This window comes from Rhinolophus hipposideros (assembly GCF_964194185.1).
Source record: "Rhinolophus hipposideros genome assembly, chromosome: 13".
In the NCBI taxonomy this organism is placed as follows: domain Eukaryota; kingdom Metazoa; phylum Chordata; class Mammalia; order Chiroptera; family Rhinolophidae; genus Rhinolophus; species Rhinolophus hipposideros.
Window position 1 is genome coordinate 15010295 of NC_138059.1, and position 288358 is coordinate 15298652.

Consider the following 288358-nt stretch of genomic DNA (forward strand, 5'->3'; position numbering starts at 1 on the left):
TAGGTGTAAAATCATCGAGGAATAGAAACATGGCCTGAGGTGGCACAGCAGAGTTAGAACTCTTGGGCTTATGTCGGTTTTCACGCTCTGGAGCTTCCCAGCTGAAATCTCAAACTGGCCCCTGTACACAGAGGGCAAAGGGAGAAGAAAGAAAAAGGCAGACTGCGCCAGATCGGTAGGCAGCAGTTCCAGTAATTAAGGGAACTTATTTACAAGGCTTGTCTCAGGCAGCCAGAATCTTAAAAGTTCATATAGAGGCCTTGACTGGGTTCATTCACATATACCACCCAGATGGTCTCAATGGCACCTTACTCTCTCAAGGTTGTGCCCTTGAAAATGGCTCCCATTGTGGGAACAGTGGGCAGAGCATACATTCCAAGGACAGGGGAGGGGGTGAGGACCCTCTGACTACCTGGATCCAGCTTGCAAGTCAACTGGTGGTATGTCCTCTCGACGTTATAAGAACTACGTAAGATTATGTATATAATTTGGGTACCGCATAGTAAGTGTTCAGAGGAAGATCAGCTGTCTCTATCTCTTTCACTTATTCTAATTTATATTGTGTGATATCATATCATATCATAACACATATCATACCATCATATCATCATTATTATATTCATGGCAGCCTTGAGGTAAAAAGGGAAAAGCACATATAATGAGGAATCAATATACCCATCTTCAATCCCCAGTTCTAACACTCATTAACCGTCTGACCTTAAAGAAATTCTTAATCTCTCTCAGGTTACTCCTTACTAAAATGGAGAATAAAGTAGATACCTAGGTGGAGATGCTGTGAGGCTTACTGAGAGAGGGCCTGGAAAGAGCCTGAACATACAGTAGGTGTTGCAAGTAGGTTTTTCTGTCCAAGCTGCCCCCTTTCCTCTTTTATTCTCCCTGCTCTACAGGCAGCATTCTCTCTCTCTTACGTGTATGTCATTCCCACCACCTTATTTAACCATGCACAACTGGATGGTTCTGACTCTAATAATAAGGTCTAAGCTCATCACACCTGCTGTATGTCCAAGAAATTGATAAAGGTAAGCAGTGGTGTGGCTAGTAGTACATCAGTCCACCATAAAGTGAGCCATGAGATGACAGGAAAGACGTCTCTCCGATTCTAAGCTCACAAGACAGTGTCATTTACTAGAATTCCAGGTGAGTGGAGTCAGCCTGAGCTGACACAACTACTTCTTGAGACAACAACTGTGACCAGAGGACAAGGCCACTTTTCCTTGGTAACAGTGGGTTTTGATAGTGGGAGCTTGGAGAGAAGACCTAATGAAATAATGGAAATCTAAGAAAAGCTGTTAAACATGAAATTCCAGGGGTGATTAGATTTGTCTGTCTAAAAAAAAGGGGGTGAAAAATTCTGCATCTAGTCAGACTGAAAAAGATGAAGGAGAATTAACAACTAAATGTAATGTGGAGTCTTGGATACGATCCTGGAACAGAGAAAGGACAATAGTTGAAAAACTGATGAAATTGGAATCAAGTCTGCATTTTAGTTAATAACATAGTACCAATTTTAATGTCTTGGTTTTGATAATTATACTTTGGTTATGTAAGGTGTTGACATAAAAAGAAAGTTATTTTGGGCCAGCTCTACCATTAATAACCACTAGAAGAGCTGTAATAAATTACTGAGGTGTAATTTGCATGCAACAAAGTGCATAAATCTTAAGTGTCAAACTTATTTTTATATAGGTAATATATTCCTATGACGTCCCCTACACAACCCAGATCAAGGTATAGAATGCTTCTTTCCCCTTCAACTCACGTATCTACGGTATTAGAAATCAAGAGAATGGTTACATTTGGGGACAAAGAATGGAGTTGTAATTAGGAAGGGGACCCAGGGAGACTTCTGGGGTGCTGGTAATGTTCCTTTCCCTGATTCGGGTGTTGGTTATAGACTTGGGTTCATTTTATGATAAGTTATTGAATTGTACACTTACAATTTGTGCATTTTTCTGTATGTTATACTTCTATTAACACATTTATTTAAAAATTCATGCTGAGTCTCACTGAGGGAACTGAACACAGGAAATCATTTTTGAAGTCTGCACGTGCTCCTAGGCCCTGGAACTTGTATTGGGACTAGATCATGTTTTCCAGAACTCCCCGAAGACAAGATGGGTGACGTAATTGGATAATTCATCTGAGTGGCTTTGCCACTCAGGATGACCACTTTAATAGAAGGGGGTTGGCATTTAGAAGGGGACTTTATTTATTTATATTACAAGTATCAGGAATATTTGGTGTAACGGGAGCTGAGCATAACAGATCAAGTTTTAAATTAAGAGTTTTAATCAATTTTAAATTAAAAATGTAGTAGTTAAAATTTGGTATAAACCAAGATGAATCCTGAGACACCACAAGGGGGCAGCATTTCATAACATTATAAGTGAAGTTTGCTGACTGCCAGTTTTAAGAAAGATAACTAGATTTAGCATGGATCTTAAAGAGAGCATTTTATTGAATAGGGAAACTACAGTCTAAAGAGGTTATTAAGTGAGTCACTTTAGTTATCTCAAATCACAGAAGTCAGGAGCGGCAAAACAAGGACAACAGCTTATGTGTCCCAGCTGTGGATTTAGTGTTTCCCTACTCCACATGGTCTCAAGTGGTCTTCCTGGATTAAAGAACACGTGTTTCATGTTGAAAATGATGCACTTCTCACCAAGAAACCCATGGATCAAGTCTCTATTTACTGTGGACACAAATTAAGGCATAGGTGCCTGAAATCTGTTGCTAAAGATGAGTCATTCCATTTGAGTAAATCATGAATCAACTTCCAGAGCAGAAATATAGTACCGATTTAATTATGTGCTAATCAACACAAAGAAGGCCTTGGGGGCAAGGTTGGATTGTGAGTTTTAAAACTATGGTTTGCTAATGTTAAAGCTGCACATATTAATTTCATCCTTGAATCATGTTTTATTGCATGCTCTCACCTCTGAGGATCTATTAAGCCTCAGGGTGAAAGATATAATGTACTTGCCCTCTTTAAAGGACAATAAAATCAGGCTTTATGGGGAGAGGTAATGAGGGTTTGCCAGCTTTTACCGTGTTTCCCTGAAAATAAGACACATCAGCTCTAATGCGTCTTTTGGAGGAAAAATTAATATAAGACCTAGTCTTATTTTAATATAAGACCAGGTATAATAAATATAATAATATAATATAATATAATATAATATAATATAATATAATATAATATAATATAATATAATATAATATAATATAATGATATAATATAATATAATACCAGGTCTTATATTAATTTTTGCTCCAAAAGATGCATTAGAGCTGATGGTCCGGCTAGGTCTTATTTTTGGGGAAACACAGTAGCTATGGAGCCCTTGCTATGTCAAGGTTAGGCCTAGTGGACGAACTCAAAGAGTTCTTCGTAGTACAAAAACTCCACCCTTTCTGCCATGACAGCCAGGACATGAGTGCTGCCCCATGTGTCAAGGTGGCTACCACGTCAGGAAAATAAGACAGAAGCTCACCTCTTATAGCTGAAGGAATTGTGAAGAGAAAGTGAATAGAAAGAAGAGGATGAAGTGCTCATTGTGTGTCCTGATTTCCACTCTCCGGGATAAAACCTAAAACCTGGAGAAGAAAGCCAAGAAGAAGAGCGAGTTCTACCTTCGTTCCCAGTCAAGACTCTGGAAAGTGATAGCCACTTCTTGGCAACTCGGTGGTCCATTGTGGTTAGCAGAGGAAGGCCTTGACTTTGTGTTTCTCCAAGCAGTTCTGTGTAAAGCTCCAGGAGACCTTGGAAGGCAGCAGAGTGGATGGAGAGCCTGCAGACCGATCCCGAGCTCACTGTGGCAAAGGATGAGGTCTCCCCAAGGCAGAGCCTGAGGTGGATGGGCAGGGCCAGAGGGCTGGGCAGAAGATGTGTCAGAAACTCTGGTGATTGATTGGTAGGGCCAGAAAGAGCCAATGTGAGACAAGACAGGCAAGGAGGAACGCAGACCCCTAGTCAGACAGAGAGAATACAGATTACAAAGTATAACATCTACAGCCTGTTCAAGGCTGAAGATACTGAAATATCCTCCCATTTGGACAAAACTCCTTATTAAGTCATAAGCAAGACAATTTTGCTCCCTTCTTTTCCTAAGGGGGCATATGAGCCTAGCTCTCCTTTGCTACTGGATTTATGAATAATCCCTTATGTCCTTATATCTCTAGGGACCTGATAAAAAATCCCAGAGGTACTAAAGCAGAACACAACTTGAATGGCATTGAGCTTAAAAATCGTTTTTTGGGTGTTTTTTTTTTCACATTTCAGCAGGTGCCCCAAGATTCTGCACACCCAAAACATTTTCACTCTTCAGAAGGCATGCCTTCCATATCTGGCAATCTGCCTGGGAGGACAAAAGGAAACCATTGATTTCCCCAGTTTGGGGAGTCGTAGCCCTGGCAATCTGACATCAGTCCTCACTCATACACGTACAATGCATCAAGCTTTCACGCTAATAGGACTCTCTCACATGCTCCACTTGGTGATAACTATGCAGCCGGACCTTTACTCTGAGACCCTCATCATTTTCGGAGGAACTTCAACACAGATAATAATGTTCCAATCAGAAACAGTTCAAGGGGCTGCAATTACCGTGTTTCCCTGAAAATAAGACCTACACTGAAAATAAGCCCCCGTTAAGATCTCAGCCAGACGGACACATTTAGTATGTTATGATGATGTTTCAGAAGAAGATGACCTGATTGTATTTAAATAAATGTAGATTGTTGTACATGAAAAAAATAAGACATCCCCTGAAAATAAGCCCTAAGGGAGCAAAAATTAATATAAGACCTGGTCTTATTTTCGGGGAAACATGATAACACCCCTCACGAGCCTATCTTTTTGCCATGTAGCAGGAGTGGGAGTGTTTGCAGATCTAAGGCTCTGGGGGGTTTCCAGGGCAAGAACTCAAGAGAATTGGTGAAGTCCTGTGGGGGGACAAGCAAATGTAACATTAGTGAGTTAGTTAGTTGTTAGTTCATTAGATGGTAACTTGGCCACACCCCTGGGTTCAAATCCCATCTCTGCCACTTTGTGACTTTGGGAATGTTACTTAACCTCTTTGCACCTCAGCATTCTCACCTGTAAAGTGAGGCTAATAACAAAACCCACCTGCGAGGGTTATTGCGCACATTAAGTGAGACAGAAGGAGATAATCCATGTAAAGTATATGGATTATGACTCATAAAAAAGGACAATAAATGTTACCTGCAATCATTGGCTTAATGGCTGGAGCTTGCTAAAAGAGACAGTGTTTAAATAACTCTAGAAATCAACACATTTTCATACCAGACGGCATTGATCCACACAAAATCATCCTTCATTTATATTTACTGGTATAGATTCTAAACCATAACCTACTAAAGAGCCATGCCTGGATTTAATTAATAGGATCCTTTCTACCCTCGCATCCAGGAAGTACTATCACCATGTTCTTGGGTAAATTGCCTGAGCAAGACTGGGCTTAGCAGGACGGCTGAAGTGGCAAGTGAAAGGAACATTGAGTGGTAAAACTGCGACGTGCAGAAGACGTGGAGGTGCAGCTCTTGCCAGCCTCTGACCTTTTCCAGCAGGGACAAATAAACATGTGGGGTTGAGGGCAGCATTGGGCCGGCGAGGTGTTTTGTTAAGGCAGTGATTTCGTTTTATTACTATTTTGTTCTAAAACAAACAATGGGTGAATTGAATTCATTAGGTAGAGCATGCATTCTACACTAACCACAGTCCCACCAATCACTCTTGTTGCAGCCCATGCCACTCCACACATGTCCATTGTCCACCTGTCACTTAGGCATTTCAGGGTAGCATCTCTTCAAAAGACAGAAAGTCTCCCGGGACCAGGACCCACCTGAATTTCTGTCACCAGTCTTCTCATAGCGGAAAGACTGTCATGCATCATCTCTCACAGACACAGAATCCACACGCAACGGCAACCCACTAACCCCCAGACCTCCCCTTCCCTCTCTCCCCTCTTCAGAGTTGACTTTGACCTCTGCACTCCATTTGCACGGTTGCACTCACCAGAAGGTAAGCAGCTCCATTCATCTTTGCAAAGTTGCTCACCTTTTCAATAGGTTAGACAAACTCCTTGCTTCTTTTCATGGTTTTTAAAGGATGTGGCTCTTAGCTCAGACTTGTCCTAAGTAAACAACAAGGCCACAGGGAGGTCCAAGCCTTCAGATGTCTTATGACTCATTGGGAAGCTGTAAGCACAAAGATAGCCCCACGCTTTGGGATGTTAGTACTCATTTTCTTGCTCCCATGTTTTTTTCATATAGAGCAGGAGCTTTCGGCAACACCGTTTTTATTACCGTACTCAGGTGTATCAAATGACGTCAAGTTCCCTGAAACTCAACTGCTAGAGCCACTGAGTATTTAGATTTTTTTTCTGCCTTTACACACCGACGTTCAACTATACAGTCCCAGTTTAAGAATTCCAATTACTGCTTTGTCTCAAAGATGACCATTTATTTATTTTATTTTTTTTCGTTTGTTTGTGTGTTTTTGCTCTTCAACCAGTAGGAGTGAAATAAAGAGTAGACAGGAGCAGACAGCAGAGCACTGGTCTAAATGACTGCAATGGCTTTGCCTCTCGTCAACTGTGACACTTCAATGATGTCCCTCACCCAGTTCCACAAAGCGTCACTTCCTTCATAGGAAAGTAGAATCAAGTAATATTTTTGAGTCCATCACCTTGTGCTAAGAGCTTTGCTTACCTGGTAGAGGCAAGGGGAACAGGCCCTATAAGGCACATTCTATATGGAAGATTGCTTATCAGGCCAACGCCACCATGTTGCGTAACTCCAGGGGGCGCCATTCCTCAAAGTTTGTGTGAGCACGTATCCTGCAGTTGTGCGTGTGCAACTAGCATGGCACAACCAACCAATGTATGCATTGGCTGTGTAAAGAGGGTGTTACCTACTCTGTACCTGAATATCGTATCTATTTTAAACAGGTAAAGTCTGTCCATTCCATATATCTATTTGTAATAATTCCTAGAGGGTTTAACTCAGAACTTTATGGAACAACAATAGAACTTTTAAGGGGACAGACACAAACTAATGATTTTCAACAGTTCCTCGGTGAGGAGTAATTCGTATTCTCTGGCAGAATACGATTGTATAGTAAATGGAGTTTCACTTTTTTACAGAACGTTACAGAATGTAACGGAATTGCAGAATGTTAATTGCCTAGTAAAATGTAATTACAGTAAATTTACTTAGTAAATGGAAAATTACATTTTATGCAGTAAAATGTAAATAATTCTCATTCTAGAGTGTGGGTTCAGTCTGTCCCCACAAATTCTATTATTGTTTCATAAAGTCTGAGGTACTGGGTTTTTCCTAACGATTCAACCCATTACCTCCATTATCCTAATGATGGCTTTTCTTGGTTGCTAAACATTGCAACCAGACTCTGGACATCTCTCTGCTCACTTTAGTTGCTTGGGGTTTGCACCTGTTCTGCCAGATCAATAATCTGCTCCTGCTGTATCAATGAATGCGATTAGTGTCTGCTTCCTTTGATGAGAAGAAAGCCTGGCTAAAGGCTTTCTTGTTAAAATAAAGCAGGGTTCATTTTGTTTTGTTTTCTTGTTGAGCAGAAACATGGACACTATAACATTTTCTGTGTAAAACCAGTAAAATAAGCTCTGCTTGGCTAAAATTAGGGCTTACTATTAACTATTTCATTTCCACTTGGACATAAGCTAGCATTTTTTTGAAGTTTATGATTGTGATCAACAGTTGAGTTTGAAATTGGTTTATTGGATTGTGACTCAAATTTTAAAGAAAATGATACAGAATCGAATAGGGTAGGGTAGAGGAGAACTCAACTGAAATAGGGGAAAGAAAATCACAACGTATCCTACATAGTATGGTATTAGTCAGGGTCCCCCAGAGTAAAAGAACCAATAGAATGTGTGTGTGTGTGTGTGTGTGTGTGTGTGTGTAAAGAGATAATTATTTTAAGGAAGTGACTCATATTATTTTGGAAGCTAGCAGATCCAAAATCTGCAGGGTGAGTTAGCAGGCTGGAGATCCAGAAAGGGCCAATGTTGTATTTCAAGTCCAAAGGTCGTCTCTGACTCAAACGATGGTCAGCCATTTGTTCTATTCAGGCCTTTAACTAATTAGATGAGGCCCACCCACATTACGGAAGGTGATCTGATTTACTCAGTGTCCACTGATTTTGTAAATGTAAATCTCATCGAAAACACTCTTGCAGAAACATCCAAAATAATATTTGACCAAATATCTGGGCTCCGTGGCTCAGGCACGTTGACATCTAAAATTAACCACCACAGCATATATTTTTGATAATCATTCATGTTGTTCACCAGATATTTTTGGTTCTTTCCCCAGGCATATGGTGGAATTGCATTTCCCCATCCTCTTAAAGTTAGGTGACTAATTTTGACCAAAGTGATGTGGACAAAGAAATGTGAGCAGAAGGGACATGTGACACTCAGAAGTGAGTTGTGCAAATGGTGACCTTGGCCAGGTAAGCAGTCGTCCATATCGAATGTGGCTTGTAGCGTCTTTTCCCTTTGGCTCTACCAGGTAACCGAAGCTCTTAGCACAAGGTGATATACTCAAAAATATTACTTGATTCTACTTTCATCAGAAGGAAATGAGACTTTGTAAAACTGTAGTGGAGGACCCACCGAAGTGTCACAGCTGATGAGAGACAAAGCCATTACTGTGGCAGGAAGTCTGAAGTGTCATTGTTAAGATTTGCCATGCTCTCTTTCCCTGTCACTGAGCCTGATTATCTTTGAGATGATGGCTGATCCATCAGCCATAGTTCTAGGATGAGGACAAGTGAAGCAGGGTCCCCAGCCACCACACCATGCACCTGACATGAGCCAGAACACAGTCTTTGTCACTTTAAGATTTGGGGATTGTTTATTACTGCAATATATCCTACTGGATCTGACCATTTCAGTATGTTCTGTAAAACTTATATTTAAATTATATACATGTGTGTATTCTGAGTCATGGTGCTAAATGAATCTCTTCCTGTATGTTATAAGTAAGAAGTTTTATAGCCAATGATAGAGATGGCAGTTTTACCTTATATCATTTATCAGTAAAATGATTAGAACTGGGAGGGCCTTGAGAAATTATCTAGTTCAATACTCTTGTTTGAGAGATGAGAATACTGAGGCCGAAAGAAGTCAAGTCATTTATCTGAGATCACAGTTTGAGGACTAGAACTCAAACACACATTCAACTTCAAGCCAGTGCTTTACCATAAACCCATGCTTTGGGGATGATCCTGTGAAAGTAACATTGAAAACTACAAAACCTCATAAAAATGCAAAGTAATGACCTTATTACAATAAGTGCTCCATGTAGGTTCTGTGTCTGTCTTGTTTCCTGCTGTGTCTCCAGGGTACACATCACCAGGCATGTAGCAGATGCACAATAAAAATACCACTGAATGAATACACGAAAGTAATTTTCTCTGCAGTCCCTCTCTACTAATAGTAGACACCAGGTTACTGCAGGGTCGATAGGTTAGACTAGGTTTGTGGAAAGCATCCCCTTTCTCCACCTTCACCCCATCTCTAAAATAAAACACAACCTATTCCTGAAAAACATTAAGGAGCTCTTCTCCAGAACACATGTCCTCAGGTGGGGGTCTGAAAAAAGCAAAACGAGCTCCCAATGTTTAGGCTCAGCCATGGAGACTCAGAAGCCAATACAAAGAACACTTTTCTGGTCCAACTAACAGGAAAGCAGGATCTAGAGCAACTTCAAAATTCCCTGGGGCAGGTAAGGACAAGTCTGGTGCTGACGTTGGGGTGTGGGGAGGGCTGGTTCTGAACTAGCACAAAGCGGTCACAAAGTCACAGTACATCTGACTTGGGCCCCTCCTGCTATTCCAGCTGGTGAGCTGCTTCCCAGGAACACAGCTGCCTGGATACTGACATTTTTGTGTTCTAGGTCACTCTGCTCTTGTTATTTCTCACATGTGGTGGTTGAGAGAGCCTGAAAAAAGTGTGCACTCTCTGTTCTGCTCTAAACCACACTATCCACTTAATGATCTCGCCTGGATACACATGGCTAACAATAACCATTCTCTTTCATTCTAACCTCTTTTTGGATGCTACCCAGAAAACACAGCCTTTTCTATCTTTTCTGGCAATCATAAATAACATTTCTCTTCTACGCAGTCTCATCAGTTGAATGGTTTCTTGTTCTTGCTGGCACCCACTCAAAGCCACCGCTTTAGCTTTCCTGCACCCAACAGCTGGACTCCATCTGTGGGGTCCTGGACCCCACCTTAATTTACTTTTCCTAAAAAAAAAAAAAAAAAAAAAAAATTTACTTTTCCTCACACGAGTCTATGGCTTTGCTGCTGGGGATGAACCTCATTTCTGTTTCCCTTTTCCAGAAACTTTGAAGTCCGTGTTTATCATCTCCTACCTACTTACCTGCATTCTTTCTTCATCTATCCCTTACCTTTGTCCTTGGACAAATTGCCATTCCTCTTTCCCTGTCTTCCAAAGGTGATCTGTAGGGTCACCCAACACCCATCAGTGAAAAAAAGGATTGTCTGGATAACCCAACAGAAAACAGGCAGAGACTTGAACAGACATTCTCAAAGACAATGTCCAAATGGCCAATAAACATATGAAGATGGACTCAGCTTCCTTGGCCTCCAGGGAAATGGAAATTAAAAACCACAATTTACAACCAACACATGCTCATCACCGTGTCTGAAAGGATAAAAACCATCAAGGGTAGGTCTTAATGCTTGTGCACTGCAACTGGCAATATAATTTGGCACCACCCCTTTGGAATACTACTGGACAGTGTCTGCTAAAACTAAATATATGCAGTTCCCCTCAGTAATAAGTGCTTATGCTCATCAAAAGACACATTCTAGAATGTTCATGGCAGTGTCATTCATCATTTCCTCAAACTGGAACTACCCAGACGCCCATCAGCCAACGCGTAGAAAAATAAACTGCATTCTATTTTCACAATGGGACACTATAAAGCAATGGGAATGATTATGTACAAACTCATGTCACAACATGAATGAATCTGACAAAATGTTGGGCAATAAAATCAGACACACAAAAAGTATATATACGAGAGGACACCACTTAGATAAAGCACTAAAACAGACAAAGGGAATCTATGCTGATAGAAGTGATATTAGTGAAACCAAAGGTCCTTGTGACTTTGAGTAAATTTAGTTTTATATCCTAGAAATCATGTCGCGCTCTCTCTCTTTCTATATACCCTTCAGAGACCTGCCAGCACCCTCCGAGGCAGCAGAAGACTGTAGCCGGGACCTGACTAATGGTCACATAAGCTAAAGATTACTTTTTTTTTTTAAAGATTACGTTTTGACCTAAGTTATGTTTCAATTCCTGAGCCCTAAGGTTGAACAACCCCTTAGCTACGTTCCCATGAGACCAGATGGAGAGACCGGGAAAAGACCTCAGAACTGTCCTTAAGACCAGAAAAAATGATTCATTACCCTTACCTCACCTCTGACCAATCAGCTCCCAGCATGACCTCGAACCCCTAACACACGATGCCTTGTGATTTTGCTCTGTATAATCTGGAACCTACAGACCATCGGGGAGTTCAGGCTTTTGAGTATTATTAATAGCTTTCCATTTCCTGGATGGTGCCCTTCATCAACAAAATAGCCAGTATTCCTTCACTGCAATTCTTGGTGTTTATTGTTTGGCCCTGCAAGTGCTGGGTAGGCGAACTCTTTCTGTGCTTTAAGACTACTGGTTACCCTCAGTGAGGGGAAAGAGAGCCCATGGGATGTCTCTTGATTTGGGTGCTGATTATGCAGGTATGCTCATTTTGAAAAAAAAAAAGCATCAAGCTGTAGAATTATGGTCAATGAACTATTTTGTCTTTATATTGTAAGTTATCAGGGATCAGTTTATCTGGAAGTCTCCAAGATGGAAACTTTCATGCCAGAAGTTTCTTGGGGTGGGTGTGCTCAGGAACAGTGTCTGTGAGAGTCAAGGCATGACTGAGCAGAGAGAGTAGGTGACCAGGAAGCAGGCTAATCAAAGGCCTCGCCAATCGCACAGGGAGCTCTGGGGTGAGGAGGGTCCTTTAAATCATCCCAAATTGGAGTGAAGGGGTCACACTTTTATACATTCAAACTGACTACCTAGTCTCTTTTGAGAAGTGTCTATCTCTTCAGGTCTTCGTGTACTTCCTGTTCAGCAAACTGGTCCTTTCTTTAAAGATATGGACTGCCCCCAGGAAAGGGGACATGACCTTGGATGAGGTAGCTCTCTTTCTCCATCTCGCTCTCTTTTTACCCTTTAAAAAAATATTGGTGAGAACATTTAAGCTTTCCTCTCTTAGCAAATTTCAATGCTACAATACAGTGTTATTAACGATAGTCACCAGGTTATATTTGATTATAGAGTCTCAGATTATAGTCATCTTATAACTAAAAGTTTGTACCCTTTCACCAACTTATCCCTATCTCTCCCATCCCCTGCTAACCTCTGTTTCTCTGAGTTCAACTTTGTTTTTCTCCCCACGTATGAATGATACCATGCAGTATTTGTCTCTGTCTGGCTTATTTCACTGAGCATAATGCCCTCCAGGTTCATCCATCTTGTGGCAGAAGGCAGGATTTCCCTCCTTTATTGTTTTTTTAAGGCTGGATGATTTCCCATTGAATGTATAGGCCACATTTTCTTGATCCATTCGTTTGGTGACTTACATTGGGTTTGTTTGCGTACCTTGGATATTGTGAATAATGCCAGGCGGCACTCGAGCAGAGAGCTTGTACCTGGGAGCTCTCAGCTGAGAGCGATCGGCCACCAGCACTCCCAGAAGCCATGCCAACAAGTGCCTCCATCCGGAAGGGGACCACAGCAAACACTACATATTTGAATCAAAAGTTAAAAAAGAAACATTGTTTTGAACAACGAAAGAGGAGAGAAAAATCATTTAAAAGAACAAATGAACAAAATGAGATAGGCAATAAGTACCCTGACCATAGACGAGTAATCATCAACAACCAGTAATTCGTTTCATTACCCTGAACTCTGGGCCAAGGTGGCCTGTGACATATTTTATTAGCTACTTATCCTGAACCAGATGTTACTGTTTGTTTATTCCCACACTGCTTAGTCCCAGGAAGAATTTCCTGAGACTGGCCCAGATACCTACAGCCCAGCAAGGGAGAATTCACATATTTAGAGCCAGTTGTGGGATCTTCGTTTTGTAATGTGGAGCCCTGAAGAAAGGTGACAGCTTCCGGCATTTTCCGCCTTGCTGGCAGTTTCTGAAGGGTGGGGCTTAGGGGTGACATTTCTGCTGTGCAGTGCTGTGACTAGGATAGCCCGATCTGCTCCAGCCAGGCTTGGGCTGAGCTCATCAGTTATTTATTAACGTGAAGGCTGCCGTTTTCTGGAAGGCACAGATGACTCTGAGGGTGGAGAACTCTCTCCAGTAAACACTGGGTTCCCTGCAGTGGCAAGGAGCCCATTGCGAAATCGCATTCCACAGAGCCCTACTCTGCACAGCGCTGCTGGGATAAGTGGCTTTTTTGGGTGGAAGCCCACAGCCACCTAGTCAGCCCTCTGTGCATTTATCCACTCCTTTGTCACCCAGGGAAGGGCTGGGCTGGGAACAAGCAGACTGCTGGGGAGTTTTAACCACCAAGAAATCCTCTGCAAGGTGGTGAGGACCACCCCAGGGTGACAGAAGGCAACATCTCTCTCGGTTCCAGTTGCATCATAAATGATTGTGCTTTCCAACAATGGGATGAAACAGAAGCCAGAAGCCACAGAACTGGGAGCTTGGCCAAGCTGGGATGGAAGGAAAGTCCGCTTTTAGCATCCTCTTTTGAAACCCTTTTCTATGGAGTCCTCACTTTTCTTTCTGTTCCCTAAATACTCATTTAAAACTCATGATGCCCAGTGCCCTCATGGCTCTGCCAATGGCTTTTTGGGTAAATTCACTTCATTTGAGAGGTGCTGGAGGCTCATAGGAATGCTGAGCCCTGGGGCCTCACCTGTCTGCAATGGCCTATTATACACTACATTGTAAAGGGATAGAGCAATCCTCTTTAAGTGGATTGCCAAGGGTTTTCCAGGGTTGCAGAGTTCATGGTTTAACCCACTTGCCGAGTAGCTCCAGCAACTGACAGCTATGCTTTATATAACATGTGCTTTATATAACAGCTGTGTTTTATATTCCCATACTGTCAGTGGACTTGGCAGCAGGCCCTCTGTAAAAGGCTGTCACAGTGAATATATATGGTTTTGTCTCCTAGAACAGCTCTTCTCTTTGGGGAAATGCTGCTTTAGACTATTGGGGCCATTGGTTCACAGTGCTCCTATGTCTTCGACACAGCAAAGGCATGATTCAAGGTGAACCAATGACAGGACTCCATTGCTTTGTTCAAAAAGATTGGTTCAGGGAGGGTCAGGTGACACAGGCCAAACTACTTGGAATTCTGGGGCAGGATATTTCATACTGTAGCAAATGGAAGAGCATCCTTCCCTGTCTAATTACTAAGCTGTAAGAATTTGAACCTGAACCTTATGGCATCAAGTGTCCCCTGCTACATAAGCTTGTGTGAATAAAGCCCATACAAGAAAAATAGAATGTAGAGAAAAGTTACAGCCGCACAAAGAAAGAGATCCATGATAGCCTAGATTTCATTCATTCTGATTTCCTAACATTAAGATGAACAGACACTCTAGTTTGCCCACGATATTCCCAGTTTACACCTGCTGTTCCAGCTTAATCATCACCAGCTCCCTCTGTCAGTCTCAGAAGTATTCCAGGTAGATGATAAATTATATAATCACTGTTCCTGTTTCAATGTGGTTAAATAAAACAATAAAGTCTTCTCTTCCTCTCTTTGGTTAATTCAATTTTCTGCCATTTGCAACCAAAAAAACACGGAGTGCTCTACGACTGTCTTATAAATTAATCAGGAGAACATTCCACAGTACAACTCCTAAATCTGATTGCTTCCACTTGCCTGAACCCTTTGGCAGATAGCTGTTTCTATTTCTGGTTCTTGGTTTCCACTTGCTCTGTGGAATTGACACCTTGGGCTCTTCCAAGATTACCCAACCACTGATTTTCAGTGCCCTTATTCCACACTTCACCAAAGGTCAGCATAGCCAAAAGATTTCATCAGGAGGCTCTGGGACCAGGCTTAGAGAAGAAAAGAGCTAGGGTAGGCCTGAGGAACCATTTAGGGTAATGAACTTCAACTATTTTCCCCATTCTTGTGTTGTTCTGCTCAAAATTCAAAGATCTAGGAAAGAATGTTGCTTCAGTTTGGGTTTGGGAGGCATTCTTTCACTAGGAGAAATTAGGGTACCATGATAGGCGTCTTATAACTGTACAAAATGAGGGTGAGGCAGTTCACACACACACACACACACACACACACACACACACACACACACACACAGGTATTGTTAGCAAAAAATACGGAAAAAAATGAGAATGGGTGGCAGGAGACCAAAAACATATCCAATGATGTATATGAAATAAGGCTATTCAGTAGTTTTGCCAGCGATTTGTATGTCTGTATCAGTGAGAGCTGAATGAGCTCTTCAACTATATGTGCCTGGTGCTCAGAAAAATCAGAGATGAGGTGCTTGATCTTTCTGGAGAAACCATGAACCCCAAATCTGACTTAAGGGATCATGAAGCTAGTCTATATATACTATGCATTTCTATATTTCAAGATTATGATTCAGAAGTTTTGCGTGGTATTTGCAGGGACTTTTGTTTGGAGGGGGTATTCCTGCTGTACACATTCCCTTGTCTCAAGTCCACATTGCTGGGTCCTCTCATCAGTGATGTCCCCTTGGGCAACATCACATGAAAGCCAGCTTCCAACACCCTCCTGTGATTCAGTCTCCAGCTTGAGCCCCTCTTCCTGATGTCATCACTCTCCCCTTCTGCTTTTTCCCCCTCTTTTGACTTTTGGCTTTGTAATTTGTTTTCCTATTTATGGCACATCTCACCATTGTGAACTCAGCACTGCCTCTTCAGCTTTCCGTTTTGGTTTTCTCTTTTCCCACCATCCTTCACCTATAAAACCCCATGGCTAACACATCATTCACTCTAGTTTGACTCCTGAGATCTTGTATCTTATCACTGACTCTTGCAGGAGGCCCGTCCACTGTTCATCCCCAAATGGTGAAGGTGTTGTAAGGATTAAGCAAAATAAATGTTGTGGAAATGACTGGTGCTGATCAATATTCATTCCATTTTTTTGTGTGCATTTTTCATATTCTATAGGGTAACTGCCCAAGTTAGGATATGAAAATAGGACCCTGGTACTGTTTTTAATTCATAAGTTTGAAGCTCAATCATTGAGTTACATGCCAGGGATTGTGGAGTACACCAAGGTGAGTCGACCAGAGTCTCCAATGTTAAGACAAGCAACTCTAGAAATAGGGTTTACATGAAGCAGACAATTAATTATAAAGGCACAAAGGTAAGTCTGCTTGAGTTCTGCGATCTGATTTAACTGGGGATGATTCACAAAGATGTCACCTCACTGACATGGAATAGAAGGAAGCTTTGAAACCTGTGGCCCGTAACAAGGGATCTTGTGCTCTCTTTCTCGCTTTAGTTTTGCCTCCTTCTGCATTTTTGTCTCGTCTAGATTGTGACTGTTGGCTCCACCCCCTATTTCAGATCCTACAACGGCAATATATCTTTCTGTTGCCTGGGTGCTTATCTTTGGCTCTATTTCCTGTTTGTCATCCTATATAGACTCACCGAGAGATAGAGCCGCTCCACACAGCTTCTCCGGTGCTTTTTCCATTACATCGTTTTGCTCCCACACTCATGTTCATGCTTGCCCCATCCCAGCCAGCATCCCAGAGATAGGGTTCAACATTCAGTGAGTGCTGGAAGAGGCTGCGAGAAGTTGATAAGGAGAAATAACAGGTTTTCAGTCAAAATGGGGAAGGAACGAGTAAGAGAGAGGGCAAGTCAGTTGGTGGTTAAGGGAACAAAAGTCCAGGAGGATCAAAAGGAAATAGCCGTGCCCTATAACGCGGTCAGCATAAATTTTTAAAAAGGAAGCTCTACTTGAACTTAGCCTAAAGTATAGACACGAACAGTAAAGAAACTTTTCACCAAGAAAGGAGAGTGTTGAATGAGAAGCTGTGTGAGCACTGTTTTCAGTTTGGGCAGTGGAATTTCCTTTGGGGTGGCAGGAGTGAGGAGTGGGGGGAGACTCCAGCAGGCAAATGAGAGAGGCAGTCTCTGTTCATCATGCAAGGGCTGGTCTCAGCCTTCAGAGAACCCTCGGATTGTCTGACCCCATCGGACTTGCCAGACGCACCAATGCATGCTTTGTTTCTGGACTTGTTCTTTTTCACATTAAGAGGTTGACATCATCCAAAGGCATCCACGATGTAGTTGATGTGACCAGAAGCCACTTCCAAAGAGTAAGAAGAGGGTAATTCATCCTGTGGCTGATCATGGCCGAAGGGGGATGTGAGCTTTCTGCTCCTGCTTCCCACAGCTGGGAGCTGAGATCAGGATGGCCCATAACAATTATCTGCATTGTTTTAAGCAACCATAAATATATACAGCCATTGAGCTTTTCTTGTTCTGGGCACTAATGATCTTGGATTCGTAACAGCCATTTTCTCTACTAAAAAAAAAAAAAAATACTCTGCCATAGTCAGTAACTTAGCTACTACATGGAGGTAGCCTTTTAGAGCCAGATAACATGTTCCCATTTCTAAGTGGAAACTCCGACGCACTCTTCTTGACTTCTGATTCATGAAAGAAAAACAGAATACATGCAAGAATGAAGAATTTGTCAGGAATTAAAAGATACCAGCAGCTCTCACGTCCTGCATTCAGATGAAAGCTTCTTTTCCTTCAAGTGTGTGTGTGTGTGTGTGTGTGTGTGTGTGTGTGCATGTGTGAATGCCAAGTCCAGCTATATCACAGAGACCTGGTTTTATAATGTAATTGTTCTGTAGGATGGAGACTGTAGGAAAGATAGATCAGAAATTAAGTGGAGTCGATGAAACATTGTGAGATGTATTAGAAAGTTGTTACTTGCATCTGGAAGTGGTTACTTGGGATAATGTGCATAAAGTAAACAATAGTGTAAATAAAACACTTAGTATTGTGTGGCACAGAATGGGTGGGTATTTAGTAATTATAACTATTATCATTGAGAAAATCTCTTCCAGAAGCCTGGAGTTCTGGGTGATTTGCCTTGATTGCTTTTATGGTGGGTCTGTGTCCTTATAATAGAAGGAGGTCCCTTTGTCTTTCCTCTGTCTTGGCTGTAACTCCACTTTCTCTCTTCTAAACCGCAGAGAGATGCTACATTAAAGATCTCCTTTAATCCAGCGGATATTAGTCTGGCCTTACTGGAAAACCTAGGGAAACCTAAGACACACACAGCAGGCTTCCAGGAATTCCAGGAGGGTGGAGTGTCTTTCTCAGGCACGATATGAAAGGAGGCAGGAAAGAGGAGTCATCAGTAAGGCTCACTTCCATTTCAGGAAAGTACATTATAAATCTGAATATGTTTTTACAAACACATACTTGTATATATAACGAACATTAATTGAGAAGTTACTGTGTGCTGAGTACCTAATTAGGTCCTGGAGATAGAGGATTCACTGATGTAGTTACTATCCGCTAGAGCTCCCAGACTTGCAAGTTATATTTTGGTTATGCAGCTATAGTGATTAGCACTTAACCCGGCAATAAGAGGCATCTATGTTATGTGTTAAGTGAATGAAATGAAACGCATACGTGAAAACAAAAGTGTCTGGGTGGTTGCTTCCAGAAGAGCATCTAAGAAGGAAGCTGGAGAAATAGGCACCACATCCCCAGTTTTGGAGGAAGAGAAACCCTAAGAATGAACCAAAAGATAGGTAGTGATGTTGAGAAGAAAGAGGAAAGCAGGGGACTCCATGACGTCTGCGAGAGGAAAGCAAGGATGTAATGGCAGCCACCAGGGAAGAGGAACAAGCCCTGGATTATCACTGCTCAGGATAGGGCCAGCTGTGGTCCCCTATGGAAACCCCCAGAAAGTAGAGTGACATCAGGAAGCAAGTTCTATCTCTAGATGGCTCTCAGCCACCCCCTGCATGTGTGATCTCGTGCTTCTGGGCAACATGGGTGGCCGTAGGAGGCAAATACCATCAGTAGTCAGAGTGGCTGGATTCCAGTTCCGGCCCCATCATTTGGCCCGTATGTGGTCTTGTGCTACCTACCCTGTTTCCCCAAAAATAAGACCTAGCCGGACAAGGAGCTCTACTGCATCTTTTGGAGCAAAAATTAATGTAAGACCTGGTATTCTATTCTATTCTACCAGATATTTATTATATGATATGATATGATATATGATTATATTATATTATATTATAAAGACCCAGTCTTATATTGTAGCAAAATAAAACCAGGGTTTTATATTAATTTTTGCTCCAAAAGACACATTAGAGCTCATTGTCCAGCTAGGTCTTATTTTTGGGGAAACACGGTACTTAACTTCGCTAGAGAGCTGAGTTCCTTGTCTATAAAATGAGGATTTTACTAGAACCTACCTCATGGAATCATGTGAGGATTAAATAAGATCATCCATAGAAAACATTTATTAGAGTATATAGAGTTGGCATATAAGTAGACTGCAATAAATATTAGCTATTATTATTATCAGTTTTTCTAAGACTGTTTCTCCATCCATGAAATTACAGAGTGAACCAGCAAATTTACAAGGTCTCTTATAGATAAAAGAAATGGCTCTGGTTTCAATATTTTGTTTCCATTTATGTAATAAGATGGGAATGTGTGGCATATAGGCAAGTCAGTTCTCTTAGGAAGAAGGAAAGCAAAAAAGGTGGACTTGAATGACTATAGAAGTAAATGAGTGGATTATCAAGTGCTTGTGATAAGAAAAATGTGTATTTTAAAAGTAAGATGGTATACTACCTCCTCCCATGGCAAAGAAAGCACTAAAAACGGTTTTTCACATCCAACGTAGCTCAGACTGACTGAAACAAAATCTAAAAAAAAAAAAAAAAAAAAAAAAAAAAAATGGATTCTTTGTCTAACAAACATGGGCTGATCTGATGTTCATAGACTCCAATCTTCCTTAGAGCTCACAGCCCTTGTTTACCTTCCTCTTAGCTGTTAAAAACCACACCGGGCAGTCTCCCTGCTTAATAATTAACTAACCTTCACCTTCACGTCCCCATATCACATGGTTGGTGTCACACTTCAGTTTTCAGGATGGCAGAAACATCCAGATCTTTAAAATCTGGGCTCGTCTCACAATTTTGGCTACACTCACATTCATTTTCAAAGCTGAGGTAACAGAACAAAGGTCCTTCCTCTCTCGTCCTCACTGTCCTATCCACCCCACACCCCATCCACTCTGACTGGACCTCGAGAGGTGTCACTAGCCACCCATTCTGAATCAGCCTTTGTGGACCCAGGCATTTCAGACTTCAGGTAGAAATGAGTTTAATATTTAAACCCAAGGCAGCAAAGGGCATTTAGAATGAGATACGGAGTCCCAAGATGCAAAGAGAAAGTCAGATAAGCAGAAACACCGGCAAAGGAAGAGAGTCGTCATATCCCAGATGTAAGCCAAGTTTTTTACAGAGCACTCCTTTATTTTGCTCAGTACATTCGTCAGATGTACCAGGTAAGCAGCAGCCTGTGCCTCCACTCTCTGCCTACAGAAAGCTTGTGCCAAGAGATGCACAGGATGGCAGTTTGCTTACATAATTCCAGCATGAATCCCCTAAACCTCTAGACTTAGGAAGCTGCCCACAAAAAACAAGTGGAATGATGTCTCAATTAAGGAATACTCAGGAAAGAGATCCTTATTTAATCCTCACAAGATGAAGTCTCTAATATACTCTGAGAACTAGGTTTGCCATCAGATGGTAAGCATAATAATTGATAACTTTTATCACTTTCTTAACAGGCTACAAAACTGCTGGAAGCCTGATCAGGTAGGAAATAGACAATACTTTGCAGTTTTGTGAAATTATTTTACATGAAATTTCGAGTTTTAAAGATCATGTTTGGTAAGTTATTTATATATAATTTGCAGTTTCAAAAGCTCAGTAGTTGAGTAAGGATTGAATGCAAAATTATTTTTGCTCTCTCCTAACTTAAAGTCATACATCCAGAGCTGTATTTTATACCAAACTGTGAAGCTGCTTGCTCTTCGGTACCTGAGGAATATAGCAAAAGTGACAGCATGGGTAAATTCATTTAATGTACTGAATTGAATATAGTGGATCACATATATTTTCTAACCCTTCTACTGTCTAGTCCATGACAGTTCAAAGAACTAAAATATATACTGTTGGTAATGAAGATATATATGTATATATATATACATATATATACAATATATATGTAATCCATGTAATATATGTAATCTTATGGATTAGTGCGGGTCTTTCAAGATGACAGAATTAGTGTGGTATAGTGACAATAATAAGAGCTATCAATAGTAATTTTGGGGGCTCTTACTATGTGCCAGGCACTGTATTTAGACCTTTACATGTATTAACTCAATCTTCATAATAGCTGTATGAGATTATAATACCACTGAAAATGAAAAAAATCAAGGCACAGAAAGACGTGCCGAAATTTTTGAGGCCTGGGTTCCAGTCCCAGGTGTACATTAGTTGGTGTGCGTTTGGGGGCAAGTCATAACTTCCCCAGAGTGCCTTTTATTCTTTTCTGTTTAGTGGCCATTAAAACAAGAAAAACATCCAATTATTGATCATTTATTATGGGTCAGGCACAAGGATAAGCATTATACATGCATTATCTCATTTAATCCTCACAGGAGTCAAAATGAGGGAGGTACTATTGGCCTCATTTTACCTGGACTCATGCCCTCCCAAGTGCTAGCTCTGGAATCTGATTCCAGGGCTGTATGTCTCCAGAGACCATGCTCTTAATCTCTGTGACCTTTCCAGCCTCAGTACCTTTAGACTTGCTGTTTCCTATGCCTGCAATACTCTTCCTCCAGATTTCTCTAAAACTGGCTCAATCCCATCCTTTACATAATTAAGGCATAACATCACGTTTGCAGAGGATTTTTGCTCAGGGCTGTTCGCACTGCAAAATTCCAGGGGGCGCTGTTCACATTGAATGTAACGTGAATGGCTCCTCAGGAATTGAGTAACATGGCAACTCCATTTTCACTGACCACCTGGATGAAATCCTGGTCATTCTCTATCACCACATCTGCTTTCATTTACTTCTTAGCACTTATCCCTATCTAAAATGAACTGTTTTATGTATATAACTTATTTATTGTCAGTGTCCCCCAAGGATTGTAAACTTCCTAAGGACAGGGACCTATCTTATTTACTGCTGTTTGCCAAAGATTTAGTGACAGGCTCAAGGTAGGTGCTTAATAAATTACTTTTTGGATGCTCTTGAATAGGTTATACTGACTTGCCTCATCGAAATCACAGAGTTGTTGTAGGATGAAGTTCCATGACATCCTGGGCATCATGAAAACACTGATGCAGTAAATTAGGATTACAAACTACTACTTACATTTTTTTCTACTTTAAGTTTTATGAGCTTTTCAGCCAATTAGGGCTCTCAGTGTCACTGACCAAATAGACATTTGACAAAAATTAAGAAGTCTCAGAATATCAAGTGCTGGAGAAGATATTGATCAACATGCATCACTTTAATATTTCGGATGGAAGTATACCTTGGTTCAACCAATTTTGAAACTTTTTAGATGTGATCTTGTAAAATTAGCATTCATATTTCCCATGTAAGGTTGGCCATTTTCCTTAGTAGATACTAATGAGAAACTCCTTCACTTGTTCCCAGGAAATAATATAATAATGTTCACTGTCACCCCATTTAAGGCAATGACAACAATAGAAACAACCCAAATGCCAAGAACAAGAAAACAGACAGATAATGTGTGCTCTGGAAATTGATGAAGCCTTGCGAAATGAATTAATTAAAATTACACATAAAAATCTAGAAGAATTTTAGTTATATAATCCTGAATGAAAACAAGCAAGTCCCAGAAGATTATATAAAACTTGATGCTCTTTTAATAATGTTCATTAAAAAAACCCTAAATAATTATTAACAACAATTATTAAAAGAACAAGAGAATGGTTCCAATTCAACATTCACCAGAATTGTTACCTTGGGTAAGGCAAAGTGGGGGAAGGATTGGGAAGGAGAATACAGTTAAATGTAAGTGTTGTCAAGTGTTCTGGTTCTTGAGTTGGATGGTGGTTTCAGCATTCAATCACATGCTTCGACACCATTATTTTACATTCCTCCCTCTGCATGGAGAGATTTGTAGGAGATAGACTCAAAGGTGGACTCTTAAAAGATGAGCTGGATTCAGGGTCATGTCTATTCAGTTGTGTATTCCCAGAGCGTACGTACAGTGTCCAGCCATAAACAAATCCTCAGTGAGGTTTCTTGAATGAATAAATGAGTGAATAAATGAATAAATGAGAAAAAAACGTAAAGTTCTTTTGATTACTATTTGGTTAATACAAATAACCAGTCATCCCCATACATTACCCTGCTCCCTACACATGCTGGATTATGTAACTGATTTACTAATTAGTTGAAAATAAAAATACTACCATTCTCCCAGAGTAGTAAACAACCATATGGCATTTTCCATATAGACTATTCCATAACACTCATCAATACTGGGCTATGTAGGGAGAAAATGATTCCAACTCAAATACTGTACAGAAAAAGCTTTTTAATGCACTTTTTTTTTTCCAGGCAAAAGAGCTTCAGAAAATATCCATCATCAAGTAGTTTTACAAATGGCACTTTTGGCTACATTAGAGAATTAGAGATGGATCCCATGTGTTTTCTCTGATATGTTAATAGTAGATCAACTTTATAATGTAACCCTTTCTTTGGATAAAAAATTGCTAATTTATTCTAAAAGACAGGAAAAGCTGAAATAAAGTCATTTTTTAAAACAAAATTAACATTTATTTCATGGTATTCTATTTTCATCTTCTAATTTTAGCATTATGCTATATAATTTTGAAGAAAGGGAAAACATAAATTTCAACCTAATTTTAAAATAAACATATATATTAAGTACACATATTAGTGCATTTGGTAATACCACGTGTTAACATTGATGATGACCTTCATTTGATACACTGTAGATTTTCCCTTTTGGTATTAAACTGAGGAAAAACATACCTGAAATTCTGCCTTAAATGAGAAAACCATGGTCACTGGTATCAGTAGACTCTAACCAATTAGCAAAACTGAAAAGAGTTATTTTGATCATCTATAATCAAAATGATACAGGATTAACACTCACTATGAGAAGATAGTTAATATCACTGATTTAAAATAGGTCTTGAAAGTGGATTATTTTCACAGCATATTTGAAAGGAATGAGTATATGAAAACGTGAAACTCCATTTTGAACTGAAAGCAATGATTTTTAAATTACTAACTGCTACCACTCCAATGCATTCATCTTTTTATAAGACAGTGTGAAGTTGATCACATCTAATCTATTCAGACATGGATATTGTCTTCATGTTATCCATCATTTCTCAACTAGTCCCCTTATCAATTTATACAGTTATTTAACAGAGTTTAACAAGAAAACATCAGACAATAGGACCAACCCAAATGTCAATTGCATTTTTCTCTCTACAGCAGAATTAACAAACATGGGATTTCAAATTTGCACTGACACCATATACTGTGCTAATGAAGAAAAGAAAAAAAAAACAACTATTCCGTCTTCTTCACAAAAACCTGAACACATTACACAACACCTAAAAAATCAAAAGTGTTTTCTCTGGGTACAAAGAAAGTCATTTCATAAATTCTCAATGAATGAAAACTCTCACACAATACACTGCTACACACAGACACACATATGAAATAAAAGCTCTTAGAAATACTGTTTACTGCTAATTTCGAGTAATTCTTGGAGTTAACATTTAGGGACAGGTTCTTTCAATGTTAAAGCAGTTCAGCTGTCAAAATATCACACAAAATACTTATTTAATGATATAACAACCCAAGTTCTGAGTTATTTAAAATGTATATCCTTCACCTTCATGTATACATGGCACCATTTGCATTTTAAAAGTACCACCAGGCCAAGGGCCTGTTTTTACCAAATTACCCTGTACTGCAGAAGTCTATACTGTGAAGGATCTAGGACTGGGGTTGGTGGGAGGCAGGAGACTGGCATTTGGCTCAGGCCCTGGACCCAACAAGCTTCATGAGTTTGGACATGCCACCTGATGATTCCACACCTGTTTCCTCATCAGCAGGCTGCAAAGAATAAACTACATTCTCCATGACTCCATGTAGTACCTACTATCTAGCATTTTAGCATTTTCTGATTTTTGAAGTTATCATTAGGCACTGAACTTTATTCACAGTATTACACTTCTACTTAATGGTTGATCAGTAATTTGCATCTGGATAGCTGAAGCCTTTCAATAACTAGGTGACTTCTTTGTCCTTTATTTAAAAAAATAGCGAATACCTACTCTTGGTAGATTAAAAACAGACACAAATTCTTTGCAGCTCCTCCAATCAATAGGTAAAGCCTGTTTCCCTACCTCTTAATTCAGGCCTAGTTTTGTGACTTGCTTTTGCCAACAAAATGCTATACAAGTGACATTGTGTGCCTTCCAACCAAGTCCACAAAAGGTCATGTAGTTTCCATTCTCACCCTCTTTGATCTCATGAGGCCTAATGAGGAAGCCTGGGCTAGCTCAGGGGAAAGGACACATGGAGTGGAACTGAGGCCCCCTAGCCAACAGCCCCAGCCAACTGTGTCATATGAAGCCACATGGAAAGATCCAAGATCTGCCAGCCCCCAATCAAGCTGATCACTGACCACACATATATGTGTGAACCCCACTGCAACACATGGAGCTGTGGCTGGCCATCCCAGCAGAGCCAACCCATGGTCTAATGAGTAAACAAACTTTGTTAAAAGCCATGTTTGTGGGTGGTTCTCTGGATTGCAATGGATAGCTGACATACTACTCTGTGTCAGGAACTGTGCTAGGTAAAGGGAATACCTGGGCAACAAGACAGAGTCCCTCTTCTGCAGGTGATTAGAGTACAGTTAGGCAGACAGACATGTAATGGGACAAGTAAATGTCATCAGTGCTGTAATTATAGGAGGTACATAAGGGTCCATGGGAATTTAGAGAAGAGGCATCAATCCCAGAACTAGTGAGCTGACAAAGATTTCTTAGAAGAAATAATATCTAAGGGCAGTTAATGAGATAGATTTTTCCAGGCAAAGAAGAGGAAAGAAGGATATTCCAGGGAAGAGAAACTGCATGTGCAAAGGCTGGAGGGAGCTAGATGGGACCCCTAGGGGAGTGGGAACATTCACTTTAATTACAGTGTGAGGATGTCAGGGGTGGGATGGAGGTGTAGCTAAGGTGAAGCTCTCTTGGCGTTTAGTAGAATTCTCTAGCATTTGGCTTTTAAACGGAGGGTGATGGGAGTCAAAAGAGAAAACAGTCCTTTCCTTCTTTCTTCTCTTCCTCATGCCCTCCCTTCCTTCACCTTGGTATTCATTTGACCAAAGCCTCTGAATCAAAGAAAATTCACAGGCAAGAGGATGTGTGGAGTAAATAAAGCCAGACACTTCTCTGGTGCTTAAATTGGCTAAAGGGAAGTGATGGTATGCCAGGGTTTACTCGTATAAGCAGTAGGCAAGAAGGACATGCCATTTCCTGAAAGGTGGTCCTTCTTTTGTTCATTCATGGATACCTGGGGACAGAAGGCATTTAAGACTCATCTTTTAAAGATGTTATAAAAATGTTTTAAAGTCGAATGGTAAAGACTCCCACCTACTAGTTGTGTGGCCTTGGCGTAAGACTAACCTCTTTATGAGTCAGTTTCCTCAGTTGTAAAATGGGGATAATGACATTGACCTCACAGGTCAATAAGTAGCGTATAGTTTTAGCACAGCACCTGATACAGAGTAGGCCCTCAACAGAAGGTGGCTCAAACTGGACAGGCTTCGGGCAGGTGGGTAACATGGGCTTTAGTATGAAGTAAATTCATGTTTGAATCCAGGCTATATCACTTACTAGTTCTTGCAGCTGTGTGAACTTAGACACCATTATTAAACTTGCTCAGACTTAGTTTCCACAACCAAAAGGTGAGGATGATACTACCTACCTTGCAGGGTTGTGATGAGGATTAAAAGAGATCATATATGTTAAGTGCTGTGGCACAGAGACTGGTATACAGTACAAATGCACATACAATAATATGCATAGAGAAATAATATTCCTCAAATGTAGATCGACGGTATTACTATTAGACATTCTATATTACTTCAAAATCCTATTCTCTGACTAAAGCTACAGATCAGAAAAGTTGGATTACCAGAAAAAAAACAACAACAAAACACACACACACACACACACATATATATGTGTACATATATATGTATATATGTACACATATACACACATATATAATCAAAAAAATGGCTGATATATATATATATATATATAATCACAAAAAAATAACATTCCTCTTATTTTGTTAATACATAAGAAAGTAACCTTGTCGTTCAGAATACATCACATGAAATTAGGAGAATTTAGCATTCCCTGACTCCCTAATTTGGCACTTTGAGGAATTTCCTCTATACATCAAGCCTCCAAATGCATTCTCTTCTAGATCAGGAAAAAAAAAAAAAAAGAAAGAAAGAAACATGCATATATACAACTGAGCTGAAAAGTTACACCACCACAAGACGGTGCTACTAGTGAAAAAACAATCCCACCAAATAAGCAGCATGTCATGTCCTTAGAATACGCTACACTAGAAAGTTAGCAAAAATTCAGGCCAATAAGGCAATTTACTTTCAAGTTTTATCAAATGTGGGCCAAGTTCTAGAATGCTTCACTTAAAAAGGGAGGACTTCAAAGTGAAATCTTGCCAGAGGATTGATTGAATTATATATGTATAAACCTACTTCTATGTTTTGACATTCAACATATTCAGTAGTGATTCTAGAAAGCCACCGTAGCCAACTGATAGAGCAAAATGGATTTAGGCGCTGACAGAGAACACAGAGCAGACAATTTTAAGTAGTATCTCCCTATTTACCTATCCATAACATCCCAAAGTTTTTGTTTTTTAACTAATGCCATAGTTGAAACATCAGTGAGAAGTTGATACTAAGGATAGGAATTAAGGAAAAGACGCTCTTTACTTGCTTTTAAGTACTTGAATGTTTTCGAACCTTCTTCAAAATGCTAATTAACAGGTACTATTTCTTTGAATGTTGCTTTAATTTGAAGCGCAGTGAAACTACAGCCTCTAATAAACGGTTCAATGCTCATTTTGGTGAGAATACAATCTCAAGTCTAAAAACTGCTTTATTGACTCTAACGAAGGGGATTTTAGCATGTTGCTGTTTTGGCTAGAGAAGCAGTTCAAAAACTTTAACAACTTTCTGCAAAGTAAGATGAAAAAACAGTGGATGAGAACTACAAATAGAAATCAAGTAAGGCAATTCTACCAAGTAAGAAAATTCTGTTTCTCTAATTTTTTTCTACACTGACATAAGTTGTTGTTTTTAAGGTGTTTTATCAGGTTCTTTTACATTCAAACAGCGTATGAAACTCGAATGAAGATGTGTATGTACGAAGGAAAGATTTGTACAGAAGTCGTCTCGTTGCATTGCTTTGTGTTGTTTTGGCTTTGCTCATCCTAAGCCCACTCAAAGGGTGGTCCACCTGTTCAGCACTCTAACTCCTCCATGACTTCCATGACAATCGTCCGTGGGCCCGTCAGAATCAGGTTGCTCACGGTCCGATAGTCTACATGCAACACGTTGAGCCCATTTACAGAGACAACAAACTGACAGACCTAGAGGAAAGACAAAGAAAAAGCATCTATTATAGCTCCTCGTTTTTCACAGACCTCTAATAAAGACACTGGGTAGTTCTAACAGGTAACATCATTCTTAAAATAGCGGACAACTGCAATTTAGTAGTTTCCAAGAAACTACACTTTTTCTGGAAGGCCACATAATGGGAAAAGCATTTGTCATCATGTTTTACAAAACTGGGTTTAAATCCTAACTCAGCAACTTACTAGTTTAAGCTAGGTATTTACATTTCTGAGCTTTATTTTCCTTAATTTTAAAATAAGGATGATTAATAATAACAACAACAACAACAATAATAATATCACCTATAAGATTGTTGGAAAACCTAAATGAGGTAAAGTGTATAAAGCTTCTATACTATAGTGCTCTAAACCTATGAGGTACTCTATATACATTTTCATGGTGACAATATTTATGGTTGTTATTATTCATTTGGACCCAATATTCAGGGAATACCCTATGACCTGGTATTCCCAGGACAGTCCTCTTTTAGACATGCATAATTATTAATAATGTCTCCTGTCACTTGTCAAAGTGTCCCAGCTGATAAACTCCACACATTTCTGTATTTCTCATCCTTAGGAAAAGGATCCAGCCAACCAAGCTCAGTGTTTATGCTAAGTCAGTGTTAGTTAACCTGTGACAGGAGAATTACAACAAGATAGTAAAAAGGCATCATTCAATAATGAGATGTCACTCTGCATATGTCATAGGAACTTGAAACTGACCCATACCTACTGTCCCAAATGGAAGTATTTCTCTTGAGGTTGGTGGTGGCATCAGATGTTGGGTACTTTCCATTTAACTGACACAAATGAACAGATGATATATTGGTTGTGTGTCTGAAGAGGTGGACATTTGATATGAGTGATTTGTTTATGTCACTCCAATAGAAAAACGCAGAGACACACGGGTCTCCTGCTGTCAGTGATAAGAGCAAAATACAATCCAACAGAATATAAATCTGTACAGTGCCTGGCACATAGCAGGTACTAGTGGTAGGCTCAATAATATCCCCAACTCCCAAAGATGTCCATGTCCTAACCCCCAGAACCTGTGAATATATTAGTGCATGTGGCAATGGAGAATTAAACTTGCAGATGGAATTGGGTTGCTAATGAGCAATTTTAACATAGGGAAATTATCCTGGGTTATCCATGTGGGCCCAATGTCATCACAGGGGTTCTCATAAAATAGGAAGCAGCTGGTAACCACAAGATGGCATCAGGGTTTTTTGAAAATTAATTTGGGGAAGGTATTCAATAATGTTGTAAAGATTTTGTTGGGTATCCGATGGACATGCGTCCTATTTGGGAGACCACCTCAGGGATACTGTGGATACCTGATCATGGCATTGTACACCAGAAGCTAAACATTAATGAATGCCAACTATAATTTTATACATATAATGTGATGGCTCAGTGTGAGGTCGGAGGGATAGTGGATGGGGGGAGGGGGGTTCACAGTGTGAGGGATATAAATGATGAACGTCTAAGTATTACCTTGTCTTGTACACCTGAAACTAATAAATAAATAAATAAATAAATAAATAAATAAATAAATAAATAATTAAAAAGGGAGGCAAGAAAGTCAAAGGAGATGTGACAACAGAAGCAAAAGGTTGGAGAGATACAAGGAAGAGGCCAGGTACCAAGGAATGCAACTGACGTCTAGAAGCTGAAAAAGGCAAGGAAATAGATTCTGCCCTCAGAACCTCCAGAAGCAATGCAGACCTGCAGACACCTTGATTTTAGACTTGACTGACTCCAGAACTGTAAGATAATAAATTTGCACTGTTGTAAACCAACACGTTTGTGTTGATTTGTTACAGCAGCCATAGGAAACCGATGAAGTACTCAACAAATATTCATTGTTGAATGAATTGAATGAGTAAATGTAAGAAGCCAAAAAGCACCATTAGGATTGGTGCTGAAGGGTTTCTTCAGGATGAGGTACTCTATATACATTTTCATAGTTACAATATATATGGTTGTTATTATTCATTTGGACCCAATGTACAGAGAGACCCTAGAACCTAGTATTCCCAGGACAGTCCTCTTTTAGACATGCATAATTAGGATTGAGCCTGAAGGGTTTCTTGCTTGTTATAAAGTATCTCTTCACTTACTGGGAAAATAAGAAAATAAAAAGGAGGAAAGAAAAGAAGACAAAAGGGAAGAAGGGAGACAAAGTAGGGAGAAGTGAGGGAAAGGAGATAATATGATTGAGATTTTAATGTTACATTTTCCTAACTTTTAAATGTTGGTCAATTAAACAAACAAACACTATACGGTAGAAATAAAATACAATTCTGGTTGAGATTAAATGCTAACAGTGATCCTTGAGTGACGTAGAAACACATCTCATCAATGGGAGCCTGGGAAGGGTTAGCTGGAGGGTCTCCCATATCTTAATGCCTCCCATATCTATTGTTCTGCTGTTCCCATCATCATATTTCTTTAAGCATAATGCCTGAGTAATTCATGTGCACACTTGCTCCCAATTATTAATTGTTTAGCTAATTAATGTTAGTTAATCAACAACTCAAAGAATGTGAAAATACGAAAACCCCTGAAAACCACTATGATTTCCCTTTATTGTTTTCTGAGTAGTATCAACACAAACTCAAACACTGCATTATTATAATATATAATGGAAATATGAAATATAATATGCAAAATAAAACAAAATACTGCATTTTAAGTCTAAAACTACTATACCTATTACCAAAATTGGAAAGTATTAAAAAGACAGCTGTGTATATATGGGAAAGATGTGGGATGTGGAATCTAATCATAGGGGTTTACTTCCTCATCACCTTTGCTGGAAGATCTTAATCAAGTCATTTTTCCTCCTCTCTGTCTCAACAGCATCGTTTATAAAACAAAGTTATCCTCAAAGGTTTGAATTAGACAATGAATTTAAAACCTCTGCAAATATCAAGCCCTACCCCAATGCGCGGTTCTGTAAACTTCTGTGCCTTTAAAAATACTAACTTCCTTCATGGTCCCATGCAAAACAAAGTACAAAGTGGACAGTGACAAGCAGAGTGGTTATTTACTCCATAGACACTTGCTGTTGTCATAAAGCTCAGTATTTTCCATTACTATGACATCTTTGGACATAAGGAGAGTATATGATCTCTGTGTCTCCTTTCCCATTTCCACAAATCTGTCCTCGTGGATTCAGGGAACATTTTGTACAGAATCAGCAGTTCTCAACCATGATGGAAGTCATAGTCATAATTAAAGTCACACTAACAAGTCATAATCCACCCTGAAGTCAGACACAAGTAATTTACAGGACAATTTAGCACCAATTTAAAGAAGACATTAGCTGATATTTTCATTTTTTTTTTTTGCTCCAGCATACTCATGACACAAAGAAGGAGAGGCATTACACCCTCCTCCTGATCCAAAGCATTAGCTTTAGACCTGGGTCCTCCTTTCTTCCAAAAGAGGAACAGCTTTTTTTTGTGTTGCCAAATGAGAGGGTAAAAGTTGCTGGGTGATCTCATACTCCAGCTCACTCTTCACAGACTCCCGAAAACGAGATGTGTTTCCGAATCACTCAAGGGTCACCTTTAGCATTTCGTCTCAACCAGAACTGTATTCTATCTCTCCCGTAGAGTGTTTGTTTAATTGACCAACATTGAAAAGTTAGGGAATTTTAACATTAAAAATCCAGATTCTGGTGTCCCTGGAACAGTCTGAAGATCTAATAACACCATGCCTGGATGGGCATGTGGCAGTGGCTGAAAAGGGGCTACCCTTTCTAGATGAGCACATGTTCTCTCATTTCTTTTCACTTCCTGTATTTCTTGTACCTAGTTGACAGAAAATTGTGTCTGTGGTCCTGATCTGGGGCCCCTGGAGGGATGCTTGTGCTTCAGGAACTGAAGGACCCCAAATGTCCATCAACCGACGACAGGACAAATAAAATTTGGTATAGCCACACAATGGAGTATTAGTCAGCAAAAAAGTAGAAAAAACTACATGTTACAACCTGGATGTACCTTGAAAATGTTATGCTCAGTGAAAGAAGCCAGTCACAACAGACCACATGTTGTATGATCCATTTGTATGAAATGTCCCGAATAGACAAATTCACAGAGACAGACAGTGGATTAGTGGTTTCCTAGGGCTGGGGAGTGGGGGCGGTATGGGAGTCAACTGCTAATGAGTACAGGGTATATTTTAGGGGGAATGAATACGTTTCAAAATGGATTGTGGTGGTAGTTGCATAACCCTGGGAATACACCAAAAACCAGTGAATCGTATACTGTACATGAGTGAATTGTATGGTATGTAAATTATATCTCAACAAAGCTGTTATTAAAAAAAAATTAAAGGGAAGAGGCTTGATGTCAGCAGTGCATAGATATCTGCCTGCATATGTGCATGCGCACACAAACACACACAGACACACACACACATTTTTCAAATACCAAGTTTGTGACTGATTTATGCTCTTTTTAAAAATAAGGCTGAGTCAAGGTGACCGTATGCATAAAAACAGTCTCAACCCCTGCATTCCCACAGGCTTTCCAGAGCAGCAGAGAAAAAGAATGGAGTTAGAGCAAACGCATCATGAATCACTCATATCCTATAATCCTTTACACAGGCTGCCCCCTGATCACTTATCTGAGAGTATTAAGATCATGTGAAGACCATCGGGTGATGGGGAAAAAAGCTAAAACATCTTGTACCAACAAGTGTGTGGAGAACTTAAAGATTTAAATAGCTGAATCCTTGCCTTCAGGAAGCTTACAATTTAATTTAGGAGGAAAAGCATCATAGGCAAGACCCTTTTCAAAGCAGCAGGCAACTTCTCAGTAAATTCTGTTATTTACTGAAAACCTATTGTTTTCCAAGCACCAATCCAGGTACTACTTTATTTAAAATCCTCCTAACAGCCATGGGGTCATATCTGTTCGGTTTTGGCCAAACAGCTGTCATCCTGCTGAAAGCAACTTGATACCATTTTTGCGTATCACCTTTCTTCTGCTGTGGGCAACAGGGATGGGAATGCCAATCAAGGTGCCCACCTCTATCCATGGGGTCACGTGACCCACGTCTGGCCAATCAGACTCTCTCCTGGACCACTGAGTGTGGAGCTGAGTAAAACAGCAGAGAAAGTTTATTTGCTCTGGCATTCAGCTCCCCAGATCTGCTCTGGTTCTTGTCCTTTATCAGTAATAGCTGTTTTCTGTCATTAGCAATCCATGATCCCCAGTACAATCTTTATGAACAAACTGAATCTCAGAGAGGGTATTGGCCCAAGGTCAGATAACCAAATGCCACATCTGGCATTTGAACTCTATATGACTCCACAGCCCAACATAAATACAAATTTATAAAGTATGATATGCATAGGTAATTTTGAGAAATGCAGTGAATAGAGAAAATGTTTTTTTCTTTTTGCTTTACCTGTTAATTAAACAGTCTAGGTCCACTCAAATATATTTAGGCTCTTCCAACTTCAAAAGAAGCTTTTTACTTGGTTAAGTTTCGGTTGCTTTTTGTGTCACTTAAAATTCTCAACAATTTTTAAACTTAGACATTTATTTCAAATTGTTTCCTTGAATGAGGGGAAAAAAAGCCATTTTATCATGCTTATTTTCAAGGTAGTATTTTTAGAGTCAGGCTGCTAGGAAAGACGTCATCTCTCCCTAAGTGGTCCCAACAACTGCTATGGTTCCAGCAGTTCCAATGTCCTGTTACTAAAAATGTGCAAAATGATCTAGAAATGCAGGTAGAACTATGTAACATATTCAGGTAAAATGGACTTTGAATTACCATCTTCGGTACACTGTGTTCTGCAATAAACACACATTACAAGTAACCGCAGGAAGCACATTGCCTGGATACAATTTTTCCTCTATATGAAAAAGCAAGTTCATGCAAACAAACAGAATATATGACGACCTCTGAACAGATGTACCTTAGGTACATGTTACGTGCTACCTGGGGCCAGGAGACTTAGATGCCACCCATAGGTGGTAATGATAAAGCAGAAGAAAATTAAGGTGCTTTTCTTCTGCTTTGTCAGATCTGTTTTCAAAGATTTGATTGAAATTCTCTCATTTCCCTGGTTCACAGAAAAGATATCAATCCTGTGCTCATCAGCTGCTCTGAACTCATCTCCTACAAGAAGGGTAGGACCTTAACTTCATAAAGAAGGGCTACAGTGGACATTATTCTTAATGAAAAGGAAGAATAAAACCGTCCTAAGTCATAGGTAAATGCTATCTCTGAGCAAGAGGAAAATGGAGGAAAGTCCTAAAAACCACAGTAGGTCTGGTAAGAGTTAATAGGAAGAGGAAGGCAGGACTCAGCACATTTCAGGGTGTGATCAGGTTGGGATAAATACCTAGGCTGAACTCCAGCCTTCCTCCTGATAAGGAGTGTGGGGGACAGAGCCCCAGAGAGCAGTTTCCAGGCTCTTGGCCTCACACAGAAAGGTGCTGGCTCAGGTAGTAAATGGCCATCAACTGTGATTGCATGGCCATCAGCTGTGGCTAGTTGGCCGTCAGATGTAACCAGTGAGCCACTGGGCACTAATATAACTGCGATGGCTACGCTAGCAAAAAATGGGGGCTAGCAAGAAGATGGTGGCTGAGTTAGCAAGCGGTTAAATGAGGGTTGTGAACAGTGTGGCTCCTGCTTCGTGTGTCTCCAACCCAGCCGCCAGCGAGACTATAGTGGTATGACTCCCCTACCTGTGGCTCTGTGGGTGTTCCTATTTGGCCTCACCATGTCCTGCATTCTTATGTGGGGAGCCGGACCAGAGACCCCACCTGACACCCCGCATGAGTCCCCGCACGACAGGAGCCAAACCAATGAAATAATCTTGCCTCTATTTTCTCTCCCTGCACCCATCCTGGCAGATGTCTGACAGCCCTCTGGACAGCTTGAGTGCCCATGGGATTGTGCATTTGCACATTGGTTTTTGTGTGGCTGCAGTGCCATCACAATTATTCAATTGTTTCATCCAAAGTGGGAGTGGGGTTGGGGAGGAACAGTATACCTATGATTACGTAAGTGTCTTCTCACTGCCACGGAAATCTGTATTTATCAAGACACTTGTATCCCTGAAATAGCTGCAATCATGTGAATGATTCTCTCTCTCTCTCTCTCTCTCTCTCTCTCTCTCTCTCTCTCTCTCTCTTTCTCTCTTTCTCTCTCAAGAAAGCTTTAAGGTTAAGGTTGCTTCCCTGAAAATAACAAAACAATTAGCAAGACAGAGACCAAGAGAAATAAAGTTACAGAGATAGGAAGAGTGAAAAACAAACAAACAGAAAAACCCAAGAAAGATAGGAACATAGATACAGAAAATAACCAGGAAGAGCTGAGTCCTGGTCGGCAGGGTATGGAAGCCTATGTCATCAAAAGATAGAGAAAGCAGAACCAAGATATTAAGTGCAAGCTAACACTTAAATTCTTTTCTTTTTTTTCCTAATTTTTGCTTCTTTTTCATGCTTTCAGCTTTTTTTTTTTTAAACTTTTATTTATTTTAAGTGTGTTTTTCCAGGGCCCATCAGCTCCAAGTCAAGCAGTTGTTTCAATCTAGCTGTGGAGGGCGCAGCTCACTGGTCCATATGGGGATCAAACTGGTGACCTTGGTGTTAGGAGCACAGTGCTCTAACCAACGGAGGCAACCGGCCGCCCCCAATACTTAAATTCTTAATCAAATAGAACACTCAGATGTATTCTGACATCATTCTGATCAAGCTTCCACTAAAAGTAGAATGCTTTTCTACAAATCCCCACCAGGCATCCCACCTATCTTACTTGGATGCTACTTATGACAGTAAATGTACCAATCAATGGGGAAGCATTTTGGGAGCCAGTTGCATGTTAGAAGTTCCAGCTATGAATTCAGTCAACATCATTTAAGCCATTTCCATGGTTCAATTGCTTAAGTGAGAAGTGTACCTAAATATAAAACAATGGCCCTCAAACTGTAGTGTCAATATGAGTCACCTTTGGGGGCTTATTAAATATGTGAATTCTCAGATCTCAATCAAGACATAACAAGTCATACTCTTTGGGGGGAAGGGGGGGCCCCAGAATTTGCATTTCCATTGAACTATCATCAGGTGATTCTGATGGAAACAGTGCTTTAAAGTATCCAACAGATTTTTTTCTACATAAAGTTAGCTTAGCCCACACCTGTTAGTATTATAATAAACATTTAAATAAAGCACTGTCTTTTTATGAATGATTGGTTACTTCTCCTGTTAGCCATGACTGTAACTGCTTATTTTGTTTTGTTTTGTTTTTTTTGTGTGTGTGATTATATGACTTCTTTCCCCCCCCAGCTTTACCGAGATATAATTGACATATAATATTGTGTAAGTTTAAGGTGTACAGCCAGATCGTTTCTTAGGCCACAACTTGTCAGTTAGCACAGGTGGAACTCTAACAGGTAATAGGAAGACCTAACATTTTCCCGAAGTTCTTTACATGCGTGAAATCATTTAAATTTCCCAAAGTACCCTATAAGGCAGGTACTATTATTATTATTTATTCCTATTTCATAGTCAAAGATCCAGATCAGAGAAGTAAAGTAACCAGAGCTAGTAAGGGGTGGAACTAAGATTTTTACTCCAAATTCCAACACTTAAGCCATAGGCTACCCTACCTCCCAGTAACAGGTCATCGGCTCCCCTAAAATAGACACTGATACCACATGAATCAACACCTCACCCTGGTATCTAAGCACCCCACACATAGTGAATATTTTAAAGAATATTGTAGTTGTTATTTTCCTTCTACCATCCTGCAAAATGGAATAACGCTCACTTGATCACCACCATCATCATCATCATCATCATCATCAGGAAAGAAAATGATGGGGAGCGGTAGGGAAGAGGGAATTTTCACTCTTTAAGAGTAACTCGGGCTAATCTTCATATGTGGGCCAGCCCCGACAGAAATATACGTCGATACTCTTCTTATCCTCAACCCGAGTTTAAATAACCATGTTCCTTTATAATCTGGCGGAGAAGCAGGAAGGTCCCTCTCACTGTAGGTAGCTCCTGTCTTCTGGTAGAGTGGGGTAATGATTAATGACTCCTGGATGAAGATTGGAAAGATTCCAGGAGGAAAGACATAACACGAATGTAAGATGTACAATCACCCTTGGTAACAACACCGCATATAATTCCACCTGCAAACCCCAAACCACACCGTTTGCCACGGTGACCGCATTACCTAAGCTGTGCCTCTGACTAGCATCACCCATTCCACTCACATTCCTTTTTCACTGTGCAGTCTTTGCTTCCCAATGGAAACAGGAAGGCAGAAGAGTCAATATGCGCATAAGTCTTCTGTGGGTGCGTGAGAATGTTGGCCCCAGTTGACTGGCACAGCATGGGTGTTACCAGGCTCAATACAAGGCACCTTTCGTTTGCCTATAAAGCTTAGCTTATCCACAGCAAACATGGATTTCCTAAGAAGTTTTTCTCCAGGGATTCTCTCCTTCCTTCCTCCCTCCCCAGTGAGAATGTCCCCAAGGGTAAAGTTAAGCAGAATAATGGAGAAAGGACCAGGAAGGAAGTTCTAGTCTCAGCTCTGCAGCCAGGGAGCTGAGTCACTTTAAACACGCTACTTTGCTTCTCCCAGCATTCGTTCCTCATCTGATAAATTTAGCTGAAAAAAAAATATATTTATTAAGGACTTTAAAGTACCTATCAGTTCTAAAATTCTATGCCAAAAAAACAAACTAACCAAACCCTTCTATTTATTAGTGATTGAACTGTCTATGAACAATAATATTAGTTTACTGGTTACTTACATGCCAAAACCAGGCCAGGAGTTTGCTTACGTTGAATATGCAAAGGAGACATTATTTTTAGATATGTAAACTGAAATACAGAACCATACAAATGAAAGAATGTAAGACGAGAGACTCTCATGCACTGTGTTTTAGGCACATAAACAACAACAACAAAAGTCTAAAGGACTTACTATAAAGCTGTATTCTATTAAGACACTTATGTAGTGTTGGGCACTTCACTTATGACAAGGGCAACACTGCAGGAAACAGGGATATTTTATAATGATAAAAGGTTCGATCCATCAAGAAGATACAAAAATTGTAAACACATGAAGCCGACATACATGCCTAAAAACAAGAAAAAAAAACACCAAAATACATGAAGCAAAATTCACAGAATTCAAGGGCAAAATAGATAATTCAATAATAATAGTTGGAGAGTATTCTGCTCCATTTTCAGTAAAGAATAGAACAATTAGGGGCTGGCCCGTTGGCTCAGGCAGTTAGAACTCCATGCTCCTAACTCCGAAGGCTGCCAGTTCGATTCCCACAGGGGCCAGTGGGATGTCAACCACAAGGTTGCCGGTTCAGCTCCTCCGAATCCCGCAAGCGATGGTGGGCTCTGCCCCCTGCAACTAAGATTGAACATGGCACCTTGAGCTGAGCTGCCTCCCAGATGGCTCAGTTGTTGGTTGGAGCGCGGGCTCTCAACCACAAAGTTGCCAGTTCAATTCCTCGAGTCTTGCAAGGGATGGTGGGCTGTGCCCCCTGCAACTAGCAACAGCAACTGGACCTGGAGCTGAACTGCGTCCTCCACAACTAAGATGAAAGGACAACTTGACTTGGAAAAAAGTCCTGGAAGTACACACTGTTCCCCAATAAAGTCCTGTCCCCCTTCGCCAATAAAAAAAAAAAAAAGAATAGAACAATTAGGCATAACCCATGTAATACGCATAATCTATGACCCAGCAATTCCACTCCTAGATAGAAATTTCAGAAGTAGACAACTAATCTACTGTCCTGGAATTCCTGGGTAGTAGTTTTCCTAGTAGTTCACTTTGTAATAGCTTGAGATGTACATAAATAACTTGTACATTTTTTATTGAGTGCAATACAAATAGTTGTAACTGATCTTTATAATTTCCTAGTTATGTGACTTTGGGCAAGTTACACATTCTCTGAGTTACACTTCATGCATCTGTAAAATGGGGATCAAGTTTATTATGAGGATCAAATCTGATTAAGTACTAAGCCCAGTGTTTAATACCAGTGAATGTTAAATACGTATTGGCTTTTCTCTTCTGTCCTTCTTCCGCACAATCTCTCCGCTTCAAACAACCCAGTGAATGCAGACTGTCGAAAGAGAGACGACCATTGTATGAGTCTATACCCAGGAAAGCCAGTCTGGGTTCTGGTGGTGTGGGAAATGGAAATACATCTCAAGTTGGAGTTATCCATTTAGATCAAAAAATAAATAAATAAATAAAAAACAATACAGGGTGATAAGGGACAGTTTTTCCCAATCCAAGAGAATCCCGCAAAGACAGAGTCCAAAGCCACTATAAAATATCAACATAATTCTAAAATAAACAGAGCAGTGGAGTTTGGGTAAGGAATCTCTGGATCTGTCCATAAGATGCTCACATTAACAGCTGCATTAGAACTGAAGGAGTTGTACAATGTAACCAGACTCATGGATGGTCCTTCACCAAAATATTAGACAGAGACAGAAGCTGAGAGAAGATGTGCTAATTCTATCTATAGAATGAATTCCTTACATCTACAGAATGCATTATGTTTACAAAAATGTCCACATCCAGCAAGGTACTACTGTGGCGTTTTGGACGCTGCTCTAGTAAATAAATTGTATGTCAATGTTTAGTGCATTAACAGCCCTCCTAGCAGAAAACTGTTCTTGGAAAAAAAGAAAATTTGCAGCTGACGGCTCAGTCCCATAAATCTCTCCACCAAATATGCAACTGGCGGGGGCGTGACTGCTGTGGGAGGAGGCAGAGATCCAGTTCTTGGACAAACACAGGATTCTCTCTCCAGAGAATCAGTCTTCCTCGAAGCTTTATGCATTTGAAGCATGCTCTATGGAGATGCGGTTCCCCAAAGAACAGACTGTGCAATGAGCCTTGAAGGAAAGCCAACCATATGGAAGAGGGACTTTCTTTCACAATCAAACAACAACAACAGAAAGCAACTCTAAAGAATTTTGGTTTCAAATGGAGAAATTCAAAATGCCTGCTGGTTTCAAACAGAACCCGCCTGCCCAGCCAAAATGGGCTAAAGGTTTCAGACCTAGGCTCACCCTTGGTTCACTTGGTTCAGGTGGATGGGGGGAAGCCAAGGGGAGACAGTGCTGCATTTAAAGGAGGGGGAGGTATGGGGAACCCTGGTTCAATCCATAATACTTGGATTCCCAAGTTAGGAAGAACACTTGCCTTCCTGGGGATTCTCTCTAGAGACGTGGATTAGGCTGAATGGAGGATTTGTGTCTTTCCCTGGCGGTTCACATCACTTTCCCACAGGCAGCTCATGGTTACACTAGGACCACTGCCAGAACTCTACTTGTGCTAAGGACAGACAGCATGCTCTCGAGTTGGTAGCTTCCCAAATAAGAAATGTTCGGGCACTGAAGAGAAGCAACATCTACACGTGATAATGACAAGATTCCATGGACTTTCTTTACTGCTGGAGGAAAGAAGTCTGTCACCTGGGAGCCTTTATACCACAGGAGACGTGCAAATTCTCACTCCTACCCATTCCCTCTGCTCCCCAAACAAACGTGGTTTGCACTGTGGATACAGGAATTTCCTTAGAATTACCGTAATTACACACTGGGTCTTCCAACAGCAAGAGATACACTCTCAACACACACATATCAACTCCCACAGGAGCTTACAATTGAAAGAGGCCCCACAAGGTCAGGCTTCCATCCTGACCCCAAATTCTTTCCTTCACAAGAATCTTTAACCCAGGGCCGTCCCGGAGGCTCAGGCGGTTGGAGCTCCGTGCTCTTAACTCCGAAGGCTGCCGGTTTGATTCCCACATGGGCCAGTGGGCTCTCAACCACAAGGCTGCCAGTTCAGCTCCTCTGAATCCCGCAAGGGATGGTGGGCTCGGCCCCCTGCAACTAAGATTGAACATGGCACCTTGAGCTGAGCTGCCTCCCAGATGGCTCAGTTGTTGGTTGGAGCGGGGGCTCTCAACCACAAGGTTGCCGGTTTGACTCCAGCAAGGGATGGTGGGCTGTACCCCCTGCAACTAGCAACGGCAACTGGACCTGGAGCTGAGCTGCGCCCTCCACAACTAAGACTGAAAGGACAACAACTTGACTTGGAAAAAAAAAGTGTCCTGGAAGTACACACTGTTCCCCAATAAAGTCCTGTTCCATAAAGTTGCTGGCTACAAAATCAACGTACAAAAGTCCATTGCTTTCCTATATACTAACAATGAAATCTCAGAAAAAGAAATACAAAAAACAATTCCCTTTGCAATTTTAGCAAAAAGAATAAAATACCTAGGAATAAACTTAACCAAGGATGTGAAGGATTTATATGCTGAAAACTATAAGACATTTTTGAAAGAAACTGAAGAAGACACACAAAAATGGAAAGACATTCCATGCTCATGGATTGGAAGAATCAACATAGTTAAAATGGCCATATTACCCAAAGCAATATACAGATTTAATGCAATCCCCATTAAAATCCTAATGGCATTTTTTTTTTTAAGAAATAGAACAAAAAATCATCAGATTTGTTTGGAACCACAAAAGACCCCGAATAGCCAAAGCAATCTTAAGAAAAAAGAACAATGCTGGAGGTATCACACTGCCTGACTTAGGTTGTACTACAGGGCTACAATAATCAAAACAGCATGGTATTGGTAGAAAAACAGACACATAGACCAACGGAATAGAATTGAGAACCCAGAAATAAAACCACATAAATATGGACAGATAATTTTTGACAAAGAAGCTAAAAACATACAATGGAGGAAAGACAGCCTCTTCAATAAATGGTGCTGGCAGAATTGGATAGCCACGTGCCAAAGAATGAAACTGGACTGTTATCTGTCACCATGTACCAAAATTAATTCAAAATGGATCAAAGACTTAAGCATAAGACCTGAACACAATAAACTGCATAGAAGAAAACATAGGTACTAAACTTATGGACCTTGGGTTCAAAGAGCATTTTATGAATTTGACTCCAAAGGCAATGGAAGTAAAAGCTAAAATAAACAAATGGGACTAAATGAAACTTAAAAGTTTCTGCACAGCAAAAGAAACCACCGACAAAATAAAGAGGCAACCGACTGAATGGGAGAAGATTTTTGCAAACAGTTCCTCTGATAAGGGTCTAATATCCAAAATATACAAGGAACTCATGAAACTCAACAACAAAAAAACAAACAATCCAATTGAAAAATGGGCAGAGGACCTGAAGAGACATTTCTCCAAAGAGGACTTACAAATGGCAAATAGACATATGAAAAAACGCTCAATATCACTAATCATCAGAGAAATGCAAATAAAAACCACAATGAGCTATCACCTCACCCCAGTCAGAATGGCTTTCATCAACAAGACAAATAACAAGTGTTGGAGAGGCTGTGGAGAAAAAGGAACCCTCATACACTGTTGGTGGGAATGCAGACTGGTGCAGCCGCTATGGAAGGCAGTGTGGAGGTTCCTCAAAATATTACAAATAGAATTACCATGTGACCCAGCAATCCCTCTCCTGGGTATCTACCCAAAAAAATCTGAAAACATTTATCCGTAAAGACATGTGTGCTCCAATGTTCATTGCAGCTTTGTTTACGGTGGCCAAGACATGGAAACAACCAAAATGTCCTTCGATAGATGAATGGATAAAGAAGTTGTGGTATATATACACAATGGAATACTATTTGGCGTTAAGGAAAGATGATATAGGAACATTTGTGAGGCAAACGTGATAACCACTACACTATGGAAACAAGGCTTAATATAGGAACATTTGTGACAACATGGATGGATCTTGAGAGTATAATGCTAAGCGAAATAAGTCAGACAGAAAAAGCAGAGAACCCTATCATTTCACTGATATGTGGTATATAAACCAAAAACAACAAAAGAACAAGACAAACAAATGAGAAACAAAAACTCATAGACACAGACAATAGTTTAGTGGTTACCAGAGGGTAAGGGGGGTGGGGGGAGGGAGATAAGGGTAAGAGGGGATCAAATATATGGTGATGGAAGGAGAACTGACTCTGGGTGGTGAATACACAATGGGATTTATAGATGATATAATACAGAATTGTACACCTGAAATTATGTAATTTCATTAACAATTGTCACCCCAATAAACTAAAAAAAAAGAAAGAAAAGAAAAAGTAAATGCTTTGTAAAATTTCAAAAAAAAAATGTCCTGTTCCCCTTCCCCAATAAAATATTTAAAAAAAAAAAAGACTAAAAGGCAGGGTTTAAAAAAAAAAGAATCTTTAACCCAATTAGCTGCTTGCCCTTAGATTGTTAGCTGTGAGCATTTAACACTCATAAATTGTTGTGTTTTTTTCTAGATTATGCTAAAATGTGAAATTAATATGTCAAAGGTTTTAAAAGATAGGTTATTCCATGGGATGCAGTACACATTCACACAGTTCATCAGTCACATAATTGCATTATTCGTTTTCGCAAATCCAATGCATTCTTCATATATTACCTGTAAGGGCACGCCGAAGTCTCATTCCCCTTATTCTCCCTCCAAAGTGGTGCTGCTACTCTGAGCTGGGCTAAGAACAAAGTGTGCGCGCGTGCATGCTCACACTTTGCAGAGACACACAGGCCACCGATCTCATCGACAGCTTTGGTGGGAAAGGTGAAAGGATTATAAATAGTACTGACTAAGCATGGGTGTGATGAAATCTGGACTAAGCAACCTCAGACATTATTTGCTAAGGCTAATGGAACCTGCGTGTCCCCAGGGGAGGGAGCCAAGCCTCTGGTTTCTGCTCTAGAACCCCTTCCTTATTCTACCAGTACCTCAGGCTACATTCAGGATCTAGGAGCAAGCAATCTGGAGGCCAGGGAGTGGGGCTCCAACTCAGGATTGTTTCAGTTCAAGAACTTGTGCTGAAGGATTGAGAGTTTCACATTGAGTTGGCTAAAGACTGGGAATAGAGGGCGGCCGGTTAGCTCAGTTGGTTAGAGCGCAGTGCTCTTAACACCAAGGTTTCCGGTTCGATCCCCACATGAGCCACTGTGAGCTGAGCCCTCCACAACTAAATTGAAACAACTACTTGACTTGGAGCTGACGGGTCCTGGAAAAACACACGTAAAATAAATAGAAGTTAAAAAAAAAAAAAAAAAAAAAAGCTTGGAAGCAAAGCCTTCCACTTCCCATGGTCTAGCAATAAACAGTGGTCCAGTGTGTCGTATTCTGGAGAATGTCATCTATAGGCACCTCGCATACCAGTCCCAGAGAACTGTATGGACTTGAAGATTGGGGTTCCCTCCAATATCTCTATTCCTAAAGAAATATCTAACTTTTGGCAGAGTTGGTAACATATCTTGCCAAGATTAGTCAGGCAAAGAAATTGAGGACCAGAAAAACAAAATAATTTCAACACATTTGAAGGGCACCGTGATATAATGGTAAGACCAAGGGCTCTGGAGCCAGACAGAGCTGGACTAGTTTGGCTCCTGACTCTGACATTTAGTTTGCACAGCCGGAGGCTGTGACTCAAAGCCTTTCAACCTGAACTGTAAAATATAACTAATATCCAGCTCATAGGGATCCAGACAAAGATTAGAAGAGATGACACCTATTAAGCAACTAGACCTCTGCCCAACAAGATGCTCAACAATAATTGGTCCCTTCTCCCCATTATCCCTGTAGAATATTCCAGACATGACGTTACATTAAGTGGCCTACCCTCTAGGCCAGTTCCCAACCTTGTGAATGTTTACTTCTAATGCCAAACCACTGGATTGTTAGCCAGGACCAAGCTCCTTTGCTGAGTCTTTGTGCAAAAAAGTGATTAATTTATAGGCTAAGCCTGGAAAATTGACTTCCATCTTGGGCATTGAAAAATGCTTCCAGGAAAGTTTTCCAGATGGTCATATTTAGCCTGGTCATATTTCTTCTGTCTTTTATAAAGTAGCTGAAATAAGCCATCTTGCGTACACAACTAGAGTTTGCTAGAACTAATTCTTTTTAGACGTTTGGAGAGAAAAAGCCAGAGGATTCCTATCCTAAACACTTCATCTATTTTTTTGGGTCCCTGCCCCAGGGAGTCAGAGGGAACAAGAAAGAGATAGTTTCTGCTTACAAAGACAATGGTGGAAGATTCTAGAGAATGTAATATAATTCCATATGCATGTACAAGGTACAGCACTCAAGGAAGCTCTCTATCCCTTACTCTCCTCTCCCTTACTGGATGGATCTCATATTCATTCTCCCCATCCCTTCCTCATACTTGTACTGAGGACATTTTGTGGGCCAGATATCAGGAAGAACATGAATATAAAGAGGAAGTTAGAACTCGGTGGTGACTAAGCTAGAACTACATGTCCTAGATTCTCTTTCCCATGCGTTTCCAGGTCCAAGGTGACCACAGGAAGAAATTATCTTACTATCTGGAAGGTGGAAGTAAAGCAGCAAACATTACTCATGGCTACCATGTTTAAACACAGTGAGAGACCCACACTGAGCTGCCGTGGGCGAGTTCCAGCCTGTCCTGGCTCAGGGCTGCTCAACCTCGGGTTCTTCTCCCTGATGGACAGCCCTGATGACCAATAGTGACTTTAAGCCTGTCCCACCAGCCAATGAGATCACAGCTTTCTAGAGATTGTTTCCTGAGCTTCCATTACAGCTCCATTCTAGATCCTTTAGGAAAGAAAACTAGGGTCACCCAACCAGGACTAAAGGTTTGGGAACCATAAACAACTAAGGCACTTGCTGAGAGTACAGAGCATATGAAATTAGTAGAACAAAGGAGCTATACACACATGCAGAGATGTTGATGGATTATAATTTGTTCTCACTTTCTTTTAAGGTGAGAGAAATGGAGAAGGATTGGTAACTTCCAGTTTGTCTTTGCTCTCCCTGGCTGTGTCTGGCTCTTCCTCCCAACTGCCAGCTCCGCTAACAAGAAGAAATCTCACGCCCACCACCAAACTCTCTAAAATAAGTGTGAAAAAGGAACTAGTCACTCAGGCTTGACACAGAGGATGAAAGAGCCAGAACTCAAGGTGTAGTGGTAGGAATCGAAGGGAAGCATAAAAATGGAAGCTCATTGCATATGCAGATAATGCTGACAGATTTGAGGATGGAGGCTGAGGATTAATAAGAGAAGCGACTTTAAGACAAAGATAAGGAAGGACTTGAAGACCTCATGCTCCCCATTGAAATATGGTGTCCAGGAAAAGATGGAATATGGGCTGGAGCTCTGAGAGAGCACTGAGAAGAGTCCACTTTGGGAGTCACTGACACAGAGGTGATGAGTGACGTGGTGGGCACTGGGCATGGAGTTGTTGCTACACAATGAAACACCTAACAGTAGACAAACACGTATTTTTCCCCAGCTATTTCTCTCCATATATATCCTATGTCCACATGATCAGAAGGTTTTGGAAAGAATGACTTCGGAGACACATAAGTCATGTTCCACACATGGACCTGCAGCCCAGGATTCCGGCTGACACAGATCTAAGTACCCCATGGTACTCTGCCTCCCCTGACCCAGCAAAGGCAGGAGACAGTCATGCCACCTGTGGGCCTACAAAGTTATGGTGCATGCCTGGTCCTGAGGACTCTGGCTCTGTGAAGTGGAACCTGATCTCATCAATCCCAGCTGTGCGTACGTGCAGAAGCCATCCCCCCAACCCCGACACAGTTTAGTTAGGGTATTGTGGTACCACTGGGCTAACCACAGCTGGTCACATGTGGCCATGACAGAGGAGGCTTTGTCCTCTGCGTTGCAGAGGGACTCTGTGGGCCCTCCTTATGCAAGTCGCTGCCCCACCCCACCACCAGCACCAGTGCCCCATTTAAAACCTTGCTCTGCGAACTTTTCGTCAGTCAGCACAATTTCTGCCACATCTGGGTGGCTACAGGACTAGAGGAAGAGGGAAGCAAAAAGTAAACATTTTCTCCTCACACAGAAACATCCATCTTTGAAAACTGAAGCCCCAAAGTATATTTAAATTAATACAAAATTGACCTCCACCAGCCTTAAACTTTCCTTGGGACAGTATGCAGTAAATTATCCTTTTCTTTTAAAAAGCCTCTGCTGCTCAAAGGGAACAGGACACCATGGAACCTTCCCAGGGAACAAGCCACAGCTGTGCACTGGCAGCCTCCCCATCAAATGGGGTTGAAACCCCATCCTGACATCTCATCCTGCGGCATGGGACATAGAACAAGAGCTGTGTTTTATGCTGGCCGTTAGGGGAAGCGGGTTTCTCAAATGCCACACAGCACAGCTGTAAAGATTCAAAGCAGCTAGGATGAAAGCATGAGCAATATGGGCTCGAAGATGGTGTTACTAAGGTTTGGGGGCTGCTTCTTTGCTTGTTTTGCTCCATGTGAATTTTGACATTAACTGGTGCTAATATATTTCCAAATGTGCTTGTAACTGATACTCTGCAAGGAAATACCTCAATACCCAACGTATACTATCCAAATACCTTCACAATGTACTCGTACTTCAAAATCAAAATCTGGAACACTGCCTTCCATTTGAATCTGAGGCATGAAAATCCGCACAGCCTCTCATCCAACAACATGAAGGGATCATGCAGTATTGTATCCATCTTTTAAGAGGTCTGGGAAGGGGTTGGCACTCTTGGAGGCAGCACATTAAAATCACCTGGAAGTTTCTGAAAAGTGCCCATATCTGGGCCTCACCCCAGACCAACTGAGTCTGTATATTTAGGTAATTTTTAGGTGTTTTCCAGGTGATTTTGAGGTACAGTAAAGGTTGAGAAACACTGGTCTGGACCCATTCAAGGATCTTTGTGTTCTTTCATATGCTTGTTTTAAACATGAGGATTTTATATAAGCCCAGTAAACCTAAAGTGGAATTCAAGAAGGGCTGGAATTCACTCTTCACTTAGCCCCGAACAACTTAGTTGAGTCTTGATTTTCTGACATGTAAAATGGAGTTACTAGTATTTACTCACCTCTATTTCAGGATGCTGTGAGAATACAATGATAAAGGCAACATTCTCTGACACGCATCTTACAAAAGCAAGGTATTGTTATTATTATTAATCATTGTTAAAAAACAGTTGAACATAATATATGAACTCAAACAGCTGAGGTCATATTAGTTACTGAAATGACTATGATGGTAGAAGTGGGATAGAGAAGGGATGGGAATAATAAAAATTGGGTGCCCAAAGAGCCAAGCATTGAAGTTAGTCTATTACACACATCGCATTTATCAGCGTGCTCAGGAGTGATCAGATCCTAGTACTGGTTATCTCACTTATCCCAGACTTCCATTTCACTTCTGTGGGCCTTATTTTCTTTACTATAAAATGAGGAGATTAGACTGAGAGATTCTTTTTTTTTTTTTTTAATTTTCTTTTCTGCTCTTTCGATTTTATTGCAAGACTCTTATTCTGGGGTCCATGCATAAGTTTCAGATAATAGATAATCCACAAATAGTATTAAACTGTAGCAATGCCACACACACACACACACACACACACACATACACACACACACACACCTGTTCTCTAGGAAGACGGTCCATAGCTGTCACCAGATTCTTAAAGAAGCATATGACACTCCAATAATGTAAAGAATCAGTAAAATCTTTCCAACTTTTTGATGATTGGTAGTGTAAATAATACTACCATTGGTGTTGGAATTTCAACAGATATTTACATATGGGGGAATTTCAAACATATTTCCTTTACAAATCTACCTAATGCAAGATCCTGGATAAGAGCCAAGAATAAAGGCTAACCAATGACCATTCAACATTGTCAAAGGCTTCCGTCACCTCCCAGAGAGGTCCTGTGGGAATCAGAGCCTCTTTGGTCCCCTGCCAAACTGGAGGTCGTCTGCAGATCTTGCACTCTAGTTCCACAGTAGCATTGATGAAAGGAGTCCGTTGGCACATGGGGCCTGAAGGACAGATGAGGCAGAAAATAAAGCAGTAGGGCAAAGAGAGACAAGTCTAAAGACTGTACTCAACCAGAAGAAGAATCTGAACCAGTGTCAGAAAAAATAGAGACTAAGGAAAAACCAGATTCGAAAGCCGTGAGTGGAACCGGTGTCTGGTGATGCCCAGTACAGACTTTGCTGAAGGCTATCCCTAATCACGTCATCAGAATTTCCACTTGATATTATGACAAACTAGGGTTCTTGCTGTTGGGCTTCCTGCCAACAGAAAATACTCATTCAGGAGCCCAGCTCAACTGCTGAGTCTCATATTACATCCTAGAGATCAACAGCTTTGGGCTGCTTAAATCCTTGGGATACAGAAAGTTCAGAGACAAGGATGTATTCTTTCCAGTTTCCAAAGCTCAGTCCTTTCACTTTTAAACATTTTATGGATTTGAATTTCTTAACGCACAAGAATGCCATCTTTCAGGTCTATGCTATTTGAGGGCAAAACAATACAAGAGAACCAATGCAGAGTGGTCCTAAATGCATTACTTGGCTTCTGTCCACGGGACCGTCTAATCCCTTGTGACATTAAGAGCATTTTTTTTGCCTATATCTTTCTTAATATAATCTCACACATATACAATAATGGTTCCAAAGCACAGGATCTAGATCCAGGCATATCTGAATTCATATACTAAGTCTTAATGTTACGCAAAATTCTCAACCCCTCTGAACCTCATTTTTTCCATATGTATAAATGGACAAAATGCCTATTCCCCAGGATTGTTATTATAAGTGACAAAACAGAGATAATGCACCTAGCGTGTACTATCACTCAACAAATATTGCTTTAATTTGTCTTAGAACTATTTTCACAAGTTCTCTAATAAATCTTCTGAAAGGGGATATGCACCCAAAAAACATTAAAGGGAAAAACTACCTTTTTAGGCAAATATGTTTAGTGTTATCTGCCTCTATATCTGACTGAGATAAAATATGGTCTGGACATCCTCTGACATGCTCAAATTCTTTTAAGAAATAAAAACTAGTACTAACTTCGTACCAGGCATGATGCTAGGGATTTTCCTGTGAATTATCTTGTTGCTGCTGATCTGCAGTACATTGTATATTGTCCATCTGTCTTAGAATACAATGATGGGGTTTTGCGAAACAACTTCCAAGAGTTTATTTAATATCTTAGAAACAGTAAGACTTGAATAAAAATAAATGGAATCAATTCACTGAGATTTAAAAAAATATTGAGCACCTATTAAGCTCATAAAGAAATTATTGAGCACTTGACCATGGTATGGTAGGTGCTAGAATAAAATTCCACTGGATACCTGCTACCCTAACGACCTTTTTTACTCTAGTAAAGCAGAGACAATGCGGAGACTAGAATACCACAATCCTCAGCCACAGAAACTAATTTACTGACTCAAACATTTATTGAGCATGCAATAAAAATATATATATATATTTTTAAAGAATTAGATACAATTTCTGCACTCATAGAGCCCATGTCCTAAAGGGATTAAAAGAAAATAAATACATATGTGTAAAAAAATAATAAACAGGGTGGTATGAGAGAAATGAGGGGCTCTGGCAGATACTATACGTTTGATTCACTGTGCCTCATCCGAGTCTCTCTGTCTCTTGCCCTATAAAAGTTGGAAAGTGAAATATTCAAACTCCCAGCCCCCTTTGAAGTGACCACGTAACAAAATTCCAGCCAATGAGATGGGAACAGAAATGCTATGAAGGATTTCCACCCAACATAAAAAGGAGGAGGCAGGCAGGGTGAAGTGTAGCCATGCTGTGAAAAGAAGAGAATTCTAGGAGGAAGGAACAGCAAGTACAAAAGCCCAATGGAGAGAAAGCAGTCAGTGGTCTGAGGAACTAACAGGCGACCATGGAAGTGAGCAAAGGAAGAGAGTAGCAAGGAGAGCAGATTTGAAAGACAGGTAGAGGTCAAATCACGTGGGGCTGTGTAGGCCATGCAAAGGATTTTAGAGTTTATCCTAAATGGATAGGTGAAACCAGTGAAGGATCTCGAGCAGGAGAGTGGCAGAACGTGCCCTTGGCTGCTCGGTGGGGAATAGATTATGAGGTTGCAAGAATAGCTGTGAGGTTAATTAGAGTCACCAGTAGTCCTGGTGAGAGATGGGATTTGGATTTGCGGAAATGAAGAAAAATGGATGCATTTAAGATATATTTTGGAAGCATCTTGAATTGAAGGGAGAGGAGAAAAGCAAGCATGGCTTCTACGTAGGTTTCTGGCCCAAACAACTGGAAGGATGGTAATAATATTTACTAAGATGGAAAAGAGTGGAAGAGGAACAGGAATGTGCAAAACAAAGCATTCAATCAACTCAACATCCATAATTCCTGCCAAATGAATGTTTTCCCATTGTCCTTTCCATCATTTCACTTTTTCTCACTGGCTGTCTTCTGAGAACCATAGCTGTAACTGCAATACCAACAATATTTGATTTCATCTGGCAGAGCAAAAATAGTGGGTGGAATTAAGAGACTGTAGCTAAAGGCAAAATGACAGACTCAGCACATGACTTTATAGCCTTCATCATGGAATTCTGAAAATGGGTGAAATGTGCAAACCTACCAAAATTTGTATCTCAGACCCCCAGTCTTGCACCCAGTCATGTTCCTGCCCAATACACACACAGTTTATAATTAAATATTTGTGTGAGTAATTAGTACCTGCTCCATCATGAAACCTGAAGCTCCAAGAGGGCAGGAATCTCATTGGCTTGACTCACCACTGGTTGCCCATAGGATTCCATATGCAGTAGGCACTCGATAGGTATTTGTTGAAGGATATCTGTATAGCTTTTTCTGGTCAATGACAGAAATTATTAGTTGTCCCTTTCTTCTTTATTAATAAAACCTGGACACATGGCCATTGTATTAATTTCCTAGGGCTGCCATAACAAATACCAAAAACTGGGTGGCTTAAAACAACAGAAATTCATTGTCTCATAATTCTGGAGACTAGAAGTATGAAATGAAGGCATCAGCAGGGCTCTAGGGGAGAATCCTCCTTGCATCTTGTAGCTTCTTGTGTTTGCTGACAATCCTTGGCATACCTTGGCTAGTAGAAGGATCACTCCAAGCACATGGCCACCTTCTCCATGTATGTCTTCATATTGTTTTTCTTCCATATATATATATGTCCCTGTTTCCAAATTCCCTCTTCCTCCTTTTTTTAAAGTACACCAGTCACATTGGATTAGAGTCTAACCTAATGACCTCATCTTAACTTGATTACCTCTCTCAAGACCCTATTTCCAAATAAGGTCACATTCTCAGGTACGGGGGATTAGGACATCAATATATCTTTTTTAGGAAGACACAACTCAACCCACAACACTCACCTAGAATAAACTCAACGTTTTCTGGATCCCCTGCATCTAAGTGTGGCCAGGTATGGTTATGTTCTGGTCAATGAGATATAAACAGAAGTATTGTGTACAACTTCCAGAAAGTATCTTTAAGGGAGGAATTGCATCCTTCTGCTTCCCTTCTTCCTTTATGAGTGGCTGGAATGTAAACCTAATGGCTAGAGTTCCAGCAGCCATCCTAGACCAAGACGTGACCTTGGCAATGGAAGCTGAACGAAGTGAAACTACAGAACAGGAGATCAGAGACCACAGAGACACAACTGAGCCTTGGACTGACTTCCATCCAGCTTTTACATGACAAAAAATACTAATTTTAACCACTTTTTTGAAGAATTTTATGGCACTCACAAAGAAACATAATTATAGCTGATATACAGCCCCCAAATTGTGGAATCTTCTGTAAGTCACATACCAGTGGTGACAGTAAAGACACTACTACTGTGTTTCCCCAAAAATATAATATAATATAATATAATATAATATAATATAATATAATATAATATAATATAATATATAATATAATATACTACAATACAATACAATACAATACAATACAATACAATACAATACAATACAATACAATATAATACCAGGCCTTACATTAATTATTGCTCCAAAAAATGCATTAGAACTGATTGTCCAGCTAGGTCCAGCTAGGTCTTATTTTCGGGGAAACAGGGTTCGGTCATGGATAGATGCAGGAGGACAGCTGGAAAGAGATGTCCAGCCTTGGCTGAAACAGCTCAGAGTTTATCCCAGGTACAGGTCAGTCTGGTGGTGGTGTGTGGGGAGTGTCTCTAACTGTACACCTGGTGGCATCTCCAGAGATCCAGCACAAAGAAAGCCAGGGTTTGAGCCCACAGTAGATCAATTCAGGAGCAGCTCAGAACTATTTCAAGACATTTCTAAAACTTGCTATGTCTTTGCTTTGCAAAAAGATGACTTCAGTCCATAGTTGTGAATAAAAGTGTTCAGTTTCAACTCAATGTTACACAAGCTCAGCAATAAACACAAACAAACCCACTGATGTTTGCGTAACAGTCAGCAGGAGCTGGGACCTGATGTAATGCCAATGGTCGCTGATTCTAACTTGCACTTTGAACAGCTCTGAAATTGGGTCATATCGTATAATTGGTGCACCTTGTATTGGATGAAATAGGTTGGATGATACTCACTGAATGTCTGCCACCTAACAGGCATGGGTGTGATACTTTATATGCATTTTTAAAACTTATCCTCAGTTATGCCATGAAGCAATTATCATTGTCATTTTAAGATGAGAAACAGAGTTTTAGCATTTCTAAGAAAGTGACAGAACTGCAACAGCGTACTGCAATATGGCAGAAGCATATGATATAGGCCCTGCCCCTCAGGATAGCACATGTCAGCTACAGTTTTCTTACTTTGTGTCACATATTTATAAATATAAGCTTACTTGAGCAAGAATCAGCCAGGAGACTCAGAATAACGCAATGCTTGTAACAATCAGTATAATAAATGATACCCACAAACCCTTACGGAGTGTTTATGATGAGCCAGCTACTGTGTTAGGTCCTTCTCATTCAATCGTGACCACTATGAGTGCCATTTTAAATGTGAAGAATTGGAAACTTAAGAGTTTAAGTCGTTATCCTGGTTCCTACAGAAGGGGTGAAATTGGGACTCAAACATCCAGTATCTGAAAGCGTAGGCCATTTATAATATGACCCAGCACCAGGCACAAACTGGAAACTAGAGTCCTCGGTGTACACAGGTTTGGCCATAAGAGAGAGGGAATGTGATGGGTCAGATGAAAGGAAGGAGAGTGACTGGCCAGGAGACGTGTGAGGAAGACTCCACATATGCCCTCACTTACCCGATGAGAAAAAGGTCCAGAGAAATGAAACAATTTGCCAAACATCACACAGGCCTGAGGAGTGGAGCCAGGATTCTGTCCAAGTCTAAGATCCTAAACTAATTTCTGGTAACAGCAATCCCAACAGTGGTTGCCTCTGGTGGGAGGGGATTGACTGGAAGGAAGCACAAGGGAACTTTCTGGAGTGCAGGAAATATTCTAGGCTCTGACTGGTAGTTACACAGGTGTATACATTTGATAAAACTTAACCAACTCTGTACTTAAAAGCTATGTTTTTTGTTGTATGAAAATTGTGACTCAATTTAAAACATAATTTTATAAAGTTCTTGAGCTTTCCTCCCTTAACTCTTGCATTTTTACTCAGGGTGGCTTAGCCCCCAAAGGGGACAAGAAAAATGCCTCTTGGAGTGTGAAAAAAATCTTCCTCTTGTACATATAAAGCACATATATATATACACATACACAGGACCTAAACAGGTATACAGTGTATCTGTAGTACCCAAATCTCATGGGGAGGGATGATTGGGGGAAAAATGTCTTAAAAAGGCTCCTTAAGAGGAAGATAATAAAAAAAAGAATAGGTTAAGAAACTGCTCTAATTCATTGCTACACCTCCTTCCAAAATTCTCTTCACAGTGCAGTCTAGTCATGGTTTTCATTCTTTTCTTCTATGGAACATGTTCCCTTCTAGATTTCTTCTATATGGAATAAACCCTCTGTTCTGCGTGTGTGTGTGTGTGTGTGTGTACATGTATATACATGAACACACTGCAACCACGTGCACACATGTACACCCATATGCACAGAACACACACAAAGTGCTCAGATACGTTTGGGCTTAGCTGATTTCTATTCATTCTTCAGATATCAGCTCAAGCATTCTTTCCTTAGGGGAGCACTCCCTGTCATCCCTCCCACTGTCCTCCAGGAATTAGAAGCACTAGTCCTTCTCTTCATAGCTCTGACCTCAGTTTATAATTCTATATTTAAGAGTGGAATTATTTGATTGATGTATTTTTCCCTCTCTAGACTGTACATCCTGTGAAGGCCTAACATAATGTCTTGTACCTCGTAGACATCAGTAAATACTGACTGAACGAAGAAATGTGCAGAGTTGCCCTGTCTTCTCGAGGGCTGTCTGACCTGCTCAGGAAGGGCACACAGCAGAAAAGGGATCTGAGCTGAGGCCCTGAGAAGTAGCCTCTCACGCTGGCAGGGTCTCCTCTCTCCCCAGGCAGAGTGGTCATCTGTCCCTTCCCAGTCATGACCAATTTGAGCCAAGAAACACCAACTCTATCAGTTTCTGTTGACCAAGAAACGACAAGTCCGCTGCAGTGAGACATAGCACAGCACAAAAGACACATTTTACCCCCACATATGACTTTCCTGAATTCAACTAGGAAAGAATTATTACTTTTAAAAATTACAGAATGCACTTGTTTTTTTTTTAAAAAATCTGTATTGACCATCATCCCACAATTTGCTACTTCCATACTCAGACTGTTTGGGCTAAAATAATTAGGAACTTCAGATGGTTTGCCCAACCTGGTCTCTCTTGGTTTGGAAAGAAAATTCCATGAAATATACAGGTTTGTTGCCATGGGGAAGGAAAAGCAGGATTTTGACATTTTTCCTCTGAGAAATAGAAATGTAGTAGGTGGGGGAAGAACCCAATGACCACTAATTCCTTACTCTGACTCAGATAGTTCTATTTCTATATAAATATGCACAGAAAAAACACGCAGAGAACAGAGGTCCTATGAATGCACATCCATCAATTCATCACAGCAGGAAACAAGAAAAGAAGCCAGGAGTTTTGAAATCCCTCTGAGAGTCAGCACGGAGTTGCATGAAAACTTGAATACTGTTTCTGACAAGATTTAATTATTCCCACCAGAAAAAAAAACCAACTTTCCACAAAAGAGCAAGGATACCTTTTGTTCCTTACTTGTAAATATGGCTCAAATTCCTTCACAGCATGAAGGCTGAATGGCTTGCCTGACAAGTGTTTGATTCAACTAACAAAAGTGAATGTTTTGCATGTTTCACTTGGACGGCCCTGCAAGATCTAGTCCCGACCTCAGTGAGGGGCTGGTGCCCAGAATAAAAATTATTTGTTTGATCTTCTTCAAACCAGCGCAGGTGACCGTGTGACCGCCCTCACAATTCGTTTTGAATTGAATACAAACTCTCCTCAAAAGAGACATGAAAGGTCGTGCATCCATGAGCAATTTACAAGGGGTGTAAGGTTTCGCTGGAATATGTCATCTATTGCACTCTGCCTCACGGGCTTGTATTTTTTGAAATAATGCAATAGGAAGCATGATTAAGGCTTTGGGACAGAGACCAGGTTTGAAACTAGCTCTGACATTGATCAGCCAGGTGACCTTGGGAAAGAGATTAACTGGATCTCAGTTTCCTCCGTTGTAAAGTAGGGACAACACTACTCACCCACGTTCAAGAGCTTTAAGAACAATAAGAGATGATACGATACGTGTGAAATGTGTGGGGACATAATGCAGGTGCTCAATGAGTGAATTCCTTAGACTTTCTATAGAAGTCTGCACAGAAATTGATTCATTGGATCATTCAACAGATGATTCATTGGATCATCTGATTCATTGGCTCATTCAACAGATTTGCTTCTAACACTTACTAAATGCCAGGAATTGTGCTAAATCCTGGGAATACAGCAGTCAATACCAACAAAGTCCATACATTTATGGAGCTACTGGAGACAGATACTAAACATCTCAGTACTAGTAGCAGATTCTGATAAATCTTATGTTTTGAAAACATAAGATAGGCTAATATGATAAAGAGTAACTAGAGGAAGACAGCGGGAATTTCAAAGGGTATTTAAGGAAGGCTTCTCTGAAAAATGGGCATTTAATCTGAGACTGGAATGACAACACTGGAACCAGTCATCCAGTCTCCGGCAGGAACCAAGTTGGTATTTGGGAGGAACAGAGGCAAGGCCAATGGAGCTGTAAGCAGAACAGGGTGCCAGGTCATGTTATGACCAGAGCATGGAGTGTGTAGGCCATAGAAAGAGTCTGGAACTTATCCTTATTGTAATGGAAAACCATTACAAGATTTTAAATGCTAGAGTCACTTAATTAGATTTACTTGAGGGGCAGACTTGGCACAATTAGGATGTTATTGTGAAATGAGAAAAATTCTACCCTGACTAGACTGGAGCATAGCTACTAGAGGGTCATGTAAAATTAAGTTATGAGAGCTAATGTGGTACAGAAGTGAGTTTAGATTTGATGTCATTTTAAAAGAAAAGACGATGTCATTCAAGATTGCGACATAAAGCCATGTTTTAGTGATATTCACTAGGTCGTAGCCTGTGGAATACCTTGGGAAAGGAACTTTATTCCTTTTCAAAGAAGAAGAAAACAGGTAAGAAATAGAATTACTCCTCCTGGAACAGGTTTCTTCCTCCAGGATTTTCGTGTTTAGATGCTGATATTAAATGAACTCATGGACAGAAAAGTCGGGCATGCAGAAAACACTCAATAATTACAATAGCTTCTCTTCTTTCCTCCTTTCCTCTTTGCATTGAAATGAATCAGGAGCAACTGGTACGGAATTCCTAAAGGATGGGTGAGAAGTTGCCAGAGGAGAAATGTGTCAAATACCTCTATGAACCTCTTGAACCTAGAGGAAAATGCACTGCATTGACTGACTAAACTTCCGACAATTCCCTATTTCATGCTTCATTCCAGAGATGTAATGTCAGTGAAGGGTCCTCTAAGCCAGAGGTTTACAGATTTCTTGTTTTAAATGAAAGAACCCTCAAAATAAGAATAACTCCAAATTCAAAGGTGCTACATCAAGTGAGAATTTCAACGACACTACAGCTGTTGTTTTTCTAGGCATGGGAGGGGAAGAGAGTAGTATTAAATAATATAGCAACTTATTAGAAGAGCCGTAATCAATCATTCTCTCTTTTATGTGGGTCTTGATTCAGACAAAATTAAAAATAAGGTTATGGTTTGGGGCCTCTTGGAACATCTGTTTCCTTTTTGGTCTTTGGGAACAACTATGCTACTACTGCATGAAGAGAAGAAGGTAATCAGAAAGGAAGAGCAAACACAGACTAGAATAAAGGCAAATTTTTCAAATTTGATCTTGAGACAGTGTAAAAGCCTAAGATTTGACCAAAACACCTAAAATTCAATTCCATTTACAACGGAAGTCAGGTTGGAACCCTCCTGATCTACATATTTAATCCGTTCGTTCCATGGCCAGCATGTTAGCAACCCCATCCTGCAGCTTAGTTACCCGTCCAGCTCCTGTTAGCCTGCGTCAGCTGTATAGAGATTGTAGGCATAAAGAGCTCAGGGATATTGGAGCAAGATGCCCTAGGAATAAACGTCACTGGTTTCTCTACTTCGATCCAGAGAAGACCTTGTCACTCTCCCTAAGGACACATTTTTCTCTGGAGTTCTTCCCGACTTTCTAGAGAAGTAAATTTTAATATACATATGAGGGTTTTCCCCCATCATGGACTTAGGGTTCCATTTAAACCAGTCAAAGAGGTCTCCTTTAGGTATGGAAAGCTCTAGAGGTGTTAACAGAAAGAAAATGGGGCCACCACCACCGCCATACCCGCCTCCTGCAGCTATCCCACAGATGACCCATCCTTTAGATCCTCTCGCAGAAGAGCTCCCACCCCGAGAATCAGTACTACAAAGAAAACCTGCTGGGACCTCTCTAGATGACTTTCCCAGCTGTATTGTGGACTGAAGTCTCCAGCTGCCACAAGGACCAAGATTTGCCTAATAGTGGTTCATCCAAGTTCAAATATGGCCAATTGTTGGAAGTTTTTTGCAAAAGCACATAGTTGTCATTTCAGGGGCTGGCATTAGTGCTGAAACTGGGCTTCCAACTTTCAGAGGGACCACAGGTTATTGGAGAAAGTGGCAATCTCAGAACGTGGCCACTGCTGAGGCGTTTGCCTACAACCCATCCCAGGTGAGGGAATTCCATCACTACCGGTGGGAAATCACGCAGAGCGCAGAGCCGAACCCACAGCACATTGCCATGGCCAAGTGTGAGGCCCGGCTGCACTAGTAGGGCCATAGGATCATCTCCCAAAACATCGATGAGCTGTACCACAAGGCTGGCACCAAGACCCTCCTGGATATCCAGGGTGAGGACCCTAAGCCTCGCATGGGGAAGGCAACCAGACTGTAAAACATGTCCTACCATTTCCCACCCGATGCATTGAATCAGAATCTGCATTTTGATAAGATGCCCGGTGTCTGGTGTGCATATGACACTAGAGAATCACGGGTCTGCACAGCTGCATGCACCCCTGTCTTTGGGGAGTTCTGTCAAATGGGGCTGGGCTCCGAGAAGTGCCCAGTTGGGCTGAAGGAAATGGGAAGTGTGGGCCATTGAACAGCAGTGGCTTTAGCAGGATCTGGCACGGGAGGACCTCTGCACTCCTGGGGCTATCTATTTTCTTTAACTCTGTCCAGCCATTGGCACTCTCCAGTGAGACTGTGCTTCTGCTAAACCCCCAAGGGAGCTGCCAGCTCAGCGACCTTGACTGTATCAAGCTCGCCACGTTTATGACACACATACATTTTGTCTTGGGTCCCTCTGGCTTCCCTTCTTTGCTCTGATGACATCCTCTTTTCCCTCTTGTCTTCCTGATCCTTCCCCCTCTTTGCTCTCACCAAAAATCTAATAAATTCATTCATACAAGAAGAGAGGGAGAAGGAGAGAGAGGGAGAGGGAGGAAAGGGAGAGAGAAGGGGGAAGGGGGAGGGGAAGATGGAAGGGGAGGGGGAGGGGGAGAGAGAGAAAGAGATAAAGAAGGAAGGAAGGAAGGAAGGAAGGAAGGAAGGAAGGAAGGAAGGAAGGAAGGAAGGAAGGAAGGAAGGAAAGAAAGAAGGAAAAAAAGAAGGAAGGAAGGAAGAAAAAGAAAGAAAATGGCACTCAGTCTCTGCAGGCTGGGGCCTGCCCTATCCACATACTCATGGCCCTCGCCTTCAAATGTCCCAATCCCCATAAAAAGATGAAATGAAAGAGAATGTACTTTGTATAGAACAGAAGCAGTAGAGCTATTACGTAAGATGTAAGCAAAAAGAAAGTACGTTTCTTTGCTGTTGTTTTTTTCAAACTCAGTATTGGGTAAGGGAAGAAATGTGAAAAACCAAGGGTGATTGGAGACCAAGAAGGCATGGTCAGAGGGATTGGAAAACTTTTCCTCTCACCTGCTACACCCTACGCTCGTGGCTTCATTTTAAACCCATTCAGAAAGGGACAAGGAAACGACAAAAATGGGACCAAACACTTAGGGAGAGAAAGTACAGGTGGCACCAACAATATAGTTTGAGGTATTTAGACACTTCTCTATTGGAGGTACCTTCATTCCTGCAGCCGCGGCAGGGCCACTGGGGTCCACGGCCTGGATATGGCATGGCTTACTTCCTCGTACCACAAAGCCCCAGCCAACAGCGTCACCAACAATCTAGAGAGGAAAACCACGATTAGTGAGCGGCAGACAGTCCCTGGCAATTCTCCTGTCCTTTTGAGAGAGAGAAAGCCAGCCCAGGATTAAGTGTGGCCATGACATAGTTCTTCTCCGTTTCATCTCTACCCTGTCAGGGGAACGGAACACTTTGCTTCTATCATAAATGCAGGCCTATTCTGTGGAAACTGTGGTCATGAGACACCTGTTCGACAGAAAGAAGCTTCTGTGAGGGCATTGCTCAATAAATCACTGGCAGACTGCCTCTTTCTTAGGTTGCTATGCAATTAATATTAGACTCACACGAAAAGTTTAGAAGACCTTAAACATATGGTTGAATCTTCTCTCCAGATCCAATTTCTATTTGCTCTTTCCCCCCAAATCTAAATGATATTTTCTTGATGATCCTGTTAATCACTGTCATCCAAAGTACATAACAACTTAAATTGCTACTGGTGAGAAATATGAAGTTTTAGCTTTCTTGAAACACAATTTTCTCTATCAAGAAAGGAAAGTGGAAAAGTTCATGAAGGTCACAATTTCCGAGTAGATGCTGGTCCAAACGTTGTTTGAAACCGGTGGGTGCCTTTTCCCATAGAATCATTATTAGAAATGGCAGTTACGGTCTCTGGACAGCTCTGTCAGACACGTCTTTAACACACCCCAACTGAAACACGGATGAAACACATTCACGTCCATTCCTAGCAATGCTGGCATTTGAATTTAAAACCAAAAAGAAATACTTTAGAGCTATAATCAACTGTCTCTTGCATGCTGAAGATGGAGGAAAAGCAGGGAAACCAATGAAATTTTGGTGGACATTCTCAAAATGTCTTAGGCATTGCATTTAGCTTTAGGGTTCATTACACTTCATTTCACCTCCACATGCAGGTTACCTTTTCCCCCGATGCAGACATATTAGAAGTGTGTTTTCATATTGACTGGTTATGACTGGGACCATCCTATTTTAACTCCTCAGTGCTTGCAGTGTGAAGTAGTCCTTGACTACTAAATGTTTGCAGCATGAAGGAGTGTGGGAAGTTTTCTTCCTCCCTCCCCCTAGGCCCTGCCTGAGGTAATAAAACCAAAGTGAGAACACTGAAGGAAAGAGAAGTGTTTTAAAAAGGACCACTGCACTGTACACCTGAAACTGAAGCTGAACAATAATGAGTGTCAACTACAAGTTTATATATATATATATATATGTATATATATATATATATATATATATATATATATATATATATATAGTTACAAAAAGTGGAGTACAGCGTTAGGAATAGAGACAGTAGAAATGTAATGGCTGTATGCGATGTCAGAGGGGTAGTGGATGGGGGAGGAGGGTTATCACTGTGTGAGGGATATAAATGATAAATGTTTAACTATTACATTGTTTTGTACACCTGAAACTAATAAAAGAAAAATGTTAAAAAAAAATAAAGAGGAGGTATATGTAAAGAGACTGAAGGAAGAGGCCAGGGGAAGGAGAGTGGGTGAGACACGGTCAAGCAAAGCCCTTAGGTTCTGTGTGAAGAAGACCAATGGGACCGGTAGGAGCGGGAGGAAGGCTGAAGCACCTCTAAGAAGAGGCAGGTGACCAGGAGATGCTCACAGGAACGCAGTGCTCTCATACCGGGGGCTTATACAACTCAAGGCATGCTGACACGGTCAAAAGCACCACTTCTTGAGGTAGAACAATTTGTCCCACAGTTTGTAACACAGGAGGAATTATTTGCAGTATTTACACTACCATTTGCCCTAAAAGCCGTCATTGTATTTAATAAGGACATAATGGGAATCTTTTGCACAGACAAAAGGAGTTTAAAATGCTGTATTATAATACATCATGTAAAGTCTTCATGCATTTTAGTGCCCAAGGGTCAAGAGAGTCCACTATGGTAATTATGACAAATCCAGAACGAAAATTAAGAGAAGGTTTTCCACTTCCATCCCTAACCTAAAAATTGTCACATTGATATGTTGACATGGGCCAGAAAAACAAGCAGCACAGGAGAAATGCCAAACGATGAGCCTACCGTGAATGTCTTCCTTGCATAAGGAGCCCCGGGAGTCAGGAGTTCCTCAGAAGTGACAGGTCTCTTTAACACTGCAAGACAGACACAACGTCAGGTGCAAACCTTTCTGAGCCCTTCATCCATTCCTTCAGCCGGCATTTATTGACTGCCTCATATGTGACCATCAGTGAACAAAAGTGGAAAAGACCCACTGCCTCACAGGTCATACCCTAGCCGAATACAGACAATATCATCCAACATAAATCAGCCTAAACCTAACTTACAGAGCTATGGAAAGAAGAAGAAATGGAGCAGGATGTAGGAAAGCAACAGGGCCAGGGGTGGGGGGCAAGGAGTGGGTTCAAATGTTTTCTATAAAGAAAAAGGCCACACTTTTCTAGTCTTTGTATTTCTTTCTTTTAAATTCTGATAATGCATTCAACATGTCAAAGTTAAGAGAAAACCTGACTCCAGTGGTCTGCTAGCCATGTTTCAAAAGTTGACGCCATTCAACCCTTTTCCCCAACATACTGTACACATCCCACACACCAAAGCTTCATTCATTTCCTTAAGACCCTGGATTGTATGTACACACTGCCTTTTGCCCTGAGTCTTAATGCTAGTGAATTTTTCTGCAAACTCAACACATGCTAGACACTATCCTACGTGCTGTATACATATTATTTCATTTAGACATCACAAGAACTAACAAATGAGTTAGGCTCATCACTGACCGTATTTTGCTAGTGAGAAAACAGAAGCTCAGAAAAATTCAACAGCTTGTGTTCAAGGTCTCAGAGCTAATGGGTAACAAAATGAAGATTCAAATGCAGGCACTTGGTGCCAGCGCCCACACTCCCAGCCACTATGCTACATGATTCTTCTCACGTGATGCTGTCTCTGTAGCAAAAGAAAGGGCTCAGAAGCTCCGAAGGTAGTGGTGTGTGCAATGGGAAAAGGAAAGGGAGCATGGGGTAAGGCCTGGCTGATCCACCAGGCAGCCAAGCCCTGTCTGGCGGTTACAGGAGCGGCCTTCTTACCTAACAAGTGCCTTTTCATTAAAGGCAACGATGTGCTTCTTGTTGAGAAGACAAGGATTATTATTTTTTTCTTTCAGAAAGCTCATCAATGAGAAAATGAATTTATATTCCCAAGCAAGAGGGAGTAGCTCAAATATCAAGAATAGCTCTCAGCAGACGGACAGGAGGGAAGAGAAGGGGTCCACTGTTGACAACTGAGACTTTTAATTCCCTTTCAGGCAACTCCATTCTCACCCCCCATAATCCCTCCTGGGGTTTCTGAATGTGGACATAGGAATCACACTGTACTGTAATATTTGGCAATCATACTAACCATTTACTTTAATACTCTTTCGCTCTTTTTCAAATCGAGATAGAATGGACACATAACAATTCGATGTATTTATATATTGCAAAATGATCCCCACAATAAGTCTAGTTAACATCCATCACCACACATAGTTACAAGTTTTATTTTCTCACAGTGAGAACTTTCAAGATTTACTCTCTCAGCAACTTTCCAATATATAATAGCGTTATTAACTATAGTCACCATGCTGTGCATTACATCCCCACAACTTACTTATTTTAAACTGGAAGTTTGTGCCTTTTGGACACCTTCCTCCATTTTTCCCACCCTCCACCCCCAGCTTGTGGCAATCACCAATCTGTTTTCTGTGTATATGAGTTTGTTTGTTTGTTTGTTTGTTTGTTTGTTTAGATTTCACATATAAGTAATAGCATATAGTTTTGGTCTGTCTCAGTCTGACTTATTTCACTTAGCATAATGCCCTCAAAGGTCCGTCGATGTGTTCGCAAATGGCAGGATTCCCTTCTCTTTATGGCTGAGTAATGTTCCATTATATATACCACATTTTCCCCATCCTTTCATCCACTGATCGACACATAGGTTGCTTTCATGTCTTGGCTACTGTAAATAATGCTTCAGCGAACATGGGGGTGCAGATAACTTTTCCAGTTTAGTGTTTTTGATTCCTTCAGATAAATACCCAGAAGTGGAATTGCTGGATCATATGGTAGTTCTACTTTAAATTTTCGGAGGCACCTCCATATTTTTTCCCCCACAGTGGCTGTGCCAATTTAAAATCCCACCAACAGTGCAAACGGTTCCCTTTTCTTCACATCCTCACTAACAATTGTTATTTCTTATCTTTTTTATAATAACCATTCTAGTAGGTGTGAGGTAATGATAGCTCATTGTGGTTTTGAATCACACTGTACATATCTGGTAGCAATACAGACCATTTATTTTAATACGCTTTCTCTCTTTCTTATGTTGAAATATGTAGAAACCTTGAAGCCTAGGAGTTATCTTTTAGATTCCTCTTTTTGTATCCTTGGAAATTTATTTACTCATCACAATGATACCAATTATGGTAACATCTATAGCACTTTTTTCGTTTGGCCTCGGGCATTTATGTGCAGTATAAAAAATATATATTCTGGTGTATGTAGTAAAATGATTAATTTTAAATGCCTTACTCTGAAGGCTTGCTTAAAAATCACAGACGAGCTTACTGCATCTTGGAATCCCTTTTTTAAGAGTGAGGGAGGAGCTTGTCAGAATATGGGTAAAAGGTAAGACTTAAATGAACCACAATGAAGTCCTGATAGCTCTGGTCCTTAAGTCCTTAGAGACCAAAAAAAGACAACCCGACCTTTTTTTTTTCCCCTGACTGCCTAACAGTAAACTTTTCCCTTTGAGCCAAGGGGTAAGGAGAAAGAGGAAGCAATACAAACCTATTTGGGAAAGATAGATGTACAGTTAATTTAAGTAATTACCACTTTGTTCGCATTCTACTATTGTATAAAGAACATGTAAAGTGTCTTTGGCACAACTGACCCTTTCTTGAAAGGGACTCTTTTGCTTTAACTTTGAGGAATACCTGTCAGATTTCTACCTGGGCTTCAAACACCGTATTTCTAATATAGTTCTTCTTTCTCATTTTGAGTTATCAGAAGTGCTTCATTGATTGGAAAACCCGGTAGTATATGGTACTCAATGATTTTCCAGCCCGTCAGTGTGGAAGCAAGTTTCTTCATTCACTTGTAAGTTACAACTTTATTCTTAGACCTAATCCTCCCAGAAAGCAGCAAGAAAATTAGATTAAAAAAATGCCCACTTGCCTAGATAACAGCATTAGATGACAGAGTTTCCTCTTAAAGTCCTTTGAACAATACCTATTTGTCCTCATTCTCTCTTAACGCCTAATTTTTTTTCTCTCTGAAGAGATGATGTGTTCACTGAGGGAAGGGGTCATGACCTCTCATCTTCGTATCCTGAACTTCTGGTGATGAGGTAAAAAACAGCATGAACAAAAGGAACAGTCTCTTCCCTGAAGGTGACACACTAAACTGAGGGTAGATAGTGCATTAAAGAAAAATGGAGCTGAGGGTATTTTCAAGGCAATAATTATCATGATGGGCCATACCCTCTAATCCTGGGAAGGAGGTGGGCATGAGACAATGACAAAGGGGTAGGATCAGTGGGTTCCAGGGTCTAGTGGGGTTGAAGAACTGACTGGGTCAATGAAGGATTGTTTCTAAGTACAAGGTCGTCAACAATCTTTATGGCTAGATTTTTTTTTTATTCCTGGAATGTAAAGGCCATAGAGGTTGATGAGTCGAGTTTGAAAACACAAGCTTCTGAGTCCATTACAGGCACAGCTGGGTGTGCACAGACCATGCTTCTTCCTTCGGGGTGCTGGACCCGACAGATCTTTGTGTCAGGTGCAGTCTGAGGAAGTGCTATTTCCCCTGCTATAGGGAATACGGATGCCCTGCTCAAACCGTCCTTCAGGAGAGACTGAAGGGCTCCTCCCAGCGGCTGGGACTGCCCAAGGCAGACAGCCCTCAGACTGCTAATGCTTTCAACTGTCCTTGGAACTATCTCTCGGAAGAGGGCTGCCTTGCCTAAGGTCATGCCCTACCCCCTGGGGCAGCCAACATTTAATGACCAGTCAACATGAGGGTATAAAGGCCACCTCATCCCAAGTTGGGACAAGTCTGAAGAGCCATCCCAACTCAAGAGATCCCCTTGGGGTCAGCTGCAGCCTTTATGGAGGCTGCACTGCAGCCCCATTCTCCCTTTGCCCAAACCTACGTCCTGCCCTTCCATTCAACAGGTGTTGACCCCAAGAGCTTGCGGTAATAAGATTCCCACACACCGGGGGTGGCCAGATGGCTCAAATGGTTAGAGCACCAGCTCTTAACAACAGGGTTGCCAGTGTGATTCCCACTGGGCTAGTGAACTGCGCCCTCCACAACAAGATTGAAAACAACGGCTTGAGCTTGGAGCTGAGCTGCTGGTGGGTGGCCTGTTTGCTCAGTGGTCAGAGCGAGGTGCTCATAACACCAAGGTCACCAGTTCGAGTCCCACATGGGCCAGTGAGCTGCGCACCCTCTCTCCCCCACAACTAGATTGAAAAACAAAGACTTGACTTCATGGAAAAATTCACTATTCCCCAATATCACCCAATTAAAAAAAAATCCCCAAACACCAGTCTCCCTTCATCTGGGAATGACCACTCACCGGACTTGGGGTTGCAGAGCACAGGGGGGCTGCTGCTGAGGGTGGGGCTGCTGCTGAAGTAGCCACTGCTGCCGCAGCTGCTCATACTGCTCCTTCTCACCGCAGACACGATCTTGATCTCCTTGCTGGGGCTGACTGTGCGGGCGAAAACACACAGGCACTGAGCGAGGTGGTCTCCGTTCCCTAGAGCACACGGCCTTTCAGTCGGGAGGTACCGTGAGGCGAATCACCTGTGCCAGAAAAAGCACTCTGGCCTTGGAGTCAGAAAAGCCAAGATCTGAGTAGCAGTTCTACCACTTGCCAATAGCACACACAACCTGAGGCCATTCCCTTTAGGTCTCTGAGCCTCAATTTCCCCAAATGTAAACTGGAACTAATGCTGTCTCATTGGACTGGTGCAAGGAGTGGATTACATAATATGCAAAAGTACTCAGCTACCTAAAATAGTATTTCAAGGCTACTGAGCCCATGCTGAACAGTCCGTGGAAGGAAGTAAATTGCATGCTGGCTGTACGCTTAATGAATTAACAGTACTAAGAAGTGCCTCCTGATTTAATAGGAAATCATGAATCACCCAGAGTCATGGAAAAGGAGATTAAAATACAGAGCACATATTTAGGTTTTGAAAGTATGTGAGGCAGTGGCTTAAATGACCTGATCTGCTTCTCTCGGCCACAGAGCTGGCAAGGAGTGGAGAGCCAGGTATACGATGGAATGAAAGAGGCCAAGAAAAGAACTCCGATCAGTGCCTGGCACATGGGAAGCACAAAATAAATGCTGGCTTTCGAGGTGACCACTGTTGTTACTCTAGCTCCCTCTCACCATCGTCAATTATTCAGGTCTGTTGGGACCATTTAAGAAACAGGCAAACCTTGGGACTCACGAGAACGTGAATAGTTGCTCCGCATTTGCAGAAGACAAACTCAAGAGGACACAACTGGCTTGTATCTAAGCACAGGGTCAGGCTGCTGCCCTTGGCTAGTGCTTCCTTTCCCAGAGCAGCTCTTGGTTTATTCTCTCTTCCATCCCATCTATATCTAAGGAATCTGGGATGTGGGAAGTTGGAGAGGGGATAGTATAGTAACAGTACAGTACAGAAAGACAGAAGTGGTGCGAGATCCAGCTCTGTCTACCACTTTCTGGCTGTGTCACCTCTGGTAAGCCATTCAATTTCTCCATGCCTCAGTTTCTTCACCTGTAAAATGGGAATAAGAGCAACATCTTTCCTCTTCAAGTTATTATGAGAATTCAATGAGAATGTTCATGCAGCAAAGCTTGGCTCAGTGCCAGGGGCACAGAAAGTTCTCAATATAGTTGCAGGTGCTCTCATGGTCACTTGCTATATGTAACCAAGACACCCATTGTCATTTTGCCCTGAGTTTCAGGTGAAGCCCAGAGCTCCCCAACGTCAGGCCAACCAGTTCTTTGAGTCAATGCCAAGTTTTCAGAGGAGCTCAAGATACCTCTGGAAGCACCTAGCCTCTTACACAGAATGACACATCAAGGTAATCTTTTCTGGATGAGTGGGGTGATCTCGGCGAACTCAGTCACAAACATTATCACGTGAACACCGTCATTGCTGTCAGGGTTGATGGTAAATACAAAACTGTTTGACCTCACATGTAATGTCCCAGGCTGCTGTGCTTTATCATCCCCTCTGCTTTTCACAGTTCTTGTTCTGTGTCACTGACTGATCATGGATTGACAATCAGTTGCCTTTCATGGATTGACAGCCAGTTGCCTTTTAGTTGTAACATGCTCTCAGAAGTCCTTATTCATCCTTAAAATATGTAGCTTTTCAATGTTGTGATTTTAGAAACTGAGTCATTAGTGATATGTAGGAATTGTTTATAAATGAAAAGTAAGTGATATCTGAGGGAGAGCTTTGGGAGGTCTTCTATAATTCAAGTACATTAATTTTATAAAACAGATTTCACGACATCTAAGTTGAGCACCTGGGAACAATTTGGTGATGTTTTCTTTTTTTAAATTCTTGGCATGCTTATTGGTAATGAATAAGTAGATATTTGCTGGAAAACAGAATTTCACACAAGGGAGATATTACTATATTGTTTCTCAAAAGACAAAAACATGTGATCCAGAGAACAATGGAACAGCCATACCTGACATAAAACTGGTAGATTTCCGATTGTCGTGGCTCTGCTTTCTTAGGCAGAAGGGACTGTCGTGCGTTTCCTGGGAGGGGGATTTTTCATTGAGCAGCTCCATTAGCCTTCGCCTCCGCCGGAAGTTCATTTTGAACTGGTAGAGAAGGTTGCTGTCCACAAAAGGATGCTTGTTGGACACTGAGGAGAAGAAACAACAGGTAAAGATGTCTGGCATCCCGGCCACTGAGCACAGCAGCCGAAGGTCTCAGCGAACTGGGGCAAAAGTCTTAAGAAAGAGTTCAGTTCTACAGATGCCACCTTGTCACCCACACGTGGTCCAAATCCTTTCCATGTGTCAGGTACCTTAAAAACCTGCTAATCGATGTCTCTGGAGGAACTCTGCCTGACCTCACCCGCAATCAAAGTTATATGCTTCCTGGTGTTGTCATTGCCCCGATTTCACCTCCATCAGAGCCCTTGTCACACTGCACTCTCATTGTTCCGCTTACATCTTGGCCTTTCCCACTAAACTCTAGGCTCTTCGGTGCACTGATCATGGCTTCATTGAGTCGTGTGTCCCCAGAGACCACGCACAGTGCTTGTCCCATAGCAACACGTCTATTTATTTGTCTAAACTTTTCATTTTGAAATAATTATACACTCACAGAATATAAAAAAAATAAAAATAAATAACAAAAAAAAAACCCCAAACAACAACAAAAAGTTATGGAGTCACAGACAGTTGCAAAAATAAGAGAGAGACCACATATTGTATATGAGTCCTGTCATATGAAATATCCAAGACAAAGAAATCCATAGAGACAAAGTGGATTGGTAGTTGCCAGGGATTGGAGGGGGTCTAAGAGGCAAGGTTGTGTTGGCTTACGTGTTGGATTTCTTTTTGAGGTGATGAAACTGTTCTAACATTAACTATAGTGATGACGGCACACATCTGTGAATATGCTGAAAAACAAGTGAACGGCACACTTTAAATGGGAAGATTGTACGAGGCATGACAATTAAGCTTGCGAACGCATCCTAGAAAAAGGGCTACATACCTCATTGCTGAATATCACTATGGCCACCTTTGAGGTACTCCCCTTGGGAAGCTATGCACCCACGCCAGTGCCTAGTCCACCCTTCAAAGCAATTTTGAGACTCTTTTTCTGGAATGGCCATCAGACCTGTTGTCGTATTACCCTTGATGTCCTGAATGTCATCAAAATGTCTACTTTTCAATATTTCCTTTATCTTTGGTTAAAGAAAGAAGTCATTTTGGGCCAGATCAGGTGAGTAGGGAGGGTGTTCCAATACCATTATTTGTTTCCTGGCTAAAAACTCCTTCACAGACAGTGCCCTGTGAGCTGGTGCATTGTCGTGATGCAAGAGCCATGAATTGTTGGTGAAAATTTCAGGTCATCTAACTTTTTCATGCAGCCTTTTCAGCACTTCCAAATAGTAAACTTGGTTAACTGTTTGTCCAGTTGGTACACATTCATCATGAATAATCCCTCTGATATCAAAAAAGGTTAGCAACATAGCTGCAACAAGTTCTCAAACTTACTTGTCTGACCTGGTATGGTATGTGAACGCTATGGCAATAAAGCTGTTAAAATCGACAACTGCAGGTAGCACAGAGGATTCCTATGTACCCTTCACCCAGATTCCCCCAATAGCAATTTCTTACATAAATAACTATAGTATAATATCAAAGCAGGACATTGGCATCAGTATAATCTACAGACCTTATTCAGATTTCCCCAGTTTTCACATGCACTCATTTGTATTTGTGTGTGTATATAGTTCTATGCAATTTTGCCACATGTAGATTTGTGTAACCACCACCACACTGGAGATACAGAACTAGTCCACCATGACAAAGGAAGTCCCTCATGCTACCCCTTGTAGCCTCCCCTTCCACGTCCCTAATGCCTGGTAACCACTAATATGTTCTCCATCTCTATAATGTTAACTTTTTGAAATATCATATAAATGCATCACTCAGGACGTAGCCATTTAAGATTGATGTTTAATGAAATGGCTATCCAATGATAATGACTGGTTAACTCCTAAAGAAAATCTATCCTTTAGAGAGCCTAATCATGCCAGGCTGTCACCTCCAAATCAGTCACAATCGCTTCATACAGCATTTTCTACGAATCCAACACTAGTTTAAATGCTTTCTATGTATCAATTCCTTTCATTGTAACAACAGCCGACCGTAAAGATAAACTCAGAGAAGACATAGTAAAAGGCAGAGGTACAAATAGAACTACAGTATCTGACTCCAGAATTCAAGTTCCAAACCACTACTCTCAACTCCCCGAGTGAGAAAAAATCCCTGTGCTTGTGGAGGTTCCCATAAAGAATGGAAAGAATGACAGAATCTTTACACTGTAAATGAAATAGAGAAGAGTAATGAAGCACATCTCCAACAGAAGATCAACAGGAATATTCATGTCAAAACAGTTATTTGAATATTAAACACTTTTGGGTCTATGGTCAGTCTCAAAAGAAGTCCTATTCTACTTGCCTGGAGTTATGAAATGTGGGGTTTTAATCCAGTTATTCTGTTCTTTTTCAAATTGATTGTTATCTGTGCTGTAACAGAAATTTCTTTCCTACTGATTGACAGTGAAAGGCAGTCAGAACTCCTACAGCTTTGAAATAAACGGAGAGGGTTTTGTTTGTTTATTTGGTTGTTTTGTTTTTGTTTTCAGCACGACATCAAGACATGGTTTTAATTTAGAGATTCTATATTCATTTTGTGAGAGCTTCACTGAGATATAATTCATATAACCACATAATTCCCCCATTGAATGTGTATAGTTCTATGGCTTTTAGTAGTTTACCAGAGTTGTGTATCCCATCATCACAATCAAGTTTAAAATATTTGTATCACCCCCCAAAAAAACCCCACACTTTTTAGCCATCACCTCCAATCTGCCCTTAACCCCTAGTCCCGGGCAACCATCCATCTATTTTCTGTCTCTACAGATTTGTCTATTCTGGGCATTTCATATAAATAGAATCATATACTATGTGGTCACTTTCACTTAGCATGTTTATAAGGTTCACCCATGTCATAGTATGTATCAGTATTTCAATCCTTTTTATTGCCAAATAATATTCCATTGTATAGATATACCACATTTGTTTACCCATGTATCAGTTGATGCACATTTGAATCATTTCCCTTTGTGGTTATGAACAATGCTCAACACTCACGTAAAAAATTTTGTGTGTGGACATATGTTTTCATTCCTCTTGGGTTGATAGCTAGGAGTAGAATGGGAGGAGAATGTGGTAACTCTAGATTTGAGGATTTGAGGAACTTCCAGACTCTTCTGCAAAGAGGATGCCCCATTATACATTCCCATCTACAGAAGCTCAGGAGGTTCCAATTTCTCCACATCCATAGCAACACCCGCCATTGTCTGTCTTTTTTTATTATTCTTTTCCTAGTAGGTGGGAAGTGGTATCTTATTGCAGTTCTGATTTGCGTTTTCCTGATGGTTAGTGATGTCGAGCATGCTTTTATGTGCTTATTTTCCATTTGTACATCTCCTTTGGAGAACTGTCTATCCAGATCCTTTGTCCATTTTTTTAAATTGAGTTGTCTTTTTTTTTTAATAGATTTTATTTTTTTAAAGAAGTTTTAGGTTCACAGAGCAGAGAGTACAGAGATTTCTCATATACTCTTTGTCCCCCTGACATACAACCTCCCCTACTATTATTGATTATCAAGAATGGTATAGTTACAGTTGATGAGCATACGTGGACACGTCATTCTCCCCCAAAGTCCATAGTGTACATTCACCTTTGGTGTTGTATATTCCACGAATTTTGATAAGTGTAGAATGATATGTATCTATCATTATATCATACAAAAATAGTTCCACGATCCAAAAAAATTCTCTGTGCTCTACCTATTCATCCCTCTGCCCTCACTAACCTTGGCAGCCCCTGATCTGTTTACTGTCTCCATAGTTTTGCATTTTCCAGATGTCATATAGTATGTAGCCTTTTCATACTGGCTCTTTCACTTAGGAATATGCATTTACAGTTCCTCCATGTCTTTTCATGGCCTGATAGCTCATTTCTTTTTAGTCCTGAATCACATTCAATTGTGTGGGTATAACCCAGTTTACTTATCCATTCACCTGCTAAAGGGCGCCTTGGTTGCTTCCAAGTTTGGGCAATCATGAATAAAACTGCTATAAACATCCGTGTGTGAGCTTTTTATGAACATGTTTTCAGCTCCTTTGGCTAAATACGAAGGAGCATGATTGCTGGATCAAATGGTAATAGTTTGTTTAGTTTTATAAGAAACTACCAAATTGTCTTCCAAAGTGCCTGTACCATTTTGCATTCCCATCATCAATGAATGAGATTTCCTGTTCGTCCACATCCTTGCCAGCATTTGGCATTGTCAGTGTTTTGGATTCGGGCCGTTCTAATAGGTGTACAGTGATACATCATTGTTTTGATCTGCAATTCCCTAATGACATGATATTGAGCATCTTTTCTTGTTTATTTGTTATCTGTTTATTTTCTTTGGTGAGATGTCTGTTCAGGTCTTTGGCCCGTTTTTTAAATCAGGTGGTTCATTTTCTACTTGTTGAGTTTTGAGTTCTTTGTATATTTTCAATAACAGTTCTTTTTTCAGATATGTCTTTTGCAAATGTTTTCTCCCATTCTGTGGCTTGTCCCTTTGTTCTCTTCATGGGTTGTCTTTTTATTATTAAATTGTAATAGTTATTTATGCATTCTAGATACAAGCCCTTTATCAGGTATATTATTTGCAAATATTTTCTCCCATTCTGTGAGTTGGTTTTTCACTTTCTTGATGGTATCCTCTGCAGCACAAAGGTTTTACATTCTGATTATGTCTATTTTTCTATTTTTATGTTTTTTAAATCTATTTTTCTTTTGCCACTTGAGCTTTTGGTGTCATGTCTAAGAAATCATTCTATGCGCATTTTTAAAATAGTTCTTCAATGAAGAACTGCTCTATATGAACTGACAAAATGGCAACACTTCACAAATACACGTTCATGCCTGAATGTCTTATCCATATTATCTACTTAGAGCTTAAATGGGGAAGATGAAATGGAAATTGGAATGAAAAAATTTATTAGCACCTTTAAATCCAGTTCCAGTTTGCAAAACCCCTTACTTTTCTAATCAAAAAAGTTTTGCATGTTCATTTTTAAAAATTGAAAAATACAGAAAAGCTCCCAGGCCTTAAACAAAATAGAATTATTTATCTTTCCATCTACCTAACTATACTGAGCAAATACGAAATTTGATAGAGAAGAATATTCTCCTTTTTTTCAGTATTTAAATATTGACTCATTTATATAGATTCATTTATAGTATGAATACCTACAGGCCAATCGTGTGGGGAAAAGAATCATCACTGCTTTAAGACCTAGGAATACAAAGAGAAATTACGTAACAAACACTTGTTCTCAATAAACTTAAAGTCTAGCAGAGGAAATAAAATGGGCTCACATGTAACTATAGTAAACGAAAGAAATTTCAAATGTCTTAAGGAAATTATATATAAAGTGCTATGGAAAGTCAGAGGAGAGATTATTTTCAGCCAATGGGTGAAACAAGATTCACTAAAAATTGTCATTAACTGAAAAATAAATGTACGCAAATAAGAAGCTTATTTGGAAGCATCATGGAAAAACCCAAAACAACGATCAAATCTAAAACATTAGAAGACAAAAGTTCGATATAACTTAACAACAATGAACCTTAAACGATTTTTTTCAGGGAGAAAAGATGGCTCAGACTCCTCTCTTGTACCAACAAGAAAGAGAGACAACATGCCCAGTTGGCAGAGGCACTATTAGCTATTAGCACCCTGTTCTCTGACACCAACTCCAGTGTTCTTTCCATTACCCTGCGACGCATCTCAGGTGGTCAAATGTTGACCTTTATCTTGATTTCTGTGATGGGTACACCGTCATTTCAGCCCACCGGTATTTAATAAAAGCCTGCGTGTCCACTAATTGCCCACTCTGCTGAAGTTTAGGCATAATAATAAAAGCAGTAGCTCATTTATTATTTGGCATCATACTAAGCACTTTATAAATATTATGTTATCCTTACAATAACACTGCAGAGTAGATACTGCTCTTATCTTTATTTTACAGTAAGAACTGAGACTTAGTCCAGGAACTTGCCCAACTCCATACAAGCTAAGGCTTCTGAACCTAAAGTAATATGTTTACCTAAAAACACAGGCTAGAAGATATTGGAGAAGACTCTAAAGTTATACTAGTAAAATGTGATCTAACACTCATTCCCAGGTTCATCACAGAATTTATTTTTTCTGTCACCCACATACCTAGTGATAGGCAGTCTGTTTGTGACACTTAGCATATTACAGGTATAACGGTTTTTTTGTTTGTTTGTTTGTTTTCTTTCTTGATGGTAGGGGAGTATGTCTCTTTCCCCAACTAAGTTTTGGGCTCCCCACCCGGTTTGGGAGCCCAGACTGTATCTTAATCATTATGACATCCTCAAATCCTAGATACTATGTGTTTGGCTGAGTAGGTGCTCAGTAAACGGCTGCATGTGAATGGTCCATGGTGGGGAGTCAGAGGATTAGGCAGCATGTCCAGGACACAGCTAATTTTGAACTATTTAGTTACTAGTCTGTGCAACGGTTCCCCCCAAACCAATCTGTGGGCTCATGGTAGGCTAAAAAGAGTTTATTGGAGCATGGGGGATAATGCATTTAGCTTTTCCTGTAACTAAGTATATTCCACTTAAAGACTTTCCTTTATTCTGAAATTATATCATCACAACTTTGTTATTCATTTATCCATCCATTTATTCAACTTTTATTGAGTTAGTTGGGTTACATGCCAGGTACATTTCTTGTCCAGTGTTAAACAAAATGATGATAAAAATAGATAGAAGGGTTTTTTTAAATATTCATTCTTGGCTTTTTTTTTTTTTTGGACTGTGAAATTCAAAATTCTGTAAACCACTAGGAAAATAATATAACCCAATCCACTAGGTATCATATTAACTCCTTTATCAATAATGCTGATTCAGCAGCCACCTTGAGTGTTTTACAAACAATTTTTCTTCCGGGTCAATCCCAGCAAATGCAATGTATGGTTGTAACTGTATTTATCACCCACATTTGCTAATGAATCATTCTTCTGGTTACATGAACAGCAGAGTCTCAGAAAGGAGGCGCCTTCTGAAGGGCTCACCTCTGCCAACATGTAACCTAATGATTCATCTGGGTGTTTCACAGTCTTTAAGTGGTGATAAATTGTTCACCAAGCCTAAATGAATAATGATGGCCACAAAGACAAAAACCTTCAATTGGTAGTTCTGCATGTTCTTAGTAAATAATACATCCTTGGATTTGGGAGATGCTGAATGCATCCTGGATGGAGAGATAAGTAAGCCAAGTACATTTGACATAATATCTATAAATAGTGGCTCTTTTGTGGACAGTCAGATTTTCACATAAATTTACTACATCACTACATTCAGTAACACAATAATAAAATTTTCTGGGTAAATTATTTATTTCTGGAAACCTTTTCTGAGTTTATTGTGATTTTAAAAATCCTCCAGTTAACTTTGCAACAGTATCTTAAATTATAACCTGAAGATACATAGCTCTGTACACATTTATCGAGACCTACTATTTGCACAGTGAATTACACAAAACACTGGCTCTGGCATAAAGAAATCCAGGAAAGCATTCTGAATCCAAACAAACTCCCTAACAGATAAAAGTACTTTAAAATTATTTTTAATTGAAATGGGAATCTCACTACTAATTTAATTTCCTCAGGCTTCAACTACCCAGCCAGAGTTTAATTTACACTCTTTCTCCATTCTCCACCTCCCCAGCTCTATACCACTGATAGCTAAAAGGGTAAACATGTCATCTAAGAGAAGATACAAGAATCACATTTAAATAGTCCTTATTCATCACATTCTCTCTCCAGTAATGTAGATGACCTTGAACATGCCCAAATCAGGGAAAACAAGGATGGTGAGACAGCAGATTATACATGTTAAGCATAATGCCAAGCAGATTGTAAGCACTCAATCAGATGGCTACTAGACTTATCCTGGTGATCACTTCATCAGGGAAATAAATTTTGAGTAACTACATTATATATCTGAAACTAATATAATATTGTATATTAACTATATTTTACTAAAAAGTAAAACTACATTTAAAAAGTAAAATAAATTGTACCGTTATTATTTTACAACCACTGGTTGTTTTTACTGTCATCATCATTTACTGATGATAGGCTGCCACTTGGTTTATGGGGATTTAATTTTATGAGGCACTGTATTTAATGCCCTACTTCAATTCTCAAGGACTTATTTAGATTTTAGTGCCTCAGGAGCGGTCAGCCTCTGTGAAACAAAGGTCTCTATGTATTCATCTTCCAACTGTGTGCCTGGCATAGATGGAGTCAAATTCTCTTCTCAGATTAAAGAAGTGACAAGTGCCCATGTTGCTTGCATTGTTTTCAATAATTATTTTGCTTTTAAAAGTGTATTTTTCCCCCTCACATTCAAGTTTTAATGACATGAACATTGAGGCACAGACATTTGCTTTGTGAGTGTAGCCCTAGGTGTAACATAATCGTAGTTACAAAAGCTGAGAGAGTGCAGGTCAACAGCCATAGTATAGCATCAATCAATCACACACGACATCCACTCACTTATTCAACAAACTGAGCACCTACTAAGTGTCCCACACTATCCCAGCTATCTGTCTTAGCATGGTGATTGGAATATGACACCATCTGCTCATTCTTTCAAACTCATCAATACCAAAGTCTGCTAAAAGAGACCTTGTTTCATACAAAAACAAAACAATTGAGACTTTTTAAAAAACTCCCATATGCCCAATAACTTTTAGAAAATAGTATCATGCAATGGAAAGCAAAGGTTCTAGAGTCAGACGACCTGGGTTCTGAACCCAATCCTGCAGCCTTCACTAGCTGTTATTTGGGCAACTTACTGAAATGTTTTAAGCCTCCAATTTTTTTGCAGTTAGGCTATGAAGAACACATAGGATAATTTATGGAAGAGATTTGGAATGGCTTTTGACATGTGGTGTTTTTAGTGTTCTTAGACTCCTAAAGATTGACTTCATTTGGTCATTTAAGTTTCAGTACAGAATTCATTTCATCCCTCCTTTCAAAGATCACTTTGCTCATCTCCTACGAGAACTTCTGTCACCTCTTCACTCATGAAAAATATGAAATCTTAACCAGATATCCAGACCAAGTTTGGCAAGCATCCTACTAGAAGACATTTAAATCTCAGAAGTCAAAGGAAAGCAAGAAATGAAGGAGTGAGTTAAGACACAGGCTGTTTTAGAAAGTAACTAGATTACGAAAGCCAAAGATTTCTTTTTTATAGCTGTAAATTACCTACGTGGTCTCAAGAAATAAACAACGGCTACATGACACATAGTTTATATTCCAGAGAGAGAAGAGATGATTCTTTCTATACTGCAACTTGATATTCTCCATATTCAAAATAAAAATCCTTTGCTGCATAAACAACTTGGTATTTGTAAAACAGAGACAAAATAACCTAAGATCTGGGGGTAAAAAAACAAAGAGAAGGAAAGGAAAATCAAGGAGGGGAACAGTGATTGGTGTCTCCAAATCTTGAGGTTTTTCCAAATCTTCCTTTCTCACATCTCAATGTTATACAGGACCTTTATATTATAGTAAATGTTGTGATATATGCAATGTAACAAATTTTGTTCTTTTTTCCTTGAGAATATTAGTCTCTAAACAGGAAGACATAAGAGACAATGTTCAAAGTCGACATTCAATAGCTAATATTCTAGTTATGGTCTTATCAACAGCTGTAATTGAAAACAGACAATTTTGTACTCAACCAATTTACAATTTCTGGGACTTTCCAAGCCTTCTTTTTGCACTAGGGGAATTCTCTAGAGGCTTGCCTTAGTATTCAGGGAGACATAAAATAGGAGGAAGAACAGACACAGCCAGAAAGTTGAAGCGATGTAAATACAACAGGATCCTATTGCTTAGGAAAGTAGGGGTTCTAGAAGCACTAAACTTACAATGTTGCTGATATTTGGTAAAAGAAAACAGATCCTTATTCACTGTATGCCATTACTTTTCAGGAAGCATGAAGGGAATGTCATGTAATCTACTAAAATAATAAAGTGTCATTGGTCAGATATAGTCTTCTTTGTGTGAATAATGTAGCTCTGTTTTTTCCCTTATCAATTATTAGAATGATTTTTTTTTTTTTGCAAACACAGCATGATTTTTAAAAGCTGAATATCTAAAAGGGGGGAAATTGGCTTCTGCTCCACTCACACATACAGAGTAAGGATGAATATAAAATGTTACCATCAATCTAAAACCTTATTACATAAGCTCAGTTGAATATAAGATATTTTAGGCTACTTATCTAGTTGGAGGGAGGGAGGTCACATACTTTCCCCCATCCTTGAAATGTTTGCTGGCAAATGACCACAACACAACAGATATCATGAAACCAGTGACCTGAATCCAGCAGTGTGATAAGATGTACAGATTATCAACTGTTCCTTGGGTGGCACTTTTTTCTTTTTCTTTTCTTTTCTTTTCTTTTCTTTCTTCCTCTTTCTTTTTCTCCTTTTTATTTTTTATTTTTTTGGTTTTTTTTGGATGGCACTCTTTAAAAAGGTAATCTTGGCTTTGGGATCACATAAGCAATTTAGCAGAGTAGAAAGGGGGCTTAAACAGACAGAGGAATACGGATAATGACGATTACAATGAGGAAGAAGAAAGCTCAGCAGCCAGGATGAGGCCGAGGGGACCATGGCTGCAAACCTGCAAACCTGTGTCAAAACTAAAAGTCTCCCATGTCTCCCTAGAGCCAGAAGACCCTCACTAGCTGCTGTGACTAGAAATCTTATCATGACTACATTCCACAATACAGAGGAGGGCATAGCTCGCTACTTCACCTGGGGCCAAAAATGATGTCACTCTATCTTAGGGACTTGCTCTATTGCCCTTTGCTTTCTTTCTTATCCCCTTCTGATCCCTGTATCTCCTCCTAAAAGGACCACTTAGGACCTACAGGCATTGCTTAAGAGTACCGACAGACTTCAAGGATAAGCTGGTACGTAATAGAAGATCTAATCCTCAGACTTAGTGTTTCTAAAATGCAAATAAATTCTGCGTATGAAAATGCTGCCACATCCCTGCCAACAAGACAAAAGTTTGCAGTCGTTCCACATATCCAGGGATGAATTTGTACGCTTTTGGCTCCCTGCTCTGGCCAAATCAGCCCTACAGAGTGCAAACATCAGATTGCATTTAGTATGTTGCATATTTTTTAAAAAATCAAGACTAAAAAATATTGATATTATGCTTCTTAATCATGTTTGGTGGAACACAGGCATTAAATATTAACTACAACAGAATATTAAAGCTCCTTTTAAAAGAAAATCTGAGCTGTATATAAGACCATCTCAAACCATCCTCAAGGCTTGATAGAGCCCTGTTGCCTAAAGCAGCAAAAGTTCTTGATTCAAGAACATTAAGTAACTGTTTTTAAGTGGCTACGCCACATAAGGATAGTGCTTGAGACACAAACCTCTCCAGAAGGCAATAACAAGTGAGTCAGCACTAAAATAATTACTTCCTGAGCACTGACAAAATTAAGAAGACTATATGAAAGCAGGAAATTAATTTTAAGGGATAAAGTCCTATTAACTGATATTACTCAAACAAAACACTTTCATTCACAAAATTAGAACCCAATTACACTTATTTAATTGATCGAAGGGAGGAGAGGGGATGAGAAAGAAAAGAGTATTAAAGTAACTTTAGTAAACATAGCAGGCAGGGATATGAAGTACAGCACAGTGAATATAGTCAAAAATATTGTAGTAAATATGTATGGTGTCAGGGAGGTATTAGACTCTTTTGGGAGATCACTTTGTCAATTATATAAATGTCTAACCACTATGCTGCACACCTGAAACTCATATAATATTGCATGTCAACTGTAATTGAAAACTTTTTAAAAGTAACTTAACAAAGGGTAGCAGGAAGGAAGGATGTCAAAACATGACATTGGGATTACACAACTTTGGAAATGTAAAGGTACAGATGGAAGGCCAAATTGTTTTATTCCTTTCTACGCATCGTGAAATAATAGCTGGATTCATTCCAAAGACTAGAACCTTTATTGTTAGCGATAAAATTCAGAACAAAGAGTATGTTTCTTTAGAGATGAGATTGTTTTTCAGAGCCTAGATCCTAGATGTGCAGAGAGGTCTAAAAACAAACGTATGTTGTCTGGCAAATGGAATGCCCTAGATACGTAATTCAAATAAAGAAATCTACAACTCTGTTCTAGGTCTTTTGGAATTGCTGGCATAAATCCAAAGGCCTAATTAAAGCACTTCAGTGATGGCTTATGTAACAAGTTGATATTCAGCATAGAGTATGTATATTCTGTTGTTTAAGACCAGCAATGGATGAGGTCATCCAACTTTTATTAAGCTCAACCCACCAAGGCGTCTGATGAGGAGAATGTTGATGACAAAAATAATGATAATGATAATGAGCTAGCATTTATTGAGAGATACTCTGGGCCAGGCCCTGTACTAAGCACCCTGCCTGGTTATATCACTTAGTTCTCATAGCAGTACTATGACAGAGCTATTGTAGTTACTCCCATTTTACAGATGAACACACACATACACACAAAACCACACACACACAAAACAGTAAATCTCATCACTGATCTCTTTTCTGAATGTCTGTTTTTCCTCCTCGAGGGTCCTAGTCTATTATAGTTATTCTCATTTTATAGATGACAAACTAGGGGATACCCAAGTAAACTTGCCCAAGGCCATCATCATTAAGCGGAAGATCCAAGACAGAAACGCTGACAGATTAACTCTGGAACCCTGGCCCTGACTCTCTTCACTAGACTGTCACCCCTCCGTAGATGTAATAACGCCAAACGTGGAGGAGGCAGGTGAGCTTACCAACACAAGAAAATGAAGTCTGCTTTTCCCTCATTTAGTCCCACCTCCAGGTTACAGAAGGCAATTTGGCTGAGGATGTTTTCTACAAGATTCTTCACCAGAGCAAAATGTTTATTGCTTTGGGATTGCTTAGTACAAGGACATAGCGATAACATCGAAAACATGGCTCTGGCCTCAGACGGCCCTGGGTGGACCAGCTTCACTCTTTACTAAGTTACCTAACTGCCCTGAACTTTAATTTTATTCACTGTAAAATGAGGGAAGGAATGAGGACACAACATGGATGAAAGGCCCATGAGAGTTTCTGATCCATAGAGGCCCTCAATTAAGGTTAGCCATATGTGGTGTCAAATCGAGAGCCCAGGACGCCAGTCCAAGGTACAAGACTTTACAGACTTCACTTACACAAGGGAAGGGTCAGGAAGCAACTGTAGGAGGTCTGGGAGAGAAGGAGGCATCCTATCCAAACCACATCACTTCAGAAGGTCCAACAATACAGAAGGGGACATCCAAGGTGATGTTGGGGGCCCTGAAGTAAAATCTTACCCAGAAACCTCTGGGTGTGAACGCCCCTAAAGGCTCATTCCTAGATGGCATTTTCTTACTGTTCCCAGAAAGGTTACCACGTGAATCTGTTGGTGCTCTCCTGCACAGTAATTCATCAGGGGTTCCTCAGGGGGCTGAGGGACTAGGACCCACAAAGAAAGAAGAAGCAGACATTCAGGAAAGGAAGACTTCAGTGGCGAGATTTGGTAGTTTTCTTTTATGTGGGGTTTTGTTTTTATAGTAGGTAAAATGTTTCGGTTACTTACATTCTTCTAAAATATAAAAAAAACAGAAATGGTTTTCTGAATTGCAGTTTTTGGCAGTGAGCAAAGGTCACGCTGAAAAACGATAAACCCCAACTTTCTGTAGCAGCTTTTATTTTTCCTGAAAAAGAGTCCATTTTCCTACATTCATTTAGATGAGATACACATCTGGTTTCTTTTAAAGTGCCAAAATACAGCCAGTTCCCATAACTGCAGATGAGAATTATGAGAAGAATGCATCAGCTTAAATACTCAAGGTCATTTCAAATCCTGAAGAGTCCCTGGTTTCTGTGACAGAGGAAGAATTGTGCTAGCAAATACTTGAACTAAAATCCAGGCAAATGGCTCTAAGGCCTCAGCTTCTGGTTCTCATTCTTTAACGTATCCTAAGACGGCATATTCAAATCTAATTATGTGGTAGCAAGACTGAGAGTGTTTGTAAAAGTTTACAAAGATGAAGGGATGGGGTTCCAGAGTTCACCTGTCAGTGCTCCTGTCTTGGAGTTTCCACTTAATGACGTTTCCCTAGATTGTCATCTATAAAAGGGAATCACTATAACAGACTAGGACCCTTGAAGGAGGAAGACACAGACACTCAGCAAAAAGATCAGTGGTGAGATTTAGTGTTTTTTGTGTGTGTGGTTTTGTGTGTATGTGTGTGTGTGTTCATCTGTAAAATGGGAGTAACTACAATAGCTCTGTCATAGTTCTGCTATGAGAACTAAGTGATATAACCATGCAGGGCGCTTAGTACAGAGCCTGGCCCAAAGTATCTCTCAATAAATGCTAGCTCATTATCATTATCATTATTTTTGTCATCCTCCTCATCAGACGCCTTGGTGGGTTGAGGTTAATAAAAGTTGGATGACCTCATCCATCGCTGGTCTTAAACAACAGCATATACATACTCTAGGCTGAATATAAACTTGTTACATAAGCCATTACTGAAGTGCTTTAATTAGGCCTTTGGATTTATGCCAGCAATTCCGAAAGACCTAGAATAGAGTTACAGATTTCTTTATTTGAATTATGTATCAGAGTTCAAAAATTCCTAGATAAACTTCATTTGCTAACTTTCTGTTCTATTATTTATATTTTTCTGTGTTTTATCTGTCTTCTTATCTTTCCACAAGTTCCCAAGGACAACCCCTAAAATAACTGAGTCCTAGTGTTTGGTTGGAGGCAAATTTATCCCAATAATCCTCAGGTCTATAGAGACCTAGAGTGTAAATCTGGTGGCCAGATGGGCTTGACAGCAGTCAGAGCAGTGCAGTAGGGTGTGGTCTGAGCTCTGCTCACCAGGCTCAGCGCCCCCAGCACCACCCTACACTGCAGCCACCAAGCCACTGCTTGGTGACTTCACAAAGCCGAACAGCCTTACCAATCAGAGCACCATCGCTCTTTTCCTGATGGGCATGGATAACACCATACGAGCTCTGACAATTAAGTTTGCGAACTCATCCTAGAAACGGTGCTACATATCTCATTGCTGTATATCATGATGGTCACCTTCGAAGTACTCCCCTTGGGAAGCTATGCACCGATGCTAGCACCTAGTCCACTCTGCAAAGCAATTTTGGAACTCTTTTTCTGGAATGGCCATCAGAGTCATCATCATATTACCTTTGATGTCCTGAATGTCATCAAAATGTCTTCCTTTCAATATTTCCTTTATCTTTGGGTAAAGAAAGAAATCATTGGGGGGCCAGATCAGGTGAGTAGGGAGGATGTTCCAATACAGTTATTTGTTTACTGGCTAAAAACTCCCTCACAGACAGTGCCGTGGGAGCTGGTGCATTGTCGTGATGCAAGAGCCATGAATTGTTGGCGAAAAGTTCAGGTCGTTTTCATCTAACTTTTTCATGCAGCCTTTTCAGCACTTCCAAATAGTAAACTTGGTTAACTGTTTGTCCAGTTGGTACAAATTCATAACAAATAATCCCTTTGCTACTGAAAAAGGTTAGCAATGTCATTGCAACCAGTCCGTGAACTTAACTGTTCGACCTCGTATATCACAGTCCACATAACTGCACAAAAATAAAGAGGCAGGCGAACACATGGATCACAGGAGCCCCTGAGAGCAGACCATCCAAGTGACGCTCCCCAGTGAAAGGTCCACCCCAAGGCTAACTGAGGCCAGTACATAATGCTTTCCATCAGCAAGTAGGTGATGATAAGAAGTAGAGATGCTGCTCCCAGTGCTACACTGTAGTAATTCAGACACTGAGGGACACCCAGTGCCAAGCAAAGCTGTCCCTGGAGAAAAACATAGGACTGGAAAGTCGAAATGTCTCCAGCAGCTATTGGGCGATTTGCTATTGTAGTTTTTTTTAAGGAGGGCGCAGCTCACAGTGGCCCATGCGGGGATCGAACTGTCAACCTTGGTGTTATTAGCACCGCGCTCTAACCAACTGAGCTAACCGGCCACATGATTTGCTGTTCTTATAACCTTTTTATCTTAGCCCTGCCCCACATATCATTAATAGTACAGCTTGTTACACATCAGAAGAGCTCCAGTGCGAAAGAGTGATAATATGTACCAATCTGGAAAACAACTTGGTTCCGCTGCCAAACCAGTGCTCCAGGTACGTGGCAGATACAGCAGACAGGTTCCAATGGTCTTGTCCAACTGCATGAAGCACAAGTACAACTGCAGAGAGCAGGCGGGGAGCGGGGCACCCCCACGGCCCCCAGGCTGAGCAGATGCCAGCAGGGCCACTAGTTCCCTGCACCAGGGCCAGGAGTGCCCCTCAAGCCCTGCATCTTTAGTGTGTTTTTTAAAAAATGTCTTCATATATTTTCTATATTAGTTATATTTGCACTCACCTCTTAAACAAAAGAGGAAGATGGATGACACAGGAAAAAACTCATCTACTTTTTTTTCCAGTAAGTTTTCTATTTGGGAATAATTTTAGATTTCCAGAAATGTTGCAAAGAGAGTACACCACCCCCAGGTGTTAATACAATCATGGCTCATGGTCAAAACTAAGACACCAACATTGGTCCGCCTGTCTATTTTAAATCTAGCTTAGTGCCACAAAGCCCTCAGTGTGTGGACATGGGAAGAAAACTGTTCCTTGGAATCTCCTGTTTCATATGAAGGTCACTAAGGTAACTTAATAAAAAAGACATTTGTCCTTGTGGCCAACTAGGCAACTGCACGTCCAAAACCCATTCTCCCTTCTTCCTCCTTTATGATTTGTTCAAGGAAGTAGTGTACCTGCCTAAACATATCTGATTCATTGATCGCCTGCCCGTAAGGGGTGACCCTGGGACATCTTTCTGGCCCATGTGATGTAGGTAGAAATCCCTGGGAGGGGCAACGCTTCCTAACTAAAAAGCCAAGTCTTGCTAGGTGACGACACCTTTCTGCCCCTTACTCCTTTGTAATTTCATCTTCTTCCTGCCAGAGTGTAGATATAAGGTGTGGTGTACACTAAGAACAGCAGAGCGGACAGACAGACGGAGTCTGGGTCCATTTCATTATAAGCCTAGGATTCTCCACTTGGAGCAGCTGGCTGCATGAGCCAGGGAGCTTTTCTGTCATTACTACGTTGTCTGTTATTTGTAGCAAAACTCAGATCTGATACTGCTCCTGACTTAGGCCTGGAGATAGGAAATCAAAGGCTTCAAACACAAATGATTTCTATTTATTTACAGCCCACACCTTGTAACCAACCATGCTTGATTCGGAAGCCAAGAATGATTCGATGGAAAGTCATGCAGATGGAAGATATGAGGTGTCATCAAAAAATACAGTGAATGGTTAAATTAAAAAAACAAATTACAGTAAAAGACACATTGCCATTAATCCCCCTCAAAATACTCCCCCTCACTCAAACATGCTTATCCCATCATTCTTGCCACTTTCGGAAGCAGTTCTGGAAGTTCTCTTTCGTGAGTGTCTTCCATCATGACAATGCTCCGTGTCACACATCGCTTCTGGTATATGGCATATTCTGTCAAATAAAAGCATTATGGTGTGTCCTCATCCACCTTATTCATCATATCTGGCACTGTGTGACTTCTGGCTCTTCCCCAAAGTCAAAATGACCATGAAAGGAAGATGTTTTGAATCGATTCAGGACATCAAGACAACCATGACAGCACAACTAAAGACACTCACGAAAAAGGACGTCCAGAACTGCTTCAGAAAAGTGGCCAGAACAATGGGATAAGTGTGTTCGAAGCGAGGGGGAGTATTTTGAGGAGGGTTAATGGTAATGTGTCTTTTACTGTAATAATTTTTTTTTTATTTAAACATTCACTGTATTTTTTTTTTAATTGGGGAATACTGGGGAACATCAGCTCCAAGTCGTTGTCCTTCAATCTAGTTGTGGAAGGCACAGCTCAGCTCCAAGTCCAGTCACCGTTTTCAATCTTTATTTGCAGGGGGCACAGCCCACCATCCCATGTGGAACTAAACCAGCAACCTTGTTGTCAAGAGCTCGAGCTCTAACCAACTGAGCCATCTGGCCACCCCTCCAGCAGCTCAGCGGCAGCTCGTTGTCTTCAATTTAGTTGTGGAGGGTGCAGCTCACTGGCCCATGTAGATTCAAACCAGCAACCCTGTTGTTCAGAGCTCGCGCTCTAACCAACTGAGCCGTCTGGCTGCCCCAAAACATTCAATGTATTTTTCGATCACAGCTCATACGCCTTCCAGCAACATGGCCCTGATTTCCCTTTAACAGAACTGGTTACCAACAGTCACTGGGCCTCAATTTTTCTATCTGTGGAAAAGAAATTACAATAACTTCTTTTATCCAAAAAAGTGAAATTAATAAACATATTAGAACCCACAGCTCCCTGGAAGACAAGGTTTCAACAATGCCAATGCACCATTAATAATATCGACCAGCTGCCAGCAAAAACCCAAAGGATCCCACAGTGAAGACTGGAAATTTAAGAAAATGCTCCTGAATTTTGGGCCAAATATTGAGTAAGTCCTTTATGGGCAAAAAGAGAACTGCCAAGATCAGGTCCAGTCGAACAATGGCAGTCAACTGTTTCTGACTTGTGAAAATACATTAAAAATCAAAGGAAGTATTAAAAAATCAGAGGAGAAAGAAAACATGACTGAAATCACAGGGGGAGTGGTGAAGCACTGTCACCATTCCAGACACTTGTGTGGTTAACACCTAGCTTCATCTGAGGGTCCAAATCAGCACTGCAAAATGTATACACAACAAGGTGCTCCCTCTGTACAAACGTTCAGGAGTCTCGGCCACAGGGGAACAAAGATTTCTGAGACAAGGGACTGAAAAATGGAATATAGCAAGTTCTCGAATAACGTTTTAGTCAACGTCATTTCATTAACATTAATGAGATGCTGTAGGAAATTAACGCTCATTTATATCACTTAGCCTATGGTAAAACTGGTTTCGTTGTATATCATTTTGCTTAAAGTCACAGACCCCATTGACAATGTTAAGTGAGGATGTACTGTATACATTCACCAGGACCCCACCTGCCCTGCACTGGTTTCCAAAGGGTCTAGAGCTGTGCTCTCACCCAGGATGGCAGCCACTAGCCACATGGAGCTGGCTGCTAAGCACTTGAAGGGTGGCAAGTCCAAACTGAGATGAGCTGTTGAGTGTAAAATACACACTGGATTTTGAAGATTGAGTACGAAGAATGCAAAACAACTGATTGGTATTTTTCATATTGATTACATTTGGAAATGATAATATTTTGGATATAGTGAGTTGAAATATATTAAGATTAGTTTCACCTGTTTCTACTCTTTTTGCTATGGCTATTAGAAAATTTAAAATCACGTATATGGATTGCCTTTGTACCTTACATCATATTTCTATTGGAAATAGGATTCGTATAGAGACTGGTATCCCATAAAAACAGATGTGCTCACCAACATACAAGTTCATCCCAATAACTTTGAGAGCTATTCATCACAGAAGATAACACTTAACCTGAGCTTCTTACAGCCAGGAGTTGTTATCGCTGTCTTGTTTTGTTTTTCTCACCCTACTTCCTCCATCCTATTTCCTTCATTTTAATGAAGAAACACACTATGTTCCCCACTTGATAGGAATTCCTATTTGAGGTCATGCTTTCAGCAACTGTCAAAGAGGACATCAGAGAGAGGTGTGAGCCAGTGGGCAAAACCAATACCTACTCCTCTCCCTTGGCATGGTAATTTCCAATCAGATTGAAATGTGGGCAGCGGCCTAGGGAATTACTAAAATAAAACGGAAAGGACATAGATTTTGAAATGTAGGTCTTCCTTGGATAAGGAAAGAAGAGAGGGGGTGGGCCTATTGTTGGGTCAAATGTCATCATCATTGGGACAGAGAACAATTGAAAGAGAGCTTTTTAGAAAGAAAGATAAAATGTTAGCACCTTTAAATTTTTGTGTCAATTTGAAAATAACATATATATCATTTTACAAAAAGATTACTCTCCACGTGAGATTAAAATTTGTTATGATTAATAAACACATTTTTCCAATTGTTATTAGGATATGTATGTCTGTGTATATAATTCCTTCTTAAATTTTAACTTAATCCTGTTCCATAGTTGTTACACTAATCACAGTTTACATATAGTCAGTTTTATACCTAGTAATCATTCCGTGGTATTAATACCCTTTAGTTTGTTTATTCATTCCTGGCTGAAGAGGGGAGGAAGGAGCAGAAAGAAGGAAGATTTCTAAAGAACTATGGGCCCGAACACAAAAGACAATCCAGATGCTCCATCTGTGATACCAGGTGTATCAGCTAAGAGAAACTGAATTAAAGTGAGCAGCTAAGAATCTCAAGCCACAAGGGGTTAGTGGGAGAATTTCTAGAGGAAGAACCACGAGAGACAGCAGGGACGCAAGGATGAAATAGCTGTGAGAAGAACCATTATAAGTACCCAGGCAGAACCTGGGGCCCAGACAAAATTCCTAGCCCATACTTCCCAGGTGGGAAGGGGCTGACACAAGGTGCTCACCCAAGACCCACACAGGGTCCGAGCTAGAAACAAGGTCTGAGATGGGAAAGACAATGGACATGGTTCGTTCCTTAAAGAAAAGCCTCTTAACTTTTTTCCCACCTTCCCAACCCCGCCTTGAAGGCTATGCTCAAGTTCATGTCCACCAAAAACCGGGACCTAACACCACAATGCTTCTTGGCCAGGAGGAGGGGGTAGGGGCATATCAGAATCAGCAGTCTGAACTGTTCAGTCCACCTGGAGAATTCTGACGTATTCTTCTCAATAAACCCAACCTATGTGTCCCACTAAAAGTGACCACTGAAACCCAGCTGAGTCCTTACATTACTACATAGGGCCAAGCTGAGTATATACAAGAGCGCACACCTCTGATATACTTCAACTGCCCTAGATTGTGTGCTTGGATTTTAAGACTCCCTCATACTGGTATAAAAACGTTGCTTTTGGGCAAACTGAGGACTGTGTCCTGCAGGGGACACTGAGTGACCGACCAGCTGTCAAGAGCTAGGCAGGAGTCTGTAGAAGCATAGGCTTCAGAGCCAAACGCGATCTGTATCTAGAGGATCAGCTTCTGTACATGTGAAAATAGTTATATTGATGTCAAGTAAGAAGAGAAACATTTACAGCGATGACATTGTTCACAAAAGACCTCTGTTCCCTGTGCATAACATTTCTTTTGAAAGGTTACATAAGATAAGGCATCTCACATTCCCTTCTCACTTTCTAAAAGCTAAGGCCTGGTACAACTGCAGACCTGTTTTTCTTGAACCCAAATCAACACTGTATTGTGTGCGAACATGTGAGCCCTTGACTTCGCCAAACCACCTTCTTCCCTTATGTTTACATTGCAACAGCATTCTGGCTGTGTCTGTGTTTCTTTCTGCTTTGGACTCAGCTATAACACAAAGTAAAACAGAGCCAAAGCATATCAGGGGCACAATGTGAAAATTCCCAGAAATTCCAGATTGAGAAAGTTAAAAAAAAAAAAATCATTACATTACGGCTGCTGGTAGAGATTATGCTTGAAATATTAATTATTAAAAGCAGATTGAGAACATAGTCTACCTAATCTTTATTATTTTTCTATTCAGAGTTTAACATTTAGAAGCTAACACACTAGTTGCAAACGCCTCAACCTTGTCATCTAAAACACGGTGCCACCTAATAGCAAGGACATTAATTTTGGGGAGTAAGGATTAAATAAATTAATAGCATTAAAAACAGTCTGTTGTTTTCACCTGCCCAGCACTCATTTTCTTGTGGTAACAGAACTTTCAATTTTTTCTTTTTTATTTATTTATCTATTTATTTATTTATTTATTTATTTATTTATTTATTTATTTATTTATTTATTTATTGTGGAATAATGTCCTACCCATGCCCCAGGCTCAGCCAATCAGAGTCACTCTCTAGAGTTTAACATCTGGAAAGAGCGACTGTATGGGCAGAAAATAGCTAAAGCTGGTTTATCTGGTTGTTAGTAACTGTAAATGATTGCCCCTTAGACACTAGTTCCTGGCACCTGAATTCCCAAGAGCTGCTCCAGTTCTTCTTCTCCAGGCAGCCTGGTTTTTCAATGTTTCCTTTAACTGTCAGCTAGCTCTGCCATTTATTTGAAGCCAATGATGATTGGGGCTGTTTATATTCAAAGAATTTTAGCTGGTATAAATACCCAAACTGTGCCTGGCAAATGGTAAGTCTTCAATAAGTGGTCACTATTGCCATTCATTGCTGCCATTCATTCATTCATTCAATACAGTTTCTACTGAGTCTCAAGTAGATAAATGCCAAGCCACTGGGCAAGACAGAGAAAATAAATTCTCCATCCTCAAAGTATTTGCATTCTAGTGACGGGTAAAGGAAGACTAAAATATTGGGTACCATTTGTAATGGAAAAAATCTTTATTTTGTTGGTGGCAAGGAATTACCAAAAGCAAGTAGTAAGACAATGTGAGTTGGAGGGTCCTGATGGAGAGGGAAGGAGGGTGGGTAAGCAAGCAAGGGGAGGTCGTCATTGACAAAGACTCTGTCCTTCTCCTGACTTTAGTCATGTCCCTCTGAGCCCTCTTTCCAACTAAGTTTTGATGTTGGCTCTCATCCTTTCTTTGGCCTGCCCAGCCCAGTTTTAGCAACAATCCTGCAAAGTCAGGTTAGTGAGGTCCCCTGCCCCTGGACTTCTGATCACCCTTGATATTGGATGAAGTTCCTCATCCTCCATCTTTGATATATAAGTCCTTGGCCTGGCCTTTAGCAAGGATTTTGTGAAGTTGGTTTAGCAAGAAGCTCCCTGCTTTAGATGTCCTCTATTAATAAATTTTCATCCACTGACCCCCTCACCTTGTTCTATGGCTATAAATCCCCACTTGTCCTTGTTGTATTTCAAGTTGAGCCCTATCTCCTTCCCCTACCATAATACTCCTATTGCAATAAATAGTTTAGTTATTGAATAAAGTCTTGAATAGTTTCGAATAAAGTCTTCCTTACAGTTTCAACAAGTGTCAAAATAATTTTCTGTAATATCATACAGTCTTGGGCAAGCTACAATCTTGCCTTTAGCCTCAATCATCAGTGCCTTTTTTCTTCCTTGTTTCCTTTCTTCCTCTCTTCTCCTCTTCCTCCCCTCCTCATCTTCTGTTCTTCTCTCTCTCATTTTCTTTCTTTCTTGGGCTAGGCTATTCCAGACTTAGGCTGAACTCTTTCAGTGATCGTAATTACTGAAAAGATGTATAATTCCTGTCCAGATCTGGCACCTAGCTCCCTTTGCAGCAGACCCCAAATTCTCTCTTCATGGCCACCAGAGCGACTATCTCAGCTACTGTTTTCCACAGGAGAATGGGGTAATCACAACCACCCTCAAGCAGCTGGGGGAACTAAAACAATAATATGTGTAAAAACTGCTTTGCATATTGCAAAATGTTATATAAATATATATTTAAAACAAAAGTAAAAGACAAAAAGGCTTGATGGAGTGTTGAAATTGTCGAACTGCTCTAAATCTTTAAAAGAGGAAATTATACGCCTGGACATAGCAGCACTACCCTGATTATTCAGGGTCAGCTGCTGCAGCTGTGAACAATTTACCCACGTGATTATCTGATTTCTATCTCTCTCCATTTAAGGACAACAGAGCTGGAGAGCAGCTAAAGCAGATGAGGGAGATAGTTTATGTGAGTAAGAAAAAAAAATGTGTTCACATTTGCAAAGGTTACACAAAAATCTCAAGGTACCTAGTCATGGTTTGCAGAAAGAATCTTACATATTTTATGGGCTAACAATTTTTATAGCTGCAATATCTGCCAGGCTGTGTGGCTGACGCAATAAAAGTTGAGGTTCTTTTTTATTTTTTTTATAGTCTAGTGGAGCTTATAATTAGCTTCCGATCTTCTTTAGTGATTAAGAGACAGATTGCCTTGATTTGAATCTTGAATCTACCATTTACCAGCTCTTGTCTTTAGCAAGTTACTGAACCTCATCTTAAAAATAATTGTGATCTAACTCATAGAGTTACTGAGTGAAATAAATGTATAAATGAGCAGAGTGCTTAGAACAGTGACTGGTGTATGTAGAACCTCTATAAAGTTTCAGTTATTTGAGTTGATCAGATCACATACAATAGTTGGCATTTAAGAGCCGTAAGAGTTAGACACTGTGTTAAAAGCTTTGCCAATCACTATCATTAATTCTCACAGCAACTCTATGCAGGAAAGAGTTACCATAGCAGCCCTGATACAGGAAGGGTCTGCTTGTGGGGCTGGCCCATGGCTAGCATCTAAGAACTTGGCTTTTGGAAGGGTCCCTAAGTTACTAATTGATAAGGCAACTTTGCCCACCTAGGATATTGAATTCTGCTAAACCAGCCTGCCTAGACTGTTCGCGCAAACACTGATTTATGGAGAATGCATGCTTTCCTTCTGAGAGTCTGGAATGCTGGTAGGAAGTCATGGCCCTCCTGAAGGAAGGAGCTAGTTCTGTGTGGCCCTGGGAGGGAGAAGAGGGGAAGCCTGCACCTGGATTCTCCAGACAACACCTGGTATTTCTTTTTCCCTTGTGGATTTTTCTCTATGTCCTTTAACTGCAATAAATCTTAGCCACAGGTTCAACTATATGCTGAGTACAGGTGGGTGCTCACAGGTCTCCAAAAACAAAATGAAGCAAAACAAAAAGCTCTCAAAGGGGGCCGGCCCGGTGGCTCAAGCGATTGGAGCTCCATGCTCCTAACTCCGAAGGCTGCTGGTTCGATTCCCACATGGGCCAGTGGGCTCTCAACCACAAGGTTGCTGGTTCAACTCCTCGAGTCCCGCAAGGGATGATGGGCTCTGCCCCCTGCACCTAAGATTGAACACAGCACCTTGAGCTGAGCTGCCTCCCGGGTGGATCAGTTGGTTGGAGCAGGGGCTCTCAACCACAAGGTTGCCAGTTCGATTCCTCAAGTCCTGCAAGGGATGGTGAGCTGCGCCCCTGCAACTAGCAATGGCAACTGGACCTGGAGCTGAGCTGCGCCCTCCACAACTAAGACTGAAAGGAGAACAACTTGACTTGGAAAAAAGTCCCAGAAGTACACACTGTTCCCCAGTAAAGTCCTGTTCTGCTTCCCCAATAAAATTAAATAAATAAATAAATAAATAAATAAATAAATAAATGCTCTCGAAGGTGTATAATGTGATTCTAATTTCATACATTTAAAACCCGGAGGAATGGAAACTTATTTATTGAGATGTCGACATGGCCACTTAGTAGGTGAAAGAGCTGGGACGTACATCCAGTCTGTCTCCCTTCAAAGACTGTTTGTTCCACTGTGCCAGGCAGCGACACCTGATTACATACATCCTGGGCCGAGGAAAACTTTCTAAGGCACAATGCCTACTCAGCTACTGGTGTTAGGTGACCTTGGGAAGATATCCTAAAGGCTTTTGAACTTCAGATGTAGTCAATGACACAGAACTGCTGTGAGGATTTAATAACATATGTACATGTCGTATATGTGAAGCATGTCCATGTTAAATAAATAATATAGTAAAATCTATAAAGTATTTAGCCCAGCTCCTGGTACACAATAAACCTCAGTAAATGAAACAGTGAGATAAATATGTACACACATGGTCAACATACATACATGTGCATAAACGTGTACATACGTATTTACATGCATGGGCATATTGATAAATAGATACACACATACAGATATGCACACAAGTTAATTACTCCTCTAACAAGTTGTGTCTTAATTATAGAGCATCGGTCACCATTCATAAAGGAAGCCAGATAGGATTTCATAATTGGGACTGATTTTGACGCCTACCAGTTTCAATCCAGGGAACTACTTTTATCCAGAAACCTTTCACTCAAACCCTAAAGACTGACTTTCTTTAATGTTTAAGCTGTGAAATAAATTATTAACTGGAAAAGCTAGAGCTTTGCTTGAGACAGTAAATGGTATTTCTCATTATCTCTCACCTACACGTAAGTGGTGGCCGTACTTTCCTACCTCAGAACCTGTGATCCAGCAATGCCTTGCTGGGCTGGGACACTGGAACCCACCTCAGAAACTCTGACGTCTACAGGTAGAGCACATTCGCTCCTCCTAAAACTACGGAAAGCAAACGACTGTGGTTAAGATTTGCTATCAGTAATGCCCGATTTCATCCTTTACCTCATGACTTCATGGCACTTGTGTTTATAGCATGACAAAATGACGCTGCAAGTGAAGTATAATTACTCACTCTTTGGAAATCATTTGGAAACAATTTGTGGCATCCTCTGTCTTCCCTCTGAAGTCGAGATGTGTCAGTCAGTAAATTGTAGCTTAAGAGTCTGGTTTTCTCCTAGAACTTTGTGTCACCACGTTTTCTGTCTGGAGCCAAGAGGACAGAACTTACCCAAATACACCATTTTTCACTGTGGAACCCCAGTTACCCCCACCGACTATGAATTCACAGTTATTAGCAGTAATATCCATTTGGACATTCCTCCTTGAGTGACCTCAGACAAATCATTTAACTTACTGGTGGCTTAGTCTCCTCCTCAGTAAAATGGAGATAAGAAGAATATCTGCCTCTAGTTAATATTGTCCATTTAAAATTTCGTGAAGAGGGTTGATCTCGTGTTAGGTGTTCTTACCACAATAAGATAAATTTAAGAACAACAAAAAGAATATCTGCCTCGAAGAGTTGAAGAGGTTTAAATAAGTTAATAGGTGTAAAAATCATTAGGACAGTGTAGCACATGGCGTAAAATAAATAAATGAACAAATAAAATAGAGACAGTATATCTTCGACTGTTCTGTCCTGGCGTCTAGCTCCATCTTTTAGTCCCAATAAGACGATAAGCTGTTTAAGGCCTGGAGCCACACTGGCACTACATTTTTCTACCCACCTTCCCACCCTCAGTGAATCTGGCCCACCAGTAGGCAGATTAGGCTATCAATAAACAGTTGTGAGTTTGACTGTAGCGATCTTGTGTACGAAAAAACACCCTGGGATACAATGAATGGCTTGAGTGCCGTTCTAACCAATGTTTCTAGATCGGTAGCTTTCACAATACTGGACTCCAACACACAGTAACAGTTTTTATGTTGCAAGTCAATACACACATGAAAAAGTCCAGATGCTTATATAGTGTATAATCTAACTGAAATCAAAGTTTTGCAGGACAATATTTAACCTTAGTACATAAAATGAGCTATGATATTTTCTATTCTAAGTAAATCCAATCCAGGGCATCTCCAACCTTCATGGGCATTCAAATCATTCAGGGTCACACTAAAATGCAGGTCCAATTCCACAGGACTTGGGTAGGATGGAGTGTGTTTGCATTGCTACCATGCTTCCAGTGACATTCTGGGTCCCTGAACCACACTCTGAGTAGTAAGAATCCAGGGTAGTCTACTTTAAAAAAATTTTAATGCTGGGAAGGGATCTCTATACTTATTTCACAACCCACTAAAGAAAGGGTTGCACTCTGCAGTTTGTAAAACACTGCTCCAAATAATTTCAAAAGTTTCTTTCATCTCTGTAATTCGAGTTTATCTCCCTAGCCCTGGGATAGAAATCTTAGCAGTTCACAGCAGGAATGACTCAAGTACCAGTATTACCTTTCATCTCGACATCTTTCTCCTGCCATGCCTATCTAGTTGCCAGGCCTTTCCTTACTGTTCTAAGCCTACACCTTGTAGCTATACCATATTAATAAATTGAGCACTTATCAATAAATTGATTGAGCAGAACACTGAATCAAGTGCTTTATATCTACCCCATATACTCCTATAACCACCCCATGCAGGTATCCCCATTTCACAGATGAGAGAAGGTAAGGAGCTAATAACTGGTGGGGCTGGGAATCCAGAGCCTGTGTTCCTGTGATAGCCATCCTCCGAGATGGCTCGGAGTTTTCCTTGCCTGCTGGTATGCACATGTTTGTATAGTCGTCTCTCACACTGAATAAGGCTGACTTAGTAACCAAGAGAGTACTGAGGAAATGACAGTGAATGACATCTAAGGCTCAGTTAGAAGACATTGTGTCAAATACATGGTGATGGAAGGAGAACTGACTCTGGGTGGTGAATACACAGTGGGATTTATAGATGACGTAATACAGAATTGTACACCTGAAATCTATGTAATTTCACTAACAATTGTCACCCCAATAAATTTAAAAAAAAAAAGAAGAAGAAGACATTGTAGCTTCTGTCTTACACTCTCTTAGACAACTCCCTCTGGATGAAGCCTGATTGCCATGTCATGAGAATTTTCGAACAGTCTTATTTGAAAGTCCATAGAGCAACGGACTGACACTTCCGGCCTACCAACAGCCAGCACCAACTTGTCAGGCACACAAGTGAGTCACTGTGGAAGTAAATCCTCCAGCCTGCCAAGCCTTCAGAGGACTAGAGCCTCAGCTGACATCTTGACTACAACCTCATTACGACCTTAAGCCAGAACCACCCAGGTAAGTCTCTCCCAAATTCCTAGCCCACAGAAACTGTGTGAGATGAGAATACACATTTATTATTGTTTTACACCATTAAGTTTTGGGGGTAATTTTTTATACAGCAACAGAAAACAAATATAGTTCTTAACCAATAGGTTATATTGCATCATTATGAGTCAGCCCTAAAAGGAAAGTGAAAGTTTTATGAAGGCCTTTTGGATTACTGCTGTTTTACTTTGGCAGCTTATACCATGCCCGTCCAGCAAGTTTTCATTCTCCCCTTGCAACCAATTTTGTAATAGTCATTACTTCCCATCCACATTTGACCAGATGACTTCTTGTAGCCAGTCGTACAGAGGAGCAGTAATGTTAAATCACATCCAAACAGAAGTGTTTGAAGATACTGCAAGAATCAACTTGCCCTCTTAGCTTCTGCTCTCACCTGTAAAAACAGTGTATCCCAGAGAGTTCATGTTCCTTTGGCCTGGGTCCCAGAATGAGAAGGCATGGAACATGTACCTGAACTTAACGCACAGCTTGGAGACAAGCCGAGCTGAACCCAAGCAGCGGCACAGTTGACTTACAGGCCCATGGGTGAGAAATAAATACTTGCTATAAGCCTACTTAGGGTTGTTTGTTACCACAGCCAAAGCTGACCCATACACTTACCATGCTGTATGATGCCATACTCCATAAGCCGGTGGCAAAGTTGCTCTGCCTCTTTCCTTGTGGTGGCCTCGCCTTCCTGAACCAGCCAATCCAGGAACTCGGAGGCCATGAAAGTGCGCTCATACTTGACTCCTTCCTCTTCCCGGGGCTGCAAGAGTGTGTTTTCAGGGCTCATCAGCCTGGGAGGAAGAAAGGGACAACAAAATAAACCTATGCAAAAGGAAAAGAGCTCATGTGAAATCCTACATCATAGGCTTCTGTGAGCATCACAGCAAACTTGTCAGACACACAGCAGTGTCTGTCACATGCTGCCACAAATGTAATTATTTTTTCAGTTTCGATGTGGCTTCTTCTTTATACCTTTAGTTATAAAACTAGTTATAAAACTTGGTTATTACACTGTGTTCCTATGAGAGCCAGCCTCCAAGATGGCTCCGGTGATCCTTGCCTGCTGGTATGCACATGCTTGTATAGTCGTCTTACACTGAATAGGGCTGACCTGGTAACCAAGAGAACACTGAGGAAATGACAGTGTGTGACTTCTAAGGCTCAGTTAGAAGACATCCTAGCTTCTGTCTGACACTCACTTAGACAACTCCCTTGGTTATTAAACTATGCTTAAGCCACCCAGTCTAAGGTATGTTTTGTTAAAGCAGCCCAAACTGACTAAGACTACTTAAGTCACTCCTTTACTAGCCCCATATCCCCATATAGCTTGTTTCTCACACCTACCTTCCCAAGCATTCTTCAGCTCCTCTAGCTCCTATCCTCACCAAACCTCCAAAGTAGCTCCCATGGGGATCATAAGAAGGCTCCCTTGCATCCATATGTGATGAGCATTGTGTAGGTCCCCATTCTGGCTGGCTTGAAGAGCATTAGATGCTGTTGATCACTCCCCTCAGCTGGAGGGACATCACTGTACTGGTTTCCCTCCCAGCCCTCTGGTCTTACCTTTCTCAGTTAATTTTGTGTTGACTCCTCCTCATCTCGCTGGACCTTAAAGGCTGGAATTCCTTGAGATTCAGTTCCCCAAATACCTCTTCCTTATTCCATAGTTTCTCAATCACGTTCTGTCATCATCATGGCTTTAATTACCCCAAGGATTTCCCCAAGGATTTCCAACTTTTTATCCCTAGACCAGACCTATATTCCGAACTCCACACCTTTCTATCCACACGGGCATCTCTAGGACACCTCGAAATCAACAAGCCCAAAACTGAACTCATGTGCTTCCCCCAAACCTGGTCCCATGCCACCATTTGGAAGCCACCGAAGGGGCACAGAATGGGCAAGTAGGAGACTTAAGACCCAAACAGCTTTGCTACAAATTAATCAACATAATTTCTCACTGCTTCAGTGTCCCCAACCTCACAGTAAATAATGCCTCTTCTACTTCCTTCCCTGGGTTGCTGTTATCATCAAAAAATATTAGGGGGAAAAAGTTCTAAGTATATAAAAGTATGCTTTTATGTTAAGAATGTTTATAAAAGCTATTAGCATATAACAGAGCTCATGAAAAACATTCTTATTTGGCATTTAACAGAATGCATTTAAAAATCTTATTTAGACCTTTCCAAAGTCAATCCTCTTCTGTACTTTTAATCCATCCTTGAAAGAGCTACTAGGCTGCTTCCCAAGGTTAGTAACAGCTGAGTTGGTATGAGCAATAAGAATTATATTTCCTATAATAATGACCAGGTCCTTCTTAGAAGATAGAAAGGGCAACTGTTACATAGACATGTATGACAACATGTCATACATGTATGACCACGTGCATACACAGATGACGATGTGCACAGATAGCTCCAACAGCTCCTCTTGGGCTCCTTTCCAATGTGACTTTACTTTTTTTCCCCATCAAGAGACTGTGTCTACTTCCGCTTCCCTTAAACCTGGGCTGGCTTTGTGAATTGCACTGACCAACTAAATTTAGCAGAAGCGACGTTATGTGACTCCAAGGCAAGGCTGTAAGAGGTCTTGCAACTTCTGCCTTCGCCCCCTTGGAATGCCAGGCTGAGACCATCATGAAAGGAAGCAAGTCTCACCTAGTAGAGGTAGGGAGGCCCCAAGAAGGAGACCTGAACCCTCAAGGGAGCCCATAGTCTTATGAACTGTCCTATAACCCAATCGTAGAGATTCCCCCACCTTGCTTTCTCCCACCTTTATATAATTTTCCTGACATTCCCTCTTAATTCCGAATGTATGAAAGGAACTGCAAAACTGTCCTTCATCAGAGCATTTAAGTAAGATCTTATTTCCCAGCATGCTGTCAGTTGGGCTCAAATAAACTAAAATAAACTCTTATAAAAATTCAAAAAAAGAAAAAAAGGAGAACTGAGTTGTTCAGGTAACAGACAGCACCAATTCTGGGACAAGTGAGTGACGTTATCCTGGACCTTCCAGCCCAGGTGATCCTTCAGCAAAAATCGGAAGAGATGATACATCATTTAAATAACTAAGTTTGAGGGTGATACGTTTTGCAGGATGAGATAACATTCATATCAATGGGCAATGGCAAAAAGATGTGAAAACACACAAAAAGAGACATGCCACACCACTCAGAAAGTACTGTAGGAACAAAGAATGAATACTGGAAGCTCCTGGAAATAAACTGCATGCAAGAAAGCCACATGGAGTTGGTCCTGGGAGCATACAGTGGTGATAGGAATTGTTGTGCAGGGTGTCAGGCGGGGTATAAGGTGGGGTCTCTGCTCCCGCTCCCCACATAAGAACGCAGGACACGGTAAGGCCAAAAAGGAACACCCATGGAGCCATAGATAGGGGAGTCAAACCAATATATTCTCGCTAGGTGCTGGGCTGGAGACACAGGAAGCAGGATCTACCTAATCTGCTTAACAGCAGTCCACGCTTGCCAGCCACCATCTTCTTGCTAGCCCCCATTCTTCTTGCTAGCGTAGCCACAGCAGTTATATTAGTGGCCAATGGCCTACGGGTTACAGCTGACGGCCAACTAGCCACAGCTGATGGCCATCTGATCACAGTTGATGGCCATTTACTACCCGAGCCAGCACCTTTCTATGTGAGGCCGAGAGCCTGGAAACTGCTTTTTGGGGCTTTGTCCCCACAGAATCTACAAAAGACAACTAAAGGGCCCACGTGCATGCCCAAATAGGAATACCACCATTTCTTGATTTCTTTTGACCCTCAAATAAGGTATTTTGGAGTGAAAATAGAGTAAAATTAGCACCTCAGGAGCTTTCCAGTTATAAACATTTCCTCTAAGAAGTCACTTCTGGTCCCACAAACCTGGGCCATGTGCCACTTCTCAGGGCTCCCCTGCGTCCTTCTCTGCAAGGCCCTTCTTAGAGCCCTTTTGAGACAAATGTCCTTGTCTCTGTATTTCACAATTGTTTCCTATCACAATAGTTCTCAAATGTATTTGCAGAATGAATAAATGAAACTCATTTCTCTGTACTCCTTTGCTACACATTATTATCCAAGAGTATATTAAAAATGACCCCTGAGGATGACCCTGTGTGGAGATAAGGTGAATTGAGAGTTTCTGTTTTATTGACACTCTCCATTTATGATACAGACACAGAGGCCTGGCCTCTATCTCTGTTTCAAACCACTCTGTCCCTTCCAGCTCAGCGATTTTCCTTTCAGGGTGTGGGGAGGACAAAAGGATGGAGGTTTACTTGTTGTCACTTCTTCTAACCAGAAAAATGATGTACCAGCCCTCTACAGCTCCTGCTACGTAGCTGGTGGCCTCTGGACAAGTCATTGTTTAGCTGCTGCTGCAAATATATGCTTTGAAAAAAGACCAGTTGGCAGGCCTGCCTGGGTTGGTTCGGCTTGCCACTGAAAACATGCCCCACCACACTTAGCTCTTCCTTATTTCATTTCCTCTTAAAGTGAAATAATGTCCCTTTCCAGGTTCCTCTGCTTAAGACAAAGCCTTTCACAGGATTTAATTTTAGGAGTAATATGTAGTCACAGTGTTAAAGCAAGAATTTGACTTACTACTTGTTCCAATTATGTTTTGCTATGTAACAAGCTACCTCCAAAATGTGCAGGCTTTAAAACGCCACTATTGAATGACATATTCCATGGGTCGCCTGAGGCTCAGCTGGGCAGTTCCTCCCTCACTTTCGCTTGGAGTCACCCATGCAATTGCAGGCAGATGGTGGCTGGGCTGGATGTCCAACCCTGCGGCTCTGAGTCAGCAGAGCCTCTTCCTCCAGTGAGGCAGGCCAGACACTGAAATGCAGAGCTCCAGAGGAAGAAAGCAGATGCTGCCAGGATTTTTTTACAGTTTTATTGAGACATAATTCACTTACCATACAATTAACCCATTTTACAGGTACAATTGAATGGTATTTAGTATACAGAGTGGTATGACCAACACTACAATCCATGTTAGAACAGATTCATAACTCCAAAAGGAAACCCCATAACCATTAGCAATCACTCTCCATTTCCCCATTGCCCCATCCCTGGGCAAACACTAATCTATGTTCTGTATCTATAAATTAGAGACTATCCCCATTCCAGAGAGTTCATATAAACAGAATCACACAACACGTGGTCCTTTATGACTAGTTTCTTTCATTTACTACAATGTTTTCAAGGTTCATCCATATGGTAGTATATATTAGTATTGCATTCCTTTTTATTGCCAAATAATATTCCATTGTATGGAAATATCACATTTTGTTTATCCATCCGTCAGATGATGAATATTTGGGTTGTTCCTATTTTTGGTTATTATGAATAATTCTTCTTTGAACATTCCTATACATGTTGTTGTGCAGACATTCATTTTCATTTCTCTTGGATATACATCTAAAAGTAGAATTGCTAGGTCATAGGGTAACTCTGTTTAGCCTTTTGAGAAACTACCGGACTGTTTTCCAAAGTGGCTGTACCATTTCACATTCCCACCAGTAAGGTATTAGAGTTCCAACTTCTCCATATCCTCACCAACATTTGTTATCATCTGTTCTTCTTTATTAAGGCCACCGTGATGGGTGTGTGATTTTGATTTGCATTTCCCTGATAATTAATGACACTGAGCACGTTTTCAGGTGCCTAATTTGTCCATTTGTATATCTTTGGAGAAATGCCTGTTCCGATCTTTTGCCCATTTTACAATTAGATTACTTGTCTTTTTATTATTGAATTTTAAGTGTTCTTTAGATATTCTGCATGTTAAGTCCTTTATCAGACATATGATTTGCAAATATTTTTTCCCATTCTCTGGGTCATTTTTTTCACTTTCTTGATGGTATTTCTTGTAGCCCAAAGTCTTTAATTTTTATGTATCCATTTTTCTGTTTCAATTTATCCATTTTTTTCTGTTTTGTCACGTGCTTTTGGTGTCACATCTCAGAAACCATTGCCTAACTCAAGCCCATGAAGATTTACTCCTATGTTTTCTTCTCAGAGTCTAATAGCTTTAGTTCTTATATTTAGTTGTCTGATCCATTTGGGGTTAATTTTTCTACAAGGCCTGAGGCATGGGTGCAGCCTCATTCTTTTGTATGTGTGGATCCAGTTGTCCCAGCACCATTACTTCAAAAGTCTATTCATTCCCAGTGAAATCTCTTGGTACCCTTGTCAAAACTCAATCAACTATGCAATGCCGAGGCTCAGAAGATACAGAATGTCAACGTCCCTGAATTACATTTGTCAAAGCCATCATCATATACATGCCAGACTCAAAGGGAGGGGACATACATGCCACGTCTTCATGGAAAGAACAATATGCTCATATAGGAAAAGGTAGAAATGTTTAAGGTCATCTTTGCCGACTAATTTCAATATTTATGGCTCATTCACAGTTTTGTTCTCTTCCTCATTAATTTAATTTTTTAAAAATTTCCTTAAAGTGTGGGATAGTTTTAAAAGCATGAGCTCTAAACAAACATAGCTTCAGATTCTAACTCTGCACCCGTGTTAGCTCTATGACTGCTTCCCCAAGTGTAAGGTGGGGATATATCCTCCTTGTGGGATTGTTGTGCCGCCTAAGTGTGACAATGCATGAAATGCTTCAATCATGGTGCCGGGTACACCATACGCACTGACTACACTTGATCGATGATGATGATGATAACAAAAGTTTTCTGGAGCCATTATTCGATAAAATCAAACACTTCTCTCTGTGGCAAAATGAATCAAGGTTCTGGGTGTATTTCTATACACAAGCACAATAGGTCCATTTCATTAGACATGAGAAATATGTATGATGTGCTGAAATGCTTCCATTTTATGGAACAAAAAAATTTTTAGTCAGAATTGTCCTGTGCTGGCCTATAATCATGCCATAAAGCCACACACCTTATAAGGTGTTAGGCATTAACAATACATACTCACCTCCTGCAAGGACTTACCAGATTGTTATCATGTTTCTGAGCTGACTTCAACCTTTCCTGGATATGTATCTGAGCCAGATTTCCCAGACTTACTTTAACCCAGGGGGAAGGCAGCATTACAATAGAAGGAACTGCTACATTTCGGGGCCAGTACAGGAATAGAAATAAGCTGATAGCAATCTCGTTGTAGGTTGAGAGAATATTCAAAAAAGCTGGAAAGGCTCTATAGAACGTGGGAACATATGTGAATGGTATACGCTACTTCACCCAGGGAGTAGCTTATGAAAAATGTTTCTTAACTCTTAATAGAATTCTTCATTATTCAAATTACTCCCCAGAGAGAATAGTTTGTAACTGAGGGAAAATGTTATCAATAAAAAAGTTATATTAAGGTTAAGTTTATGTTTAACCAGATGACTTGTTCCTCACAAAATGCTTATATTAATATCAATGTAATAAAGTAGTTCCCAATGTATAAATTATGTATTTAGATGTATGCTTCCAAAACACACTTTGAATGTATCACATTGACTTGTATGATTAGCAAGAAAGTATTAATTAGGGAGAAATGCTTCTATGAGCATTGGTATTTTTGAGTATGATGCTATTATCTACAGAACAGATGTCATACAGATAAATTGACATAATTTTCACAATAATTAGGTTTGGAACTAGTAAACCAAAAGCTGTTTGGTTAATATTTATGAGTAAAAATATCACATCCTGGAAAAGGTGAGGGAAAGGGAGAAAAAATAGCATTTTTCACTCTTGGCCAACAAATATCTTTTACCTTCCTTCACTTGTCGCCAAGTTGTACACTGAATTGAACATACTCCTTTTCATGTTAGCTCCTTACTCAGTCTATTCCCTCACATCTCCCCTCCTTCCTTTCCCTGAAGAAATCCAAACTACTCTTCATAAAAAGGGGCTCACTCTACAGTGATACAGGCTGTTCACTGCACCAGGGAACCTAGCTTCCGGGGAAAACAACAGCAAAAACCCAGCCCCAATTTTCCAAGAACAGTCCCGTGGAGGTGAGAGACAACCTTAAGGAAAAGTCAAAAGGGTGACTGGTTCTCATTTACATAAAGGTGATAAATGAGATCCTGGGGCTCTGTTTTAAAAGGCTAGATTAGGTACTACTGTAAAGTCAATAGTAGGATTTACATATCCTCTTAGTTTATAATGCACTCTACTTACCCCTGTAGCTAAACTAGAAACTTCTGAAAGATAGACACTGTGTCTTAACTGCTTTTATTTCTTAGAAAACCCAGCCCAGGGAGGGGTTTATATATATTAGGTGCTCAATAAATATTTGTTCATCAACTGACTGAAAACTAAGACCACCACAAGCAACAGTAATGGAGTGTGTTATTTGTCTTTGAAAGATAAAATCCTTCCTCTTTGCTTGCTATTTCAAATTTGTTGGAAGAAAAGCAGGAACTTTCTTAATGCTGGTTTTATGCTCTGAAGAGACTGATATCCTGGAACCCAAGATGTAATTTTCACATCCCCCATGGTTTTTAGTGTTGCGGTATTAAACATTTTCAGAACTTGAATCAGCTTTAGATAGAAGCCAAGTGTGGAGTCCAAGTCCATGGCTATCCTAAAAGGCTACATTCAACTATGGTTTCATAACCGTAAAATTGCACAAGGAGAGAAACTAAGCACTTTTACGCTGAATTTAAAACAATTCAAATCACTGTGAGCCGTTTCAAATAACTGTCAAGGGAAGCTGGTTTTAAAACATATTATAAAAGCTTTTTAAAAGGGAATGGTTATTATTTATTGTGGATGTTTCTATAATTAGCAGAAAATAGAAGGATTTGCTGCGAAAAACAAAGAGTGGGTAAAGAAAAAAATTAGAGGGGGTAAGATGAAGTAATGAAGAAAAATTGAAGACAATACCAATGAGGGAAAATTAAATGAATATATTTAAAAGAGGCAAGAAAGAACAACTGAACACAATGAAAAGTAAGGACCATTTTTCTGCAGGATAATGGGCTAGGTGACAGTAGGACCACTTTGTCCTACATGTTTGTAGAAGTAGTATGAAAGAAGAAGGGAAACAGCTTCTGCAATTTTTTTTAACCAAGGTTTGACATTGTATAGTCATAAGACTCCCTGTCTTAAAACAGATTTAAAATCACTGTTCTAATACGTTTATGGTCAATTTATTTTTGACATGGATGTCAAGGCCATCCAACGGGGAAAGAATAGTCTTTTCAACAAACGGTACTGGGACAATTTGAGTCACATGCAAAAGAATGCAGCTGGACCCTCATCTCATACCCAATACAAACAATAACTCAAAATATATTAAAGACCTAAATGTAAGAGATAAAATCAGAAACTTTTTTATAAGAAAATATAAGGTTAAGTCTTCATGATTTTGGATTTGGCAAAGGATTCTTAGACACCAAAAGTACAAGTGACAAAGGAAAAAAATGAATAAACTGAACGACAACAAAATTTATAACTTTATCCTTCAAAAATACCAGCAAGATAGTGAAAAGACAGCTCACAGAAGGGGGAAAAATATTAGCAAATCATACGTCTGATAATGGATATCCATCCAGAATATATAAAGAACACTTTAAGATCAATAATCAAAAGATAAGCCAATCTAAAAGTGGGCAAATGATCTTTACAAAGTCCAAACAATATATACAAATGGTCAATAAACACATCAGAAAATGCTAAGCATCATTAGTCACCAGGGAACTGCAAACAGGAACCACAACGAGATGCCACTTCACACCCAGTAGTTGGTTAGAACCAAAGTCAGATACCGTATTTGCCGGCGTATAAAACGACTGGGCGTATAAGACGACCCCCTAACATTTCCACTCAAAATACAGAGTTTGTTATATACTCACCGTATAAGACTACCCCCTCTTCCGCACACCTTCCACACACCAAATAACTTTCAGTTTAAAATTTGCATCATACTTCTTTCTTTTGGCTGGTGCCATGATAGGGATGATAGGGGTTTGACTGGTCGACATTTTCTATGCTGTACTGTACAATGGTGCAGTATTGTGGTTGGCTGTATACAAAGCCTGATTTGATTGGTCCCTGCTCCCTGTTTGCCCGCCCTGTCACTATAGCAGTCTGGTCCACCCTTGCATCAGCATCTCCCTGGGACCTCACTAGTGCGCAAGTGCGAGTTCTTCAACATTCTAACAGGCACCATGATAGCGCAAAATCGCGAATCTTCAATGCATATGTAAAGAAATATACGGTAACCCGAATTTACCACACTCGCAAAATCGCACACAGCCGACCATACACCCAGTATGGTATTGCGATTCGCGATTTTGCGCTATCATACTGGGTGTATGCTCGGCTGTGTGCGATTTTGCGAGTGTGGTAAAATCGCATAACAGCAAAATCGCATAACAGCCGAGCATACACCCAGCAGCGCTGCTGATGCCTGAACGGTATGTGGAATGAAGTGGGCGGGCATCAGGAGGCCACTATGGCACGGGGCAAGCACTATGGGAAGTCTATCTGAAGTGTACCTGGCGTATAAGACGACCCCCCCACTTGGAGGCATATTTTTCGGGGCCAAAAAATCGTCTTATACGCCGGCAAATACGGTAATAACAAATGTTGGCAAGGATGTGGAGAAATTAGAAGTCTCATACACTGTTGGTGGGACTGTAAAATGGTGCAGCCAATTCAGAGAAGTCTCGCGGTTCCTCAAACCATTAAATATGAAGTTATGCTATGATTGAGCCATTCTACTCCTAGGAGAAATGAAAACATGTCCACAGAAAAATCTGTACACAAATGTTCATAGTAGTGTGGATAAAAAAGGAACCGCATACTAAACCCAACAAGCTTGCGGGGAAGCCTACATGATGGGCCTTACAAACCCACACACCAAAAGTAACCACATAGGATGGTCTGAACATAAAAATTCCTAAAAGTGGGTCATGATGGGTAGACACATCCTAGGCCAGTAGCTTCCCTGACAAAGGTCAATCTTTACCGTAGTGAGCCTGTCTATTGTCTTTTTGTATCTAAGATAACATACTCCTGGAATGTCAGAAGTCTTCTTTTCCAGACCCCTCGAGGCACAACCCACCACACCAGAGCACAAGACCTCAAAACCCCTCATTGTTATCTGGTTCCCCGAATACCATCTTTATGTGCTGCAAACGTGAATTATTAAGTATCGTGTACTTACCAATGTAAATGAACTATGTCTCTCCGTTTTTACTTTTTATCCAATCCCAGAGATATTCCCGCTTTCCTTTCTCCTAGCCCCTTAATCTAACCCATGGATTTCCTGTAACTCTCCTTACATCTCCTCCTTTGATTATAATGTATAAAATAAGCTGCAAAACTGCCATTCTCTGGAGTATTTTCTCAATCCAATGAGATTTTGCTTCCTGGCAATTGTCACTTGTTTGGCTCAAATAAACTCATAAACATTCTCTACAGGACATTTCTTACATCGACATCAATACTGTTCATTACTGTCAAAATGTAGAAACAACCCAAATGTCCATCAACTGCTGAAAGTGAAAATGTCATATATCCATACAATGGAATATCATTTGGCTATAAAAAGGCGTGAAATACTGAAACATGCTACAATATGGATAAACCTTGAAAAATTATGGTATCCATGTAAGAAATGTCCAAACCTGTAAAGAATTTTTATGAGTTTATTTGAGCTAAAACTGAATGATAATTGCTGGGAAGCAAGATCTCAAATGCTTCAGAGAATGACTATTGTTTCTTTCATACATTTGAGATTAAGGAGGAAATAATAAGGAAGATGACATGAAGGTTGGAGAAAGCAACGTGGGAATGGGATTACAAGATAGTTAAAAAGATTATGTGTTTCCTTAGGGGTGCTTATTACAAAGCTGTGTTAACCTAGGTGCACAGAAACAATGGACAAGGCTTCACTAAGGCAAAGGTAAACCTTCTACTAAAAAGTTCTATGCTTGAGGCCTGACTCCCCACCATGACCTGCCCAGTTAGGAATTTATGATCAGATCACACTATGAGGTTACTTTCCTAGAACACCTTTTTCGTCCACAACACTATATTAAAGAGACCAGTCACAAAAGACCAATATATTATATCATTCCATTCACATAAAATGTTTAGAACAGAAATCCATAGAGGTAAAACGTAAATTAGTGGTTGCTTTGGGATGAATGGGAAAATAGGGAAATGATTGCTAAAGGGTACGAATTGAAGGGATGAAAAGGTTCTAAAATCATGGTGATGGTTGCACATATCTGTGAATATACTAAAAGCCATTAACTTGTACACTTTAAATGGGCCAGTGGAGTAGTAGGTGAATTATATCTCAATAAAACTGTTAAAACATCACTACTTTGGTCATTTCATTTACTCATTCGCTAATTCAATAAATATTGATTGAGCATCTTCTATGTCTCAGGAGATGCAGAAATGAAAAGGCCCTTGTCCTTAAATTGCTTACTGCCCAGTGGGGAAGCAAACGTTACAAACCTACCGTGTTTCCCAAAAATAAGACCTAGCTGGACAATCAGCTCTAATGTGTCTTTTGGAACAAAAATTAATATAAGACCCAGTCTTATTTTACTATAAGACCGGGTATAATGTAATATAATAGTGGGTCTTATATTAATTTTTGCTCCAAAAGACGCATTAGAGCTGATTGTCCGGCTAGGTCTTATTTTCAGGGAAACATGGTATGTACAAGGCAGATAAATGCTAAAACAGAGTAAGACATACATACAAAATGAAAAAGAAGCAAGGAACGAAATCCCTAAGTCTACCAGAGGGAGCTTCCAAGCTCCAAGTTAAGAAGAAACGGGAGTTGGCTCTGGCAGTGAGAGGATACAGGATCCAGGAGCAGCAAGTACTAGAAGCATTATACAAGGAGAGGTCAGGAGAAGCGGGTCAGTGTTAAGTAGAGTCAGGATGGGGAAGGGGTGGGGGTGAGAGGGACCACAAAGTAGAAGGAGAGAAGCCTGGGTCTAAGCAGCCGTCAGGTCAGAAAGGCTTCAGATCCTAAAGGTGAATCGAGTGCATAAATTCTGAGCTCAGGTGAGTCATGAAGATAACAAAGATGGCAGCAGACTGGTCCTTTTGTATAATGATGATCAGTCCTTCTTTTGCTTTTTATTATGGCCATTGTGCTTTCAGCTCAACAATGAATTATCAGCACTTAACGAGGACAGCGCCCTGGGATGGTCACTGGAAATACAAAGAGTCAGTCAGGGTTATTACTCTGGAAGACCAGGAGAAAGCAAGGTAACTAAAGTTCTTTAAAATGCTCTTATACACTTGGATTTCATCCATCTGCTGGAAACCAATAGGGAGCCCTTAGCACCAAAGGACCAGCTGCTAACCTCAGTCTGGGGGAAATGGGATAAAGAAACACATGGCAAATGCTAACAACCTGCTCCGGTCTCTCTGTCTCTGTCTCTGTCTCTGTCTCTCTCTCCTTCAGGCTGATTGGAAAGCTCCTCTATAGATATGTTAATTGACTAGAGGAATTCTGCTTAAGGCAAAACAGCCCTTAATACAAGGAATTTTTGCTGAAGAGGTGGAAAAATGTGTGTGAAACAATAACTTTATCAAAGACATACAGGAAGCTCAGGACAGACTCAACCAGGAACAGAGATTTGGAGACGTTGTGCTCTTCCTAGGATCCCACCTCTCCCCCCATCCCGCCTCCTTTCCCTTCACAGAAAAGACACTTAAACTTGCGGCACTCTCATGATGGGTTTGAACTATTGACAGCTCCTGCCTTCTCCATCAATAAACCTTTCCTTATCCCAAACTCTGATCTCTTCAATATTGGCCTTTTTGAAGTGCTGAGCACACAAAACTTGAGATGCTTATAAAATTTGATAGACAGGAGAGCCTTCAGTATTTCCGAATCTCTGTGTCCTAGTGCAGGAAGGAAATAGAAGGATAAAACAACACCCCAGAGCCAAGCAAGAGGAATCTGGGAGGGAGCTGGTTGACTGACTACCTTCTGCTCTGCTCGTGCCTATTAGCACAAACTGTTCCGGGGAGACTGTGGCAATGTGAAGCCGTCCTGGGTTTGAATCTCTGAAGTGCAATTTCCAAGCTGTGGTTGGGCTTTAATCCTGTTTCTTCTTGTATATAATGAGGATAATAATGCTTACCTCAGTGGGGTTGTAAAAATTAGAGCTAATCTGTATAAAGCAGCTAGCATATCAACCTGGCACAAAGTAGCAGTGAACAAATGATACACACAGCTACACACGCACAAACTCTCTCTCTCTCTCTCTCTCTCTCTCTCTCTCTCTCTCTCTCTCTCTCTCTCTCTCTCTCTCTCTCTCTCGTTGACCCGTATCATCTCTTGTCAATCCTTGTCAGGTTGTGATACTCGATAGTTAGTGTGTCCCTAGGTAGACAGGGAGGTCCCTGGTGGAATAAACAAAGACAGCCATATCCTAAAACACTTTTGAAATCACTCCTTCGCTCCAGGACAAAAGGTAACAAGGTCTTGAGGTTAATCACAAAATTTCTTTTGGCCTGACAAATGGAGCTGATCTGATAGATAAGAGTGGGTTACTTTGCTAATTCCTTCAGGATGGGCAAACAGAATAAACCTGGTAGACGAATTTTGTTAGAAGGCATCAGTTCCCTTCTTCAATCAGCTCCCTTCCCCAAACAGGCAAGGGAAGGTATAAAAGTAAGAGCTTTTGTATCAGTCAGGGGGTCACCCCAATTCCGGACTCCCTCCTGCTTGGGAGCTTTGACTCTTTGCTTTCAAGAAACTATCCTTTTAAAAAAGACTCTTTGCCTCTCCTGGGTCCGTGTTTCCATTCTTCTGTCTCACAAGACAGGATCCCGGCCCACAGCCAGAAACTGCCGACAGATCCAACATCATCTACATCATTTGGGAACGCACAGGAAAAATATTTCTCTATCAGTTGGACAACAGTACAAACCAGCCAGAAGAACCAATTCCAAGCCATTCAAGAGATAGGTGAAACATTTTTCTAAAAAAGCCAAAGAGTTCAATTACTTAAAAGGACATTTTACATTCTAGAGAATACTAACAATGACACAAAAGTTAATTTTACTTAGGATATTAAATTACAGTACAATATAGAGGACAATTTAAAAAAAATACTATTTGGGTGGTAGTTCCATAATTTTTCAGGGTGTGACAATTTGAGCTGCAGGCTTCTGGTATGGGTATTTTATATATATTACACTTCAACAAATTTAACTAATAAAGTCAAAAATGTTATCTGGATTGTCTTTCTCTGGAGTCTTTTGTTAGGGGTCCTGAAATTAATTAATGCCTTTTGTCAATGTGGTGCTTCTTTTCATTTGGAGGAACAATGCCTTTGCTTAGACGCCCCAGCTCTTGTGAAGAAACCTTAAGTAGAGTTGTTTTCGTTTAGCAAACAAAACAAGAAAAACAACAAAGCAACTATACCTCCTGGGGAATCATCTCTGCATTTAAAGACAAAGCCAGCCACCTCAGGAACCCCGACACAAAGCCTGGGAAGAAGAAATACCCTCCTCCCTTGCAAACTCCCAGCCATGCCTTTCACTGCTGTCACTCCTACACAATCCACTTTTACTTTGCTTCCATTCCTGCCTCTTAGAAGGGCCTGCCCCCTCTTCTACTGTGTATTTCTTTTTCTCACCTTTGTCTCTCTTGGCATAACCTCAGGCTGCACCAACTTCCTTGATCCATTCACTCTAGAATCTCAACATTTAAAAACAAACAAGAGCTATTTCCTCTAGAAAAGACTCTGGGTTCTTAATCTCTTCCAGATGGAATAAAAATGACACTTGCCCTAAACCAGTCATTGGATTCAAAGAATGCTCTGTGTGATATTCAATTTCTACAGGTTCACTCAAGGAAGTTTTTTAAGTTTTAATGCCAACTGTGGGAAAGTGGAGAGCCTGCACTCTGGGTAACTTTTGGCCAGGCGCACTCCTGCGCAACAGGAGTTTTAAAGCATGTTACGTAGCCTATCTCAAGTTCACTTTCCTTACCTGTAAATTGATGGTAAAAATCTCTCCCTCTTAGAAGTGTAGGAAGAATTCACTTAAATAATGCATGAAAATATGTAGGATGGTGCCCAGAGCACGGAAGTGCTCAGTAAATGATGGCTATGATTATTATTCTTATCTTTTCAATGGTTTTGATCAGAACCTACAATGAGTAAATGGGATCAGAGTGACCTTAGAATGGCAAATATCTACTACTGGTTTTTCTCACATTTGAATCTTCCACAGGTTAGAAAAGAAAGGAGCTGCCCATTGACTTCTTTCCTAAATAATGACCATGTGTTAATTTATCTATTTGTCTCTTCAACCAGCATTTCTTGGGTCCATGTTAGATGCTGGACATTGAGGCTCCAAAGCTGGGTGTGGCCTCAAGGTCCATGACCCCAAAGAGTGTCTGGAGAGACTGAAATATCAAACACAAGCACCTTGGAGATATGGCTGCTATGTTTGCTGGGCTAGGACCCAAGGTGATGCAGGAGCAGAAAAGGAGCCAAAATAATTCATTCATCATCCAACCATACTCCATATTGGTCCAACAATTCCTTTCAGTTCCCAGGGAGGCCTCACAGGTTCTTTCCATCAGGGTCTCAGCAGGAAACTGTAAGAATGTGCACATGGGCTAATAAAAGGTAGTTTGTAATAACAATAACAATAACAATAATAATAATAATAATAATAATAATAATAAAGCTATGGAAAGGGTTAAAGGAAACTCAAAGGGATGGTGAACCTCCTCGGCTAGCAGGCTGCTGGCTGAGATCAGTAACTTTAGGCTTAGGGAGAAAGGGCAGTTTCCAGAACCTAAACCAGATACAGGTAAGGAAAAGGCTTCCTGACAGGAGCTGTGGCCTTCAATAGCTGGGAGGGAGCAGAGAAATAAATGCTCTGACCTCACTCTACTCCCTCCTACCTCCTTTCTACTAGTGCTTCCCCCTGACCAGCCAATGGCAATGGAGCCTGTGGATGCGGTCCATATTGTCAGCCTCCTGAGCCCACAGCAGGTTGGAAAAGGGTGGAGAATGGACATGGAGGACAAACAGAGACGCCCTGAATAACAACGGAGCATTTTATCACGCTGAATATACCTCTAGCATATAGAGGCATATGTTTTGTACGCAACTCGGGTACCACAAAGATACTTTGACTGTAGGTACTTTCCCTCACATATTAGAAATAGAACACGTCCTGCATGAGATGAGACTCCACTGAACTTGGTCTCTGGTCCTCACAACAAGTCTGTGAGGAAATTTATGCATTTTCTTCCCGTTTCACAGATGGAAATCAGGCTCGAGAAGCCTGAAATGTCTCTACACGTGGCAGGGAAAGAACTCTGACACATGCCTCTCCAACTCCAGAAATCTTAAATGGTTCTACCGAATTAAAAAGTAACTACAGAGATCGATTGGCAAAGTCAGTGTTACAGAGACTTGGTTGGTCGTCCTGCGATTACACAGGATTAGGAGAATTGGGCAGAAGTAACTAGTACAGCCAATCTCCATCAATGAATCCAGTCTACTGTTGGAGCAGAAACCTGTTTACCTCTACCTCATCATTTCTAAATAATCAGCCAGAGCTAGAAATCTGCAGACGACAATCTAGGGCAGAAGACTTCTGACAAGCACAGCTGTCCCATGACCTGCTCTGTGTGTGAACAAAGCTCTAATAGTATTGCCATTTATTATATAGGATGGGGAAGAAGAATGTGGTTTCCAGAACCAGACTCAAGGACTTGGTATGAGCCAGGAGACGAATACTTTTTTCAGACCCATTTAAAACTCTAGTACGCTGTGTATTGTTTACCATTATTTGGTGGCATTCATTACTGCTGTCGCCTTGCATTGAAGTTATAGAATCTGTGCAAAGTAGAAGCCACAAACTGAAAAACAGTTAAGATCTTGGGCTCTGGAGCTGGAAACAAGGGTTTGAAAGGCTCCACGTGTTTTCTGGCCGTGTGAAGGTAAGCCAGTTAACTCACCTCTCTAGCCTCAATTTCCTTATTTGCCAAAGGGAAAAATAACAGTATTTATCCCATTGGTTTATAATGAGGCTTTAGTCAGACAACATATGTAAAATGCTTGATATACAGCAAGTACCAATAATGCAATATGTTTGCTGCTTTCCCTATTATCATCAGCATCTTCAGGCTTAATTAATCTCTTAGTCTCTTCAGCTCCTGTTAAAGAAAACAAAACAAAAAAAAAAACAAAAAAAAAAAACACCACAGGCCCAAAACCTAGATTAAATACCTCACCTAATTGCAGTTTCAACCTTTCCCAGAAACATAATCTTAATCAACCTGTATGGAATTTTCTGGTCAAGCACCAGTAAGATAATCTGTCACATGGGCCCTCTCCATCCTCCATAGAAAGAAGAGATAATCTACATGATAAAAACCCTGCCTCTCTTCTTCCCACAAAGAAGAGATGTCCTGCCTCCCCCCAAATCCTTTCTTTTCTTTCACTATTAGCTCGCTTGTCCCCACTTCTTCCTATAAAAACCTTCCATTTTGTACAATCTTTGGAGGTCCCGTCTAGTTACTAGACTGGATGCTGCCGGATTCATGAATCACTTAATAAAGCCGAATGATTAGATCTTCAAATTTACTCAGTTGAATTTTGTTTTTTTAACAAAACAAAAGCCTTTTTAACAAAAGGCTTGTTTCATGTAGTCTCTCCAGTTTAGGACTCCTGATGGGCAAATTATTAAGTCTTTTAATCACCCATCAAGCAAAATTCTGCAATTTTGCATGGCCTGCTACAAAGAAACTTAAAAAAAAAAAAAGAAAGAAAGAAAAGGAAAGAAATAAAGAAGGAAGGAGATGGTTAGGGGTATCCAAGAAGGATGTAGTTCTAGCTCAAAAAGTTCCCATCACTCTACACAGAGTGGCACATACAATGAAACAATTTAAATGTTTGTTCCAAAATTGCTGTTAAACATCCTGTGAGAAGAGATGGGGGACGTTTAGGGGGGAAGGAGAGGGTGGTGGATGAGGGTAAATGGGATCAAATATATGGTGATGGAAAGAGAACTGACTCCGGGTGGTGAACACACAATGGGATTTATAGATGATGGGACACAGAATTGTACACCTGAAATCTATGTAACTTTACTAACCATTGTCACCCCAATAAACTTTAATTTAAAAAAAGAGAGAGATGGGGGCCCTTTAAAAACAGCATAGTTTCAAAACTTTTAAACAACTACCTTCTTTTCTCAAATAAAATCCTTTAGAAAATTCCAGTTTTCAATTTCATGTTTATAACAAAATTTATTTACAAAAGTTAAACAGTTTTTTTTATTTAAAAAGTTTAAGTTTAAGTTAAACTTAAAGTTAAACAGTTTAAGATAGTTTTGATTAACACACAAAAAAGTAGAGAGAGAAATAAGAGAAGTGGGGAGAATAATTGTTCCCCCCATGATCAACTACAAAATCCAGTTAATTTGTGCCTTTTGTTTTAGTTGTTTGGAGATAATTTTCCATGGGTCTCTCACATCTCTTCCTACCTATTAAGCAGAACCACTGACAACTTATGTTCTATCTTTTCAAGAAAGTTTGCATAATGAAGATTTGGAAGATAAAGGCAGTGCCTCCTTTCAGAGCAGAAGGGCAGAGTTGCTTACTGTCCAGTATAATAGAAGTCATGTCTGCCTCTGGGCCAGAGAGCAGGTTTGCTTGAAGACTATTACAAAAGATTCAGGTTCCACAAGCTTGGAATTCCTCTTCTATAACCCAACCCAGGCCAGTATCATCTAGACCTCGCTATGCTATTCTGTGGGAACTAAGGCGTGGGAAACTGGTTCCAGAAAATGAGGATAGTTTAGTTATTACTGCTGCTGAAGGTAATAAATTGTCCTTTGTCCCTAACCCAGGGGTCTCATGTCTTCTGCCAGCACTCATGAAATGGTGGCAAGCAAACTTGTTGGCTTGCAAGTAGGGTAAAATCCCAAGACTCTTAACAGTTCTTGTTAGTTATACTGTATCAAAGTCAAGTCAACCCTTTGATACAATTGTATCAAAGTCAAGCAGTTGCAAAAGGTAACAACTTTAACCCACTTACATTGCAATCTTTGGACACTCTCCACATAAACCAAGAAGGCAGGAAATGTTTAGTCTAAGATTCTATGAAGCTACTAATTAATTGGGCAGCACAAGTAAACAATGAAAATGTTGTGCATAATATTTATGTTACAAGGTATTTTTAGTAAACTTGGAAAAATAATTAAAATGTAGTTTGAACACCAAATTTGAATCAATTTGCCAAACTCAGGATAGCAGTTTGAAAAGCATGTCTACACCAGAGATGGAACGCGATGAAGTCAAATGCTTGGAGACTTTTTTCCTCTTACTCCAGCTTGATGATTTAGGGTGACATCAGTCATTCAACTTCTCTCTAGCTCATGTCCCCCATCTCTACAGTGGGATTAATTGTGCCTACTGGGTATAACCCACAGAGTTGTACAGAGGATCAAACGTGTTGGTGTATAAGTTGCTTGGTAAACTCTGAAGGGGCAAAACCAGGTAAACCTCTGGTTATTGCTGCTTGTCATTAAAAGCAAGCTCCCTGTAGCTCTTTCATGGTACAAGCTCAGCAGCTCATCGCAATCACAGCCCGAAGAGGCCTTTGTTCCTTCAGCAAATATTTATTGTGCCAGGCACTGGGAGGGAGAAGGAAAAAGATCCCAGGGGCACAGGGTAGAGAAACCTCTGATAAGATTAAACACACAAAAGGGCTTTAGCCCTTTACATACAGTTTCTCCCTTTTATTTCTCTTCAGTCCTATGGACAAGAGGATATAAAGAAAGCAGGGGGAACTCAATAGAGATCGAATCGCACACAGGCATTTAAATCAATTCTTCAATCAGGTCGACACTCAGAGGCAGAATAAATAGACTGCTAGTGGCTGGAGAGAGAAACTCCTGCTGTTGAGAAAACCAAAGGCCTTTTAGATGAAAAACTAAACTAATGTTTTTATGAACCAGACCTAGAAAGTTTTTAACTCCATATTAAGACTGATGTTAAGGTAGAACTGACAAGTCTCCTCTATGTGTCTGAAGATGAAATGAAGGTTCGTATGAAATGTACATTTCAACTAGTAGTTTTAGTAAGGAAAATCCAAATTGTACCTCAAACTCATATTCTCTTTTACAGCTAATTCTGTTTATCAGTATACAGCACACCTGATAATCCTGAGTTCAACTTTTTCTTAAAAAAGATCTATTTTAAATGCACATTAAAACCAAAATGAGATGGAGAAAGGGAGAGAGAGAGAGAGAGAGAGAGAGAGAGAGAGATTTTGCTAACTGCTGAAAGATAATCAAGTTTTGTAGCTTGGTACATGCACCCCAAATATCTTCTGCCACGTGAAAACAGGGTACACAGATTCCATGTCGTTCCAGTTACGGATAGTTATCCTGCTTAGAAAGGCTTTACCTGAAAACTGAAACTTGTACTGCTTGAAAGAATGTGCGGTAGGCTGAGGTGCTATGTGTGTGGGGTGTCTGTGCCCACGCAGCATTAAGTGGGAAACTCTTAAGCTTCTCCTGGAAAGATATCATGACTTCTTCTTTATATCTTCAGTCCACAGTGAAGGTTTGACGAAAGTTTGTTGAAGGAAGTGTACTGTGGCCTGGACAGTGCTCAGATTAATTCCTCAAAATGACAAAGTCTGGGCCCTGATCCAGCAGCACACTTTGTCTCTCTCATATTCCTTTCAAGCCGGCAGCAGGAGACAAGCAGTAGGATATTCTGAGCCAGGCCTTGTCCTGGGTGCTTCTATGTATTCGTTCATTCAAATCCCCACAAGAAAGTCTATGAGGTCGATACAGTGAATGTTTCCATTTACCTGATGGGCAAATGGAGGCCCAGAGAAGAGAAGCCACATGACCCAAGGACCAGAGCCAGGATTCATACTCAGGTAGCCTGGCTCCTAGGCTCTTAACCACTATGCTAGGCTTCATTTTAAAATAATATAATAAGAATCATAGGTATCATTTACTTATATTGTTATTTGCTATTCTAATAGCAGCAGCTAATATTTCTGGGGCTCTCACCGCTCTGTGCCAAGCCCTATGCTGAGTATTGTACAGACCACATTTTATTTAATTCTTCCAACTGTCTTCCCAAGTGGGCCCCAGCCTTATCTCCATTTAAGACTACAGCTCAGAAAGGTTCAACAGACTGCTCAAGGTCACAGGCTGCAACTTGAGACCAGGGATGTGTGATTCCAAAGCCCACACCGGCGCTCACCTACGACACAGGAAGATTCATGTCACCAGCTCACCTGGAACGTTCCTCACATTGGGACAACTAGAAAGGGCCAGCTTCTGACCTTGAACTACCCCTCATTGAAGTACCTCTGGGTTACGGCAACTGGCATGAGAAAGAGACTAAGCCGTAGCAGAGTCACTGAATTTTGTTCTGAGACCCGGATTTGTGCTAGAAAATAGCTGACTGAGAAACACTGACCATTACAGGTTCGAAAGCCAGGGGGCCCCAAATATCAGCAGGGTTTAGCAAAACCACAGTCAGAAACCACCAAGTTTGACAAAGTTCTATTAATAACACAGAACAAACAAACAAGGGGAGAGCAAAAAGCCAGCCCCTCAGAGCTGGTGGGAGGTTGTGGAGAGAACAGCAACCTACACACCTGACACCCTCAGGTTTCAAGTGAGACCCCCGTTCCTCTTAAACGATATGACTTCACTGTTTTGGGTCCCAGATGCCATCCCATAATGCCCCGTCTATTTTATATCATTATTTACTATAAAATATCTAATGGAAGCTGTGAGGAACTTAATTTACAAATAAAAGGCACTGTTATTTTCATCACGTTTATAGAACACCATCGAGATTTACCATGAAAGGATATCATTTCACTCTCTTTTGCCAATGTCTACTTTAGAATTCTGGAATATTCTCCGTAAATTTTTTACAGAAAATTCCATATTTACAAACTCCTTGTTACATTATAAGATAACCTACATTTTGTAGTCAACATTGATTTCATTCATTTAATCTCCACTAAAGGAAACAAAAAAGATTTATTAATAGCCTAGTAGCAATAAGTTTGGGCTCTGGGCTCTTGGGTTCAAATCCTAGCTGTTTTTTTACTAGTGAGTTGACCTTACTCACTACATTGCCACATTTTTCTCATCTATAAAATGGATAGTATCTAACTAGGGGGTATTATGATGATTAAATAAAATGGATAAATCAGGATGTCTAATACACAGTTAGCAACCAACAACTATTATCCATTGTTATTTTTTTAAAAGGAAAACAACAAAAGGAACATATGTATTTTACAATACTTTTCACAAATGTTAGACATATCCTAAATAAGAGTTCTGACTAAAATAATATAGGAAAAAACTTGAATTCTAAAATAAATAAAGTATTTGAAAAGATGAGCTATGAACAAACCAACTATGAATTTCTTATTGTTATTTAAAGAAAGTATCCAAAACTTACAAATTGACAGTATATGTTGAGATTCATGGGAAAATGGCCAGGGGTACAAGGAAAATGCATAAAAAATAATTATGTGTGAGGCATAAAAATAATGACACTAAACAAAAATGATCAAATAGGGAAACTGAACCATCAATTTCAAAGGCCCCAAAGTTTGTTCCACACTTGTTCCAGCAACCAAAAGTAGGGGCCTTTGTGAGATTTGTGAGGTGGCAGCTAGTTCATGCAAGGTTAAGTACTAATTAAATGCCTTTTCCTAGTGCTAATTTCACAAGCAGTGTGAAGAAATAAATTTACTTGGAAATTGAGACGCTGAACCCTACTGACTGGAAAGCCAACTGCACACAGAAAAAGCCCAGCAATATTGATCAACTCATCCAGGGATCCAAGAGCTCATTCATATGCTTTTCAGCAAATATCTAACCATCTGCAATTGGCTAGGCACCTGTGAAACCATCAGAAATACAAAAAAGGACAAAGCGGTCCCCACCCTTAAGTTTCATAATCTAATGCAGTAAACAAAGACAGAATCTTAATATGGCTCTTTGATGGGCAAACACACAGTTGTGGCACCTAATTCAGTCCTAAGGGGATATGGAAGGATTCCCAGAAAAGGTCATATAGAACATGAAGCCAGAAAGAGTCAGAGTGAACTAGGGAAAGGGATGAGAGTAGCATGAAGCGTCTTCTAGGCAGAGGGAACAGCAAGTGCAAAACGCACATCAGAATGCCACTTCTCTGCTCTCTACTCTCCAATGGCTTCCCATTATACTTAATACTCTCAATTCCTATCATGGCCTTAAGGGTCCAAATATGATCTGGCCCCAACTCATTTTCCACTATTCTCCCCTTACTTCCTCCTGCCTTCTGGACACTCTGGCTTCCTTACTGTCACAAAATATGCCAAGCACATTCCTGCTTCCAAGCCTTTATCCTTGCTGTGCCCTCCATCTGAGACTCTCTTTCACCAAATATCCTCCAGGCTCACTTTATTCAAAGATCACTCTTCGGGGACCTCTTTCCTGCCCCTTCCCCCATCTAAAATACTTCACTACCTTCAGTAAGTCTATTCTTATTTCTAGCACTGAAAACCACCTGTATTCTACCACATTCCTCTTTGTGTGTTATCCATTTAATGCCTCTCTCTTTAATTAAAATGATGGGGGCAGAGGCTGTGTCCAGCTGTGGTTCAGGACACATTTCCAATGCCTACAGCTGTTCTTGGCATGTGGTAAGGGCTCAGTACATTTTTCTTGTATAATTCGTGAATTGATAAGTGGCCAGAAGGCCGACAGGAACATTGGCTGGTGACATAGTTCAGTGTGAACAGCACATAAGGTATAAGGGGAGAAGCAACAGAAGGTGGGGCTAGAGTTGAAGTCTGTTTTACAGAAGGTATGACAATGTTCTTTCAACTTTTTTTATTTTTGTCTTGCCATTATACCCATCCCATTAGCAAACCAGTTTTCTACCAGACATTTTCAGTTATTGCTAATCCTAACCCCCGCAGTGTGGTTACCCAGAGATAAACTGTAGCTAGAGAAGAGGGTCAGAGAACCCCCCAGCTTCCTTCCATGGAAATGAGAAGTGTGTCTTTGACAACATAGAATCTTATAGTTTGAAGGGACCACCATGGTAAATACCTAAGACCATCTAGAATTTTCTAAAAGGAACTAAGAAAGTAAAAGAAAACGGCAACAAAACATGTATATACACTCAAATAGACAAATGGAAGTGTTGATGGATCCCTTCCACTCAAATTCATGTGAGTCAGGGAGATGGGGGTTTTTCCTATACTTTGATATAGAAAGCAAGTGATAGGAGACCTAGTACATATTGGACCTTAAGTGGTTGGACAATACCAGCTCCAGAAACAGAGGTGAATAGAACTAGGACAGAGACAGAGTATAGGAGAGACAGAATGGAGGGTGGTCATCCATATCATGTTAAATCTGAAATGGTTTTCATCAGTGGGGTCTGACAATATACCAGAGTTACTGAGCTGAATACTTAGTACATGACACAATTTATTCTTTTAATTTCCACAACAGCACTAAACACCTAGGAGGTCATAAAACAGGACACTAGGGTTTACAAAGGTAAGGTGACAGGGCTAGAAGTCAAACACTGTCTGCCTCTCAATCATCCTGCTACTTAATCTGACCACCTGGGCCGCTCTTCCCCAAGCACCAACCCATTCATCATAGTGTAGGCTCAGGCTCTTCCATATGATAAATGCCTGTTTGTATTTTTTTGCATGCCTTTGTTTATAAACAGCACAGCCACAGCTAAGGAGGGGGTGCCATTGCTCCTGCACAACTTTCTCTAATGGTTGCGGGGGGGGGGGGGGTAAAAAACAAACAAGGAAGGAAGGACGGGAAAGGGAGCACAAAAATAGCAGATCAGCTCAGAGACAGACCACTGGAGGGGATTCAAGACGCACCAACCAAATTCTCTTCCAAAGGGCTCAGAGATTCTTTCTCTTGGACCATCGTACTATCTGAAGTTCTCTAACTACTCATCTTTTGATCTGAACTTGAACGTCCTCTGTCCTTGACACTGTGTCTCTAGCCATTCATAAGACTAAACCTCCAAGTTATACAACAGCATTTAAAAGAGAAAGAGCCACGGCATCATTTGATGGCAAACATCAAGCTCCAGCCTTTTATTTTCACTTCTGGGGTTTTGTTAAATCGACCTAAATATAAAAAATACTATTTAAATAAATTCTTTATTAAGAATCTCATGACTTAATTTCTGGCACGGAGAGAAGCAAATGAGTGAGGAAGTTTTCTCATGATTAAAGGAACAGTTATGTAACTATCCCACATGGAAGAGCCAGGCTGAAGTCAAAACGATAAAAGACTAAAATAGCTCTGCTTCTGTCTACACGTTGAGAGTACACTGGGGGATTTCATGTGTAACATACTTCTCATAGAGCCTCTGTCCTCTCATGAAGGCCTTCACCTCATTGTCCAAGGGGAAGGTGCCGTCATCCTTTCTAAAGCGGTAGAAGAGTTTGACGTCCTTGAATTCCTTATGCTCATCACACACTGAAACACAATATACAGAGAAAGGCAAATAAGAAAAAAATATATTATTTAATCAGTCAAACTAAGTTGCGAATTCAGATTTGTTTTTCTCCCTAATTTCTCAAGCACACGACTATATGATGTAATACATGTATAGTATTTAGCACAGTAGCGGGAACAGAGTAAGTGTTCCTATTATTAGGTATCACCCTCATCATCTATAAAAAAATGTCTCAAAATTCAATTAATCACTCAATCCACATACTCTTCTTGAGCATGATATTGGGGTAGGCATCAGCCTCAAAGAATATAAAATTGAACGAGATAGAGAGAGATGGCAACATGTAATTAAAATATGGTGTGACAGGGCAATGAAAGAGATGATGAGATACTGCAGTGGGAGTCCAAAGAAGGCGTACCTGGTACCTCAGTAACCTAACTTTGAGGAATGGACGCTTCTCTGAAGAGTCTGCATATACGTGGAGACCTGAAGAATGCATAGCAAATGGGCAAAATGAAGAGAAAGGGCATTCCAGTCCAAGAGGATACCAGCATGTGAAAGTTCTTGGCCAGGGTTAGGGATTTCAAGGAGACATGGGCCCGAATGTTCACTGAACCGTTGAAGAGTGACAGCAAAAACTTGGACATAACCTCTAGGCCCATCAGTTGCAGAATGGATGAGTGTATCATGGCGTAATTAAACATGGCATACATAGCAATAAAAATGAGCACACAGGAGATCCACTATCATTGTGACGACTCTCCAGTACAACGTGTGCAAAAGAACAAACGGGCATCTCTATATTTATTTAAAACAATACATGTTGCTAAGAGGTGCATATACAGAACAATATAAGGAAGTCCACAGAAATGAACCCACGTGCCTCTTGGAGGGAGGAAGGGAATGCAACTGAGGAGCGGTACACAGAGGAGACGAAGTAAAATGTTTTATTGTGTAAATGGGTAGGTTCGTATCTGGAACAGAAGCTGTAGTCCTTCATCTCTCAAGTGACTTTGACTGTCACCACCTTACTCACCATGATGAACGATGCCCCGGTCGGCTAATTTCTGCATGAGTTTAATCGCAGTCTCTCTATCAGAAGCTTCTTTGTGCTCAATCAGCCAGTCAATCAGTTCTTTCGCGACGAAACAGTTTGGGTAGGTTTTGAGATGATGTCGTCTATCTTTAATAACCTTTTCTTCATGCAGCCTGAGCCTGGAAAGACATTGTGGCAATCACTTCAGGAATTCTGATGACAACACAAATTATTAAACCAATCCCAGAGAGCAGTGACAAAACGGAAGCTCTAAACACACCAGAGCACCATTCAAATATCTTGATGTCAGTGGGTGATTTCCATGGTGACATAACCCAGAGGCCCCAGAAAGTGATTCCACCCTCAGATCCAGAGGTGATCCAGGTAAGTGGGAGGGAAAAACAACCATAGACAACTTAGAGCTTTCCTGCCACTCAGGAGACAGAGAAAAGCTCTCTCCCCACTACCCTGCCTCATCCCTTCTCGTTATCGCTCTACCAGTGTGGGCTTATGGCTTCCATCAACCAACGAACAAAAACTCCAGCTGGAACCAGGTACTTCCTCTTCATCACAGATTGCTCAGGGTCCACCATATTTGCATGCATTCATTCATATGACGAATATGAATGAGTGTCTATTACCTGCCTGGTAGGCATTTCTAGGCATTAGAGACAAACATCAGAAAATACACAAAGATCCTTACTTTTGCAGGTCCCGTTTACAGACAGGCAACAGTCAATCCTTTTGTGAGGCTTACTGGGTACCAGCAGCTGATTTGAGCAGGTTATGTTGATGGAATCACTTAATATTCACAACTTCATCAGAAGTTACTATAGATTTCTCTCTCGCACTCTCTCGCTCTTGCTCTCATTTTTTTTTTTTACCATAAAGAGAACTGAGGCCTCAGAGACATAAAGTGACTTGCCTAAGACCACACAGTTAACAAGTAGTGAAAGAGATTTGAACCCTGATGGCCTCACTTCTAAGTCCAGCTTTCCAATGGCCACATCATGCTGCCTCTAGCTAGGAAGGGATAAGCGAAAAGTCCAGGAAAGATGGAGTAAAGCTGTTGGACAAATACAATATATTTACAGGCTGATGGATGATCATAGGGAAAAGTGGTTGACACAGAGCCTTTCCTTATTCCCTTTAGAATTCAATGATTTTTTCCCAAGAGTCTTGAACTTGCCTTTAAGACAAAAAAAAAAAAAAAAAAAAAGTTTCTTCCATTTGTCTTCAGCGGACCTTGCGATCCCAAGGGTTGCAATTGTGACTAGGGAACCGCATGGGCTGGAGCTCTGAGGCTAAGCTTCTCTTCCTTGCGAGACACTGTTATAGGCTGAACGGTATTCCCCTAAAATTCATAAATCAAGGCCCACAACCCTGGTACCACAGAATGCGACTATATGTGAAGATGAGAGCTTTTAAAAGGCAATGAAATGGAAATGAGGTCACTGGAGTGGGCCCTCATCCAATATGACTACTGACTTGATCTGAAGAGCACAGGACCCAGACGCACACAAAGGGAAGACCGTGTGAAGACACAGGGAGAAGACAGCCATCTCCACGTCAAAGAGAAAGAACTCGGGGGGGGGGGGGGGAACCAACCCGGCCAACACCTTGATCTCAGATTTCTATCCTCCAGAACTCTCTAAGAGAGGAAATTGCTGTTGTTTAAGCCACTCCGTCTGTGGTACTTGGTTACGGCAACCTGGGCTGATGAAGACACCACCTGTCGAAAACTGAAGTCTCCTGAGGAGTCTGGGGATGAAGGGCTCAGCTGGGGCATCAGCAGGGGGGAAGGAGAGGAGGGGAGACATGCCAGAGTCCTAACAGCTGTGAACTGCATAGAAAGAAAAGAACCATTCTAAAGGAGTCCCTAGTACATACCCAGGATTGCAGTCAGCAGCGTCACAAATGCCGACTTAACTAACTGCTGTGGCATGAGTGTTTGCATCCCCCCAACATGGTGAAATTCTAACCCCCAAACGTCTAACCACTATGCTATACAACGGCAACTAAAATAATATCGAACGTCAACAGTAATTGAAAAACAAACAAAAACAGTTTTTAATAAATAAAAAAAGAAAGAAATACAAAACCCCAAAAGGTCAGTTATGAAGAAAAGACTAGGATATGAAGACATGGCTCTCTTCCTGACGCGGTGAGTAATTCCAGACGATCCAACTTCTGAGCATCGGAGTCTCATTGGGAAAATGGGGAAAATGGTACCCACCTTGATTACCTCCTCACACTGTCACAAAGCTCATTAATAAAGATAAAAATAGCATTTGAGCCCTTACTATGTGCTAGGCTTAGTTTTAACTGCTTTTATTGGCATTGATTCTCATGCCAGCTCCCTGAGGCGGGTCATGTTAAAACCACAAATGATACCAATGTAAAGTTGTAATTATTAATTTAAAAAAATTTGAGCCTTAATAAAAACATAAAAACATGTTCACATAGGCATACTAAAGTCAACACATGAATCCTTGTAATAAATTCAGTGGCAATGGCACTGAGTAATTTGTTTAACAGGCTCCAAGTGGCAGAATGCAAAGCATTAATTCTCAGATGTGATGTCTGTCAGGAATTCAGGAATAATGAAGACCAATTTATTTAGAAATTGAAATGTGGAATAAGCTACCATATAATTTGGTGAAGGAGGAACAGGTGACTAGCCAAAAGAGGAGTTTCAGCTCCTGTAAACTTTCCAACTTAAAAAAAATATATTCGGTAATGTTTATCTTTAAATACTACAGAATAGAACCTTTCAGTTAGTGTCCTTTTATGAACCCTGACTTGGTGCTAATTCTTTTTTTTTGGGGGGGGGGAATTATTAGGGAACAGTGTTTTTCCAGGATGTCGTCGTTGTTTTTCAATCTAGTTGCGGGGTGGGGCTGCGCAGCTTATTGGCCCCTGTGGGACTCGAACCAGCAACGTTGGTGTTATGGGCACCACGCTCTAACCAGTGAACCAACCGATAGCCCTTGGTGCTAATTCTTGAGCATGCCTGATTCCCACGGACTCCCACCCTTTTCTGTGGGAGAAGCACCAGACACAATCCCTTTAGACCCACCAGAGCCTGGTACATTTCCATGTTTAGAAAACAGCAGAAGCATGATGGAGGGGAAAAAACTTTGGATCCAGGAGATAGAACTTGATGGTTTTAGACATGTTATCAGGGGTTAAAAATGTTCAGCAACTATGTTACTGTCTTTTTGTCTCTTTTAGTCAGAAACAGAGTATTCTAAAAATGAGCACTGAAAATTGCACAGTCCAGAAAAAGTATCCCAATAAAGAGGTAAGAATTTTTATACTGCAAACACATAATCAAGTGTTTTGCCTGGCTCCGTGGGTACTTAATAAATATTTGGTGAACAAATGAATGTACAAGGGCACTAATAGAAATGAAACCATTTTTTCTTTTTTTAAAGTAGGGAGGCTCCTCACTAACTTTGTAGGAGTTTCCGCCCCACAACTTAGTAACCATGTATTACACGGCATTGATCTGTCTTTTATAAAGAAAACTATTTATGCTTTCACTTCTAGGATAATCAATTTCCAGACATTTAATCCTGTGTGTGTGTGTGTGTGATGTGTGTGTGTTTAAAAAAAGTATTTCCTTTTATTTGAACTAAGCTTACCCCCTTACAAGTTTTCTAATACACCTATATGTATGACGATGTCCAAGAAGGGGATAGAGTAAGCAGTATTTCAGAGTCTCATTAAAAATGAAAATTTTGCCTCGCTGAACCTCTCATGGAATACTATTCTCTAGAAAGACTCCATGAAATGCTGAGCAAGAGGCTATGAGCCACACTTTAAACACCGTCTTTTGCCTGGTCCCATCAGTATCATGGTCTGCCACATCCAACATGCTCTTTGATGTCAAACTGCTCCCCACACCTCCCCCAGCCCAAGTAGGGTTCAACACCCCCCACACCTGTTTTCCTTGCATGGAGCACAACTGACTGGAAGAGACCCCTGCCCCTGCCCCCGGGGCAATTCAACATGGAGAGCAGGAACACAAAATTCTTTCTCCCCTCTTCAAGTGACAGTAAGTAGCGAAGCCAAGCAGAATGGCTCCCTCCAAGATTTAAACTAGAGTTGAAGTTTTCAAACTCTAGTTGTGCCATGGAACATGTTCTTGAAGTAGAACCTACCCAGATGTCAATGTGTAAAACAGAGCAAAGTGGGGCGCTCTGGCTCAAAGAGGGTATGGCTGCCACGTCCAGAGCATTTCCTGGTTTCCCCATTCAGTTCTCTCACGTACAGCTTCCACCTCTTTCTGACTTTCTACATGGAACTCCTAGAACCAAGGTTAAAAATCCCGACACTAGATTACATACGGAAATGGGCCACACAGGAGGCGGGCAGGCCAGCACAGCCAAGCTGAGAGAGCGGGAGAAAGAGCCCCTGAAGTTGGAAATGAGATGGCAAAAGACAACTCGGAGCACCTTGGTCCTGTAGAGCTTTCCCGTTCCTCTTCTAAGCTATGCACACCCTACTAATAACCAAAGCAGTCCCTTCAGGTAGCTGCCTAAGCCTCGATTCTCTGGACCCCAAAGAACCTCCCGTATCCGGGTTCTAAGGCATGTCTCCTGGAATAGCACGCTCTACAAAGACTTTCCACCCTAACCCCAGGTTTCCTCTCTTACCTCCCAACCACAAGCACTCCCCCCCTTGCTGTCTGGACACTCTGGGCCTTTTTCCATGCCCTCATCCTCTGTGCCTCTGCTCCCTCCTCCTGCCTTCAATAATTCAAAAAACAATAAAAAATTCTACTACCTCTTCAGTTTGAAAGGCTCCTCTCCTCAGCCTTCCAAAGCCAGAAAACCACCTTCTCTCCTTCGTTCTCCCATAATACCTTAATGACATTACCAAAGCGTTCATCCCACTGTATCACAATTAAATAAGGTCAGGGATAGCAAAGGAGAGTTGCTGATTTATTTCTGCCCTTCTAGTGCCTGGCACATCGTAGGGGATAGAGCTTCACTGATGTGAAAACAATCAACTGGGGCACACTCTGCCCTCAGGATCAATCCACATCAGTCAAATCAATCCACACTGCACCACTGGGGAGAATAACCATCTCTCTTTTAGCTGCCTTTTGAATCCCACCGGCCAAGGAATTTCAATACAAAAACCACCTTCCCATCATTCCTTTCCGACAGCTGGCTCACAGGCTTTGGAGTCAAGGTGATTCTGTAATGTTCTATTCCTGTCCAGCTAACCAGCTGCTGAAATTGCATCAGCCGATTTCCTCTTCTAGCTCAAGGAGAACAAACACTACAGAGGGGAGGGCGGGGCCTTAATAATCCCCACAAAAGTACCGTCCATCTGATAAGAAGTGGAGAAACTGTTGTTTGAAAATAGCTTGCAGAAAACTGCAGCAGGTTGTGGAAACTGGGGAACAAAAGGGGAGACAGAAACTACAGATTCTCATTTAAATACAGCGTCATAAATCTCAGCCAAAGTAAACAGCTTAATTAAAAAACGCAGCAAGCCAAACAGTGGGGCTGACAGTGCGAGAGCCTTGTGATTTGGGCCATAGCCCTGACATACATGTGCTTTAAACCAAAGCTTTTGTCCTTTCCAGATGTTGTGCAACAGACAATATCTGTCCCTTGGGATCAGAGACTTAGAGAAAATCACTCATAACCACCCACCCTTGAAAGGCCCCGCGTCCAAAAGGATGAGAAAAAAAAAACACACAAGAACAAGTGAAATCTAACATACTGCATTTCCTTTGAATGTTTAGATTTATTTTATAATTAAAATTTCAAATGATCAAAATAATACATGTTGATGATAGGTGACAAAATTCAAATATGGGTCACATGAAGTTGGGTAACTGATGACGAATTGGTAATTGTTGAAGCTAGAGCACAGATGCTTGGGAGTTTGCTACACCATTGCATTTGTTTGGGGATGCATTTGAAATTTTCCTCGACCCCACTTCCCGAAGGAACCCAATATTAATAGTTGCGTATGTAATCTTGCAAAACTTTATTATGTTCACCTACATGGATGGCTATATATTTATATTTGCATGTGAAATGGGATCCTAATACATATTTCATGGAGTTTTGCTCCAAGAAGACGCTTCAATTCTCCCAGCCTGATCAGAACAACAGAACAAATACAGACAACGACAGGAAGGAAAGAAAGTAGAATTGGTTAACATAAACAGACCACATGTGATTCTGGAGAGCCAGAAGGAATTAGTCTCAAACACACACACACACACTGCAGAAAGCTGCAGCAAACACCTTCTGCAATGGTAACGTCAAATGTTACACCAGCAAGACTCCTTTTGGAGGGCTATAAGCACTGGCTCTGTAAATCAGGAACAAAGTTAGTTCTACACAGAGCCCTTCCAGCTTTAATGTCAAGTCAGAACAAAGCAAAATCCCGTGCATACTGTGTGTCTTGTCATCGTAATGAATTGAGATGGTAAACACACCCAGGAAGGAAGTATATTTGATTCTGAGTCTTGTAAACCGTGCACTATATTTGAAATCATGATGGAGTATTAGCAGAAATAATAATAGTCGTACTTTACATCTGAATGGAGCCACACACTATCAGAGGGGAGCCACACTGATATCCCTGTGAATTAGGAAGGCACTGGCACGCTGGTTTGATAGATAAGGAAGCAAGCTCAGAAAAATTAAAGTGACGTGATCCAGTCACATGTTTAATAAGGCACAGAGTCAGGCCTTGGACCGAGATCTTCTGATTTCTAAGTTGAGAGCGCTTTCTGTGCCATCAAACTTTTAGTGGCAGGAGTCCCTGTCTTCTACCTGATGCTCCTACAGGCTCAGAAGGAGAAAACATTCTACTTATGCTAAAGTACCATGGGTAAGGTGAAAATTTATGCAATTTACACATCGTACAGAGACGGCTACTGACGTCAATACAGATGGGGCTCACAGAAGTGCCTACAAAAGAAGTCATCACATTGTCTTCATGTCTGCACTGAGCCAATATTGTATAATTGAGATGACATTCCTGGGGGGGGGAGGGCGGGGAACTGGGCAGGAAATGGACCTGGTGAATGACACCACCGGTCAGCATCCGTTCATGTGTGACATCTAACAGACACTTTGTAATGATGTATGCATAAAAGTTCATGAGGCCCTTTTTAATCTCTCATCTCTAATAACTATGTACAGTGCCAGATGGGTACTAGACTTATCGGGTGATCACTTCGTAAGGTATATAAATGCCTAATCACTGTGTTGTACACCCGAAACTAATGTAACAGTGTATGCCAACTGTAATTGAAATTTTTAAAATAAATAAATAAATGAATGAATGAATGAATGAATACATAAAATCTCATTTGATCCTTGAGACAAGAGGTAAATACAGGGTCAAGATGGGAAGGTCCCTACGTCAGCCTTCCTGATCTCATTGGACCTGAGATTTTCACTGCATTCTTCTTCCACCTGGGCTTTTTCCTCAGGGGTTTCCTGTTCTAAAGGAACAAAGAGCGATGATGGCATCAACAGCTCCAGTTCTGATCCCTTCCTGTCATGAGTCAGAAGAGCGGGCACTCTTCCTGGTGGCAAAGCGCCTTTCCAAGAAGCTCCAAGATTTTTTTTGTTTCAAACAAGTCATTATGTGTTTACACACCACACCCAGGGGTATCGGCCTCTAACTGCCATTTTATAGGTAAAGAAACAAGCCCAGAATGGCCCCTGGAACTCGCCAAGGACACAGAGTGACTCACAGGGCCAGTGCTGGTAAAGGTCCTTGCTATCGTATTAAAGGACTGGGTCGTTCTTACAGCGGGTGATGGCTTCCAATCCTGGTCCGCTGGCCCCATCATGCCTCCTCTGTAATGAAGGACACTGAATCCCGACTCCTTAATCCCCAGAACAGGGATTTGCTCTTCACTCACAATAGTGGTTCTCAAATTGGAGCATGCATTATGTCCCTCCCTTTACCCCTGGTCCCCAAGACCTGGCACAGGGCCAATAAACGGTCCTGTTGAGGTCCTGTTGAGGTGGCCACAAGTGGGGGACAAGAAAGTACAGTTTTAAGGTAGGAATAGGGACTTGTTAGGAAATTAACTTCCTACCCTCCTCATGTACTATATTCATCATTCGTTCATAGCAGAACTATGGGGCCAGACCCAAGTTCCAGCCATGATGCTCTGTGTAACTTAGCACAAAGCATTCAATGTCTCCGTGCCTTAGCTTTCTCATCTATAAAACGGGAATAATAATGTAGGTCACATATTGTGAGGATTAAATGACTCTATGTAAAGTGCCTCACACGTGATAAGCTCTCAGTGTCAACTCTTACTCCTGTTATTATTATATAATGTAGTTCCTTGTTAACTTTGCCAGAGGTACAATCAAGAAGACAATAAGTAGGCATTTCAGTCACTTTTTAGAACCAGCGCGGTCCACGGTTGCTGACCATTGTTTTGCAGTACAGATGCAGGATTACACTAAATTTGCTTAGTGTCTCTGGCACTAGGAACAACCAGTGTGGGCTGGCAACTAGTTTGAGTGTTGCTAGAACCAAATGGAGATCTAAAAATCACTGAATTGTTTTAGCCGGAAAGAACTTTCAGGCTATTTAGTTCAAACCCTCCCTGACATCGCTGGTTCACAGATGGGAAAACTGAGACTTGGAAAAGTCAGGTGACTTGACCACGTTCTCCGCACTGGAACTTTTAACCTTGGCCCCCTCACTCTGACCAAACTATCTGCTGAACTCCACTGTGGGACAGTCTAGACCCAGAAGCTGCTGCTAATCTAGCACTTTATCGAGGAGTGGCCCACGGATGAGACAGCTGGCCTGGACTCTGTCTGTGACAGCCTCGCAAATCATCTCTGGTAACACCCAGACGGTACTCGCGCCTTGAGGAAGACACTGCATTCCAACTGAACGCTTAGTGTTGGAAACTGAATGTTCCCGGAGAAGAAATAATCTCGGGGCCAATTTGTTAGACAAAGGAAAGAAAAAAAATACAGAGAAAGATTAACTACGAAAGATCATTGACATAGTAACTAAAATATTGTTCAGTGGAATAGGAAAAATCAGTGCCAGGAGATCTGCAGACTGAGGCAGAGATTCAAGTTAGAGAAGGTGAGAGCAGGGGTGCTCAAAGTCCGCTGGCAGTGACATCATCTGGAGGGCTTGTTAAACCACCGATGGCTGGGCCCCACCTCCTCCATTTCTAAGTTAGCAGAGCTGGAGGTGGGCCCAAGAATTTTGCGTTTTCAACAAGTGCCCAGGTGATGCTGGTGCTGCTTCTGAGGGAGCACACTTTGCGAACCGTTGGGTTAGAGTGAAACAGAACCAGTATGCTGTGACAGAAGAAAAAGAAGAAGAGGATGATGGGAGGAGGCAGAGAGGAGAGCAGTCTGTCAGGTGTGTGCTGATCAAGCACACCTTTGTGGGTCAGGGTGTGGTCAAGGTGAGACATGCTCTTCGGGAGCCCATTTCCAGGCATTGGAGTGCCCTACCCCGCAAATCAGGAACCTATGAGTCCAAGCCTCTCACCTTGCAAACACCCTACAAGGCTAACACATGAACTAACTCCCTGGCCAGACTTACAGTACCATTTTTAGATCCCCTCCTTCTTTCAATGGATCTCCCCACCTGTTCACTGATGCGTACCCCTCTTCGAGCAGGAGCGCAGCCTTCCACCCAATAAGAAGTCAGAAAAGTCTTTTTTTTTTTTTTAAGGCAGGTCTTGGCTGAGGAACAGGTGACAAGCTCACACGTATCAACTGTAACCAGTTAAGCAGCAAGTATAAAGGAGGTATGAAATCTGTTCCCATTGTGATTGGGAGGAAGTTTAAAGGAGGAAGGCACATGATTCCGAGGGAAGAAGAGGAAGGGTTGGTCCTGCTGGTGGGAAAGGATGCGCAAAGCAGAAGCGGGGCTCAGAAAGCGGACTTCACAACGTCTCAGCAGGGGTGGACCATCAAAAGGCAAGTTTTGTGTGGTCTCTGGGACGCATCAGGCCACCTAAACAGTAGTGTGCAGTTACTGTTTCTGTCTAGGCAACGTGACCCGGGCTAGGGCTCTTGACCAGTTAGGACCTGATTTGGTTTCCTAATCGGAAAAATGAGGAAGCTGACTAGATTTATCTCTCAAATCTCTTTCAATGGTAATGTCTGTGTTTTTGTGGACACCCTGAAGAGCCTCCAGGGTAAAACCTCACTCCTGAGATCAAAACAGAACAGGCTGTTTGGGGCACATTTTGTACTGAAAAGATCTACCGCAAACCATAAGGCCAGAGAACACAAAACAGCCAATTTCATTTCCTCTGGGCTTCCAAACAAGGATGAATACATCACAGAGACTTGTGCTAAGCATGCTGCACAAACACTGTCTAGGATTGCACTCATCTATTTTCAGCGCCCAGGACAGATGCAGCCGCCGCCAAAGGGCCACGGGCTTTGGGTGTGCAAGTCTATAGAACATGAGAATAGGCAAGGTTTCTCCGGGTTTAAAAATATTTCCAGGGCCCTCGAAAGTGTCAGGGACATCAGCAGATCTATTGGAGGCTGCTTCCAGCGAAGAGGCTTGTAAAAGATGTCTCAACTCATATACATTTATTGAACCCCAACTGTATACCAGGCATAACTCAAACAACTGCTCATGGTGAACTAGTTTCTGTAGTTCAAGGACCATGTAACTGAAACAGGTATTGTTTCCTCAAAATGAAAACTATATTCTATGTGTATAAGACTCACATACACACACTAGTCAAAGTCTCTATAATATATTAAAACTAAATCGATCCATCATTATTTTCCTCTTCTATTTCCTATTTGAGCTAAATGCATCACCATTTGTGCCTCTGCCCCGAAATGTATGATTTTTCAGGATATGCTCCCCTTCTTTTCCTAGCCATCCACTAAGGTCTAGCTTACCTCAACCTTCTTCCACTGTGTCTTCTCTCATCCAGACACATATGGTCCAGTTTCCCTAACTCCTCTGGGATATAATTTCTATAATGCTCACGCTTACCCACCTATTACTTTGTATTACTTTACGCTTATTTGCATTCATTCTCCCGTCCACTGTCCTACAAATCATAGGAGTCAAAAACTCTCTCTTTCTTCTTTCATATTTCCCAAAGTGTCTGGTGCAGGCCTAATGGTGAGTGATAACCAGTTAGTATAAGGGCCTGGGTTTTCATCTTTGTTTTCAGCCGGGCAGAAAGAATCTTTAGCATAGCACGGAATGCAAACCTTGAGCCTCTAGTCTTAGTCCCTTTGGTGGCCGCATACCTATCCATCCAGGGTGTACATACTCAGCAAGACTTCAAAGTGCTTCTGGCATTGCCTTTCCATTAATATGAAGGAGTATTTGGACCACCTAGGTGTGTGTTTTGTTCCTCTGGATAAGAAATGTTGAATAATTCTTCCTTCAGGAAGAGCCTGTGCCATTCTTCACAGAATGTGTATACAGCAGGCATCTGAGTTGTAGCTCTAGCTCTGTCTGCTGAGTGGAACCAGGTAGGTCTGGACAGGTATGGCTCAGGCAGGTGGACGGGGCTCTCCAGAAGTCCACTGACTGTTTCACAAAGGAGCCAGACCACCAGAGAAGAAGGAAATTTGGAGAAGGCCAAAGTACCTTGCAGCCTCAAGGACAGGAGCCAAATCTGAAAGGGCCATGTTCACTCAAGTTCTGTAAGGCAGTGGGCCAGAGGCAGCTGTGCTGTGGGGAAAAGGTGACAAAGCTACAGGACAAGACAAGCACGACCATCCCTGGCATTCACTGTTATACTGTCAATAATCATTTCAGTGCTTCCATCTTTCTCTACTCCTTCTTTCCCTACCCTACGTCCACCCATGAACGCACATATTCTCATCATCATCATTTCCTACTAAACTAGTTCCTTGTCCCAACCATCTGATTTCTAGAAATGTTCTCAGCCACCTTGACCTAAGAGCTCCTTAAGGACAGCACTTGGCAGAGTGCTGAGAGGAGCTCATAAAATGTTTCTTGTACTTAAATTTCTTTCATCCCCTAGGTTTAAGCTGTTGTCAAGTTCTGTTGTTGACACCTTGGAAACTTCCCTTTATTGACCTTCCAACCACTCTTCTAGTCCAGAGTCTCCTCCTTTAGTCTCTGGATCTCCATTCTTACAATACAAAGCTGCTGCCCAGCTCACCTCTCCTACATACGGACATTCAGAGGCTCTGAGTCCTCTGTGCAGCAATAAAAGCCCTCTCTCTGTGAGCTTCCCTCACTCTGCCTCTTCATCTTATCAACTGTGGTGACCCCTGTTCCCATCCTCAGGCTTCTGTTCCAATCAAGCAGGCACATATCCTGTCTATCCCATTTCTGTGCCTTTATCCATAGTATTTCCACTGCCAGGAATGCCATCCTTCTTCCCTTTGGCTTCTATAAAACCTACCCATCTTTCCTTATGTCCCACCTCAGCAGGAAACCATCTCCTTTTTTAGGTTACAAGGATGTCTCCTTTCTAAAACCATTGCTCCTAATTTTCCAGGGTTCTTCGCGATATTTTGTTCAGGAGTCCTCCATTTATTCATGGATTTTTATTTCTCTACCGAAAAGTCATCTTCCTGAGGGCAGGGGAATCATGCTATTTATTTCTAGATACCATGTTTAATACAAACAAAAGCTGCCCCCGTAGGCTCTCTACAAACATTTGCAGGCTAAGTAACTAAAGATAAAATAGCATCAGCAGGCATACGTACAAGAGAATGATTTTGGGAGGAAAAGATGAAACAGGCTCTATGCAGGCATCTCTGAAAATTGCTTAAGAAATCTGGGCTCTCTACATACCTCAAAGTATATAATCTTAACTAATCTATATTAAAATGCTAATTGCACTTTAAAAAATGTTCTCAGATATTGCCTTAAATCTTGTTCAAAGCCTTCTGTTAATTGCAAGGCACTGTGACAGACCTTATGGTTTGTGTTCTGCCATCTGAAAAAGAAAATTCTGTTGCTACAACATCATAGACCCCTGGATTCAAAAGTCAAACAGAAAAATATGCTTCTGATGTTGTTATCATTACCAGAAGAGCCATGGTGGGAGGAAGAATGGCCCTCATTCTCTCTGGCTGCTCATACAAGGGCTATTTACCATTTTGGTAGGCCTTTCATCAGGGCCAAGTGCTTCACAATGTCACTTTTATTAGTCGCTCGCCACAACCGCCATGTGACGTGCAGGAATATCACTGACCCTGTTGAGCAGCGTGAATGCCCTCGTGAGACACAGAGAAATTATATGAAGGGCTTCCCCCAATCCCTAAGATGAAGAGTGAGAGTCAGAGCTTCAACTCAAAGTCCTGGGAAAAGCTATGAAGGTCTTCCTTCATAGTAAAGCTGAGAAACGTTTGTCACCAATTCATCACTTGAGCTTAGCTCTCTGCCAATACTGCAAATCAACTCAATCGGACAAATACCAATTGGGTGCCTAGTAATGCTAGAAACTGTGCCAGACACAGGAGATACAGCCACGAATCTGACATACCTGGCCTCCCTCGTGGGGCTTAGAGTCTTGAGAGCAGCTTACAAAGGAGAAGTCTACGACCACCCTTTGGGGTGCAGCCAGAAAATATCAGAGTGTCTGTACTTTATCTCACCTCCAAAGGGATTTTCAATTTCTATTTTTGTGTATGTTTATGGTATACATCGCAATAGAAAGACATGGGTACAACTGTCAAATTAATGTGCTTTTGGTGGGGGGCGGAATCTATGCTCAAAATATGTTTACAGATAGGGATAGGCAAGCAGAAACATTTGAAAACCAATGAACTGAAGAACTATTTGGACTTTCCCGAACATGCCGCGATGTTTCACATCTCCGAGCCTTTCTTCTCCTTTAGGTTCCATCCATCTGGCACTCCCACTGCACCTTGTACGTTCTTCTATTGCAGAAATGATCACGCTGCGTTGTAATTGTCCACGTTTCCGTCTCTGGCACCAGCTGGCTGAGATATCCAGCTATAAATTCCAAGAGGACAGGGCTCCTTCCCATGGTTTACCTATGGTTATTACAGACTAGCACTGGTCTCTGGCCCATAAGAGACTCTCACAATGTATGTGAGAAATCTAGTCACAATTTTTCTTTCTCATCGTAATTGGCTTGAAGAAGACAGAAGTTTCACATGGGCAAATAGAGTATATCTCACCTGTAGAGAGACAGAGGTGCTTTGGGGAAGCGTGTTCATGATCAAGGAATTAGAATGTAAACACTGACCCCCCAGTTAGATAGAAAATTTAAAGCTGGGATGTGAGAAAGCAATACATTTCCAATTTACTAGTGAGGGCTGACCAGTTTGTGTGTGTGTGTGTGTGTGTGTGTGTGTGTGTTTAATCTTTGTTTCAAACTTTATTCCCAAGCTCCTTCAGCTTAATTAGCTGCAAAGAATGATTTGTGTACAAGCAAAAACTGGTAAGAGCTGCAGTGTCCCAGGGGCTTGGGCTTAAAATGTCAGAGATCAAGATTTTATCTGATCCATGAACACCATTTTAAAAAGCAGTCATACTATGCAATTGCAGCTCCTCGTAACTTCTTCAGAAGTTGACTCAGTTCAGTGTGCTGCATTCTTGGAAGGTTCATCAAAATTCTTCACAAGATCTGGAACTTTATCATCATCATTCTTTCCAGTAGCCAGTGGTGCTTCTCAGATTGATTGGGCAGAGCCAGTCTCCTTGATCTAGTCAGTCTGTCTGCACTGTGATGGTTTAAGATGCTGGGTAGACTTTCTGTCAGCTGCTTGGTCTCTGTGTGGCCAGTTGATGGTGAAAGTATTCACTGCCAGAGATGCCTGAAGTGGCTCACTGTTCCTTGCTTTGTGAACATAGTCACGTCTTCAAGAACAGAGATACTGTTTACCCCTAACTTCTTTAAGGAGAACTGAAGTTTTTTGTTTTACTTATCATCTGCAGTAGCTGTTCTGTGAACCACCATTTTTTCCTGCCAGCAGTTCCTTTCCCACCAATGGGCACTTGTGCCTGTAGTTTGGTGAGTTTCTCTTGGTTCATGATAGTTTCTTGCATCTTGTTGGAGAGGAAATGGGGCCATGGCTGCGGGGAGAGGAGGGGACCTAGGGTTACGTTCGGGGGGTCTTAGATGGACCAGCTGAGAATTACCTCTCAAATTACCTCACACATGCGGTGGGAGGGGGAATGCAAGATGGCAGGTTGAGGGCTGGCCGGTTTCAATCTTGCATTAAAGATGGAGACCACGTACTGCTAACTCTGGGAAGAACAAGTCAGACATGCTGAGATAGTCTGTGTTCAGGCAGCATAGTCTTATGAAGACGCCTGTGGGACTGTGAGGAAAGGAGCTCAGGACTGAGTTACAGGCCTCAGCCTTCATACACTACGTACCTTGGAGCCACTCGGTCTCCAGAGAAAATCGTCTTGATTCCTCATAAATTTCAGAGTCAGCACGGAGGGAGGAACCAAGACTGTCAGTTTTAGTCTTGCTGTGGTGGAAAGTCAAATGGCCAAGCAAGAGTCATTTCGAAGGGCTGGATTAGATGATCACTAAAGTCAACCACTTGATTACACTGATGACAGTGTATGTTGACCAACATGGTTCGATCAACTCTTAGGAAAACCTTCATGATGGTGTGGCTTGGAGCAACTACAGTAGATTTCTGGACCTTGCCCGGTCAACAAATATTAACTGAATCCCTAGTCTGTATCAGGCATGGTGCCAAACGCTGGACACACAGTACTGAACAAGACAACATGGGCCACCCTGATGGATTATGCAGGTTAGTAAACCACTTTTCCTTGTCTATAACATGGAAAGGTGCTTTCATATCAAAAAAAAAAACCTGAAATGAGATAATTCGGTGTGAACCCCAAACTAACATGGCCTTCAAGATTTCCTCTCCAATTTCATATATTTTTTAAAATTCCATTTGAACACGACAGAACTTAATGTTAGCTCTAAAAGTAATCCCCCATGCAATTTAAGAGCTCTGCATTTGAATATTTTAAATGTTATTTATCTTAGCTCATCACTGAAAGCTACTTCAGTTGCCCTTGTTGGAGCATCAGCAGTACAAAGCTGAGGGTGGGATCTGGAATCAAAAAGCTCTGCTTCCATCACTTACCATGTTTCCCCGAAAATAAGACCTAGCCGGACCATCAGCTCTAATGCGTCTTTTGGAGCAAAAATTAATATAAGACCCGGTCTTATTTTACTATAAGACCCGGTCTTATATAACATAATAAAAGCTAAGACTGGGTCTTATATAATATTTCATAAGACCAGGTTTTATATTAATTTTTGCTCCAAAAGACGCATTAGAGTTGATGGCATGGCTAGGTCTTATTTTCGGGGAAACACGGTAGTAATTGTGTGTTCTTGGCCAGACCACATATTCTCTCCCTGAGCGGCAGTAATTTTGCTATTTAGCAAATTTTTATCCCATGTCAACTATGTACCCATCATGGGCTGAATCCTAGGGATATAACAACAAACAAAAAAGTATGACAGACCTTCAGGAAAGCACTTCAGCTTTAAATTGGGAATCAAAATAATCACTGAGATTCCTCTTAGCTCATAGGTTAAGGATCAATAGAATGTTAAGGATCAACAGAATGATACATGAAAATCCTTTTCTAAAATATAAGTTGCTATTTCAATGTTAGGTGTTGTTCCAAATTTGTACCACAAAACTAAGAGAAAGGAAAGGGAAAATTGTCACAGACATGGAATTTCCTTATGTATCCATCTCGCCCTGCAAGTGTTCTGTGATTTTACAGACCGAAGGCTCACAGTATGACCTCCTCCCATTTTTTCTGAAGGCATCTGAGCCATCAAGTAATAGTTGCTATGAATCTATGAGGCTGTAATTACATCTTTCTAATAGCATTTGTGAAAGCTAAAAATATTAATGTTTGTGTCATCTTACCTGCGATTGCATAATCGGCTGACTCTACAGTGAGATTTTAATGTTTGTGCCTAAATATTTTGCAATTCTAACAGCACACTGAAATGACAGACTGAAATGTAAAAGGACCAAAAAATGTCAACCGGCTCATGATAGAATTGCTCAAGTGTCTTTGTCCACGGAAAGGTCTAAAACTGCAAACAACCAAGAGAACTGACTCTGGGTGGTGAACACACAATGTGATATACATGGATGACGTATTACAGAATTGTACACCTGAAATCTATGTAACTTTACTAACAATTGTCACCCCACTAAACATTAATTAAAAAATAAAGTAAAAATCCCAGTTAAGCCATGCAAAAGATAAAGATAAATGTCATCATAAATAAGTAAAACTGCAAACAACCAAATACAATCAATTAAATAAAACACTCTCTGCTTCTTACGTCCGGTGCAAAGGCCAAAACATAGAGAAGTCCAATTCCCAAAACGTCAGTTTTCCCTTTTTCTAAAGGAGGAAAAGGAAGAATGAAATTACATTACTTGGAAACTAAAAGCAATTTCACTTTCGATAAGGGATCAATCAATGAGCATTTATGAATATTCTACCTGATTCCTAGAACAGTGGAGATGCCATGAGGGTTACATAAATAGAATAACATACTGCCATCTATATAATAAATGTGGTTTGAAGTCCAACATTTTTACATATTAAAGCTCGGACAAATGTGAGGGATCATAAGGTGATTATGTTACATCAAGCAGAATTAGGCTTTTTTTTTTTACACATTGTACTAGGCAATAATTTTATGTAAATAACCCTGACTCGGTGCGTTTGCAGTTGGGGGAAGAGTATAATAGGTATCCGTCATTTTTGTCACGTAAGTAATATTTATACACCTTATTCCTGGTACTAATTTCTGTGTCAATGAACGTTATATCAAACACAATTAATTCCGGCTAATTTAAGCAAAAAGGGATTTTACTGAATGGATATAGAGGCTCTCACAAATTCAAGGGAAGGCTGAAGAAGGAAGCTCAGGAAACACAGGAACTGTGTACCTCTAAGAATATGCTCAAACGTCTCAGTAAGGAAGCAGGGGACCACTAGAACGATTTAAAATTAGAGAGGCAAGAAATTCCCAGAGACTTTAAAGAACTTCTAGGTGATGACGACCAGGTCTTGAAACAGGCTAGCAAGTTTCTCTGCGCTATATAGTGAATGATTCAGGGGATACAAATTATGGTCGTGTTATAATAAATTTATTGATTTTTAAAGATTTTTTTTAACTTTTATTTATTTTAAGTGTGTTTTTCCAGGACCCATCAGCTTCAAGTCAAGCAGTTGTTTCCATCTAGTTGTGGAGGGCGCAGCTCACAGTGACCCATGTGGGGATCGAACCGGCAACCTTGTTAAGAGCACCGCACTCTAACAAACTGAGCTAACCGGCCACCCAAATTTATTGATTTAAGAAAAAAAAAAGACCTCAGAAAGCAAAAACTTTCCAATTGCCAATGACTGTATTGAATTGAGCTTCCTGACTCACAATTTAAATATATACAGATTCTTACACAGATTTAAAGCATTAACTTCTCTAAGCCTATGTTAAGCGTCTAAACGAATGCATGCAGCTTTCTTAGTCCATCTGATAGATAACTTTTTCCATTTTAAAAAAAGAAACAAATAGAAAGTGCAGGTAACTCCCTTTCGGGTTTCATTCAGTTCCTAGATTATTAGGTCCTGGGGCGAAAAGCAAGAATTAACAAAGGTTTGGTTAAAGTGCAAACCAGCTATGTAATAACAGATTTCTAGTGCAATTTCTTGTTTAGTGACATGAAGAAGCCTGAAAACACAAATAAGCAACTGTTCAATGTGTACCAAAATGAAGAAAGTAGTCTACCACAGGACAGAGAAATTAAACAATATGACTTTATACCTACAATACTATTTTGAAATCTATTGTGGCTGACAGAGAGTTGGGTGAAGAGAGAAAAAATGGGAGAAAATAAAGTCAGCATTTCACATTTGGTCAAACAGCAACACATGGTCTTGATATGGGTTTTAACAAAAGAAATATGGGCTTTGGCGTGGGAGTGCACAGAGAACACCCATTAGTCCACAGGTGGCCTCTATGTTATCATTAGCTTTTGTACTAGTGCAACAGGCAGTAGGCATCCATGCTGGGAGAAAATAATTAGAAAAAAATGATTTAGTACTCTGTAATGGTAAATGATTTAAGTACAGTTTTTATCCTTGATCAAAATTATCAAAATGTTTCTAACCTGGGTTTCTTACTATAAAATATGGCTTTTAATAATCAACACCAAAGCTTCTCAAAATCAATTTATAAATTTGCCAAATATTCATCTCTTGTTTAAAAGAATGTCATCAATTTCTAATAGGTGTCCCTTAAAATAAAACCATGCACAAAACCTATCTCTCTCTCTCTTTCTCTCTGATCTCTCTGATTTACATCAAGGGTTGGCAAATTTTTTCTATCAAGGACCAGATAGTAAATATTTTTAGCTGTGCAGACCATACAGTCTTAGTTGAGACTACTTAACTCTGCTGCTGTAGCAAGGAAGCAGTGATAGACAATATGTAAATGAATGGGCATGGCTGTGTTCCAATAAAACTTTATTCACAAAAACAGGCTGTAGTTTGTTAAACCAGCCATAGTTTTTGCCTGTCCCCATCATACATGATTGATTTTTATAACATGATGATTTTCAACATCATAAATAAATGTGTACATTCTCATTTCAGAATCGACAAAAAAGTGCTTCCAGAATGTTAACTCCGAACCACAATGACCTATTCACTATTATTAATAGCAGTAACGACGAGTGTTCTCTACATGCTAGGCTTTATTCTAAGAACTTCATATGCTTGTAACCTCAAGTACCCCATTTACTCTTCCCATTTTATAGAAAACAGAACTTTAAATTGATTTGGTCAACAGAGTGCTCAGTTAGAGCCCCAGAATGTACCAAGACAGGCCATTTATTCAAAAACCCATACCAAGACTATACACCTCCCCTTTAAATACTCCTTATATTTTCTTCTGCTAAAGCAATTTTTTTTCTCTCTCAGGATATTTGAAAATTCTAGCATTATGTCCAAATATTCCGATGTCTTACAAAATCTTTATACATATTGTCTTGAATCCAAGATTCCCCAACCCTTAAAATTCTGCAATTTTCTAATCCTCAAATCAACACCTAAACCACAAGACCCATTTTCCACCAAATCTCAAGGTCTAGTGTAAAAAATTCAGTTCTGATCATAAAAGTATTGCCTTACCCATTCCTATAAAGGAAGAAAGAGGGTCTTGAACTGAATATCCAGTGCTTATTTTGCTATTTCAACTTACACTCTTTAAGAACAATGAGTCAAACACTATATTACAGTCTATAGTAAGAATCTACACTTAACCAAGTAAAAATTTATTCTAGCTCTAAACAGAAAATTGAGCAATACCTTGAAAAGCTCTTAATCTATAAGGTACCCAATAATATTTGGAACATTTTTAAATGTTTCTTGCACAATATTATACTGACTGATCTATTTCTTATGTGCAAAACGTTAAGTCTGGGGCTCTGCATTTTCCTAGAGTTTCATGTCACTAAGAAGCCACAATAAGCAAGTTTCCTTCTAGAGCCCAAGGTATGACCAGCTGGGCTCACATTCCAGAAGTTCTAATAGCTTTAGTTAATTTAAGTCTATAGGTGAAGAGTATTTATTTACTATTATCTTTTCTTATTTATTTACTATGTGTGTTTTACAAAACACACAAAAATTAATCTGACACATTTCATGTATGCATACTCATCGCCATGCTTCCTAGTAATTAGGCACAGGAAGTAGTATAAATAGCTAATTATTCACACAACTAACCCGTTTTTGTAGCTTTGAAATGGTTCTTAATTTTTGAATATATTAATATTTTAAAATAAATAAATGTATTCATGTTGCTGCTATTCATCATTTTCATGTAGGTAGTGGATATTTTTATTACGTTAGAAAGTTTAATTTTTACTCAACACAGACACAACTATTCAGAGACAAATCAAATTTCAAAGGTTTGGACTCCATGTCCACAGTACCAGAAGCATTCTCGGCCTCTGATCTGGGGCTCCCACGGCTTTGGGGATGACCCCAGTTGTATCCTCAACCTCTAAACTCTTAGAGCATGGCTTTTAATGGTACACTGTGGAGCTGCAAAGCTCAGCTCTTTCTTCCATTTTGTAGGTCTTGTGACCCCGGCTAGCTTCTTCACCTCTCTAAGCCTCTGTGTCCTCATCTCTAAAATGGGACTAATGATACCTACTTGAGGATTAAATGATACAAATGTTCATGTAAAATGCTTATCACATGACTTGGCATTCTGGTAACAGTAATACTAGTTATTATCAATAACATCAAATAGTCTCAATAAATACTAATTATTATTATGTTATTATTGCTATTATTTATTAGAAGGCGAGAAGAAAATCAGAATAATACCAAAACAATGGGTATCACAATAAATAGCATAGTAATAAGACTTACAGTCAGTCTACTGCCAAGGAATGATTTATCTATCTTGGCAGAAGAAAAATAGGTGGAAGTTCAGTGTTAAGCAATTAAAAACAGAGTCAGAGGTTAAAAAGATATAACCCACTTTAAACTTTGAACTAAACACTCTCATTTATTAAAAAAATAAGGTAAAGTTTAAAGTCCTAGTTTCGATATTTCAGAGTAAGTCGAAATGCACTTGTAGCATTAAAAGATGGAATGTGGGCAGCTGAATGGCTCAGTTGGTTAGAGCGTGAGCTCTGAACGACAGTGTTACTGCTTCGATTCCCACATGGGCCAGTGAGCTGCGCCCTCCACAACTAGATTGAAGACAATGAGCTTCCGGAGGGGCGGCCAGATGGCTCAGTTGGTTATAGCGCGAGCTCTCAACAACAAGGTTGCCAGTTCAATTCCCACATAGGATGGGAATCCTGCAACTAAAGATCGAAAATGGCAACTGGACTTGGAGTTGAACTGCGCCCTCCACAACTAAATTGAAGGACAATAACTTGGAGCTGATGGGCCCTGGGGAAGCACAGGGTTCCCCAATATTCCCCAATAAAAAAAAAAAAAGATGGCATGCCTCTTCCTGGATTTTAGGCAGGGAAGCTCAGAATCTAAGAATGAATATGGTGCTGGACCTCACCTTGGACAGTGCACAGACCTGTCAGCTTTGGAGGACACACAGGATTTGTGGAGGATTGTGATCTCAGAGGCCCAGCTTGATTTGCCAGGCAGTAAGAGGACTTGGACAGGGAGCCTGGTCGTTCCCCAGCAGGAGGAACTGTGGCTTCAAACTAGCCCCCAAGGTCTCCAAGGTGCTGTGCCGCTGGCATTTCCCAGTTCAGTCTCTTCGGTGCCTGATTTCACATTACTTATTACGCAGAAATGATGCCATCCTCATTGCATTATAGGAAGGTTGAGTAGCAGGGAGACAAGGTCTGGAGGGTTCAGGCTCATGCCCAGTTCTGTGTGGGATAATAAGGGGATGGAGGACAATGTATCCTTTTAGTTGATCCTTTGTACTTATGGGTTCCCAGTACAGGTGTTCCTTAAGCCACACCATGAACATGGTATTCACCTTCACTCCTCTCATCACGTAAAGGGGACAGAGAAAGGAAAGGGTTGTAGAGGCCTTGATGGAAGTCTGCACAGAGTAGTGGAAAGTTCAAAGTGGGAGGAGCACCTATTCTTTTAAGTCACTAGAATAAATTTGGCAATGAGAGCTGGACTTTTCCTTTTAGAAGGTGTCACCTTTTGCTTACACCTCCTATTCCTAAAAGTCTGAAGGGGAGACAGGCCTGCAATCACCTTGACCTTCCTCCAGGAGAATTATCAAATTTAGACACGGGGGTTCTTGGAGAGGAAAACATTTTCTCTCTGAGAATCACATACTTCACTTTCACAATCCTTCTGCCGTGGAAGGCATGTTAGGTTACGTCAATAAGATACGGTTCTCAAGGCCTCACAGCGTAATGCTGGAAAAAGGCCTGAAAAAAAATACTGAAAAATTCTAATAAATGCAGTTTTAAGTGACTAGCTGAATTTCTCAAATTTAACCTTTGAGTACATCTCTGAATAAACTACAGTATAGTTTTTAACACGTATTTTCTTTGTTACACTTTGTACTATAATCTCTAGGAAGGCCCTTTTCCAGGGACTCCTCAGCATCATTAAACAACTGTTCCTATGATCCCTCAAGGATAGCATTATTGACTACAAAATAAAACAAACTGTCAAATTTTATTATAGGTGAGTGTTCTTTTAAGGACTGCTAGGTTAAATTTCATAACAACTCTTCCTTTCGCACGAATGACCAATAAAGATTGCACTGATTTCCCCAAATGCATATTAGATTCCATAAGTATGACTGTTGTGTTAATAGTGGACTTCCCTCCACCACTCAGACATTGAGAAGCTCATAAAGCACTGCCTGAGTTCTGGCCACTGGAGATTTCTCTGGCAGAGGCTACAAGGTCAGCTGAGGGGTACTGATAGGGTAGGGACAACATGAAAGAATTGAACATGTCCAGATAATCCCCCGAATTCTCAGTTTTCAAACTCTGCCCTGAATAAACATTCTTCCAGAACTGCTGACAAGTAGCCAAACCAACTTCCTCTCCTTTTCTGTGTTCCCCTTTCAGAAGTAAAATTCTCTAGTAGCAAAATAACCACCCAAAGTAGAGCTAACAGGAAGACCAATCGAAGGGATTCCCTCTGGTTAATGAAGCGCATAAATAAAGAAATCGTTTTTGTCCCGTGATAAACAAAATGGCTCGACAAATCCGGGTGCATTTGGAATCATGGTTTCTACAGAATTCCTGGCCCTAACTACACCTTCGCTGGAAAGACATGATTGTAAATTATAATGAAGTCCTTAATAATCAGACTCTGCTCTTTTTGGCTTAAAGCCCTCATCCGTGCGAAGTTAGCAAATGGTGAACATGTAGACAAAAGCGCTGGCTCCACGCCCAGCTTCTTAGATTTCATGGATGCTTCTCAATGGGTTCAACTGGAGCCTCTCTCTTTCGTAGTCAACACAGGCATAAGAAAAATCATGCTTTTTATATCAGTTCCTTGTCAGTACTTGAGTACAAAGGGTTCACTGCATTTGTAGGCTTCCATTTTGGTTCTCTTCCATTTTGAAGACGAAAAGGCCAAACTCATGAAGTGTTATCCAAGGAAAAAAACACTTTTATTTGGATTTATTCCTATTACATTTATGGTAAGATGCGGTACAAAAATCAACGCCAAAGTCACTATTGTAATGTCAGTGCTAGTGAGATATAAGCTTATGAACAGTGGAGAAACACCTGCCTTCTTGATAATCAAAAGTAGCTTGCGTCTCCAATGTATGCCGAAGGGAGGGGGAACAGTGATAAAATACATTTGAAACACGTGACCTTTCTTCGCTGCGTGTGTGAGGAAAGAACATTTTGCAACTTTCCCAGAAAGCCTGCATCTTAATTTTCCCGAAAGCACTTTTGCTGAAACAAAGAGATAACTTTTTACAGTTCTGGCTGGGACTACCTCTGGGTGGAGGTGTTCTTTGGAAAGACATCAAAACCCAAGTGATACAAAAAACATTCTTTGCAATTTGAACCTGAGTCACTAGCCATTTTAAGTCCAACATCCTACTTTCCTTCTATTACTGAACAAATCCTGAACAGCAGGTGAATAACTTCCAATCCAGAGGGTGGTGAGGGGTGGGAGGTGAGGAAGGAAGTACATGGACGCTGAAGGTGACCATCATGGTGGGGAAAATTACAGGGGCAATTACGTTGAAAGCAGTAGAGTCCAAGACGTATGCCAATGTCTCCTAACTTTTCCCAAGGTGTATCTTTCTTGTGGCTTTTCTGTGGGCACTTCCTTCTCTGCATAAGCTTCCCCTCCCAACTTTAAGTTATTTCTCCTAAAATGTTGCCTTAATCACATCGTATCCTGCTCAAAAAGTGTTCACTGGTTTCTCGTCGTTGAGCCCAAACTACCTTCTGTGGAGGACACTCTGCTTATCTCCCCAAACACTCAATGAAACCTTTCTCCAGAATATAGCAGTTATGGTCCCACCTTTATCCACAAAGGGGTCCCACCTGACCTAAGGTAGTCAGGGCAATGCCCTCCTCCTTGCCACAACATTGCATGTGGTTAAGCCTGAGAAAACCAGTGAAGAACATTACTCTGCTTTAATATCTTGTGAGTCTGTGCGTTAAAGTGGTCCAAAAACATCAAAGCTCAAGGCTTCTGTTGATGGTTGATGGCAGCCAGCCCTTTCTCTTCAGTCTTGATTGGTGCTGGTGGTTATGAAAGGACTACAAAAGAAGCCTTTGTGAAGGTAAAGCTAATGCATGAATGACAGAATCAAGACAATTTAAGGGAAACAGACCTGGAATCCTGATCAAACTTCGTGTGACATCTACCTGTCACTGAAATGTAAGGTTACGTAAGCCAGGAAATCCTCTTCATTATTTAAACCACTCTATAAATTACCCTTTATGTGTTGTCCCTATATATTACTTAAATGCATATGCCTTTTCCCCTCTCTGCCTTGCTTAGGCTGTGACTCGAGGGCAAAAGGATATTTGACAAAGCTACTTCCACAGTTGGAAGCATCTAGTAGGAACTCCAAGAGGCCTGGATTCAAAACCAAGCTCCCACATTTATTACCTGTATCATCTTCGCCAAACTGCTCATACCTTAGTTTCTTCCGTTAGCAAGATTCAGGGAAAAAATATACATGTAAATGTACAGAAGAGGACTTGACACTTCACTATTATTATTATTTTATTACTGATTTGTCCAACTAGTCCTCTCTTTACAACCCACATATAAAAACATACAACTTGATCACCCTCCCCTGCAATGATTCTCTTCTCGAACTTTTTTGTCCCCAGTGTCTCTACAAGGTATGAGAAGATCTTTGTGCTGTACCCCAAGCTTATTAGGGAAGAATAGCACATCCAAGGCAACGCAGAACCATAAGGCCACTTCCGGCTGGGTTTCCCACCGTGTAGGTGGTGTTTATCACCTCGTGGACTCAGCACTCTTATCCTAGGTATACAGCCTCTGTCCCTCTTTTGTCACCGAGCCCCCTCGCCCTGCAGGAGTTTCTGAGGCAGTTATCTTCCCTTATGCTAGAAGCATGGCTTCCTTTCCCAAGCGTCCTATACCATAAATGCCTGATAGAATCTTCAACACTCCCCCATCCTTAGATTTTCAATAATTTCTTTTCAATGTCTCTCCATTTTTATATTTATAGAATTATACTGAACTATGAACATATGCATTCATTGAATTAGATTTATTGTGGGGGTTTTTTAGAGATGTTCAAATAAATGTATTATAAAAGGATATATGAGACATGAAATTCAGGTAATATATGATATCTGCCCTTCCCTGCCCAGGCATCCTTGTAGCTCCCATTCCTCTGAGGTACCCACCCCTTTAGGAAATTAATTTTGCTTCAGGACAAATATGAATGAACAAGCCAAGAACTCTTGCCTTTAGGAAACCCAGAAATGTTCTCTTAGGATTTATAATCTTTTTATTATTTTGCATAGGGTTTATCTTACAGTTTGGAAATCTCGAACCATGAAAGTGAATGTAAAGTGCCTGATACACAGTAGGCCTTGAAACTCTGAAAGATACAGGTGATCACAGAGGGCAGTTTGGGAAATGAAGGTCCTTTTCTTATTCCTAGCACCTAACTTGACATCTGGCATCGAGGTGGGGTCCAGGGATCGTTTCTAGAACCCGTGATTGGGCATTGAGAGGAATCCTGCATGGAATACAGAAGGATGGCAGAGCCCTTCATGCCACTGTCCAGCCCCCTTTTGGCTCCAAAACATAAAATCCAACCTTTCCTTCAGCCTTGCAGCACTTCCAGAGTTCTGGAAAGGAAAAGTAGGCAAGGGCTGGACATATGACAATTCTAACAGTAGAGTACCGTGTTTCCCCGAAAATAAGACGTAGCTGGACCATCAGCTGTAATGCGTCTTTTGGAGCAAAAATTAATATAAGACCAGGTCTTATATTATATTATTATATAATAATATAATTTAAGATTTTTTTTTATTGGGGAAAGGGAACAGGAGTTTATTGGGGAACAGTGTGTACTTTCCAGGACTTATTTTTTTTCCCAAGTCAAGTTGTTGTCCTTGCAATTTTAGTTGTGGAGGGCACAGCTCAGCTCTAGGTCCAGTTGCCGTTGCAGCCCACCATCCCTTCCGGGAGTAAACCGGCAACCTTTTGGTTCAGAGGATGTGCTCCAACCAACTGAGCCATTCGGGAGGCAGCTCAGTTCAAGGTGCCGTGTTCAATCTTAATTGCAGGGGGCACTGCCCACCATCCCTTGTGGGACTGGAGGAATTGAACTGGCAACCGTGTGGTTGAGAGCCCACTGGCCCATGTGGGAATCGAACCGGTAGCCTTCGGAGTTAGGAGCATGGAGCTCTAACCGCCTGAGCCACCGGGCAGGCCCTTATATTAATTTTTGCTCCAAAAGATGCATTAGAGCTAATGGTCCAGCTAGGTCTTATTTTCAGGAAAACATGATATCGCAATTCTAAGGATACAGTATTATTTCAGAAGAAACATAATGACATATGCACACTGTATCATTTGGTTAATTTATCTGGAGTCATTTATCTCACCTAGATGGGGGAAAAATGTGATTTTTGTGTTCTCTTTCCAATAAAACACAGCATTTTCAAATAAATGCTATGGTGACTTTAAGACGAAAACTGGTACAACACAGGACTATTTCTCTCCAGCTCTCAGATTTTTTTTCTTACTGGTTGAGTGGAATGCCTGTCGTTAATATAATGTGGATTTAGATTATAAACTCGATTTTGTACACACACTTGTTAAGACTAGACAGGATATTGTGTGAACTCCTCAAGAGTAAGAGTTTCTCTTTTTTTTTACTTTGTATCTCTCACTCCAAGTAATGTAATGCCTGAAATATAACAGACACTCAATAAATATGAGCTGGGCAAGTGAAAAATGGTAGCACCCACGTAAAATAAGGTTGGTTTCAAGAAATTCCGGTAAAATGAGCTGATGTATAGTTGTCTATAAAAAATCTAAGTATTTAAGTCTTACAGTTTTGATTTCCTACATCATAGCTTTACATCTACAGAGAAATAAAAGATTTGTGTTTTAATTATTTTCTAATACGTTATACTTTTTTCCTCAAAAAACCCTATAACTAGTGGATTTTTTCCCCCTTTCTTAAAGTAAAAGAAAATTATATGAGCAAGCAAAAAACTTCTGGAAATGGTAGAAACGGAATGCATGGACTGTAGAAGGACCCATGAGAGATAGGGATAGAGGTAGAGATCAAAGTAGAGAAAGAGGTAGAGAGAGTATGTGTGTTTTGGGAGAAGATGCCTAAGAGGCTTGTGTCATCCACTCACCTAAACATAATCTCACTGGTTCACGAGCAAGCATGTGACCTATGCAGTCCAATCAGGGCAAACCTCTGAAATTGTCAGGGATCCTGGGTGGAAGGGTTCCCTTTCTTCCCCCTGGACATTACTATGAGCCACGTGAGGCCTGAAGTTCCTATCCCACCGCTGGTTTAAGGATGAAGCCAATCAAAGAAAGAGCTGATACATGTAGGAGCTACAGGAGAGAACCAACAGAGCTACAGAGAATGACTTAAGGTTCAAGGCACCACATCTCCTGGATTTCCAGTTATGGGGGTCAGTACATTGCTTAAATTGATTTTGTTTTTTGCAGCTCAAGCATTCAAAGATATCTGGAGAAGGGTTTCGGTTTCTTAGATGTGTTTCTTAGTCAATACTCATCAAATGATGCATTTCATGGTATATATGTTTTATCTCTTAAAAAAAGAACCATAAACTAATAGTGAATACAAGCTAGTAAACTGCATATTGAAGATTTTAGAAGTATGTTATTGTCTGCAGCTTACTCCAAATGCCAAAAAATAAAATAAAATAAATGAATTGATGGCTGGATAGAAGGGATAGCAACAAAGATAGTTATGTAATAGAGCAAGCGAGGTAAAATGTTAATTGAGGAGTCTACGTGGATATGAGTGTTCACTGTAAAATTCTTTACAATTTTCTGTATGTCTGAAATTTCTCATAATAAGATGTTGGAGGAAAAAGCACTAGTCCACTCTTGTTCTTTATATTTGGATGTCCTTGAACACTTGGTGATAACTTGTAGGTCTTGGAAGTATGGCAGCAGCATACGTGTTCTTTATCGTGACAGCCGAGGTCTATCCATCCTCTTGTGATGACTTAGGTTATACCTACTCTTATGTTTGACTATCAGATCTACAAACCCGTCATTAACAAAGTGAACTCTAACAAATGTGAAGGAAAACAAATCACGTTTATGCAGTAGATCACTACCTTAAGACCTCATCTTTGAACTGCTTTTTGGTGTTAGTTCTCGGAAAGAAAATAGTACAATAATTAGGAGCTTTGGTAAATTCTTATTTTATCAACCTTATGATAGTTTAAGTAAAGATGATACAAGGGGCACTTGATCCCTCCATGTAAATCACAGGCATATTATCACCACAGAGAATAAAACCTTGCTTTTTTTAAGGGAATATACTCTGTGAAAGTCACTTTCACTTGTTGAAAAGTTAGAGTAAAGGTAAGTAGAACTTTAAAAAAAAAAATTCCGCAAAAAGAGGACCTAAGTTTACTGCATTCTCCTCTCCTCCAGGAGAAGACGAAAGGAATTGGGAAGCAAAACAGTATTTCTACAATCAAAGAAATTCACACTATTCTGGGCTCAATATATGTGCCTGAAAGAAGTGTGCAAATCTTATAAGGAGAATTGCATTTTAAATAGTAAACTAACTCAGGACCCTCAATAGAAATATGTGCTAAATCCTTCTTTAACATGGAAAAAAAAAGATCCTTACTTAATATATTTGCTTTGTAAATTTGCACTTTCACATATTGGTTGTTCTTAGACCAGCACGTTCTTATATATCTCTATACTACCACCTTCCAAATCCTCCTTGCTCTTTCTGTCAAGATGCCACTCATAATATATGCCTCTCCAGAATTTCACAACCTGTTAGGAAATGACCAAACTTCACAGATAATAAAAATGCAGAGGAGAGTGGCCGGATGGCTCAGTGGGTTAGTGCGTGGCGTGAGCTCTTAACAACAAGGTTGCAGATTCAATTCCCACATGGGATGATGGGGATGGTGGGTTGCGCCCCTGCAACTAAAGATTGAAAATGGCGACTGGACTTGGAGCTGAGCTGTGCCTTCCACAACTAAGATTGAAGGACAACAACTCGACTTGGAGATGATGGGTCCTGGAAAAACACTGTTCCTCAACGTCTCCAATAAAAAAAAAAAAAAAACCACTTTTTAAAAATAAGAATAAAAATGCAGAGACTAACCCAAACCTAATGAAAATAAGACAGCATGGAATGATACTTTCTGCCTGAGAGAATGTTCACTTGATCCTCACACCTTAGGTCAATACTCAATAGCTGCTACTGAGTATTCTGTGTTAACAGTGGTCTTTGAATTCCGCCTGATCTGCCTGCCAGAAAACACAAAGTTCAGTTCTCTGTGGCTGTAATAGTTTTGCCACCCCAAGGAGAGCCACCCAGAGCTATGGGATTATCTAAATAAAGCCAAGACCTCAGTGGGTGCTGAGCCACGGCTTGGGACTCTGGGCAAACCTCCAAATCAAAATCTGTAGGTACGAGTATTGCAGGAGGACAGTGTCATCAGGATTAAAACAAATAAACAAACACCACCAGCAGCAGCAGAACCACAAGTAGCAGCTGAGGGTGAAGTGTGGAATGATTTGAGCGGTTCTCCGTGACACAAGCGGCTAACCTCCTCCGCAGCTGTTATGGCTTCCCCAAGCTGGAGGCCCTGGCATTTGTTTCCTCTTGCCACACCCTAGCCAACAGCTGTTAACTGAAAATGGCATGTAGGGAAGGATAGCTTATCCCATGCTCCTGGTTTGTTTTCCTATCTGACCTAAAAAATAGTTTTAAATCTACAGAAAAAATGATTCTTTGTGCAGACCTGAGTAAGTCAGTGTTCTCTCTGAACTCTTGCAGGATGGCACCATCCCCGCCAGCCCTGATGAAAATAGCTCGTTACCCCAACAGCTGCTTGCAAGCATGCTGTCTGACCCACAAAGCCCTCTGTCCCCACTCGTCTCCACTGTTGTTCTCCAAGTATCTCATAACCCATGAAAATAGTCACTGACGTAAGCTTCCCAGTTTGGTGAAGGCTGATAAATGTTGGAACAAGGATCTCAGATCTGGAACCCACCCCTCCTTGGTAGATAAGCAGAGAAATACAGAAAAATGCTCATTGTTTCCTTTGTCTTTTCCTAATCACTAAACCAGCCTTGTAAGAGTCACCCCTTAATGTAGGGAAGTGAGTTGCTGATCTGAATGAATACTAGAAATAACATGAGAGGAAAACAATCTTCCTTCACCTCCCACTTTCTCCGTCTGAGGTGTATGCAATTTATTTTCAGGTTTATTGATTCCAAAGCTGATGGGAACCATACTTAAATATCAGAATTGGCCTTTTCGAAGAGTAATCACAAATATACTATTCATAAACGATTAACATTCCAGTTGGGTTTTTTTTAAAAAAAAGGTTTACATAAGTACCTAAGGGTATAAAATAATTCCATAATCATTTATTGAGCACTTATTAAATGTCTTCCCTTTGTATGATGTTTTCTATAAGTGACAAAATACTTTTCACTTGCTCTCTTTCCAGATGAGAAAAATCTTTACTGAAAGGCCCACTCTGTGCCAGGATTGGGCTCACTGCCCCAACACCCAATTAATGAAGCAGAAAAGATGTTCACAGAAACGGGTGTGTATGTTGGAAAAGCCTCTGATTCAAAGGCAATTCAACACTCTACACCAGGCTTCTTGGCACTGACTCCAAATACAGTGACCCTCCATTTCCTAAATTGACACCCCCCACCCCCCCTTACAGTAATTTCCTGACTTCAGGATATCTTCTGTGCTATTTAGAAGAATAAAAGTGTATTCCTTCCATTTGGATTCCTAGATTTCAGTAGTAGCTTCTGGACAGTAGCTTTCCTGCTATTTCCTGCTTTTCCTAGACAGTTAGTGTCTAGTAGACCTAAATTCCATATTAATGGTCCAGTGGGGGCTACCCCCTAAGACATTCTCTATGCTTCCTTAAGTTTGGGGCGGCTCAATTGGTTAGAGCGCAGTGCTCATAACACCAAGGTTCCCAGTTCCCAAATGAGCCAGTGAGCTGCACCCTCCACAACTACTAGATTGAATACAATGACTCCACAACTAGATTGAAAACAACGACTTGACTTAGAGCTGAGCTGCGCCCTCCACAACTAGATTGGAAAAACAACAACAACAACAACAACAACAAAAAACAACGACTTGACTTGGAACTGATGGGTCCTGGAAAAACACTCTGTTCCCCAATAAAAAATTTTTTAAAAAGTTCCTTAAGTTCGAAGTGCAATAAAACTATGGAACTATTTCTCTCTTTTCTATTCTGTGGCTCTAAATTCTGTATCTTACATTTACTTTATTGTAGCTTGGGCTTTGGTTCATTGAGATGATCTTTACCTTTGATCTACATCCTGCCCTAACACTTGGGAAGCAAACTCAGAAAAGCAACTCAACATTTACTGAACACGTTTTTTTTGTGTGTTTGTTTATGTTCTGTTTTTTTTTTTTTTTATGTAAAAGGCAACAGTAAGGCTGTAAAAGTCTGCAAAAGGCAGTCATAACAAAAAAGCCAAAACAGCAAACAATTTGGAGGAACTGCAATTTCCTAGAGCTTAGCTAAAACTCATTTCCTAGCAAATTTCTTTTAGGGAACCAGTTTTAGTCATTGGACGAGATTGTTGTAATTAGTATATTTAGTCTCGATAGATCAGCATAACTGAAAGGCTTGAAACATTTCTCTCTTAAGTTAGCATTCCTCATTACATTCTTCATACTCCTGCCCACCCCACTGCCACCCTCACAGCTGGCAAAATAGTGAACTGCAATTTATCTTCCCATTAAAACGGTTACAAATTCAGAACAAGTGGAGTCCAAATTAAGTTTTCGAAACCACATGGCAAGGAAGACGTGGTTTAATAGTACAGAAAAGTGACCATTCAATCTTGTCAAAACATAAAAACTTCTAGAATTAAATTAGATTTTCCCCAACAGAATGAAAAAATCATTCTATCTGTCTACTTGTTTGCGAAAGCTGTCACATTAGAATGTGATAGTCTTATACACATGATTCTGTTTCACATTTGTCCTATCATTACATTTTTTAACCCTCTAAATTGCTAGTTGAGGACAGCATTAAGTGACAATGTAGCACCCTGCAGGGACTCTCAGCTCTACCACTTTCTGGCTGAATAAGCCACAGTCATACACACACACACACACACACACACACACACACACACCCCTTTAATCTTTATAGCAACTCTATATAGAAGATATGTTTATTACCCTAATAAGGGTAAAAATATGTATACATACACACATGTATATATACACATATATTGTAATATATATAATATATGCACTCAAAAGAGTCTTTGGGGAGCGGCTGATTTGCTCAATGGTTAGAGCGCAGTGCTCATAACACTAAGGTCACCGGTTCGAGTCCCACATGGGCCAGTGAGCTGCAGCCTCCACAACGAGATTGAAAACAACTTGACTTGGAGCTGATGGGTCCTGGAAAAACACACTGTTCCCCAATATTCCCTAATAAAAGAGTTTTTGGCCAGTAATAAATAGCATATAAGTGTTACAGTTATGTTCATGCTTACCATTACCACAAAGAGAATAGTGATATTGTTGGGGTTTATTTAATTGCTCTATTACAAACCACTTTCCTGTTAAGTATCACTGGGATTAGCCTATAGAAGAAATATGAGATTTTGGATGTTGTAACTAGAGTGTCATAGCTATGACTTCACAGATAAATTTCAAGAGAAAGGATTTATAAATAAAACACATAAAAATAACTAATGATTTGAAAAAGTTATAGTATAAAACCACACTAATATTAATGATTTATATGGTTAATTATCTTTCAATTAAGAACATTCTAAGAAGGTTATCTTGAGTCTTTGTGGCACCTTTTCTTTGTATCAAGAATGCTATAAAAACATACATGTAAAATGTCAGTCCCATCTGGTATGGTGATAATGTGTTATTGAGTTAGTGATAGATATAATTGCTTTATTCGGCCAATCAAAAAAGAAAGCAGGGCGGCCGGATGGCTCAGTTGGTTAGAGTGCGAGCTCTGAACAACAAGGCTGCCGGTTTTATTTCCACATGGGATGGTGGGCTGTGCTGCCTGCGACTAAAGATTGAAAACGGCAACTGGACTTGGAACTGAGCTGTGCTCTCCACACCTAGATTGAAGGACAACAACTTGGAACTGATGGGCCCTGGAGAAACACACTGTTCCCCAATACTCCCCAATAAAAACTAAAAAAAAAAAAAAAAGAAAGAAAGAAAGAAAAAAGTTTTTAATGTTTTACGTTTTATCATTCTAATGTGTCATCAAAATACATTTTTGGGGGTGGCTGAATGGCTCAGTTGGTTAGAGCTTGAGCTCTTAACAACAAGGTTGCCGGTTCGATTCCTACATGGTCCAGTGAACTGTGCCCTCCACAACTGGATTGACAACGGCTTGGGCTTGAGCTGGGAGCTGAGCTGCCCTTGGACGGTTGGTTCAGGGGTTAGAGCATGGTGCTCATAACAGCAAGATCGCAGGTTCAATTCCCACATGGGCCAGTGAGCTGCGCCCTCCATAACTACCATGTTTCCCCTGAAAATAAGACCTAGCCGGACCATCAGCTCTAATGCACCTTTTGGAGTGCAAATGAATATAAGACCAGATTTTATATAATATGACAAAATATAAGACCGGGTCTTATATTAATTCTTGCTCCAAAAGACGCATTAGAGCTGATGGTCTGGCTAGGTCTTATTTTCGGGGAAACACAGTAGACTGAAAACAATGACTTGACTTGAAACTGAGCTGCGCCCTCCACAACTTGAAAAACAACGACTTGACATGGAGCTGATAGGTCCTGGAAAAACACACTGTTCCCTAATATTCCCCAATTGAAAAAAAAGAAGGAAAGAAATGCATTTTTGTAATGGTTTTAGTGAGATACAATTCACATACCACACACTTCATCCATTAAATGTGATAATTCAATGGTTTTAAGGATATGTACCATTATAGAAGTCATCACCACAATCAAGTTTAGAAGATTTTCGTTATCCCAAAAAGAAACTCTATACCCATTAGCAATCACTCTCCATTCCCCCTCCCCACTGTCGCTGGCAACCATTGTGTCTCCCTGGATCACCTATTCTGGACATTCGATATAAATGGCAATACAATATATGTCCTTTTGTGTCTGTCTTCTGTCACTTAGCATAATGTTTTCAAGTGCCCTCCATGTGGTGGCATGTATCAGTACTTTATTCCTTTTTATTGCCAAATAATATTCCATTGTATGGATATACCACACACTGTTTATCCACTCATCAGTTGATGAACATTTGAGTTGTTTCTGTTTTGGGCTGTTATAAATAATGCTGCCATGTACATCTGGGTACACATTTTTTTATGTGGACATGTTCCCATTTCTCTTGGGAAAATTTTTTTTTATATGTAGATATATAATATATAGATATATGTATATGACATATATCTATATAGTTATATCTATCTATATATCTATATCATCTATATTTATATATATATCTGGCAGTAAAATCGATGGGTCATATGGTAACCCCATGTTTAATTTTTGAGGAAATTCCAAAATGGCTGCATCATTTTACCTTTCCACCAGCACTGTACAAGGGTTCCCATTTACCCAAATCCTTGTCACCACTAGTTATTATCTGTCTTTTTTTATTATAGCCGTCCTGGGAGTGTGAAGTGGTATCTAAATGCATTTTTTAGAAGTAAAAACATGGAAATACCTTGGGCAGGAAGTACAATATTTTATGACAAGGGAAAGGATGAAGCGATTCGGAAAAGTATTTTGCGGTCAGGCTGGAAAAGGAAGCAGGAGATGTTTTGAAGTCTGTTACTCAGTTTCATATCCTTATGCAACCAATCGCCCTATCCAAAGTGTTAGGATTGTGGAGCCAGGCCTCCATTTCACATCTGGAGTTCATAATAATCGTTACAACTAATCTTGGTTTATTGATTTATTTTACAATGTTCCTTTCCATGTTATATCCCATTGGATCTAACACCACAAATCCTATGCGGAAGGATATTATTATTCTCATTCTGCAGGTCTGGGTGCTAAGACCCAGAGCAGCTCACTGAATTGCCCCCAAAAAAGGTAGTTAAAAATACATGGATACATTATGTAGACATTAAATACATAAAATTCACAGTGCTGGGCGTGGAAGTCAAATTTTCTTATTTCAAACCCCAATCCTTGGTTTCCTCTTTCCTCAGCACATTCATTTACCTAATCTCTGGTGACCCAAAAAGTAATGGAAAAGCATGAGAAGGCAGAGAATTGTGTGTGTGTGTGTGTGTGTGTGTGTGTGTGTGTGTGTGTATGAAGCAATTAGAGGCAGGAGGCCTGCACAGCACAAAGTCCCCACAATCAGATTGGGAGAGGACAGGTAGCGATGCAAAAGCATGTGACAGTGATGGTAAGGATGGCTGCATGCCGCTTCTTTATGAGCGGTTCCTGCAGTAATGAAGAAGTCAGGGCACAAGGCCACTTAAGTCCCTAAATTCTGAATATTACATTATCTGTTCTTACAGTCGTATAATTACATACACTAGTCAATCAAATATTTATTGAGTAATTATTATGTGCTAGACACAGTGTGGAAATGATTGGGATTTAAACCAAAAAACCAATGATTACAGTTTTCCAAAGTAAAATCAAATAGCCAACATTTGCTAAGCCTTTTATATATAGCATCTCATTTAATCCTCACAACATTCGTGCACAAGAAGTGGAAACTGAGGCACCAGGAAGTTGAGTAAATTGTCCCAAAGCCACAGAACTAATAAAAAATGGTAGAGGCAGAATAAGAACCCAGGCAGCCTAGTTCTATTAGTTCTATGCCATGTTGTTAATCACCACCAGTCCTTCCTGTCAGATTTGGCTCAGCTAGAAGTCACATATGGTGACACACAGAGATTAATAATACTGATTAATTCCAGCAACCATTTGTTGATTGCTCATTAATATATGAATCCCAGGGGCAAATGCTCACAACAAACTCATTAAGAACTTCATTACCACTTTACAGAGGAGGAAACAGAGTTTCAGAGAATTGAATGAACGTGTCCCAGGTCACAGAGCTATAATAGCTAATGCTACCATGGTGCTTACTATATACCAGGCACCGTTCTAAGCACAAACTCATGTAATCTTCGTAACAACACTATGAGGTAGAGTCCATAGTTACCCATCATTCTTAGTTAAGAAACTCGTCTGAGGTCCCACACTAATAGGTGGCAAACCCAGAATTCACTCTAGCTTAAATTCTTGTCCAAACAACTTAATGCTGACTCTTTGCTATAAAGTTGCTGAGCAGAAATTCAACCCCCCCCCCAAAAAAAAAGAAATTCAAACCCAGATCTATTATAACTCTTGGGTGAGAGAGAACCCTCTGTCCTTTGTCTACTTACCGACCTACTAAGCATGGTTCTCAAACCTGCCATAGTGTAGAAGGGTGCTAGGGAAGAAGCAGGTAACCAAAAGCTCTGGGGAACCCCCAAGAAGGAGCATTTAAGGTACATGTTGAAAGAGAAAGTGCTTACTGGACAAAGAGAGGCACCGTATAATTTATTATTTTAAAGGAAATGAAAAGTACCCAATTGAGGACTTTGAAAAAGACAATATAGTGATGAGGAGTAAATAAAGTAAAAAGTGTTTCAGATTGAATCATAAAAGCTGACAGTATTTTTAATTTTTTTTTCCAATTAGGAAATACTCTTGACGAAGGAAACAAGTTTTTATTCCCTTTAATTTGGCTACACATTTAAAACTCATCAAGGATTAGAAGTGTGCGATTTGCCTTTTGTAACATTAAACTCAATTAGTTATGACTTCCAATATTTACTTTCTTAATGTAAGTGCTCTAAGCAGGGTGGTTACCAAACCTTAGGGATCTTTGCAAGATTCTCTCCTTCAGATCCTGAAACACGGCATTTAAAAACCACAATGAGCCTGAAGATTCAGGCCAAGAACTAAAAGGAACCGCTGTGCGCGTTGTTCCCGTCGGGCGAGGACCCGCAGGCAAGTAGTGGCTCAAACGCACACAGCCAGGTTTTTCCCTGGCAAACTGATTTATGACCACCAGGGCAGCTGCGTAACCGGTCGGACCACAAATACAATTCTCAAACATGAATCCAAGAAAGACGTGGATGGAATGGGAATAGTAAGGGAGGCTCTAGGGGGTCACTGCCTTTCCCGGGCAGCGTGAGACCCGTCAAGCCCTCCTTCTTGCAGCAGCCCGGGACCGAACGGTTCTGCTGTCCAAAATGTGCACGCTGCGGGAGTTGACAGAGCAGCCCAGCAGGGGGACAAGGTGCCTCCACTCCCCCCTGCGGACACACAGGACGATTGACCAGGATGTGCCTACTTAGTGATAGGTACAGTGTTTCAAAAATGTTCTCTCGGTTTAGCCCTCACAATAACGCATAAGAGAGTTGCGGTGCTCAGCCCCATTTTACAGATGCAAATGTTGAAGGTCAGAGAAGTGAAGCAAGACTTGCCAGCGAAAAAGGAAATCCTCAAGTGAAGGCGATCTTTGGGGTGGTGCCTTTTATCCAGGAGTAAAGAGGGGGGGGGGCTGGGGCCGGCTCGGGGCCCCACAGAGACCCCTGTGGTTCTCTGGGCGCATTAGGAGCCGGCTGTCAGCCCCGAGGCCTGGCAGCGCCCAGGTGCCTGGGAAGAGGGAGCGCGCGCGGTGGGTGCCAGCGCGTCTGCGGGCGCAGGGCTGCAGCGCGCACCACTCGCTCGCTTGTGTCCGCCTGGGGAGCCCCGCGCCAGTCCCGCGTCCGCAGGGCGCCGGGCTGCAGCAGCCAGTCAGGAGCGCCACGAGGATTGTCCACGAGGACGATCCACGAGGACTGTCCACGCGCCCGCAGCCGTCCCGGAGCCCCCGCACGAGTCGCAAGCCACAAGCCACCAGCCACGGCGCGCGTGCGCGCGGGAATGTTGCGGACACAGTCTGGCAGTGCCACCGCGAGCCCACCGTCACTGCCCCACGCCTTACCGTAGCTGCTCCCCGGTGACCAGGACCTCAGCCATGCGCTCCAGCTCCCTTTGCTGCGCCCCGCCACTACCGTTGGGGCTGCTATCGCTGCCACCGTTGCCAGCGCTGCCACCCTCCATGCTCCGGGCCGTGCCGCTACCAATGCCTTTGCTGGCCGCCGCGGGTTTGGGTGTTAAATCAGTCTGCCCTCACAGAGGCCTCTCCCGCCATGATTGTTAGGGGCAATCCCGTTGCTCAGACCCGATTGGCTGGAGAGGAAATCCCAGTGGGTTGGGTTGGCTGAGGAGCTGGGTGAGTGTGCTCCAGGAACTCCAGCCTGAGGGCGTGGCTGGAACCCCGCGTGGTCGAGGGGGCGGGGCCGAGGGAGGAAAATATAAACATTTGGGCGGGGCGCTGGTTTTGCGTTTTGTGTGCAGTGGAGATTGAATTAGGTGAGCGCCCCTTCCTTGACCCACGGCGCTCCTGCTGTGGGTCCCTGGAGACACTCTAGGAGGCTACTAGACTAGTAGGAAGGTATTTTTATTATACATTCTATGCCCCAAATTGCCAAAGAGTAAAACTAATAACAATACAGCTAAATAGTGAAGGACGAAGGATATACAGGTCACTACAGGGCTTGGAGAAATTAAGGATTTTTCTCGCCCCAACCCCTTTCACCAAAGACAGTTTACTTACTTTATGGTGTAATCAATAAAGAACGCTGGCCTGGGATCCAGCCTCACGCCTATAATTTTCCTACCTAATTGTGCTTCATCCTCAGTTTCTACCTTTACAAAATGAAAATAATTGTGGCTACCGCTTGTTGACATCTGCTGCATTAAAGATGCTTCAGGTAGTTGTTACCTTCCTTCATTATTGAAATAAATCATAAAATGGATGTTGTCCTCATTTTACATTAGGAATCAGGCTCAGAGAGATGGGGTAACTTGTCCAAGGTAAACAGCTAGTAAGTGCAAGAAGTAAAAATCAAACCCAGAACATTCTGGCTTCAAAGCTGTGTTCTTAAAAGACTGCCTCTTAAAATGGGGATATGATGTATTGTCTACCTTTCGGGGAATATGGAAAGAATTGTGATTAATGCCAAATAAATACCCTGTTTTTCTGTCCCATACAGTGTCAGAGTCTAGTCTGCAGGAAAACCACGTAATGCTGATGGCAGAGATCATTGTGATAGTCAAGACCTGTGTATTGACATTTTATGCAGTTTGTTACAATATTTGCATATATCGGGATGCCAAAAAAATGTATACAAGTGGACACTTTGGTCAACGTTGCTCAAACAGTAGTTCGCCATGATCAGAAGTGTCTGGACACTGATGGTAACCACTTTGAGCGCCTCTTGTAATTACAGAAGTCAAACGTGACTTGTATTCATCTTTTGTTATCGGTATATATTGAATATTACAATTTTAATACAGTTTTCCTTTCTTAAAATGTGTAAATGTGTAAAAATACATTTTTGGCACCTTCTGTATACAAGTCTCTGCACCCTTACAACTAGTAAGGATGAAACTATTTTTTTAAATTAACAATATCTTGAAAGATATAATCTCTCAATTGCAGATATCAATTATAAGTCTACACATAAAAATGAAAATGAGAGGGCTATTGAAAACCCACCTCTTTGTATATTTTTTATCAATTCCGCCATTCGAGAGTATTTATACCATCTCGCAGGCTCATAGTATTTTAGTGTTCTGTCTTGTGGGCATTTCTTTTTTTTAAAGATCACTGAAGTCTTTTCCAACATTCTACAAAATCACTACTTAAAATTTGCAACAATTCATTAAACATTTATCCTGTGCTTTATGTGGTGCTAAACACTTTGGTTATATTGTTTGATTTATTCTCACAAAAACCCTGAGTTAGGTATTCTTAATGTCAATTTACAAACAAAAAAGCTTAAGCATAGAAAAGTGAAGTAATCTGCCTAAATTTCACACCTAGAAAATCAGTTAGACAGTCTTTGAACCCTACTTCTACAGATTCCCAAGGCCATGTTCAACCATACTCCATAAAGAGAACAATTGTCCAACTCCTTCATGAATTCAACAGTAGATTTTAGGCAACATTTTTACCAAAAGAAATTACCTAAATTTCTTAACTTTTTAAATAGACTATGGCAGAAATGTAAACCAAGTGAGAAAAAGTTCCAAGTGAATGTGATTCTAAGAGCCTCATTCTGCATAAAATAAATCCTTTAACAGAAGTAGAGATACCAGAGTTAATGAGTTTAACAGCTGGCTGTCACTCATGTTTTAATGCTATAACATAGAACATCAAAAGTTTGCATAGGCTTAACATCAAATATACAGTTTCTTTCCTGATCCTGTCATTTAGTAACTTTGTAACCTTATGCAAAAAAGAATTAACTTCTTTGGGCCTCAATTTCTTATCAATAAAACAGGAGTAATAATTCCTATCTTTTGGGATATTGTATGGCTTCAATGAAATAACACTATATAAAGTTTCCAGGTACGTGACATGTGTTCAATAGCTGTTCTCTTTATGATGCTAGACAAAACACTTTTTCTCAAGTTATCACTAATTAATTTTTAAAATTATTAGTAGGCCTGCAAAATGAAGAAAAGAGGTGCACAAACCTGGCCCCACTAAATCTCTCTTTGATTTAATGGTTTTAAGTTTTTTGAAAGTGCAGAATGAGAAAACATTACATTGTTACACATTTCCAATTATTCATTGTTCAAGCAACACTTTGTTTTATACAAAAACTCTACCTACATGTGTAAATCTTATCAGTGTTTTGAATGTCTTTTTTTTCATGGTTTTCAATCTAGTCATGTTTTCATTTGAATTCCAGCATCTTTCTTTGTCTGAAAAATAAATATTAAAAATGTTTTATTGTAGAATAATTTCTTGTTTAATAATTTCTGATAAAATGTTCATTATATAAAATTCATCATAAAAATTTATGGTAAAAAAACTATAATTAAAAAAGAAAGCACCTTCTCATAAGGGGAAAACATTCAATTCAGGAAAATACCTGATACCACTACTCCAGTGAGAGGGAAAGAACAGAATTTATTTTCATGCTTAAGGAGAGGGTTTTGTGTGTGTGTATGTGTAAACAGGAAATGTGAACAGGAAATGAGGAACTGGTTTCTGTTACTTTTTTAACCTTTCTTTTGATGTATGAGACACACCATGCTCCATTGAGTTAGAAGACAGGCACTTTTCCTAACATAGGGAAAGATTTGTGAACTGACTCTTAAGGACATGTGAGCACCAATGTGGGCCAGTGAGCTCTGGAACAACTGGTCCCCAAATCAACTGTCCTCTACAGATATTGGTAGACAAAAGAAGGGTACTGACAAGGAGATTCATCCAGTGTGAAGATCTTAAAAGGGCTGAAAATTCAGACACCTGAATTGGATTCCTGGCTCCACTGGTGCAAGTTCATTATCTTCTCTGAATTTTCAGTCCTCCTTTGTAAAGTCAAGATCATACCACCAATCTTATTGGGTTGTTGACATTATTAAATAAAATTTAGTGAGCATACTGTTACAGGTGGGAACTATTAAATGTGAGCCTTTTTTTTTTTTTATAGCTCTCCCTACTTACTTCATGCCTTCTGACTGTTTTGGTGCTCAGGAACCAGTGCTTTTCAAACTTTTTGGTGGGGAAGGGACGGGGTGTGTGTGTGTGTGTGTGTGTGTGTGTGTGTGTGTGTGTTTTCAGTTCATTAAAGACTGACCCTTTAGTAATATATAATAAAAATGAAATTAAAAACATACAAAACAGGGGCCGGCCTGGTGGCTCAAGCGGTCAGAGCGCCATGCTCCTGACTCCGAAGGCTGCTTGTTCCATTGCCACGTGGGCCAGTGGGCTCTCAACCACAAGGTTGCCAGTTCAAGTCCTCGAGTCCCGCAAGGGGGGGTGGGCAGCACCCCCTGCAACTAAAGATTGAACATGGCACCTTGAGCTGAGCTGCCACTGAGCTTCCTGATGGCTCAGTTGGTTGGAGTTCGTCCTCTCAACCACAAAGTTGCCCGTTCGACTCCCGCAAGGGATGGTGGGCAGCGCCCCCTGCAACTATCAAGGCAACTGGACCTGGAGCTGAGCTGCGCCCTCCACAACTAAGACTGAAAGGACAACACCTTGAAGCTGAATGGCGCCCTCCACAACTAAGATTGAAAGGACAACAACTTGACTTGGAAAAAAAGTCCTGGAAGTACAGATTGTTCCCCCAATAAAGTCCTGTTCCCCTTCCCCAATAAAATCTAAAAAACAACAACAACAACAAAAGCCCATACAAAACAGAAGCTCATTTTCCTGCGGGGTGTCCTGCGGGGTCTCAGCTCCCGCTCCCCACACAAGAACACAGGATATGGTGAGGCCAAAAAGGAACACCCACGGAGCCATAGGTAGGGGAGTCATACTACTATATTCTTCCTGGTGGCCCACCATCTTCTTGCTAGCCCCCATTTTCTGCTAGCATAGCCATGGCAGTTATATTAGTGGCCAATGGCTCACTGGTTACAGCTGACAGCCAACTATCCACAGCTGACGGCCATCTACTACCTGAGCCAGCACCCCTCCACGTGAGGCCGAGAGCCTGGACACTGCTCTCTGGGGCTCTGTCCCCACACTCCACCCCCACAGGGTCTCGCCTCACAATCTATGTGACAAGCGTCTTCCGCGAGGGGCCCTATGCGAGGAGCCTGGAGGTGAATGCAATATCCTGGACACAGCGAGGCTCTCTGGGCACAACCAGGGTTTCTCAGGGCACCACCAGTACTTCTGGGCACAGCCAGACTTCCTGGACTTCTTAGGGTACCACCAGTCTCCCTTGACACAGCCAGGGCTCTCAGGGCACTGCCACTCTCTCTGGGCACAGCCAGGCTTTCTGGACTCAGCCAGGGTTTCTCAGGGCACTGCCACTCTCTCTGGGCACAGCCAGACTTTCTGGACTCAGCCAGGGCTCTCAGGGCACTGCCACTCTCTCTGGGCACAGCCAGACTTTCTCACATATTCTCCAGGGCGACTGGTCGAGACACAAAAGCAAACATCTGCCAGTTCCACTACATGGTGGTACATTCCCAAGCAAACAATCAAAAGGTCCATTAAATTAGGGATGGAAGGCAATTCCCCATAGTCCATAGTCATTCGCCAGGGCTGTCCTGGGGGTGAGGGACGACCTTGACCTCTCCCTCAGCTCCCACAGAGGACTCAGCAAGCGTTTCCTCCTGGGACAAGTCCTGCATCCGGGCTGCCTCAGCAAGCACTTCCAGCCCACAGGGCCACAAGGACCTTTGGTTTCTCTGGCCTCTGCTGGTTGGGGAACCATTCACGTCTTCCCACCCCTCCACGGGGGTCCAGCTCTCCGACAACCGCTCCTCCTGGTCTTCCTGAGACTGAGTGTTCACAAGCACAAACTGCTCCACCGCCCCTTGGAGAGCTTTGGCCGGCACCATACCCTTCTCGCTGCAGCATGTGTCTTGCGGGGCGGCCTGTGGGGTCTCTGGTCCTGCTCCCCACACAAGAACACAGGATATGGTGAGGCCAGAAAGGAACACCCAGGGAGCCATAGGTAGGGGAGTCATACTACTATATTCTCGCTGGCGGCTGGGTTGGAGACACAGGAAGCAGGATCCACACTGTTCGCAACCCTCACTGCACCGCTTGCAGGCTCAGCCACCATCTATTTGCTAGCCCCCATTTTGCTGCTGGTGTAGCCACAGCAGTTGTACTAGTGGCCAATGGCTCACTGGTTACAGCTGACCGCCATCTGCCTGAGCCAGGACCCCTCCATGTGAGACTGAGAGCCTGGAAACTGCTCTCTGGGGCTCTGTCCCCACACTCATTTTTTTTTATTATTTATTGTTTTGGTCAATAGACAGAAAATTGTCAAGTTGCTATAAATATTTCTAAATTATTGTCCCTCATCATAGTGTGTTTGAGAAAAGGGAAAGCAACAGTGATCTGGTCATAATTTCCTAACTGGGCAGGTCATGCTGGGTAGTCACACCCCAAGCATATAACTTCTTTACTAAAATGGCTTATCTTTGCCTTAAGTAAGCCCTGTCCATTGTTTCTGTGCCTCTAGGTTAACACATTGTCGTGCAGGGTGTCAGGCGGGGTCTCTGGTCCCACTCCCCACATAAGAACACAGGATATGGTGAGGCCAAAAAGGAACACCCACGGAGCCATAGGTAGGGGAGTCATACCACTGTGGTCTCACTGGAGGCTGGGTTTACATGACATGTGACCTGCTGTCCGCTTTGCTGCCAACCGACTGACTCTCCTCCACTCTCCTCTGCTCCCCTCCATAGCCGCAGCAGTTATATCAGTGGCCAGTGGCTCAAGGGTTATAGCTGACGGCCAACCAGCCACAGCTAACGGCCATCTACTACCCTAGCCAGCACCTCTCCACATGAGGCCGAGAGCCTGGAAACTGCTCTCTGGGGCTCTGTCCCCACACACACCTTTGAAATGCCCTTTCAGATCCCTCCTTCTAATAGCACCCTTTTAGACCCCCTCCTTCTAAAGCCTGCAAGAGAGCACACAATCTTAACTATTCTGCAATCCGATCCCTGTCTTGCTTTCTCCCACCTTCATGTAATCTCCCTTAGTTCCCCCTTTAATCTCAAATGCATAAAATAAACTGCAAACTGTTGCTCTCCTAAGCGTTTATCTCAGCCTGTTGAGATCTTGCTTCCAGGTGTATCCTGTTTGGCTCAAACACGTCTTATAAAAATTTTCTACAGGATTGGACATTCTTCCATTGACAACTGGTGGTGGTCACCCATTGGCAGACCATGCTTTGAGTAGTAGTGGTTAAAGGTGAATAACTATGTAAGAAGATGAACTTGAATCAAACATGTTTTCATGAAAGAGTATTGTGAATGATGAAGCTTAATAACATGTTAGCTGTCATTATTGTTGTTGCCTCTTAATATACACCTGTATTATTCCTGCCTAATCTTCAAGATGAATTCAAATCCTCCCTCTCTGTGATACAATTTTGCATTCCCCCAAGCAGTCTGTTGCTCTTTTCCTTTGAATTTTTATGGTGTGGGGACAGAGCCAGGAGATCAGATTCCAGGCTCTCAACCTCACATGGAAATGTGCTGACTCGGGTAGTAGATGGCCATCAGCTGTGACTAGTTGGCCATCAGCTGTAACCAGTTAGCCATTAGCCACGGATATAACTGCCGTGGCTACGTTGGTTGGTTGGTTGACAGAGAAGCAAACGGATCATGTGGTTCCTAGATTGAAACAGAGTCAGCAGTGCAGTTTCCAGGCTCTCGGCCTCACGTAGAAAGGTGCTGGCTTGGGTAGTAAATGGCCATCAACTGTGATTGGATGGCCATCAGCTGTGGCTAGTTGGCCATCAGCTGTAACCAGTGAGCTACTGGCCACTAATATAACTGCTGTGGCTACGCTAACAGAAAAATGGGGGCTAGCAAGAAGATGGTGGCTGGCAAGCACGGATTGCTGTTAGGACAGCAGGTTGCAGATTGTGTGGCTCCTGCTTCCTGTGTCTCTGGCCCAGCCGGCAGCGAGAATATAGTAGTATGACTCCCCTGCCTATGGCTACCTGGGTTTTCCTTTTTGGCCTCACCATATCCTGTGTTCTTATGTGGGGAGTGGGACCAAAGACCCCACCTGACACCCTGCCTGACAATCTCCAACCCAACTGCCAGCGAGAGTATAGTGATATGAACCCTCTAACTATGGCTCCATTGGTGTTCCTTTTTGGCCCCACCATCTCCTGTGTTCTTGTGCAGGGAGCAGGAGCTGAGACCCTGCATGACAAATGGCATCAGAATATTTACATTGTTCTGAACCATTAATGGTTATCTTGATTTTCCTGCTGCCACAATTTTTATTTTTTCTCTATGAATGGAAGCAGATAGATGGTTTAGCAATATCCTGTTCAGATACTTCTGTTGATAGATTCTTAATAAAGGCAACTTGTCTTTAAAAAATAAATGTAGGGGGCGGCCGGTTAGCTCAGTTGGTTAGAGCGCGGTGCTCTTAACAAAAAGGTTGTTGGATCGATCCCCACATGGGCCACTGTGAGCTGCGCCCTCCACAACTAGATTGACTGCGCCCTCCCCAACCTATTTGACTGGGAGCTGATGGATCCTGGAAAAACACACTTCAAATAAATAAAAGTTTAAAAATAAATAAATAAATAAATGTAAAGGTAGAGAAAAACCATTTTCATGTGTTTATCATTCAAATCCATTTTTAATATTTTTGTCGTGTTTGACTCATCTTTTTGTAGTGATAGACATAAAACATTATAAATAAATGTGAGGTCATGTTGTCCTCCAGTCCTAGCCCTGCTCACCTCCCAAGAAGTCTTCTAAGTTTTAACCTTGGTTCCCACGCAGGCCTTGGTGCTAAAAAGGTGTCCTCAAAGCTTAATAGTACTCTGGTATATACTGCCACCTAGTGACTTCTTTTGCAATGATTCTAAACGATAGTGGGTTTCCTATAAGGGTCACCCGCAATGGTGCCTTTTGGGAAATTTGGGTGGGGACTGTGGTTTGTCACGTTATTGGGGATGCTACTGGTTTTTAGCAAACAGGCATACTATTAACAGATATTCTTATTTGCTTGGAAGAGCACTTCACAAAGAAGAATTGAATTGTCCTAAGTCCAAAATGTCTTTCTCACGTTCTATGGATATTCATGTGGATGAAGATTCATGTTTGCTGTTATCTGAGCCTAGAACCTAATTTGGTTTCATATAGAAACACAAGGTATTTTTAAAACAATTTTAATATAATCCTGAATTGTCCAGGAATTCTATTACATCAAGAAAAATGTGTACATCAAGAAAAGATTGTATTTTGTTCTCTTCAGAACTTTACCAAGAAAGGTTTGTCACTGCATAAAACTGTTTCACTTGTGTAATATATGCACCTATTACACAAGTGAAACATCACTGCATAAAGGAGTACAGCACACCTTTTTCAGTCTGCATTTGTGGTGATTCTATATGTGTGTTTGTATAGGAATATATCATTTAGCTAAATTTTAAAATGCCAAGCAAGAAAAAGAAGTAATGTTGTGGGGACAGAGAAGCTTTCCTTTTCCATCTTAGTATTTCTGGCTGGTTAAATAAGGTAGAGTAATAGGAGAAATTAAGTTTTTAATACCTGCACACAGGGAATTCACATAAACATGAAAATTCCATAGACTGTGAGGCAAAATGTGGTATATATGTCATTCTCGACCAAAGAGGGGGAGAGAAGGGTCTAGGACTTCACAGGGAACTAAAACAATTTCAAAAGGAGATAAAAAGAGTTAATGTTTAGTAAACAAATGTTTGTTGACCCATCTTGAAACAATAGGACATAGAGAGGAGTTTGACTAAAAGAGCCTTGCTAGGTTCCTCTCTGTCTATCACTTTCTAGTTCAGATTGAACTATGGTTATCTATGAGACTTACTTTCCTGGAGCAGGTCCTTGTCCTCTATCTGAATCCTTTCAGGCAGGGTGAAAGTCAAAGGTTCCTTCTGAGTCTTTTGTTTCTTAAAAATAATTAGCTTAAAATAGGCAATATCTTAAAGAGGCATATTTTTGGGTGGCAAACTGCTTCCCCTCAAAAAAAAAAAAAAAATCTAGGAAATCACAAATATCTGGAACTGAAAATATCACTCCTAAACAATTCAGAATCAAAGAAGTAATTACAAAACGAATTAGAAAATATTTTGAACATGTGATAATGAAAGATAACATTTCAAAATTTGTGGTATGCAGGTAAAGCAGAGCTTAGAGGAAAATATATAGTTTTAAGTGTTTACATTAGAAAAGAAGAAATGTCTAAAATCAATGATAAAAAACTAGGGAAAAAAGAATAAAGCAAACATAAAGTAAGTAGCAATTAATATTTTAAAAACGTTCCTTCTCTTTTTTTCCCTAAGGGACACAGAGAAAACTTTGGGGGGAGAGATGATGAGAATGTTCTGCATTTGTCAAATCATTTTAAATGGATGCAGTTTATTTTCCTTAATTTATGTCTGTCAGGTTGATTTAAAAACAAATCATCCCTAAGGCAGAAGTACATCTTATGAATTTAGAGAATGTAGGAGTGGGCTTGTAAAAGGGATTATATAAGGCGTTAAAAGCCTTGGGCCTACCAGGTAGCTCAGGTGGTTGGAGAGCCATGCTCCTAACACCGAGGTCACGGGCTTGATTCCCACATGGGCCAGTGAGCTGCGTCCTCTACAGCTAAGATTATGAACAATGGCTCACCCTGGAGTTGAGCAGCTGCGACGTAGGTGGGCTACCATGGGCTAGTGTGTGCTTCCAGGAGCGACGAGCAGCTGGCGAGAGCTGCTGTGAGCAGCTGTCCAATAACCAGCAATTGACTGCCTCAGCAGGGTGGGGGGGAGGGGAAGGGGTGTGTGTGCAAGGCTCATAACACCAGCATGGGCCAGGGAGGGAGCTGTGTCCTGCACAACTACACTGAAAAACTAATGGCTTGAACTGGAGTGCGGGGGGGAGGGGGGCGGGGGGGGGAATGGCGAGAAAAGGGGGAGAGCCTTAGTTAAGGCCATTGCTTTTTATTCTGGAGATTGGAATCCATTGGAGGATTTTGAACAGAGGAATGTTGTGATCTGATTTATATTATTGTAGGGATTGGATAGGATAACATATACAGGGTACTCTGCTCAGGGTACCATATATATTCCTTTGCTTTTTCTAAGGCAGTGTCTATGTGAAACATGAAACAATGTCACCATCTAGTGAGGAAAATCCTGATTGTTTTATAAGCAAAGCCTTAAAATTTAACAAAGGATGTGAAGTTAAAATTTAAACTATGGTACTATACTACCCATAGAATTAAATAAATCAGAATTTCCTTATCTGAAGTGATTTTCAGTAAATATAAGGTCATGCAATTTCCAAGACACCACTTTATTCTATTTCCACTACCACATACAATACTTTCCCCGTGGAGATATTTCTTTTCAGGGTTTCCACCTCAAATGCTGGTAAGCCTTCATTTTTAGCCCAGTTTTCAGTTGTAAGTCATACTCTCCCTGGGTGATCTCACTCATAGGCACTCTTATAACTACCATATGTGTGCATTTAAAAACTTTACCTTTTGGGTGGCAGGTTTGCTCAGAGGTGAGAGCGCAGTGCTCATAACACCAAGGTCACCAGGTTCGATTCTCACATGGGCCAGTGAGCTGCACCCTCCGCAACTAGAATGAAAACAATGACTTGACTTGGAGCTGAGTTGCGTCCCCCACAATTAGATTGAAACGACTTGACATGGAGCTGATAGGTCCTGGAAAAACACACTGTTCCACAATATTTCACAATAAAAATTTAAACAAACAAACAAACAAACAAACAAACAAACAAAAACTTTACCTTTTATCTTTTGGCCAGACCTTTATTCAGTTTCCAACTTCAAGCATGTCCTCACCTGTATATTCCCAGGCTTCTCAATCTCCACATATCAAAACCACAACTCATGCTAACTCACTCCAAATCTGTACCCATCCTTCCTACAATATATTGTACATGAGAGGAAATGCTTTTGCAGGAACTTAGAATTCATCCTTGATTCTTTCCCCTCTTTTGTTCCTGATGTCTAATCAAGTAGCCATGGGTGTCCATTCTATCTCAAAAATTATTTCTCAAACCCAGCCACCTACATCACTCATTTGGGTTCTCTTATGGTCTACTTTTACTCTTGTCTCTCTTTAATCTGTGCCACAAAATAGAATGAGCAACTGTCATGCAGGGTGTCAGGCGGGGTCTCTGGTCCCGCTTCCCACATAAGAACGCAGGATATGGCTAGGCCAAAAAGGAACACCCACGGAGCCATAGATAGGGAAGTCACACCACTGTAGTCTCACTGGCGGCTGGGTTAGAGACAGGAAGCAGGAGCCACACTATCTGCAACCTGCTGTCCACTTCTCTGTAATCTGCAACCCGCACTCTGCCGTGCTAACTGCAATCCGCCCTTGCCAGCCACCATCTTCTTGCTAGCCCCCATTTTCCTGCTAGCGTAGCCAGAGCAGTTATATTAGTGGCCAATGGCTCACTGGTTACAGCTGACGGCCAACTAGCCACCGCTGATGGCCATCCAATCACAGTTGATGGCCATTTACTACCTGAGCCTGCACCTTTCCACGTAAGGCCGAGAGCCTGGAAACTGCACTCCTGGCTCTGTCCCCACAGCACCTATTTTCTTTCTCCTTTCTCCCTCCCTTCCACTCTCTATTCATATATGATTTATTACCTGTTTATTTGAAGTTATTTGTCTGCATGTTGGGTTTTTTAATATTGAGGAAAAATATTTTAATGCGTTTAATTTACACGTTTAATGCATGATATGCTCTTCTCTTGTTACCAGGAATGATGTTTGTACTTGTTTGTACCTTGGTTCTTGTCTTCTTGAAGGAAAGAATTCAGGCAAGAGACAGAGTTTATGCAGCATGGGACAGCAAGAAGTTTATTAGCAAAAGCAAGTATACTCCAAGACATGGCATGGGCTGAGCCAAGAGAGGGAAGCAGCTTCTCTTTACGTTGTGTGAGGGTTTTTTACTCGATAGGTAGAATTGTCTCCCCCTCTCCCTATTATCTTCCCCTCTCTCTGCTGAGGTGTCCTGTCCTCCTTTCTGGTTCCGAAGGTTTTTTTCTCAGGGTGTAAGCACGAACCTGTCAATTTTCCACAATTTATTTGAGAAGCTCATTAAAATGGTCCTGAGAAGTAGGATGTATATTCTGATAAGTGCGATGGTTTCCCTCTCTGTCTGGCATTTTTCCTTCTTTTAATGACATATTTTGTTTTCAATATCCTGCAGAGCAAGCAAGGTGTTTGTGCCCCAAGTAAGAGCAACTGCAAGAGGCTCCTAAAACAGGGCTATTTCCCTCCTTCTCCGCTCATTTCTACCTTTCTACCTATCCTATCATTTTCAGTGTTAAAATGTATACATCAAAGATAAACCAGAAATCTCTTTTGGTATCCTCTTTCACTGTCCTCCTTAGAGGTAAACATCATTACAATTCATTTATTTATTCATTCATTCAATCGTTCAGCAAATATATATGAAGATCTATTATGTGCTGGGCAATCTCCTCCATGATGACCAAAATCATAGTGAAGTTAATAGTTTTACACTAGTAGAGATGATAAAAGACATTAAACAATCACAAAAGTAAACATAAAATTGCAACTTAGTTAAAACCCAGGAGGTACCTGTTGCTGTGGAGTATATATTAGAAAGACTTGATCTGATCAGGAAAGTCAGAGAAAGGTTTCTGAGGAGTGCCTACTGGACCTATAGCTGAGTGGTCTAATAAAGTAATAAAGTACCCACTAGCCACATGTGGCTATTTAAATTTAAATTAACTAAAATTTGAAATTGCATCCCTCATTTGCACTATTTACATTTCAAGCACTCAAAAGCCACATTTGGCTATTAGCTGCCAAATTGGACTGTGCAGACATACGTCTGAGTGGAACATTTCTGACATCTCAGAAAGTTCTATCAGAGAGTGCTCAGCTAGAGAATGAATAGGTGTTAAACCAGGCAAAAAGGAGGACAAGAAAATGCCAAGCAGACAGAGCCCCAAATGGCAGGAGGCATCTTAGTGAGAGTAAAGACCTCACAGAGAACCAGTGTGCCTGCCAGATGCTACATGGAGGCGCTGAAGAGGATGAGGGAAGGCAGAAGCAGGTGAGGCAGAGTAGGACATACACCTTCCAAATTGCTAGAGCAAAAAAAAAAAAAATCAAACAGATACAATCAATTCAATGAAAGACAATGTAAGATAATAAGAAGCAACAAAACAACAAGTGCCCAGTAAATAGAGAAAAAAGGGATGACGGAGATGAGGTCAAATATGTCAGATCCACACACGTCCCTGAGGCTGTGATAATCTCCTTGAGGAAAAATACTACACCCAGTACAGCAGATGCAGGGGCCTGACAGGTGAATTACATGGGTGTATGAGCTGACCCACTACCCTTGCACCCTTAAGTCTTTGACAGTAGCATTGATTTCTGCCATTACCCCATTTTTAATTGATACTATTTTTAATATCTGTGTGGAGACAGTTTTCAGGCTTCTACTTTGCCTTTTCTACTACAATAATTCTTACACTACGAGTGAAGGAAATACTATATAATGTGAGAGACTGCCAACTAAATACATCATTAAAAATGAGAATGATATTTGGGAACCAGGAAATGATCTTTGATCTCTGGCTGGTTGTTATCTATGGATTTATCTCTCATCTCTTCGAAGATATTAATTATATATATAATAGTCTTAGAATTTGGGAGAACGGGGATGGAAGGCAGGAAAACCTGTTAGAAGGCCACAGTAACAGGAAAAAAGGAGCCAAACCAAGGCCATTTTTATGAGAAATTTTAAGTTTTTGGAATGCCTGGATATCACCGTGTTCTTTACTAAATTACGAAAGAATAAAGAGGGAAAACAAACAAAAAGTGCTCATGTGTAATTCTTATGTGAACCATGGTTTACTAAATAAAATTCGCTTTTCATACTATGAAACACAATACATGAACATTATAATCAAGGGTATGGTGCCCATAAAAACTATCAATTTTAGTATGCTTGGCTCTTTTGAAGTATTTCTGTAATTGTTTATTTACCTGTTAAAAAGTTTTTCTTTATTCCTGTCACCAGATAAATGAGCAAGCCTCAAACATTTAAGAAAAATTCGTAGAAAAAATTTTACTTTAGAAAAATGTATCCAATAACATGATCTAAAAAAAATGAATTAATAAAAACTATCATCATTCGGTTTTCAGAGAGGAACCCGGGTCAGCTCCCTGCCACAATAGCAATAATCTGATGTCATTAATTGATTAATAGTAACATTATTTAATAAATAAGAATAAATTACTAGGTAACAATAACAAAAAGCTGCCATTTATTAAACATCTTTTGCTTTACACGCACTTTAACATTTAGATAGTAATATCCCATTTTTACAGATAAATTAGGTAAACTGCTCTAGGTCACAAAGCTAGGATGAGTAGAGTTGGGATTTCAAGCCAGGCCTGTCTGATGTAAATGCTAGTATTCTCCTTATACTAAGTTGCTTTCATTGTAGGGTACTTTCCCTTTAATAGAACATTCACAGTGATAGATTCCTTTCCTAATCATAAATTCTCAGCAGGCTAAGGCCTTCATATTCAGCATTTTGCTCCACTCTATTCAACTGTTGTAAAAGAGGTTAATGAAGAAGTAGGTCATAGGAACCTTTCCACCATCAACAAAAACACAACCCAGACCCCGCCCCCCCCATGCTCTAGTCTGTATTTGCATATAATTGCACGCAGGAGTCCAAAGAAAATGCCAGTTCATATCCTTTGAATTCAACCACTCATTTACCCACCCTCTTTTTTTTTTTTTTTTTTTTTTTTTACTTCTACCAAATTTACACAAACTACTAAGAGGCCACCATCTGTTAACTGGTATACTCCTCCCAGGGGCAGCAAGAATCCCAAACTGAGCCTGCAAGCACCTCTGGGAGAGCTGACCACCTTATGCTGTTACAAGTTATTCATGTTTGTGGGTATTCTGACTTCTCTTAAAACTTTGCGTTGAGATCACTGTAAGATTAGGTCTAGCAGACACCTTGGAGAACACCAAGTGGGCATTTTACCCACTCTGCAATGGCGAGTTTGCCTGTCTCCCGCAGGAGAGACAGACTTGCCAGCCCTAGAAAGTTTGCATTGCTCTTGAGACCGGTCCCAGCCTGCCACCTGGCAGAGACTAAGTACTCAACCAATGCATGGGTCTAGACCAAGCCATTGTCTGCCAGATATGATGGTCTCCAGACCAAGGAAGCGAGATACCCCGTCCAGTTCTACCAGGGCCTCGCTCCAGGCCAATGGTGTTTGCACGAATCCCGGCAGGATGCTTTTAGAACCATAGAATGGGCTGGAATCAGACTTTGCCACCTCCCGGCTGGGCGACCACGGGCCAGGAGCTTGATTTCTCATTTGCAAAAGGAATACACAAGGGCCCACTTTACAGGGGTGGGGTGAAGGGTCCGTGAAATTAAGCATGCAAAGCCCTTATTACAAGGCACGCCAGTGGCAGACGAGGAGACTGTTTTGATTGCGAGGGAATGGGGGTTTTGGCGGGAAACAACGGGGGGCGGAGAGCGGGCAGCGGAAGCAGCGGCTGAAAGTTCCGCGTGGCGCCCCGCGGGGTGGCGGCTCTGCTCCGGCGAGCTCAGGCGCAGACCCCCCGGGGTGAGCGGGGATCCTCGCCGCAGCCCCAGCTCCGCCTGGAGGCGACCAGACATCCGCCAGGCTCACGCACGAAGAAGATTCAGGACCCTCCGGGGACGCCCCCGCCGCGCGCTCCGCCCCGGAAACACGCCCCCAGCCGCCGTGGCGCGCTTTAGAAACTTGTCTCTTCTGGGTCTTGTGGCTTTTGCGTGGTCCGGACCTCGGTTCTCGCGCTCTCAACCCCGGACTCCGCGCAGCGATGAGCAGGACCCGCGAGGAGGTGGACGCGACGCTGCAGATCGCCAAGCTGAACCCGGCCGAGCTGCTGCCGGCGGTGCATTGCTTGGGCTTTCGCCCGGAGGCCAGCGCCGCCGCCGCCGGCGACTTCTGCCTGCTGGAGCTGGAGCCCGCGCTGTGCCAGCAGCTGGAGGCGGGAAGCAGGTGAGCGGGGGTCGACCGCCCCTCCAGCCTCGGGCCAGCCACCTTCTGATTTTCTCGGCGCGAAAACGCAGGATGAGGAAACGGGGCCTGAGAGCTGGACTGAGTTGCTTGGGTGGAGAGGGGGGCGGTGCGCCCAGCAGGCTGGTGGCCCGATCCCCAGCGCGCTCGCTGCCTTTGCTCGGGGGCAGGGAGAGGAAACCCGCTTTTTCCATGCCTCTGCTAGACCGTCCGGATAGCTGAACTGAAGTGATCAATTAATAGGCCTGCTCCAGCTGATCTTAGAGATCAGCTCTTAGAGGCCTGTCCGCAGAGACAGGTCAGGACACAGAACCTAAGTGACGTTTTGAAGATTGATGAACATTGATGCCAGGGGGCTGCACAGAACACCTTGGGCCATTCTACGTGAAAATCCAACGGCCATATCTCATATTCATGCAGCTCTTCTTGCCCTCTACTTATGTTTATTTTACTCACACGATGGGAATACGTTTAAACCCGTTTTACAGTTTTGGTAATTGTGGAAGGCACTAAAACAAAACAAAACAAAACAAAAAACAGACCTGCTTGGCGTCACTGAATGGGAATCTGAAGCTGTTTCTAATTAGAGGTCAACTACCTATTTGCTGCAAGACCATGGATTAAAAAACAGTCAAAGGAGGGGGGAGGGGGGTTCACGGTGTGAGGGATGTAAAAATAAAATAAAACTATTAAAAAAAAAACAGTCAAAGGAGAAGACTAAAGAATCATTTTCTCTCAATTTTGCGGTCCCAACTCCTGGAAATTAGGATTAGGAGTCGTGGTTTGATTCGCTACTGCACTGCTGGCTCCCCCAACACTTGTGTTTTATTAGGTTGTTTGTTCTCTTGTAGATTCCTTTAAATTGAATCCTTTAGGCTGCCTTTCAGTTTTCACACTTTACCCATCAAACAGATTTAACTGACCAATCTTCAGATGGTAGCCACAAAGTATCTTTAAGGGAACTGAAGAAGAACTTCATTCGTGGGTTTTCATTCCACCTCAGTGGGTGTGGATTTGAGAAAGGACTTCAGGTGTGAGGACCTTCTCTTTGTCCAGTTATAGTTAATCTAGCTCACCTGGAAATGTGTGTTAAAAGTTTTTTGTGGCGGGAGGGGTAGTTCTAAAAATACTTCAAAGCGGGATAGTACAATGTCCAAATAAATGTTAAAGGGTCGGCATTGGGAATAGTAAATGTTATTAGCACCAGAAAGCTAATAAAAACTTTTTAGTCTTGTCACTTAAAATGAAAGCTTAGTTTTAAACAATATTTACACAGCCTTGTATTTCAATTTTTGTTTTTTTTTATCATTTTAAAAAAGTGAATCGTGTACAGGAGGGTTAAACGCTTTAGAGACAAGGAAAATTGCTAGAACCACTCTCGTCATCTCATCATCTTTGTCTTTGGTCTTTTTCCTCTTGTTTTTTTCTACCTGTGACCCTTTGTCAGAGACTTCCGGTAGACCAGTTTGTAAACATCTTTTACATATTTTTCATTCAGCATTGTAGTCTTGTTTTCACAAGTTCCCGATTTCTTTGCAACATAGCTGATGGTTAGGCCAGGATGTGCTCCATTGATTATTGGGGGATTCTCAGAACAAAACAAGAAGGACCACTTCTCGGTGGGAACCAGTACCGGTAGCACGGACATCATCTGAGAGCTTGTTAGAAATGCAGAAGCCTAGGTCCCATCCCGGACCTACTGAATCCCGATCTGCTTTTTCACAACATTCCCTAAGATGCCTATGCATAAGTTTCAGAAATACTACTTTTGCGTGTTTTAGAACTGTGACACCGTGACTGACGTTTTGTCTTGTGCTCTTCCCAGCAGTTTGCGAAGGTGCCATGTGGTGACATTTGGTCTCTTTGACTCCTTACCCGTGTTGTTATTTTTCCTTAGTGACGCCACCTAATGCCCCTTTGGTTCTTAGTTGGCCCAGTTCTTGCTCTGTGGACCCCATCATTGAGCAAGGGCTATGAGAGCAGGGGCCAGATACAGCCTCATTAAGGAAAAATTTTAAATTCTACCAGCCTAGAGCATGTTGGAACTGTTTATAATGAAGGTGTCCATTGGCACTTCAATAGACCATGTGTTTTCTTCTCCCATTTTTCCTGCAGCCTTGTGATTCGTGGTGATAATGATGAGCCGGCTGTACTGTGCAGTAAAGACAAAACATACGACTTGAAGATAGCAGACACTTCAAACATGTTGCTTGTAATTCCTGGTTGTAAAACTCCAGACCAGCTGAAGATGGAAGAAACACACTGTAACCTTACTCACACTGAGGTATACTGTTTTCTGTCTCCTGATTTATATAACGATAAGAATGACAAGACATCTCCTAATCTTGTCTTTAGTTAAAAACTTCAGGTGTGAAATGTATAATCACAGGAAATCTGAAAAATTCCCTAATGAAATTTGAAATTTCTGAGCATTATTTTGTTTGTAGCCTCGTAAAGTTGTCTTTCTTTTCCCAGTTTAAGTTTTGAGTCCCAGACAAGTTGATCATTTTCTGTAACATAGAAAGTTGCTATCAGGTGACTCATTCTAAGAGTTTTATCCATTTTTGGTAAGTTTTTCTGTCGATATGTTTTGAGAGGAGACTCCCTCAAACCATAACTAGTGTGTTAGGTAATATTTATGAATAGAGAAATTAGGAACTTTGAGTTTTTGTGGGAAGTGTTTTTCTCACTTTGAAGTCTGTTTAGTTCATTACTATCTCTAGCCATGTATTACAAATTCTTAATTTTTGGGGAGACTACTGATGACAGATACCACACAAAAAGTCTCCATCCTGGCTGGATTGTTATACACATATGACAATCAAAGCTCAGCCTTTAATTCTGTCAGAATAACTTCAAACCAAGTACTTTTGTAAAAAAAAAAAAAAAAAAAAAAAAAAAAAAAAAAAAAAAAGGAATAGAAATAAAGGAAAAAGGAAAATACTGGGATGTCTCAGTGATTTATAGGATGTTGCTAGAACAGAAGAACTTGCAATAAATATTGTATTTTGGTCTTTGTAGGGTTATGTCTTTCACTGTAATTAACTAGAAGTATTGGCAGTTCAGTTCATCCTTTGGTAAAAGAGGTTATTTTCTCATCACTAGTTTTGTAGGAGCTTTTGTGAGGGTCCAACAAATATCTATGAATACCTTTGAGCCCTTGCTATGGGGATTCTGTGTACTGAGACTAACCAAAGTTTTAATCTGTGGTTGTACTTCGGGTACCTAAAAAGGTTAGGTAAGGAGTGCATGTGAACAAAGCAGCCTGGCCTTGGTAAATGGTGGTGGATGTCCAGTCTTAGGAGTAATAGGGAATGGTGAGGTCCGTGGCAAATGGAAGAACATGAGGCCTGAGTAGACATTCGGCCACTAGTTGGCCTTATGGGAAAGCAGACTCAGCATTGCCAGGTCTCCTGATTTCTTTTTCCCAAATAAAGCTTGAAATTTTGACTTTGGGGTCAAAAGCTCTTAATTTTTCAATGTTGGCCACTAATTTATACTCTATGCTAAACTTACTCCCCTTCTCCTAATCCAAAAGCACACACCAATGTCTGTATGCTGGATATAGCCAGCAGGCTACCCGTTTGTGAAATCAATCTTTCTGGTTTGGTTCTTCAGCTCCTCTTTTGAAGGCCTTAAATTTAGCAGCATCCTCATCAGACTCTGGGCTTTGTTTTGGCAATCAAGCTTTATACTAGTTTGAGAGTGGAAGCATTCCCTGGACTTCTATTTTCGAATTGGAACGTACCCCAGAGATAATCCAGTTCAGCCTTTTCTCCTTTCATGTGCAACGCTTATTGGGCACCTACTAAATGCAAGACACTAGGCAAGTTCTGGAGACACAAAGAGGGATAACATATTTATCCATAACATAACCATCATTTATCCATAGCATATCCATCATTTAGCCACTATCGGTACTGTGAGTGGTAGACCTCTCACTGTTCCATAAATCCAATAAGGAACTATAATAGCTACAAGTCTAAATAAAGAAGTTCCTGCATTGAATCGAAGTCTCTGTCCCTTAACTTCTGCTTAATTTTGACGTCATGAGCAACAAGGGTACCCCTTCTTCCCCTTAACATCCTTTTGTTATTTGATGACTGATAATGTCTCTTTATTTTCTGTTTTTCAGCTTAAAAATACTCATTTTCAGTTGTTTCTGCCTGGTTTGCAGAATTGTCACCATCCTGATTGGTCATTCTTTTCTGGGCATGTTCTAGTTTTCAGACAGTTGAGATATGGAGCTCAGTTATTGGTTCTATGTTGGCAGCACATTTTTTTATTTTTTATTTTTATTGGGGAATATTGGGGAACAGTGTGTTTTTCCAGGACCCATTAGCTCCAAGTGAAGTCATAGTTTTCAATCTAGTTGTGGAGGGCGCAGCTCACTGGCCCATGTGGGAATCAAACCGGGACCTTGGTGTTATGAGCACTGCGCTCTGATCAGCTGAGCCACCTGGCCGCCCCGGCAGCATGTTCTTAATTGGGGTTTGAAAAGACATTTCCTGAAGATCCCCATCTATCTGCTTGAGATGGCTGGATGAGTACCTTCCTGAGAGAATGCAGAAATCCAGTCTCCCTTTTCTTGCTTCTTGTAGAGGTCAGGTGGGTTGGTTGAAATTTTGTATGACATTTTCTTTTAGAACAGCCCCTAAAAGGTTATGATATGTTTTTAATTTCTAGATCTTTGGTTTTTCTAATAATTATTGGGAATTAAGAAGATGTAGACCTAAATTAAAGAAGCTAAAGAGACTTTTGATGGAGAATACCTACGAAGGACCTGACAGTCAAAAAGAAAAGGATTCTAATTGCTCAAAAGTAAGATATTATTTTGATTTTTTAATTTGGAATTAAAAAAATAGAGCTATGATTAGAGGCACTTACTGGTGACATTCTTACTTTTTAGTTTATATTATGAAAATTTCAACCATATCCCAAAGTGAAAAACCCCCATATATCTATTACCCAGTTGAACAGTTATTGATATTTTGTCAATCTTGTTTTCTTCTGTCCCCTGCTTCCTCCCACTTTGTTTTCTTTTTGTTTTGTTTTTTGGTTTGTTTGTTTGTTTTTGTTTTTTTGGAGCATAATAAACCAAATCCTGGATATCATGGTGATGGTTACATAATTGAAAGCTCTTGTTCCTAAATATGCAACAATAGTTTTTTACAGGTTAAATTAATTTTATGTAATGAACAATTATAATTAGGAACTTGAGAAAATGAATGATGATAAGTATTGGATTTTCTGTATTACATAAATACATTGTAGAGAGTATTCTTATTCTAATATCAGGACTGACTAATTCCTGGAAGTCTGAAAAGAAGTTTATAAACCAAATTTTAAAAAATGGCACATTTTTAATGTAATTCAATTCAAAATTATAGAATTCTACTGGTATCCTGAAGACCATACACATATTTGTATCAGAAGTTCTTTTTTTTCTCCATTGACTGATTGATTTCTTTTTTGTAACAGCTTTATTTAGATATAATTCATATAACAAACAATTCACTCATTTTAAAGTATTTAATTCAACGGTTTTTAGTATATTCTCAGAATTGTGCAATCATTACCATATAGAAGTTTAGAACATTTTCGTCACCTCCCAAAGAAACCATGTGCTCCTACCTTTCCCTTCTTCCCTCTACCACCTTAGCCCTAGGCAACCATAATCTACTGTCTTTCTCTGTTGATTTCTGGGCATTTCATATGATAGAATCATCTGATATGTGGTCTTCTCGGACTGGCTTCTTCTTTGACTTAGCACGTGTTTTCTAGGTTCATTCATACTGCAGCATGTATCAGCAGTTCATGTTTTAAATTGCTGAATAATACCCTATTTTTAAATACACCCCATTTTATTCACCCATTCATCAGCAGATGGACATTTGAATCGTTTCTACTTTTTGATTATTATGAATAACACTGCTGTGAACATTTATGTACAAGTTTCTAGTGGACTTATATTTTCATTTTTCTTGGGTATATAGTTAAGAGTAGATTTGATGTGGTAACTGTATAACCTTTCGAGGAACTCCTTTGTCTCATTTTTAATTGGGTTGTTTGTCTTTTTATTACTGAGTTGTGAGAGAGTTCTTTATGTAGTCTAAATACAAGTTCCTTATCAGATATATGATATGCAAATATTTTCTCCCATTCTCTGGGTTGTCTCTTCACTTTCTTGATTTTTTAAAAAATTGTAAATGTGCATAACAGAAAATTTACTGTTTTAACCATATGTATATAGTTCTGTGGCATTAAGTATATTTACATTGTTCTACAACCACTACCACCATCCACCTACAGAAAATTTTCATCTTCCCAAGCTGAAACTGTACCCATTAAACACTTAACTCCCCAGTCCCTCCTGTCTGCAGCCTCTGGCAATCACTATACTACTTTTTGTCTCTGTGTATCTGACTATAAATATCCCATATAATTGGACTCATGTAATATTTGTCCCTTTGTGTTGATGATGTTTTGAACTACAAAAGTTTTTCAATTTGATGAATTCCAACTTACCTGTTTTTCTTTTGTTGTTTGTGTTTTGGTGTCCTATCTAAGAAACGATTGCTAAATCCAGCATCGCGAAGATTTACTCCATGTTTTCATCTAAGATATGCTCTGACTTCATGTAGTAATCGTTATACATAAACAAAAGAAATTGAACTAGTGAATAAATATTGCCTTAATCTGTGCTGTGTATTTATTCCCTTAGATTCAATAAGTCTTAAAAAATATTCTTCAAAGGCCTTAAAATGTTTTGTTTTGTTTTCTTCGTTTTAGTATACAACTGAAGATTTGCTTGATCAAATTCAGGCAAGTGAGGAAGAAATAATGGCCCAATTACAAGTTCTAAATGCCTGTGAGATTGGAGGTAGCGTTACTATTGTTATTAATGATGATAGAATTGGACATCATATGAGAGAGAAGATTTTGGACAGCTTCACCCTATTGCATGTTATTTGCTTAATCTTTTGGGCTCAAGGTTGATGATATTTGTATTTTTGGGTGTGGGATAGAGACTACGTATGATCATCTTTACATGAGGAGGTCTGATGTAGCCATTGACTTGAAGTACTCCTTTCAGGTCTTTTTCTTTGGGTTAAGTGATAATGGAAGAACCATGTTAGACTGAGAAAGACCTTAGATATCAGGTAGTCTAATGCCTTTATTATTTTTAAGAGGTGAAGAAACTAGGCCTAGAAAGGGAAACCCATTTGTCCAGGGCTACATGTTGAGTTAGTGACCTAAGGCTTAGAACCCAGGTTGACTTGAACTCCTGGTTCAGAATTAACTTAATGAACTCATTGTATTGCCAAATTGCTTGGAAGATGGGACTTTGTTTCTTCTTGTGATAACTCTTACCATATTTTTGAATATGTGTTAAATAGTTTGTATAATATACCTGTGTAAAAGATCCAGTAGTGTGTGTTGGTCTCAGGTTGATAGAGAAGCCCGGTAGCACCTTCTTGAGTGTTTTGACTGGTTTCTGGTATGGAGTTGGAGCTTTTTTCCAGCATCTGGGCCTGTAGTAATGCTTGAGTAGATGTTTATGTGCATTTTTTCAGCCCTTTTAAGCTGGCCCAGAGAAGCAGCTTAACTCTGTCCCCATGTGTTAGGAAGGACGAAATTGGCATGGGTTGGTAGATGCACTGTTCAATTTGCTCACAATCTGCCAAGCCAGATTAGCTTTCCCGAGACCTTCGCTCTCAAATATGGCAAATTATGCTGAATAAAGCAACTGCACATGACTTTAGAACTAACTGGAAGCACTTAGCTCTTTGTGGTGGTTTCTTGAGACACATTTGGTCCTAAGGATAGGAAATAAAGTTTTTAATTATGGATGCCTGCTGCTAATAGCTGTGGTATATGGGTACTGTAAATGTTAAGGTTAAGAAACCAACAACAGTGGATTTTAATGTAGCCCTGTGCATTATTCACTTACTGCTTGGGGATAGATAAAATTTTGGTGATGTTGGGAGGGAGGGGTGCATAGATTATTCCTAGCTTTATTTCTGTTTTATATTACACATTGCATTTTTATTTTTGCCTTTATTTTTTCCACATAAGAATATCAACATTCTCCGTTGGAAATGGTGGATGTATACTTGGTTTGTTTCTCCAGGGGTGGTGGGTGTGCCTTTGATTGTAAGATGGCATTTGATAATCTTTCCCGGAATAGGGAAAGGTATCTTGATGCCTAGCCTTTATTTTGCCCCTGGTCTACATCATACCTCTGAATCTTTTGTCTCTTGAATGAGCTAGACTTCTTTTTGAGCATGAGAACACCTCTGCAAGATAGCTGAGATGAGAATGATAACCATGGCAGTACCCCACAGTAGCGGTGACTGTGTGAGATATCAAACCTATGACCTTCATCTCATTTGTAGGACATTTCAATGAAATGACTGTCACCAGCTACAGGTTTCCATATTTCCATTGAGAACAACAAGATTGTTGTGAGATAATTGAGTATTAAAGCACTTAAAAAAAGTCAGTGTTAATCATATGTAAAGTACTCTTTTAAAACTATTTGATTTCCCTCGAGAAATAATTGTAATGACTGGGAGAAAAGCATAAAAAGAAGCATTGCTGGTGAAGAAAGCTAAGACTTGTAGTGTCTCCTTTTTTTGCAGTGGGCAAGAGCATGCAGCTACTTAATCAATTTATTAGCCAATTAATTTGCTCAGTATGTTCTCTGATAAATATAACTTTTGGAATTTGTAGGTTATTGGAGGATTCTTGAATTTGATTATGAGATGAAACTTCTGACTCATGTAACTCAGCTTGTGGATTCTGAATCTTGGTCTTTTAGTAAAGTTCCTTTGAGTATAAGCCTTCAGGAACTTGGACCATTAGAGCCAGAGTAAGTATTTTAACCACTGTCCCTCCAGATTTCCTTAAGGGGAAGAAAATTATTTTCAAGGGTGGAATTAAACCCAGGGCATAGACTACTTCTATTTTGGTGTAGAAATTTAAAAACTATACAATCAAGAAGGACTTGGGAATTTTGGTCACGGGGGTGAATAAATGTGCATCACATTCTTTTTTTTTTTTTTGCCACAAAAATATAAAATAATTATGTTTGAGCTATTTTGTAATAATGTGTGCTCAAATGATTCATGCATGCTCACATAATTCATGTAAAAATACTTAGCATATTTTAATTAGTATATTTTAGTTAGTTAGTTCCTAATGTAAAGTTTTACTTGGCAACCAAAATCACATACTATTTCAAATCTCAAGTTTATATCTGAGTTTCTAGTTAGCAGTGGTATTTAAAATGTAATGCATAAAAATGTGATAACTTTTCAAATGAGTGTTTTAAATTTTTCAGGGAGATGATCGAACACTGTCTTAAATGTTATGGAAGGAAATATATAGAAGAAGGTACGACTGGGAATGTATTTTAATGGGTATTTTAACTCATGCATGTTAAAATTGGTATGTCTTTTTGAGGTGTGTTCGTGTTAAAAATAACTGCATGGTTTTGTGGGAGATGAGTTGTGTGTAATTCCTTTTGTGAACTGCATGGAAGAAAAGAAAACAATAGTAGTGTATTTAATTGTAAGAAGAAAATAGGAAACTATATGATACCTTTTCCTTAGGTGAAGTTTATTTTGAATTGAGTGCTGATAAAATATGCAGAGCAACAGCACAAATGCTACTTCAAAATGCAGTGAAATTCAATCTCGCTGAGTTTCAAGAAGTGTGGCAACAGAGTGTTCCTGAAGGAATGATAACGAGGCTTGACCAGCTTAAGGTAAGATAGCCATAGTGATTGCTACCATGATTCAACTGGTAACGTTAATTACTAGGTGAAATGAAACTTGTACTGGTACTGAATATGAGCCAGTATTTATTTTCCTAGGCACCCATTAGGAGTGCAGTATACACTTAATCCATCACAAAATCTGTAAAAGAACAAACAAAAAAAAACCCAATGTTTTATGGAAGTATAATTTATATATCACAAAATTCACCCTTTGAAAAAAGGAATTTAGGTAAATTTAGTGAGTTCCACAGCCATCACCACAATCCAGTTTTAGAACATTTTTATCACCTCATTGAGGTCCCTCAGGCCCATTTACAATTAATCCCAGTTCCCATCTGGTGTATCTGTTTGGATTCGACTTCTCTTCATTTCCACCAGCACCGTCTTAGCCCAAAGTATCAGTTTTGTGGTTCTAAATACCAATAACGTCCCTAAACAGGCCTTTCATACTTTTAATTTTGCCCACCTCCAATCCTTTCTCTGTGTTGCTACTAGAATTGCCTTTTAAAAATGCCAGTCAAATTAGATGAACATCTTGCTTAAATCACTTTAATGGTTGCCCATTGTATTTAAGATATGAAATCCAGAATTCGTATCTTGGCCTACAAGGCCCTTCGTAATCCCCCATGTAGTTTCATCTCTTGCTACTTTCTCTCCTGCTCTCTGCATACCAGCCTTCTTTTAGGTTTTCAAGACCATACAGCTCTCTCCTACCTTAGGACCTTCACACAAGCCTTTTTGTTCTAGAATGATCTTCTCTCTAATTTCACCGGCCACCTCCTACTCATGTTTGAGTCACTTCATCTAGGAGGCCCTCCACTCTAAAAAAAAGTGACTGGAGTGAAGGGTGCCAGTGAGCTAGTGAGGACACTATGGACTGTGCTAAGGAATTTCAACTCTATGTAGAAAACTCTTTGGGGTCATTCATTAACATGACTTAGAATCTAGAGCTGCCTGGTGAGTTTTGCCTTTTGGAAAGAACCTATGACGGTAATGAGGATGGATGGATGGATGGAAGGATGGATGCATGGACAGTTGACTAGATGATGAAAAAGAACTGTCCAGGCTCTCAACACTTAAATACCCCTAAGAGAGTACTGGCCAAAGAAATAGGTGATAGAGAATAGGGAGAAATGTTGAGGTTTTAAAACTTGTAGGATGTAGTGACCACTTAGGTGTGGAGATTGAATAATGGAATCAAGGGTGACGCCGAGCTTTCTTGGTTTCCTAGGACAGTGGGTCTAGTGCAGGTTTGGATGACAAACACAATGAGTTCACATATAGGTTTGCATATAGAGAGCGGGTGCTCAGAAGAGAGATTTTAGTTGCAGATACAAATATTACAGTCACTAGCAAGTGAATGGTGGTGGAAATCACAGGTTTAGCAGGACAGTTGACAGTGAGACAAGTAGAAAGGTCAGGATAGAGGCCCAGGGAACTGCCACATCAAGTTAGGGGGAAAATAATGAGATGTTGATGTCAGAAATAGCGATTCACAGAGAGAGGCGTAATCAGCATTACAAGGAAAACAGGGCTAACGAGATGAATCCAAGAAAAGGGCCCACTGGATGTGACAATGATGGGTTATTGTGACTGAACTAGAGCAGTCTAGATAAATTGTATGGTAGAAGTCAGCCTGCAGAAGGGAAAAAGACAATTCACTGTCTAAAGGAGATTTTTTTTTTTTAAATGAAAAGGCTATTGTACGTCTCTGGGTAGTTTGTGTAAGTTTCAGGTAGCTGACATTTTAAATGTCTTGGACTAGGCTAAAGTTAAAAGAATGAGTCATATTTAAACATTAGACCATTACTCATGGCCCTTTTTCTTCTTATTTCTTAATAGGGTTTAGCCTTGGTGGATAGACACTCGAGACCAGAAATCATATTTTTGCTAAAAGTAGATGATTTACCTGAGGATAATCAGGAACGTTTTAATAGTCTATTCTCTCTAAGGGAGAAGTGGACAGAAGAAGACATTGCTCCATATATTAAGTAAGTAAATTATTAAAAATGGACTTTGAGTTTGTATTTTTTTTAAAATAAAGAGTGGCATAGGGTTTTATATTTATTATTAGAACACAAAAAGAATTTTTTTCAGTATTCCCAGAGGACACTGCTTCCTTCAAAACTTTCTCAAGTGGTGGCTGTCTTCTCTATCTTTCTCCACAACTACTTATCCTGGAGGATGGGTATGTGTTATATTCCTTCCTTACTATAGCTTCTGAAAACCACTTCTCTGCTCTCCTCCCTGCAAAATTGCAACTCTTAAAAGGAGGTCAGATTATACCCCCCTATGATTCTAATGCAAGCACCCCTCTCTTGATCGCCTCCTCTTACCTTTTCGGCTGCCTTGCTTGAACAGTGTGGTGAAAGCCAGATTGCAGAAGAACAGGGGAGCCCTGAAGCCACTGCTTACAGGACCCCAAATCCACTAACACTACCACCCCTTCAATGTGTCTCACCTGTCTAGTCCACTCTCTTCTCTACCCAGATTGGATTCCCTGGTCAGTCTCTCTAGCTCTGACTGCACACACTACTCCTTTGGTCCCTTCTCCCTGTCTGGTCATACCTCCTAGGCACAAATCTACGAAGATGAAACCCAACTTTCTGCTTGCTTTGTGCCTTCACGTGGGCAGCTTAAATTTCCTGGGGGAAAAATACACAGTGGAGCTTGCCAGGCTCATTTAAGAACTTAAGTGGTACTGAGCCCCTGGCAAGGCGCCATTTTCTCATGAACTTTTCTACCCTTGGAGCTCGCTTTACACTGTACATCTTCTTTTCTCTTTTCATACCATCAATACCCGGTTTTCTCTTCACCCTCAGCATAACCTTGTTATGCAAAACACATAACCTTGTGTTTTGAGAAAATAGAAACAGACAAGGCAATGCAACAACTGTTTGGTGTCTTTCTCACTGCCAAATCTGCCAGCCTCCTTGTGTCTGCACCCATTTGCTTTGCAGTCTCTCCTGTATAATGTATGAACCATCCCTGCTTCTAAGAACAAATCTCTTCTGGCCTCGTAAAGACTTGTATTCTCTAGTTACCCCTCTCCTCTCGCCTCTCCCTATCTGCTGGATTATTCCCAGCAACATACGATATTCTGTAGTATTATTCATCTTAAAAAAACACACAACAACAATCACAGCCTACTGGACCCCATGTCCTCTGTTCTCCTTCACAAGAAAATTCCTTTTAAAAGTTTGTGTGCTCACTTTCTGCTTCTTTATATCCCATTCTTTCCTTAACCCAATGACATCTCCTTACCCCAGTGCCATCCATCGTTCAACATTCAGTGACCAATCGTCTGTCCTTGTTCACTTGGCCTCTTAGCACAATGTGACACACTGGACCACTTCCTACTTGAAATATACCGGTTTTCTTACTCTCTGCCAAGACAGCTCCTTTTCTGTCTCTTGTTGATGTCTCCCTGTTCTTCCAAATCTTTAAATCTTAGAGTGCTCTGGGACACTGTTCTCAGCCATCTCTTCTGTTTATATTTTTTCCCCGATGCCCTCATCTAGACCTGGATTTCAATTTAGTGTCTTCCTAATTTTATCTTCATACTTGACCTTTTCCTGAGCTCCAGATTTTCAGATCAAGCTGCCTAATTAACGTTTACACTTGAATATCTACTAGGAATCGCACAGCTAACATGCTTAGAACTGTTGATACCCCCTTGTCCTAACCCAATCTTTCTCATCTCTCTTAACAGCACCACCATTAATCCATTTACTCAAACAAAAAATCTAGGAATCACCCTTGTCTGTTTCTTCTTTCGCCCCCTGGTTCAAACCACGAGCAAATCCCGATGGCTCATGTTGTACCTGACTCTGAATTGGTCTCCCTGCTTCTATTTTGCCCCCTCTCCTCCTTTTAAAACTTTTTATGTTGGAAAATTTTAAACACTCAGAGAGACAATATAATGTAATGAACCCTCCATGAACTCACCACCCGGCTTCCATAATCATCAACTCATTGCTTCCATTATTTAAAACTTAGATCATATTAAACTTCATTAATTAAAACCCTCCTAGGCCCGCCTTCCCATTATGCTTAGAATTAAATCACAACACCTTCCCGTGTTTTTCAAAGCCCCTACGTGATCTAGCCCTTCTTCCTTTCTCTAGTTCATGTCCTCCCATTCTTCTTTTTCCCAATTATGTTCCAGTCATAGTCTTCTCTTTAGGGGACCGAAGAGGAAGCTGAAGTTCAGGGAGATAGGCAACCTAGACAAGCTCACACAGGTAGTGTGGTAACCAGGTTCTCTGGGTCTAGACCCCACTGTATCATATTGCTTGCATTTCTAATTTGGAGGCTATGTGATGAAATGGAGAAAACATGAGAGCTAGCTGCAAAATATGAGCCTTGGTTTCCTCATATCTAATATGGGGTTAAATAATGCCTTACTTATACTCTTATTGTGAAGGTTGAAGATACATGTAATATATATAATTCAATTAAGGCTTAGTAACCTCTCCCACACTGTCTTGCCCACAAACACACACTCTTATGCTTTTTGGAAAGATGGACTTAGGGAAGAGAGATATAAATAATTAATACTGCTAATATTAAGTGATGTTCCCTAAAATATTCATGCTATTCATTTCTTTTTTTATTGTTCCCACAGAGATTTGTGTGGAGAGAAGCAAACCACAGGTGCATTACTCACTAAATATGCTCGCTCTTCAATGCAAAATGGTGTTAAAGTTTATAACTCAAGAAGACCCATTTCTTAAAAGAACAACAGCTTTTCCTTTGGGACTAAAGTTGTTATATAAAGTTGCTGGTTATAAAAAAAATATTCTTTTCTGTATTTGTATCCCAGATTTTTAAAAACCTAGGGCTTTGAGTCACTTTTCTCCTCATCTTAAGTATTTTGAAACCACTGCTCTTCTTTTTTTGTAAATGTAATAGGATATTTCTATATCTTTCAAGTTATATTTATATTATGTACACGGTGTATACAATGTAAACAAGGACAAAAGAAAGTATGTTTATATTTAGTTTTTATGTTTAGTATATCTCTGGACCATACCAGATATTATTTATAGAAAAAGAATTTGCTTTTTTTTGTATTTATTATTACATTTCTTTAATCAGGATTTGACATTCTAATCATTAATAAATTTAAAAGTTTTCGGAGAACTAGTGATAGTTTCCTAGAAGATAATTATTTATTGACTTAAATGTCATTTCTCAAGTAAGTGGGTTCCCCTTCAGTTTTCAACCTTTCATTAAAACAGGAAGTCATAAGATGCTATCACTTATCTACATTAGTTCTTCGCATTGATGAAATTAGCTTGATAATTACTCCTCTGTTTTCCTGGCTGGTATAGACACACTTTGGGATGAAACGGATTCAATCTCCTTAATCCTATGTGAAGGATACTAATAGTGCAGTTTTTAACCTTATAATGGAGAATACTGATACAGGTAGTACTCACTAGAAAGCTGTATACAAGTAATTTCTAGTTGCTTTTGGAATGCTTGATGAAGTTTTTATAGCTTTATTTTCCTAATTTGTTTTCATTTAGAGCAGAGGTCAAATTAATTTTAATGTAGCTAATGAATTTGTCACCAGGACAGTTGGAGAGGGTAGGCCAGAGTTAAATCTGATCTAAGGTTAAAAAACAATGTTAATGGATAATCCACAAATTAACCAATATATAATTTATTAAAATTTATAGTTTTATTTTCATAAACATGGAATGCAGATATGATGGCTTCAAAGTATTTGTCCTTTCAAAACATTTTTGGGGATCTATGTGGATTATTAATTTTTTTAAGTAAACACTGAGGCAGCAGTGCCTAGTGAGGACTCTGGAGTTTAAATTAGACTACGAGGGTCTAATCATATATTTTACAGCTGAAATCACTGGAACCCAGTGAATTTAGGGTGTCTGTTCACACAGCAAACCAAAGACACACCTCCTGGTTTCAGGAGACTCCCGGGTTACTAGCCCCCAGCCCCGGGCTCTTCGCAAACCTTGTTCCCATACTTCTCCATGCTAGACCTTTATTCTAAAATTTGTAAGGTTCCCTCCTTTTCTTCCTGCTGTCCTGCACTCACCCAATAATGCTAAGTGAAATACGACAGAAAAAGCAGAGAACCATATTATTTCACTGACATGTGGTATATAAACCAAAAACAACAAAAGAACAAGACAAACAAATGAGAAACAAAGACTCAGACACAGATAGTAATTTAGTGGTTACCAGAGGGTAAGGGGGGTGGGGTGAGGGAGATGAGGGTAAGGGGGATCAAATACATGGTGATGGAAGGAGAACTGACTTTGGGTGGTGAACACACAATGGGATTTATAGATGATGTCATACAGAATTGTACACCTGAAATCTATGTAATTTTGCTAACAATTGTCACCCCAATAAATTAAAAAAAAAAGTTTGTGTTTGCTTTCCTAAATGTTAATTATTCTCAACCTGTACATGTATTTGGAAAGGCAACAGGAAAATCCCGACAGTCGCTCAAGCCCCGCCCCCTGATGGAACTTCCGGTCCCGCCTCCGTCCGACTTCCGCAGACGCTGGAGGTCATAGGTGACAGGCAAGATGTCGGCCGACGGTCGCTTTGAGCGGGGTTTGAGAGGAGCATCTTCGTGACAGGAGCTCGGCTAAGGCAGTTGGAGGGAGCCCAGTCGGGAGAGCGTGTTTGAGGCGGCGGATCGGGCAGGGCCGGGCGTGGGCGCCGAAGGAGTCCCGGCAGTGGGCCGTGACTTGGAGCGTGAGGGGGAGTGGGGAGTGTGAGGTGCCGGAGCCCGCTGACGCCCGCCGCCCCCCGGGAAGCCGGGAAACCAGGCTCCGCGGGATCGCTTCATGACGCCCACGGGTTTAGAGCCCGCCAGAATGAACAGGAAGAAAGGAGACAAGGGCTTTGAAAGCCCAAGGCCGTATAAATTATAAGTATTTTTTCATCTCCCTTTCCTCTTCGGGGTTTTGTTTTCGTTCATTGTATTTTGTGATTGCTTGAAACTGACTCGGTGGGCCTGGGAAACTTCGTGGGAAACCACCACCCACTCCCTGTCCTGGAAATGGTGTTGGTAGGAGGAAAATGCTTCGAATGACAGTGTGTTTCAACAGACTTAATGTCCCTTGCAGGTTAATAAACCGTTTTCTTAAAAGTACGAAACTGTATTTGTCCAAAGAAATTTATTTTTGTGGCTGTTGTTAAATCGAAAAACAGGCAAGGTAACCCAATTTGCAGGGTTTTAAAATTAGAGAGTGTGATTTTTGAGCTGCTTAGGACATAGTCGTTGCTTATACTGGGATATAATTATGCTTCATTTAATAATAGAATTATTTTCTTCATTTTATTTTTATATTTTTTTTTAATATACAACCCATCAGGTCGTCTGCATCAACAACATAAACTTCCAGAGGAAATCTGTTGTGGTAAGTATGATCTCAAGAACTATAAGCAGTAACAAGGCCACCGTTTATAATGCCTTGACGCTTTCCCTTCCAGATAACTGTGTCTCAAGAACAGGTCAGAATTAGCATTCACGTCTGTATGACTTCAAGTTCCGTGGCCTTGCGAATATCTCCTCTCCACCCACCTTTTTGTCCTATTTCCTGATTAAAGTTTTATTCCTTCTAATATGTTGTGGAATATGCATGTCTGTATTACCAAGCATTTTAAAATTATGCGTGAAACAAGAGTATTCCCATAGAGAGATTTCTTCTATAAAAAAATTAAGTAAGGTTCGTGCACACACTGACTTAAGTTGGCCGCTAAGAGGCTAGTTTTGTGTTCTGATTCTTGACTGATCTGATTTAAGTGACATTGCTTGCTAGTGAAATTTTAGATAAGGAGTTTGAAATCTAGCAATCTTCCCCCCCTTTAGATGTATTGATTGTGGATATAATTGATTGTGGATATAACCCACTCTTGGAAAGTCCTTGACAACCCAAGTACTTAATTTACTCTCTCAGGGGAACCTGTGTAAAGTAGACCAAAATCTTAGTGAGAGCTGGTTTTCCTTGAGTGATGATGTAACCTTTCCTCTTCAACTTGTCTACTTAAGAAGAGCTATATAGATTTAAAAAAAATGTAACCTTTTTAAAAGAATCATAGAATCTTAGATTTATAAGGAACCTTAAAGGTTCATTAAATCCAGTTTCCTCATTTAAGGAATTTCTCTTTTAATTTCCTTTCATGTGATTCCTTCCCTTGTGCTTCATGGAAGGATACTTTAGGTATGTTGTGTTGTAAAAATTGGGTAGTGAATATAAGAATTAGGGAGTCTATTTAAGAGGTTACTGGAATAATCCAGAGGAGAATTGATGAAGCCCTGCATGATGATATTAGTGAAATGTATAGAAGTAGAGTTGACGTGATTGAATTTATTATGTACATACTACACATAAGACTATCTTCTAGGGTCATGTGTGTACAACCTACCTCACTCAGTCTTCACTCAGTGAGGTAGATACTGTTCTAATTTTAATTTTTATAAATAGAGCAGCTGAAAGAATGGGGACTAAGTCAATTTAAGGACATGATGTTAGCAAATGATTGAGCCATCTTTAATTAAGGATGACCTAAGAGTCATCTGCATCTCCTTTCTGTCTATTGTCCTCCTCTCTACCTCCTTTGCCCCTGGCAAAATGACAGGCAGACAGTGATTGCGGATGAGTCTAGCATTCCTAAATGCTAGCAAAGAGTTGTGGATGATTTTAGGTTTCCCACTGGAAAAATTGGTTCGATGGTATATGGGTTAGGGTCTCAGAAGGAAACAAATGTCACATTCATACAGGTTAATTGAGAGGGAATAATGAAAGGAGTACTTCATGAAGAACAAGCAAGGTTAAGAGAACAAACTGGAGATGGAGGAACACACTAGATTAACACTGAGGAAGTTACCACATTTAAATCTAAAAGAACAAAGGAAGGGAGAGGTAACTAGAACCTATCCTAGCTGTAGGAAAGTCATCTTACAGCAGCTATGGCCTTTGGTAGAAGAGTGAAGCTACTGCCTCCCTCACCCTGGCAGAGAGTAACCTGGGGGATTGAATACAAGAGCTCCCTTTCCTTCTGCTTTTCAGTCTTCTGTGCCTCCCATTTGACCATTTGACCAAGCCAAGGAGAAGCTACAGAGCTAGTGCCCAGTTTCTGCAGTTCCAGGGGTGCAGAGTAGGGTGGAGAGCAGACAAGGGGGAGCAAAAGGAGATTATCTAGAACAGTTTACCCCTTTTGCCCCAAAGCATCCTCTCTTGTCTGGTTGAGATGAAAAGCTAGTATTCCCAACGTAGGGAACTTAACAGTCCTGCCAGCTATTGTAGGGGTTGGCAGTAGCCAACTGCCTGTTTTTGTAAGTAAAGTTTTACTTGAACACAGGTACAGTCATTTATTTATATATTGTCTGTGACTGCTTTGGAGCTACAATGGCAGAGTTGAGTAGCTATGACAAAAACTGTGGCCCATAAAACCTATTTATTATCTAGCCTTTTAAGAAAAAAGTTTGCTGATCCCCGAGCTAATGTAATACTGTGAGGAAATGGCAGATCAGTACTCTTCCCACCTAAAATACTAGTTATCACCAGTACCTATCATACTAGATAGTGGAAAGAAAACTAAAAGAATGTGAAACTTAATTGCTACAGCCCCTGCTTTCTTTAGCTGGTGTCAAGGCCAAAGGTGATACACACAGCTTCTTTATTTCTCCACTCATTCCATTTTCCCCTTTTCTTTTGCCAGCATTCCTTTTGGTTTGGCGTAGACCTTCATTCCTATAAATCTGCATCCTTGCTTGTCCTGTCTTTATTGTGTTGTTTTAGGATTCCATTGAGTAGGACTGTTGGTCAAAATTCCAAATGTAATTTTTGTCCTTACTGTATAGCAGAACCTCAATTCCTGTTTGATAATTGGGATTAGTCATCCCAGCCAGTACAGTGACCCATTTCTCTGCCTATTGGTTCAATGGCATAAGGAGCCCAAAGTGGTTAAAGGATGGTCTCAGCTTCCAATTTAATGGAGCCATGATTATGTACCCTGGTGGATACATTTCTCCCTTAGCCACTAGAACCCTCAGACACACTGAACCCAAGGTTACAAAGACAGGAAGCAAAAATTCATTGGCTCTTTTTGGTGCAATAGTGAAAATATTCATTCCAACTTTTACCCCTTGGTTCCCAGATCTGTTCTGGCTATGGAGAAGTGACCCTATGTATTGTTCACTAGTGTGAGACAGCACCCTGTTGGAGGTACCTCAACTGGTGCTGTAACAGCCTTTAGCAATTGGTCATGCCAGTTGCTTCTGTGTGAAAGAGCACAGGATAAATCAGCAAGTTTCGTGTGTTTTAAGAGCCCATTGCTACACTTCCCTATACACTTGGTTGGAAGCATATATGCAGTATTGCAACATGGGTCTGAACTGCGTGGATCCCCTTAAATGTGGATTTCTGTGTGTAAGTGGACCTGCGCAATTCAAACACGTTCAAGGGTCAACTGTATGTGCCATCTGCAGTTGCGGAGGGCTGACTTAAGTTATACGTGGATTTATGACTGGATACCTGGTACCCCTAACCCCCAAGTTGTTTAAGGGTCAACTGTATATTGTAGTTAGGGGTGGACTATCTAGAATATGTATCTGTTTTGAAAAGACAAATCACTGTCCCTCTCTATGATGCAAACTCTCTGATGTAGTTATTTTTCTACCAAGTGACTGACTGAGATCCTTCCTGGGAAGGTCCCAGGAAGAACCTTACTGTGCTCTTCTGCTTTTGGGAGATGGGCACCCAGCAGTGGTGGAAATCAGTCAGATTAGTCTTGGTGGGGGATGATCATGTTGTGGGGTTCATAGCTTGCCTCCATTCTTACCAGCATAACCACTTTGTGTATTGAGCAAGGTGGCTAGGGAAAGAGCCCGTGACATCTACTGGGGGAGATAATCTTGCCGGTTGATTTTTGAGGGCTCCCTCCACAGTGGATGCCCTCTGATGGTCAGTTTTATGATAACAACATGAGTATTTTCGTATTATACCCATTCTGAGAAATCCATTGCTATACTTCTCCACCTTCTAATTTTCAGGATTTTAATCTTGTTCTGTACAAGTCTGTAACCAGATGGCGAACTTGTGAGTAACTGACTGATCACCGATCAGAGTAGATGTGTAGAGATCATACATCTCTACTTCCTCAAACAGTGTGTGCAGCCAGATGTATTTTCCAACGTTCTGTCCACTGGAGAGTTTTTTACCATTGTTTTTCAGGGCCACACTTCAGTGAGATTCTGATGTCAACTACCATCCACTTCTGACGGGTGCTAGCATTCTGTGAAGACTTACTCATAATTCAGGTTTATGCTTTGTCCTGTTCTGTTAGCCGAGCAAGGGGAACTCGCCAGGAGGCCACAGGTGTGGACTGAGGAAGAAATAATGGAGAAGCAGTGGGAGCAAGTCCCACTGTTTGCTTGTGCCTTAAGAGACTGCTTGGCCTAGTTCAGATGTGTTGTTTCCATTTAAAAGTGGAAAGCTGCTGTGCATGCTCAGTTTTATTCTTCAGAGCGTCATATTACACTCAGTTCATGATGGCCATTTCACGTAACACAGTCTTTGGGAGTCCCATGGTCACGCGTTCAGTCTCTACTCTAGGGTCTGGTGGCCAACCAGTAGTTGCTTTGCAAATGGGAAATAGTTGTTGGTAGAAGAGGTCATGGCCATATTCCTAAGCCCAGGAACGTGCGCTGTCATTCTGTTGGAGAAGACCAGTCTATAAAGCATCTCTGCCTGCCATGGACATTGCCGATACCATTGGATGTGCTGTGTCATTAGGCCCAAGTGGCAGGGCAGCTTGAATGACAACCTGGACCTGCTGTAGAACCCTTTCTTGCCTTGGACCCCTCTCACAACTGATAGCCGTATAGGTTGCCTAGTAAGCAGTATGCCCAAATGTGCATATTGCCTCCAGAATCCAAAGAAGCCCACCGAGTTTCATGCCTCTTTCTCCCACCCTTGGTGAGCAGCGCAAAATGAAGCAACTTTCACTTTAGAAGGCCTGTTTCTATATGTCTCAGACCACTGGGACTTGAGAAGCATTATTGATGTGACAAACCCCTAAACTTTCATGGGATTTAACTCTTATCCTCTGTCATCTGTATTTTTTTTTCTTTTTTTCTTTTTTCTTTTTTTTTTGTTTAAGTCATTTAGAGAGCTTACTCTTCCCTGCTTACCTGGTCTAGTAGTAAAATGTTAATGTAATATTATCAGTGTAATTCTCTGGGCTATCCTGCAATCAAGGGAATTTTCGACTTTGTTTTAATCGAGCAGGAGAATTGATAGTTATTAGTTATTAGATGACAGTGAAGAGATTCTTTTGTTTTTAAGGCATCCTGCTTCTGATTTTTATTTTTCTGGTAAGAACTGGGGGAAAAAAGCATTTGCTTGATAATTATCTGCAATACTAATTACCAAGAGCTGTGCAGATTTCCTTCAGTAAAAATCCTACATCTGCAAACATGGTCGTGATTGACAAGTTTGTGATAATTCACCATTATTCTCAAAACCTACTTGACTTTTGCACTAGCCAAGTAATTCAGTTAAGTGAAGATGTAGTGGGCATCTTTCAAATCTCTGGTGATACTAATCTCTGCAGTTCCTCAAAGGATGTCTAGTTGCTTTGGTTTACTATCTTGGGGAGGCAAAATGGGCTGTCTAGTGGGGTTGACTTAGTCCTTCCATAATGGTCCTCCCTCCACTGATCAGAGAGTGAATAAGGGTATTTGCCAGTTACTAAAATCTATCCTATATATTCTGGGACTAGGGAAATAAGCACTAGTCTTACTCTGAGATAGACTTGGCCGTGAACCCCTTTGTTATTTGACCTCCAAAGACTTCCGGTCTGATTAGTGGACTGTGGTAATGTTTGGGGATTCCAGGGATTATTGTCAGTTCAGAACTAAAGCATAACTCCAGGAAAAAGGCAAAAATTAATTCATTTGAGGGTAATGTAGATCTCAAGATTTTGAAAGGAAGAGAATATGAGTCTTTAACATGTTTGTAGGGCATGGGACAACACCCCATAGAGAGGAGAGGTTGTAGTTACGGCAGAGGGTAGTTGATAGAGCAGGATTTCTGAGGCTGCTACAGAAGAAGGCCTGTAGCGGACTAGTGGGAGGGTCATTCTTAACAGGAGGGAAAGATAGCGACATGTAACAGAAAGTCAAGAGAATTGATAGTTGGCAGAAGAATGGTTGAAGTTAAGGGTCTTTGGTGAATGGAGAAGAAGGTCACCCTAAAGGTGTCAGGAGAGATAGTAGTGAGAAACGAGGATGTGAAGGAACAGGAGAACTAAATGGTTGAACAGGACTGGAGAGAAGTAATAAGGGGCAGAAGGATGGACATGGTGGACATACAAGTTTAAAATGTCAGCCTCAAGCAGTTCTGAGCACCGATAAGGTGTCTTTCAGAGTGTGATCTCAATTGCTGTCCGGGAATAGAAGTGACGATCTTAGGAATTGAAGTCAAGCTATTTTGAAGCAGTTTTACTGCGTGGATCAGATATATCTCCATTCAAGTCACTTACAGTGACGGTTTAGAAAGGGAGAGTATGAGCCTTCCGTGAATGTTGGGGAATTTGGGACGAATAGAGAGGGTGGTATACCTGTGTGGCACGAACACAAAGAAACGAAGTAGAGAAGAACAATAAAAACATACTATTAAGTGCCAGCTACGATTTTAAGTGCTTTCCCTGTACTAAATTGCTCAATTGTCATGCCAACACCAAAAGGTAGGTAGTGTCACTACTCTTGTTTTACAGAGGGAAACTTAGGCCCAGAGAGCTAGAGTAACTTAGCCGAAGATCCTACACGTACTAGCTGGTGCAGCTGGAATTTGAATGCAGGCAGTCTTCCTCCAGAACACACGCATGGAACACTATCCTGCCCTTTCTTGTTTACTATATGCTGTATAAAATCCTGTAAATGGTCTAGAAGTAGCAGTGGAAACTGCAAGGCTTCTTCTTTTCCCTTCCCCTAACTTATAGCGAAAGAGTAAGTAGCTTCTTGTCAAGGGGGGTTCAAGAGACTTTTCCTCTAAGGTTAGAAAGCAGAGAAGTTTTTGGAAAGGTTGAATGGCACAGGGGAGGAAGTAGGATAGGGGCTCTGAGAGGATGGTCACTTGTGAAGTGGGGAGACAAGGAGAATATTAGGTGACCTAGGGGGTTTGAAGCAAGGAGATGTTAGATGACCTAGGGGGTTTGCTGTTATGTCAGTTGCTAAGGACGGCAGGGATTGGAGGCCGATCAGTGGGTCTGAATGTTACAGGCAGGTGTAGGTAAGGACCCTAGGTGGTGTCAGAGACCTGAATTCAAGGAGACTGGGCTTTCCTGTCTTCATGAAATACACTCCATTCACTGTTTGATTATTGTTAACCTTAGTTTAGAAAGCCAAATCCTGTTCTTATGTCCCACCCATGTAGCTAATTGTTGACAGCACTTTCCATAATCTTTTCTAGTTCACATGTGACATTATCTTGGTTCTGCTTGCGGTCTTTGAGTTGATCCAAGCTCCTTTTTGGAGACTGGTCATTGCATTGCTGATACTCTAATGAAGGGAATTTGGATCTTCCTCCCCACAGTTGCTCACAGGTTACACCTTTAAACACAGAGATGTCATCAACAGTATTTTGCCTCTTCTCTTTCTGTTCTCAGTTGTTTTCACGTAGATCTGTCCATATGGTCTAATTTAATGATGTATGGCTCTCCTCTTATTTGGGGATTGGAGGGAAAGGAGCTAGGAATCTAGGTTTTTGAGCAGTTGGGTTGCATGTTATCTAAAAAAATTATTGCATGTTATTTAAAAGCCTGGTACTGAGCAAGATTTTGGCATAATGGGTGAAATCAATTGTGATCATTTAGAAGTAGATTTGAAACTCAATTTTCCACTTACTAATGATATATTTAATTGTGTTAACTTATCCGTAAAAAGTATAACATAGTGCTTATCTCTTCAAGTTGTTACTGGGATTAGAGAGAACATAAGAAAGTATGTAGTATAAAGTCTGGCATCTCGTAATGCTCATTAAATAGTAGCCATTATAATTGTTGCAATCTAGTCCTTTATGGTTATTGCCTGAATTTTAGCTTAGATATTTCTGTTGCAGCCTCTGAGATTCTTCTGTCCACTTTGCAGTCCCTGAAATGTTACTCTTTCATGCCCTCACATATTATGTTTGAGACCATCAGTGTTCAACCCAGGATATTTAACTCACTGGACAGATATTCCATGTTTCGTTGGTGTGTCTTTCCCATTTGATTCAACACGAGGGTGGTGGGCAGTCAGTATATTTAGCAGTGTCTCGTGTCTTCAGTACATTTTCCAGATAGATTGCTCACTACACAGCTAACCACATGTATATGGCCACTGGGGCCGTTCAGTACTTTGAAGTATCCACTGCTCTTGGAGGCAGCAGATTTTCTCTACTTGCCTGAATATCTGCTGTAGCTCTGGCTGCTTTACACGTTCTGATTTCCCGCCCATGTGCAGAGACTCATACTTTTTAGATTCATTGGTGTAGTTTTTTGCCCTGTTTTGGGGCCATGTTCTTTCACTCACCAACCTGGTTTTCATTCTCTTTCTGCTGTCTTTTTTTTTTTTTTCTTCCTTTCTCCCTGTTTGGGTTCTATACTGTCTAGAAATTATAATATTCGAGAGTAGTAAGTTCTTTTACACTTTTCTAGCAGATGGTCTAGTTTTCATTGATAGTGAATGTGAACCACCAGGATGATGAAGTGTATATAATTCACACCCATGCAGCCACTAGGACAACCATGTTTGAAATGAAGATACTTGGAGCGCACTTGTATGTTGGTAGCTATTTGGGATTCTGTCTCTGGAGTGTACTATGTGTATAAGTAGTAGAAATCAAAGGAATATGTGTTCTAAAACATACCAATCGTAATTATAATGGAGTTATTCTTTATCTTTACAGGGATTTGTGGAACTGACTATATTTCCCACAGTTGCAAACTTGAATAGAATCAAGTTGAGCAGCAAACAGTGTAGAATATACCGAGTAAGGATCAATGATTTAGAAGCTGCTTTTATTTATAATGATCCAACCTTGGAAGTTTGTCACAATGAATCAAAACAGTAAGTTATACATTTTAAAAGTCAATTATTTCTAACAGTTTTTTTATATGATTGGATTGTTTTTTATTTTTTATTTTTTTTTTAGTTTCAGGTATACAAAACAATGTAATAGTTAGATATTTGCACCCCTCACAAAGTGATAAACCCCCTCCCCCAATCTACTACCCCTCTGACATCGTACATAGCCGTTACAGTTCTGGATTAATTTTTTAAGTAGAATTTTTTTAGATTATTATACTCTGGTTCCTTTTGTTTTTGCTAATTTTAATTTTTATTACTTTTACCACTCTGCACATTTGGTTCAAGAAATTTTACTAGTTCTGTCCAACATAGGCAATTATTAAGTTTCACTTCTTCAGACTATACAAGCACTATTGGAGAACTTTAAATATATTTTCTTAGCCATTTTTCTACTTTTAATGTTTTTAAAAACTACTTTATAAATATTAAATGTAATCTTCAATAAATTAGATGGTCACCATAATCTGTTGACCACAGACTACTATAAAATATTCTATGAGATATAGAATGTTATATAAAAATATTGTATCTGAAATAGCTCATTCCATCACCTTAAATAAATATTGCATCTATTGAGGCTATTTCTGATTTTTATTCATAAACATATTGTGATCAATTTTATATTCTACTTTTTTGATTTAAGTACTTTGTTTCCACATATGATCTGATAGGCTTCATTTTTTTGTTATTTTTATGGTCAGGTAATATTCCATTTACTCAATATATTGTAGTTTGCATGATTATTTTCCAGTTATTTGGTATTTGTATAATTTCCAGCTTTTATGATCATAAGTCATGTTGAGTAAATATTTTGGCACAGGTAAGTTTTTTTTCCTTTGAATTATTTCCTGTGGAAAATAGGATTACTTATCATTCTTAAGGCTCTTAGCATTTTACTTGATTGTGTCCCAGTAAGATCTGTGCTGATTTAAATACTGTTGACTACGTTTGGACGCACTTGTTTTCAAAGCTTTGATAGCATTGGATTATATCTTTTCTGCTATTCTCAGTGGTTTGGGGTAGAACGTCCCAAGCTATAAACTTTTTTTTGTAAGTTATATACTCTGTAGTCAAGATGATGTTTGAAATAGGTGAGATGTGTAATATCGTTTTAAGGCAGCAGTTTTAAAAATACATTTTTAAATCATTTTAAAAATACATTTTTAAATCAACATCACCTGGGAACTTGTTAGAAATGCATATTCCCAAGTGTTACCGCAGACCTCCTGACTCAGAAACTGGTGATAGGTCCTACAATTGGTGTTTTTAACTAAGCCTGTCAGGTGATTCTGATACAAGCTAAAGCTTGAAAGCCACTGTCTTAAGAGATCGGGAAGATTGAGAAAGGTTTATTTTAGACATATTTATGATCCCAATAATCACTGGTTTAGAAGCTTTCAAACTCAGAAGAGAAAATAAAATGCTATTGGGAAAGTACAGAGACTCTCTGAATTGCTCCCAGGCCTTTCCATTTCATAAACGTGAGTTGCTGAGATTCCATTGCTTTTACAGCCACACCTGTGGAACTGACATAAAAAGACTTATTACAACATCATCTGTATCTTCTTTCCCCGAGAAAAAAATCATCTGCCTTTGGATTAGTAAGTCTATACCACTAAGGAATGGAAAAGGCAGGGAGGGGAGACAAAGGCTTTCCAGAAGGCCAAAATAGCTACCCTATTGAGCCTAGAACTCTGAATTTGTGACAGGGTAGGAAGCCTCTCCATTCTCCAGTTACAAAACACAGTGTTTGCACATCTGTTTTACCAGTTGTTGCTGCTCAGGTCTCTAAGAAAATAATCTGTGACAATGCAGTGACTAGAACAATGGACCCAAATCTCTTGAGGCACGTTTTACTTTTGCTGTGTTTATTGTTAGGTGATGATACCCCCCCAGTTTTTCTCTAATGATAGAGAAGGTACATTATCACTTTTAGTGTTATAAATAAAGAAAAGGAAGTCATAACGGAGAATCTTTTCAAAAGTTAGGGTAACAAATTGGGTAAGATAAAATATCTTTTACATTTTCTTTTCCGGTAGAACCAGAGTTCTGTTAGCCATGGTCACTTAGTAAATACTTAACTGACTACCCCTGCTTTTCTGCCGAGCTCTGGAACCTTGATTACTTTTTTTTTTTTTTCTTGATTACTTTTTAAGACATAACATTAGTTATTTTTGCTGGCGTATGTTTATTCTCTTGTTCAAAAGAGGATTTCAGATTGGTTTTAGAATTTTTATTAGACAGCAGTTTTAAAAAGTAATGAAATTAGCATGAAGGATAAAAATTGTACAGGATGGTAGGTACACACTATTAAATTAACTGCACGATTATTAGAGGAAAACTAGATATGGTTTTCAAATTTCTGGTTGCCATACCAAAGAGGGGAAATACTACCACTTATAAACACTGTCACTTACTACTTATAAGATTCATAAGACACAAGACAGAATCATACCAGTTATTCAGAAGAACTACTGCTTTTCTTAGTGGCTAGATGTGAAAAGTATCTCCCGTTGATGATATCATTTTTTAAAGGGAATTTTGGGAAAGGCAGATAGTTAAGGTCTTTAGCATGTCCCTAGATACTTGTTACCTTTCTTATTTCTAAAGTATCTTTCTTTAATGAACCACTAAAATTTCCACTAAAGCTAAAACAGAAATGAACTATAACAGGTTTGAAATTGAAAATTAAACGTAAAAATCAGTGGTAAAATTTGATCTTTCATACATACAAGAATGTCCTAACATTAAAAGAAGTAATATACTACTTCATCACATTTTCTTCTTACTTGTTTTAAAGTTAAGGTGCCAGGCCCTCCTATATTTAATGGAAAGAGTGTGCTTTCTTACCTTAATTGAGATTCAGTACCTTTGACTGTAGGGGGGTTATAAAGAAGGGAGACATTTAGATAAGAGACTAAAAGGCATTTTTACCTATTTTATCCAAGTGATTGTTAGCTGAGTTGTTAAAATTACCTGTACTAGCAATTAAAAACCTTATTGGTTATCTAACATTTATAAGGCTTCCTCTCTCTCTCTTTCTCTCTCTCGCTCGCTCGCTCTCTCCCTTCTTTTGTTTTTTCATTTGTTTGCCAGTAAAATAATTGCAGCACTTGAAGTTTCTCCAAATATATTTTGTGTTTGAATCTTACGTATTATAGATTATAGTTTGCCTCCATAGGAGCTAGGGCTCTTTGATGGGTATTTTTCTTTCCTTTTAAAAAAAAAAAATTTTGGTTACATTTCTCTCTTAGAATAGAATAAATGCAGAGTTTGACAGAGAAACTGTTTCTGTGGTTAGGTAACGACCGTGGCTGACATCTCTCTCTCTCTTCTTTTTTTTTTTGGGGGGGGGGAGGGTGGGAATTTTATGTTTCTTTCCTTTCCCACATAGGCTTTGCCACATTAAGAAGACCTTTTTTATTTTGCTTGAAGTCTCAACTTTCCAAAGTTCCAAGAATCAATTTAATTCTTGTCTTCTGTCTTCCTTTTCACTAAGGAGTGGCAGTAGAAATGAAGCTATCTTACGATATAAATGAACTAGCTGTTGAGTGATTATAATGATTTTTAAAGTGATGTAGAGTTGATTTTTAAAACTTACTATATTTTTTAAAAGATTTTTCTAGGTCCTATATTTTATTTTATTTTTTATTTTATATATTTTTTGGAGAAATGTCAGTGGTTTGGACTAGGTTGTGTATTTTAATGCAGATCTCTATATAGGGCTTTTAAATGTTATTTTACTGGTATCATATAAAAGTGATTGACTCTCTTATTGATTATGGTTAAGTAATATGAATAGTTTTATATTTTAACTCAGCCACAATGCCTTACTGCTATTTGTTTTAATAATATTGCTTGGAATTAAGTTTTCATAGCTGAAAAATTAAACTTAAACAAGAATTTTCTCTGTACTATTCTACTTTCTGCTTGAATGCTTCCAGCTCTGGAGAGCTTGCTATATTTTAAAGCACCTCTTTCATTATTTTTAAATACTAGAAAATTCTTTATTTCATCAAGCTGCGTTTGTTTTGTTGTAATATTCACAAACGTATCCTCATTAAATATTGTTTACTCCTAAGTTTTCTCTTTTCCCTTCTACAGAATATCAATACTCTCGACCATTCCTCATCTAAAATTCTTTCCAAATCTGTTTCCACTCTCTTTGCCCTTCTCTGAAAGCTCCCTGGTTTGGCATTGCGGTTTCTTCATTGTAATAATCCTAGAACTAGTTACAGGTTTCCTATTTGGACTAATCTGCACATGCATCTCCACAGAGCCATTTTATGCTTATCAGTATTTCTAGGAGCTTAAAATTCATTGACCATTCACAGATAGCTACTGCAAGTAGTTCGCTCAAGTTTGAGCTTATAATCAGTGAAATCCCCTACACTTTTTCATAGAAAAAGGTAGAGTTTTGTTTAAGCCAACTATTTCACTGTTTCATATTAAATGTTGTTTTAGTTAATTTTAAAAAGTCATCTTTATTAATTTTGGTGTTGGTTCCATTTCTAGAAAAATGGATATTTCTGTTGGCTGGCTTTTTTTTTTCTTCCTATTGTAAACTATTAAAACTGAAGACAAAGGAAAATAAACAACCGTTGACAAGGATGTAGAGTAACTAGAACCTTCAAACACTGCTGATAGAAATTGAGGTTGAATATATGCAAACTCTTTGAATTGGCAGTCTCACTTCCAGGTATACACCCAGTACAAACATATTCATGAGTTCACCAACAAATATGTACAAAAAAGGTTCCCAGCAGTGTTTGTAATAGTCAAAAACTGGAAAAAATACCCGAAGACCCATAAGTGGTAGAATGGTAGATTATGATGTATTCTCATACTTGGAATTATAAACAGAAATGAGAATGAATGACTAACAACTACACGCAGTAATACAGATGGATCTCACAAACTTAATGTTGAATAAAAGAAATCAGACACAAAAGAAGATATTGAGTTGTTAATCTATCACATTCGATGTCAGAATAATGGGTTACCCTTGGTGATAGGGAGTGGGGTTTGGTTAGTGATTACAGGAGGGCACGGGAGGACTTCTGGAGGCTGGTGAAGTTCTGTTCTTGCTCTGCATGCTGGCTCCTTGGGTTTTGTGAAAATTCATTGAGCTGTATACTTACAGTGTACATACTTCTCTGATGTATATTGTGCTTCCATGAAATATTTTTAATAGAAAAAAAGTTTACAAATAATTTAATCTTAAGTTTTGCAAAATCTGCACCTATAGTTATAAAAAGCACATATTCTTTGACAAAGAATTAACAGATTATTTGAATTAATGTGGGTGATTAGAGAAAATTCTTTTGATCACCTTAATTTACTAATTTTTCAATATCCCTTACAACATTACTCATCTTTCAGCTTTGTTTCCTTGAGGAGGACGGGGCGGGGGGGGGTTGGGGATGGAGATGGTTATCCGGCAATATTTTGTAGTCATTATTTCTCTGAAAACGTATTATAATCTTGCCTTGTAATTTTTGGCTTTTATAAGGTTATTATGAAAGGAAACATACTTGATTCACAGTATGAAAGCAAACCCTGAAATCCAAACCTTGAGACAATTGTTCCTCCTAACTGAGTTCCCAGTAGGTTCCATTTATGGTGACTCACCATTTCATTTGGACCACTTTACCTTTTCTCAGGAAATGAGGACATTCAGAGAATAAGTGTCCCTAAAGAAACCGAGCAGCCTAATATGTAATGTTTAAATTTGGCATTTTTGAATTTCATAGATAACTGGGGAAAGATTACAAGTTCTTCCACTATGTTTCAAATTTCATGTTTTTGAAATTTTACTGAAAGGAAATGGAACTCTGTAGATGTACAAAGTAGTTTTTAAAATTAGACGTTACGTTAACTAAGTGCTGGCAAGGCTGCGGAGCCGCTGGCCCTTTCATGTTTTGCTGTAGCAATTCACAACGGTCCAGCCATCCTGGAAAACAGTTTGGCAGATTCTCACACAGCTAAGTACATATTTACCATATGACTCAGGAGGCCCACTCTTGGGTATTTGTACTACAGAAATGGAAATTAAATTCGCATAAAAACCAATCCGGTTGTTCAGAGCAGCTTTGTTTGTGATAGCCACAAGCTGCAGACAAGCCAGATGTCCTTCAGTGGCTGAGTGAATAAACAAGAAACAACCTGTGGTACAGTCTATACAATGGAATCCTATTCAGTGTAAAAAGTAACAAACTATTGGTGCATGTAACACTTTTGATGAATTTCAGAGGTACACTGAGTGAGACAAGCCAGCCTCAAAAGGTCGCATTCTGTGATTCCATTTATTTGACACAAGGCACATAGCACAAGAGACTTTTTGGGATGATGGAACTGTTCCATATTCTGACTGGTGGTGGTTACACATGTGTTGAAATTGACAGAATTATATACAAAAGGAACACAAGTTACTTTTATTGTATGATAAAAAGTAGATTGTGTGTGAAAACACAGGAGTTTTTCACACCTTTTATTTTACATATGTATCTAACAAAAAGAAATTGTTCAAATTGTTGAGCAGTCTGTTTAACTACTTCCAGAGCCTGATGTGTAGTTGTTAAAAGCCATAGTTAATATTACATCCTTCTTAGGTAGCCGAGGAGTGGTCTCTGTCAAGGTTAAGAGCGTGTAACTCAAATGTTTTCTTGAATGGTGTGTCCCTCTGATCACTCTGTGGAGTCTATGAAACTTGTTTTTTTAACTAGGCTAACAATCCGTTAGGCTAGGGAAATGTCAGTAACGTTGCTTTGTGGATTTATCTCATGGCAAGGGACAGACGTGAAGGTGCACAACAAGAATATGACCCACAGCCTGTCTTTTCATCTTGTTTTCTTGCTCCTGCCATTCCTGTGTTTTCTCTTTTTCCCATTTCTTCCATATTCCTTTAACTGATTTCAGTGAGGGAATGTAATGTGTGTCTGTACACACACATATGTGTTGTTTGTATGGAATAAAATGACAAAAGCCAATGACAGCAATGTCTTCATATTTCCATAAGATGACTGTGTATTGTTTTCATCCAATGGGAAATAAAGCCACGTAACTACTGAACACATATTTCTTGAGTGTCCCCTGGCACATAGGGCCTATAACAATGAACCAACCGAAAGTGCCCCTCTGTCTTTAAGCTTACATTGTCATGCATTGGGGAGTGAAGCACAGTATTACATTTCCAGGACGTGTTTCCCATCCTGACATGTTGGAAACATCTTAATTTCTGTCAGATTATAAAGCTTGTTAAATCCTCTCAAATTTTTGCCAGACTGATAAATTAATTCTTCAATTCTACATATATTCTCTACCTTTGTATCAGGAAAGTATAGTGGCTTTGGCATTCCCAAATTAATGAAGGATGTGATAATTATAATAGTAATCACATAACATTGGTGAGTGGACTCTCTCTCTCTCTCTCTCTATATATATATATATATATATCATTATATTTATAGTTTAAAGTTTTTGTCATGGTAATAGAGCAACAGTTACTTGTATGAAAGGTGTTCTTAGGTATTATGTAAGACAATGTAATGCTTACAAACAATAGTGGCAAATATTTAAGAAAATGCTTGGTAAAGGTGGCTTATTGTTTTTTTACCCCCCTCAGGAGAAACCTTAATTATTTTTCCAATGCTTATGCGGCTGCCGTTAGTGCTGTGGACCCTGACGCAGGAAATGGAGAACTATGTATTAAGGTGCCGTCCGAGTTATGGAAACACGTTGATGGTAAAATATCAAGAATATGTTGACTGTACAGTAAAATCTTGTTAGATTCAGTGACTGGAACTTTGAAAATTAATGATGTCAGAATCGTAAATTAATCAGTTGAACAAATTGGAAGCTCTTTTTTTTTCCCTTAAGGATTACAGGATAACAGGAAAATAGCAATCAAGGGCTGTGACAAAAATCAACTCATTTGACTGTTGTTTTTACAGTGAAAAGTTATTAAAAAAAAATTGGATGGATGGAACAATTTGTCAAGATTTGAACTCACACAATATCAGTTTAGAATTACAGCATTTTATAGCAGGAAGGATCCTAAAAAATCATCTGGTTTGATTCCTTCCTTTTACAGAAGAGTCATCTGAAATCCAAAGAGAGTAAGTGACCCGCAGAAGGTCATTTATTAGTAGGAGAGTCAAGGCTAGAACATAGGGTTTCTAACAGCCAGTCTGCACACTTTTGAAAATAGGCTTACTATTTCTAAATTTTTACTTTCTCTTGCATCGTTTTAGCTATTATAATTATTATATATAGCCTTTATTTAGCTTTATAAAAATTAACCAAGATAAGGAAGTGAAAATTTTTTGTTTTGTTTGCGCTTATTTTTGGTAGTTTTTGTGGAGGGTGTGGATTTTGGGGGGTGGAGGGTAGGGGTTTGCACAATTTAAGGGACAGGCATGGAAGGTCATTTTATGTTCAGAGATTAGAGATAGTCCATATGGTTATAATGTTTTGGGGGAAATTAAAAGAAACATCTTTTAATCTTATTTTTGAAAGCAACACATTTATTATGTATAAATTAAACATAACAGAAACTATAATAAATATTGCATAACATAAATTCTTGGGTAGCCTTTTCCATCTACCCCACCCTTCCCTCCTTCATCTACTCCCCAAAGTTAACCAGGATTGACAGTCTGTGTGGGAATGTAATAAGAGAACAAACTTGAAAAGTAAGTTTTCAAATGGATCTGGAAAGACTTAAGTGTCCTATGTGGGAATTTTGATTTTTTTTTTTTTTTCAGGCAGTGTCACATTGTCAGAAATGTTGACAGGAGGATATGCCATAACTAGAGCTACATCATGGGAGAACACAGCTAGGAGTGACTAGAATTAAATGGAAGTGAGGGCAGGCTGTTGAGTTAACACAGGTAGAGAGATAGTGAAGGCCTGAACTCGGTTAAGTAGTGTGGTTTTTCATGTAAAACTGAGCCTTTGATTTTCATTTTATGTTCAATGTCAGTCTGCTCTTGTTATATAGATCACTGTTACTTAATTATATATTTATGTATCAATGTGTGTATTTATTTGTTTCAGAGTTAAAGGTCCTAAAGATACACATCAATTTTTCTTTGGATCAGCCAAAAGGAGGTCTTCATTTTGTGGTACCCAGTGTAGAGGGAAGTATGGCAGAGAGAGGTGCTCATGTTTTCTCTTGTGGGTATCAAAATTCCACAAGGTAGATTATTCTTATATATTTCGGTTAATTTCATTTTTTTCTCTCTCTATATATAATATATAGTATCCGTATTTAGTGTAAAATGAAAACTACCAACTTGATCCCCTGAACTTCTCCCTCTTCTCAATCTTGTTCAGTCATTGCTCCTCAGTCTTGTCTTCCCTCTTCTCTGTCCTTTTCAAGACTACTCTTCTAAAATTATCTCAAATCTTTAACTTGAGATAAATTAAAGTAAAACAACATATAGAAAAACAACATACAGAAAGTAAAACAACATATGGAAAATTACACAAGTTGTCAATAGAAAGCTCAATACATTTGCTCAAGTAAGCCGTGGAATCCACACTCACGTCAAGAAAAAGCACATTACCACAGAGCATCACAGAGTCCTCCCGCCACCCACTTCCATTCACTATTTCTCCGCTTGATATTCTCCTTCCCAAGGACAACCGCTATCCTGATTTCTAAAATACCGTAGATTAATTACACCTGCTTTTGAACTTTAAAAGGGAAACATGCGTTATGCTTTTTATATCTGGCTTTTTGTTGAACACAATGTTAGTGAGATTTACCTTCATTTTTGTGTATAATTGTAGTTCATTCTCATAGTTCTATAGCTCATTACATGTTATTGAAATATATTTGATAATATGTGTTTTCTCAGATTATTAACTCCTCCAAGCCAGCCATGATGTCTTCTTTGTGTTTCAGTTCCAGGTACAAACCCTGGCACTTAATAAAACCCGACCTTAATTGATAGAAAGTTGGATACAAATTTCATGTCTGGTTTTACCAGCACTGTTTGAATTTATACAATGCATCGTATACTCCAAAAAAGCAGTTTCCTAACTTATGGAGTAGATTGAATATTAATTGTTTCTTAAAACAATAAGCTTTTTTAGTGTCTAGAAATGAATGCTGCATAAAAACTGACTAATGTGAATATATGTGAAAATTATTTTTAATTTAAAAATTGGAAATTAAGAATTGCTTACTTCTTTTAAGGTTTGAACTGAAGGTACCACATTATATATTTTCTTAATATTACCAAATAATATTTGGAGTCATGTTTCTGTCTTTAATCAAATTATTTCAAGTTGCACAGTAAACGACTTCAACTTTGTTAGGCCAGTAGTTGACATTTGCTCTTGTATGTATTCTGTAAATGTTAAAATAACTTAATGTATAGGGAAAACAATGTAGGTTACACTTTCAACATATTTTCTATACTGTTCTTCTTTTTTCTAGATTTTGGTTCCCATGTGTTGATTCATATTCTGAATTATGTACATGGAAATTAGAATTTACGGTGGATGCTGCAATGGTGGCTGTTTCCAATGGAGATTTGGTGGAGACAGTGTATACCCATGATATGAGAAAGAAGACCTTCCATTACATGCTAACCATCCCAACAGCTGCATCTAATATCTCCTTGGCCATTGGACCTTTTGAAATACTTGTCGATCCATATATGCATGAGGTATGGTGTCTTGTTTCTTTCTCTCCTTTCACTCTTTTACTCCTGATAAAAAGAAAGATATTAATGAAATATTAAGTTTTTCTTAACTCTTCTTTTCACTCTCAAGAATATCACTACAGCGAAAAGGTTTTCCTGTTTGATATGTTTAATAACATGAATTCCTGAATGAATTCCTTTCAAAATGTTATACTAAAATTTCAGACTTTTTCCAAAAGAGGGCTTAGCATTCAAAAAGAGCTTCAGGTATGCCTTGATTAGAGTATAGCTTGATTTCTGTGACAAATTCTTTTATTATTGTCATCTTTTTGTTTGGCATATATTTATGAATGTTTTTAGTCCATCTCTGGAATCTGAAAAATATGCCAATTTCAAAATTAAAGAGCAACATTTGTTCTCACTTCAGTATACACTGAGGAAAAGAGAAAAAACTCAGGCAGGGTTTGAATTCTGGTCAACATACTCATGAAGGCCCTCCCAGTTTCCTCCCATCCTATATGTTGTGACAAATCATGTATCAATTGACTGGCTACCAGGGGTGTCAAAACATTTTTCAACGTTTTTTAACCAAGGGCCATATGCGGTAAAATACACAAATAGCTGGGCCACTCACTCGAGGTGAAGTATGTATTGCCTCACCTGGTTTATTTAAGTTAACTTAATATATTTTTGGAATTTGCTGCGGGCCAATTAACAATGGATTGTGGGCTGCAGTTGGCCCGCGGGCCGCAGTTTTGACACCCCTGGGCTAGACAGAGCTTTAGGCCTCTGCAAGTTTTGGATTTCTGGTGGTGAGAAAGTAATTCTTTGGATAGTGACCCTCTTCGCTACTGCACACGTTTAAAGTAACATTTGATTGAATATCTTTTTATTTACTATTAGTCTTTTATGTTTTCAATTCTAGTTATTATTTTTTTACTATAATAAATATTATATTAGGCTTATACTGTGACCATGTGTATCTCAACAGCATTTCTTTGAGTTATGTGATCAAAAATGGAGGGCAGCCAGGTTGAGACTATTAGTGAGCTCCTCAGTCTGTTTTTTTGTTTGCTTTCCTGAAATTCGCAAGGTTTTAAACTCACTCGTGGAAAATATTCAAGATGTTTTGTGAACAGTTCTGCTTTTACTGTCTTGACAATGTCTCTTAAGAGTATATTTACTGATAAGATTGGCAGCGAATTTTCTTATCTTTGGTAAATGACCAACTTTAAAATCATTTGATGAGTACCTACTTTATGTTTTGAAGAATTTTTTTTCCCCACTCTGAGCCATTGGATGAGAGAAGGGTAAATGACAGTGAAGATGTATTTTTCTTGAACACTTACTTAGAGCCCATGACATAGTCTCTCTGTCTCAAATAAATAGCTTTAAGTTTTACCCCATTATCAGTAGATTTGCTATCATGTAGGTTTGTCTGAAAGTGAATTGTTTTTTTGATGAATAGTAATTTACTTTTTGTTTGTGTATCAAGAGAAGTGCTAATCATGATGCATTTTGGGCCCTGTCCATTAATAATACAGAGCTCTTCATCCCTCTCTAATCTGTTCTTTATAAGTTTATTAGAAGAGTAATTTTTATCATACGTTTAAACATTCCTTGCCTCCACAGCCCTGCGGTAATCAGAGCTCTTGAGCATGGCTTTCAAGATCTTCTAAAATTTGACCCTAATACTCCTTTCTAGCTTTTTTCTAATTACTTTCTTATTTATGTTTGTTGCATTCAATATAGTTTATTTCGATTTTCCCGATCAGACTTTATTTCTTCCTATCTCTGGCACTGTTTGTTTGGGATATCCTCTTTTCCTCTCCTTACCTATCAAACTTTGGTTCAATTAAAAAAGATTAGCTCACATTCATTCTCCCGAATGAAACCTTGCCAGGTCATTCTAGTTAATAGCGATCCCTGTTACCTTTGATGCCATTCCTTTGGCACAGAATCAGGAAGATGATATGTGATATTTGTGTGTCGTGTCCAAGGTATGAGATGTTACCTACTAAGAAAATCAGAATTACTATTTCTGTTGCAGGTATTTCTTATTTCCCAAATAGAAACAAGCTCCCGTGCAGCTTTCAATGTGTAGTTGAGATAGTAGAGGAGTAAGTTTTCCCTATGTGCAGTAAAGATAGTGTGATTAACATCATTAATTGTTAACATGGTACTATGACGTGCCATATTCACTATGTTAGATATCTGTGAATCAAAGGGAGAGCTATGATAAGTTTCGGAAATTTAAATCTTTCTTGTTTTGTATGTATATGCAGAAGAAATTTTAACTTAATTTGGAACCAGTTTTATTTTCTTTGGGTCTGAGCATTTCACAGACTTACAATCTATCATTAATTTAATTTTTAAGTACAATAAATATTTTGTAAAAATAGTCAGTAGAACTAATCACTAATTTTACACCAGCATTTTCTTGCAGTACCATTAATTTGTAAACAAGAAAAAAAATGGGTTTACGTGAACATTTGTTTATAATTGAGATAATTAGGAAACTTAAAATATCAAAATTAACTTATTTAATGATCTTCCTCCTTGCTTTTCATTTTCAGGTTACTCATTTTTGTTTACCCCAACTTCTTCCATTGCTTAAGCATACCACATCATATCTTCATGAAGTTTTTGAATTTTATGAAGAAATTCTTACATGTCGATATCCATACTCTTGTTTTAAGACTGTATTCATTGATGAGGCTTATGTTGAAGTGGCTGCTTATGCTTCCATGAGCATTTTTAGGTTGGTATTTCTTCAAGTTTGAAAATATTAAATTAGGGTAATGATGTGAAAATAGGTTATTTTGTGATAAATTTTAAGACATGTTTTGACCTTTTTTCCTTTAATGGAGATATGGTTGGCTTTGTAGAAAATCTAGTGTTTTTAAAATTAAGAAATGTAGAAAAGCATTAAAAAGAAAATTTCAGAATAACCCAAAAGACCCATATTCTCTTCATCCAGAATTAATTGATATTAATATTTTACATATATTAGTCTTTATTCTGCTTGTGCAATTTAAAAAAACCATACAAGTTATATGTGGATAGCTAGTGAGTTTTTTCTTAGCGTTATTTAAAAATTTAATATTGTCAGAAATTTTCTTGTAAGAAAAAAGAAAAGAGAACTTCATTTCCTTTTTTCCTTTTTTTCTTTTTCTATCCTCTTTACTTCTCTCTCTTCTTCCTTGCATTTCTTGAAAAGTTCCAAATTTCGAAGTTACATGTCAGGGTCATTTTACTCTTTCGGGACCTAAATTTTCTCATCTGCGAAAAGGGATAATAATACTGCCTCTGCATTCTCCAGAGAGTTGTTAGAAGAATCTGATGGGTCAATGTATATGAAAGTACATAATAGAGCACAAAAAATTAATGGTTATTTGGAAAAGATTTTTGAAATGAGAAGAGCCTTTTATAGGAGGACAAGTTTCTGATTAACACACCAGTTTCTCATTAACGATGCTTTCCCCTTTCCCCAAAAAGGGTTTTTATATTTTTTGTGGAAATCACTGGGAAGCATTGCAGCCATTGCTTTAAGCAAAAGTTATCAAGATTATGGATTTCAGCTACATTTTGAAAAGATGCCAAAGCTCTTTGGGAGAATATTCTGGTTTTTCTCTTTTATGCCTAACTTAAATTCCATGTTTTAAAAGTGTGATTATTTTAATTTGACTCAATAATTGTTTATTTCTTGGTTATATTTAGCTGTGTCTTCCTTTAATTTCCAGCACAAATCTGCTACACAGTGCCATGATTATAGATGAGACACCTTTGACTAGAAGGTGTTTAGCTCAGTCCTTGGCCCAGCAGTTTTTTGGATGTTTCATATCCAGAATGTCTTGGTGAGTAATTTCAAAGTTTACAACCAATAAAAAAGAAGGAATTGAGAAATTTTGTTTTTATTTTCTTTTCCTGCAGTTTAAGGTGACTTTTGTCCTAACTGCAGATAGTTAACTTAAAAAACACTATTCTGTGTGTGTGTATATATATGTATATATATGTATATATATCTATATATATATCTATATATATATAGACATATATACATATATATACATATATATATACATAAATATGTATATATTTAAAGAAAAATAATGAGTATAAATTTCATCCTAAATTTTTGGCCATGAATTCCATATAATGAATTCCATAATTTGCAATAAGACTAAGGTAAGAATTGTGAAAGCAGCGATTTCTTTAAAAAAATACTATAGATAAAAGAACTTCAATGTGTATTAAACTGTAGTCAGAATTCTAATGTCAGTGTTCAGTGTAGTTGATAATGTTCAAGGTAGTGTTTAAGGTAATATAATGGTTCTCTATAATAGTGATAATGAATAGTGAAGTTTGCCGCTCGTGCCTAGCTTTGTACAATTTACCTGAAAGATGTGGGAGATAAGAACACTTTATTTTCTGTTAAATTAATTTGAGATGAATTTGAAGAAATACAGAAAACTCCTTTAAGATTGTGATTTATAATTGTGACCGTTCTGTGCTACAAATAGTATGTAAATATGTATGTGTATATATATATATATATATACACTTTTTTTTTTTTTTTTCCTTTCTTGGAGGGGAGAAGGCAAAGGGTAAGGCCTTTTGATTTGCAGTTTTCCTAAAATTACATAGTTCCATTAAAGAAAAGTGCCTGGAACATGGTAGGCAAAATGTTGCAATTAACGAATGAATGAATGAAGATGCGAATGAATAAATAAATGAGTGGTGTCAATGGCCTTTCCTCTCGAGAAACTGAAAAACTGATTAAGTAATTAAATAGGCCGGCTCGGTGGCTCAGGCGGTTGGAGCTCCGTGCTCCTAACGCCAAAGGCTGCCGGTTCGATTTCCACATGGGCCAATGGGCTCTCAACCATAAGGTTGCCGATTCGATTCCTTGACTCCCATAAGGGAAGGTGGGCTGTGCCCCCTGCAATTAAGATTGAACACAGCACCTTGAGTTGAGCTGCCGCTGAGCTCCCAGATGAGCTCCCAAATGGCTCAGTTGGTTGGAGTGTGGGCTCTCAACCACAGGTTTGCCGGTTCGATTCTTTGACTCCCACAAGGGATGGTGGGCTGTGCCCCCTGCAACTAACAATGGCAACTGGACCTGGAGCTGAGCTGTGCCCTCCACAACTAAGATTGAAAGGACAACAACTTGACTTGGAAAAAGTCTAGGAAGTACACATTGTTTTCCAGTGAAGTCCTGTTCCCCTTCCCCAATAAAATCTTTAAAAAATAAATAAATAAACTTCAGGTTTTGGAATCCCACTGATAATTATGCATGGGATTGGCAGTAATAGAATGTGGACTGTAAGAATTCAGCCGTACAGTCCTGGCTACGGGCAGGTATTTTTTTAGAGGCAGACAGTGTGGACAGAGTAGGACAAGGGAGAAGCAGTAGTGCCAGAGTACAGCACAAACATAGGTACATTATATGGAAATAAGACTGTAAAGCAGTCTTACCGTTAAAGGTGAAGCCAGGTGTAAAGAGGGTGTAAGGAATGTACAAGTAGAACTCAGCTGGAGGAAGTGAGAAAACCAAATAATTTGTTAATAACTGATTTCCTTTAAGAAGGCAGAGAAGTATACACTACACTTGTTCTGCTATCCTCTTGGGTCTTCTCTGAAGAATTTTTATGATTAAAAGTTTATATTTTTACTTTTTGCTTAGGTCTGATGAATGGGTACTGAAGGGGATTTCGGGATATATTTATGGACTTTGGATGAAAAAAACTTTCGGTGTTAATGAATACCGCCATTGGATTAAAGAGGTGAAAAAGCTAACTCCATTATCCCCCTAGCAGTCGGTAGTACATTTTAGTGTTCTCCTGATTTCCAAGTTGCATGTCCTTTACTTTTAATTATTGTACAATATTTAATGTCATTTGAAAGTCTTTTTTTTCCCCCCATAAACTGAGAATCACTTTACTGAGAAAGAGTAACGGTCTATTTTATCTAGTTTCCTTTGTCAGTTGTTGGCCTGAGGTTTTGCTAAGGAAGAGAATACTGAAGGTCGTTACCCATCAAGTTAGTCATTAGATATATTCCAGCTCTTTATAGTAGTCATTTTTACTGTATCTCGCTTCCTAAATTTGTGTAGGGTTCGAGCCCAGGTTCTGGAGTCACATTGCTTTTCCTGTCTGCCTCATACATTTACAAGCTCTGTGGCTTTGGTGAATCTTTCCAAGCCTCATCTTTGTAAGGGGAGTAGTAGTAGTGTCACTCCGTGGATGGGAATTGTGAGTCATCATACATGTAATGTGCATGGTCCTTTGTACATAGTAAGTGCTTATTATGTGCTGGCTAGCCCTTAGTACATTTATGCTCTCTGTCATTGTCAATGACAATCTTTTTCCTAGGATTGAAAGATTTGGCTCAAAAGGAAAAATCAACTGTATTTTGCCTAGCCCATTGTGTTCATGGACAGACACATTTTAATCATGTCATGCTTCGCTTCTTCCTTCTCACGTGGGAAAATTTCAGCCTTTACTATGCGTATTAAATAGATTCCCCCGTCATCTCCTTTTTCTCATTTTACATATCTTCATCATCCAACTCTGAACTTAAATAAGCCAAAAAGTAATTGTAAAGGATTTCAGACATTTAGAACTCTAAAATAATTCCTACATCTCGAACTGGAAGAGTCCATTCTTCATTTCAAAAACTATTAACAAAGGGGAAAAATAACATATAGCACTTACCATGTTTTGGGCACTGTTATAAACATTTTATAAACATTAATTATCTTAATCCTCCTAACTACTCTGTTATTATCCCCATTTTACAGATGAGGAAACTGAGGCACAGAGAGGTTAAGTTATTTGGCCAAAGTTACACGGCTAGTAAGTAGTAGAGTCAGGATTTAGACCTGGCTTTTAACCACTTCACTGTGATTATTATTATTATTATTTTTACCACTTCTCTATTCTGTTTGTATATTATTTAAACTAGTCATGAATTTCCAGCACAGTTGTGTTATTTTTTTTTCACTTAAGCTTTTTTTCTTTTTACTGCGATGTATGTCGTATTAGAGATGAGTAGAGAAGTTTTCAAATGATAGATTCCTAATGCAATTTTATTCCCATTCCTTTTTACTTGCCTAAATCCTCCATCAGAAGCAAAATAGAGAAGGATCTTTAGAAATAAACTTGCAAAACTAGTCAGAGAGGTTGGGAAGAGCCATTAGGAAAAATTGCCAGGCTACTGGCCACCCCTGATGTCACAGAGTTGAGAAGCCTTTTAGGCTTTGTCATTCAGCCAGCTGTGTAGAGTGCTTTGTTTATAAGAACATAAACTGCTCTCCAAATACGTATAATTTATTTCAAGAAATTTACATTCTAATTCTGGGAAATGAGAAATCACAGTTCAGTTTTCAATTTGATATGTAAAACAATTTTTGCTGACTCCTATTTTTATATCTTTTTAAGGAGCTGGACAAAATAGTGGCATATGAACTGAGAACTGGTGGAGTTTTACTACATCCCATATTTGGTGGAGGAAAAGAGAAGGATAAGTATGTTTATTGTTCAGAGAAGATATTATAAACCTTATTGTATGGGATCACTCATTTAGTATCATATTTGTATGTGTGTTGAGGTCCACACAGGCCAAAATAGTAATACCAATAGTAGGTAATGACATTGTGGCCACTGATACTGGTAATCTTCTCATTACTCCTTTCATTACTGTTTTTATCATGTGATGACTATGAGTGGATTAAAACCTTTAAAAAAAGACTCTTAAACATGTAATTCTTTTATTTTTCCCATGTTAATTTAATGCTACTATATCATATTGTTCTCATAAAAGTTTTAAAGCAATGAAAACAAGTATTTTGTTCTCATACCACTAATTGCTGTTTTACATCTAAGTAGCTAATTTCAGCATTAAGACATCCTACCTATACCTGTTTATTTGAATCTTCACTTATCTAGATGCTTATTTACTCTTTCCTTTTTTCTGTTTATTGTCCTCTCTCACTTTCTCTCCCTTCCTTCTCTCCCTCTCTCTGTTTTTCAGCAATTCACTGTAAAGGAGACAGCTACTTAGAAGAAAATAATAGTGCTAGCGGGTTCTAGGGTCCATGGATTCCCTAAGGGAATATGGATTGAATTGGATGGGAAATTTTTCTAAATTTTCACTAACCATTAACTGAAATTTTGCATTTTCTTTACTTATGAACATAGGCAACAGACAGTGCTGTGACTTTGTCAACCACAGAATCATGCATGTTTTCCTGTCACATTATAATTGTTAGCAGATATTTTGAAATATTTTTTGCACTCATCACTGCCTCAGAATTACTGCAGTAGGCCTCTGCAAGATCTTGTTATTTAATACATTAATAAACTAGCCCATATATTGATACATCTTAAGTTTTTAATATTTTGATAACTGCATTTCATTATAATTTTTTTTTTGTTGTTGTTATCCTGTAAATTTTATTTTAAAACACTTTATAGGATTAGCCAGACTACCCAAGTGTCTAAAAGCACAACAAAGGTTAAGGAACTTGAAGTTGTGTAACCAGTAGCCTTTTCTTTGTTGTAGCGTGGTCACTGAGGAAAGATGAAGTCAGTGGGAAAGCATAGGAATTTGGAATTAGACAAACTTAGATTTTTATCGTAATTAATTTTTGTGATCCAAGAAGATTGCATAACCTTTCAGAGTGTGTGTGTATGGGGGTGTGTTTTACTGTGTAAAGTGACAGTGATGATCCATCTTAAAACCAGGTTGGTTGTGAGGATTATTCAGGATACAGCTTCACACACAGTACATACACACTCAGTAAGTGTTAGTGTCTTCCACTTTTTTCTCCTGGCTGTCTGCAGTATGGCAGTTTCCTAGCATATCATTAGGGCATTCCCATTGTGTGTAAATATTATTTACACTAAATGCTTTTACCTTGGTTCTGCACATTTATTTAGTTCTTGTGGTTTGTTTAATGTTTTTAAATTTATGTATACAAGGAGCACATTGGGTACATGTTCTTTGAAGAAATTCAAAACGACAATTTAGAAGCATGTGGAGTAAAAAGTAAAAGAGCCTTTTTAGTCCTCTTTTGCCACCCCTCACTTCTACCAGTTCCTCTCGTTGGAGATAACCATGATTATACATCTGGTATATTGTCTTCCAGTATATGGGACTTTTTGTGTGTGTGTGTCTATATTTATGTGTATATGGCATTTATAAAATGTAATTCAGTCATACTCATTTTACTGTGTATTTGTTAACCATATTTATATATTTTGGCAAGCATTCCATGTGACTATACATAAATTTACTCTTTTCCATTTCAGAGCTATATAATATTCCATTGTACTTTGGAATTTATTTAACCTTTTCCATATTGCTGCTTGTGAGCTTGGAAGTAATAAGTGAAATATAAAAGTAATTTTCAAATATGAAATTGGCAAATACTTAAATTTCCACATGCAACATTTTTAAGGAAGTTTAATGAAAGCTTTTATACATTGATTGAGAGTATAATTTGGTACAGTGATTTTGAAAGGTAATTTATTGGTACCAATCAATTTTTAAAAAGATAATTTTTTAGATTCATCAGTTCTACTTCTAGGTACATAATATAGAAATTCTACTTCTAGGTGTTTGCTATACAGAAATACTTGCAACATGTGTAAAAAGATGTTCACAGCATTATTTGAAATAGTGAAAAATTGTAACTATCTTAAATGTTCATGTATATCATATATGTTTTTTACAAAACTACCTCTCTTTTAATTTGCTGATGATCTCTTTTATCATGTCAGCATTTCTAATTTTTTACATAGTCTGGTGTTAATGTCTCCGGGTTTTATAAATATATTTCCTGTGGAAGATTTTTCCCACCCCAAAATTATGGAAAGGCAATTTTAAAAATTTATTTTCTTCTAGTACTTTTATAACTATTCTTGTTTTAGATACGTAATTCATCTTGAAATTATTTGTGTGTATGCTTTAACCTTGAGATGTTGATTAGACTTGCGTTGATTGTATTGATGAATTTAGACCGCCTTGAAATATTTACACCACTGTTGTGTCTTCCTAGCTAGGAGCTTGGCATGTGTTTCCATTTATTCAAGTTTTTATGTCCTTTCATAAAACTTCATTATTCTCTCCCAGTTAAGTTTATTTTCGGATGTTTCCTAGTCTTTGGTTGCTCTCATATTGAGGAAATTGCATGGTATTCTCATGAGGATTTTGATTTATTGTCCTGATGTGGCCATGAAATTTATTATTTATGTAATATTCAAATTTGTCATAATACATAAATCTGTTTATTTTTTCAGTCCGGCATCCCATTTACACTTTTCAATAAAGCATCCACATACACTCTCCTGGGAATACTACACTATGTTTCAGTGTAAAGCACACCTTGTAATGAGATTGATTGAAAATAGGATCAGTATGGAATTTATGCTACAAGTAAGTCTAAGTTAAGAACGTAACAATTGTAAAGATCTGTTGTGCACGTGTATGTAATCTGAATATTATTCTGTAGAATAGGAGTGGGTCATCTGGGTTTATATATAAGCTGGAGTTCTAGTACTTCTCATTAGCTGATTGCCCGCTAACGTGCCTGTGCTTTTTGTGTTTCCTCAGAGGTAGAATGGATATCAGTACTTGACCCAGTTAGTGCAGGATTGTTATGAAGATAAAATTAGAATGTGAGGATGAAAGTAAAACTTATTTATGTATATGATTTTGTGCTTGGCATTATTTAGAATATTAAGGATTAAGTGTCATTTAGAAATATTTTCAATAGAAAAAAGCAAACTAATAATAAAAGATGTTTATTTTTGCTACTGCTGAATTCTGCTATGTATTTTAAGCAAGTTTTGGTGTAAGTAGTTGAGATGTAATAGTTGAGGTAGTAGAAACCAGGTATATTATAAATGTTCAGCTGTTTTTTTTTCATTGATAACATTCTTAGAGGTGAGTGAAAAATAGCTTCTTAGTAATCTTTTTTTAAAAGCATTTTACGTTTGACCTAAAATTAAGTTTCTTTAATCCTTCTATTCTTCACCTTGCCTTCAGAGTAAACTAAAGAAATATTAAACAAGAGATGATCTATAAAGAAAGAGCCAGTCAACTTTTTAGGATGGTATACATGTTAATGACCATTCTTAACTTCTTAAATAATGTTTAGTTTCTATCTAAAGCTCATAGCGCAATAAATTATAGGTATTATATATTATTCTTATTCTAATTATTTAAAAACACAATATTCATTGTTTGTCCAGGATATCATTAAAATTCAGTTATATTTAGAGGAAGAATGGTCTGGCTGTTTAAATCTTTGCATACTTCTGCTGCTAATAGTCTTTAACTAGAACAATCTATATAGTGAAATGTGAAATTATCATCTTCTGTAATTGACTATAATAATGTCATAATGCCAAGTGGGTGTAGTGTAGAATTGAAAGCAAGGTATATATGATGTTATACAAACTTTCTAAATGACACTTACCTTGCAGGTTTTCAATAAACTGCTAAGCTTGGCTAGTACTGCTTCATCTCAGAAGTTCCAGTCACATATGTGGAGTCAGATGTTGGTTTCTACGTCGGGGTTTTTGAAATCCATCTCGAATGTCTCTGGCAAAGACATTCAGCCTTTAATAAAGCAGTGGGTGTATCCTTTTAAATAGCGGTTCACCAAAGTGGGGAAGGAAATAAGATTATGTGTGGAAGAGGAAGGGGGAGAAGATTTGGGGTATGAAAGGAGGTAGGAATTATTTAAATTTCTCAATAATAGTAGAAATAACCAGGAACTGTAAATCATTTCTTCTAAGGGTGCCTACTAATCATTGAGATACACATATACACATCTACATTTCTAAAATCTGGCATATTTTAAAGTATTTTTTAGTGTGTGAGTATAGCAATAGGCTTGATGCTAGGGGAGGTAAATAACGCACCAGACAGACCTGTAGGGTTATTTGTAAAATAGAATGGTCTGGTGACTTTTAGATGTGGCTAGAGGTTGGCACAACTTGAGTGGTATCTTGGAGCTTTTCAATTTTTACATTTTCTCATTTCAAAGCACTATTGCATTAATAACCCAGTAGAGTGGTTTTACTTCTTTCAAAACACAAATTTATTAATGTTTCAGAAATTTTGCTTAACTCTGGGGAAACATTTTTCACAAGAATTTTGAATACTTTGCCACCTGGTTTACAATGAAATATGCTCTCAAGCTTTGAACTGGTGGGAAGGCATTTTTTGAAAATTATTACTAACATATTTGTTTAGTACATATATCAATATGCAAAAATTCCTTTACACATCTTCAGAGACCAGAGTGGAGTGGTAAAATTTTATGGAAGTTTTGCATTTAATAGAAAACGAAATGTTTTGGAATTGGAAATAAAACAAGATTATACATCTCCTGGAACCCAGAAATATGTGGTAAGTTTTTTTTCTAAAATGGCCTTTTGCATTGCTTTCTCTCCAATTTCAGTATAAGAAGGGTTTATGGTTAGGGAGCTAGTTAGAAGTTTCATAGTGAAATTTTGTTTGCAAAGAATCAAATGAAGAAACAACTGTCAGTGAAGAGAAAAGGGGTTACAGGTGGAAAGGGAGATTTCAGAGGACATTCATTTTCCCAATTTTCCCCTGCTTTGGTACCAACTGCCTTTATGTGTCTGTAGATACACATCATGTATAGTATTATTTTATATCTTGATATATATACCTATACATGTAAGAAAATATATTGCTATCTTTCTAGCACTATCTTTCAACATTTTGTTCTTTTTAAAGGGACCACTTAAAGTGACAGTGCAGGAGTTAGATGGATCCTTCAATCATACATTACAAATTGAAGAAAACAGCCTTAAACATGATATACCCTGCCATTCCAAAAGCAGAAGGTAGGCACTGGATCATAATTATAAATTGAAGTTTATAGTTAAATTGTAAGTGTCACGGATTAAAACGCCAAAATAAAAATCGTAATGTAACCTAATTTTTTAGGTGGAGAACATGTTATCTAGAATCTTTTTTTCCATTTTACTTTAAATTAGTGTTACCAACCATTCTTCATTTGCTTTCTGTTCTTGACAATATTTTTATCCTTAGAACTAAATAATTAATTTTACAATTTAGGTTTGAGAGTCCTTATTTTGTAGCGGTAAGAGAGGTGGAATGGAGTTTGAATTTTTGGAGCCAGGAAAAATTCAAGGCAGATTGCTTAGGTTCATTCTTATTAGTCTTGTTGGATTAATATCTACAGGAAGTATTGGAGAAATATCTACAGGAGAAATGGTCATTGAATTTAAAGGAGGGAGCAGACTACATATGTCATGAAAAGCCCTTGCATCTTCTGTACTAGGTGTCTTTCTCATTTTTCTCCGTATCACCAGTGCCCTTACAGAACATTCTTGATGTCTTTCAAAGGAACATTGTCAGTTTACTTAAAAGATGTCCAGCAGTTCATCTTTGATTTAATGTATTTTTTCTTTACCACTGTTTTTGTTTTTTTTTTAAATCAACCATTGGCATATATTGTCAGTAGTGAAGGTGAGAACATCTTTGTGCTTTACTGGAGGAATGTTAGTTAACAACAGAATTTTAGGAACAGAAGTCTTATGTGCATGACTACATTTACGTCATATCAGACAGATGAGAATATCAGTTGATTTTGATGGCCTTCATAATTTGATTCTGAAATCTCCCTGTAATTAATCAATTGTTCTTTCTCTGTGAAAATTCTTTCTTACTTTAGAGTGAAATCCCCATTTCTTGTTATCCTGTCCATCTGTGAGATCGGGAACATCTGATTGCTACCCTCTTCATAGCATTTCCTCAGGGTTTTTTTCTCCATTTTACTTTAAGCTAGTATTACCAAGTGTTCTTCATTTGCTTTCTGTTGTTGACAGTATTTTTTCCTTAAAATTAAATAATTAATTTTACGTTTTAGGTTTGAGAATCCTTATTTTCTAGGGGTAGGGGCGGTGGAATGGAGTTTGAGTGTTTGGAGCCAGGCTAAATTCAAGGCAAATTGAATTTGGAAACTTATGTCATTTGGAAATTCTTTGGTGTGAAGAACACCGGAAGATTCTTCTCTGTTCCTGTGTTTAGTCATTCTCACCCAAGTTTTTAGTGTGTTATCCAGTAGATGTTATGATTCAGGAGTAATTTGCATAAGCAGTTGCTTTTGTTTTGCTTACCTTAAGTCTTGTGCATATTAATTGTGCATATTATTTAGTACTATTAAGATGTTTTATAATTAATCATTTCATATAGGACAGCCCCTTGCACATATAGCCTATGTTCAGAATTATTTACGTTTTATTTCAGGACTGGTTATTTTTTATTTTTTTTATAAAAGATTTCTTTATTGATAAATCTCTTTTCTATATAAAAACACAGCTACCAGTTCTTGAGGGGAAAAAAATAGATGTTTTAAGTTGACATTTAATTGCCTGTTTTTACTTTTTGTTAAACTTTGGTCAGAAATACATTTCAATATTGTTTATTTCCTTCCCTTCAACTTCAAAATAAACAGATTGTGTTGTGTTTAAATTCTATTACATTAGCTGTTCCTTTTTCCTTAGGGTATCTTTCAGTGTTGCATGAAATCCCTAATTTGAACTTCAGTTGCTCTTTATCTCCTTTCAGAACTTGAAATGTTATGATTTAAAACTTAAACTTTTTCTAAAATGTAGGAATAAGAAGAAAAAAATTCCACTGATGAATGGAGAAGAGGTTGACATGGATCTTTCTGCAATGGAGTAAGTTACTTAAGTTTAAGGACATAATGTTTTCTGCATTCTCATTTGTCTTGTTATGTACATCTAAAAGTATGCAAATGTCCTGAATTAGTGCTTTTAAAACTTTTGAAATGCAGTGGAAACCTTATATTAAAAGCAAATCTGACACAAAATTGTACAATGGAATACTGCTTAGTCATAAAAAAGGGTAAGTATTGCCATTTGCAACAGCATAGGTGGATCTTGAGAGTATCGTGCTAAAAGAAAAAAGTCAGACAGAAAAGGACCAGAATCAAATGATTTCACTCATATATGGGTTATAAAAGAAAAAACAACAAATGAACAAACCAAACAAACAAACTCATAGGTACAGACAACAGAATGGTGGTTATCAGACAGGAAGCGGGGAAGGGGGTTAGGAGAAAATGAAGAGGGTAAAGGGGGTGAAATATAAGGTGATGGAAGGGTGGTGAACATACAGTAGAGTATACAGATGTTGTGTTATGCCGTTGTACACCTGAAACAGACAATGTTATTAACCAATGTTACCTCAATAAATATAATTGAAAAAAATTAAAAAATAATGAAAGAAGAAGTAAATCTAGCCTGTCCCAGGTGAAATTAAGAGGAAGTACAGGATAATTGTGGGGTGGGCACAGTTTCTGCTCAGGCAGCTTTCTTGCTCCCCTGCTGGCTTCTAGAGCAGTGCTTCTCAAGCTATAACGTGCATGTCAATCACTTGGGGTTCTTAACATTCAGTTTCTGATCCAGCACTTCACTAGCAAGTGCTCATAATTTGCATTCCTGATGAGCTCTCAGCTCTTTGAGGCTCTCTGTGTTTGCAAAATACAATTTAACTGTCACTATTCCAAATTTTAATGATTTTCATTTTTAAAAATAGCTGAAACTCTTTATTCATCCATATTGTGCCTGTATATTTTAGATTAGACATTGTGATAAAGTTGAAATATATTAAACATAGTGAGAAAGTTGTCACGTGATTTAAAACAAAATGAGTACAGTAAAACTCCAGGCAGCCTTGAATACTATTTGTAGAGGAGAATCTGGGTAATAAATGCTTTGTTTTTATTTTATAAGTATATAAAATTGAAAAAAGTAACGAAAATTGTATTTTCCATCAGTGCTGATTCCCCTTTGCTGTGGATAAGAATAGATCCCGATATGTCAGTACTGAGGAAGGTAGAATTTGAGCAAGCTGACTTTATGTGGCAGTACCAGCTCCGCTATGAGAGGGACGTTGTTGCACAGCAGGAGTCCATCTTGGCCTTGGAGAAGTTCCCCACTCCAGCATCCCGGCTGGCGCTCACTGACATATTAGAACAAGAACAGTGTTTCTACCGAGTAAGAATGTCAGCTTGCTTCTGCCTTGCAAAGGTGAGATTATTACAAGCAGTAGCAAGAAGGCAAGATGAGTATTGCATGTTTAAAAAAGAAGAAACCAGAAAACTCTGAAAATGAATTAAAAGCTATGGTCTTTAATTTCCCTCGGTAGCCAGTCCCTTGAAAGCTTTTGCCAAATATTTTTAACAAGACTGATTTGAAAGAAACATGGTTTGACCTAAAAATAGGTAAGGCACTAAAATTTTATAATTGTCAAACTGAGAGTCAGATTTTAAAACCAAAAGAATTTTTCACCATTTTATTGACTTGCCAACCACATTGTTAAAGCAAAGAATGTGTTTGGTAAGAAATCCATTGGTTTGAGTGACGTTTTACATGATAGTACATGAAATCAGTTCATCTTAATTGACCTACTATGGTGATTCATCTTTTGGGTTTAATAATCAGTATTAGTGGTATGTAACTTAAAATGATAGGTTCTATAATTTAACATGCTAGAAAAGTTAATTTATTAAGAAAACTAAATATTTTTCTTTAGATGCAAAATAACTGAAGGTAGAACAAATGGAAACCAGAAAAACGCAAAAATTTGGCCAGAAATACTGGGTTCCAGGTATTTAAAAAGCATCTTGATAATAGGTTCATTCCCTATTAGGTAATAGGTTCAGTCTCGTTTAGTGACTCTCTTGCCTTCCTCACTGCTAAATTCATATGTCCAACATTTCAACAGATTGTAATGTTTTAGATTTGTTTGTCTTTATGGTAACTACTGAGAAGTTAGATTTCTACATTCTATCAGGTATATGAGGGAAAAGATTTTTCTTTGATAATCATATGCTAAGGATATAATTTCATTGCTTCTAGAAAGATCTTGGTGATTCTTGCATGCTAAATTCTTAGCAGATCCATAAAATTATTGACTTATATAAAGTTAATTATAATTTTCTTCTTGTCAGACATTTTTTATACACTAAAAGTATCAATAGCAAGATACAGTTTTTGTGTAAGCATTCTTAGAACCTTAAATGGTAGCACTGTACTTGGTTTGTTTTTCAGTTAGGGTAGAGTTTAAAACCTTATTTAAAATCCATGGTGATGTTTCTAGCTGATAAATTTAAAATGTTAGAATTACATCTGTCTAAATGGACAAACACAAACTTACTTAGAATAGAAGCTTTTTGCAAACATGTTTTCTTAAAACATAAAAAATGCTCCCAATTTAGAAATTAATTTACAGAAAATAATTATAAGTGTACATAAGAATTTGTCTTTTCTTGGAAATGATAATGAAAAGCTAAAATATATTAAATTTCTGAGAATTGAAGTTGAAAACTAATCCAGTTGTAATGAAAACTTTTAGAAAGTTGTTTTATTTAAAACTGTTTGCAGTGGTGATGGAAATTAGTTGTTTTCTAATTATTTGCAGATTGCAAATTCAATGGTGAGCACATGGACAGGACCACCAGCCATGAAGTCACTCTTTACTAGAATGTTTTGTTGTAAAACTTGTCCAAACATTGTGAAAACAAACAACTTTATGAGCTTTCAAAGTTATTTTCTACAGAAGGTACAGTTTACTTTCTAAATTTCTTGTGATTGTTTTATGCCGCTCTCTGTATATCTCAGTTTAACTTGGAGACTGTTCAAATAATAGATGTGTTTATTATCTTCTGAGAGGTTTTGCCTTTGTTCTTTTGCTGCTGAAATTTTGTCCAAAATTTTACTTAAGTGGTTGTTCATTGATTTAAGAGCTATAGGCAAGTAACTCACTATCCACATTAATACTAAAGTAAGTAGAAGTGGATATTTTGAATTTTTGGCTGGTTACCTGGGGGATGGCAGTATGGGTAAGTCCTGATGGCAGGCCTTCTAGAGTGGACAACGTTATGAGTCACAGAGCACGGCACACAACTCTAGTGTCAGGTCCACTTGTGCTACTCACTAGTGTTTGCATGAGGACCAGTTTCTTTACCCTCTGCGCTTCGGTTCACTCAATCGTAAAGTTTCTGTTTTTCAGAATTAAATAAGATCAAGCATGTGAAGACTATATTTAGATTATATTTATCACATAGTAGGTTTTTTATAAATGGTAATTTAGAAAGTAGTGGTGTGATGGAGTCACGGTTTCAGGAAGGGATATGAGCATGGCAGGGTGGTCAGCATTTGGGCAATTAGGAAATCATTTTTAAAATGTTTTGAGTAATTTAATAATAATGAAGGCAGAGATTAGAGTTACTAGATGAACTAGAAGGAGGAGTGAAGTTAAAGTATAAAAACAGTAATGAAGCCTATTCTTTCATGATTTTGCTGTTGAAAAGTATGAGAAGTGAGACATGCTGAGGAAATATTCTGGGTTTATTTTTGTTTTGTGTAGAAAGAGAAAAACCTTGGGGCATGTTTGGCACAGAGAGAGGAACCATTGGAGAGGGAGAGATGAAATATTTAATGGGAGCAAGTAAATGTAAAAAAGGGAAGATGGAGCGAATTCTGAAGGTATTAGTAGTGGATTGAATACTGCTGAGAGGTTAATTTTAGAAAAGGTAAAAAACATGCATTTTTTTTGGAGGCAAGATTAGAAGTAAGTGAAATGATAGATGTTGAAGATTTTATGCAAGTTGAGGTTTATATATGAGAGAGGGAAAGGAAAAGGATTTCCCAGCAACACTGAGACGCCTGCTGAGAGTGGCAGTCATAATTTATTTGTAGTGAATTTCATCAGCAGAACAGATTCAGGAAGATCCAAGTTTGGGGAAAGCCAGTATTGGTGTGATCAAAGATCTGTGGCATCCAGTTATTTGAGTTTTCAGGACTGAACATATGATGGTACTTAGACATGTTGGCTCAGCTCTGTTGCCATTTCAGGCAATGTCTGTGCAGGTTAATGTCTGTGTCTGCCCAGTATGTCTCCTTTATTATGTCCTGGTGCTTCCATATACCATCAGATCAATGTTTTATATTGAGAGTTGTGATCTGTTGGTGAAGGAGTCATGAAATCAATTTGAGAGTTTTTGTTTGTTTTTTAAATAAAAAATAATAGGCAGTACCATAATGTAGCACATATAATGAGGGCAGGTATAAGGTATTTGGGGTTTTCTTGTTTGAGTTTATAAATGTGGCATCTAAGTGTGTGTGTGTGCATGCCCAATGCTAGGTTGGGATGTCAATGTGTTTCTTACTGTGGGTAGCCATCAAAAAAGTTGGAACATCTGTGCTTTTGGACCAGTTCATTGTTCCCATAATATTTCTAATGTCAGAAAAGAGAGATTAGTACCTAAATCAAACTTGAGTCCTAAAAGGACAGAACAGGCATAGGACAGATACTTCTATGAAAAAGCCTTTTTCTCAGTTGTTCTTTGAGCATTAATACTGACAGTTGTTACAGTGTCGTAACACTGACTCTCCTGTTGCTTCTGGTCCTTAAAGCAATCAAAGGAGCCATGCTCCTCTTTGCTCCTCAGTTAGAGGGTATAGTTACTTTGAATCAGAAGAGGGGATAGTCCAAATCTCACTGTGCACTGGGGCCCGTGGTGTCTGTTCATATCTGTAGTTTTGCCTTGAGTTGCTTCGTTTTACTGGTACAGGCCACCATCGTGTGAGTCAGGTTTCTACCTCCTTAGAAAAGTTGCCTGTGGAAATTTGGGAAGGAAAAAGTTAGGCTGGATTTCAGATAACTTACCATTTTCCCTTAAGCTGGGATGGGGTGGTCCTGAAGAATCAGTGTCTTCTCAGACTGATCATGAACTTGATGTCTGCTCCATGCCTCCACCCACTACATTATTTAATCCTGACAATAGTTGTGGGGCTCCTGGTTCGTAAGCAACTAGCTTAAATAATCCATTTTAGTAGGTAGTAGAGTAGGAATTGGATCATGGTTTTCTAATGTTAAAATCCATGTCTTTTGCACTGTAAAACACAGAACTGAATTTATGTGATTCACATCCCATATACTTTCCTCTAACAAATGAAGACAAAGGCACATGGGCTACAGAGTGCATCCAGTTGTGCAGTTCTCCCCTTGGTTTCCTGCTCAGCTCTTCTCTTTTGTTAGGATGTTAGAGACATGTTCCCAGTGGGAGGGGGTGGGAATGAGGGTGGTTGGGCTCCATCCAGATACCCATGTCAGCCCCAGAATAACCCTTTTTCTACATACACTGCAATGAGTTGTAGTAATGAGTTTATATGCTTCATTTTTATTTTTATTTTTTTTTGTAGACTATGCCAGTTGCGATGGCTTTATTGAGAGATGTGCACAACCTTTGTCCCAAAGAAGTCTTAACATTTATTTTAGACTTAATCAAGTACAATGACAACAGAAAAAATAAGGTAAGATACTTTAATTATATAACTACCCAGTGATATTTTGTTTTTAATGAAATATTTAGACTGTGAATTTATTGTTGAGTCCATTGTACTTCAAATTTCTGGAGACAGAAACGTACAAATGGGATTTATTTTTAACCAGTGGATGAAAACCAAGATTAGTTGGTTTTTATATGTTCCTCATAGCTGTTGTAATGGGGAGATAGTAGTGCATCAGATTTGGGGAAGCCAGCTAGAACTTGTTTTGGTAGTCTGACAGCCCGATTTTATTTTGACTCCTTTTTTCTTTTACCAAGTGAGTCCCCCAAAATAGTTCCTTCTTGGGATAACTTTTTCTTTGATGGATTTGACTTATGTTTTTTTAACCATTATGTGTGTTTATTATTCATTTATTTAGCAAATAGCTATTAGATGCCATTCTTCAAGATTATTTCACCTTGTTATTCTTACAATGAGCAAATGTTTTTGAAAATATACGCTATGCTAGGCAATGTACCATGTTAAATAGAAAGAGATGGTAGATGCCATCTGGAATTTCATTTATTTATTAAGCATCTATTGAACAACTGCTGTATACCACAATCTGATTCTAAGCTCTCAAGATTCAACCTAATAGGCAAATCAGACAAGTAAACAGTTAACAGCCATTCATAACTGCTATAGTAGAGGTGTATGTACATAATTTCCTAGGAGAATTCAAAAGTATTGCCTTCTTCCAGGGGTATAGAGAGAAAGGCACAGGGAAGTTTTGTACGTAAGAGGTGATGCTCAAACTGAGTCATAAAGAGAAATAGAATTTTCCAAGTCTGTGAATAGGATCAGTATGGGAAGGTTATTCGAGGCAGAAGGAACAGCACATAGAAAGAGGCATATAACTGGTAGGATAGGTCAAATTCATGAAAAGTTTAATAAAACATGGATGTAATGGCTCTGTGCGATGTCAGAGGGTAGTGGATGGGGGCAGGGGGGTTCACACAGTGTGAGGGATATAAATGATAAAGGTCTAAGTAGTACTTTGTCTTGTGCACCTGAAACTAATTAAAAAAAAACTCTGCAAAAAAAAAAAAGTTTAATAAAACATTACAACAGTAAAAAAAAAAAAAAAAAGTCACCAATATGTTTATTTAGAAGTTTTTGTTGTTCTAGATGCCTCCCTACCCCAATGTGTTCCACAAATGATTTCTGTTTCATTTTATCTCTTATAACCTCGAGATGATCAGATAAACTAGCTTGTTCAGTTAGGATTATAGTATATGTGAGAACTGGATATGTGGTCTGAAGGTAAATGTTAAATCTTTTGGTTTTCCCACTTCACCCAAAACCCATTCTCATTTTTGTTTTCTGAGTTCATTCTGTGATCCAAATACTTAGGTCAGAAACAGTGTTCAAATAAATGGACTTTTCAAAGTAGTTATCAGAAGTAACAATAAAACTATAAAAATACTTGAAGGAAACTTACAATGGTTTGAAAACAAAACTTTGTCCATAGTATACACTTGTGGAGTAGTTTTTCTTGTTTTGTTTGTTTGTTGTTGTGTGCCTTATTTTTCTTTTCCCGCCCATTATCTGAACATGGGAATATTTAAGGACTCTGTTGTCATGTGTGTCAGTGTGAGGTTCTGCCTCCACCATGGATATCAAAAGTGGACAGGTATTCCTCCTTCATCCCTGGCGCAGTTTGTGTTGCTGGTAGAATTAATTCGCTTGGGCCATGTCAAATTCCCAGCCTAGAGCATCTGATTTGCTGAGTTTAAATCTAGCCACACCCAGATTGCCTTTCAATAAATTGCTTCTCGGGGATATGGATTTAGGAATTAATTTCCTTTTTGCTGTTCCTTTTCCATTTTTCTGCCTTTGTTAGAACTCCTATTATTCACATGTTATTTCTTATACGTCAGCCCTCCAATTTCCTTTGTACTTTCCTTCCTGTTTTTTTTTTGCTCAAAATTTCTGGAGTTTTTTTCAATTTTATATTTTAATTTAATTTTGATCCTGATTCTCCGTATATTTCTTCTTTTAAAAATATGTTTTGCTATTGGAAGGTATGTCATTGGTTATTTCTTAGGCAATATTAATGATAGTTTTTGGATTCCCCTGCTCCCCGCCATTTTTTTTTTCCATTGCATACTCTATTTCCTTCAAGTTGCTTTTATCGTTTTGTTCTGATGTGTCTTTTTTATGTTGGTGCTGTCCTCAATTATCTGATAATATAATACCAGATAGTGTATGTGAAGCTCTATTACAAGCAGGATTTGTGGACTGTGGTCTTTTTAGAGGAATCTAGCGAGGTTACTATAAGAGTGGTTTTCATGTAGTAAATATTTGTTGAGTAAACTAATATATTACTAATTAGTGAATCTCACTTTTCCCCCCATGTGTAACTCTATGCAAAGGACAGAGTTTGAGTACTTAACAGAGAACTTGCTTATGTTTTCAGATAAATTATGCTTTTAAGTTATAAATATTTTATTAATTTTTGAATAGAAGTGTGAATTTTGTTATCTTCTTCTAATTATTTTTGGCTTAGTTTTCAGATAACTATTATCGTGCAGAAATGATTGATGCCCTTGCTAACTCTGTTACGCCTGCAGTCAGTGTGAATAATGAAGTTCGAACTTTGGATAACTTAAATCCAGATGTGCGACTCATTCTTGAAGAAATCACCAGGTTTTTGAATATGGAAAAACTTCTTCCGAGTTATAGACATACCATTACTGTCAGGTATGATGATTCTTTACATTTTCTTTAAAGTTATTTGTTTTTATAATTATAAGAGAAATTTATTTTCATTATAGAAAACTAGAAAATATAGTAAAGTTAAAGGAGAAAATTAAAATCCTATGATTCTGTCATCCACAGGTAAATTATTACTATACTATTTTGGAAAGTGACCCTCTAAATTTTTTCCTCTTGTAACAATATAAATTTTAAATTACTGGCCGTATATTGTACAGATTTTGTATCCTGCTTATATCATAAATACTTTCTCATCATCATAAATTTTTCATAAGCATGATTTTTGATATATGCGAAGTCGTTTATCCTAATGGATATTGTATACACATCCTTCTATGCTAGGCTCTTTTAAGATGACTTTTCACTTCTTTCAACATCTTTGTATACGCCTTTCAAAAAATTCATTTCTTTAGGAGTTTGCTAAAATAAATTTTATTCACTGATTCAAACATGAACGGTTTAACTTGCCACATTTATTATTTACTAAGCTGTATATTACTACAACTTTTGGAGAAAATATTAAGTATAATAAAAACTTAGAAATTGGATTTCTAAACAAGTTTTGAAATTTGTTTTCTTTTAATAGGATTTAGATATTTTTAATTTTTATGATCATAGCAAAAATTTAATGTTAAAAATGAAAATGATTCAGATCCTACCAATTTTTCAGTTTACTGTTACAGATTTATTTCTAATGCCTGGAAAACAAGTTTGATTGAAAACACTTTAACAAAAGTATTTAAGTGTAAATACTATTTTCCTAGTTGTTTGAGAGCCATTCGCGTGCTTCAGAAGAATGGACATGTGCCAAGCGATCCAGCCCTTTTTAAATCTTATGCAGAATATGGCCACTTTGTGGACATTAGGATAGCAGCTTTGGAAGCAGTTGTTGATTATACTAAAGGTAATGCATTAGAAATGTATGTGCATATCATTTTAGAAAGAAATGTTTGCTGTGTACCATGCAGGTATTTTAATTTTAAATTCTTGACTCACTGATATTTGGTAAATGTAGAATTTGTATAAGAATAAATGAGGGAAAAGAATAAAATTATAGATACTTTTGGTCTTTCCAAGTAGTCAGTATATCATTCTTATAGCTTTAATTACATGCTATTTTTGTGAAATTTCTAACTATATAAGAAGAATTCAAGAAAATGTTGTGCACCTTTCACAAATTTGACATAAACAGGAGCTTCAGTAGGGGAATTAGGCAAGGATTCATGAAGTTGATAAAAACAAGACTAACAAATGAAGACGAGAAAACTACATATTTATAACATTTTCAAAAATACAGAGGAGAAAGATAAAGAGACGAAAATGTAAAAGAATGTTAAGTCATAAAGATTGGACAAGTGGAAGAAAAGCAATATTTTAAGAAGTCAATAGAATACTTTCATAGAATATAAATGAAACTGACCGAAGCTAGAGTCTGATGAAATTTAAAATTTTAAAGTTAAGGAAAAAATCTGTAAGTTCCTAGGACTATCAAAGTCCAATTATTGTGTAACGTCAAAGAGTAATGTGGCCTGTAACCTCTTCAGAATGTGAAGAGTTCAAAAGACAGTGAACAAACGGCTAACATAATGTGTAGGGAAAATTATGATCTAAGATTCTCTCCTTTGCCAAGTTGTTGCTCAGGTAGCGTTGACGGCTTAGAAGTACACCTCCTGTGTGACATTTAAAAACAAAATTCTCAAAGGTAATTTTCAGCTGATCTGGAAACAAATCAAAGTAATAGCTCAAGATTATTGAAACTGAATTGAGACATAGTGATGAGCAACTATACCTGTAAAAAAAAGAGTTAAGCTTAAATATTTGTTAATATGGTTCTAAAATTTAATGCAAAGTTCAAAAATAATTCTTTAAAAATACTATGGAAAGCTAAAAAATAATTTATCTACATCTAAAATTCCAGATTTTAGCACTATAATAGAAGATGAGTAAAGAAGTTAATGTATGCTGAACTTCTCATCTGACTGTGGAAAGAGAGGAAGGGATGAGGGAAGTTCTTTAGTAGATATTTACTAATTTTTACATATTAGGTAGGGGAAAATACAATTCAAATCTTTATTTTTTTTGTAAGTTTATATAGAAATACTTGTTTATAGTTAGAAATTGTAAAAGGGTAAGGGCAATATCTTGTGTATATTTTATATGTTGGTCTAAGTTCAGAAAGGACTCATTTGTTCTTCCTCTTTATTGAGGGTTAAAATATTCTTTCTTTTAAGAAATGATGGTGAAAATAGTGATTTTTTTTTCTTTTACTGAATTTCTTTTTTTAAATATCTTATTTATCTATGAGATGTCCTCAGAAATTTTGCTAAATATTTTATTTTATTTTTAAAGATTTTATTGGGGAAGGGGAACAGGATTTTATTGGGGAACAGTGTGTACTTCAGGACTTTTTCCCAAGTCAAGTTGTTGTCCTTTCAGTCTTAGTTGTGGAGGGCGCAGCTCAGCTCCAGGTCCAGTTGCCCTTGCTAGTTGCAGGGAGTGCTGCTCACCATCCCTTGCGGAACTCGAGAAATCGAACTGGCAACCTTGTGTTTGAGAGCCTGCACTCCAACCAACTGAGCCATCCGGGAGGCAGCTCAGCTCAAGGTGCCCTGTTCAATCTTAGTTGCAGGGGGCGGAGTCCACCATCCCTTGTGGGATTTTGAACTGGCAATCTGTGGTTGAGAGCCCACTGGGCCATATGGGAATCCAACCGGCAGCCTTCGGAGTTAGGAGCACAGAGCTCCAACCGCCTGAGTCACTGGGCAGGACCTTTTAATGAATTTCTTGGCAAGAAAAACATGTAACCTCTGTCAGGTCTCCAGCTTTATTTTAACATTTTACCAATTCATGAAATCTACAAGTCCTGAGATCCACTAAATATGCCAGTATTCCCAACCTCCTCTCCCAAAGTGTATGAATGATGTTCACTGTCACATAAAGAGGAAGATTTCATGAATTAGTACTACCATGTTTCCCTGAAAATAACACCTAACCGGACTGTCAGCTCCAATGTGTCTTTTGGAGCAAAAATTAATATGACCCGTTATTATATTTGTCATATTATATTATACCCAGTCTTATTATATTGGGATGCGATGCGATGCGATGCGATGCAATGCGATGCGATGCGATGCGATGCGATGCCACGCCACGCCACGCCACACCACGCCACGCCCCGTCTTATGTTATATTAAAATAAGACTGGGTCTTATATTAATTTTTGCTCCAAAAGATGCATTAGAGCTGATGGTCCAGCTAAGTCTTATTTTCGGGGAAACATGGTACCTGAAATAGAATAGAATGCCAATATTCTTAGTTCTTTCCTAAAGAACACTAAATTAGTAGGTGTAATTCAATTGAAAGGTAAGTTTAAATGTGATCCATGAATTTTAGATCATTTGAAAATGAAAAAATGGAAAATATAACTTGTTAAAAAGGTGAATGGAAATAGTTAATGAGTCATTTTGTTGGTCAGTTATACTTATGGCACTATTTTTATAATTGCTTTTTATGTTACGTTGAAAAGTTAAGGCTTCTCTTTAGTCTTAAGTGAAAAAAACCACTTTTTTTGGCAAAACTTTACTATATAATGTAGTTGAGACACCGTTGTATCATACCTCTCTATAATTTGATTTAAGCATCAAATTACACAATTTTATTTAAACACCTTTTGTCCATTTAGAGTTAGTCATCTCTTATTTAGGGCTCTGAATAAATTATAATTTGTTTATGTTGTATTTGCCATTGATTTGACTGTAGTGAAAAATGCACACTTTAGTCCTGTTTTGTTTTGGCTGCATATAGCACAATACTTGCAAAATTTACAAAGTGGCCTATTATATAAAAAATTACAAAGAAGTCTACGTCCCAAAGTATAGCGTAGGGCATATAGTCAATAATATTGTAATAACTATGTATAGTGTCAGGTGGGTACTAGACTAATTGGGGGGGGTCACTTTGTAAATCATATAAATGTATAACCACTATGTTGTTCACCTGAAACTCATACAAAATAATATTGAATGTCAACTGTACTTGAAAAATAAAAATAAATTTAAAAAAAGAAAGAAATTAGACAAATATTTTGAGAAAAAAAGAAGAGAGTTGCCTGCAGCCTTCAACTCTGATTGGAAATCCAGCGAAGGCACAGTTCTAAGTATTAAGTGTAAACTCTTTGCTTATCACTTGTTTAATTTGTTATAATTGCAACAAACACATTTCCTCATTTTTATTTTCAGTGGACAGGAGTTATGAAGAACTGCAGTGGCTGCTTAATATGATTCAGAATGACCCTGTGCCCTATGTAAGGTTAGTTTTCGTGCTATAATTTTTTTTTCTTTGGTAAGGTCTAAGGTAAATTGAATTATTTCAGAATATTGTACATGGAGCAAGTCTCTGTTATATTTGAAAACATAGAAATATGTAATGCATTTATTGGTGCCCCTTTTAATTTGCTTTTTAAATTTGATTTGCCTTTAAAAATACATTGTTAGTAAAGGTTATTCTCTAATTTTACATATGATTTCTGTTGTAATTTAAAGAAAAGCTTATGTAATAGTTTGTAATACACATGGATTATCCCTTATCCAAAATGATGAAACCTTTGTACTGATTGATTTAATTTATTTTAAAAGTAATTAAGAGCAATGTTTTAGTGTATATCAGTTGTTCCTTTCTATCTCGTATAAAATCTTAAGTTTTATTAAATAGACTTGGGATTAAAAAATCTAATGTAACACTTTAAAAATTTTAGAAAATAAAACCCTTGTCATGATACAGTAATTATTTTCGTTTTTGTATTCCCTTCTAGTCTTCATTTCTGCTGTTTCTTTTGCAAAGTAGGATGTTTATTGTGTATTTGAATAGGATTAAATTTTTGACCATTTTTGTCTTTCTTTCTTTGCACATAGTAGACACTCAGATTTTTATTTGTTTCAATGTTACGGTTTCATAAAATACAATTGGAAATCTGGAACCTGAACTGGAATCTGAACTGGAAATATACTTAAGGATATATTTCATGATTATTTTTGACATATTTCTTTAATTGATGTTGCTCACTTATATCACCAGTAGGGAACCTCTTAGGCTTTACTTAAAACCATCTAGTTCATAGTTATACTCATAGTTAAAAAAGGTCATCATGTGTTAAAAAGTCTTTAATGGCAGAGAAGTATTAACACACAGCATTTATTTTATGTGTGTATTTTTTGGTGTCTTGGGACATCTGTATATTTTTGTGTTTCTCTGTTTTTTATACGTTGAATAGAAATGCTGTCCTTTTCTCTTTGTCCCATTACTTTTTCTTTTTTTCTTTATTTCATCTTTATTGAGGTATAATTGACATATAACATTATATGTATTAGTCACATTTGCTTTAGAAGGGGTAGGATGATTTTAAAGATGACATGGAATTCTTGTTTTGGAATCAGCATGCATATGATCATATTGTGTCTGTTCCTCACAGGACTTACTTATGAGATGTGATCAAACAATGTGGTGAATGTTTAAATAAAAAAAAATATATTACAGTAAAAGACAGTGCCATTAATCCCCCTCAAAATACTCTTCACTTCAAACACACTTATTCCATCATTCAGGCCACTTTCTGAAGCAGTTCTGGAAGTCCTCTTTCGTATCTTGTACATTCGTGTCTGCCTCAATGTCCTGAATCATTTCGACTTTGAGGAAGAGCCAGAAGTCGCACAGTGCGAGATCCAGTTAATACTTGTAAGGAGGATGAGGACACACCATAATGTTTTTATTTGACAGAAATTGCCATAGACCAGAAGCGATGTGTGACACAGAGCATTGTCATGATGGAGGATGATTTACAGCACACTTTAAAACATACCTTCTCTCAACTGCAGTTCACACCCGACTGCACCGAACAAGTTGAAACTTGTCACACACTGTTACTAAGGTTGGACGTGCCACTTCCCATGTTGAAGATCCCTGCCTTTCCATTGGATGGCACCCGGCAGCAGCATTCGCCGTATTTTGTGATCACAACAGAAAGACTCCATGTCACACATCGCTTCTGGTATGGCAGTTTCTCTCAAATAAAAACATTACGGTGTGTCCTTTCATCCACCTTCTTCACTGGATCTGACACTGTGTGACTTCTGCCTCTTCCCCAAATTCAAAATGATCATGAAAGGTAAACGTTTTGAATCAATTCAAGACATCGAGGCAACCACAATAGTACAACTAATGACACGAAAGAGGACTTCCAGAACGGCTTCAGAAAGTGGCCAGGACAATGGGATAAGTGTGTGCGAAGCGAAGGGGAGTATTTTGAGAGTGATTAATGGCAATGTATCTTTTACTGTAATAAGTTGTTTTTTATTGAAACATTCACTGTATATTTTGATCACATCTCATACATCCAATGGTTTTTCTCCTGAGAGATTTTGAGCAGTTTTTTGGTTTTAATTTGACTCCATTTTTTATAGATAGTGATTAGCCTACCAAGAAATTTCTCAAGTGTCTAGGGATATAACATGATGTTTTTGCTGCTATGAATATGACATAAACCCATGACTTTCTCAGGATTTACTTCAGGTCTGTTCCATATGTCTGAAGCATATGCTTACTATGAATTTTGATGTTCAATCTCTGAAAAATTAAGCATAAGATTCTCATTGTCTTCCATTAAACTTTATCTCTGAGTATTGCTTTTGAGTGTTTAGTCCTTTATAAATATTTCCTTGTACAAGTCTTCTATTACCTATGCTTTAGAGAAAAACAACACTTTTAAAGAAATATTTAATTGCGTAAAGTAATACATGTACAAATCATTATTGCTCTTTTAGTGGTAATTTGAAAGCTATCCCCAGAGCACCCTTTACACTTCATTGGCATGGCTATAAAGAGTTTGTAATGATCTGAGTAAATATCAAGTTTTATTAGTTGGGCCGTACCACTTTGGTATTTGTAGTAACTGGGAAAGCAGCTGGATAGAAACTTAACAACTTTTCTTCCTCATGCAAATTAAAAGTATAACAAGATCAACATGCTCTAAACAGCAGACATATCCACATTTTAAAAGACGTTCTTTATTTGTAATACTGATTTATTTTTACAAATAGATTTTGAGGTCCTTAGGGACAGGAATTGTGTTTATCCATAATGATATGAAAATTTGATGTAAAATATCCGTAACAATATATATTCTCTTTCATATTACCTATCTGTAAATTGCATCTATAATGACATTTCACTTTTTGTTCTCATAGCCTTTCAATAGTCTTTCAAATGGTCTTAAAATTTCAAAGCACAAGCGATGTTAATAGTGAGAATCCACATATTTCAGTTTTACAGACATAAAATTGAAGCCAAAAGGAGTTAAGTAGCTTAAACTACAACTAGCAGTTCACTTTCCTCCCTTCTCTTTCTCAAGTACTAATCCCATTTGTTATTTGTCCACCAACAAATATAAAAATTTCCAGGGTTTACACTTTCTTTAAAGTTTGCTAGCTTCAATAAAAATTACAACCTAAGTTTCTTCCTCCATTCTATCCAAGAGTTTCATTACTCTCAAGTCTTGAATTTCTCAGACCTAGTCCGAGGCCTGGCTTTTACCCCATCACTAAATGCTAGATGACTCCCATAGCTTCCTTGCTTCTCCTTTTCTTTCTCTATCCTCTTTTTGTGGTCTCTCCTACTCATAGCATTGAACATTTTCTTTTTCAATGTTTGTTTTAGTCACATTGCCCTGTTTTTCAGACGACTCCATAATGTGTGCAGGTAGCTGCTCACAGGAGATAAAATGTCCCAATAGCAGAGTTTAGCTGTTATACTCTATAAGGATACTTTTTTATTAATTGGCCCTTCTAAAACCTCAGCTTATTTTGAGGAAACCTTTTTGCAGTCTCCATATTTAAAATGTTCCTGCACATTTTCATTAAAATGCTTTACATGCTTTACAAAGATACCAGAATAATGAAGTTTACATTTATTTTATTATCTCAAATGTAGACTTCTTCTTGACCTATATGTGATTTTGTTTTTTTGCCCCATTTTAGATTTTTATATTTACTGACCAGTTTGGTTTTTTTTTGTAAACTTTTCTGAAGAGAGTAAAATGTTCATTTTAGAAGTAGGATGGGAAACGTTAGTTAGTAATACATGGAGTCAGGTTTTAGAAGACCTCATTGTACACTATGCCAATTTTAGAAAGAACAAACCCATCAGAATTTTTTAGTGAAAAAATAACAGTAAACGTTTAGGATGTAGCATAATGCCTTTGAATAAAACTAAATTTAAACATAAAGCTAGCTCTAAAAAGGAAGATGATACAATAGGAAGGAGGAACTATAGGTAATTTTCAAATGTTTTTATTTAATGGTCAGCAAAAGTTTTAATTTTTTTCTCTTTCAGACATAAAATTCTAAACATGTTGACTAAGAACCCACCATTTACTAAGAACATGGAGTCCCCCTTGTGTAACGAAGCCCTGGTGGATCAACTTTGGAAACTTATGAATTCTGGTGAGACAGCAGTGGCTTTTTCAAAATGTTTTATAATTGGTGTGTTTTCATTTTATTACAGGTTTTCAATACTTATAAAACTGTGGGTGATTTTTGTCTTTTTCCTTTTTTTTTTTTTTAAGTTGGATACTTACTACACTTACCCTCACATCAGTGGATGTGATAACATTTGCTAAGGAGGATATATTCCACAGGGTGATTGAGGAAACAAAAATATTAATTTATGTGAGACTGAAATATTTAAAGAGCTTCAAACACGAACCGGCAAAGTGTTACTGTTGTTTTTTATTTCAGAGGCTACCAAGAGTTAAAATAAGTCTTCTCACCTATTTCTTAGGACATTATATACTCATATGCACACAGAAATGTAAATGAAGTTTGCTGTTTTTACTTAGTGTGAGATGGACAGAAAGATGAGGGCAGACCTACCCTCTGGAATTCTGCACAGTTGTCTGGCTCAACTGTATGTGGCTCCAAGCTTCTGCCGTCAATAAGAAATGCTGGGTTTATTGAAAAATGTCCTGAAACAGTGGCTTTCACAGTGAGCTTTCTTCTTAGCAGCTTTAATAGCAGTTACTTTAGAAAATGAAGAGATGGGCTTTTTCTAGGATCAGATTTGCTATTTTAGAGGTTTGTCGTTAGATATTTTCTGATTCGAATAGAGAACATCCCTGTGGGGTTTTCTACTTGCTTCTTGAGTGCTGTTCTCCTGATTCAGGTAAGCAGGGTTGGTTCTAAAGCATTAATAGAACTGCTAATGTGGACAGGATAGACAGCACTTTTACCTGAGAGGAGAGAGAAGGATTTAGTTTTTTTCATGTATATGAACATTCCTTGCCATTTAAGTGATTGGGATGGGTGGGGTAGCCAAAAGATGAAAGAAAGGTCTTCAAAATGTTGTAACTGAGGACCGAAATCAGCAGCTGTTTCAGGGCCTCTCTCTAATGGAATTGACTGATCTGAAATCGGAGCATTTTTAGTCCTGAGAGGATCTTACAGATCATCTAAGGCATTTGCTCTTATTTTAGGGCCCAGGCAGCTGATTTGCCCAAGATCATCACAGAGGTAACTGGTAATTAAGCAGAAATGATTTTTCCCATTGTATCGCTCAACTTAATTCCACTGTAATAACAACCATTATAAGATTTTATTCTATGATTTTGAAATACAGTGGAGTTCTGATTTTTTATCTTTTTTGTAATTTTTACAGAAGCACTGCTGTTTATTTTTAGTTTCCTTATATCAGCCCTAAATTTTAATACTTGTAAGTCAATTATTTGAAGAAAAAAAACTATCAGGAACTTCCCTCAGGAACAACGTTCATTCCTCTATCCAAACTCAGGGGAAACCGAAACCAAAAAGCCCACATAGGAATAAAAATCACAAAACCCATAGTCTAAGGGTTTCCTGCAATTCAGCGTCCTTCAGTGTGCTGCTGAATCATCCTTACTCTGACTTTCAGAACAAAGAACACCCTTACCTTGCTCATCAAAGTATGCATTTCCATTTGCCTTTTTAAATTAAAATAATTTTCAAATTAAAATAATTTTTGTAAAGCTTGAGGAATTCACACTCCATTGCCTAATTGGTCATCTACAACATATGAAGGTCAGAATGGCAGCAGACCTAATGAGGTGATATATTGATCTTCAAGGTTCAATTTTCTTCCAGTATAAATGTGCCCTAAACCATTCTTATTTTCCTAACTGATAAAAAGCCTAAGAGCCACTCCTTTTCTTGCTACACCCATGAATATATTAGGTTGGTGCAAAAGTAATTGCGGTTTAAAAGGTTAAAAATAATTGCAAAACCACAATTCCTTTTGCACCAACCTAATATATAGATAAGGCTAGCTGCTCTGGCAAGATTCTTTCCCTTCCTTCAGGGGGTTGAGCTCTGCCATCCTTTGTAATAAAAGGCCCAGGAATCTTTTTATACGTAAAATGCTTTGAGGAGGAGAATAATGAATCCTACCAAAAATTTAGGCAATGTCAAGTCGAAAAGTGTCCCGATATGCATATTCTAAAGGAGGGAATGGATTTCCAGTGTAAAGTCCTTACTTTCATTCTGTATCTCTTCTTCCCATTTCTGCATTCTCTGTAGTTTTTAAGATGTAAAACCTCCTCCTGAGGAGCTTCTGCCTCTTTCTCTTGCTTCTAGCAGTGTTATGTATCTGTTACCTTATCACACAATAGCAAAATGGAAGATGTCTCCGATAGGATTGATGAGAGCTCCTTCACAGCAATATAGCGTGCAAAGTGCCTAGCAGAACGTAGTATATTGTACGTACTCTATAAAATTATAATTCCTTCCATGTGGATTACCTTTGCATATAATTAATATAATAATTATCTACTAGAGCAAATCTCATCAGAATCATTACTTTATTAAATTTACCTTCTTATTCTAGTATTTGTTTTTGAAAACCACAAAGCTTAATATTTATGCTGTCCAAAATTTGTGGTAGCAGTTTCTTTGTTTTTTGTTTCTCCTTTTTAAACATTATGGTACTCATTTGACACTGCAGTTCTTGGTCAAAATTAAGTATTTATAGGGTTTATTTTCGTATTTAGAAGAATTTACATATCACTTCTTTTAAATTATCTAGATCATTTTAAATTCAACCCAGAAACCATAAAAATGATCTAACCCTAGATGACATTTCATCCATCAGTCTGTTCTGTTTGATGGTACTGTCTACCTGGGGTGCTGTCCTAGGGAAAAAAAGGAAAGTGAGAAAGAATTCTGGTGTCAGTGTGCTCTGGTCTGTCATTGCTTTGGGCAAGGTATAGTCAGACCAGCACCCTTATTTTGGACATGAAAATGAGACTCATCAAGGGATTTGAAAGAACTTGACTCTAGTTTCTCAACTACTTTAAACTGAATGTCTACACAGGCAGTCTTCTTCTGGTCGATACGTGTTTTACTACTACCTGTTGCCACCTCTGGGGTTTGCTTGTTTGTGTGTGCGTGTGTGTGTTTGTGTGTGTGTGTGTGTGTTGTTTTTTTTTTAAACAAATGCCTAGTAGAAAATATAAAGATGTTTAGCAAAATATTTTCCTCCTCTACAATACGTCCAAGTTTAGAATTGTATTGTTTCAAGTAGTTGTAGGGTTTCTTATCATTTATTTAAAACCTGAAAGTAATAAATCCGGGAGTTAGAAGAATTTGTTTCAAGTGGTAGGGTTCCTGAAGGTTCGTGGAGTGTCTTCCTAACAGGCTATTAAAGAAGAAAATCAGGCAAATTAAAAGGAAGATTTAGAGGCAGAACAAATACTATGTTTTTGTTTTCATTTTATAAAAAAGAATGGTGTGATAAAAATTTTTCCAATGATAAAATTCGTTAGTTCATTCACTGACATTATTCCTGTAACAATTTGTAAGTATCTGTATTAAGATACATCGTTAATAAGGTAGAGGGTTTGCCAGTGGGGCTAGTCAATAGATGGCTCCTTTTAGGCATCATAACCCTTTTTTCCCTCTGTACAGGTTCTGGAACAGTTTAAAATGTATGGATAAATGTGCATATTGACTTTTATTTCTTTATTATTTACTTCTTAGGGACTTCGCATGACTGGAGGTTACGGTGTGGTGCTGTGGACTTGTACTTCACACTTTTCGGCCTTAGTAGACCTTCCTGCTTACCCTTGCCAGAGCTTGGGTTGGTTCTTAATCTAAAAGAGAAAAAAGCTGTCTTGAATCCAACCATAATTCCAGAGGCTATCGCAGGCAACCAAGAAACTGCTATTAATCCAAGTAGTCATGCGCAGCTAGTTGGATTTCAGAACCCTGTAAGAATCACATGTTTACAGAAGATGTAGTTTGATTATACAGAGCTATTGAGAGAACTGCTTCTTTTGAACTGGCAAATTTTAAATCCACTAAGTTTTCTGTACCATGAATTTATCCGGCTGACATTAATTTAACACTTTACAATTTATAAAGTGTTGCTGACAATTATGTAGTGCTGCCAGTCCATTTACTCCTTTTGTTTTGATGTAATAATATTTTGTACTTGAGCATAGACTTTCTTTGAGTAGTATAAAATTAAAATGAATATTTAACCTATTACATATTAACCTATATTGTCCATATATGGTAGTGGCAAACTGAACACAAAGTGCCTTGACTTTTTTTTTTTTTTCTACTTTGTGTAATACTTACCGTGTTTCCCCCAAAATAAGACCAGGTCTTATATTAATTTTGGCTCCAAAAGACACATTAGGGCTTATGTTTAGGGGGTGTCATCCTGAAAAATCATGCTAGGGCTTATTTTCCGGTTAGGTCTTATTTTCGGGGAAACACAGTAGCACGGTTCTAAATGTATGAAAGTGCCTGGCAAATACTTGTTGAATTAAACAAATAAATAATGACGAATGGTAAGGTAAATGAGTAATCTGATTTGGGAGGAGATTATGTATTACATTTTGAAATTTGTATATATGTGTATGTGTTTGCCTTTAGAAAAGTTTTCTTTGTGACTATAGATTATAAAAGTACTAGACTTTTTATAGAAAACCCTTTAGAATACATATCAGTCATTTTATTGTAATTTAAGAAAGTTTTCTAGAAATGATTTTCTTATTGATGACAAAATGTCCCCAATATTTCAAGCTTCATTTTTCACCAATATTTAGACCAGATTACTTGCCTGGCAATTCCCTACTGGTGTTTTGACACATAGAGATTCTCTCTATGCTAGTTAGACATAGTCATTTTAAATTACTTATTCATCTAGAGTTTCTGAAATATAATTGTACTTATTTGTTATAAATTTAAAATGTATCCTCGAGTTTGGGTTATAAAGAAGTAAGACAAATTTTTCCATAGCAAAAAAGAGTCTCATTAAAGAGCTCTTTCAGATCTAAATATTTATAAACCTATAGAAATGAATGTGTTTATAATTCTTATTCATATATGTTCATTTATTCACATTCATACTTGGAGTCTTCAGGATAAGAGGAGAAAAAGACACCAAAAGATAGTATTCTTTTGGGAAAGATCTAAAAGTCCACGTAACTTCCTTCTCCCTTACCCCCACAACCCCCCCGAAAAAAATCAAAAACCAGCAGACAGGAAAAGGTGAAATTTATTGTAAGCCCATTGCTGATAACGTTTAGGCACTGGGCATGCTCTAATCTGCATGGTTGCTATAGCTATTAGTTTTCAGCTATAATATGAGCTGCTTGTCTTCAGGAATCTAATTTTGATCTTGAATATTGCTGCAGGAAGATGGTCACCTTGCCAAGGAAGCATCATGTAATATATCAGCTCATCAGCAGGGAGTGAAGAGGAAGGCTGATACACCACTGGGGTCCCCACTAGAACCTGGTCAAATACTGGAGAAGAATGAGGATAGCAGTAAAGTCAAACTGAAAATCAGAGTAAGAAATACAGGTTAAGCCTGTATTACAGTGTAGGATACTCATCTTCCTATAAATCTTTGTGAATACTTGCAGTGGTTTTTCCTTAGGGACAGATGGGGCAGACTGAATCATAAAAGAACCCAAGTGTCCATCTCAGACATTCCAGTTGATTGTTTAACTTCTGTTATCACGTACTTCTTCTCTGTTTGGGGAGGAACTATGTGTGCACAGTCTACCACAGCTCACTACTTCTTCCCACAACAGAGGAATAGATTTTAGTTGCTGTTACATTTCCAGTCAGCTTCTTTGGGAGGCTAAAAACCACATAATCTTTTCTCTCTCTTAATACTTTTTGAGAAAAAGAGACTGCTTTTCCTTTTAAGATTATTTGGGGGTATATCCTGTGGCCTCTCTGCTACCTTTCCTAAGAGCTAAGTAAGATCCAAGTGTAAAGTGATACAATGGCCCTTTTTCTCCTTTGTTCTGTGTGTGTGTTTTTTAGTTTTCAAGTTCTCAAGACGAGGAGGAGATTGATATGGATACCGTTCATGATAGCCAGGCATTCATTTCCCATCACCTGAACATGCTTGAAAGGCCATCAACTCCAGGTACGGTTAGCATTACTGCAGTCACTGGGGTGATGCACAGAGTTCACATGGTATCACTATTCCAAGGTGGGTAGTGTTATTTTCAAGTGAACAACTGTAAAGTTTTAAAGTAGCTGGTATAAAATAAAATATTAGATTATAACGCATATCAGCAAAGGAATACATTAAAAAAAAAGCAAAGTGTTTCTTTAGGTTTTGTTTTATTTTATTTTTGTTTAATATTTGAATTCTTCTGGATTTGTTTTCCTTAAAAAATCCATTCATCAAATTCCTTCCAATAACTTTAATTCCTTTCTCTCTCTTTCTTTCTCTTTCTGTCTTGTAATAGGCTTAACTTCAAAATAAAATGCTAGATCTATTTTCTTTTTAATAATGTAACCATAATTATAAACATTTCTTGTATAAACATTTCTTGCCTAAAGGTAATGCCACCTGTAACACAGCTACTTCCCTTTTTGCCTGCCTATTTCACATATTGTATCATAGATGTTTTTAAATGTATCTCAAACATCATAATCTTTCTTTTTGAAAATGTTACCTGAGACAGTATTGAGTTGATATACTATAGTTTACCTTATTATTTCCCTGATGGTAGACATTTACATTATTTCTGATTTTTATTTATTACAAGTAATTCTGCACTGCATATTTTCATACAAAAGCTTTTATTTCTTTTTGTTAATCAAATTATGTTCTTACAATAAATTCCCCAAAATATACCATTTCCCCAAAAATAAGACCTAGCCGGACAATCAGCTCTATTGCCTCTTTTGGAGCAAATATTAATATAAGACCCGGTCTTATTTTACTATAATATAAGACCGGGTCTTATATAATTATTATATTATATAAATTATATGTTATCTAATTTATTATATAAATATTATATTGTATAATATAATTACAATATAATATCCAGTCTTATTTTACTATAAGACCCGGTCTTATATAATGTAATATAATGTAATATAAGACCGGGTCTTACATTAATTTTTGCTCCAAAAAACACATTAGAGCTGATTGTCCGACCAGGTCTTATTTTTGGAGAAACATGGTATTATTGGCAAAATGATTAATTTTAGGTATATTATGAGATACTTCAGAAGATTTTCTTAGCTCTTGCTTCATATTGCCAAAATACTTTTTGAAGAGATTATATCTATGTCATCAGCATTTTTTAATTTTCAGAAATAGAGCTTTGATGTAACTTGCATGTAAGTTGTGAACTATGGTAATAAAACAAATATCTGTGAACTGCCACCCACCCTAACTTGTATATTTTACTCCATGCTTTACCCGTTCCCTCTGTGCTTCTTTCCTGATTCTTTTCACTGGTCTTTGCACTACAAGTAAATATTGCGTTGAATTTTCTGTTGTTCCTTTTTTATGATCATTCTGTTGCTTTTCTTTATAGTGTACCACATAGATATATGATCTGTACGTTTACTTGCACTTGGTTTTGAATTTTATGAAAATGGTATTATAATTTATAATTTTTTATATGTCATGTTTTATTATCAGTGTAATAACTTGAAAGATACTTATTAATACACTATAAATGATAATTGTTTTACTTCATAATGCGTTTATTTTATTTTAATTATGACGATTTTTCTTTTCTTCTTTTTTGGGGGGGTACTATTCCTGTTTCTTTTTATTCGAAAATCCTATTCATACCCTGTGCTGTTTGTCTTTTATGATCTTTTTATTTTTGAATGAGGATGAGGTTTTTTGTTTGTTTGTTTGTTTGTTTGTTTTTTAACGTTACATTTGCGCAAAGTCCCTCTTATCTACTATCTACCTTGGTGTGCTTTTTTGTTTATTTGGCCTTTTGTTTAATTTTAGTCATGAGACCTAAATTATTTTTCACTTGTCTAGTAATCTGGGATGCGCTAGTAGAATTTGAGAACTGGCTTCAGGTAGAATATGAGCTTACGATATGTTTGAAAACTGACAGGTTATGAATTCTTTGGCTTTTGTAATTGTAAGAGATCTTAACAATTATTTATCTGTTCTATCCATTTTACAGGTAAGTAAACTTAAACATAAAGATATCAAATGGCTTGCCCTAAAATGACACAGTCAAGTAATAGCCAACTCAGGGTTAGACCCAAATCTTAGACTTTTTCCATGTGACAATTGAAGGAATTGAGACACAACAGATAAATGTCTTACATGGATAATATATCTAATTTGTTGATAATTTGGAATCAGTACGTGGGTCTGCTGACACCTACTATAATGCTGTTCACGTTAGACCATTTCCTAATATCTTCTATAACCCCTAAATTATTTGGATTGATTTGTTGAGTAAATATTTAATGGACTTTATTAGCATATTGAGGGGGGATGGCAAACTTTACTATATGCAAAATTCCACATAAATAATAAAAAATGTGACATGATTTCTGCCCCAGAGCATAGAATCCAATTTATATATTCAACAAGCCAGTCAAACTTACTGTCTTTCTCGAATGTGTGTTGTTCTCAGACTTAAGCATATAGGAACCGTTACAAAGGATTAAATCAAATGGGATCATCAGTAGTAAAAAGTATTATTTTTATTATTAGAATTTCACTCTTGAACTGCTTCTGGTTTTAAAGTTAACTTATAAAAACCTGTCAGGTTTTTCTTTGGGAAATAAAGAAATAAATCCCTGTTCTCCTTTTTCTTTGGCATTTTAGGGCTGTCTAAATACCGACCACCTAGCTCCCGGTCTGCTTTAATACCCCAGCACTCACCAGGCTGTGATGGCACACCCGCCACAAAACCCCCGTGGAGTATGGAACTTGCACGGAAGGGAACAGGTGAAATTATTGTTAATGTTTTGCTTAAGAACAAATCTATAAACTTCATAAGTTTTCTTTTCAATTTATAAAAACAAAAAAGGTAGATCTGAGGACTTGCTTTCCTTGCAACACATTGAATTTATATTATTGAATATACAGACTATTTTAAATGAACGTTTTACTATTTCAAAAGTAGACTACCCCTAGTACATAAAACTTGGAAATAACAGAAAACTAGAAAGGAGAGAAAAAAAAATCATTCCTCATTATGCCATTTGAAGATACCCATTAATATTTTGCTCATTCCTTGCAATGCTTTTTCTAAGAATATTATAATATGAAAAATGCCAACTTCAGTAGAAACTATTGAATCTGTGCCTTTATACTTTTGTAAAATAGAGAAATCAACCACTTTTTTGATCCTCCCACTCTCCCTGAAAGTTTTACAGTTGGTCAATCCCTAAGATTTGATGCTATACTAGGAAAACTACCATGTTCTATCTTTTAAATTGTACTAACTGGGCTTAACTTTATGAAAGGTAACTCAGTTCAGATATGTTTATTATCGATACTCCTATTTTTATATTGTTCTTTTGCTGCCTACAAAGAGAAGATTATAATCCAAATGAAGAGTGAACATTCAGTGCTGACGAACAAACATTCAGCCGTCAAGGTTTAGAGGAACAGAGAGTAAAAAACAAGATACATAAGCAAAATCATTTTTAAAGAATAGTTTTTCCAAAACTCATTAGTCAGACTTTAAAATTTCAACAGATGGGTTTTGCTTATATAATATGAACTGGGTTTTTATGATATAAACAAGAGTAACTGTTTATTTATTTGAGAGACTTAGGGAATTAACTGTGATTAATAGGAGACTTCAAACAAAAGCAACAAATCAAAATATTTTGGTGTTGAGACCCCAGACTTTTGGGTGCTTATATCTCCTCATGTGCTCTATGCATTCATTGTAATAGATTCACAAAATGTATTTCAGAAGGAAATCAGCTGGAGACTTTAGAACTTACTTTGATAAGTGAATTTTGACATTTCTTGGCCCTTGCCCGTTTTGTATTCTCTTGGTTCATTTTTGGTTTTGGTGTAATTATGCTTTATTATCATTATACTTATTGAAATTTTACTGGACGTGAAAATTTTTCTATGTTTTTAAAAATTATAATGCTTTGGATGTTTCAAACCTGTTGCTATAGTTTGAGAGTGATACTTCTGCCTGCCTTTCTTGTCTTTAATAAAAATAAATTCTGTCTAAATTCCAACAGTCAAATGAATCCCTATTCTAGAAGATAATCTGAATACGTTTGTTTGGTTTTTCTTAGTTATGTGGCACACTAACCTATGTAGAAGCAAATCTTAACACCTTTTTGTGCCACCAATGAGCCTTTGTGTTATTGTCCCATATTGCTTTAAAAAATACATTTTTCCTCTTTTTTTGGAATTTCTCTTTGCTGTCTTATAGTTCTCGTGGCATCGTGTAGGAAGACGGGATGAGATACAGGGCTAGTGGTAGGGAATAAATAGCAAAGCTTTAAAATTTTAGCTTTGGTTGTTATCATTGTGGGACCCTTTTATGTCATGAGGCAAAAATGTATACCAGTATGTTATATACAGACTGATTTGAATGTATTCTTTAACGTGCCTTTGCACGTTCTTTACATGTATTTATGCTGTTCGGTACCTACCCTGTGACCACTGACCAAGTCTTAAAATTTACTAGTGTGACCAGTAGAATTTAGAAAACCTTCATTTTACAAATGCTAGTGTTCCAAATGTTTATTTATACCTGTTTTTATTTTGCAATTCTAAATGCAGTTTTCCCTTAGACACATTGTTGTATTTGATAGGTAACTTTCCCAGACTATCCAACAGAAACCTTTTTAACTTATACGTGAAGAACAGAAGTATCAAACCTAGCCACTGCGTGTAGCAATATTGCTGAGAGGAGTACTTTTAGCTCCATCTTTTGGAATGTCAGAAGTGCAACTTTAACCTAACCCAAGTAAAGTTGGCAGTAAAACAGGAACGTCTTCTCTTGTGGCCTCTCTTGTGGCCTCCCGGCTAGAGCTGGGAGTCTCCTTCTGTGGAGAGACTTAGCCTGGGGTTGAGAATTGGGGGTTCAGGAGAGAAGGCATAGAACAGCGAGTGGTAAGGGAAGCTGTGATCTCTCTTCAGTCTTCAGGGATTCTAGATTAAAGTCCTCAGGTGGGTTTTGGGGGCCTTATTCAGCTTTTCCAATTGAGGCATCTTTTATTTGGCCTATAGAAGTGTTACAAATTTTTTTGAAGTGGTTGACTAAAAAATGAAGAGATTACACATAAAAATCTGGATTTCCAGTTTCTTGTGGAAAAGAGTTAATTAACTGAGAGGCCTTTTTAGGCAGGGATATGCTTTTTATTTCATTGATTCCCCTTGTGTTGCACCTGTAATCTGTATACTCATTTATGCTGTCTCCTTCAGTGCAACGCTTTGGAGTTTGGACCTCTGCTTCCGTTATTCATGAGCAAGTCTGAGACAGGTGCTTTAGAGCCAGGAAGCAAAATGATAATTGAGAATTGGAATGAGTTGGCAATGTCATCTGGGAGGGATAGAAAAGGAATGTGGGTTTTGGTCCCATAAAGCAGGGATGGGACCGGTTTTGGCTTGCTTTTTAACCTTTCCCCCCACCTCACCCCCTAATTTTCTGTTTCCTTGCATATGATAGCAAGAAGAATACTTCAGGGGTACGAATGATACATGTGTGATAGGTTAAGCCATTTGGAGTAAGAAAGGAGAAGTGACGGGTGTTTTCCGTCATTACTGTTTCTTTTCCTTTCCTGAATCCAAGGAGGGGAATTTGGAGAAAGGGCTATATGGTTTCCTTGGCGATGGGTTAAGCATACCATGTCCTTTCTTCACCACTGCACAAGCCTGAGGTGGCTGCAGGGGTTGCTGTGATAAAGTGGAGAGAAGGAATGACAGGAGCAGGAGTGGGGGGAAATCCCTAGTGGCTTTTGTGGGGGTGAGGAGGAGAGTTCCAGCAACTACCTAGCTAGGGCTGCTGTATTACGTAACGCCTTCTTGCGTAAGGCAGCAAAACACTGTTCTGGTGTATGGAATCCTTTTTAAAAAAAGCTTGAGAGGCCTAGAGTTCTTTCTTTCGAAACTCTAATATGAAAAACAGACTTTGATCTTTTTTCTTAAATTATAACGATATAATTCTACACTTTTATAGTGATCTAAAGAGTTCAAAGAACAGACTTCACACTTTTCCTAATGGAAACTGCAGATTCCGTGTTAAATTTAGATATATACCTAATTCAAATGAATTTAAGAGAATTAGCCTGTTATTTACCGCCTGTTATCAGCACTTTTATCAGATGGCTGAAAAGCTTCCACATTAGGCTTATATTGAGTACATCTTTCTGTTTGTTTTACATTTGTTAAATTGACTGCAGCTAATCCTTATCCATAATGCGGTTTATTAGGTCTCTAGGAAAAATTTTATGGTGGGCAGAATAACAAATCTCAACATCTGTTTTGTTCTTTCTATATAACATGAAATAGAAAAAATAGAATGTGAATTGTACATGTATCTCCTTTTTCTTATATATCTGCTATTCTACAGTAGAAACATATTTCAAGTTACTGAAAGGCCTTTCATTGGCTTAAAAATTAGTAGTGCTTAACCTTGGGTGGGCCTCAAGTTCCCAGGCATCTTGTAAACCCCTGAAATATTATGTGTGTAAGTGTTTGTGTCAGGGAGATGGTATTTTTCTTAATGGAGATTCTATTGATGACCTCATTATGCTAGGATGAAAGTAAATTCATGTGTCCCAAATCTGACTCTTCATACAACTCCACATGAGAAGGAAAGTGCACTTTCTTAATCACCTTGGATTAGACCTGGTAAAACTCAGGAAAGATAGAGATCGAACAAAAAATACACATTGTCTACAATAAATGAAAAGAGCTAAAGATTGTTGATGGTGATCAAGTAACATTGGGTTTTATCAGATGTTCTGTTGTTCCAAATACTATTCTAATGAATATTACAATATGTCTTTGCACATATGCATGAACAACACATTTGTGGGATAATTTCTAGAAATGAATTTTCTAAATCAAAGAATATGGGCATTTAACATTTTAATGGATGGTGCCAAATTCCCCTCTCCTTTTTAAAAAAACGCTTTATTATGGAAAACTGAACTCCTCAGATTAGTATAATGAACCCCCATGAATCCATTCCTCAGCTTCAACAGTGATCATGGCCGGTCTTGTGTAATTTATACCCTTACTCATTTTCACTCTTCTGAATTATTTTGAAACAAATCCCACACATCATTTTAAATAATTCAGTATGTATCTCTAAAAGATAAGGACTTTAAAAAGTCATAACCATAGTAATGTTCTTATATTTTTAAAAAAATGGATTATTTCATATCATTAAATATCCAGTTATTGTTTACATTTCAGTTGACTTATAAATGCCATTATTTTTATATTTTTAACAATTTACTTGTTTGAGTCAGTGTTCACATAAAGTCTACACATTGCAGTTGGCTGATACATCCTTTACATCGTTTTAAATTTAAAGTTTCCAGTCGATCTTTTTATCTCTCTTCCCACACCCCTTTACAATGTACACGTATTTGTGAAAGAAATCAGGTTTTTGATCTGTAGTTTTCAAGTCTGTGTTTTGCGAATTGTATACCTCTGGTGTAATTAACATGTTGGAGTCCTGTATATTGCCTGTAAATTTGTAGTTGTAGCTAGAAGCTTAATTGGATTCAGGTTTCTAGATGGTGGTGAGCTCTTCAGTCTGGGAGCACACCATGTCTGGTGACTCTGTGAGGTTAGTCATGGTGATGTTCAAGGCCTCAGCGCATTAATTCCAAGGGTTGTAACATGGTGACATTCTAATTTAGCTTTCCATTTTTATTTATAAACTGGATTGTTTTTATAAAGCTAAATTCCCCCTCATCTACTGTTGCCCAGTAATATATATAGGTCATAAAGGGAAACAAAGATAAAGGCTTGATTCTCTGTTTACTTAATAAGTTTTAAAAATAATGAATTGACTAACCAGCATCCTCCCGTGTTAACAGTGAGTTCCAGCCCCATACAGTTATTATCCTTACCAGTATTCAAATTGTCCCACCTCTGGACAATGAGAACCTCTTAAGTTGACTCTTGAGTCTGTTAAGAAGACTTTATCTTCCTTTCTATTTATACCAGATGTTTCATGCTCATCTTGTAAATTATCTGCGCAGACCTGCAATCAGCCATTTGTCCTTAGGAGCCCTGGTTCCTAATACCTTTAGCCTTGGCTCTAGCTAATCCATTGTCTTCTTAATAAAGACTTCATACAAATTAAGAGAAATGTAAGATTTATAATCAGTCAATATATCTTTAATGCAAAGTATAAAGCCACTAGACAAGAAATTGGTACTTTGGAAATAGTTATAAATAAGTATTCCTTGGAAAAGAACCCACCCACGTGCACTCATTTGTCCATTTGGCAGTTGCCTCTGCTGGGAAGTACGTTTTCCAATATAACTATTGGCTCTTCTGCAGTCCAAGTAGTTTGGCAAGTGTTTAGCATTAATGATGATACTTCCCCCAGTTCAGAAAAGGACCTCAGACTCCCAGTGTAGTGCAGACAGCCAATTGGAAAGCTGTAGCGCCTGTTGATAGTGACTAAATAATGAGATAGGTGCTAAAGGAATTTGCTCATGAGGCTTTGAAGTTTCTTCTTACTTCTCCTCATCACCTGGCTATGTATTCTGTTTGATGTGAAACTATTTCCCCATGTTTATAGAATTGTGACGGTATTCATGTAACTCATTTTTTAATCTAAATTAAAATCATACAGTGGTATATTTCACTGATACTGTAAATCAGATATCCTTCAATTTTTTCTTTTTCTGAAGAATATCTAGGCACCAATTAATTGCAAAAGATATAGATCCCCAGACTTGCTTCTATATAAATAATTTCTTTAGTTTTTGTATTATAATAATAAGTGATAGCTTTACCCAAGCCACATGGATATGAAAAACATAATTTTGTGGTAGCTAAATGTGAATAATCTGTGAGGACAGGAACTTTGACTCGTTCACTTGCTCTAAAACTTGGACCAGTGCCTGACGCGGAGAAGTACAGTAGTCAGTCAGTACTAGCTGAACGAAAGATCTATGCTAGTTTCTGTGCTTTATCCATCTGCCTTCAAAATCGGTGACCTTCCCATTGCATTTAGTTGGACTAAGTGCACCTGATATTCTATTTAAAAAGAAACACAACAATTACAATTCTGTTGCATTAATTCATTTGTTTAGCAAGCTTTGGCAGGGGTGGGGAGGTGGGATGGAGGGTCTGCTAGGTACTGTGTGAGATGCTGGGATACAAAGATGAAACAAGACATTCCTTGTCCTCAAGGAGTTAGGAGTCTAATGGCAGAGACCCAAAGATAAGCTGTGCTGCACTGTGAACCATGCTGTGTGCAGACGGGCCGAATGGCTCAGAGCACAGATTGTGCTGGCGGGCTCTTTGGTTTTGTAGCTCAGATCTGCTGGTAACAACGTTGGGCAAGTCAGTTCCTCTGTGCCTTAATTTTCTCATCTTTATTATGTTGTGGGAAAATGAAAGAACTATGGAGGGGGCTGTCCAGTTTGGGGGAAGGGTCCCCCCAAAATGACATTTGAGCTGAGTTTTAAATTATTGGAGCCTAAAATGTTTTGTTTGTTTTCTTTTTCTTACCCCTCCTTTAGGTTAGTTTAAACTTGACTTTCTTGGAGAATTTTGCCTCTTATTCCCTCCAACTCCCACTCCCATGTAATTTACGTCTCCTGTTTTGCTCCTCCTTTACTCTGTTTTATCTTTTCATTACTCACGTGTACTTATTCCATTTCATTCTTCTTTGCTAGTTTGTAAGTTGCAGGAGGACTGTGGTGTGTCCAATTCATCACCATTTTCTCTAGTTCCCATGTAGTTTCTGCTATTTGTTAAATGAATGTGTGAGCCAGAGAAGAACTATGGGATGGGTATTCAAAGCAATATGGAATAGCATTTACAAATACGTAGAGTTATGAAAGGGCTAGCCTAGAGGGCATAGAAGGGAATAGTGGAAAATAAGGCTGGAACGGTAGATTCAGGACAGATTATAAATTGTCAGTAAAATTAGTTTGGGGGCTGGCTTGGATCAGAATTAGTGCTGAGAACTTTTTAAAAAAGAGAAGAAAGGACTGCATTGCAGTCCATTTTAGTGAACGCGTAGTTTTTTTAGTTTGGATTGAAAAAAAAACGTTTTTTTCAGAAACTGTTCCATGGAAATCCACGGAAATCCAAGGACTTTGGCGTTTAGTCTATTGGTAGAAGTAACTGAGATTTTTTAAGCAGACAGTGATGACCAACTTTGTTTTTAGGAAGGTCACTGTGAAGCAGGGAGCCCCAGCCTGAACACTACTGGCAGGTTGGGCATGAGAACTCGTTGTTGTAGGGGCCGCCCTGTATTTTATGTGGTGTTTGTTGGCCTCGCTGCCAGTAACCCTTCCTCCCCCAACCCCACCCCAGTTGTGACAACAGAAATGTCTGCAGACGTTGCCAAATAACCCCGTGGGGGCAAAATTGCCCCTGGTTGAGAACCACGCCTGTGCAGCTGTGTAAGGTATGAATTAGAGTATAAGACACTTCAGGCCAAGAAACCAGTTAACAGGAGACTAGTACTGTAATCCAGGTGAGGTGAAGTTATTGGAATTAATACAGTTGCAGACAGGGTAGGGAGCAGACTTGTGAGATCAACAAGATTTGGTAACCAACTAGATCTATTAATAGAAGGGGGGATGGATCTAAAGTGTTTCTCAGGCTTTCTTCTTAATTGCCTGCATGGAAAGCAGTGACATGAACCTAGGATAATACAGAAAGAGTTGTTTCTTAGGGTGTGGCCCAAGGATTGTAGAGTGGAGGAAACGATTCTTATACACGAGAGTCAGAAAACTACTGTTGTAGATTCCTGGACAGAGAGAATGTTAGAAATGGAAAGAACTTTCAAAGACATTTGATGCATATTTTAGGTGAAATAAAGAGGGATGAAATGTGCTGAAGGTTAACAGAACCTGTCCTAGAACACAGGGCTCCTAATTCTCAGGGGGTTTTTGTTTGTTTTTATTTTTAAATGGCATTACTCTTGTCTTTAAATTAGAGACATCCCCTTTGTAGACTCCCCGCCTTTTCTGGGTTTCTTAAGCTAAGTATACTGAATAATATAAGGATAGTTCACTTTGCCTATCCCCAGAAATTGTCTTAAGGAACTACAGGAATTGGAATTTTCACTGAGATCATGAGCAGTAACTAATGTTACATGTCTTTGTGTGTTTAATTATTGTACAGGTGGCACAGATATAGTACTGCCATTCCCCGCTCAGACCTTAGGGCAGAACTGTAGTTGAAGGAGCTATGTTTTCATGGACCAATATGGGTCTCAACCTGTAACACACCTGTGTACTCATTATCGTTGCTTCATTGTACTGTACAATATTGAACACTAATGTTTAGAAGATGGTTTGGTGACACAATGGTGTAGATCATGATTTGTATAGACTGTAAGGGATTGAAATACTCAACTTCCTGGCCACAGTGCTAAAAACTTAGTTGTGTGTCACCAGTTGGATGTCTTACTTAGATACTTCTCCTGTTTCTAATTATTCCCAGGGAAGGGATAAACATTTAGGAATCGCTCTTGTCTCTACTGTCATCAGCTCCCTCTTACTTTCATCTCACTTTCCTTGTTATCAACAGGAATTCATTTGGGTGTTTTTAATCTTGAAGGTAAAGAACAGTCACCTTTGGAGATGAGTATTCTGCATCCAATCGCAACAACTCCACTCTCAGTGTTTTCTAAGGAACCTACATTCTCCAAACACAGTGACCACCATCACCACCACCACCACGAGCACAAGAAAAAGAAGAAGAAGCACAAGCATAAGCATAAGCACAAGCGTAAGCACGACAGTAAGGACAAGGACAAGGAGGCTTTCACTTTCTCCAGCCCCGCCAGCGGCAGGTCTGTCCGTTCTCCTTCTCTCTCAGACTGAGAAGGGGACAAAGGACACCTTTCCCTCGGTGTCCAGGACAATGTACACAACCAGAACTTTGTCCTCTACAAAGAAGGATAACGGGGGGAAAAAAGGGGGTCTCTTCTAAAAATTCAGAATCCAGTTAAGTGCTAAACATTTGATTTACATTATTTATACAATTGAGTTGTAATTAGGAAAACGTGGTTTATAGTTTGCACTACACCATTTCCTGCCTAACACACGCCTACACACACCCCACCCACCCACCCCAAACCTCTTCCTACGAGCCCTCATTCCCACCCCTCACGGTCTCCATGTGCACTGCCAAAGCCAATTTTGTTTTCAAGCCTTTGATGGATGTTATCAGGCAAAAGTTATGTTTTAAACAGAAGCGACTGCCAAATCTGCGGTGAAACCACTAGTGACATATTACATACCACCATTTGGAACTACTGAAAAAGGCTTTTCCTATAGAATCTTCTCTCTATTGCGTGTGTGTGTGTGTGTTAAACAGAGAAACTAAATACCAATTTCTAAACAAGAATACCTGATATTTTCCTTTGCCCGAAAATACTGAAATTTTTAGAAGCAGCATTTGAAAAACAATTGAATAAGTCTTTTGATAATGCATTCAGAGATTATGATGTTGGAATTTAACAGAACTACCAAATCTGTCGTTCTCAAATCACGATGTTTAAATTGGCTTTTTTTCATTAAGTGTAAGTGAATATATGTTCATACATAAAACAATTTGCTAAATGTGGACAATATACACACCCAACACATATTCTAAAATTATTTCTATATTACCCAAATTATGGTACCTTAAAAAAGTTTATATACTGTTTATTAACTTGGATATGGACAATTAGGCCCTCATGTGAATATACCATAAACATTTAAAAACATATGAAATCTTTAGTTTTATACTTCAGTAGTTTGTATGTTTGTGTGTGTTTTTATTTCTGAATTTACCGTGTGCTTTCTTTTGTTTGTTTAAAAATGTTTGTCATCCCTGTTGTATTTTTTATCATTTCCCTCATCATTAGGAAGTTTGGAAGATACTTCTTCCCAGAATAGATATTTTAAAAGGCTCCCATAACGTTAGATAGACTTTTAAATATACTTTTATTTGCATTTAACTTGTTTAATAAATAACTTTTTAAATCGATCATTCTGCCTTTGTATCTTTTTACATTTTTTGCTATGTTTCTCTGTGTGTATGTAGTATACCTATCCACAAAGTTTGGGGAGAGCGCTGTAGATAGGTGGGATTTGATCTGGCCCTGCTAGGAAGAATGATTTCAGTAGGCAGAGATGTGGTGATGTTCTCTCAGCAGAAGATACAGTATTTTCAAAAGTGCAAAGCAAGGACATGTTCCCTAATTATAAAGCAGTGCAGTCGGTTTGGAGTACAGGTGCAAAGGGAACGTGATCAGACACTGAAGGGACTAAATGGCAGTTACTTGAAGAGTCCAATTAATTGAGTGTTGGCCAACTGAAATTATTTTTGGAAAATGGAATGTTTTATATTATAGTGTGCAGTTATACCATATATAGAATTCCCAACTTTGAAATAGTAAGGATGCGTTTCAAAAAAATTATCAGCGTTGTAGGAAGACAGTGACAAATAATAGCTACCTACGGAATTTAAGCACCTCTTGCATGTCAAGCATTAATACTAGGAACTGTATATTGTGTATGTTATGTCTAAATTGGATATTTATACTGGATGTTTCTTATGAAGAACATTTTTTTATGGTGAGCTTTCAGCTACTTAACCTGGTGAGTAGGAGCAGATAATGCAAAAAATTATTCACATTTTTGAAATAGGTAATTACACACAAACAATACAAACTTCTAGTGTAAGTCTTCCCAATCTCCTTCCCCAGAGGCACTGTTGCAGCCTTACTTGTATTTTTCCACAGCTAGTCTATACATATGTCTATATAGTATATACACTTTTTAACAAATGATATACTTGCAGAAATTGTTTTTTACTTTTGTATAGTTTCTCTTTTATGACTACCACATTTTGTATCATTCTAACAAAGGTCTTCCTTATTCCATGATTATAAAAGAATTCTCCCAATTTTTCTATTGGTTTTAAAGTTTTTATGTTTCAGGTTTATATCCTTTATCCAACTAGAATCCATCTGGGATTTATTTTGATAAATCCTTCTAGAATGCTACCCAACACCATGTATTTAAAACTCCATCCTTTCTCTCTAGATTTCAAGTGTTATATTCTAAATGTCCTTATAGATTTGGGTTCATTTCTGAACTTTGTAGCTGCTTCCATGGAAATGTACTCATCTGCCAATACCACACTGTTATGATTATTGTAGCTAGATATGGTAGAGTTAGCGTCTACTCATTTCTTTGTCAGAAATTTTTGGCTACTCGTGTAGGTTATTTTCTTTTTCTGGTTGACTTACTGATTTATATACAGTAATATTAATTCCTTGTGGTGTATGTTTCTATGGGTTTTGACAAATGTTCTAGGCTTGTGGATCCAACCACCACCATCCCATCACTGCCACATTCCCTCGTGCTGTCCCTTTGGAGTCACCTCCCCCACCACGCAACCCCTGGCTTCTGATCAATTTTCCATCCCTATAGTTTTGCTTTTTTGTGGGTTTATTTTTCTATGTAAATTTTGGAATCAGTCTTTCTAGCCTCAAAATTGTTTTTGTAGTTGGTATTTATTGTGTGTTAAATCAAGGGTTAACTTAGAATTAATAATCTTGATGTTGATGATTCCTGTTAGGGATAATATTACTATCTATTGACATAGTATTTTTTTAAACTACATTATAAGGTGGTTTATTTTTTTGTGTTTGATATTGAAAAATGGTGTTTTTCATTATATGGTTATGTCTATTCTTCATGCTGATTTTGTGCTTAGCTACTATTGCAGTAGTCAGGATTCTCCAGAGAAACAGAACACATGCGTGCACACACACGCGCACACATATTTGTTATAAGTTACTGACTCACATGATTATGGAGGTGGAGAAGGTCTACAATCGACTGTCTGAAGCGAGAGACCCAGGAGACCTCGTGGTGTAGTCCAAAGGCCTGAGAGCAAGAGAGCCCATGGTACAGATTGCAGTTCTGGAGGCATGAGAGCCAAGAAGAAGATTAATGTCTCAGCTCTCATACAATCAGGTAGAGAGGGAATTTCACCTTCCACTACCTTTTTGTTCTATTCAGGCCCTGAACAGATTGGATGATGACCACCCACATCGGGTAGGGCCATCTGCTTTATTCAGTCTACCTATCCAGATGCTAAACACCCTCGTGGACACCCTCAGAAATGATGTTTAACCAGCTATCTATTCAGGCATCCCTTGGCCCAGTCACATTGGTATATAAAATGAACCATCACAGCTACGTGACTAAATTCTCATTATTTGCAATATTTTTAATGCATTTCTTGGGTTTTACTTGAAAATAACTACATCTATAAATGATGGTAATTTTATTCTTTTCTAATTTTTACACATTTACTGTCTTATTTCTACTTTTATTTGACTTTTTTCTCGCACTGAGTTTGCCTGAGAGCTGGAACAATGGGCATCGTCTCTCAACATCTTCCTGGCCGCTCCACTCTGCACTTGTCAACCCTTCCTCATGTGCTGTGGGTTTGTGTTTCAGATTCCTTCTAGTTTCTTAGAATTTGACGGTTACAATTTCCATATCTTGTTCTTATTTATTTTGGATGATTCTTAAGAAGAGAATGGAGAAGCCACTTTACTACCAAAGTCTTGTAAACTCCTTAAAAAGATATTTTGGTCAAAGTATCATCTTTACATTGAAATCCTTGTCTGGTAAATAGCGAGAAAGCTATTTAGTTTTACCCATCCTGTTCTCCCAACCCATTGCTTCTGTTTCCAACTTTTTACTGTAAATGAGTGAAATTTCTTCATAGTAAATGTGCTCCAGCCCAAGCAAAACTGTCTTTCAAAGCTCATGACCTCTGGCACCCCCGCTATGACTCACTTCCAAAGAATGCAGTATGGAAAGGGAAAACTAGTAACTTTCCGGTTAAGAAAGACAGATGCTACCTTCACCAAGTGATCATGGTAAATGTCACCAGTGAGGAGTCATTGATATCACGTCGTCCTCAGTATGATGTGATGAGAAGGGACCTCTGTGGGTATGCTTCTCGGGGGGCATAAAAACCCACAATCCCAATCTATACCATCTAGTGAGAAAAAACATCAGACAAACCCAAACGGAGGGACTCTCCACAAAAGACTTCTCAAAACTATTACATTCATGTCAAACGAGGAATGACGGAGAGGCTGTCACAGACCAGGGGAGACTTAAGGAGACATGGCAACAATGCAATGGGTTTTCCCGGATTGGATCCTGCAACAGAAAAAACTTAGTGAAAAAACTAGTGAAATCAAAATACATTCTGGAACTTAGTGAATGTACCAATGCTCGTTTCTTAGATTTGACAAATGTGCTATGGTAATGTAACATGTTAACATAGGCGAAACTGAGTGAAGGATATATGGGATTACTTGCTAAGAAGGAAATTAACAGAATTGTCATGCCTCTAGGCTGTGAGTGTTTGGGTCATTTCTAGAACCTAAATTATTTACTATGATAATCTAGCCAGTAAGACAGACAGCCCCTGTCCTGAAAGATCATACCACTGAGAGCTAGTGCTTTCGCTCACTCTTTTCTCATGTGTAAACTTGTGCAATGCTCAGGTAGTTCATTAGGTACTCTTGTGTTCTTCATTGCTCTGACCACGATGGTATTTGTTTGGAACATTGCTTAACTGTTAATTGCGTAACACTGATGTGCATCCACTTAAGTGGCATTCTTATTTGGATGGGTGTGATGGTTACAAGTTCCATGGCAGGCTATAGACAGATGTGCAGAATTTTGTACCAAGGAGAATTGCATAGAGTATATTATTTCATTTTCCCACTCACCAACATCAAGAAGCTGTCTCTAGAGGGCTTTGCTTTTTCAATAAGGATATATGCAGTTGTCTGCACCAGGTATTCTGTGTAATGTGCACATGTTAGGCACTACGAATAGAGTAGAGAAAGAAGAAAGGACTCAGCAAATTGGGTGGGTCGAAAAGGGAGAAAAAATTTATTATTTCTCAAGATAAACTTTTACCCCAGAAACATGTTACTTGGCTGTGTGAAGTCCTTCCCGTTTAATCATGAGTCACTGAGTGAGGGCTGAGTTCATCTCATTATCCTATTTATGATGCTTATTCTCCTTTAACTATCTAGTGCCACTGCAAGTCACCACTGGCACTTAAAATGGGCTGTTTTTACTGAATTTTATTGAGCGTAAAAGCAGAAGGTGATTTCATGAGCCAGAGAGTAAATAATCCTGTGGAGAGATCATTCTGGAAAACAGGAAACCTGGGTGCTATGTCCCACCTTCACGGTATCTACTGTTGTGGCTTTGAATAAATCACCCAAACACACTGCAGCTTAATTTCCTTGAAAAATGAGAAGACTGTATTAGACTGTCCGAAGTTTCTTGCCAGCTGCCAAACTCCTGTGATTATTCTGTTAACCACTGTACAGTATATCCATAGAGGTCACACATTGTGTAAGAACATTAGGTTATAAAGCCCTTGTTTCAGTTTTTAAATACCGATAGCCTTGACTGTTTTTTTTTTTTTTTGAATTTTCTAAAAAGAACTTACCTTTCAGCTTCAGACCATCTGTATACGCTCAGAGCAGGTACGTAAGACATTATGTAGTTAGCTGTATGACTATGAAAATTTTCAATTGAGTGTGAACTGGTTTCTCTTCTTACCTCTTTGGACAGACCCATCTTCTTCCCAAGATCAGCTCACAGGGATGTCCGTCAGCTGCCATGCTGGCCTTCAGAACTTTCACAGGCACCACATGCACCAATGTCATACCACGTCCATAGGTCTCACTGGATGTCTGCCGAGTACGAGACTCCAGGGGGGAGTTGAAGGCCCCTGCCTTCATGGAGTCTACGTTCTAATTGTAGACTTGAAATGAATCCATAAGTAGCAATAACGGGAACTTGGACCAGGAGTCTAAACTTAAACTACTGAGATTCCTTAAGGCAGGCCCTTAGAGGGATTGGGGGGAGCCTTGCCAAGTTCTCTGCTCCAATTACAGAGACGCTCTAAAAATCGCTAGTGAAGACTTTTAATTGTGTGCACCCTGAAACTCTTGGGCCCTGCCTGTGATGCTATGACAGAGCCCTCTTGACCTTGAAATGTGGTGTCCAGAAAGGTTATCCAGGATCGAGAGAACAATGCCAGGACTGACCCAGGGACTCCTACATGTTAATCTGTGCCTAGCAAATGAAGAAAATCGGGATGAGGGAGTGAAATTTTATGGCATTCATTCCATTGAGAGTACTGCCTCTGAGAATCAGTATGTCCATCCTAGTTGCTTGGTGTTAAAAAGTCCTTTTAGGGAACGATTATGGCAGTGGAAGGTGGTTTGTTGATTGGTTGGTGGATAATGATTTTAATATTCCTACTTGACAGGTCAAACTTGATAATCCTTGAATTCCCCAAGTCTGGAAACTACTGCCATCAGTACTTTGTAAACATAAGCGTGTGTCTAATGGAACTTACCTTCTGCTCTTTCGTCCTGTGGGTGGAAGTCAAGTCAGTAATTCCCTGTTCATTTTAGGGTTGAGCAAACCAACTTGGAACCATGTGTTTTACATTTTCTATTAATGTAATACAGGCTGTCTTGGCACTGACTACAAATCTGCTCTCCAGACACCTCTGTGCACAGTAATTATATGCATAGAGTTATTATATATGAGGTCACCGGACCTCACATGTTCCTTACACCTTGCAAATACAGAACCACGTCCTTTCATGCGATAGGAGAGACATCATTCTTTAAATATTGTGGTTTTAATTAGCAATGGTACTTTATTTTTTACACTGAAAAATAGAGATGTCTGTTTTCCTGGCGAAAGCTTCTAACGTCTCTTGAGTATCTTGCTTCGAGGGGACCCTTTACACATCAGGTTTCGATTCTCGTCCAGTTGTTTTTCCATTCCGAGAGGAGCCAGCGATTATCCTAAGAGGTCACTATTTGGTTTCCATGCTTAATGAAACGAGCGAGTTTCATGGCTATTTTTCTATTAAATACAGAGGTTTTGTAGTGGTAAATACAGATGTGCTAATGTTGCATCTTAGGTGGTTGCCTGATGATTCAAAAGACTTAACACAAGAGCTGGCTACTTCTTCACTTCTCTTTCCACTAATGCCTGCAGGGGTTCCAGCTGAGGCGTACCTTAGCATATCTGTGAAGGAGAAACGTGTGATGCTTACATGGAGTACAAAAAGGGATTCAGGAGCCTGTAAAAACAGTACCTTCTACCCATCTGTCCTAAAGACTCTTCACGCTGTTACTGGTTAGGCTTTGGACTCAAAAGTTGCCTCTGAATCTCATCTCTCTTGTATAGAAATTGTGATGTGGAGTAAGCTGTTTAACCTCTTCATTTGGAAAATAAAACCGCTAACGTCTATTGGCCCCGGATGACGATGACAGACGGTGTGTTAAGTGCATAGCATGAATTTTCTCAAGCCTCCCACCCCCAAGAGGCAGGATGGCAGACACTGTTTAGGTGCTCACCAATGATAGGCCTTCTCTCCTCCCTCACTTATAGAGCCCCGATTTTGTGTGGGTGAAAATGTGCTTCCTACATATTTGTGTTTCAAGCTTCACTTGCAGCTCGAGTAGCCATATTTGACAGAGTTCTGGTCATGGAGACATACAAGGTCTGACAATGACGTTCACGAACTTGTTGCAACGATGTCGCTAACCTTTTTTGATATCAGAGGGATTATTCATTATGAATTTGTACCAACTGGGAAAACAGTTAACCAACTTGACTATTTGGAAGTGCTGAAAAGGCTGCATGAAAAAGTGAGACGATCTGAGCTTTTCGCCAACAATTCATGGCTCTGGCATCGCGACAATGCACCAGCTCACATGGCACTGTCTCTCAGGGCATTTTTAGCCAATAAACAAATAACTGTATGGGAACACCCTCCCTACTCACCTGATCTGGACCCCAGTGACTTCTTTCTTTACCCAAAGATAAAGGAAATATTGAAAGGAAGACATTTTGATGACATTCAGGACATCAAGGTTAATACAATGACAGCTCTGATGGCCATTCCAGAAAAAGTTCCAAAATTGTTTTGAAGGGTGGACTAAGCGCTGGCGTCGGTGCATAGCTTCCTAAGGGGAGTACTTCAAAGGTGACCGTAGTGATATTCAGCAATGAGGTATGGAGCACTTTTTCTAGGATGAGTTTCCAAACTTAATTATCTGTATGTGGAAATCTAGGGGGGTTCTGCCTTGGCTTTCCTGGTCAAGAGGACCCCTGTGGCTGGTACCTCTTCTGCTCTTTCTACCCTGAACACAGACATTGTGTCTGAAACTGCAGCAGCTCTCTTGTGCTGGAAGAGAGGATGAAAGAATCACAGGTATCATCCATAACATTGTTGAAATGCTAAACCAACATCTACAGTAACCATTTACCAGACTTCCAATTATGTGGAAGAATAGACTCTTATTTTAAAGCCACTATGGTCAGATATTTCTTTACTTGTGGTTGAATACATTCCTATTACAGGAAGTACCATTATGATCTCCAATCTCCAGATGAGGAAACCGAGGCTCAGAGATGTTAAATAATTTGTCTGATTTATACAGCTCGTCACTGATGGAACTGGAATTCAGACCCCACAAGGCTGACTTCGAGCCTGACCTCTTAATCACTTACCCAGTGATTTTTGGAGGAATGAAATGAAATTACTTATATAAAGCATTTGAGCATAACATGGCACCCAGCTTGTAGTATATGCTCATTAAAATGTTAAGACCATTACTATAGTCACAAGCCCGTGTTAGTGCTTAATAACATGACTCTCAGGTTTTGAGTCTCATAAAGTTATTTTCCATTCTGACAGGAGTCAACTTTTATCCTAACAGGTTGGTATTTAGTTTTCATGTGTAATTGAATAGTCCATCTTCATGACTATAGTTGGTGCTTAGTAAGTTTGTTGAATGAGTGAATGAAAAATTTAAAGATTTCCTAAGCACCACCCTTAGGAGGTTACTGGCTGCATTTTTGATAATGAAGCCAGTTTTTTTTGTTTTTGTTTTTTTTTAAATATCAGTATAGGGCCAGTGGCTCAGGCAGTTAGAGCTCCATGCTCCTAACTCCTAAGGCTGCCGGTTCGATTCCCACATGGGCCAGTGGGCTCTCAACCACAAGGTTGCCAGTTCGATTCCTTGAGTCCCACAAGGGATAGTGGGCTCTGCCCCTACAACTAAGACTGAAAGGACAACAACTTGAAGCTGAACCGCACTCTCCACAACTAAGATTGAAAGGACAACTTGACTTGGAAAAAAGTCCTGGAAGTACACACTGTTCCCCCATAAAGTCCTGTTCCCCTTCCCCAATAAAGTCTTAAAAAAAATTAAACACCCACTTAAAAAAAAATAAAAAAAAATATCAGTATAGTACAAAGGTTTGGTGAACTAATCTGTCTGGGTTCAAATCCAGCCTCCACCACTGATTGATAAGCTGTGTGACATTAGGCAAGTAACTTAACCTCTCCGACCTCGGTTGCTTCATCTATGACATGGGGATAATAAGAATCCAAATTGCCTCATAGTAATGTTTGCTAGAACTAATTGAAATTATACAATTAAAACATTTTTTAAAGGGCCTGGCATATGCACTCAGTAAATGTTAGCTTTTAGAACAATAACTATTAATTATTTTTGTTAATTCATATGGACCCTACCCACAGGGTTCCAATGAATGAAGCCATATTGTAAACAAGATGCTCATGTAATAGATACAGAAATGTGGATCATGGTGAGTTACCTACATTCAAATATAGAATAAAAACTTGGGGGCTTAGCTTGGTAGCCAGTATCTACATGCTTGCTTTCCTTTGTAAAATAATTCACTTTAAGTCTTGGTGTTTGTTAAAACTAAAAAAAAAAAAAAAAACTAAAAAAAAAAAAAGTGCCTGTATTCTTGACAAATTAGAAAATGTTGCTCCCACTTGGTTCCCTCTTCCCATTGCTCTTTAAAGATTTACATACAGTTTGTTTATTTGAGAGGAGTCAAGTCAACATGATCAGAAAACAATAGCATTTCTCTACCTTACTCGCTCTTACTGTAACTTAAAGATGAAACAGCCAACGACAGTGACAATGAAAACTAGAATTTCTAATATTAACTTGTGGAATTCTGCTTTTAAAAAAGGGGCTAAAACTTCTGGAAAGGGGTGAAGAGATCTGCTGACTCATTCTCCACTGAAACAACCACAACTAGTAACAAAAAGGATCCAAAAACCCCATACAACCATTTAAAGTCTCTGAAAACTGTCCTAAGAGCTTACAGCAAAGGAAGAAATAGTTCTTCAGCAAAAGGTGCTAACTATGTAAGACCAGCAAGAGTCAGTGGTGTGGAACCATAACCTCTCCCTCCCTCTTTGCCTGCTAGCTGAGCTTCATGGAAGCTCCACTCCGGGCAGGTGTGGCCTAAAAGACAGCACCCAATCCTGTCGGTTACCAGGAGGGACACGCAGGGACACGCCAACCACTTCCCTAATTGCCTCCAATTCAAGTTACAGAGACTAAGTTCCTCATAACTGCAGCCACGAGGTGGGCTATACCCCTCCCCCATTCAGCCCCCACTTACACAAGGGGGGAGGCTCTTCCCTGAGCACGGCAGTCTGAGAATAAGGGGCCTGATCATCCTAAGTCATTCACAGCGTGAAGATCCCACGCCAGAAGGGGCAAGCTGAGGAGGCCGCGGCTACCCCTCCTCAGGTCTCTTACTGTTGATACTGAAATGCAACCAGTTGGTTGCCCAGGCACTGTGATTGCACCAGACCTTGCTTTTCATCTCAAGGACAGAAACAAATGGAAGTTTACTGACTTCAGACCACTTTTATGCAAAAAATGAACCAGAATTTTGAAAAATAATCCTCTGACATAATATGAATTTCTAAAGTATAAGCCAAGCTTTATCTCCCAAAGTGGATTCCTATGATTTGATTTTTGTTAAGATTTATTTAAAATTAGAGGCAGCAGACTGCTATTTTGGGGGGGTGGTTTTGCTTTAGAAACCTTTCAGCACGTCCCATTTTTGCGAATTTTACTCTAATTGAGTCAGCTGAACAGGAATTATTTTATAATGTATTACTTTCGTTTTGTAGTTTCCACTTCCAAGGGGACTTGATTTATTCGATCAATATATTCCAAAGGAAATGGAAGAGTCATTTAGATCCTCTACCATGAGGTGGTGATAAAAAGTTGTGTGTACATATTTGCAACACTAGGTTTAATATAATCACTACTGTACACCCTGCTGAGGTCAATGCCGGGGTTATGAAGATGTAAAGGTGAGTAAGACAGGATGTCCCTTGTCCTCAAGGACATTGCCATTGCAAGGGACTGGTCCTAGACACAAGGAATTACAATACAATGTGATATGTATTGTGTTAGATGGAAGCCAGGTGCTGTGTGACAAGAGGTTACCAAGCAGGCAGAGGTGGGCAGGGACCATGGAAAGGAGAGCTTGGTCAGGGAGAGCCTTCCAACGGAGGACACCCAGACTTCAAAAATGTGTGTTTGAGGCAGAAACATACACACTTTCTCCATTTTGTATCATGAATTAATCTTTATTGAGCAGTAAATAACATTTGAGAACAAATTTTAAGGAAAACATGCTCATGATACACATTTTAGTAGTCAGGAATTTCAAATGCAAGGGACAGATATCCAACAAAAACCAACATAAGCGAAAAAAGGAACTTACTGGATCTCGTCACTGAGACATCAGGCTGCAGGCACACTTGGATCAGAGAACTCAGATGATATCTCTCCAGCCTCTGGGTCTGCTTGCCTTGGTGTGCTGGCCTTATCTCCTCCGATTGCAGATAGGACTTATAACATGGATCTGGGGTGAAATGGATGTCAGTATCCTGGCATTCACTCATTCCCAGCTTAGCAACTCCAGGGCAAAACAGCTTTTCCCTTCCACCATTTGCATATAAATCTCAGAGGAAGTTGTCTGGTCATGCTTGCCCATTGCACGCCTGGCTGTGGTCATGTGCTCATCTCCGGACCAATCAATGGGCCAAGAGGATAGGGTGTGATGACTCACCCAGCCTTCGTCACAATCCCACATTTGCTAGAGGAAGTACTGTGTAGCCCACATCATCTGCATCACAAGAAATCCTCTAGGTTGAGGAAGGGTTTGTTAATGGAAAAGGGGTTCCATTACCAGAAGAAGAGGACAGACTGAAATAATAACTACCCTGTAGCAGAGACTGCTAATGGTCTCTCAATATCTGTTCTTCCATTCCGCCCCCAATGTTTTAGCTGCCGTGTTTCCCTGAAAATAAGACCTAACCGGAAAATAAACCCTAGCATGATTTTTCAGGATGACATCCCCTGAACATAAGCCCTCATGCGTCTTTTGGAGCAATTAATATAAAACCCGGTCTTATTTTCAGGGAAACACGGTATGTATGTTTCCATCCAGAATAAAAGCATGTTTCTCAGGCTCACTTGCAAACAGGTGTGGCTATTTGACTAAATCTGGCATATGACTTTACGTAAGGTTGTTGTAGGACAACTTCTGAAAATCTTTCTTTAAAAATGGCTGTTATGTTCCCTTTGCCTCGCTTTTCTTCTTTGTTTCCTTCCTTTCTTTTGGAAGGAACATATGATGGCTGGCTCTTTACTTGCCCTATTGGACCAAGAAACAAGGGCCACATCATAGAGTCCCTAGGGACTTTGCAAAGCAGAGCTGCCGTACCTTCCCTAAACTGCCTGGTTCTGAACTTTTAGGTGAAATAAAAATAAATACCTGCCTTGCTGAAAGCACTACCTTTGACATATACACTTCAAAATCCACTTCAGGGGAACTCCATGCTTTCTCCCTATTCATTTTGCTTCTTCAAACCTTAATTATAGCCTTAAGGCTGTAGAAACAGTGTGATGTATTTATTCAACATGTATTTATTGAGACCTACTATGTGCCAGTTCTAGGATGCAACTGGGAACTAAACTATTCAGCTTACATTTTAGTGGGGCAGGAAGAAATAAAAGGATAGAATATAATTTATAAATGGTGATACATGCTAAGAAAACTGGAGCATGGTGAAGGAGATGGGATATGGGAGTATTAGTATTATTTTTTGTAGGGTGGTATAGGGAAACCTCTCTTTGATAAAATAATATTTGAGCAGTGACCTAAATGAATGGAAGATGTGATGGTAAATTTTATGTGTCGACTTGACTGGGCCACGGAATGCCCGGATGTTTGGTTAAATATTACGTCTGGGTGTGTCTGTGAGTGTGTTTCTGGATAAGATTAACATAAAGTGAATGTGTAGACTAGGGGTGTCCAAACTTTTTTCAATGGCTTTCACCACGGGCCATATGCGGGCCACTCACTCGAGGTGAAGTACGTATTGCCTCACCTGGTTTATTTAAGTAAACTAAATATATTTTTGGAATTTGCTGCGGGCCAATTAACAATGGATCGCAGGCCGCAGTTGACCTACGGGCCACAGTTTGGACACCCCTGGTGTAGACTGAGTAAAGCAGATTGCTCTCCCTAAAGTGGGTGGGCCTTATCTAATCCATTGACGGCCTGCATAGAATAAAAGGCTGAGTAAGAAAGAATTCTGTCTCTGCCTGGCTGTCTTCTAGCTGGGACACTGGTTTATTCTCGACTTCAGACTCCGACTGGAACTTAACACCACCAGCTCTCCTGGGTCTGTAGGTCGCTCACTACAGATCTTGGCCTTCTCAGCCTCCATAATCAGTGAGCCAGTTTCTTAGAGTAAACCTCTTTTTGGCATGAGAAAGAACAGTGAGAAGGCCAATGAATTGAGAGTAGTGGTTCTCAAACTTTTTAGTCACAGGGACCCCCCCTACACTATGAAAAATTATTGGGGATCCCTAAGAGTGTCGGTGACATGGATTCTATTGATATTTGTCATATTAGAAGTTAAAACTGAGAACATTTAAAAGCATTTATTGGTTTGTTTAAAAATTACAATAATAAGCACATGACATTAATAAAAGTAATATTTTCATGGAAAATATATTTTGCAAAACAATATTTAATGAGAAGAGTAACACTGTTTTGCATTTTCGTAAATCTCTTGAATGTCGAGCTTGCTATAGGAACAGCTGACTCTCATAGCTGTTTGCATACAATCAATCCATTGTAGGATGTTGTTTTGGTTTTAATATATTAAGAAAATCTGGCCTCACCCAGGTACGTGGTTGAAAAATGGAACAGTGTTTTAACAGACTTTTCAGATATTTGCAGTTATTCTTTGATATGATACCAAATGCAATAAATGGTAGTCTTTTAAAGGGTAGTTGCAATATGGAATCAGAAACTACATCAATGAAATATTTGTTCTCTGTACTCCCATGAGAAAATGGGCACAAAAACAACACTAGAATATTAGAATAATTAGAATATTAGAATAAAAGTAATTTTGACTTCCAGACCCTCAAAAGGGTGTCAGGCACTGCACTTTGAGAACTATTGAGTTAGCGTAAGTGAGGAAAGAATGGGTGAAGGTGTCATCAGAGTACGTGTAGGAACTTGCCAGTTGTGATGAGGGCTTGGAAATTTATTCTGAGGAGAATGAGACGTCATTGCAGGGTTTTGAGTAGACAAGTGAATTGGTCTAACATTTAAAAGGTTCATTCTCTGTGTATGAGGCATGAGGGTAAGGGACAGAGGCCAGCCAGGAGGCAGTTGCCATAATCCAGGTGAGAGATGATGGCAGTTTGGACCACAGAGGATGATGGAGGTGATCTGGCTTGCCAGATAAACAGAGTCAGAGGACCACTGTTTGCTGGGCGGGTGACCTTGGAAATGATGACTTCAGGAAGCCTCCGAGTCCTCTACACACCCACAGGGAGCACTTGGCTCAGGCCTGGCACATTAAGTGCTTAATACACATAGCTGTTTGCATTGCTATTGGATAGGGTCACACACAACCAGTTTGGTGGAAAGCCAGAAGATCCCCCATCATCCTGAGGAATTGTACCCAGGACTTCTGGTGTGTGTGTGTGTGTGTGTGTGTGTACACATGAGTGCATGTGCAGATGCTGTTTTTAAGACAAAAAAGAAAAAGACTGGAAAAAGGGGAGACCTGGGCAAAGGGATGCTTTGAATTAAGGGATGGTTTGTAGCAGGACACACCCCTCCCTTTAGCCTGATGTTTCTCAGGAGCATCTGTTTTGCCTTAAGCGTGGGGTCCCTTTAGGGACTGTTTTTAAAGGAAGTCAGTCTTTTCCTCCGGTTTCCCCCAACTCTTGCCATGTGGTTCGGCAGAGGCCGGTGGCATTCAGAATTTGTGCACAGGCTGCTCTGACTCCTGGGATACCAACTTACTGAGAATGAGCATGAGCGCCTGTCAGGAGGGAACAATTTTCTGTCGATTCACATCTAGAACAGATTTGAACTAATGCCCTGGAATTAAAAAGCCATCCTGTTTTTGGTTGACTAGAGAATGACGTTTGCAAATGCAGTTTTAAGCATGTTGCTTGGATGGGTTTTATGTTGCAGTACATCCTTCTCTAGAGTGTTAAACACTTTATGAGTATCTGGTGGCTGTTTGGGTACAGTATGGTTTTGATTAAATGATAGTCACAATTCTGTGGAAACACATAGTATGGGCTTTTGGTATCAAAAAGGACAAATATAAAGCGTCCACTCTGTCAATTCAGGACATCAGTACTTGTAAATTAATCACTTATAATTAATTTTTCATATGCCAAAGGGAGCATAGTGTAATGGTAAGAGGATGGGTGATGAAGTCAGAGGAGAAATCACAGCTCTCTGCTCTTCAGGTATGCGACTTCAACCACTTAAACCCCTCTGAACTTCTCTTTCTTCATCTGTTAAATGGGCATAATTACATTTCCTGTTCAGGGCAGAGCTCTTAGAAGATTTAAATTGCACAGTGGGTGTTGCGTACTTAGCTCTGTGTCTGGGAATTAGTGGGTGCTCTGAACACAGATCACCATGCGGTCCTCACCGTGGCTTTGATGAGCAAAAATACTGAATCACGTTTGTACAGCCCGAATCAGCAACGCATGCGTTAGGTGTCTTCAATGTAGGAGGATCTTTAGTCTTTTTTTATTTTTTATTTTTAAAATTTGATTGGGGAATATTGGGGAACAGTCTGTTTCTCCAGGGCCCCATCAGCTCCAAGTCCTTGTCCTTCAATCTAGTTGTGGAGGGCGCAGCTCAGCTCCAAGTTCAGTTGCTGTTTCGAGTCTTAGTTGCAGGGGACACAGCCCATCTCATGTGGGAATCGAACTGGCAACCCTGTTGTTCAGAGCTCGCGCGCTAACCAACTGAGCCATCCAGCCGCCCCTGCAATCTTTAGCCTTTTCATCCAACAGAGAACTGAGAATATCACCTTTTTCACTTTCGAGGGTTCTCCACTGATGCATAATATCCTGCATTGGAAAAGTGCAACAAACACACAAAAACAACTACAAAAGAAACCAGTACCAGGTGATGCCAAACACATCCAGCTTGAGTCACAACTTCGGTAGGTAGAATGTGGAATGGGAGACAACTTCAGGGATGGCTTAAGTCCCCTGAGAAACTTTGAGAACTGAGAAAGGGAAGCTGGACAGATGGGGAAAAAAGCCAAAGGGCCAGGCACAGTGGGGCTCCCTCAGATTGCCCAGGAGGACCACTGCCCCGAGCTCCAGGGTGAGACCTGGGTGTGGGCTCTCTGTTGATGTGTTCTGCATGACAGGCTTGTACCTGCAAGATTTATGAACAGGCACCTCCCTCGCTATTGAGCTCAGCCCCCAGCGGTCTCCCTCGTTCCTACTGAAATGCTCATCGTTGCCTTGGGCATGTACCTTTCCTTTATGGCAACATGTTTTTCTAAACCAGCTACCTACTTTTTCTTACCCCCATTAAACCGAAAAGACATTTCTGGGAGAGCAAAGGGTCCTCGTTCTTACCTCCTGGGCTCTGTGAGATGGCTGGTTTCCAGGAAGACGGCTAGCTGAGGGTGAGGGTGAACTTTGAGAAAGAAGGGTGTGGGGCCTGACCCACTATCCTGGAAAGTCCTGCAGGATGTATGGTCTCATCACCTACACCACAGTTCCACCTGGGCTGCTTATTAAAAAATCAGATTGCTGTGCACCCAAATCAGTCTTTCAGGAGTGAGATCTGGACATCTGCCCATTTCCCAAACTCTTGGGTTGATTTGGTCACAGTGTAGTTTGAGCGTCCCCGCCCTGCTGAACAGGCTTTTAATGAGCAGTTTGAAGCAGCCCCGTCTGTGATGGACTTGTGTGCCTTGTTGCCCCCGAAGACGAAGCCCATCTGCTGTACCTCACCGTTTGCTAGCGCCGTGCTGTTGCATTTCCACCATGGGAGGAATGGCTGGGATGGAGGTGGGAGCTGAAGGGAGGTGGCCTCTTCTCATGCCCTCTCCACCCACTCTTTATCCTGCACTCACAGAGGCATTGCTCCCAGGCAGAAATACACATATCCTTTGAGCCCAGTTGGGTTCAGCAGAGTGCCACTGTGAGCCTACCTGAATTGTTTTGTTTGGAGAGTCCAGGAGGAGAGAAAAGGCTTTTGGTAGCTTCTTCCTCGATCATCAGCTCCCTGGCAGAAAGACCTCCAGGGCTGGAGCATTTACACGGTCTGCTGGAACTCAGACAACTCACTCAGTCCCTCTCCGTTTTTGGAGGACTGGTTTGCATGTTCCACAAGTTCTGTGGCAACCTTTGTTTTGTTTTGCTTTGTTTTGGCAGTGCTGAAGGAAAACTCTAATGGGGGCCATTTTTCATACTGTTACCATAAATTTTTATTTTTCCACTAGGGAAGAAAAAAGAGCAGTAAATGGAATGTCCTGCTCTGAAGAAAGACACATGCAGGGAGGAAGGAAACTCACAAAACTCTGAATGACATCATTGACAAAAGAAAGTCCTCAGAAACCTTCCGTGATGCCCAGTGGACTTGATAGGTGTGTGTCTGAAGGAAATTAATTGATTCCTGTTTTTGTACGAGAGTGGAAAGGGGATTAGATGGAATAAATAGCAGCTTTCACCTTGATGCCTGTCTTCTCACCCTGCAAACGGAAATAAACACCTTGAAATATTTTCTGAGTAATTTCACTCAGAAAGTAGTTTCACTAACTGGGAGGGGGATCGCTCGTGGTCTTCATTTTGGGTTGGAAAGGAAGGATTTCTGTATTTTTAAAGACATTTTTTTAAAGAAAAGTAGTAATTTAGGGACGCTGAGGTTTGAGTTGTGTAACGGCATATGAAGAGTTTACATGATGGCTTTATCCGTCCGTTTTCACCTCTGTTTTTCATGTTCGTTAAGCAAGGGCCTATGAAAGGCTATGCCTTTAAGTTTTAAATGTCATGAGCATTAACTTGATGCATTATGTTAACACTTACAACTCTGATCTTGTGAGAGATTAAAGAGGTAGGCACTCTAATTTTTATCTGATAGATAAGGAAACTGAGGTTGGAGACACCCAACGGTAACCAAAAAAGTAGTGGAAGATGTGTGATTTGACCCCAGACCGTCTGATTCCAAAATCTCTGGAGTTAACACAACCCAAAGTGTGTAGTTTTGTACAGTCCTGCTCCGTGTATGTAGGCACACACAAACATACAGATGCACACACGTGCACACGCAAAAGGACGATTATTCCTTAGGGATAAAATATTTCTTTATTTCATTTTATAGGGATCGAGTTCAAGAGAGAGAGGATATCAGAGGAAAGAATGAAAACCCAGGGAGATGCTGGCTTTTGGAAAAATAGGTCAGGACTGTCAGTCTCCTAATACGTATTGCAAGTCATTCTGGCTTTGCATTTTAGTTTTGTTCTTTTACTAACTTTGTGTGTTCTTACAGGCAGTGGGAATGTCCTCGACTCTGGGTTTTCTCACCTGTCAAAGATGGAGCTGGATCAAATGACCATTAGATTCCTTCAGTTTCTAATATGCTGTGAGTAAACGTGGCTCCTGCCTTCCAGAAACTTGCAGTCTCTAAGCAGGTATAACATACAAGCTATCCATGAGGCAAATGGCAATGCACATGAATAATTGAAGTGTCTCTTAGGTGGTCTTGAAGTCATTGTTATATGACTTCAAGGAAGGCAGAGAGATGACAGCCCTGGGGTCATCAGAAAAGAGTTCCCCCAGGAGATAAAACTGAAGCTGCTGTTTTCAAAAGCTCAGACAGTAGGACTCAAAAATGTATGAGACACATACACGCTCTTTGTAATGAGTCAAATATTATAGGAGTGCATGAAATTGAAAGAGAGCTAGGAGAGGTCAGATAAAAGATGAGAGTCCTTGCCGTGTGATATTTTGGTTTTTCATTTTGCTGTTTGCCCACTGACACTTCACACACACTGTAGCTCACGTCACGTGGTATCAGTGCCATTCACTCAGGGCACTTCCGTGTGGTCTGGAGCTCCTTGATGACACTTCCGGCTCACTACATCTGCCGTGACAATGCACTTAATAAGTAATTGGTTGAATGAATGTCGGCATCTTTTGGAGATGCTTGTTCACTCACTGATGCAACAGCTTTACTGAGCGCTTTGTAGGCCCGGCCCCGTGTGCAAAGATCAAAACCATGTCGATCCCGCCCTCACATAGCTCCATAGTTCCATGGGGATGTGTTTATCAATCGCTGAAATATGAAGTAGGAAGGGAAG

The 288358-nt window shown here is 39.5% G+C and overlaps 3 protein-coding genes and 1 pseudogene across 8 annotated transcripts; 2 read left to right on the plus strand and 2 right to left on the minus strand.

Moving 5' to 3' along the window:
* Positions 1–23788: 23788 nt before the first annotated feature.
* DEPTOR (DEP domain containing MTOR interacting protein) lies at positions 23789–166115 on the minus strand. Its single transcript, XM_081070913.1, has 9 exons — positions 165863–166115; positions 126649–126827; positions 125509–125632; positions 99750–99928; positions 70356–70538; positions 68233–68367; positions 63682–63752; positions 61541–61645; positions 23789–28950 (listed from the first exon to the last, which is right to left on the minus strand). Exons 1-9 carry the CDS (start codon positions 165979–165981, stop codon positions 28822–28824), a joined length of 1224 nt encoding a protein of 407 aa, XP_080927039.1. The 5' UTR covers positions 165982–166115; the 3' UTR covers positions 23789–28821.
* Positions 86148–91215, minus strand: LOC308506861 (4-hydroxybenzoate polyprenyltransferase, mitochondrial-like; annotated as a pseudogene). The gene is made up of 4 exons: positions 91155–91215; positions 89668–89786; positions 86622–86850; positions 86148–86515 (listed from the first exon to the last, which is right to left on the minus strand). The product of its transcript is annotated as a 4-hydroxybenzoate polyprenyltransferase, mitochondrial-like (transcript).
* A 16033-nt stretch (positions 166116–182148) lies between the features above and the next one.
* DSCC1 (DNA replication and sister chromatid cohesion 1) lies at positions 182149–197463 on the plus strand. Its single transcript, XM_081070369.1, has 9 exons — positions 182149–182515; positions 184649–184817; positions 187220–187354; positions 189326–189416; positions 191270–191408; positions 191880–191932; positions 192151–192305; positions 194160–194308; positions 196945–197463. Exons 1-9 carry the CDS (start codon positions 182334–182336, stop codon positions 197051–197053), a joined length of 1182 nt encoding a protein of 393 aa, XP_080926495.1. The 5' UTR covers positions 182149–182333; the 3' UTR covers positions 197054–197463.
* Positions 197464–198854: 1391 nt separating this feature from the next.
* TAF2 (TATA-box binding protein associated factor 2) lies at positions 198855–269744 on the plus strand. 5 transcript variants are annotated; one of them, XM_081071055.1, is made up of 27 exons: positions 199032–199233; positions 199672–199726; positions 208262–208422; positions 216068–216186; positions 217501–217642; positions 218891–219122; positions 221675–221859; positions 222842–222955; positions 224785–224884; positions 226541–226626; positions 229403–229538; positions 230591–230745; positions 231407–231521; positions 231876–231985; positions 233783–233848; positions 234970–235222; positions 236616–236756; positions 239402–239512; positions 242037–242230; positions 243010–243149; positions 246484–246553; positions 250628–250737; positions 254299–254528; positions 255966–256121; positions 256606–256711; positions 259397–259519; positions 268295–269744. In XM_081071055.1, exons 1-27 carry the CDS (start codon positions 199151–199153, stop codon positions 268588–268590), a joined length of 3789 nt encoding a protein of 1262 aa, XP_080927181.1. In that variant the 5' UTR covers positions 199032–199150; the 3' UTR covers positions 268591–269744. The 5 variants fall into 5 exon arrangements, with proteins under 5 accessions (XP_080927185.1, XP_080927181.1, XP_080927182.1 ...); XM_081071056.1 differs by having other exon boundaries at positions 268325–269744; XM_081071059.1 differs by lacking the exon at positions 255966–256121 and having other exon boundaries at positions 198855–199432; positions 199682–199726; positions 268325–269744.
* The last annotated feature ends 18614 nt before the right edge of the window (positions 269745–288358 follow it).

Excerpts from the sequence above, each read along its gene's own strand:
- DEPTOR (XM_081070913.1), bottom strand. The coding sequence starts at position 165,981 with ATGGAGGGTGGCAGCGCTGGCAACGGTGGCAGCGATAGCAGCCCCAAC. Across the intron at positions 126,828-165,862 it reads GTCACCGGGGAGCAGCTACG|GCTCAGGCTGCATGAAGAAA; the intron begins GTAAGGCGTGGG and ends ATGTCTTTCCAG. Across the intron at positions 63,753-68,232 it reads GCTCTGCAACCCCAAGTCCG|TGTTAAAGAGACCTGTCACT; the intron begins GTGAGTGGTCAT and ends TCTGTCTTGCAG.
- TAF2 (XM_081071055.1), top strand. The coding sequence starts at position 199,151 with ATGACGCCCACGGGTTTAGAGCCCGCCAGAATGAACAGGAAGAAAGGA. Across the intron at positions 239,513-242,036 it reads ATGACAACAGAAAAAATAAG|TTTTCAGATAACTATTATCG; the intron begins GTAAGATACTTT and ends TTTTTGGCTTAG. Across the intron at positions 242,231-243,009 it reads AGACATACCATTACTGTCAG|TTGTTTGAGAGCCATTCGCG; the intron begins GTATGATGATTC and ends CTATTTTCCTAG.
- DSCC1 (XM_081070369.1), top strand. The coding sequence starts at position 182,334 with ATGAGCAGGACCCGCGAGGAGGTGGACGCGACGCTGCAGATCGCCAAG. Across the intron at positions 192,306-194,159 it reads CGAGGCTTGACCAGCTTAAG|GGTTTAGCCTTGGTGGATAG; the intron begins GTAAGATAGCCA and ends ATTTCTTAATAG. Across the intron at positions 194,309-196,944 it reads GACATTGCTCCATATATTAA|AGATTTGTGTGGAGAGAAGC; the intron begins GTAAGTAAATTA and ends TTGTTCCCACAG.